A 288,358-nucleotide genomic window follows, 5' to 3' on the forward strand; every position below is an offset into this window, starting at 1 on the left:
GCGAACTAGGTGGTTTGACCAAGTGTAGCAGGACCTAGGAAATAGGGACAATCAAGAAACTAGAGGCAAGCAATCATTGACCGAGTTTGTTGGTGTAAAATTGTAGCGCAGAACATGTCTTAAAGAACGCAGCCTTTAATGTTGCCTGTTTATCAAAGTACAAAGAAACCACGCAGATTGAGTACCCACTTAACACCGGTCATTTCGCATAATTTTATGGATGGACGTTTCGTATAATGGTTTTTTGTCATAAACTAAAAGACATGCCGTCTTCAAAATGTGTCCTCAGAAATTAGTCACCCACTTTAATAACAGTTTTACGATCCGCATGTATTTTGCCCACTTTGATAATCTCCCACTGTCCCCAACCCAAGTTGGCGCGTAAGTTTCAACAGTCCATCGCAATCAAAATCGACACGTTTCTTCGGATTTCTCTCGGCACTCAGTCTCCAACGTGTTTACCAAATATATCTCCCTTAGAAGTTGCTCTGAGTGTACACTTCGCTGAACTCAACAAACCGCAAAAACCAGCTGACTGCTCGGCGAGCGATGATCGCGATGGGAGCATTTTGGGGAGCGAAAGCGCTACCTCACACTCACGGCAACAACCATAGCAGGCGCTATTTTTGAGCCCGAGCTGCTACTCAGCCAAACCAATCTAGGAGGGTTGCTTCGATCGCAAGTTAGAGCTCAGCGAGCGTTCAGTTTCTTTTTCCCATCGTCGCCAGCAACACGAGAATATGTGAGCGTAGTGTTCGTCCGTTCGGCTTCTATCCTCTACCAATAGCTTCCACTTTACTATACTAGTGTCTACGAAACCCTCTGGCAGAAGAGGAGACGACCTCATCGTCATTCTTTTTCGCTATTTTATTTCACCCATTCGAATTTATTCCTCATTTGGTGGTTTGTTCTCTTCTGAAAAATTCTGTTTCGCAAATCGTGACACATTTTTCATCGTGCTTTTCCCCATTTCGTGCGGTTCGCGTTTCCGGACATTCTACCTTGAAACCGGATTTTGCAGTGGACGTGACCGAGAGAACAGAGTGCGGTGTGGATCGACGTTTCGAAAACCGGACGGTAACCTTTGCAAACTGTGCGGAAGAAGGACATCGTTCGAAAAAATCAGCTGAAATCGCAATTTTGGTTGGGAGATTGGTTTTCTAGTGTCTATCCCCTTATTTGGGGGAAATTGAGGCGGTTTGTGTGCAGAGTGGTCCGTTATTGCGTCGTTTTCTGTGCGTATGCGAGGGAAAAAGTGTGTTAGCGCAATTATTCCGTTGCATTTTTGGAAGTGATTTCTAAAATTGTCGGCGCCCGCTGTGCCTTTGGGTCTACATACATGGGGGGTTTCGGTTAATTACCGAACAATCTAGTGAGCGGCGATGACGATTTCCCAAGAGGAAAGATGAAGAATATTATGTGATCCGAGGCCTGCCTGCCTGCTTCGATCCACGGTGGTTCAGCAAAGGTGGACGACGAGGAAAAATTGTGTGTGAAAAGTTAAAAATATGCCTGCTAGGAAAATTTTCAACTACAGTATGAGAGCAGTACCTAGTGTCGTTTCCGTGTGTGTAGCAAGGCAAGAAGACGAAGAACAACGGTGGTGCTGTGGGAAATAATATCAAGAAACCGCTAAGGAAAATTTGAGTGGGAAAGCTTCCGCAAGTGAGAGTGAGAGTCGCATTAAGGGTGGTGTCGTGTCCAAAGGAAAATGAGTACCCTGTGAGGTGGAATTGGTGAATTTGAAAACAGGAAGGATAGTAATATACTTTATTGGTTGTACGATCTGAATACGGTTGGGCAGCAAACAAAGCATTAGTGAACGTTGGATGTTTTACGTGTTCATATCTCAGCCGTGTGGATCAAATATGTTGGCAGAATGCACTCAAAAAAGAAGGGATGTGTAGATTAGGGTAGATGTATCAACAGCCGATCAGCTAAGAACAAATATTTGTATAACATCGAAAAATAAAGCCATTGGTATTATTTTCACGTCATCTGAAAGCTTTTTATCTTGGTTTTGTAGGAAAAATATGAAAACTACGAAAAAACTTTTTTTTGTGTTTAATATCGCTTGTGCCACTATCGGAACACATGTGCACGTAGTAGCACTAGTTCTTATTTCTGTTCCTACAGTCTTCTCAGCGCAGAAATCAGCATCGTAGATTCTGTTTTACTTTGAAGAATAGATTAAAAGCTTTCGATTGATGTAATTCATAATGTTGTTCATAATTTTTTCTAACTTAGTGATTTCTTAGTGAGATTTTTCCAAGATTCCTCAACAAATTTCTTCCTATAAATCTTCAAGGTTTCTATCGTCGATTCATTCTAGGGTTCCTGTAGAAAATTCTGCAACAAAACATGAATAATGACACAGCTTGGAGAATTTCTGGCAGAATCTCTTAAGTATAATACCTTCATGTATTTCTCGTGGAAATTTTAGGATGCCTGTAGGAGCTATACAAGAGAATATCTTTGCATTCTTGTACTGGAGCGATCAGTGCAGTATTTACCCCCAGAATCACTGCAGGGAATCATCCAAGAATTTCTCTTATAATTCCTATGGGAGTTCTCTCAAGAGAAGCAATCTCTATAGTATTTTTGAGCAATTTATGACATATTACCAAGAGAAATTTCTATAAAAATATATGTATGAATTTGTGGAAGTTTCCTGAGTAGTTTCTCATATTACGTTGTCATTATAACTAGAAAAAAATCCTGAAAATAATCCTTCTGACATACAGTGATACCTCCATGAGTCCATGTTCCACGACTCGAAATCGACTCATGGAACCATACTAAAAACAAAATTTCATGGTTACTATGATGGTCCCTTGAACCAGCTTTCCAAAGGATTGCTGTTCCATGACTCGATATTCCCATGAATCGATGGTCCCTTCAATATCGACTCATGGAGGTTTCACTGTATTTTAAAACGTTATTGAATTCAAGGAGTAATTCTTGGAGAAATATCTGATAGGAAATCTGGATAAATATATATACCTAATGGAAGATATTCTACCATAAAAGAAGAATACCTTGATGAAATCATGAAGTTATGTCCAGATAAATCACTGAAGAATCTCAGGAGAAATTTTTCAAAGAATTCCTGATGGATTTCCTAAAGAAATCTCAAGAGGAGGAATTGTATGAACCCCAGGAGGAATTCCTAAAGAAATTTCTTGAAGACTTCCTGGACAAATACAATAACTTGGGGAATTACCGAAGAATTGCCTAGAGGATTTAATGTGGGAATTTTAAAAGGAGTTCTTGAAGGTACTTTTGAAGGAATCTCAGGAACTCAGAAACTTCTGAGAGATCGCAGTAGCCAGCGCGCGCGAATCTGAAAATTTAACTGTCACGTTTTCATCGTCTCCGCAAATTATTAGATTCGGCTGGTGAAATGGCTGCTGCAGTTATTGTAAAATAAGTGTCCATAGCGGAAATAAAAGGGTTTATTTTGCACACGTTCTGCTAGGCAGTGCTTCGTTACAGCCCAAGGAACAGGTGGAGATGCATCGAAGCCAAGCCTTAAATTTTCGGGAGCACAGTTTTGGATACCCGGACAGCGGATCGGGCTGAGGGCTTGGTCGAATGGTCACTCGCTGGTGGTGACCAATCAACCAGGTTTTCAGCTTGAACTGCTGTCTGATTCTCTAGATTTTTGCTCTTGAAGGTTTGATTTTTGGCTTTGTATCCTCTTCACCAGAAAAATCGTTAAAAAAATAAATAGTATTCAAGCATCTTCTCCGTGAATTTGAAAATATTTTAACGAGAGAATCGAAAGTTATCGTAATTTGAAGGTTTTGAGCTATTTTGGAAGGGATTTTTACATTCTTCACAATTTTCCCAACCAGGTCATCATTATTAATTTGTAATCTAGCCAAGTAATCGTCAGCTTTGCATTAAGCATTCAAAAAATATGATATTTGTTGGGATGTGGCCCAAGCCAACTTTAGTGGACTGTATGATATGGGGGGTCTCTCCCAACATCGAGTTCCCTTGTGCTCTATGAGCCCTTCCAGTTCAATTCCTTCCATTGATGGTACCTTTAATACTTCGTTCAGTAGTCAACAATTAACACACTTTATTTAACGTATACTAATATTTAATAACCAGACATATTCACAGGAATTTATTACAACTAACAATTACACGATACAACACTTATGATGGCTCGAGACCTACTGAATACAATATAAAATACCAAATGTGCCTTATAAAACCGAAGTTATCTGAGAATCTTATTATTTCACTGCGCACTCAATGGAGTTTACAGTGCAGACCAAAACAATTCTCCTATCTGATAATGATGAGCTATGCTGCTCTCCAACAATATCTATGCTTCTTCTCTGAAAATTTGAGATAATTTTTCCGAGAAAATCAGAAGTTACCGTGATTTGAATATTTACCATTATTTCTATGAAGTTTAAATAAGAGCTTATTTATATGGCTTTGTTGTATTAATGTACATAATTTACAAATAAAAATGTCTATAGGACTGACACTCGGCATTCAAAAAATATGGTTGACTACATATACTAGTTGACTAGCATTTTCGCAGTTGGTTTGAGAAAACTTTATTATTACTAAATTCAACAACTTCTTGTCAACCTGTATAAATAAAAATGGAATGGTATTTGTATGTCACGAAATGGCTTACGAACGGGTCAATGGATCTGAATGATTATTTCTCCGTTTTGTTCGTCAAGGGTTCCGACGTGTTTGTGTGTATAAAAATCCCAATATATTCACCGGGAAAGTCTGAAAAACGAGAACGGTCATTTTGTATGGGACGATCCATAGCGTTTATCAACAGCCTACTTGATGGCCATTGGCAAGACGAAGTTTGCCGGGACCACTAGTATGTTAATAAATATGATTGAAGAGCATGATTGACCGCGCTGCTGCTTCTTTGTTATTACTAGAGCAACTATACTTGCACAAGGAACCAACGGGTGCCACTTAGGAGTTGTTGCACCATCCTCAGTGTGTGAGTAATGGAATTCTCATTCACTGTTCTGAGCAATATCGGCTCTGGCTGCGTCCGAATACAGGTCAATTTGGGTTATGGAATAAATGTATTACTTGTTGCTATCTCTGAGGAAGCCGCTGGGGTCCTCTGCACTTCCACGAGAAATCATTGGGAGTTTGGAAAATGGTTATATTACACGATTCGTTTTGGTAAACAAAACGCTTAATTACAAAAGTACTAGAGATCATCACATCATATTCGCTGGTTACACCTCCCTCCAAACATAATAAAGTCAGCAAAATAATAAATAAAATAAAATAAGAAGTAATTCTTTCATATATACAAAACTTGACTGATGACTCAATATGACGACACCTTTGATGACGAATGATTTTGCATGATGTGAATTATGCAACATCAACCTAAAACGTAATCTATCAGTAGCTAAAGGAAAGTAGATATTTATAGTATCTAACAATTCAAGGATCTTGTGTTATTAACTAAAACTGAACCAAATATGAGACTTGTTGCATTTAAATACATATTTGAAAAACATGAAACAAGCTATATTTCGACAAAAACCGACTACGTACAATTGTTCAAATAAATATATAAACGTATCTCCTTTGTTGCCCAAATAAATTCTGAGCAATGATATTTAGCCCATTTAGAACAGTAGCATAAAACGATCTCACCACTTTCAAATGTTAGGTTCAGCAATATGCTTATTTGGGCCATAACGAATCACTGCCAAGCAAAACGCCAACAATGAAACAAAATGAAAAAATGAATACATTTGCTTATGCTATAACGAAGAACTACCTTTCCTGAATGAAAGATACAAGTTCAATACAAATTTGTTAAGTTGATTTGTGTTGCAATGATAAAATGCGTGTTGCGAACATTATTTTAGACGATTGAAAACAAATCTTAAAGACAGGTCCAAAACTTCAAAGTACTCCAGTTATGTAGTCTTTCGATAAACTTTTATCAAACTAACTGCTCAGATATCATATGTTTTGAATGCTTAATGCAAAGCTGATGGTTACTTGGCTAGTTTACAAACTAATAATGATGCACTGGTGGGGAAAATTGTGAAGTATGTAAAAATCCCTTCCAAAATAGCTCAAAACCTTCAAATTACGATCACTTTTGATTCCCTCGTTATAATATTTTCAAAATCGCGGAAAAGATGCTTGAATACTATATCTTTCGAGTGGTAGGTGCCAAATTCTTAGACATTTTTTTTACGTTAATTACGGTTTCTGGCACACCGTGTTTAATGTTTGGAGTTCTCGAAAGTGTACATTGAAGATGGAAAGCTACTCCCATGATACATTGGCTCCTTGTGCAACTTCGATTATTCTGGTGGTTTAAGTACCTTTTAAAGAAATCCTGATGGATTGTCTGGAGGAAACTGGACGAGTTTCTGGAAAAATCTCAGGAGAAATATCAAGAGGAATAACTTGACAAGCCTTGGAAGAACACATGGAATATTTGCTGAAGGAATCTATAATTTCTGGAGGAATGCTTAGATATTCTGATAGAATCCATTGATGATTGCCTGGAGAAATCTGTTGAAGAATGAATTGAACGGAATTCAGATAGACGTTCTGAAGGTGTCCTTGGAAGTATTACTGAAGGAATTCGTGGGAAAGTTCCTGTGAAAAATCCTGGAGGATCTAAAGACAAATTTCTGACCAAAAGGGAGCGGTATTTGAGCATGAGCATGAGCATGAGCATGATTGACCGCCCGCAGTTGCTACTCCGTTATTGCCAGAACAGCTGTACTTACACAGGGAACCAACAGACGCTACTCAGGATCAGTAGCATCCTCAATGTGTAAGTACTGGTGCTCTCATTATTATAACAAACAATACCGGCGCCGGCTGCGTCCGAATGCAGGTCAATTTGGGAATGGGAGGGAAATGTTGACGTGTTACTTGCTTTATGGAAGCCGAGGAGTCCTCTGCACTTCCACAAGAAAACACTGGGAGTTTGGATATGGGAAAGGATTCGTTTTGGTAAACGATAAAGATATAATTTTAAATGAATACGTGATCATATACACGGATGATCGATACCGATAGTGCGGTTACTATGCGATCCGGACACGATCTGAATTCCGTCGCTCGCCCACAAAGGAGCATGCAACAGATTCAACGGATCAAACACTTTTGGCGCATCGTTGCTTTTTCACTCGCACACTTTGTTTTCGATTTTCTTCAGCAAAACGCAAACCGGACACAAATGATCCGGATTCAGTCACTCGTCCACAAAGGAGCATGCAACAGATTCAACGGATCAAACACTTCTGACGCTTCGTGGCTTTCTTCACTTGCACACTTTGTTTTCGTTTATTCTTCAGCAAAACGCGAACCGGACAAAATTGATCCGGATTCCGTCGATCGCCCTCAAAGGAGCATGCAACAGATTCAACGGATCAAACACTTCTGACACGTCGTTGCTTTTCTGCACTCGGACACTTTGTTTTCGTTTTTTCTTCAGCAAAATTGATCCGGATTCCGTCGCTCGCCCTCAAAGGAGCATGCAACAGATTCAACGGATCAAACACAACTCCAAAAGGCAGCGGTATTTGGAGGGTGTTAATTACTGGAGAAATCTAAACGGAAAAATGTTTTAGAAACCCTTGGAAACATTTTTGGTGAACATTTTGAAGGAATTACTGGCTGCATTCCTGGAGCAATGCCTGGTGAAATTCTCAAAAGAATCCATGGAAAAATTCCTGTTGGAATCGCTGGTGACCTAGGGAAGAATTTAAAAAAAATCACTGGCGGAACTCTTGGAGCAATCCCAGGTAAAATAACAGGACCAATCTTTGAGCAAATTTTTTTAAAAAATTCTCTGAAAGATTTACTGCAATCTCTGGGCGAGTTTTCGAAAACATCATTGAATCATTTCCTGTTGAAATGGTCCTGAAAAAATATCGTTGAGAACTCACTGAAGGAGCTTCTGGACTAATTTCTGAGAAAATCTTAGGACAAATTCCTGGAGGAATCCTCAGAAAAATTGCAGAAAGAATTCCTGGAAGAATCGCTTGTGGAACTCTGAAGCAACCCCATGGAAAATTCTCGGAGAATTTTTTAGAAATTGAATATCTGAGAAATTTCTAAAAATTGAATACCTGCCCAGGTGAAATCTTCGAAGGAATTACTGAAATGTCTGAAGGAAATCTGTGGAGGAATCACTTCGAGATTCTTTGAAGAAATCTTTGGAAAAATTACCAGAGTTTTCTTCAGAGGGAGAAATCTTTTCAGGAAATCCTTGGAGAAAGTACTGTAATCCCTAGAGAAGTTATTATTAGAAAAAATCGCTTAGAAATCTCTGAAGGAGCTCTTGGAGGAATTTCTGAGGGAATCCTTAAACAAATTCCAGGAGGAATCCTTTTGAGAAATTCTTCAGAGCAATTGCAAAACAGAGAAAATGCAGATGGAATTCTTGGAGGAATTCTTGAAGAAATTTCTGGAAGAATCTCTGGAAGAACCCGTTGAGAAATTTCTGGGGAATATCTGAATTATGTCTTGGTGAAATCTTTGAAAGAATTACACTGCGGAATCCATTTTCTTTTTCAAAAATATCGTAGCACGTCTAGTGTTCGAGGGGCCCAGATAGCCGTAGCGGTAAACGCGCAGCTATTCAGCATGACCATGCTGAGGGTGGTGGGTTCGAATCCCGCTGATCAAGGATCTTTTTGTAAAGGAAATTTTCTCGATTCCCTGGGCATAGAGTATCTTCGTACCTGCCACACGATATACACATGCAAAAATGGTCAATCGGTAAAGAAAGCTCTCAGTTAATAACTGTGGCAGTGCTCATAAGAACACTAATCTGAGAAGCAGGCTCTGTCCCAGTTGGAATGTAACGCCAGAAAGAAGAAGAAGAAGTCTAGTGTTCGAGATATTGGCTGTTGAAAATACAAAATTTGACTGTTTCAGCCAACTTGCATGCAAGTTCGCCAGCTTGTATGACAATTTAATTGCTCAATTTGCTAGAGAATTGAAACTCCATATGTATAACAATATATTTCAACAAAGTTCATCATACTTTCGATGCCCAAAAGTTATTTTTGGATGGTCTAGAAAAGTGTTGTATATTAGCATATAAGAAAAACAAAGAATTTTGTATGGAGCCGGCAAGCAAGTTGAAAAAATCAATTAAATCTAAATTTAATCATGCAATTTCAACCAAACTATATCTGAATTGAAAGCTTAACTCCTATTTTACATGCTTGGTGGAGAGATCACAAAAAGTTTGATAAGTCATAATTTAAATTTCATGTAAATATCAATACAACCAGTGTTTTATACAACTTCGGCGACCTGTAGCTAAAAATTGTGACGTGCTGGAACATATCTGAGAATGGCATTAGATTCAGCAGCCTCAAATCTACTTGAGATACATAATTTGATCCTTGAGGCATGCAAAAATGTCACTTTGGTTATGCTGTTTTACTGAAATCCTCGGAGGAGTATTCGAAACAATCTCTGAGGTATTTCGTTGTGAATCCTTGAGAAATCCCTGATGGATTTTCTTGAGGAATAATGTGGAGGTATCTCTCCAAGAGGAAAGAAATTTGCATGAGGAATTCCTGGAGGATGCCTTGGTGAATCCCTACAGGAATCTCCGTGGGAATTTTTGGAAGAATCTTTGGAAGAATTTCTGAAGTATTCGCTGTAGAAATTTCGGGTGGATTGTGATTAAATTATTTCTTGGTGAATTTTTCGAAAGAGCCTTTATACTGGAATACCCGGAAAAGTTCTAGAAAATATCTCTTATTTCCTGGCAAAATGATCTTTGAAAAATTCTTCGAGGTATCTTTGAAGTGGATTTTGGAGAAATTCCTGAGGGTATCCCTGGAAAAATTCCAGGAGAAATGTCTGGAAGATCCTCTGTAGGAATCCCTGGTCAAATTGAAGGAGTAAATCTGGGAAGAATCCCTGGTGAAATTCTAGAGGAATTCTAGGGGGAATTCTCGAAAGAATCCTTGGAAAAATTTCCGGGAAAATATCTGAATTATGTCGAGCTGAAATCAATGAAGAAATCCCTGATATTCCTGAATTATTAGGCGGTGAAATTTGCTTAGCGCAATTACTGGAAGAATCGCTGATGGAGTTTCTAGGCGAATTCCTGAAGGAATTCTGTGGAGGAATCCCTCGAGAAAGTGCAGGCCTTCCTGATGGAGCCCTTTGAGATTTTTTGGAAGAATTTCTAGAAAAATCTGTTAAAGAATTCGCGAAGGAGTCTCTAGAGGAATCCTTAGAGAAATTTCTGTAAAATATTTGAATTATCCTTAAAATCCTTGGAGGAGTTTTCGAATGAATCTTTGATTATTTGGCGGCGAAATTTCTCTACAGACATTCCTTGGGAAGTCTTTGAAGGATTTTCTAGAGGAATTCCTGAAGAAACTGTAGATGAAACTCCTGGAGGAATCTCTGTGGGAATCATCGGAACAATTCCCGGTTGAATCTGTGGAAAAATTTTTGGAGAAGTCTCTGCATGTACCCTTGGAGTAATTTGTGGCAAATATCTGAATTATTACTTGGTGAAATCACTGAAGCAATCCTTTAAGGAAACACTGGAGTACCTAGAGAAGTTTTCAAAAATATCTCTGAATTATGTCCTTGCAATATATCCCTTCCTTAGCCGAGTGTTTAGAGTCCGCGACTACAAAGCAAAGCCATGCTGAAGGTTTCTGGGTTAGATTTCCGGTCGGTCCGGGATCTTTACGTAATGGAAATTTCCTTGACTTCACTGGGCATAGCGTACCATCGTACCTGTCACACTGTACACGAATACGAAAATGGCTACTTTGGCAAATAAAACTGTCAACAAATAACTGTGGAAGTGCGCATTGAACACTGAGCTGAGAAACAGGCTCTGTCTCAGTGAGGACGTAATGCCAAGAAGAATAAAAAGATGTCTCTAGAGAAAATCCCTGAGAAATACATGAAGAAACTTCTGGAGAAATTCTTGAGGGAATCGATGGACAAATTCCTTAAAAAAAATCTCAGCTGGATTCTCAACGTGCGTTGAGACCACGAATGCACATCAGAATACGAAATATTCTATTTTGGAGGTCTATTTTTATAGAACTGTTATCCAGGTTTTTACGCTAGCCATAAAACAACTATTCGATTTCGACATTTCTTGCCTACAGAATTTATAGTTAAATCTAAGTAGGCAGTAATAAAGTTTGTTGATTGAAATGTCGAAAATTTTCACATTTGGAACGTAGTCAGGAGCCTTTTTTGGAATCTTTCATTTATTTTGTATTAGTTTTAATAACTTATTTCTTTTAATATTTTTAGGCTTTTCAAGATAATTCTATAATTCGATAGTCACCCATATGTGGTCGTAGCAACAAAAGTTCCGTTGCGATTAACCCATATCAAAATTTGTTCCTGGAATCTTGAAAAAAAAAAAACATTTAGGTTCTTATCTTCATAAATCTCAAATAAATGTTCAGAAAGTTTGAATAATTGCTATTGAAAACATTTAGTCAACCTTCGTCACGAATGAGGGCTGTTTGAGTAGAGAACAGTAAGGGTTCTTTACATTATCATGTCATCATGCTGCAATTTATGATATTGTTAAGGATGGTTAATGGAACGAGACCTTCCAAAATCGTACAAATGCAGTTAAAACTTGACGCAACTTATCGTAATAGAACAAATTAATGTAAACAAAAAATATTATTTGCACGTTACACATTGGATGTTGCCAAGTTTCGTGGATGTTGCCAAGTTTCGATGAGCTTCACTCCCAACTACTTTCTAAACCGGATTGATAAAAAGTGACCTAAGATTTGTCTTGCAGTGAAAGCCGGCACGTATTTTAAGATGTTAAATTCTTGTAGAATTCAGTTTGGAGCTTCATCAACACAAACTTGAACCAAAGCTAAAAATTCCTAAAATTCCTGTCGGCATACACGGTTAAAAAAATATATGCTAAGCAGCGTAAAGATCATACTAAAACCATATTTGGTCTATTCACTCCTGGACATGCATATTTCAACATTATGATTTGCTAGTATAAATGACAATTATGTATGAGCATGCTTATTATGTAATTATTAACGTCATGCATAAAACGGTATTATTCATCATTTCCATTTAAAAGTTTTGTGTTTATATTATTTATTTATTTTTATTAATAACTAGTGGTCCCGGCAAACTTCGTCTTGCCATCAAGTAGGCTGTTGAAAAACGCTATGGTTTGTTTCATACAAAATGGCAGTTCCGTTCACTCTCGTTTTTTCGTCTTTCCCGGTGAATATCCTAGGATTTTTATACACACAAACATGTCGGAACCCGTGACAAACAGAATGGAGAAATAATAATTCAGATCCGCTGATCCGTTCGTAAGTCATTTCGTGACATACAAACACCATTCCATTTTTATTTATATAGATAAATGAAACGCAAATATGTGATGAATAACAATTTAATAAAAACAATATACTACATCTGTTACTAAAGTGAAACTTCTATTCTATTTTGGCGATATTCCCGTAGAATCCGTGCAAACTCAATCATGTCCAACAGTTTATCCATGCCGAACCAAGAACAACGTCGCACATCGTACGGATCCGATTCGGAGTAGCGGGACACAACACAATCGTCTGATTCTTTGCGGAACAGTTTCTCACTATTAAATTACCATTGATTCTAGTTGCTTGGTGTTGATAGGGTGCCAGCAAAGATCCTGGAATACCGTTTCCAGATCGAAAAATGGAGGCTTCCGCGATGCGCTCTAAGCCGAGGCCAAACAGAACGAGCTTGTTTTCTGGGGGAAAAGTAATGTCGTAATTTTCGAATACATGGAACGCTTGCTGAAAAACTTACCGTGAATAGTACATGATTATTTGAATGTAATTTATCTTGAAATTGAGCTTATGAAAACACAGGTGAAAATTGGCAATTTTTGCAATGGCTTCCGTTCCGTACTAGGTAGAGAAAATTACTAGCAAATTTTACAAAGTCGCCAGAATAATATCTGCTTTGCTTTATGCACAGCTGATTATAACTCATCAATATGATTGATAAAGTATAAAAATATTAAAGCCAAGCATATTTGTTATCAGTTGCATCGATTAAAGTGGGCTAATGTCTAGAATGTCATAAATAATATGGTATAGTATTTTCCGTTTTCTCCGTGTATGAGAAGTTTATATTTTGCACTGGACGGTAAAATCATCAATTCTAGGATGGCGCAGATGGCAAGGCATACCGCTGACGATTGGAAGGTCTCTAGTTCGAATCCAGTATACAGGCGATTTTTAAATAAGATTGTTATACTATCATAATAATAGTGCACACTACATTTATAAAGTGCCTAGAAAAATATTTTTTTTGTTTTTATTAGTCTTTAATTATTTTTAGACCAGCCCACAGTGCTTCCAAGGGCCTAAATTCGTGATCGAAAATGTTTTGCACCAGAAAAGTTGGTTTTAGAGGTATGGTGTCTTCAGAGAAGTTGTTCGGGATGTTGAAGCCCTTCTTAAGAAAGAATTATTTTTGTGATGAATCCACCTAGCAGTGAGATAGATTTTCACTTTTTTGAAAAAGTGGAGATACAGCAATGGTGTCTTCGGCAAAGTTGTAGATAATTTCACTACATGAAAATTTGCTGAAGACACTTTTGCTCTATCTATTGAATTTTAAGAGATATGGGTCATTTTTTGTGAACGACCCCTTAAAACTAGTTTTTTCGTTATATCTCTTTCTGGGTATTTTTGAGATTTTTCACATGTTCTACAAAGTTGTTTTAATTGATAAAATATGCATTTCTTCAGAAAACACAAAAAATGTATCCCTTATATTTTCGGAGTTATATGATATTTTATGTTGAAAAATTGACTATTTCACCTTCCTCTAACATTTACAGGGGCAAATTGGGGCAACATTTTTAGCTTGCATATAAAAGAGTAACTTAATAGCTATCGAATCCATGGTAACTGACACGTGGCACTGCTTTCCTTGACTACAAAATATGTTCCGTAAAATATTGAAAAATTAAAAGTATGCAGCTTTTAATACCGTGTATTTTTTAAATACGCCATCTTTCATGGGCCTGGGTTGTTTGGTATAAAGTCATTTGGCATAAGTTCATCTGGCATCAAGCCGTTTGTTATAAAAGACATTTGGCATAACGGTCATTTGGCACAATGGTCATTTAACATAATCACATTTATAAAGAACAGGTATATTTTGAAAGAAAGAATTTTATTCTAATTATGCGAAATGATCGTTATGAAAAATGGCCATTATTTCAATTGGGGTTATGCCAAATGACCATATGCTAAATGGTTTTAAGCCAGATGAACCGTTCCCATTTTTCATGGCTGAGTGGAAAATTATCAGGTCTTCTAGGATATGATACATTCGGTTATGACTGTAAAAACGTGATCTCTCAAATACTAAATATTTTTGGATGTTGTTAACGTGAAAAAGTTAGTTATATTAAGTAAATATTGCACTAAAACTTTTAAGACACAAATCTGGCGAAGAAGGCATCGAACAACAATGATTTTTATTTTAGCTTTGTGCATTAGTAGAAAGCATAAGTTAAGAATATAATGCTTGTTAATTCAATATTTGTTCAGTTAAGTGCTTTTAGAATGCGGACAGAGATATTACATAAGTCGGACATTGGGATGACCATCTCTAGATTCCGATATGTTTCACTTTAAGCACAGTGGATAATGTAAATAACACTGCGGAACACGTTTTTGTCTCCAGCACCAAAATACCGCTATTCACTTATTTAAGGGTTGCTGAATCTATTGCCGTTTTCAGAAATATCATATCACGTCTAGTTTTTGAGATATTGGCTGTTTAAAATGTAAAAAATGACTATTTCAGCCAACTTGCATGCAAGTTTGCCAGCTTGTAAGGTAATATATTGGCTTAATTTGCCACAGAATTCAAACTTTATGTGTATAACAATACTTATCATCAAAGTTTGTAATACTTTCGATACGGAAAAGTTATTTTTTGATGGTTTAGAGAATTGTTGTATTTTTCCATATAGAAGAAACGAAGAATTTTGTATGGAGACTGCAAGCATGTTAAAAAAATCGGTTTAATCGAAATTTAGTCACGCAATTTCAATCAAATTATGTCTGAAATGAAAGTTCAAATTCTATTTTGCATGTTTGGTGGATAAGATTACAAAAATGTTTGATAAATTGTATTTTAAATTTCATGTAAACATAAATAAAACCAGTGTTTTATACAACTTTGGCGACCTGTAGCTAAAAATTGTGACGAGCTGGAACATTTCTGAGAATGGCACCAGATTCAGCAGCCCCAAATTTACTAGAGACACATAATTTGATTCTTGAGACACGCAAAAATGTCATTTTTGTTACGCTGTGTAATCAATTCGCCTAAGACTACATATCATCATATGAACACTTTTGTAATAATAATAGTTAAAAGATAGTCTTTTTATGGAGAAAGAAATTGTTGAGAGAGAGGATCAAAGAAATAATCTACATAGGCAAAAATATTGAGATGTGGATAGTCGACTGTATTATCGCACAGAAATATACAAAAAGGGTCTTATTTTAAATTTTCTTCTTCACATGCTCAAAAAGTAGTATCTAAAATCTTAAAAATACACATATCAGCGAAATTATAGCTTGTTTATGGTAACAAATGATAGTCCGTTTGAAAGCCATTCTGTTCGTATGTCACGCCACTTTAGTTTTATTTATATGAAAAGACGGATAGATTTATAAAGATTATGTTCTCTTGTGAATACAAAAGAGCAAAATACCAAAACTAAAGAAAACATTCTTTCCTTAATTATTGTTATTATTATTATTATTACTATTATTATTATTTTAAGCTTAAATAGGATGACTTCCGTTTTAGGCAAATAAATTACTAACATTATTCTATGTGCTTTATACTACGTTCAGTATAGAGCTGATGTTACGTAATAAAGGCTATCTTTAAGAATTCATACATATAGTATTCACAGTAAATGAGAAGTATGACGTTTGATTTCAAGATATCCTATCTTAGGCAATATCACCATTAGCCAAACCGAATATATCATTGCGTAAAAGACCTGAAAATTGTCACTCAGCCCTGAAAAATGGCGTATTTAAAAAATAACCGGTATTAAAGGTTGCATAATTTTAATTTTTCAATATTTTACAGAACATATTTTGTAGGCAAGGAACGCAGTGCCACGTGTCAGTTACCATGGATTTGATAGCTATTAAGTTACTCTTTTATATGCAAGCTAAAAATGTTGCCCCAATTTGCCCCTGTAAATGTTAGAGGAAGGTGAAATAGCCAATTTTTCAACATAAAATATCATATAAATCCGAAAATATAAGAGATACATTTTTTATGTCTTCTGAAGAAATGCATATTTTATCAATTAAAACAACTTTGTAGAACATGTGAAAAATCTCAAAAATACCCAGAAAGAGATATAACGAAAAAACTAGTTTTAAGGGGTCGTTCACAAAAAATGACCCATATCTCTTAAAATTCAATAGATAGAGCAAAAGTGTCTTCAGCAACTTTTCATGTAGTGAAATTATCTACAACTTTACCGAAGACACCATTGTTGTATCTCCACTTTTTCAAAAAAGTGAAAATCTATCTCACTGCTAGGTGGATTCATCACAAAAATAATTCTTTCTTAAGAAGGGCTTCAACATCCCGAACAACTTCTCTGAAGACACTATACCTCTAAAACCAACTTTTCTGGTGCAAAACATTTTCGATCACGAATATAGGCCCTTGGAAGCACTGTGCAGCCGTATAAAAGCTGAACTAAATGCTTGTAAAACGTTTTTAAAGCTGAAAAATAAAGTTGGTATTCAACGACATGCTTTAAAGTTTCTCCAAATTTGTGTGAACAATGCTTTAACAAAGGTTGGCCATGAAAATTAATAAAATGTTATAAAACATGATGCTGGATAAAACTGCCATAATGGTGTTTGTTAAATGAGTGAATGTTAGTTGGGACTCTATCTTTTTTCAAATCTTTTTGCATGTTTTTGAAGAAAGTTTAGTTGTTTCTAAACTGTTCATACAACACATTTTTCTTAAAAAATGGTTTTGAATGTGTTTTGAAACATAAAATGAATATATGTTGTATTTTGAAACATTTTGAAGATAATGGTGCCAAAAGCTTCAAAATTGGTTAGAAATTACCCAAGTTATGGTGACTTCACTGAAGGCCATTTTTTATAACTTGAAAATTTACTTTCAAAACGCGTGGCGCAAGCGTTTTGAAAGTAAATTTTCAAGTTATAAAAAAAATTCTAAATCTTAATATTTTTGGCTCGAGAAACCTTAAAGTTCTCTTCTAATGTGATTTGAATTCATAAGAGCAGACAAATTTTTGGTTTCGAGTGCTTTTGAAAAATAAGCCGCACGCTATTGTACATCGACCTAAAATAGTAAAACGTTTAGAATTATAAAGGCAATTTCAAAAGGATTGATTTCCATTTCCAAAAACATAACATTGCAGGTTTGACTTTTCCATGTCAACATAATATTTTTATTCACTGCTTAGCTTGCTTTGATCAAGCCATAAAAATTATAGTGTATGCGATAAGTGTCAAATAAGGGCGATTCAAACATGTAGGGTAAAAGTACCGGTTTTGGCCAGCCTAAGAGAAAATGTCAATAAAAAATAAATGGGAAGCCGTATTTATACTACAAATATGTCAAATGCAAGCTTTCAATCCATATTATGTGTGTAAAATATCAAAACTGAGCTATACCCATTGTTTCGGTTTGAAAATCCCTTTGGTCAATATAGGCCAACGGAACCAGTTTCGGCCAGAGATTTATCTTCGGTTCCTAAATTGGCCAATCGCATTAATTTCTCATGAGAGTGGCCATATTAGGAGTGCCCTGGCCAAATTAGGTGTATGGGAGTTAAAATTATAAGGAAAATGAATTGTTTTTCTCATGTTTTGAATCAATTTGGACTAGTAAATGAATATAGATTGATCATGTGAATGTGATCTACTGAACATAAAAGGTTTCATGCTGATTGGCTATGTGAAACGGTGTATAATTCCCTATGGCAGCAACTGGCGTATGGCCAAAACCGGTGGTTCTACCCTAGCTGGATACAATTGGACCGAAAAACTGGAGCACCGATGAAAACGACATGTCTAGAGATCTGTTTCATACAAACTGTATATTTCATTTTAGATAATTCTGCATTTATATAAACTGTCGGTAACTAGAAGTGATGCTACTTGTTTCGAAAAATTCTAGTCATTCTAAATTGGTCACGATATTGCAATTATGTATAGCTTTTTAATTATATGAAAATTCTCTCTTAGATAGGTTCCTGAAGTGTTCCTACGTGTTTGTGTGTATAAAAAGCTCAGGAAATTCAGCGGAAGCCGGGACCACTTGTGTCGAATAAAATTATTAATAATTTTAGACAAAAATCGTTGCAATCTATTATTGCCACGTGTGGTAGCTCGACAAATTTCTTGGTAGACCGTGACTTTTTGAAAATTAATTATTATTGTTTAGCTGTCAAGTCTATAAGTACCACATTGCACAATGGTCGGGCTCCATATAAAGAAGCGGCCAAAACTACCAAAACACTTTTTTGAGATTTTTATGGTTTTTATCATTTTAAAATATACCTCATGTATTATATTATTATGATTCCTAATTGAAATTGAACTAAAATTTGAATTTCTTTGACTTTTATGACGTCAAACTGAGTGAAGTCAAAAAATTGAAAAATGTATCAATAAAATAAAGTACAAAATTCATATTTAAGGACTGCAATATTCTCCGAAAGCTACGCACTATCTGAAAGCTTATGGTTCAACACTTTTATCGAGCATAAGGATGGAAAAAAATATTTTGTTGAAGCCTTAATACTGTTCAATATTACACTTTAGTAATTTTGATGATTTTGAACATGAAAAACAACTCTTGTCGCGTCATGTCGCCGCCATTTCCAATATTGCACTTTAAAATGCATCCTTAGATCTTACAAAAAACGTTTAAATTTTTTGCAGAAATTTGCTGATTTGCAAGTTAGAGCTATTTGAATAATTAAATATTTTCATACATTTTGACGATATTTTTTATACAAAGTTGATAAAAAATATATTTAACCACTCTTCATACATATTTTGATAAAACTCGTTAAAATACAAACAAAATTTGTGATTTCAGCCAAATTTGATTGCATTGCTAATAAAAAACTTTTTAAAAATAAGTTACGTAATGTGTGAATAGCCCCTTCTGAAACAATAAAAAAGCCAAATAACATATTCAGATTACATATTTCATCGATTAAGGCGATAAAACCAGTTTTGGCCAAACTTCGTTTTTTTTCGTCCATTGTGCATTGGCGACGAGCAAGAACCTTCTGCAGATATGTTGACTAGTCAGCACAATGGATCATTAAAATAACCAAAACGGCCGTTATGGATGGCATAGATCAACGTATTTTGACAGCTACTAAAGGTACGCTGCATTTTTGTTTATCTTACACGAAAATACTCACACAGATAAAATAGTTATGAAAATTCTTCAGATTTGTACTGAAATCGGAATATAAATTCAATTTATTCAATCGGATTGTTTAGGGGTATCCAGGTTTTCACATATCATGATTCTACGTTAAAAATTGAGCCAGAATCCAAAATTTCATATTCTTCCGTGCCCTGGAACTACTTTTAAAATACATTTGAAGTTAGTATGGAAATCGCTTTTGAATCATTGCTCGGCAAATGTTACTACGGGACGAGCTGACATTATGTAAATTGAAATGCCATTGAGTCTACGGATTTAAATCTTCATTAATAATTTATAACGTCGCTTAAATTTCATCATCAAAATGTCGAATTGTCATGTCCCGACATGCAAAAGCAAATTATATTTGAAGAAACCCTAAAACAGAACGATATAAAACGGTTACGTTCCATAGATTTCCAACGATCAATGTGCAGAGAAACCGATGGCTAACATTTTTGCGATAAAACTTGAAAACAAATACCACGAACCTTTTCGTTTGTTCCAAGCACTTCTGAGAATCAGATAGCAGGACCATAGCGGAAGAAAATAAAGAAAATCCTGATGTAAGATTTGAACAACTATCGAAAGTTAAATTACACTGAACAATAAACAACAAGCAAATGCACCTTGTGTTATTTATTTTATTATACCTATCTTAAATATCGAAAGGGTCGATCGAAAATCTTCCAAAAACAGCTTTAAACTTTTCAGTATACTCAACTCAAAACCGACCTCAATGTCACTCCCACTCCTTTGTATTTGGGCCCCTTATGTGAACTAGACATTCGATCAAATTTCAGAAATTATATCGGATTCAATTCCTGCATTCCGTACAATAAGGCCTTTCTATGTACATTTAGTATATATATTCTTGTATGTAAAATAAAAAAACAAATTGCACGGCTAGTTATTTCTGAGGGAGGTAATGGGTTTGATGAGAAACATGGGAAATACTCATCATAAATAGAACAAATGCATTGAATAACCTTCTAATCGGATACGTTACAAAGTATTCTGGTAAGCCATCGATATTTCGTTATCCTAAATACCTAAATTTACTTAAATTGCATTAAAATATAACAAACGCTATACAAATCCAGAAAAAGTTCATAACTATTTACTAATACTAATGCACAGTCGTGAATAGCATACCTTCTATAGCTTTCAATATACTTAGGGCATAGATAGCGCAACCATAGCCTTGTGTGTTTGACAGAACAGCAATGCTGTCACAATGGTAAATCCCATATACAGTGGCGCCTTTGTTTTGATGCGGTGAGCACTTGCAAAAACTACCTTCAATGATCCATTCTCGCCTTAGATGAGGGAGTTCCTGAAACGGCAGATAGAATTCTGATCGAAGGAGGCAAAAATGTCTCGATTCATCGGAGGGAGACGCCTGCCGGCTGAGGAAAATCCTACAGGATAAGCCGAAAATGTGCGATAGGGTACACGGGTTCTTAAAACGGGAAAAATCAACCGAAAAAAGCAGGTGGAACTGGAAAAGGTTGAAACAGAAGTTGGAAAAAGTGTCAAAAAGCGTCGATGAAAAAGAGATGTGGTAGCTCGACAAATTTCTTAGTAGACCGTGACATTTTGAAAATCAATTATTATTGTATAGCTGTCAAGTCTATAAGTACCACACCACGATTGAAGCGTTATATATTTAGGTTAAGTTAATTGAAAGCGTTTTTGTTTCTCTCATAAGCAGGTGAATTTAACTCAACTGTAAACATTCTGAACTGCTACGGCAAATGAAATGTAATATGTTGTCAATAAAAGATTAATTTATTATTTCAAATTTGATTTTAAATCAAGCTGAAAACGTTATAGGTCACTTACTGATGTGAGTGCATTTCTGGGAGTATACTGTATACTGTATACTGTTTCACAGCTAATCAATCGTCAGCAATGATGATAGTTATAAACAGATTCTTGGGTTGTAACCAAAATTTGGCAATTCAACCAAACCTTTTTTGTGAGAAGTGCTTATAAGCCTATTTCTGCGCTCTGTGAAATATTGCAGAACACTAACTCGATTACAAAACTGTCGTCAACTTATTGTGTAATTAAAAATAAGCCAAAGCCACCAGCTGAGATCTGAACACGTACATACGGTTGTTTTTCAATCATATTTTTGGTTTCGATTCTGTGCAGTACTCGATATTTCATACAACGTGAAGCGAACAAAAAGAAATTCCACCACTCGACAGCACGTGAAAAGCTGATCCCATATGTGAAAACCGAAGCTCACGAAAAACGACTACCGAAAATATCACGATTTTTATTGCACTCATACACATATATCCACTACGGATGCGCTGCTTCACGACGATCGCGACTTCTACTGGCAATAAGACACAAAATCGCAGACACAAGTGGCAAAGAAAACATGAATTTCTCGTCAAAATCGACTAAAAATAAAAATAACTCGCAGCTGAAGTGAACGACAGAAGATGATGTGAAATCGAATTCTTTCGAGCTCAGTGCCTCCCGCAGACAATCAGTGCACCGTAGCGTCGTGTGACGTGATTCAGTTTCCCAGTAAAAAAAATCCTGGATATCAACACGTCCCATACGTATAGGTACTTCAATCGCTTGAACGACGTCTTCGCTTATCGGCAACTCGGGCCGATATAAATCAATCTTCAAGAGCGAGGGTGCCCCTTCATACATTATCAAATCGCGGTTTCCCAATCGAAGCTGCCCAAAAGGTAATTGTTCAGTAAAAAAAGACAGCGCAGTAGGCGCTGAAACCAGGACAACTGCAACGAAATTTCCGGCTTGCTGTGCCGGGTGCCATCCAACAGCAGCAATTCAGCGCGATGAGAAAACGAGGTTGACTAATCAAACTGTGTAAATCGTAGTAGCTAGCCGTTCTGTTTCCCCCCCTTCTCTGATAATGGTTAATCCGAAGTTGCACTTCTACAACGCCGCACCTAGTTGCTAGGTTGATTGCACTTACACGGTGCTTCCTAGATCGTAATTGTCAGAGAAAAAAATCTCCAACAAATCTGTGCTCACCAAACGATTTCTATGGATAAACTGCATGTATTGGCAAAGTTTTTAAAAAATCGTAGGGCCCGTTTCAGTTACAAACACTGTAGTTTTGTTTGATCCGTGCAAAATAAGAATGGTAATGTCCCAAATGATCTTTGGACAGTAGACTGGCCCAGCTCAGTATGGGAGAAAAATAAAGTTGTTTAATTCCACGGGGCACCCCCCAGAATTATTTCTTAGGTTAAAAAGAAGACTTCCTGAAAATTTCAGCTCATTTGGTCGTTCCATTAGCTGGCGCATTTGAATTGAAGTTAATATGGGATTTCCAGCTCAAACATATGGGAAACAGTACATCATCTACTGTTTGGTTCAGGAAAATTGTTGATCGCGTTGAATTAAACCCAGAATGTCAAAAACACTACTTGATACCATAGCGAACAATATTGTAGAAGGTTGTATCATGATTAAAAAAGATAAAATTGGTGTTTCTCTGTATTTCTTCAACACAGCATGATGATTGCCACTAGGTGCATCAAGCCACCTATGACGCTGGGCGAGCTGCTGCGCAAGACGCATGCATACATGTGACTGTCCGGAGTTCTGATCTAAGCCTAACTTTCATCAACTGAAATTTTAATGAAAATGAACTTTAATCAAGATACTACCTTCTGCAATTATGTTCCTTAGGATATCAACTAGTGTATTTGTCATTCTGGAACCAATTGAATACGATCAATTTGTTTACAGAACGAAACAAAGGCAAAGGGTCAATTTCAATATATTTGAAACGAAAATCCCATACAAACTTCGAATTAAATGTGCCAGCTGGTGGCGCAACCAATTGAGTTGAAATTTTAAGTTACTTTTTTTCTTATCCTAAGGCACATATCTAGGGGGTGCTCGTTGAGTTTTACAACTTTTTTGTTTAAGGGCCAGTCTATTGGACAGACTCCACGGGACATCCGTATACATCCGGAACCGACCGTCCGATTTGGATTCATGATGATTGAATAATGTAGTGGAGTTGTGTAATAAATATTGAAATCGGTAGAAAATAGTGGGAATTAGAGCCAAAAGATCACGAAAATTTAGTTGTTAAAAAAGGTCGGGAACGTAAAGGTTAATAATGTTTATGAAAGAAAAAAATCGAAGCTTAGGGCAACTTCACCGGTGGTCCATTTTTTGGTCCAAATTTATTCCAAAAATGGACCTGTCAAAATTAATTGGACCTGTAAAAATATACCAAACCGCACGAGCATGCACCGGTGATGTCGATCCATTTCGAACGTGATCACAAAAAAAAATGCTGGCGGTGCTTGAAAAAAGCGAAATTCCAACTGAATCCCTGGAGGGATTTGTGTAGAAATTCACGTGAAAACCACGTATTTAACATACCGCGAAATTTACAAAGGAGTTCCTGAGAGAGTTCATCCATCCTGGGATTTCTGGTGGACCTAGGAATTATTGGCGTTTTGCGTGTTCATCTCTGCGTAGTGGAACTTATCGAATAATTTCCGGAGGAACTATGACCTCGGACACGGACTTAGGAATTCGTGATGGAACTTCCGATAAGAATTATTGAAGAACTCTTGAGTAGAATTCGGTAGAAAACTGCCAGCGGGATTCTTGGAGCAACTCGCAGGGAAATTCCAGAAGGAAGTACAGTGGAATTCATGGAGGAATTGCGGAAAAATTCCGGGAGAAACTCTGAATGAATTTTGGAAGGAACTTCTGATGAATTTCCGGTGGAGCTTTTATTCCCGATTGGAGAAATTTCGAGGCATTCGCGGTGGAGTTCCGAAGGACTTCCTGGCGGAGTGCTGAACGAAATCCCAGGAGGTATTGCTACTGGAATTCCTGGAGAAAATGTCCGGAGGAGTTTTGAAATTTCTGCATAAAAAAACCCTTGAGAAAATTGTGGTGCAAATCTCCGGAGAAATTCCTGGAGGAAATGCTCGGATAAATGCTCTTAGAAAATCCCCTAAGGAATTCCTGGAGAAAATGCCTGGAAGAATTTCATAATGAAATCTCCAGGGAAGAACTAAAAAGATCCTGGTGGAACTCCGGAGAACTTACACAAGGAGCTCTGGAGGAATTACCGGAGAACGTCTAGAGTAATTTACTTGAGATTTTTGTTGGGAAACTTTGGAGGATTTCCAAAGATCTACTATAGGAACTCTGAAGAATTTCTGTAGAAATTCAAAAAAAAAATTCCATGGGGAAACATAGAGGAAATCCGAAGGAATTCCCGATGGAGCTCCAATAGAATTCCCGGATGAAAGCTGAAGGAACTCTCGGAGGAACTTCAAAGAAAGTTAATGAAGAATTTCGAAGAAAAATTTGGAGGGCCTCCAAAGGGGCTCTGAAGAAATTGCTGGAGGAACTGCGGAATAATTTTTAGAAAAATGTCCGAGGAAATTGCTAAAGGAACTATGGAGGAAATCCCGGAGGAACTCTGGAGAATTTCCTGGGGGATCTACAAAGGAATTCCTGACAGAGCTTCGAGAAATTTATGGAGGAAATCCGATGAGCTTCTCAAGGAACAATGAAATAATTTCTCGGAAAAAATCCGTAGGAGTTCTCTATAGAACTATAGAATTCTCGGACAAACTTGGAAGAAATTTCAGATGGAGCTCCGAAGGAATTCCCGGAAAGAATTCTGAAAAAATTGAATTCTGAATTGATAGGGGATCTCTGAAGGAATTCCTAGACAAACAGCGAAGCTAATCCGTTGTAATTCATGGTGCAAAACCCCAGAGGAATGCCTGGAGGAAATTTCCGGATAAATTCTCTGAAAAAAAAACATCGAGGGAATTTTGGGAGAAAATACCCGAAGGAATTTCTTAATGAAATCCCCAGAGAAATTCCTGAATCACATCCCCAGAGAAAGTCCTGGGCGAAATCCACGGTGAAATTGTTATTGGAAATCCCCTGAGAAATTCCTAACGAAATTCTCTGGATGAATTCTTGGAGATATCCCCGGATGAATCCTTGAAATCTCCAGAGGAACCAGTGGAGATAATTCTCGGAGGGATTCCTAGACGAAATCTCAGCAGGGATATCTGGAGGAAAATTCATGGAGGAAATCCCCGAAAGCATTACTATTGAAAATCCCCAGAGAAATTCATGGACGAAATCCCTGGAAAAAATCTCCGGAGGAATTTCTGGAGAAAGCCCCGGCGGAAGCAGAAAAGCAAATCGCCGGAGGAAAAAATCCTCTAGAGGAGTTACTGGGAGAAATCGCCGGAAGCATTCCTGGAAGAAATGTCCGGATTATTTCTGAAGAAAATTCCCAGGAAATACCTAGACGAAATCCCCGGAAGTTTTGGCTGAAATCCCTGGAAGAATTGCTGTTGGAATTCTCCTGAGGAGTTCCTGGAGAAAATCCACAGAGGAGTTCTTGGGGGTTATCCCCGGAGGAATCTCTGGAGGAAATCTCCGAAGAAATTCCTGGAAGAAATCTTCCGACACATTCTCAAAGAAAAAAAAATCCTCAAAGGAATTTCAGGAGAAACAACCCTCGAGGGGATTTCTTAATTAAATCCCCGGAGGAAAATCTGGAGTAAATCCACGAATTAATTCCTGTAGGAAATTCTCGGAGGAATTCCTGGAGGAAATCCCTGGATTAATTCCTGGAGATCTCCGGAGGAAATCTCTGGAGAAATTTTTGGAGGAAATCTCCGGAGAAACGTTCTGAAAATATCCTTTAAGGAATTTCTGGGTAAATTCCCGGAGGAATTTCTTAATGAAATGCCGGGAGGATTTCCTGGACGAAATCCTCAGAGGAAGTCCTGAACGAAAGCCCAGGAGGTATTGCTATTGGAATTCCTGGAGAAAATGCCTGTAGGAGTTTTTGGGGAGTTCTTATCTTCGGAGGAATTACTGGAAGAACTCAGGAGAAGGAATTTCTGAATGGAATTCTCGGAGGAATTCCTGGACGAAATCCTCGAAAGAATTACTGTTGGAAATCCCCTGAGGAATCCCTGGAGAAAATCCCTGGAGGAATTCCTGGACGAAATCCACTGAGGTATTACTATTAAAATTACCCTGAGGATTTTTTCGCAGATGCGTTGCTGAAAGAATTCCGGAGGCGTTTCTGGTGAAACTCCGGGGTTATTGCTGGAGGAACTCCGGAGAAATTTCTGGAGAAACTAAGGAGGATATTCGTAAGAATTCGTAAGAATGTATCTCCGGAAGAATTTTCCAGGAATTACTGGATGAAGTCCAGAGCAATCGCTTGGAGACTCTAAAGAAATGTATGGAAGAACTCTGTAAGAATTCATGGTAGAAGTTCAGAAGAAGACCCGAGAAATTGCTGGAAGAAATTCAGAGGAATTGCCGGAGGAAATCAGGAAGAATGTCTGGAAGAATTTAAGAAAATTCCTAGAGGAACTCCGGAGGAATTACACGAGGAACACTGGATGAATTCCCGGAGAAATATTTGAGAATTTTTGGAGAAACCCTGGAGGAATTCGCGGAGGAAATGTAGGGATTTTTTTCGAAGAAAGTCGTGAAAAATTCCAAGTGGAAATCCGGAGGATTTCTGAGGCATTACTAGAACTCTGAAGAACTCCTGGAGAAATTCCGGGAAAAATTCAGTAGGCACCCTGGAGGAAATCTTAAGAAATTCACAGTGGAGCTCCCGGAGGAAATCTGAAAGAGTTCCCGGAGGAACTCCGAAGAAATTCTATCAGGAGATCTGAATAAATTATTGTAGGATTTCCAAAGAAATTCCTGTAGCTAGTTCGAAGGAATTTCCGAGGAATAATATTTAGAGAAACTCCGGAGAGAATCCTAATGGAATCATGAAGGAAATTCTCCAAATATATTCCTGATGGAGCGCGGAGAAATTTCTGGAGGAAGTCCGAGGAATTGCTGAAGGAACTCTGAAAGATTTCCTGGAGACAAGAACGAAATCCAAAAGGAATCCCGGTGTAGCTCAGGATGGATTCCCGTAGTAACAACGGTAGAATTCTCAGAGGAACTCTGACGAAATTCCCGGTGGACTCAGAAGGAACTTCCGGCAAAAATTCTAAAAGAACTCGTGAAGGAGCTCCAGAGGAATTTCTAGAGGAACTCCGAAGGAATTCCTGGAGAGAATCTGAAGAAGTTCATTGTGGAGGTTTCGGAGAAACTCTAGTGGAAATCCCTGGAAAAAACTCTGTGTAACTGTGTCACAGAAAGATCACAGTTAATAACTGTGGAAGTGCTCATAAGAACACTGAGTTGAAAAGCTGATTCAACCCTGGGAAGGAGAAACCGATACAAAATTTCTCTACGTCAAAGTGAGCCGAGATTTTGCTGTCACGAACTGTCACTGTGGGCCCTGATATTGAATAATAGACAAACATTATAAAAACGCGTATTTAGTAAACGCATATTGTTGCATTTCATCTAAAGTAACAAAAATGAATTCATGCACATTCAAAAGTAACGTCACGAGAGCACCCTTTGTTCTAATTGAATATAATGTAATTGGAATAAGCATCTTTTTACTGTTTTCACTAAAAATGAAAATTAAACGCATAGAAAACTGTGGCCCTTTTTCAATGTTTGTCCAAAGAAACCAAAGGTACACAACAAATGAAAACTTGCGATTTTCACGCAGCCTTGATTGTCGCTGGCAAACTGTACTATCTGTGCATCCCTCCCAGGCTCAACCCTAGTTGGGACGTACAAGCTAGAAAGAAGTAGAAGATGTGAACATCACTAGTTTCTTTAGAATTGGCTGACAATAGATAAGGCGTAAATTGTGGATTTTTTTTATTTTGCCTTGACATGCAATTTAGTTAGATTTGTTGGACATTTTTTTTTCTGTAAATAACGGTCTGGGGAGCACCGTGACTTAGTTTTGGGTTTGTAGCATCGTCGTCATATAGTTTAGTAATCGAGTTGTTTTGGAAGTTGTTTGGAGAGTGAGTGAGGCACACATCGCACCGCTGTCCGCTGACTGATATAAAGTACCTTTGCACGCGTTTGCTTGTAGTGAGTGAGTGAGAGCCTAATACACACCACAGTGCAACACGATGTTTGTTTATTTGTTGTTGTTGCGGTTTGACCTTAACTTGTGGAATCTACCACGAAAAAAATAAATGGTGAAGAAAGAAAACAACAACAATCGGGCACGTTTCGCATGCTTCTTGTCGATTGTTGAGCCATATAGGTCATACAGCTATATAGCTGAGTGGAGTACCTTATAGTCAATGTAAAATTGTTTGAGACCGAGACCTACCTTCGATGGCCGTCATGCTTGCTTATTTTGGAGAATGGAATGGCGCGGAGCAATTGCGATTGAGATTGAGAGTGAAATTCAATGAGTGGGGTGAGTGTACGGGTCGATTTATTGTTATTACTACTACGAACTGGAGGCCCTATCACTTGGTCGGGCTGCATTCGAATTGGAAAGAGGCCGAATTGTTGGTTTAACACTAACCAGAAATGAGTAATATAAAAAAGAAAATATAGCAGTTTTTTAGCCATAAATAATACTATTATGATAACAAGCCCATGTCTATATGTACTACTCAACAATGACTGTCTTAGTCAAGCTTAATTCTTCATACGTAACGAACAATCTATTAAGGTGAAACAGTTCGGAATCAACTTCTAAAATTGCACTAAAAATTCAAAGGCACAAATCTTTTTGAGCTTTCTTACTCATAATAAAAAATATTTTTGTTTTCCATACAAAAATCTTATCATGGTGAAAGGGGCGGGGGAGGAAATCATACAGTCCGCTAGGAATCCCCAAATTCCACTCGGTATCCTTAAGAATCCACTGAAAAGTTGCAGATGCCCACTTGAAAAACCTGAAATCCGTAATGAATTTTACAGAATGCAGTTAGAAAACTTCTAGCGCCTACTAAAGATTGCCGTAAGAAACATTTTGTTCATTTTGTGTGGCTCGTTTCATTGTTAAAATACTTGACATGGTACGTAGTGCCTGCCAGAGCACCACTAGTATAGAATGTTGGGTAGTCTCTCAAAAAATCGAACGTCATACAGAATCTTTAACAAGAAGAGGACTTTGTTCTAAATAATCAACGCAGATCAGTGAATCAAATTGTCATTCGAACAGACGCAAACCAAACAACAAAACAAGCGCGTCACAATCGTTTGTCCCAACTTTTGCGGATTGGGATACAATGTCTAGAAAAAATGTCATGACAAACACAGGGAGCAACATTGTTGCAACCTTCTCAGCTCGTGATTAATCGGTTATTTCAACACACAAAATCAAATTTGTTTTGTGCTTGTTTTTCGATAATGTGGCAATGTTTACCACCAAGAAGAAAGTTCTCGAAAATTGCAATGCAAAGCCTAGAAAATCACCACGCACTTGGTGAGCGATCATTGTCATATTCTCTTCAAGTTGTGATAACCTGTTTTTGCTGAATAAGATTGTTGCAACATAAATAGAAGAGGATAATGTCTTTGTTGCAGCGTGTGGGTTACCAATTGATTCACTGACGCAGATAAATTAATACACACGCTCAAAACACAGACAAGTAGTAAAACTCAAAAATGTAACAGATACATTTTTTTTTTACTGACACGTAATGCTTCCAGTGGACGATTTGCCCTTTGAAGGAAGCACCACACTAGACAACGGACTAGCATGCAACGCCCAGTTGCACAGTCGAAAAGCCTTCCTGGCGAAAAGTTTTCCGGACTGAAGCGGGAATCGAACCCACACCCCTTGACTCGATGCGGCTAAATGCTTGGTAACACTAACCGCACGGCCACGAAGCCCACAAATTTGATTATGAAACATCTGATTGATAGCTGGAGAACACCTTTCTGGTTCGTTCTACTCTTTGACACCTTCGGGATTATTGCGGATTGAAACAAGTTTGGTCGAAATTGAACTATATTCGCGCTCGGTCTCTATCGAGAAATGAAACGATACTGATGTACAAAGGCAACATGAAGGGAATTAACTGCTTCATCTACATCTTTAAATCAAAACATTTTCTTTAAATCGCTAACAAATTCATTTCTTGGAATAATGTACCGAGTGCAGTGGAAAACTAAATGGCAATATGTTCATAAGTTTCACCACAATCACATAAATTAGTATCACTTATATTAATACTATATAAATGACTATTAAAAATATAATGATTAGAAATTATTCTCGATGATGTACACATAAAACTTCTTCTACCAGATAATTTTTTGAACCATGTAGTTAGATTGACAATAAGAAAAATAGAATGCCACCACCGTCCTTTATCATTAGAATTCCAAGAATACTTTCGCTTTAGCACCGGTCCTCCACCGATGTAAACAAATGCATAGACGGACTGTCACATGAAAAAGCCTATAACTTGGCTAACTGTTTTTGACTGTTATATTTGATTCAATAGATACTACTCATCGTCCATCGTCATGCTGTATCGTAAAATGTAGAGAAAATCGATTGAATTTCGTGTACTAATCCAAAGGGAAAATCTACGAAGAGAAATCTACCACTGCGAATACGCCTGTATGGTACTAAATGCGAAATTTTGGTTTACTGGTTTCTGTTTTGGCCAGGGGTTAAATTCTGAGAAAATTGAGAGTATCTCTCACTTATCGCTCTCTGTACTAATCATGATCCACTACACATCAGGAGAGTCTGTTTATCGTCTACTGCTACAGCTTTGATTATATTGGGGTTTTGGCCCATCGTATTATTTCGAAGCATGTATACTATATTTTTTACAACTAAGAAAGTTAGTGACACCATTTCTATGAAAATGTGGACTACCCTAATTTTCAATAACAGCGAACAAACGGCCCAACTAATACGAACAACTTTATATGACCGTTTTTGTCTTATTTTTCATTCTGAAGCTCAAATCGTGATACGCAACCTAGGACAGGACGTAACAGCTCAACTATGGCTGCCCCGTTGTTTTTCAGTCGGCAACCTTGACGATACTAAAGCCACTGCTACCAGTATCTATTTTAAAGAAATCTTGCGAACAAATTCATATATCAAGGCTCAAATTTTGATTATTTCTTGCACATTTTATTCTTTTACTGCAATAGGAAATGTCAACTATTTTAAAAATCAGGTTTATATTGAAAACTGGTGATTTTTTTTAGAGAAACTTAACACATTTTCGATTATGTTGCTTTCAATCAAGTATTTTTTATTTATTTTAACGCTGAGGTGCACATGCGGTAATTTTAACATCGAATATAAATAGATTTGAAACACAAAAATCACTTGAAAAATTTAGAACTTTTGATAAAAATTCTAGGGGTCTATTTTATAAGTCGAGTCGAACAAAATTATTCGACTGGAGTCACTGTCGACCGAAAAATACGCTCGACACAGCTCTGTCACTCGAGTTTTTCGACAGTTATCACTCTATGTGACTGGATTATTATGGGAGTCGACGGGTGACATCTGAAATATGCATGCTTGCTTTGATCGACAATGAATATAGACGAGTCACATGAATCTGCTCGACTTACAAAATAGGCCCCTAATTTACATAAAAAAATAACTGTCCCATATTGATTTGCCCATAAAAACATAACTGTCCCATATTGATTTGCGAACCAACACCTTTTTTCATCGCAACATGTAAAGTTGAATATATACTTTACTATGCGTATCACAATTTACTTACTTTGCTTGAAAATGTTGCGGAAAAATATGAACTAGGTGAAGTCCCATATTGAAAAATAAAGGCATAATAATCTCTATATAAACTTTCAACCCAAAGAGCAATTGCAAAACGCGAATTGTATTCAAGTTTTTATTTTTTACTCATCAAAAGAACCAAAATGAGTAATCTGTGCGATGGTGCTAAATGAATATGGCGTACAGAAATAATAAAATTATGAAACTTTGTATCAGAGAACAAACTTCAAACTTTGAGCGCTATTTTCTCAATGTCTACTTTTTCAATATGCCTTTATGGGCAAAACACGGCTGGGCTAGCAACAAAGTGCCCTATTGCAATCCAATTCAACGATGTGGAAGTAGGCCTTTGCCAAAACGACCAATGAGAAGTATTCGTTTTTGACAGGCAAATGGTTTCGCTTTTGTACTTTGATCTGACACGTCTTGCGTACTAACAACAAGAAATTGTCCCAACTTGAACAGGGTATGACAATGATCGCACACCGCGTGCTTTGTTATTTTTAAGCTATGATTTCGATAATTTTAAGAATTTTCTTCACGTTTGTAAACATAACAAAGCTATGGAGATCAAAACTATTACAACAAGCGCCGAAAGTGACAGTTATCGGAGTAGATAAAAACTTGCCGTTTGTTCTAAACATTTTTTCAACTAGCACGAAGTTGAACCCTCTGGGTGCATTCAAATATTACGTAACGCAAAATTTGTCAGTTTCAGACCCCCTCCCACCCCCACGTAACAGCTTTTGTATGGAAAATTTATAATTTTTGTATGGGCCGTAACACTATGTAAGACCCCCTCCCTCTCCCTATTGCGTTACGTAATATTTGAACGGTCCCTCTTCGTGCTAGTTGAAAACGGTTGTGCTACTTTTCTCCGAATGTCGGTTCCCCGAATGTTGTTTCCCCGAATGTTGTTTCCCCGAATGCCAGATCCCCGAATATCCCGTTTCCCCGAATAGCCCACTTCCCCGAAAAGTTTTTGGCACTCTCATTTGTCATAACTTTATACATTTCAGGGGAGTGAACGCCCTGGTCATCTGATATGCACCCTTCTTTATTTGATTGGCGGTTTCTACGAGTTTTACCGTCCTCAGCATTTTTGGCAACATGTGTATAGTCGAAAATGACTAAGGGGTCTATTTTGTAAATCGAACAGATTCATGTGACTCGTCCTTAGTCACTGTCGATCAAAGTAAGCATGCATATTTCAGATGTCACCAGTCGACTCCCATGGACCGATGCCCGAGTTCACTAATTTGACGTGTGAGCGGTGCCGAATTCACTGATTTCCATGGTTACATAAATAACACGGCACCGCTAAAACGTCAAATAATGAACCCGTGCATAAGTCCATAGTAATCCAGTCACTTAAGGTGACAGCTGTCGAAAAACTCGAGTGACAGAGCTGTGTCGAGCGAATTTTTTGGTCGACAGTGACTCCAATCGAATCATTTTGATCGACTCGACTTACAAAATAGACCCCTAAACACCTCCTTCTTTTGATTGCTTATCGTTCTTTCTAATTCACCATCCTGCCACTGAAAACTATTATAGCACCTATTTGAAATGCTACACTGGTAAAAATTATGATTTTAACACAAAAATCAAAGAAATATTGAAGCATGTCTTGTCTATAAATCCGGGCACCTTAGGCAAATGATGTCTTTAATTCCGGACACTTTTGAATCGAAATCCGGACAACGGTGAATAGCATTGAATATCCGTTAAACTTTTATCAAAATACTATATATTAAAAATATTAATAAAATCAACACGCTATTGAATAACAATCTTTAATGAACTTGATGTCCAATTTTGTCCTACAATGGTAAAATGAATAACACGTTTGTAATAATAGTGGTTTGATTACCTGAGCTGAAGCAGCTTGTAGCTTGAACTGCATTTGATGTGGCTCGAACATTGATTATTGGATAAATACAATTTATCCAATAATCAATTACAATCTGAATACTCACTACACTTTCCATAGTTGTTTTTCAATTTTTCACTTATTTTTTCTTTCTGTAAATATGATACACTAGTAAAAAGGGAGTCCATTACGCGATGTCCGGATCTGAAAACAATGGCTCATAATCCCGGACCGTCTTTTTACACACCAATAAATGTATATTTCAAGCATATTGAATGATAGTGGAGTCACCGAACTTCCAAAATATCTCTTTTGAAACAGTTTTGGATAAAACATTCTATGAAGATATATTCCACTAACTTTTACTTCAAACAAACGTTGTTCGCGCGTTCATCGATCGTTCAACTCAAGTTGAAGTTAAATCGCGACGAAATGAGGTCCAACATGAGCACATTATTTGTTTTTATTTTTATTAATTATTTATCAGTGGTTACTAGATTAGAAATGAGGTTTATAAAAACCAAACATTTCATCACTTAATTTTAACTATAATTAATTTATATAATTAAAGTGTCCGGATATTGGTACCGTCCGGATTTTGATTCACCACGGTACTAAAATGTAACTTAGACCTGGGGGATGCGAACTGAAAATCGACAAGCAGTCAGGCTGCTGTCAAACTACAATTTTCGTAAAACTTATCCGAGTATGCCTAAAAATGTACGGTCATGATTTCATCACGCTAAAACAATGTCATATAACTTTTATAAAATATGTTTCTAACTTGCATAGGGCCATACACTTTCTGATTAAGTCTATTTATTGGATTCATTGCCTGAATTGAACAAATGAGGCTTTGTGTGTAGTATTTTAAGTGTTCTATTTGAATGCGGTTTCCAGCGAGACAATCAAACAATCAACGGTTAGCACTCGCGGAAAACGACTTAAATGTTCGAGTTCGCACCCCCCAGACTTAGACTATCGATTCAAAAAAAAAAAAAAAAGTTCCCGAGTTCCACTCTGAATCATGCACAGACCTGTTTTTTTGGTGTCCTCTAAGAGGTCTGAATGATTTGAAACTTCCAGCAACTCTTCGACATTTATAACTTTTGTCAGGTACATTATTTAACAAGCGCAAGTATGAAAATGGGTTGTTGGTGATAAACAATCTGAAAATCTTGTAATGCTACGTGGTCTCGGCTAAACCAGACATTACACCCGAGCAGTTTGATGTTCAAAATAATACATTTTAAAGGTAGTGCCCATAATTTTATTAAAATTTTATATTGAAAACTAAGATCTTTTGCAAAAAGGTGTATAAAACACTTTTTCAGCTACGCGTAAAAGAGACATCGGTGCAAACATTTTCTTATGTTATTATGAGCAATATGAGTACAACTTGCAAGTGTTGCATATTTCAAATTGTCAAAATAGAATCTCTCGCTTTGATGTCTACATGTACTGCCCATATTTGAAGTCGACGTAAGCGTTACTGACATTTTCAGCATATTTTTGTCATTTGTACGATAATAAACGACTACGGAAAGGTTTTTTTCACGCATGTATCTAGATGACGGTTAGATCAACCGCCATATAAATAATAAATCTTAGTGTAAATTTCCTTGACTTCCCTGGGCATTGAGTATCGCGAACAATGCGCAAATGGCAACAATAATGGCAAAGAAAGGTCTCAGTTAATAACTGTGGAAGGGCTCATCAAACACTTCTAAAGTTGAGGAGCAAGTTCTGTCCCAATGGGGAAGTAACGTCAATAAGAAGAAAAAGTAGTATTTCTAATGCATCTATTATTATTTTCCAGTTCTTCAGTGCAAGATTAATTGCAAATCACCAAATCAAAAATCCCAGCTCAAATCATTGAACAAAGTTGATTCTAGTTGTATTTAATAGCATTCCGTGAGTGATAATAACCCCTCTACCGGCAGCTTCATTTTTTACCCAACAAACAGCAATAACTTTTTTGTTTTTCAATATTTTTGCACCATTTTTTCACAAGCCTTAAAACACTCTTCTATTTTTAGAGTCTCCGTCAATATTGATCATTGGTCATATGGTTTTGAAGATATTCAGATGTTCCTTGGGGGACTGACATTTCCCATATAAAAAATATTTGGACGACATTTTGTTCATAGTCAATTTATCAAAAAACTAAAATATGGGCTATACAGTGTCAGGTTATAAGGAGCTTCTCTGAAAAAATCATACAAATCGGTAGAGTGGTCTTCAATAAATCTGAATGGACCAATGCACGCGTTCACTCTTTGACGTTTTAGAGGTGCCGTGTTATTTACATGACCATGGAAACAAGTGAACGTCAAATTAGTGAACTCGTGCATTGGTCCATATTACAGAACCATGTTTTTGAAGTTTTAAGGATCTCTATACGGTAAGATTGGTACCAGACACTTAAATGTTCATAACTTGAAAACGATTGCACCGATTTGCTTCATTTTTTTCACAGCAAACTCACATTGAAGTATTGTTTCGAACAGCGAATGACTGAATATGATGAAAAATCTGTAGCCTGAGATATTTACGTAGGTTATAGAAAAAAGTAGGTCCCCCAAGAAATTTCGGAATTTCTCCGGATCTAGATGACTTGTGATCAATATCGACACAGATACTTAAAATAGAAGAAATTTGTGAAGAATGGTGCAAAAACATCGAAAAACAAAAAAGTTATTGATGTTTGAATATTTTTTGAAGTAGAAAATTGAAGCTGCCGGTAGAGGGGATAGTTAAGTTTTAGCGAAACATTGCTAGGGGAAAAGCACTAATTCAGTACCAATTTTTGGATTTACATACAAAGTAGGCCTAAATTGTATGAATGAGACGAAAATTAGTGCTTTCCCCTAGACGAACAATTTTAGAGTTCCACATTTTTTTTTTTCATTCTTTACCTACTAGACTAGATATCGGGAAAGTTTTCAAAAATGGCCACTCTGAGTCCATATATTTTGGTAATATACTTTCCAATCCTATTTTCAATGTAGTAATGTGGACATCCAACCTTGAGAAATGAAGCTTAAGGTGAAGATGCATCAAAGGCAAACCATGAATTTTCACGCTGAAAATTTGAATAATACAAAAAATAACATATTGTCCATGTTGAGATTAGACAATGACCAACTAAATGAACAACAACAGCACACATCATATTAACCGCACGGAATCAACCGCGTTTATAACGCTTTGTGTACATATTCCCCCGTTATAAAAACAATCAACTAATAGCAGTTGTTCATACATGCTATGTTCTTCTACTAGCTTCGCTGTATAGTATAGTCTATGCCAACTCACGGAGCAGTGAATGTGTCATCATCGCGTCCATTGCCGCTCCCTGTTCCCCTCATCCGGTAGATTAAAAACTGCGTCCACTAAATAGAGCACTACAGTAGATTAGAACGCCGAATATTCGAAGCAGAAGCGCAAGCAGCAGCAAAAGCAACTAGCAAGCTCACCATTAACACTCGCCTGCTAAGTGACTGCTGCGGAAGTTAACTGTATTAGTAGTATGGATTGTTTTCGCAGAAGTTACTCACGAGTAAACATTTATGAGTGCCAATAACTCACGAGAAAATTTCTACGAGGGGAAAAAGCTCAGTCACTCAGAGTCGCGGTCGGAAAATCTCAGCCCTCCCATATCTCCCATGGACTCAAAGACGGAGCGGAGAAGCACCAGGCCAACTGCGTTCGGAATACCTACCTATGAAGCGTGCTTGCTGCAACGTTTAGCATTGCTGTCGCAGGTGGCCGTGGTAGCATGCTGAATTGTGATTCGGATTCTGAGCTCTTTTCGTCTTGTCGCACTTGAAATCGGCAACTACGTGTTGATTGTCTTGCCCGCACACCTTCTCTGCGGTAACTTTGATTCACATCTACCATGCGTACGCTGTTGCTCTTGTACATTTGATATAGGTACTTACAATTAACTTTCCCTTACTCGATATTTCGTATCTCGATATCGAGTTAGAGAACCATAGTAAAAGTTGGTTTTCATGGCTAACTTGATGGTCCCTTGGATCGCAGTTGCACTGGTTTTGTGTTCTGTAACTCGATACCTCCCTGACTCGATGGTGCCATCAATATCGAGTTAGAGAGAGTTTACTGTATCATCCTTCTTTGCCGTCTAGCGTGAAAGTTAGAACGCTCCAAAGCAGGAAATGAAGCAGGCAAACAATCGAAATATTATAGCCTAGGCGTGCCCAACCTTTTTGGCTCTTTTTCGACATAAATGGTTGGTGCGATCGCAACAATAGACCAATATGAACAAAATTAGTCTCAAATGAAAGCTTTGTAGTATATCTGTCTAATCCATGCTGCAAATTAAAAATTTGTATCGCGTCTCCAGTTGGAAGCCGGAATCATCGACACGCGACAATCATTTTTTCTCAAAATCTATGCGTTGAACCTAACGTCGGACATAGTGCGCTGGGCAGCGGTTCTGGTGGACTACCCAGCGCACCTTGCCCGACGTTGCTCCGATGCATAGGTTTGAAGAAAATCCGTTCTTCGCATGTCGAAAACTCCGATTTTCAACTGTGCGAATAATATCAAACTCTTCGCTAGCAATGCAAGCAAAGATAAAAATCAGTCCGGCCCGGATCATATTTTGGCCTTAATTGAAAAAAAAAACAAAAAGGTTGGGCAGGCCTGTTCTGGCCAATTTCAGAAATTCGCAAACCAACTATTTACAGTTCTCAAGTTCAAAGATTATATTCAATGAGGCTTGCAGAATATTATTATTTTCAATTGGTATTTGATACCTTCTTCTTCTTCTTGGCATTAACGTCCTCACTGGGACAGAGCCTGCTTCTCAGCTTATTGTTCTTATGAGCACATTCACAGTTATTAACTAAGGGCTGATGCACAAATTTCATAACGGCAAAAATGACCATTTTGGACACCCACCCACCCTCTCGTAACGCTTTTTGTAAAAAAATATTTTTATTTGTCTATGAGCTATAACATCTGGAAGACACCCACCCACCCCTTTTGGCGTTATGAAATTTGTAAATGGGCCCTAAGAGCTTTCATTGTCAATGTTGCCATTTTCGCATTCGTACATCGTGTGGCAGGTACGATGATACTCTATGCCCAGGGAAGTGAAGGAAATTTCCATTACGAAAAGATCCTGAAATGACCGGGAATCGAACCCAGACACCTTCAGCATGACTTAGCTTTGCAGCTGCGGACTCCAATCACTCGGCTAAGGAAGGCCCTTTGATATTTGACATATAAACGGCATTTTAGTGGCAACTGGCATTTTAGGGGAAGCTCCAAGCAGCAGCTTTGATTCAAAAGCTTATGAGAAATGAGGAGATCTGTCAAGCATTCGCATTTGTATCTACTTCTTCTTCTTCTTCTTGGCATTACGTCCTCACTGGGATAAAGTCTGCTTCTCAGCATAGTGTTCAATGAGCACTTCCACAGTTATTAACTTAGAGCTTTCTTTGCCAAAGTAGTTATTTTCGGATTCGTACATCGTGTGGCAAGTACGATGATTATTTATGCCCAGGGTAGTCAAATAAATTTTCATTACGAAAAGGTCCTGGACCAATCGGGAATCGAACCCCCCTTCAGCATGGATTCCCGAGGAGGAACAAATAACTCCCAAATAACTCATGCATACCATTTTTTGGTATCATACCAAAATTAGGTATTGTTCAGTTATCAATACCTCAATTTGGTATTATAATGGTATTGAAAAAAATCTTTAAAACAATTAAAAATACTTCATTGAGGTATTAAACAGCTATTGAGGTCTGCTGGAGGTATTGAACTACAATTGAAAAATTTCATTTTTATATGAAAATCCATCAAGTATTATTGAGGTATTACAATACCTGATCTAGTTATCAGTTTGGTGTTCGTAGAATATGCTTGAGGTATTATTTGAGGTATTTTACCTCTTATGCAGGGCTAATTCATACCTCATTCAGGTATGTAGTATTGGAAATTATCTGGTATGAAATACCTCAATTTGGTATTCAGTAGTTATTTTCTTCTGCTCGGGTTTGCCTTGTAGCGCGGACTCTAACCATTCGGCTAAGGAAGTCCCGCATTTGCATCTACAATTACTTATTTATAGTAAGCCAAGACATTATTAATTATTTCGCATTTACTGTAGATGTGTGAGAGAAGCGGCTGTCAATATTTAGTTTTGTTATAACTTTCAAGCACAAACTTATACGTTTGAGGATCTGGATATGGGGTGAATACCGTCGTTGAGGATGAGATTGGGCCTGAAAGGGGTAATCCCTGATTGATTTTTAAACTACTTTGAAAAGTTTTCCTAAATATAAGAATACGTTTATGACTCGTGCATATGTAATCTTTCTAGAATATAAATAAAAAAAGTCAAGAAATGTATGTCACGAATTGGTTCAAGAACGACCCAGACAACCAAAATGTACGTATAACGAAACCACCTGGAGGCTTTGTATGTGCAAAATTTCATTTATAAGATGTCGCGAAAAGGCCTTCTACATACAAAAGTGGAGGCGATATACGTGCATATATTATGTGATGCATCATAGCATACAATGCGAGTGTATAAATGTTCTACCGAACTAACCTGTGATCCTATGCGACTTAACTTATGATAACAAATGTTGATTTGACAGCTGCTACGGATTGATGCGACTTACTTTGTACGAGTGTACGGGACGAAACAAAATGTATAAACGAACTCAGAAAAAAAGCGTTTTATGCGAGGAAACTCATCAATCTGACGATTTTATCAACCGTGTTTTGCGGGTTTGATGTAATTTGTATGCATTAACGAGTTATTACGTGAACTTTCATGCGACTTCTGGTTGTCTGGGGAACCAACCGATTTTCATGATGGCCTGGACATTAACCCACGGAACGAAATTAAGTAGATGAAAAACCGAATTTAGTACTAAATAAATAATAAATTAATAAAAGGAATTGCCATTGCCCCCGCTGGCTACGCCCATGCATGTATGACATCAAACATCATCATCAATTTTAATGTAAACGTGGTAAAACATGACGATAACAATTTTTTGACAAATTTGAAAAAGGCTGACAAAATCGGGTCATAAAGCTGACAAAATCTGGTCAGTACTGTATACCATTTAATTCCATTAGAGTTTGTATCTTTTGACAGATACTCGTATTTCGATCTCAACTGTAAAGCCGTCTTCAGTGTCGTGTACTCGACTAGCCGTGTACTCGACTAGCCGTGTACTAGTGAGTCTATTACACGATACTGAAGACGGCGTTACAGTTGAGGTCGAAATACGCGTATCTGTCAAAAGATACAAACTCTAGTGGAATTGAATGGTATAGTGCTGAATTTGGATTTTCATCTACTTATAGATATTCCACTCAACAACTCGAAGATTTATAATACAATAAATTAATAACTTGAAAAATATAAGAGAGCGTTTTTGTGTCACCTGAACATTTATTTGTGTTTTCATAATTTTAATAATCTAAAATATTGTAGAACATTCTATTGTGCTATGTTTTGAAATAAAAATGTTTTAGAGTGAATTTAGAAAGCCATAAAATTTGGCGCGTAGGACACTTTTGCATATAACGCGCCTTGGCCAGACAAACAATTTTTCGGAAGACACCAAAACGCTATCTCTTATATGTTTCAAGTTATTAATTTATTCCTCCCAATTCCACCTAATTTATAAGCAAATATGCGATGTGAATATTCAGCTTTGTCCTAATGAATGATAAATGCATTCTTTTTTGCTTTTAATTCTATTAGGACTGTGACGAACTAAAATTGGAAAACTCAAAGCCCTGGATCTTTTTTATTTAATTTATTAACTTTTCAAGTGTTAATGAAGTTTGAGAATATCAGAATTATGGTAGCATGAGTGGAAGTTTATTACACTTACTATTTCATATTTGACTAAAAATTGTACAAACCTCTGCAATGAGATTCGAGACATGATTTTGTGACATCACCTTATTTGGTAAAATTCAATTTGGAACAACCATTAAAAAAAAATCTCCCAAACTTTCACCAGTCCAGCGGTTTTCATATCGTGCTCCGCGGAGTACTTGGTGCTCCACGAAGGCTTGCCAGGTGCTCCGTGACAGTTATGAAAATTTCTAACAATGCCTTGAAATATAGTTTTGCTTTAAAATATGCTTTTAATATAACAAACCAAGCCATGGCTGTAAGAACAAATGTAGAAAACAAAACAACCGATCACGATAAAAATTTCGATCATTGATTGCGGACAATTGGTCGAATTTTTATTTAAGACCCCTGATTTGTTCTCTAGATTTGTGCTCTTGAAAATTGTGAGGTGGTTTTAATTCATCTCCATCTTATGATATGTTCGACGTTGTGGTGGATGACAAAACATAGCGTTTACAAATCTTCTACACATCTCGATCATTATAGAACTTTCATGTTCCTCGTATAATTTTACGAAAACGTTCAACACTTGAGCAAAGATTTTGTAATTGGATAAAAATTATTCTGTCGGGGAAAATTTTCTCATTCATTTTCTATGGCAGAGTTTCAGCTGAGTTTCCTGAAATTAGTACGTAAAACAATTATTTAAGTTGAAGAAATCCAAATTTCCCAGACAGAATATTATGAAACATTCAGGGTGAGAAAGTTTTGTCGGGGTGATATGTCTTCTTCTTCTTTCTGGCGTTACGTCCCCACTGCACTATGGTCCAGGAATCAGTTTTACGCGGAAAGATGCATTTTGAGCTTTAGAATGAAACATTAGACAAAAACGGTCTTCTACAAAGTTGTTTGTATTAGTTAAGCCCTTTGTTTGGTGTTATTGAAAATTAGGGTGGACCACATTTTCATAGAAATTGTGTAACTAACTTTCTTATTTGTAGAAATTATATTATACATGCTTCAGCAAAGTTGTATACCATTCAATTTCAAGCAACTTTGCCAAAAAAAGTTTTTTTGTATCTTTTAAATTGACCGATTTAGAACTTTTTTCCTACGGTGACATAGGGTGGTCCGAACAAAACTGGTTTTCTGGCTCTAGAGTTTTCAATTCAAATTTCTCATCAAAGTAGTCTATGAAACACTTTCAGAGCTTTAAAAAATGCGTAATTTGGTGAGTGAAGAAACTCGCTATCTCATTCCGTTTAGGAGTTATTGTTGTTTTTCTCTCAAAAACATGCCTACTTTGATTGTGAATATCTCTGATTGGGGCAAACATAAAAAATATCTTTTGACGGCATTCAAAAGACAAAATAAAATTGTATATTATATCAAAAAATTACAGATGTGTTATTTTTGTAACTCACGACCCTCAGCTTGGTACCGCTACGGCTATCTGGGCCCCTCGGGGTTATATGTATCATTGTCGAAAAACATTCTAAGGAACATGGCACTTTGACATTCATCAAAATTTTATCAATATTATGAATACATCCGTGAGTTATGGTTGATACATGCAAACACATCAAAAGTAAATACTTCGCTACAGAAACTCGCTCAGTTGTTCGAACTAAACACAAAAGTTCGAAAATTTTGTAACCAAAGAAATGCCGTTTTCAAGCCACGAATTTTGTAATATTTGACGGAAACTAAATATATGTTTTCCATAAAAAAAATGTTCAAGTTTGGAGGTCCGGATCTCGGCTTATGATGCTTTGATTGATTTGAAATTTACACCGCAGCTTAGAAATCACATGAATTTTACAAACATTATAATGATCGAAACACAAACTTAAATGTTTGAACACCTCACATTTTTATAGAGTGCAGAGCTACTTGGGCACTGACACTTTACAATAAGAAGCAAATCAATTCAACTCATATTGTGGCCAAATAATAGATCAGTAGCTTTTGAGAAATTTCACTGCCGAAGGGAATCAAAATTGCCAAAAATAGGTTCGGGCTCCCTAAATTTGGTAATATTTTTAAAATTATCATTCTAAATGAAAAATGTTATTCCACAGACTTGTGTGTCTCATCAAAATACACCATTTCGTCACGTTCAAGTTACGATAGAAATTACAGGTGAATTGGAGCCCTTGAAGCTGAGATCTAAGCCACAAAACTTTAACATTATGTATGGAAACGGCTAATGCGTACTTTTCTCTGTCCAGTACTGTAGCTACCGAATTGTCATAGATCAAACCTAAATTAAAAAAAACTTGCTTAACAAAATAAGACAAATCATGCTAGATTAGTAGCAAAAGTTAAAAAAAATTAACAAAAACTTAAAGTGAAGAAGAATTGAAAACAAATTTTTTTGATCACAAATCTGGAGAACCCAACATCCGTTTGAGTTGAAAAATAACGATTAATCACCAGCATCAAGAACAATCGACCAAATTTTCAGCTTATACAAATGTTTGAGTTTTTGAGAATTTCAAGTTTGGTTTTGAATTATCTTCACCTTAATGAAAGATTGACCAACCTTACTTCACAATTTCAGTTAAATCGGTTAAGGTGAAGATGAAGCAAAACCAAAAATCAAATTTTCAAGAGCATGGATCTGGAGAACCAATCATCCGTTTAAGCTGAAAACTTAATCGATTGGTCACTACCTGGTGGTGACCAAACGATTAGATTTTCAGCTTAAACGGACGTTTGGTTCTCCAGATCCGTGCTCTTGAAAATTTGAACTTTGGCTTCGATTCATCTTCACATTAAAGCGTGTAAAAATGTTCAGAATTCATCCTAACTGGTGATGAAGAACAGATGCTCCGCGCAACATTATTATCTCAAAAAGTGCTCCGCGAGCCAAAAAGGGTGAAAACCCCTGCACCAGTCAATGTGCCAAAGATGTGGAATAATAGGGACATTCGTGTTATGAGCACGAACTGTATTTATCAACTTTTCAGGTAAATCTAAGTTTTTTCAACAAAAAATCAAGTTCCACCATTTATAAAAAAATAACAAACTATGGATATACCTTCGAATAAATGACGTTTTCTGTTACTTTATATCTCTCTTCCCTTTGCATGCTTCGGGTTTTTAAATAATCGTTCTTGTACTTTTGTGGTTGTCACCTGAGACGAGACTCGCGAAGACGGTCTTCTTTTTCTGTGATAGCTGAGTTTTTTTTCTTATTCCACTTTGTGTTTATACCAATTATGCGCATGCTGTTCAAATCCTCACATGAATCTCTCAGCAAAAAATGATTGAGTTTGCATCACATCGAATCATAAATAGCCGTTTGAGTGAAATTTCATGCCAGTAAACGTAGCAGAGATTATAAATAATTAATCTTCTGCTTAGATTTATCTGCAACTTTGGAAAAAACTGCTCCGCCGAATGAGGTTTTTAATAACAGTTTACTTTGAACACAATACTTTTCACTTTTTCAGCCATAAAAACGGTGGGCTGCATTTGACGTTTCGTGAGAGGGGAATCTGGGCTGCATATGACGTTGATATTTTTCCTCTTCGCAAGTCTCTCTCAGGTTGTCACATATTTCATAGAAACCTCTGAATACCTAACGTAACCATTGTCAAAGGAACCTTTTTCTCCACGCTTACTAGGACTTTGAATTGTAAAAATATACAAACTATAACTCCTCATTACAAAACATTCATAGGGTAATTGATCCATTAGTTGTGGGTGTTCCTTTAGTTGCGGTAGTGCCATTTACACTGGTTTTGTTGAGCTTGCTGCAGATCCGACACCGTCAATCGACGTACTGGCTTATTAATACACGAAATAACCAAAAACATCGTTCAAATTGCTTCAAAATTGATAAAATACCACCAAAACTGCATAAACTTTCCTCACTTGTACCAATAGTTGCGATAAAGTGTTCCTATAGTGGAGGATTCCATAAGAAAACAACGGGTACCGCAACTATAGGAACTCAAATTAAAAATTTACCTCAACTAAAGGAACAGTGTATCAATAGTGGAGGTATTATTTTTCACTGACATGCCGATGGTTACTGCGATGAAATCAGTTTGCTCATCAAGTAAATGGTCGTAACTTCCCATTACAACAAAAATATGTATATATATTGCGCTACTCGAATTTTGAGGGGTTGAATAAAGTTGAACCGTGCTTAGTACCTCCAGTATTGGAACATTTACCCTACATTATATTCATTACAAATTATCAGTTTAAATGAAGATTATCAATAATGTTTTACAGTTTTTCTTTTTTTTTCTCTCTAAAACAATGAGGGAGCGTGAAATTTTCGTCAATTTTGCATACAAAATAATGCTCTTTTTGAATTACTGTCACAGATAAACAAAGCTAAGAAAAGCTTTATTTATACGCTTTACCTATTTTTTAGAATATCGCTTATTAAACGGAAAATACCTGAATTATATAGGTGCTTTGGTATTAAAGTTATCATAATTTGAATTTTACAAATTGAGCTCGTCACAGTTCTTGTTTCCTGATTGTAACATTTGAAGTTTAGAAATTTCAACATTGCCGGAAAACCATCAGGCCGATGGTTTCTGAGTAAACCGCATGCGAGTGTTTTGTAGTATTGCTACTATTTTTCAGTGACAATTTTCAATTTATTTTGGTTTCAAACACATCTTATGATATGAATTTTATAAAAAAAAAACTACAAGCTAGTTAACGAAAAAACATAAAATAATGCTTTAGAAATTGTAGGACAAGATGCGCCATAAAATGAATAACTGATATCATTCGTACGGATCCTACCGTTTGAGATTCAATGTAAGGTAATAGCCTACTGTTTACATGAATTAAGAGCCAAGATATCGATAATGGTTGCTGTTCTTATTTTATAAAATGCTCTATTGATATTTACATTGAAAGGGTTAACAAAAATTTGGTCAAAAAATCGATTGAATAATTTCAGAAACTAATACCGCAACAAATGCCCAATAATTCGTATACAAATCATTGGAAAAAATATTGTTTCAACTGATATTGTTTTTCTAAAAATTTTGATCGTATCACTAAGGTCGAACTTTTGCCCCACCTTACTCTATATCTCGCGTTTAGTATCATACAGGCGTATCTGCAGTGATCGATTTCTCTTCGTCGATTTTCTCTTTGGATTAGTACCGTCAAACGGGGTGACTTGCAACGGCGGGGTGACTTGCAACACATTTCAATTTACAACTAAATTTCACTATAAAACACAAATTTCAAAACAAAATTTGTTTTAAATCGGTGCTTCAATACGTGTGACTCACAATTCAAGTAGGGGCCACGAAAAAAGCTGTTATTTTAAATATATTTATACATTAAACATAATTCTTTTGAATGTCTTGAAAACTGATATTTGATGGAGGTTCAAAATCGTGACCTGAAAACATGAAAAAGATTTAATTTACAAAAGTAATACTCTGCATGGTATTTCTATAACTAATAATTGATAATATGACGAATTTTATTTTACGAAATTGTAGCAACAACTTTTTAATAAAAATCATTTTTATTAAAGTGTACCTATGCGGGGTGACTTGCAACACTTTATTTCTAAGCAATTTAGAGTTTTATAAAAATGAAAAACTATTGTGTTAGGTCTACTTTATAATCAAAAGAGTAATAATTCATCAATCAACTAAAAACACTTGTTAAAAATATTGTTCAGTTAAGATATTGGACTTTGATTATTTAACGCCTCTTTTTCCCATACAAAAATAGCTCAATTATTTTCTTACAAAAACGTATTCAAAATGTTCTTGTACTAGTTCGAATGCTTCAAATACATGAATAACAATACTTAACATGCGTGACTAATAAAAAATATCAACATTTTGTTGGCAAAAACAATATTAGAATTGAGTGTTGCAAGTCACCCCGCACAAGGACGATTAAAAAATTTCACCTTTTTGATGACTTTTGAAATGACAAAATAATTCGACTCAAACTTCTGTCATCCCATTCTGTAGGCGGGCCAGCCATTAAAAGTTCTACAGGGAATTTAGATTTTTAAATGACGTTTAGATCATTGTTTTGGTTGATTGAAGTTGAAAAGTGTTGCAAGTCACCCCGTTTGACGGTACACGAAGTTCAATCGAACTTGGCATGATTGTACGATGCAACATGACGAAGGACGATGAGTTCTTTCTACTGAATTGAAAATAACAGTTGAAAATATTCGTTCGGCCAAGTGATAAGCTAAAGAGAAAATCGGTGAAGAGAAATCGATCATTGCAGTTACGCCCTTATGATACTGAACGCGAGAATATGTTCATTAGGTCATTTCTTACATTTAAAGTTCTTTACATTTAAATATTCTTAAAATTATAAGGTATACTAACCATTGAAATGCCACACATTCTCAATTATTTGGCATTTCGATTCTTCGTCTACCGTCAATGTGTGAGAAAAATGATTATTAATATTTCGATTCAATTCAAATCTTATGATTGAGGATCTAGATGTGGGGTGAGTACCTACCTACCTTGAGTATTGTGAAACAGCGTTTAGTCCATCACGGTTTGTTGCTTCTGTTATCGCTCGTTTGGAGCTCAATAAATAAGTTCAAGGGTTATGAGCAATTGGTTTTGTTGATTCTACCTACCACACAGTTGATATTTCTCAAATGTCGTTCAAGTTTATTTAGACTTTAAAATTTAAATGGGCTTTGAAGCTGAAGGTTGCGAAGTGTAATAAAATTATTCGATCCGATAAATTAGAACTTTGCTCTGACAATATTGCTAATACAGTAACTGTTATAACTTATAACAGTTATAACTGTTATTAGGTATCAGAAGACTGGCAAAAAGACACGTTCGCCGCCAATTGGGAGATTCGCGCCATCGCCTTATTTAAAAAGATTTATGAGATGGGGGGATAAGGGATATGAGAAGGGTCTCCGTGAACTATTGGGATTTGAATTCGAAACTTGTAACCTTCTGAGTTATTGTCCCCCCAGGGGGTGCGGTAGCTTAGTTGGTAAAGCACTCTTCAAGCATACAAGATTCATGGGTTCGAATCCCACCACGTGGATCTTTTCATAATTTTAGTCATAATTTATCCATCTTTACCACGCGTAATGAGTTAAATAATTTACTCAAAACGGAATGTATACTAAATAGATTATATTCTAATATAATTAATCTATACAGCCCTGTCGTCGTAAAATGTGAGCTTCTTAGTCATATCCTTTTGAGGAGGACGTTGCTATAGCCCACAGGGCGGTTGTACTCCCAGGCGGTGATAAATGAGTCTCACAAGAAAATTGTATCAAATGAATATATATTCCAAACACATGAGAACTAATATGCATTTGCACATGTTTAGTTTGTGGTCAATGCTCATTCCAATTGAAATGTGAAACGGAGAAAGACATATAAATTAAAAATATATATATATGGCATCATAATAAGAGTGGATATAGCTATTTCTACATTTGATCGGTGATAAGTCAGAGTGGATCAAGTTCAAAACTTGAGAAACCGGATTATTCTGTTATTAGATCAAAATTATGCAAAATCACCATGGCAGCGATAGCTTCTCAGGAATGCGAAAAAATGCAAAACATTCCAAGTAATTTGTCATATTTTTTGGTATTGAATGATTTTTCTTCTCATTCGTTAATAGAACTTGATCCATTTTACATTATTCGATGAATTGGATTTTGATTTCCGTCGATTTATCATGTTTGGGTAGTTACTCAGAAATTACAACGATTTCTGTGCAGACAGAGAGGACCATGTGTCAGAAAGCAACGAACAGATTGATTATTTGTTTTTGTAGTCGATTCCAGAATCCAATGAAAGTTGTTGGTAGTTATATGGTGTCTGTTTGGAATATCCTAGAACCCACTCATTTTACCAGTATATTTTGGCCGGTATTCAAGATTGTTACTCGGTTCTTTCTGACTTAATGCATATTTGGTCTTCAACGTTCTGACCTAACAAAACTTTAGTTTTCAAGTTATCGTAGTGTTTGAATTATTTAAACGATTTGTGAATATTTACAGTTCACTTGAGGAAAAAATCAGCGATTGAATACTTATTACTTTGTTGTACGAAATATGTTGTTTTCATAAATTTAGAAAATCGTTCATTTCAAACGGCTAATACCATTGCTCACCTAGTTTTTACAGCAGTTCTAACTCAGTTTTTTCTTAGAGAAGTTTCAAATATGACGTCCATCAGTTTTCTGGATTTCTAGACCCCCCCACCCCCCTCTGTCATGCTTTTTCCAATACCTAATACATGCACTGTCACATTTTCGTAGACCAACCCCTTCCTCAAATGATGGATGTCGTTTTTGGGTGACCCTTTAGTTAGCTTTTTGAGGGTGACCACAAAATTAAAAACGAATGTTGCACTAATGGTGAAAATTATTTTTTTTTTCTAATAAAATTCAAGATGACCAAATTTAAAATGACCAAAATTATTGCATATGAAACCTACATAGGGCAAGTGTACCAGTTATGGCCATAGTGGTTCCCTATTTGGCCATATGTGAAGCTTCGATAACTTTTACACTTTTAATCTTTTCGAATGTTTTAACATCAAGATATATCCTATATCTTAATGTTAAAACACACAAAACCTTTCAAAATGTGGAAACCAGAGCTGGGAAAAGTTATGAAATTCACACTACAGTAGGCTAGCGCTGCAAGTCACATTCAGCGAAGCCAGTGAAACTCACGCTTATTGCTGCTGTAGGAAAATTGCCTTGAAAATAGCAAAACACCCGTTGCTAAGACAGGATTGAACAGCGCATAAATGTAACAAATATTTAGTTTGTCTGCGTATGTCCGAGAAAATTACAAATAAATCACGGCATCAGCTTAGACTGCTGAAAATACGTAAATTCTCTTGTATTATTTCATATGAAAAATTAGAATCAAAAAATTAAGTTCACGAACAAATGTTCAAGGTTTTTTAAAGCAGAAACTTTGAACCTTATTTTTGGATTAAAAAAGAGGTTCGAACTTCAGCCAAATATATTGCTTAATTTAAAATAAATTGTCACTCTTGAAATGATATCAAAATGCAAAAACTTTGACAATTGCCCTGAATTTCAAAATATTACGCTATTGTTTACTATATTAGTTTGGCGTTGGATCTATTAGTGGATTTTAGAATTACTAATCATTCATTACAGCAGGTTTTCAAACTCATTCCAGCAAATACCGTTTTTGATGCGTACTTGATAATTATTTTTCGTCACTATCACATGAAAATTATTGGCCCAAAATGAACAAGAATACGAACTGATTGTCTTTAGAACATATGAAATGATTTTTTTTTCTTCTTCAAAACTTCAAGAGTTACTTGAGATGATTCGATCGATATTGTTGCATGCTGAAGTTATGTCGAAATTTCAACAAAGTTTTTATTTTCACACGAAAAAGTGATTTATATACCAAAGGAATATCCGATTTTCAGAATTTAGTGGTGGCAAGGAGTCGTACAGCTCGGAAATTCCAATTGTTTTTCTACAGGGCGTTAATTTGCTCTTGATTACTCTAGGGTGTTCATAAAGATGTACCTGATATGTTTGGATCGAGGTCAAATTTTTGCAGAGCGTTGATAAAGCTTTGAATTTTAAATTATTGCTCTAGATACAAATGATCTATATAAGACAATGTCAGAAAACTTTAATGCGTTTTAGAAGCTTGTATTTTACAATTAATATCCTTCAGGGCGTTAAGGTGTACCTAATCTTATTGAAATGAGGTCAAATTACTCCAGGGCGTCGATACTTGGATAGCTTGGAATTTTTAATTGATTTAGGGCTTTAAGACGCACTTCATCTACATAGGATAAGGTCAAATTTGTCGTAGGTACCGCTTAGAATTTGCAATTGATTTTAACCAGGGCGTTTAGATGCAGCTGATCCACATAACACAAGGTCAAACTATTTCGGTATGTTGAAGCAGCATGGAAATTTCAATTGATTTTCCAAAGGGGTTTTAAGATTCTCCAGATCTTCCAAAGATAAAGGTGAAATAAAGTCACCCTGGAGCGTTGAAATAGCTTACCAATTTTAATTGATGTAGGACCAATTTTAATTGGATACAGGACGTTCAAATACACCTGATCTATTTAGAATACTGTCAAATATCTCCTGGGTGTGGATACATCCTGTAATTTACAATTGACGTTCTACAGGGCGTTAAGATGCACATAATCGACAAAGGATAAGGACAAATTACTCCAGGGCGTTGATACAGCAATGAATTTATTAAATGATGTCCTACAGGGCGTTAAGATACAGCTCATTATTATTTGAGGAAAAATCAAATTACTCCAGAGCGTTGATACAGCTTGACAATCTCGATTAATATTATACAGGGCTATGAGGTGCGCATGATCTACTTAGAATAACGTCAAATAAGGCCGGAACAAATTTGAAATTTTACTTTTGTCTCCCCCCCCCCCCCTTCAAAATTTTCAAAAAGTCAGAAGGGGAAAATAAATAAAATATCTTATTTTCAGTGTAGGTTTCCATTATTGTTCGTGTTTTTAGCTAGCTTTGTAATTCGTCTTTACTGTATTATATGAGATAACAGATGCAATTGGATTACAAGTCCTCAATTTGTTTGTTTTACTGTAACAGTGTGGCCTATGAAAATAGATTTTTTTTATTTTCGTGAATTCTTCTTCTTCTTATCATTACGTCCCTACTGGGGCAGAGCCTGCTTCTCAGCTATTAATGATATTAATTATTACCGTAATTCGGGGTGTAGTTGATCAGCGGGGAGAAGTTGATCATTCCTGTACCCACATGTATAGACTGTTATAAGAGCTATGACCCGATTTCAATTATCACAATTTCTGAGTTGTGGCATTACCTGATAGCTACTCTTGATTTTCATAAATTCGGTTTGGCATTCAGGGTAATTGTTTCATGGAAAAACATATTTTTTAAGAAATGTTTGATGAATTGTTGAAGGGTTCTTCTCCAAACAATCGACTATTTCCACGACTATACAAAGCTACAATTTTAATAAACTGTTTCATACATTCCAGATATGTTTTGTGTACCCAGTTTTGAATTTGTATTGAGGATACAAATTCTTTTTTTAGAGAAAAAATGATCTTTTTGCAAGAGGGTTGCTAATTTCAAAGAAAATTGCCTACCTTTAGGCGTTTAATGTGGTGTAATCTGTAATCCACAACTTTCAATTAAAAAATTAACCGATTTATCAATAAGTTGTAAGATTTTTGAGTCTTGATTCAGATTCAGAGACCCCAAATTTAGTGAATAGCATATTTCTTTATTTTAGGAAACCTATCGCAGTAATTGATCAACTTCACCCCGGAATCAAAAACACCACTTTTCGATATCTAAAAAATGTTTTCGTTATTATGATAATAATTCGTCAAAATTTCATTTGAATAATTCGTTAAACATTCAACCAGTACAGGTTTTAAAAATATTTAGATAATAATACATGCATCCCGCTAGGAATTATAGCACAAAATCGCTCAAAAGTGATCAACTTCCCCCCAGTTTACGGTAATCATAACTGTGAACACTTTCACAGTTATCAATTGAGAGCTTTCTTTGCCAAGGTTGCCATTTTCGCATTCGTATATCATGTGGCAGGTACGATAGCACTTAATGCCCTGGGAAGTCAAAATTTAAAAAGTTTGAACATTCAATCTCTCATATCTTTTTTACAATCCTTACCGTAAAAATAGAGTTCGGTGAAATTTTCAGCTTTCTAGGTGGCCCAAAGACGATGTTGGTTTATATAGAAATTACTATGGAGAAATGTCGAAGAGAGCAATTCAATCCGACCGATAGGAGAAAAGATATTCATGAGTTTGTTAGCTATTAGCTTCACAGCCCAGCAAACATCTACAAAAATCCCAAACAAAATTCGCTCAAAACGGATTTGTTTCCTCAGCAACTTCTTCATTAAGACATGAAGAATAAGTTTTCCCTATGGGATGATAAGTTTGTACTTACAGAACTAACGTAATTGGAAAATTTTTCAGAAATTCTGCATATTAATTTTCATATAAACCTACATCGTCTTTGGGCCACCTTCAAATCACATAGAAAGCTGAAAATTTCACAGAAAGCTATTTTTATGGTAAAGATTATAAGGAAGATATGAGAGATTGGATTTTCAAACATTTTTAAAATTGGAATCGCCCTAATGTTACATACATGTTAGACCAAATTGATACAGCCTAAATATGATTTTTAGTTCCATATAAATGCAACATTTTCGCAGTCTTCTTGAAATTGTTAAGGTGAAACAGTTTAGAATCAACTTCTTAGATTGCACTAAAACTTTAAAGGCACAAATCTCGCGAAGAAAGCATCCAACAACAGTGAACTTTTTATTTTGGCTTTGTGCACTAGCAGAAAGCCTAAAATAAGAAGATCAGAAACGTTTGCCAACTATTTCTTCAGTTTAGTGCCTTTTAAAACGTGAGTAGGGGCACAGTCGGCCATTGTGACGGCCATCTTTGCATTCCGAGATGTTTCACCTTAATAGCTAGAGTACAATTTGAAAGCCGTTTTATGAAAAATGTTATACGATCGATGTTACGAACAATAAAAAAATGTCATGTTTATTATTCAAACATTTTGATTTGACGGATATTTGTAGCAAAACATTGTTTTTCACCATATGATAATAAAAAATGATGAATTTCCCTGAATTTCCATTTTATTATTTTTTGTCCCCCCCCCCTCGACACATTTTGATGGATGGTGACAAAAGAAGATTTTAAGATTTGTTCCGGCCTAATCGTAAGGGTTTGTTACAGCAAGAAAACTTCGATTGATTTGCTATAGGGCGTCAAGATGCTTCAGATTTCGCCAAGATCTTTGTGGACTCTTACTTCAGGGCGTTGATACAGCTTGGAATTATCAAATTAAGTCCTAAATGGCGGTCACATGCACTTGATCTACATGGAAAAAAGGCCCAAATTAATGCAGGGCGTTGATCCAGCTTAGAGTTTACAATAAATGTCCTACAGGGCGTTAAGTTGTATCTGATATACATGGAATAAGCTCAAATTACTCCGAGGTGTATCAACGCCATGGAGCACGTAGGTTTCGATTGATTTTCTACAGAGCGTTCAGATGCTATAGATCTCGCAAAGATCTGTGTGGAATAATGCCATTTTTTCCCAGGGCGTTGATAAATCTATGAATTCAATTGATGTCCTACATAGCGTCAAGATAGACCTGATCTACATGGAATATGGTCAAGTTAATCCAGGACGTTACTACATCATAAAAATTTCGATTGATTTCCTACAGGGCGTTGATATGTTCTAGATCTCACAAAGATCTATGTGGAATAATGTCAAGCTACTCCAGGGCGTCGACACAGATGGATCGATTTTGTCATACAGGGAGTTAAGATGCATCTGATCTACGTGAAACAATATCAAATTACTGCACGGCGTTGATAAAGCTTGGAATTTTCAATTGATGTCCTACAGACCGTTGAGATGAACCTGATCTACATAGGGCAAAGTCAAAACACTCCAGGGCGTTTATACAGCTCGGAAATTTTGATAGATTATCTACGAGGCGTAAAGATGTTCCAATGTGTGAAATATAGTCAAATTAGTCTAGGGCGTTGCAACAATTCGAAAATTTCGATTGATGTCCTACAGAGCGTCAAGATGCGCCTGATATACATAGTAAGGTCAAATAACTACAGGGCGTCGATACAGATAAGAAATTTAAATTGATTTTCTACAGGGCATAAAGATGCTCCCGATCTTGCAAAGATCTGTGTGGAATAACGTCACACTATTCCAAGGCGTTGATACAGCTTGATCGATTGATGTCATACAGGACGTTGAGTTGCACCTGATCTAAATAGAGTCACAAATACTCCAGGGCGTTGATACAACTGTCTTCAGACCATTAAGATGCACCTGATCTACATAGAATAAAGTCAAACTACTCCAGGGCGTTAATATAGTTTGTAATTATTAAATGATATCCTTCAGGGCGTTAAATGCAACTGATCTAATTGAGGCAAGGTCAAATTACTCAAGGGCGTTGATACAGCTTGACCATTTTCGATTGTTGATGTAAAAAAGTTAAATTAATTCAGGTCGATGATACAGCTTAAAATTTCAACTGATGTTCTAAAGGGCGTTAAGGAAAATATCTGAGAAAAGCTTCTTAGTCGTCGACTAAGCGTGACTAAGCAGGACGACAGGGCTGAATCTATATTACTGTTAGTTTAATCTGTGTTTATGTTTAGGAAGTATGGAATTATGATTTTTTGCCTCATCTAAATTAAAATGGTAAACTGTACTTTGACGTTTATTTGTATACACAGAACATAAATTATAAGTTTAACTGGCTGTACCTAGTCGCATTAGACTTTTCTGCAGGTGTTCAAACAGCTGCTTATCGCCTTGATTCACGACAATGTGTGTTTCACCCATTTCACCCTAACAGTCCTTCAAGGAGATAAACTCTTGGCCGTTAAAATCAATATCGCCCCGCTCTGCTGGCGATGATTTGTCTGCATCGTCGAGTATATTTATATTTAATATACATGTGTGTAAATCGCGCACTCGGCGTGTTTGACCTTATGACATCAGCATGGTTTCAGCAATTTACTTACGAGAGAGTGAGGAATCGCATCGGGTTCGCGCTCGACGGTGGCGTCGTCAGTTCGCTTGGTAGAATGGATGATGATGTGTTTGGTACAAAAATAGTCTCACTACGTATGCAGAACTGCCATCGCGAAAGCCGGCAGTAACAGAGCAATACACCACAATAACCACCCGGCAGAGGCGACAGAGTCGCCGTGCCGTAATCTATGGAATGGGTTGAACAGGACAAAAATCCTGGATACGCCCAAGGGTGACATAGTGGAATGTGTAATAAACTTACTATAAGCTAATATATTGGGTTGAAAATTGGATTTTTGATGACTCTATAGCCACATGAATACATTAAGTCTTAATCGTGTACAGTCATCAGTCAGTCATGCGATAAATTAGCCAGTCTCGTAGCAAAATTTCGACGCAAATCTCCGGCACACCCAAAGCTACTAATTTTGCGATTGTTTTTTCTCCGGAACGCAACTCTTCGAGCAACCGACAGACGATCAACGTCGATGCATTCAAGATGATCGAATCAACGATGATATCACGCCGCTGACTGATATTGGTTTTCTTCCAGATTTCATGGTCAAACCTATAGCTACCAGTGGCATTTAGCTATACCCAGCCAGATTCGGATGGCGGTTTGCATCGCATGTTCTGCTCGCCGAAGTGTGCGATTGCAAATGAGGCTATTAAACCTGAAAATTTATGGCTGGATGATTGTTTCTGCCAGTTGTTTGCAATTCGGTGAACACGCTGTCGACACGAGACAGTATCTAGGTAGTGATCGCAAACAACATGCCGACCGTTAATCATCGCCAATCGCATCGGGAGATTGAGTAAAAAATGAGTCTTTATTTGGAAGCTAAAAGATGTACCCAATATGGCTATTTTTGGTTCTAAATTGACAAATTGACCTTTGGCGGTTAATATCATTTACTATTTACGTTTATGGTAAATTGTTCATGACACTCCGTTATGGTTGGTTGGAACTTCCTTCCTCCACAAGGCTTCCGGATTAGAAAAAAAACTATGTTTTGTTTTCCACAAAGAACAAACAGTTTAGCGTCTGAGATTACATTAACGACTTGTAATTAAGTTGAGATTCATCAGTTTGATGGAACTAAAATTAAATTCAAAACCAGATCCATAGACGAAGTGTGAACAATACAAATGTCATTGCTGTGCGCTGTGAAACGGACGCTTTATTGGTACTATCAAGTATGTTTTTAAATAAGGCACCAAACTAGAGAAATAGTTGGAAAACGTTTCTGATCTTCTTATTTAAAGCTTTCTGCTAGTACACGAAGCTAAAATAAAAAGTGCACTGTTGTTGGGTGCTTTATTCGCGAGATTTGTGCCTTTAAGGTTTTAGTGCAATCTTAGAAGGTGATTTAAAGCTGTTTCACCTTAAGCGCAGAAATCTTTTTCCATTGATTTAGTAGAATAAAGTAGTGTAAAGATAATTAAATCTAATTAAAAACTCTAATCATCGATAATCGAATATTTTCATTTGATTTGTTAAAAAAACAACTACTCGTATGATTCTGCATTATATCTAGCTTTGTACTTGATTTGTTGAAAACTCGACAACAAGCTATCTTTGTTACAAATAACAGATGAATTAGTTTGACATTAAGGTTTCCCAACAAAGGGAATCGTCCTTTCACACATGTTATTTGTTCGAATTTGATTGTTGATCCATGATTACTCCAATCAGGACTTCTCAATATGTAGGGAGTCGATGCCGGTTATGGACCCTTTGCGTATTATGAACCCCCTACAGAAAAACATAAAATTAATACTCAAAGCAACCTTATTCCTATGAAAATCCACCGGGGGAACTTCGATCGCATTGTTAGCCAGCAGTTTCAGACAAAATATTTGGTTTGAGACGCACAAATACAGATATTTGAACAGTTTTGTAAATGAAACCACACAAGAGGGTCCATAATACGCATTTCCAGGTGGGTCTATAACAGGCACGTCGGCAGCGAGCCAGATTACATGGGAATCAAATGGAGGGTCCATAATAGGAAACGTCAAATTTGCAAACATTCCAATTATGGACCCCGGGAGGGTCCATAATAGGCATTCGGACAACAGTTTTCCAAATGTAAATATCGCTGAAAAATCGAATGATTTTGTGTGTTTCATAGGCGTACTATGAAGTAAAGACATTGAACTTGTTGTTAGACTCCATAAAACGTGTACCCGTCTGAGATATCATTGCGGAAAAGCGTCGAGAGTGAATTTCAGCTACTAAGGGGTCCATTACTAGCATTGAAACCCTATTTTTAGGGTATCGCTTGACTATTTTCCAGTCTGTACTGTTGGTACCTTCAGTCTGTTACCAACGAAACCGGCCTACGTTTAGTTGAACTTTGTTGTCACCTGGGGGATGGCCATCAGAAGCACCTATTTTACACGCAAGGATATCCGTAAGCACCATGGCGCACTTTGCAACCAAATCGACCATGTTCTGATAGGCGGCCGACATTTTTCCGACGTCATTGATGTTAGAACTTTCAGGGGTCCTAATATTGACTCAGATCACTATCTCGTTGTAAGCAAAATCCGAGCGCGTTTATCAACCGATTCGAGCTAGGGACGTTCCGATATATCGAATCGATTCTACCCCATTACCCCGAATACCATTAACCCGAACGCCTTTACCCCGAACGATCCATCTCCCCGAATGATATTACCCCGAATTCCAAAATCATGGGGAAATGTCATCAATATCATCATGTCAAGATAATTGTGTATTCGGGGAAATAGCATTCGGGGTAATGGAATTCGGGGTAATAGTACATTCGGAGTAATGGAATTCGGGGTGATGGGATTCGGGGAAATGGCATTCCGGGTAATGGGGTAGAATCATCGAATCATTTTGACCAACCGATTCCTTTTTGCTTTTCGTGAACGTTCATTTTAATGTTTTTGCGTCATGCAACATTTTCCATCAATAGTTCAATGTATAAGGATTCAGCCTGTCAGCAGATGGTGTAGCAGCGGAATACCGTCAAAAGCTCGACGAGCGGATTTGCGAAATCAACGAGAGCATTAACCTTAGCGACCTGTGGGAGTCAGTCCACGGAGCGGTGAGCATAGTAGCGCAAGAGGTACTGCTCAACGAAGACCAAGGAAAGGTTGGTTCGATGAGGAGTGCCAGAGAATGACGGACGAGAAGAACGTGACTAGAAGCCGGGTGTCGGTGTCTGGTATCCATCAGAGCAGAGAGCGGTGTAAGGAAGCAATGCACATTGGTCCACGGATCGAAATTAAGTGGAATAAATTAATAACTTGAAAAAAAAAAATATAAGAGATAGGGTTTTGGTGTCTTCTGAAAATTTGTTTGTCTGGTCAAGGCGCGTTAAACGCAAAAGTGTCCTAAGCGCCAAATTTCATAGCTTTCGAAATTCACTCTCAAACTTTTTTATTTCAAAGGGTAGCGCAACAAAATGGGGCCTTCCTTAGCCGGTTGGTTACAGTCCGCGGCTACAAAGCAAAGCCATGCTGAAGGTATCTGGGTTCAATTCCCGGTCGGTCCAGGATCTTTTCGTAATGGAAATTTCCTTGACTTCCTTGGGCATAGAGTACTATCATACCTGTCACACGATATACGAATGCGAAAATGGCAATTTTGGCAAAGAAAGCTCTCAGCTAATAACTGTGGAAGTGCTCATAAGAACACTAAGCTAGAAGCAGGCTTTGTCCCAGTGAGGACATAATGCCAAGAAGAAGAAGCGCAACAAAATGTTCTACAATATTGAAGATTATAGAAAATGTGGAAACTTTGTAGAACATCATTTTTTTCTATATCTGATAGTTTTAGAGATATAGGTCACTTTAGAACTTTATGGTGAAAAATCGGTTTTTCCTCAATACTAACGAAAATATCAATTTTTCAGGCCTGCTATGTTCTAAAGAGTTTTAGATATGAGCAAATTACACATTTTCTCTGAAGACGTAATACCTCTAAAATTTTCATATGAAAAGATATAAGCGTTTTTGTAGTTTTTTTCATCCACTTTTTCAAGCCTAACATTTCAAAATTGCGCAAGGAAAATCAAAAACTTTTCCCGCTGCTTGAATAAGCATATATTAAAGTATATTTTAAGAAACTTTGGTGATAGTGATTTTCGATTATCTCAAAAAAAGTGTTTTGAATTATCCCTTTATTTTACTTAGAAAACAGATTTTTTCAACTTCTTGAGATTCTAATTCAAAAACAGTCGAACATTTTGTAATACATTCATAAATAATGAATCATTCTTAGCATGAACAAGAAGTGTTTAGATGTTTAGCTTGCCAAATTTTCACTTATATCGGTATCGGTCCTTGTCATGTTAGGCAAACTAGTTATACTAGTGATTGATATCGAAATTGTAAAACACGTTGAAATTGTATGTAAAAGCCTTTGTTATCGAACCAAAGTCAAACCTTAAACGAATTACAAGTTTTACACGTTATTTCACCTTGCCATTTGACACGACAGATCCACGTTGAAAAGAATATGGATCGAACTTGTGGATTATTTTCAGTGTAGGTGTAGAACTCATGAGTTCAGCGAACTATCATTTTCATAAAAATACGCGTTCCAATTAAACAGGAGACCTGTCAAAACTGGAATATGACGTCATTCTTGTTAATATATAAACAAGAATGACGTCATATTCCAGTTTTGACAGGTCTCCTGTTTAATTGGAACGCGTATTTTTATGAAAATGATAGTTCGCTGTTCAAATTTTGACATTGTCAGCACTTATTTAAATCCACTCTGCTGTTTAGGATCATCGGTATGTTTTGAGAAACTTTGAAAATCTATCTGAAATTCCTGACTGCATTTATTCCTTAAGGTGAAGATGCATCGAAGCCAAAGTTCAAATTTTCAAGAGCACGGATCTGGAGAACCAAACATCCGTTGAAGCTGAAAACTCAATCGATTGGTTACTAGCTGGTGGTGACCAATCGATTATGTTTTCAGCTCAAACGGATGTTTGGTTCTCCACATCCGTGCTCTTGAAAATTTGAACTTTGGCTTCGATGCTTCTTCTTCTTCTTTCTGGCGTTACGTCTCGACTGGGACAGAGCCTGCTTCTCAGCTTAGTGTTCTTATGAGCACTTCCACAATTATTAACTGAGAGCTTACTATGCTAATGACCATTTTTGCATGTGTATATCGTGTGGCAGGTACGAAAATACTCTATGCCCAAGGAAGTCGAGAAAATTTCCAACCCGAAAAGATCCTCGACCGGTGGGATTCGAACCCACGACCCTCAGCTTGGTCATGCTGAATAGCTGCGCGTTTACCGCTACGGCTATCTGGCTTCGATTCATCTTAACCTTAATGAACCTCTCCAAAATCTGCAAACATTATTGGATTCGTGGAAGCTCTGAGATTATAAGAACAGTCAAGCCTCCATGAGTCGATATCCGAAAGGACCATCGTCTCATGGAAATATCGAGTCGTGGAAACAAATGCCTTGGAAAGCTTTTTGAGGGGATTATCATAGTAATCATGAAATTTTGGTTTTAGTATAGTTCCTTGAGTCGATATCATATCATATCATATCATGGAACATCGACTCATGGAGGTTTTACTGTAACATAGTCGATTATGCGTATACGTAATGACAATTTACAAATTAATAAAAAATATCGTTGAACTAAGGGACTTTGGTCAAATTCTTTTTAAGTTTGAAGACAAATTTCGAAAAAAAAAACTTGCCGAGAAGTTAAACTATTTTTGAAACTCTTTCGATTTTCTTAAAATTCTTTGAAATTTTTTTTTACCTTGTGATGCTTCTTCTATGAACTTAGAAAAATCTAGTGGAATCGCTGAGGAGTGTCTGGAGAAATGTGCCACTTAAAAAACTCGTTACAGTAGTTCTTGGAGTAAGTCCTGGGCGAATCCAAAAAGGACTGTCTGGAAAAACTCAATGATGAATCCAAAAAGATTGCCATTTATCTGAGGAATTTTCGCGAACTTCTTAGATGATTACCAGAAAGACATACTCAGAGAAATCTCATTCAGAATACTTAAAATATCTAAAATAGTTCGTTTAAGAAATCCTAAAACTATTAGCAAAGGAACACTTGGGAAATTCTTGAAGACATTTCTCGACGTACCATTCGGGAAACCTGCTTGGAGGTTTCCTCAGTACCATTATTGCAGGTCTCCTTAGAAAAATGCTTGATTGAATCTAAATAATTCCTTTAAGATTTGTTGAAGAATCCTCCTAAAACATCTGGGTGAAGTTTTGACAATATTTCTGAAATCTGCAAATTCTTGAAAAAAAAACCTCAATTTATTGTAGAGACGTTTATATAGGAACGCCGGATAATTACTTACTAACTTTATTAGAGTGGTTTTTAACCAAAAGCATGACTTTCAAGAATAACTAAGAAAAATCTCGATGACTTAGCTCAGAATATTCTGTAGCGTCTCTAATGGAAAACGTTTCCTGGATTAGTTGCTAGTGTAGATTTTAAGAGAAATTAAGCTAAACTGTCTGCAAAAATTCATTAAAGATTTATTTAACAATTCTTGGAAGTGTTTCCGAAACATTTAACAAAGTTTTTTAAGAAAGCTCTGGATATGTTTAACTATAAATTGTTAGTGAAATCCATGACACAACCTCGAATAAATTACCAGGAGATATTTCAAAAGAAATATCTTGATGAGTTACTGGAAGTCACCCGAGGGAAAAATTTTGATTATTTTTCGTGAGAATTTTTGGACCATAAAAAAATCTGAACAAAAGGACTTTCGATTTATAAGAAATTTGAAGGAGAAATCACTAGTTTTTTTTAGTAAAATTTGTCGAAAAATCATCAAAGTATATTTTAGCATAATTTATCAGGACAAGTGCCTGTAGGAATCATTGTTACAATAGCGGAAACGCAGGAGTATTTATGAAGGGTCAATATTGAGATAAATATAACACAAAACAAACAATATCTTTGACATACTCTTTCGTCAAAATTCACGGTTTTGAAAATATCTCAGTTATATTCAGAAATAATTTGTAAAAACCCTTGCCTATGTTTCAACTGCTCGATGGTTACTGTATTAATTTTAACATGACTGAGACCTGCTTGATTTAAAAATGGATCGAAGCCCCCATATCTGTCATTTTTTTATGTCGTAGGTACAAACTTGAGTTGAGAATCATTTATGAGGAAAACATTTATGAATCAAAAGTCGTTATTCTGATTCTGTTTTTTTTTTTTAAATATGAACCTGAACCTAATTAACCCTCTAATACCCATATTTTTATTTTCGTTCTAAATATCATTTTAAGTGATCTGCAATCGTTCTAACTCGGAGATGAACCAGCCAAGGGCTGAAAATCTCCCTAATAAAGATAAATAATAATAATAATAATAATCGTTCTAAACACGTTTTGATCCATGATTTATTTTTATTCGCAAATCCATGAATTTTGGTTTTTGATTTTCATAATTTTTATTTTTGAACGTCCCTATCCTTTTTCATTTTTCTTGAAGCCCTTCTAGTTACTGATTTTTAGCAATAATAACAATTCAAGTTTTAACGGTACTTTAAAAAATAATAAATTAAAAAAAAAATCGATTTTTTTATTTTCCGTGTGAAACCGCAGGTATTTGTAAGTCATAAAAGAATACAATTTTTCAAACAATTTCCAAAAATACAAAAAAAATTTCAAAAGTCATAATAAACTTTTCTTATATGCGTGTTATAAATCAAGGATTAAGCCAAAAATGAAATCATTTTGATTTCCAAGCTACGAAAAAATACACAAAATTCCAAAGTGTACCCCGTTTAAAGGTGGGGTTAGGTATTAGAGGGTTAAGTATGTACCTCAGGGCCGCATTAAGCTATGAGGAGGCTTAGGAATATATCATGCGTATAGATGAATAAACAATACCAGTTAAATGAGAACAACGTACAAAACTATGTTTTGTGAAAGACCAATTTGGGAGCCTTAGCCATGGCCCACTTTAAATTTGATCTTGAATGATGATTAATTCGGGATAATCTAGGGGCCCCTATACATTGCTGATCTACGTCTAATCCAGTAACTTTTTCTTGTCAAGTTCATATTCATTTTGGGGAACCACTACAAATTGTCAGTTTTATGCGAGCTATGTTGAACTTGTAAAGCTATGGAAAATCCTTACCGTGGGCCCCCCAGCCCGGTGCGGACCGCACCCACCGCACTCCCCTAGTTACGCTACTGATCGAGACAAAGAACATTTTTTAATGAATACTAGATTGAAAATCACTCCGTTACCAGAAAAATAATAAACAAACAGACGCCATTTGGTCGGCGTTAAGTCAGAGGGGACCAAGTACAAAAGTTGAGAAAATTGGATTATTCTCCCATTAGATGCGAAATTACCTTACCTTTCATTCACTTTGATCAGATTTCATGAATGCGGTAAACTGCGAGAGATATGCAATAAATTTACTTTGGATGATCAATAAAAACCGATAAAAGTGTGCAGTCAGAGTGGTCCAAGTGCTTATTACCATAACATCGAAAATTATCAACGCGCTGAAGAATGCGAGGAAATGAAAAACATTTCAAGAGATTTGTCAGATTTTTCGACATGGAAAGATTCCTCTACTTATCCATCAATAGAAATTTATAAATATTACTTGATGCAATGCATTCGATTTTGATTTTTGACCATTTACCATATATGGATGGGTGGTCAGAAATTGCAACAATTTCTGTGCAGACAGAGCGGACCAAGTGTTGAAAAGCGATAAACTGATTGATTATTGCTTTTTTTGAGTCAATTTCAGAGTCCGATAGAAGGTTATGGTAGTTCTATGGTATATGTAGCAAATGTCCTAGGACCCGCTTATTGGACCAGTATATTTTGGTTGGTACTCAAGATTTTCACTTGGTCCATTCTGACTGAACGCATGTTTGAATATTTCTGGTCTTCAATGCCCTGACCCTGCAAAATCTTCATTTTCATGCTATCGTAATGCCACTGATCTCGGAATTGTCGATATGGATTATTGAAGAATTTGCGAAACTAATGTCGAAGGCTCTTGATAATCTGTTTATTTAGATATATGCACCCAGTTTGACCATGCAAGCATTAAATGATCGTTATTTTCGTAGAAATTGTTCAGTCAGAGTGGACCAACTCACAGAACGGTGATCTTAAGTTCAATCAGAGTGGACCAAGTACATATAGTCCATCAAAAAATCGTTCTATCAGAGGTTTGGATTATGATTTTTCATGATTTTCACTTCACATTATATTATTTGAAAGTAACACAAAAATGTGTAGAAATATTGAACCCAAAATTCAAACACTTTCGAAAATTACAGAGCGTTGTACTTTAAACCCATTTTTCTCAAAATATGAAAAATGTCACTTGGTCCACTCTGACTTAACGCCGACCATTTCGTGTTCGCAAATGGTTCTGTATCACTAAAATATAGTCTTACCTTTGAAATTAAGCATATCGACATACGGAGAGAAAATTGGGAATGAAAATCACATCGAGATAGGGAGATATCGAGATAAGAAGAATATCGAGAAATGGAGAATGAAGATGTATGCAGAATGAAGGAACCGAAGAAATCATCGACATAGGGAGAGATATCGAGATGTAGAACATCTAGATATGGAGAGTCGACTGTATTTAAAAAAATGTGCTCATTCGATCAAGCTACGAAAACCTGTACTTTTTTTTCCGCTAAACAACCCAATTCTACAAGGAATATTTTCCAGTTAATCCTCCAAGGGTTCCACTTTAAATTTCTGCAGAGATTCGTTCCGGGCCTCCAACAATCACACAGGGTTTGCGCCAAGATTTTGTCTAGAATTTATTGCTTAGATTCCCCCATGAATTACTCCTAGGATCTTATCATAAATTACCGTAAATAACCCTTCAGGGATTCCCCTTGAAATATCTCCAGAAACTTGTTCCGGGCCTCGTAAAATTCCTCCAAGAATTCTTCTCGAAAACGCTCCCGGGGTTTCATCAGAAATTACCCTAAGAATTCCATCAGGATTTCCCCTGAAGAATTTCCTGGAGAAATCTCTAAAAACATTTTTGAGTAATCCCTTGTGGCATCCTTGGTAATCAATGAAGGGCAAATTGCTAATTAAATCTCTGTAGCATTTTATGAAGAAATCCCTTAAATAATCTTTGGATAAATCCATGAGAAATCTCTGGAGTAATTCATGAAGAGATTTTCTAAACGGATTTATGTAGAAATGTTACAGGAAATATTCCATGTAGAGATTGTCCTAATGTTATCCCTAGATAATTTCTAAGGATTATTTATGATGAATTTAGTGGAGAAATTCATGAGAGAATCTCTGGAACAATTTCTAGAGGAACTCTTGAAGGCTCAGTAAGAATCTCTGGAGAAATTTCTGTAAATTCAATCTGGAAAAATCCTTGAAGTAATTCATGTAGCGATTTTCCTGGTGGTGTTTCTGGGAGAATCCCTGGAGGAAATTTATAAGGAATCCTTTGAGGATGTAATTTCTTGTAGAACACCTGGAGGAATTCCAGATGGAGTACCTGGGGGAATTCATGGAGCGATCCCTGAAGAAATTTCTGGTAGAATCTTGGGAGGACTTCTTGGGGATATCTCTGCATGGAATCCACGAAGGAATTTTGGGAAAAATCTCTAGAGAAATATTATGAGTAATCCTTCAAGAGATTGTTCTAGTGTAATCCCTGAAGGAATTCCTGAAGCAACCCCTGACGACATCTTAGCAAGAATCCTTGTAATGCTTTTTTGGAGGAATTCTCGGAGGAATCGGGAAGATTTCCTAGAGGGAGCTCTGAAAGAATACAAGAAGAAATCGCTTGAAAAATCCCTGGAGAAATATGCTGAAAAATGCTAGAGTATTACTGGCAGAATCCCTGGAACAGATTTAAAGTTTTTACTAGAGGAACCTATGAAGGAATCACTGGAGGCATTCCTGCTGGAACTCCTTTTGGAGAAATCCGTAGTAGAATCCAGGAAGGAACTCCTGGAGGGATTTCCGAAGGTATTCCTGAAGCTCTATCGGAACCGGTTTTGAAAATCTGAAAGCGAACAAAAGTACTTCTTGGAGGAATCTCTGGCAAAATCCCTAATGAAATCCCTGGAGAATTACGGCACAGACTATCTCTGAAGGATTTCATCAAAGAACTCCTGGAGGATTTACTGGAGCCCTATTTGAACAGGTCATTTTGGGCCCTAAATGCAAAATGTGTAACTTTTTCTTAATTCATTAGGAAGGTTAAGATGCCTTCAAAGAGATATCACAAATGTGTCTTATATGTTAGAATGAAACATACGCTGTCTGTATGTCTGTGACCTATTCCTGCTGTGAATGAATGAACCACTGGTTGAATGACTGACCATCCATTTCTTCGTGTGAGCCCGATTCTACACCTAGATGTTATACCGCAACACTGTAGCTAGTAGACGAGTGGTACATGCTGCGGCACGCTGCGAGATTAAAGCCGTTCGAATGTCTGGCCCCGTTGTGTTTGTTTAGTTTTCGAAAATAAACAGCAAATCTATTTCTGACCGTTTGGCTAATGAAAATCCCATTCGTGTACGAATGTTTTAGTCCCCCGCCCGCCCGCGCATATGTTAGATCACCACCGTTAAGGCCGCACGGGACGTCATCATAATCACCCTATCCATTTCAAGAAGCAAATCTCAAGAACTACTCCATATATCGATGCGAAAAATGTATCACTATGATTCTATGTATGTAGTGCACAACCCGATACATTTTCAGCTTCATCGGTTCACTAAAACTAGAGATTTGCTTCCACAAAGTTTTGATGATAATTGTTAGAGTGAGACGAAAGATAGGGAAAATAACACGGTCTCCCGTGTCCCCTTAAGGCAAACGTTCATACTCGAGTCGTCACGATCATCAACATGCCGATTCCAGTCGCACTTGAGTTCCGCGTCCAGTGAGAAGGAAGTCCATTTGCGCTTCCTCTAACGCTTCTACGCTAAGTTAGGAAACCCTCCCAAAAACGAAAATAAAACAAATGCATTAAGCGCCATCTAGTTTATATACTAAATTAAAAAGTTCATTCATCACTTACCACCTCAGAAGCGAGAGCGGCGGCAGATGTCGCTTTCATCGTCGTCGTCCTCCTGCTAGTAGTAAACTTTTACCACCAACCACTACCACAAAAAACCTCAACAAAACCACTACCACCACCAAACCAAAATCAACCAACTACATCATCATGGCCGAAGATTTGGCTGACCAAATTGATGATTATATCTGTGTTTTTGAAGGAGCCGGTGATCTAACGATGGACACATTCGTCATGTTACTTTTCGCGTTGATCGTCGTAGTGATAGCGCTAGTTTTCCTCTCGAAACTCCTGTACGATAAGTACGTGAAGAAGGGTTCCGTCTCGGCCGATGGGACCGCAGCAACAGCAGCAGCAGTAACGGGCACAACGACGGCCGCCGGGCTGTCGGCCTCCGTCGTCGGAATCGGAGGAGGTGCCCTCCTGCCAGGTGGAGCCGCCTCCCGGGAAGGTTCCCGCCTGTCCGAACCGAAGGAGGTGCTCGCATCGAAAAAGGTGAGTGACAAATTCGGAAATGCTAAAACTTTAGCTATGTAAGTGACCCTTAACGTAAAGATGAATCGAAGTCAGACTTCAAATTTTCAAGAGCACAAATCTAGTGAACCAGACTGAAAACTTTATCGAATGGTTACTTGTTAATAATAACCTGAGAGAGACTCGCGAAGAGGAAAAATATCAACTTCATATGCAGCCCAGATTCCCCTCTCACGAAACGTCAAATGCAGCCCACCGTTTTTATGGCTGAAAAAGTGAAAAGTATTAGCTGTGTTCAATGACTTTGATCGAACTTGCTCGGGGTTGGTTGTACTAGCTCGTATTTTTTGTCAACAAATAACTGTCAAAGCTACTTCGAGCAACTCCAAGCTGCTTTCTCAATGAACGCTCTTTTTACTCTTTTTACTAATTTACCGGAATTCCACGTGAAAAAAAAAATCGCGCACTTAACAATCCGTATCGCTTCGGAATTTTGCTTTTTTTTCTCAATGTTTACGTTTTTAAACGTCAAAAACACGAGCTACTGCGAGCTGGTTGAACTAGCTCGGACTCTAGCTTCCAACCTGTTTCGAGCGACTCGGAGTTGGTTGGACTCGGCTCAATGAACACAAACCCGAGCGACTCGAAGTAGGTTGGAGTGGCTCAATGAACACCAAAAGCTGACTCGCAAGTGGTTGCAACCAAGTTCGAGCAGCTCGTTGAACACAGCTATTGTGTTCAAAGTAAACTGCTATTAAAAACCTCGGTCGGCGTAGCAGTTTTTTTCCAAAGTTGCTGATAAATCTAAGCAGAAAATTAATTATTTCTAATGTCTGCTACGTTTGCTGGCATGAAATTTCACTCAAATGGCTATTTATGATTCGATGTGATGCAAAATCAATCATTTTTTGCTGAGAAGTTCATGTGAGGATTTGAACGGCTTGCGCATAATTGGTATAAACACAAAGTGGAATAAGAAAAAAAACTCAGCAATCACAGAAGAAGACCATCTTCGCGAGTCTCGTCTCAGATAATAACCAATCGATCAAATTTTTCCTCCCCTATTCGTACTATGAGTACCCATTCTACTTGTTTCAAATCAAATGGAAAAAACCCTACCGCCACAGGTAACATCTACTAGGCCTCTTCGTCAACCGAAAATTCTAATGGAAATCATCAAATGTACCCCAAGGTGCTCCCCTGACCGTTAATAACGGTCCGTTATTATCAGAAAAAAATCTCCATCAAATCTGTGCTCACCAGTCATTTTCTATAGCTAAGCTGCATGTCTGGGCAAAATTTTAAAAAAATCGTAGGGCCCGTTTCAAAGTTACGCCCTTTTGATTGTATAAGTCTACAAATTCAATGGAAATCTGAGATATTTAAACGGATTTTTATTTGTCGTGATTATCATGTAACCGTTCGGCGGAAATGCTCGAGGTGTTAGCTTTAGCGCCACTCTCGAATCCGAGAGACCACCGGCCGATTTTTATTTGCCCGACTACTGATGACCTTTAACCTCAGGGGTCCTCGAACGGTCGCTGGCTCAAACTCAAATTTAAAGCGCAAAACTAAGAAAGACAAGCTTTTCCCCTCCGGACAACAAACCCACTGAAACTCGTTCAACCCTCTGGTCTCAACAGAAAAAAACTAAAAATGAAAATGAAAATCGAAGTATTAACGGAACGTAAACTAAGAGCAATTGGAATGACTTTCTCTATTGCACCTAAACAAAAACGGAATAAATAAAACGTAAACTACTCGATTTCCAAACAAAACATCACAATTAATTAATCAATTTATTGAACTTCGGGTTGGACTTATAGTTTGGGTTTGGACGGGATAGCAATTCAATAGATCATGGCCATGTCTAACTCTATCACATACCTGCGCAGGATTTTTCTTCGTCGACTTGTTGCTCGTTGCCAGGAACTCCGGCGATGGCGGCGGGAGCCTTCGTAACGATGGCGACGAGAACCTCCGTTGAAATGGTGGCGAAGGGGTACAATTCGCCGTCGCTGCCTGATTAGCTTGCAGCGAAATGAGTCCGTGCTGGTATGGCCGAAATTAGAGTTGCGAAGTGGGTGGCGGCTGGACGGATGGCCTCCGATTTCTTCCGGAGAGCGATTCGCTACGACGGATGTCGTGCGGCCCGGGAATTGACCGTCTTCATCCGGACAAGGGCTAACGTACCTTCGTGCGGCCTCGCGTATCGCGCTATGACCGCCCGTGATGAAATGCACCCTTACCGTTGGATCAGGTCCGGAATCGTGGTGCGCAATTGGCGACGCAACGCACGATCCGCACTCTCCAATATTGTGGTCCGTTAGAATTGACGTAAGGGGACCTCCGTCGATTGATTGGCGATCGACGGTCGTTCTTCGCTCCACTTTCTGGCGAAACACCACACTCCGTTTAGCTACCCCTAAGGGCGGGCCTTGACGGTTGCACGGACTCAAGAAAACTCCACAAAATAATCTTCGTCAACTCCGGTCGACACACGAACTCCAGCCCTACCCAAAAAGCGCTAAGCGCTGGAAAGTCCAACACGAAATTGACTTTAGTAAACTAAATTTTTACAAAAATCGAGTATTTTAATAGAAATTACCTTTTTGGGTGTACACTGAAATAAAATTCCACAAGTCGCGAATGTTGGACGCACCGACTACTAACGAATCACTAGAGGACAAACAAAGCACATAAAAAACGTTAAGTACAATTTAAAACATCACTCCACTTACTTGAACTACCGTCAGACGGGGCTACTTTTGATTCCGGGGGCTACTTTGGACACTCACCTTTGGTATTTATTTGCAGCGTAAATATTAATCTGAGCAATTTTGTGTCTTCAGCACTTTTATTAACCAATGTATGCTCTACTACTAGGCATTATTTGTTTTTGGAACAATATCAACAATAACAAGATAAACAAGAAAATATTTCAAGATAGTCAGAATAAATATTCTCAAGGTATAAAACATTGGCTATGCAAACATTGTTGGAATTTTTCCCATGTCGTGGAAAGTTATTGGGAGCATCACAAAACTATCAAATGGCCAAGTTTCATAAAAATTTTGTGGTTTGTTTTGTTTAAAGTTGTTGTTTTATTAAAATAATTGATCAAATGCCTTATTTTTAAGACTTATTTTATTATAATGTTTTGGTTTGTATATTTTAGAACATAAAAAAATTGAAATAAATATTTGGGATAGTGAATAGACATGAAACACACATGTATCAATACGTATCAATGACAAGTTCACAAAATCATCTCTAAAAAATATTGTCCGTCATATTTTACATAAATTTGCAGTACAAAACAATTGCATCCTACAATTCCTAAAATAAACTACTCTTAACCCAGCTCTAAACTACTAAGAAGCTAAAACCATATTACAAAAGCAAACTTTTACTTCTGTACGACCTTGCAAAACTTTACTTCATAGATTGCGTTGTTGATGAAAATTACTTTTTAGTTACAAGTATTAATGTGATCCTTCTATAAATCGGTCATATAACAGTAAGAATAGAAAAGACAGTTTTTGTACAAAGCTCATTTATCATAGCAGTACCTAGTAGTTACATCGTTCGTTTATGTCAACTTGAAAATCAAGCATTCGTAACTGATAGTTCCATTTAAGAGGAGATTGAAAGTTTAAGTTTCATACCACAAACTAAAAATAGTGAATAGCATGTTTCGCAGAAATTTGTTATATATGAGTAATTGCAAGCTTTGAAATTTTTGCGAGCTTTGCAATTTTTTTAATTATGTGTATCAATGAAAAACGTTCAATAACATTACAATGGACCATAATCTACAGAATCAGTTTGAAATTTATAAGAAAAAAAAACATTTCATTATCAAATTGTGAAAATGTCCAAAGTAGCCCCTTTTTTGTCTTGAAGGACACACTTTTTTCGCTATTCAAGCATTTTTGTTATTTCTTGATGGATTTGCCTCATATTTTGCATATTTGTTACGTACATATACAACTTAAATATATGCAAGAATCATCAATATCTATCCAAAATTCTAAGAGATACTAATCCTCAAAGTTGAAGAATGTGGAAATAATGTCAAAAGAAGCCCCGTTTGACGGTACCTTTACTGTAAAACGTTTGTGAAAATGGTCACTAATAGAAATTAAGTATTATCACTTGACCTAAACTCGCGAAACTTCTGGAAACCAGCCGATTTGGAAACGAAATGACCGAGTCTCAGTTTTCTAACAGACAAGAAACCTACTTACATAAAGAGCCTATTCTTTAATCTTTTTGCGCCCAAATTAAATTTGAAATGGCGAGAGTTCGCGCCTTCGGTAAACGAACAAGCTAAACGAATAAAAACATTACAAAGGTTTCCACATCCCTACACGTATCCCATACTGGGTGACGTCAATTTAGTACATTTAGTCAAGACACAAACCTTATCGATACTTTACGTAACACTGAGCTCAATCAAATTCAAATTCAAGTGATTTTGCTTGCGTTCACAAACTTTTCACTATATATTTTCAAGAAAAAACGTAAAACGTTACAATTAGAAAAAATAAACCATCAAAATTTGGTTCAAATTTGGTGTTTTTATTTATTTGTAACTTCTAGGTGGAGTTTTGAATGAGAAGATCAACAAAATATGGAGTTACGCCCTTTTGAAGGTGTTACCACTAAAAACACTAATATTCAATACATCAGTTAGGCATTAGAATAACGTAAGGCACATTCAAATGTTTTTAATGACACATTGCTCTTACATGCCGCAAAAGTCCCTCACAATCAACTGATTTTTCATAGGCTCAAGTGCTATAAGGCATTACGGAGCCAGTTTTATCATGTGACCAAATTAGTATTCATACATCAATATTCTGGATAGTTTGGTGAAGCAATGAACTCGCGATTCAGATTATTAAACATGCAATTCAAGTTGTATATTGAAGCGTAAGTTGACGTCAGAGAATACTTTCGGGCTTCAGTTTTCGATTATGGGTAGCAGGGTACGGAATAAAATGAAATTAACGGAGTAAAAAGCAGCGATACAAAATGGAAAAAAAAATAATGCAAATTATAGAACATCCGTTATCATTTTGTTAAATAGAATTAGAAATCGTAGCACTTACAGAGCCTAATTTTAAATATTTGTTTTTGTCACCTATCATCGTTGGGGGTGAGAATGGGTCAAAAAAGGATATATACGAATTATTTATTGGATAACTATCGCAATTTAACTCCAATTAACTTCAAATTTAGTGTGTATGCACTTTGATTAAAGAAAAGAAAAATATTTATCCACTACAGCATTGCATGTGAATGAAAAATTACCCAATCTCACTCCGCAGACGGAGTGACACTGTAATTGAAATAATTTGTTTTTGAGGATATGATTTCGAAACCATTCAAAACTGAAAAATATTGATGAAATACGATGCAAACAAGACGAAATGACTTCTCAGGTGTATCACAAGCATGACAAACCCTTTTAAAAGTACGATTATACCAAAAAATTGAATAGTTATGTAAATAGTATATAAAACCAGCATTTATCGTCAAGTTTACATAATTTCCCTTGTTGTTTTTTCTTTGATTCGTCTTTGGAGTCTTATCTTCAATAAAATATAGTCTATTAAGTTTCCCCAAAAGTGCACTGAAAACGTGATTATTTTACAGTTTCGGAAATTATTTATTGTCGGTGCGACATTCCGCTATTTATAGATTTCAGGCAGTTTGCCAAGTTGTTGACGTCATAGTCCCGGTAATTTCGAGATCCATCAATTCCCTTGTACTTCCGTTTGATGTTTCTATGAGATGGTATACTAATAATAATTTCAGTTTGAAAAAAAAAACTGTTAGATTGTTGTGCAATATTGCTCCACACGAAAAACTGTTGCTGGTTGTGAAGCTGTCCAAATTCTTTGTATTGTTATTCAATGCACGGAATCCACAAGTAGAATTGTTTGGTGTTTCAGCAGAACGAGTTGATTGATTCATACAATTCTTTCACTATTGCATTTATACAGGAATCTTACGTGTTTTTTGAGATCAAAAAGACCGGCCACAAGTAAAATTGAAGATGCCTAAATGTTGTAATGTATGCCACAAATGATCACAAAAGCACAGACGTAACAGCTAGAATAATTATCAAATTAAAACATAATCACGTGAACTTATACGCGCCCTTGCTAAAAATACTCAATTTGGCCAACTGCGATTCAGGTGGCGGTAGTGAGCAAACGTCATACTCGAACAAAAACGATGTGAGCGCCACGAGTAGCCCGTCGGCCAACTAATAAATATTAGAATTGGGCACAATAGGGTAACGACTGTTTATTTTGATCTTAATCGCTAACAGTTGGCGCCAGTGGCAAAAAGTACAGACAACAACCCTTCAGTTCGCCTAGCGGCGACACTGATGTGTGTATTCCTTTCACTGATCGTGCTACGCTGGATTCTCAAATTTCTCAAATTTCAAACACAAGCGCATGGAAGAATGGTAGTCGGAGAACTGTCAAAATGTATGGAAAATAATGAAAAACGTAAATTACTTGCAATTAGGAAACTGGATCGAAAAAGTAGTGATTAGAAATCAAGCGTAATATGAATATATAACTTTTTGTGTTTAGTTCATCTTCCATTGTGCTTTCATTGCTTCAGGATTTCGTTTTTACTACCACTGAAAAAGAGTCATCTATTGCCTTTTCAGTTTTGAATATCGCCCTATTCGGCTGTGCGATGAAAATGTTAGAAGTGTTACGTCTATTCGCCCACTTCAAGTGATATATCTGCCTCTAATTTTAATTTTCTAACTGAACAATAATTGTTGAATCTAATGATTGATGCAATGTTCAAAGCCACCACTATGACTGAAGCAGTCCAAGTTGGTGTAAAATTTACTAATCAAATTGTTATTGGATTACGTTTTCTAATGGATCCAAATAAGAATTTAAATATTTTAAATTGGAATGCTCGTTCCTTGAATGGTAAAAAGGACGAGCTGTTTAATTTGCTTACAGCTAAGTTTTTGAAACTTTAGGTGTTTCTGTTTAAACACAGTCTGGTAAATATACTTTCATAGCTGCCTATTTGCCTTTTCAATGCTCTGGACAGCAAGTTAATTTGCTCCAAACTGACTTGCGAAAATTGACTCGCAATAAGTCAAAAGTTTTTGTCATTGGTGGCTTTAATGCCAAACATCGGTCATGGAATAATTCTCAAAGTAATTCCAACGGCAGAATTTTTTTTGATGAGTGCTCTTCAGGATATTTCTAAATTCAATACCCTGATAGCCCTACATGTTCTTCCTCTTCTAGAAATCCATCTACGATTGATTTGGTCTTAACCGACTCATGTCATCTTATTAGCCAACTGATTACTCATGCTGATTTTGATTCTGATCATGTCCCTATTGACTCTAATCTTGATGTTAACATTTCTTTACAAACAAAACTTGATATTGACATTGCTCTTGAAACTTTATCAAATTCCATTGTTGAAGCCAGGAGCATTGCTATTCCAAAATGGGAAGTAAAATTTGAATTCGTGATTATAGACGATGATCTTGAACTCTTGATCCGTCTTAAAAACGTGAGGCGAAGACAATTTCAACGCACTCGCGATCCTGCTATGAAAGTTATATGGCAGGATTTGCTGAAAGAAATCAAGAAACGTTTTGCACAATTAAGAAACAAAAATTTTGAAAATAAGATTTTTCAATTGTCCCTAAGCCTTTTTGGAAATTATCTAAAATTTTGAAAAAACCTCAGAAGCCAATACCGGCATTGAAAGAGGAAAACAAATTAATACTAACTAATTGCGAAAAAGCTCAAAACTTGCTATGCAGTTTAAAAGTGCGCACAATTTCAATTTAGGACTTACTAGTTCAATTGAAAATCAAGTTACTCCGGACTTAGAGGAAAATATTCTCAATCAAGCGAACGTTTTAGAAAATTCCTGGGAGACTGATTTGGAAGAAGTTAGAACTATTATTAAAAAATAAAAAATATGAAAGCTCCTGTCGACGATGGAATTTTCTACATCCTCATCAAGAAACTTTCAGAAAGTCTTATCATTTTTAGTTGATATATATATAACAAATGTTTTCAATTAGCATATTTTCCTGAAAAAATGCTAAGGTTGTTCCAATTTTAAAACCACACAAAAATCCTGCAGAAGCTTCTAGCTATCATCCAATCAGTTTGCTTTCCTCCATCAGTAAACTTTTTGAAAAGGTTATTTTGAACAGAATTATGGGCCCACATCAACGAAAATTCAATTTTTGCCAATGAACAGTTCGGATTCCGCCATGGACATTCGACCACTCATCAACTTATACGTGTAACAAATTTGATCCGTTCCAACAAATCTGAAGGCTATTCTACTGGCCTTGCTCTTCTAGACATAGAAGAGTCAGATCAAGTTAAGTTTCTAGGGCTTATGCTAGATAAGAACTTAACTTTCAAAAATCACATTGAGGGCATTCAAGCTAAATGTAATAAATATGTAAAATGTCTCTATCCCCTTATAAATAAAAAAATCAAAACTTTGTCTAAAGAACAAGCTTTTGATATTCAAACAAATTTTCAGGCCATCCATGTTGTATGCTGTACTAATATGGACTAGCTGTTGTAATACCAGGAAGAAAGCTCTGCAGAGAATTCAAAATTAAATTTTGAAAATAATCCTGAAGCTTCCTCCCTGGTATAGTACCAATGAGTTACATAGAATAACCAATGTTGAAACAGTGGAACAATTGTGAAATAAAATAATTAATAATTTCAGGAAAAAATCGTTGCAATCTTCTATTGCCACGATTAATGCGTTATATATTTAGGTTAAGTTAGGTTAAGTATATTCAAAGCGTTTTTTTTCTCTTATAAGCAGGTGAAATCAACTCACCTGTAAAAAATCTGAATTGTTACGGCAAATGAAATGTAATACGTTGTTATATAAATGTTAATAAAATCCTCAATTTATTTTACCAAATTAGGATTATAGTGTTGTCTAGTAACACAGAACACCTAGCTATAAGAAATGAATGCAATGTTTGGAATGATACTAATAAAGAAATAAAAAAAAAATCTATCAAATTTTCAGCGACATTGTCTGTCTGACTCGCCAAATTTGTGCTCTTGATAATTTATTCACCTTAAGGAATGGCTAGAGGTTGTACGTATGTAGTTTCCTTGAACCTGTTATCAATTTAGTGTATTGGCTCATATGTATTGCTAAGAAATATGTATGAAAAAAAAACGGTTAAAAAATAATATAATCTTTATTTTTTTCGTGATACAAGAGGCACATTCATGTTTTTTCCATATGGGTAAGTTGATACACAATGAAAATAACAGATTTACACATCTCGTCAGATGCGTCTCGTCTGGTATTGTATTTTAAAGAACAGCGCTTTTGATGGGTCTCAAAGCTATTATATTTGTTGCTCAAAATACATCTGTATATGTTCGTATTAAGTAATTAGGTTGGCATTAAGTTGAAATACTATACGATATTTTTCTATCTAAAAAAGTGTTCACCAGGTAAAGCCATTTGTAATGTATTATTCAATGATAAATCCTACAAATGCGTACGTAAAAAGTCTTCTCTCAAAGAATGTTGCAAGCAAAATCGCTCGGTTTACATTATTTTGCGCTGAAAAATAAATCCCAAATGATTTACATGAAACGGCCGAACCGTCGATCCGTTCATGTGGCGTCGATCTATTTCTCGATTTGCATTTCTGACAGATTGTTCAACGTATAAGGTAATCTGCGCGGAGCCACAAATCAACCCAACTTTGACTTCTTTTGACGCAATCCGGCTCTTCCTTGGGATAACCCAAATTTGGGTTAACTGACAAATAGCTATCATTAGGTAGTTTTCGTTTGACAACAGCGAAAAAAACAACTCAATGCAAAAACAAAAATACCCAGCGTTTGAATTCAAAGTCTCCGTAGTGGGTTAAAACAACTTAAAGTTGGTTAAAATCGAAAGAACCTAAATTTGGCTTATTCCATTGAACTTTGACGCTGGGTCGGTGCATCTCTCTGTTTTGACAACATTGTGAAAGAGGCAAAACAAACCAACCGTGGGTAAAAACTAAACGCAGTTAACCAAAATTTTAGTTTAAAGAACATATTTTTGGGTAGTCTGATTTCACCGTGAGATGTTTAATCACATTTTTCTTTCCTGTGAACGCACGCATGTGAATCCCATATGATCTTGTTGCAGGAAAGGTGAAGGGTGCGCGAGCCTTATAATCGTGTAAACCGAGCATTCTCGTTTGCAATTTCACATTCAAGATGCAAGAAAGTACACAATATTGGCGAATGTTGAATGTAAGATCATGAAATGTTTTAGTTTTACTCAAAATTGCAAGTATTGCGCATCCGAGTAATCGCTGCAACGTCGCTCAAATGTCGCGTCACTGGACTGTTGAGCGCTTTGCAGTTTAGTGTTCCACCGACACATTGAAATAGCCTTTTACGCTACAGCACTAACATGAAAAGGACGCCAGCGACCAGCGCCGTTTGATACCGAGAAGTAGTTCAGCGAAGTTTGTGTTCGTTCTTGCTTTTGTCTGCTCTGACAATATTGAGCAATTCTCGCTGAAACCAGGCCGCAATCGGCACCCATCGTTAGAATTCCAATTGTATGTCATTGATCGCTAGTTTTCGATAAAACTTTAGGGTGGTTCTTTCAGTTTTCTCAAATTGATGAACGCCAGGACGCGTACGAGCTGAAAAGTTTGCGAAAAAGCCTTTTTTTTTTGATAAATCTTGGGTATTTCTTCACGTGATATGCCTCATATTTGCCTTGGAACACATAGCAAACTTAGTGGCATCGTATAGAGAAAGGATATAGCTTTCATTTGAAGTCAAACAAATTTTGGCGGCCATTTTGAATTTGGCCGCCATCTAGAATTTGATTAGAAAAATCGATTTTTCATCATTAGCGCACCGCTCGTTTTGAATTCTGAGAACACCATGAGAAAGCTGAGGAAAAATTGCGTAAGATAGGCTACAAAAACTAGGTGAGCAATGGTATTTACCCTATGAAATGAACGATTCTAATTCATGTTATACGATTTTGACGTATATGGCGAGTGCAATCAACGCAAACATTATTTTTGTACAACAAAGCAACAAGTTTTCGATCTTGGTGTTTTATCCGAGTCGAGTGAAGAATAAGAGTATTATTTTGAGTGATAAAATCTAGCGGCCATCTTGGATTTTGACGCCATTTTGATTTTAAGTAGTAGAATTATATTTTCACCTTAATAGCACTCAACATGTCGAACTTAGAGGCTACCAACAAAACAAGATTACGTATACTCTTCTTATTATTATTCTCGATTTTCCTAACGTTACGTCCCTACCAGAACCGAGCCAGATACTCAGCGTTTTGAGGGGTAAAAATCCATGTTATTGAATAGGAATTTTCTTTTATAATGCAATTTTTGACAACAGAATAATTCTTCGACATATCTTTGAATTCAGGAATAATGATTAACCAAATTCAATAAATGAAAACCGTTCAAAAACATTGATTGAAATAAACAAACTTTTTTTTTACCATATGCATTGTTGTTCATTGAATTAAGTTAATAGATTGCGCGTTGGGACATTAGTAAGTCTTGTGGTAATATATGTAGTTTTAACGTAAAACATTGCAAAAAGTGCTTTAACTTAGAATGGAAATCTTAAGTTTTTGAGCAAAAAAAAAATCCTTGATATTCTGAGTCATAAAGCATCGTTTTTACTACCGCCCAACATACATGAGAAAAATAGCGAAATTGAAAGATGAGAAGCAGGCTTTGTTCTAATGTGGACGTAATGCCGAAACTCAGGTGTATAATTTTTAGATTGGAAAATCCGGCGGCCATCTTGGATCTCGACGCCATCTTGGTTTTTAGCCGTTGAATGATTTTTACCATCTCAGCGCTCATCATGTTGAATTATGAGGCCTCCTTATCTCAGCTGTTCAACTTATTTTCATTTCTATCAATGGTTCTAGACCAAATAAATGAAATAAATAATGTTATTTTTCAACTCGAAGATTTGCAGAAGAATCAGCCAGGTAGCATATAAGCGTTAATAAATCCTATTTGATAATTTGTTTTTAAAGCTGAGAGGCTGGCTCTGTTCCAGTAGGGACGTAATGTCAGGGAACAGAAGAACAAGAAGAAGAGTGAATGTAACGGTACCATTAATATTCAACATGTCGAGTGCTAATGCGTAGTATGCACCTGAAACGTAAAGCGCTCAAGTAAAATTTCTCCTTTTTACCTAAGTAATTTTGACAGCTGATCCAGTACGAGCGAAATGTCACTTTTACTTGCGGAATAATTGAGTGGCACATTTTTCCGTATGGAAAAGAGACAGCTCCATTTGATTTGCACATCAGGCGTTACCGACGTTATGAAATCAGCTCTACTTCTCAGCAGCGTACAGCTCAAGTAATTTCGATAGCGGAATCATTTCTAGACCGTTTCTTGTCCTATCCTTTTGCACAGTACTTATGATCAGCGTACCGGCCATAGCATTGTGAAAACTCATACTACTACCTAAAATCAAGATGGCGTCAAAATCCAGGATGGCCGCCAGATTTTTTCACTCAAATTAATGCTCTTATTCTTCACTTGACTTGAAGAAATCACCAACGGTTGAAAACTTGTTACTTTGTTGTACAAAAAATGTTTTCATTGATGGAACTCGCCTTATACGTCAAAAGCGTAGAACATGATTTAGAAAATCGTTAATTTCATAGGGTAAATACCATTGTTCACCTAGTTTTTGTAGCCTATCTTACTCAGTTTTTTCTCAGCTTTCTGATGGTGACCTCAGAAATCTGCATGAGCGGTGCGCTAATGGTGGAAAAGCGGTTTTTCTAACAAAATTCAAGATGGCGGAAAAAATCAAAGCCGAAATGTCACTAACATGAAGATGAAAGCTATATCCTTCCTCTGTACGATACGATGCCACTAAGATTGCTATGTGTTCCAAGGGAACTATGAGACATATCACGTGAAAAAAAATACCCAAGATTTATGGGCTTTTTCGCAAACTGTTTAGCAAGCTGGCGTACGAGGGGTCCACCAATTTGATTAAACCGAAAGGACCACCCTTTAGTTTTAGCATATTCTAGCGTTCAATGACATAAAATTCTAACAATGGGTGCCGATGGCGGCCTGGTTTCAGCGAGAATTGCTCAGATGACAGACAAGAGCGTAAAATGGAGCCTTCCGATTTTGAAAAAATCATAGAATGTAATATGGAGTATTTTCTGACAAGTTATCGAAAATACCGCAATAAAAATACCCATAGGCAGCCGGATCCTGTTCTTGGTACTTTTGATTCAGTTCGGCAGTAAGGTTTTTTGAAAGCTACACAGTTAGAAAAAATCACCGACGTCGGTAGTTCGTTTACCGAAATCTCAACAGCTGAACGGTCGGTAATCCGTTCGATAAACGAAAAAAATACCGAAAGGACTGTAATTTGAACCCGACGGATGAGCTGTCAGAATTACCGGTAGATCGGTAGTGGTTACCGAAGTTCCGCTTCTACTCGGTAATGGTATTTACCGCATCATCGGTTATTTTGGATTGAGGCAGCGAAATTGCAGATATTTTTGCAATGTAATAGATCAAAGCATACGCTTTGCATTTTCAACAAAAGTTTATTTACATGGCACACATAATCTCCTTTCAGGCACAACTCTTTTAATTGGTGGGACACGTTCCCTCTCTCGACATGCTCTGTACCATCACGAAATACTGCTGACTTCAGGCGCATCATTGAAGGGTTCATATTCGCCGTGCTCCTTTCATTCCTATAACAACAAGTATATATGTACAGATCCCTTACAGATCATGCTCAGATGTGAGCCAAAAAATAAATAACTAACCTGTAAAGTCGCGTCCCAATCACTTCTTCCAAGCAGATATTAAAGAACATTTTCCAAAAACAAACGGAATGGAACGGGTTTACATATTCGATCGTGGTTTATGTACAAGAGTCGATTGAAAATACCATTATGGCGGATTTGACGTTTCTTGTTCCAAGTTACCGACTACGGTATAGGCCTATTCACATGACGTCTCAAATCAGCTGATCGGGAAGCACTTTGACAGTTCTTCTATGAAAATGACAGGCCCGTGTTAGCACCGGTCCTCCACCGATGTAAACAAATGCATAGACGGATCTGTCACATGAAAAGGCCTATTCATTACCGACAGTTCAGCAGAATATTTCACCGAAGTCCGCACTTTAGCTCGTTTAACGATTTATCGGTAAATATTTTCACCGATATTGTTGATCTTGAATCAATTCACCGAAATTCCGTATTTTTTTCGCAGATTTCAGTAATCAAGCCAGAATATATCGAAACGTCTGTAATTTTTTTTTGATTACCGATCTTTTTCGGTAATTTCATTTACCGAACTCATAGAGTCTGTTTAAGTGTGTACAAAGCATATTTGGCCACAAAATGCGTCGTACTAACGCGCTGCTTATTGCAATGTTTCAGACAATTTTGCCGAGAAAAACCTCCCATGCCAAAGTTAATCATTGAGTATTGTCTAGCATCTATCAAACAATTATGATAAAGTCTAGGTTTGCACAAAATTAAGTCTTAGGTTTGCAAAAAATACTTTTTAAACCGATCTGCTGATCTGCGGATTCATTCTGAGTAACTTTGAGCGAAAGTTATCGTTTTAGCTAATATTCTTTTCAGCAATCGTAAACGTTTTTGATATAAATTTCATCTTTCCTTAATATAAATTTCATCTTTCCTTAAAAACAGGAAGCTCTCCTTGCCCAGGCAAGGAATGGCGCCCTGGGTGGTGGCGCCCGAGTTGGTGGCGGCTTTGGTGGTGCCGGCATTGGCGGCGGCGGCCCAAAAGGCGGAATCGGTGGTGGCGGCGGCGGCACTGCTATTCTCCGGAAGCGTATTTCCCGCAAGAGTCCTGGTCCCGAGCTGACGCAGAAGAAGCGCACCGTATTGCCCCCGTCCAACATCAACGGATCGGATATGGTAGGACCTGGAATTTAATCCGATGTTCACGAAATATGACAATCAATTGTTCTTTTCAGCAATCAGTTCAATGGGCCATTCACTTGTTCCGTTGGCTCTACTCTGACCTGGTCGTTGTGAACAAGCTGCTGCAGGACTGGGTTGGGACCGTCAACACCGCTCTTTTGTCCTATGTTGAACAGGTAAGATCAGATCTTCAATCGTAATGCAGACATAACCTCAATTCATTATAATTTCCTTCATCTGTTACAGCACGAAATGATCGTAGAAGTGGTTCGGGTCCTGCCGGAGAGTCTGCCGCCGAACATGTCCAGCATCCTTTGCGAACCGGCCGAACAGCCGAACGAAGTGGAACTACTATTCGACCTCGAGACCACCCCAGTCCTGCAGATCAAGGCGTTCAGATCGACCAATCAGAAGACGGAAGTGTCGCACTACAAGGCGACCGTGTCCCGATTGAAGACCCGCATGAGTGTCATCGTCAACTACTTTGCGCTCAAGGGTGAAATGAAGGTGGAGGGTTTCCCGGATGTAAGTCGGATCAGCATGGCGTCGTAGTCGCTTGTCGATTAACACGGTTTTAAATTTTACGTTACAGATCAAAATCCACCTGAACAGTATCGGCCCGTTGAAAACGGCCAACGCACAAGACGAAAAGAAGCAGAGCGACCTTATCGTTGACCTGCTGACGTCCTCCATTCGGGACGTTGTCTATCCGATCGATTTCTCCATCTACTCGACCTGTCCGCGACTGATGGGCGAGGAACCGGAGGAGATGGCTCCCCTCGATTACTCAGGTTATGGGGTAGGTTTGCGAGCGGTGTTCAGAAGCAAATGGGTGTAATTCAACTTTTTTTTCTCCACAGCAATACGACGCTTACCGTTCGTATCAAGATGATGCGTTCAGCTCTAGTTTGTCGACTTCACCAAAGAAACTTCTAGTCAAAGTAGTCAAAGCCGAAGGGCTTCTGCAGGTAGGTCATACAATGGTACCAGGAATAAATACAGACAACAAAACAGAAAAGTTTGAAGAAAAGGAAAGACAAGAAGAAAAAGAAAGACATGAACCATAAGAAAGACAAGAAGAAAAAGAAAGACATGAACCATAAGAAAGACAAGGAAGACAGCAAGAAATACAGCAAAATATACGGCAAGAAAGACAACAGGAAAGATAGCAAGAAAGATAGCAAGAAAGACAGCTAGGAAGACAGCATTAAATCAGTAAGATAGACAGCAAGGAAGATAACAATAAGTCAGCAATAGAACCAGCAAGAAAGACGGCAAGAGAGCCAGCAAGAAAGACAGCAAGAAAACCAGTAAAAAATCCAACAAAAAGATAAGAAAGACAAGAAAAATAGCAAGAAAGGAAGCAAGCAAGACAGCGCAAAAGACAGCAAGAAATGCATAAAACAAGAGATAGCGAAAAAGACAGCAAGAAAGCCAGCAAAGAGACAATAAGAAAATCAGCTAGAAAAACAGCAAGAAAAACCTCAAGAAAGAAAGCAAGAAAGACAGCAAGAAAGACAACAAAAAAGGCAGCAAGAAAGACAAGAAATACAAGACAGACAAAAAAAACTACAAGACAAGAAATAAAAGAAAGACAAAAAGACTAGAAAGACAAGGAATACAAGCAAGTCAAGAAAGAAAAGAGAGCCAAGAAAGAATCCTACTCGAATTTTTCGGGCTTCCATTCTAAACACTTCTTGAATTCTGCTCGAATTCTTGGATACGGCTCAATTCAATCTTGGGTTTAGCTTGGATCTTGGAGGATTCTGCTCCAATCCTTGGAGAATTTTGCTCGAATCCTTGAAAAATTCTGCTCGATTCTGGTCAAGTCCCTGGAGAATTCTACTCGAATCCTTGGAGCATTCAGTTCGAATCCTTGGAGGATACGTCTCGAATCCTTAGAGAATTCGGCTCGAATCCTTGGAGGATTCTGCTCGAATCCATGGAGGATTCTGCTCGAATCCTTGAAGGATTCTGTTAAAATCCTTGAAGGATGCTGCTCGAGTTATTGAAGTAGCCTGCTCGAATTCTAGAAGAATCCTGCACGAATCCTTGAAGGATTCTACTCGAATTCTTGAAGGATTCTTCTCGAATCCTTGAAGTATTCTGCTAGAATATTTGAAGGATTATGCACGATTTCGTGAAGGTTTCTGCCCGAATCTTTGGAGGGATTCTGCTCGAATCCTTTGAGGGATTCTGCTCGAATTCTTTGAGAGATTCTGCTCGAATCCTTTGAGGGATTCTGCTCGAATCTTTGGAGGGATTCTGCTCGAATCCTTTGAGGGATTCTGCTCGAATTCTTTGAGGGATTCTGCTCGAATCCTTTGAGGGATTCTGCTCGAATCCTTTGAGGGATTCTGCTCGAATCCTTGGAGAACTTTGCTCGAATCCTCGGGGAATTTAGCTTGATGATTCTCCGAGGATTCGAGTAAAGTTCTCCAAGGATTCGAGGATTCTGCTCGAATCCCTGGAGGATTCTACTCAAATCCCTGGAAAAATCTGCTCGAATCCTTTGAAAAAACTGATCGAATCTTTGGAAAATTCTGCTCGAATTCTTAGAGGATTCTGCTTGATTCCTTGGAGGATTCTGTTCAAATGCTTTGAGGATTCTGCCCGAATCCTAGGAGGATTCGGCTCAAATCTTGGAAGATTCTGGATGATTCTTTGGAGGATTTTGCTCGAATCCTTGGGGGATTCTGCTCGAATCCTTGGGGGATTCTGCTCGAATCCTTGGGGGATTCTGCTCGAATCCTTGGGGGATTCTACTCGAATCCTCGGAGGATTCTACTCGAATCCTTGGAGGATTCTACTCGAATCCTTGGAGGATTCTACTCGAATCCTTGGAAGATTCTGCTCGAATCCTTGGAAGATTCTGCTCGAATCCTTGGAGGATTCCACTCGAATCCTTGGAGGATTCTGCTCGAATCCTTGAAGGATTCTGCTCGAATCCTTGAAGGATTCTGCTCGAATCCTTGAAGGATTCTGCTCGAATCCTTGAAGGATTCTGCTCGAATCCTTGAAGGATTCTGCTCGAATCCTTGGAGGATTCTACTCGAATCCTTGGAGGATTCTGCTCGAATCCTTGAAGGATTCTGCTCGAATCCTTGAAGGATTCTGCTTGAATCCTTGAAGGATTCTGCTCGAATCCTCGAAGGATTCTGCTCGAATCCTTGAAGGATTCTGCTCGAATCCTTGAAGGATTCTGCTTGAATCCTTGGAGGCTTCTGCTCGAATCCTTGAAGGATTCTGCTTGAATCGTTTGGGGATTCTGCTCGAATCCTTGGAAGATTTTGCTCGAATCCTTGGATGATTCTGCTCGAATGCTTGGAGGTATGAATCCTTTAAAAAATTTTGTTTGAACCGTTACAGCGATTCGAATCAAATTCTTACAGAGATTCTGTTTGAATCCCTACAGGGATTCGGATCAAATCTTCAAAGCGTTTCGGTTTGAATCCTCACAGAGAATCGTCTCGAGTGCAGGGATTTGGTTCAAATCCCTCCTGGGATTCGGTTCAAACCTCTACTGGGATTCGGTTCGAATCCTTACAGGGATTTGGTTCTAATCCTTACAGGGAACCCTCTCTGGATTCTGATGTAATCCTCTCAGGAATCTGCTGTAATCCTCAGAGGAATCGGCAGGAATCTTCTCAGGAATCTGCTGGACTATTTTAACGATTCTGCTGGAATTTTCTCAGGATTCTGCTGGAATTCTCTTAAGATTCTGCTAAAATCCAGTCAAGATTCCGAGTGTTTGAATAATTTAGCTCGAAACCTTGTTTGAATTTGTTTGATTCTTATTGAATTCGTACTGGATTATGCTCGAATCCTTCAAGATACTGCTTCAGAGTACTCCTTGCATGGAGTCTGTTTAAGTCTGTTTTGTTTCTGCCCTGTTTGTCCCTGCAAGAGAATTGTAGGGAGTCTGTTCGAATTTGCTTCAATGCTTGCAGTATTCTGCTCGAATCTTTGCATGATTCTGTGTAAATTTTTGTGGGATTCTGCTTGAATCGTTTCATAATTCTGCTCGAATGTGTTAAGGATTCTGCTCGAAACATTGCAAGACTTTGCTAGAATCGTTACAAAATCTAGAAATTGAGTAATTATAATTTTCGTTTCCCTTCATTTCAGTGCACTCAACCATATTGTGTCGTGGAAATGGATGAGCCAGCTCAGAAGCACCAGTCAGCCGGCAAAGCGGGACCAAGTCCACTCTGGGACGAAACCTTCCTTTTGTAAGTATCCCACCCCAATCGGTCGTCCTTTGAACGGCGACGCATGTATTCCTTTCCTAGTTAACTGTGTCCAGTCGTTCATAGCCCTTTCTACTTCTATCTTCGTTTCTCATTTCTCATTCCTGCGATTATATTTTCTTCTGTCTTTCTGATTTTCTTTTGTAGTGATTTGTCGAACCATTCTACTGAACTTCTGTTCGAAGTGTATGACTCTGTAGCAGTAGGTAATGATGACAAAGTTCTTGCAGTCGATGCTAGTGCAAATGCTGTTGATGATGCTAGTGATAAGATAGTTGTTGTTAGTGGAGATGATGAGTGTGCTAGACCTGTAACAGTAGAATTAGTAACGTCAGGCGATGACCCTCCACAACACGTGGAAGCCTCATCGTCCCTTGCCCCCGTAGACGTAGTCGACGATGCGAGTGTCGATGAAATCGCCAAACTGCATGACGTTAACATTACCCCTAATACCGACAGTAATGAGCCCAAGCCTGACCCTAAACCCTCCCCTAACGATACGACGTCGATTACAACCACGATAACGGAACCTGTGACAGCTACGACTCCGACAACGACAATGGCGCCAACAATCGAGAACGAAACCTCCGAGAGCGTCGTCGAAGTCGAAGATCAAGGCAAAAACTTCTCAACCGATGATATTGTTGAAAGCGATACTGTTCCCGCGGTAGTCGATATTGTTACTAACGCTAAAGCTGCTGCCGATGATGATAAAAAGCGTGTCGTTTGTGAGTGAATCGTGACTTTTTATTTCTCTCTCGAAGCACACAGCATGATACGGGGAAATCACTCTTAATAGTCACTATTGGTCGCTTAACTGCACTAATTGCATGCCATTAATGCTATAGGCTTGTGAATCTACTAATCATTCGGTTTGATAGAACAGCAGCTTAGTTTATAATTTAGCTTCTCGATAAGGTGTAATTTGGGGAACGATACTAGTTTTCATCAAATGCTGCTAAATGATTGTGAACGTTAATGATTTATCACAAAATTCACAGCCGCCGGCGGATTCCAGAAATTCTTGGGTTTGGGACTGGTCGGCATCGATGAGCTCGCCAACGGTCCAGCCTCGACGCAAATCCTGGAACTGCAGCCTAGGCCTTACGAGACGGAAACAATTACTGGTACCCTAATGGTTGAGGTGAGTACTATTTTTGAAATTCAAAAAATCAGCTATTGTACACGGTGCCCTGTCAGACCGTTATTACTTTAAAAAAATGGTCCATCAAATTTGAGTTCAAGGCTGGATTCCTGAGGTCATTCTGCACATTTGGAGAGTTTTTAAAAAAAATCCATACGAGGAATCTCTAGAAACCATGATTTGAAGTTTTTAGCAAAAAAGATCCCATTCACCCATATTAGCATTGTTCATTAGCACCGAAAAATCTTCAAAAACGCCTAATAAGTTAGTCATGTTGTTTTCAAATAGTTAATAATTGTTACCGCTGCTGTATTAAAATAAAACATTTACAACTGACTTAACTTACTATACTGGCTAAAGTGTGTTTTGCATGGCTTGAACCAGTAAGCTTTGTTGAATGAAATTAAACATCAAGAATAATTCCAATATTATGTTGATGTTACGTCGGAGAAAAACGAAACATTCTCTGCTGATTATTTTTATTTACAGCTTATTTTTCGACTTTCACAGTAAGTTACCAGCCCACTGAAGTCTGCCGTATTTATTTTGCTTAATACTATTAGCTTCAAGGGCTCCAAGACTAAGTCTAGGTCTTCAACAACTTCAAACACATCCCATTAAGCACTGCCTCTGCATCAACATCACTAGAACTTTCACACTGCAACCATCTAGTTCCTTTTGGTAGAATTCATCATCATCTGTTCATTGATTACTAGGTAGCTTTCTATTCAGTGAGGAAAACCTAGCTGTGGCCTTAATGCCTTAACATGAACTGCGAACAACTACCGTAATACGGGGTTTAGTTGATCAAGTGGGGAGATGTTGATCATTCCTGCACCCACATGTATAAACTGTTCAGAGAGCTATGATACGATTTCAATTATAAAACATTCTATGATGTCGCATTTTCTGATATTGGTTCTGAATGTTTCAGATATGTTTTATGAATCCAGCTCTGAAATTGCATTGAGGATAAAAATTCATTTTCAGAGAAAAAAAAAATGTTCGTTTTGTGAGCGAGTTGCCAATTTAGAAAAAATTGCATACCTTTAGGCGTTTATTGTGGTATATTCTGTAATTTACAACATTCATTTCTATATTGACCGCTTTATCTGTATCGCAGTAATTGATTAACTTCTCCCCGGAACCCAAAACCCCGCTTTTTGATTTCAAACAAATGTTTTTGTTATTATGGCAACATTTCGTTTGAATAATTCGATAAACATCCAACAAGTACAGGTTCTAAAAATCTTTGGATGGTAATACATGCATCCTACTAGTAATTATAGAATAGAAACGCTCAAAAGTGATCGACTTCACCCCATTTTACGGTATGAGTGGATGTTCCATGACTCGATATCGACTCATGGAACCATACCTAAATCGAAATTTCATGGTTACTATGGTAGTTCCCACGAACAGCTTTCCAAGTGATTCCTGTTCCATTACTCGATATTTCCGTGAGTCGATAGTCCAGATCTCGACTCATGGTGATTTGACTGTACTTTGCAATTGGATTAAATGGACAAATCGATGTGAATTTTGCGAAAAAGTTACACGTCTTCTCAGTGAGAATCGAACTCACGACTTCCTGTTCACTAGATAGGGCGCGCGAAAGAGGAAAACAAATTATTACTAACTAATTGCGAAAATGCTCAAAAACTTGCTATGCAGTTTAAAAATGCGCACAATTTTAATTTAGGACTTACTAGTCCAATTGATAATCAAGTTACACAGGACTTCGAAAATATTCTCAATCAAGAGAACATTTTCGAAAATGCCTGTGAAACTGATTTGGAAGAAGTGAGAACTATTCAAATTCAAAAATATGAAAGCTCCTGGCGATGATGGAATTTTCTACATCCTCATCAAGAAACTTCCAGAAAGAAGCTTATCATTTTTAGTTAATATATTCAACAAATGTTTTCAGTTAGCATATTTTCCTGACAAATATTTTTCCAATTTTAAAACCAGACAAAAATCCTGCAGAAGCTTCTAGCTATCGTCCAATCAGTTTGCTTTCCTCCATCAGTAAACTTTTTGAAAAGGTCATTTTGAACAGAATGATGGCCCACATCAACGAAAATTCAATTTTTGCCAATGAACAGTTCGGATTTCGCCATGGTCATTCGACCACTCATCAACTATTACGTGTAACAAATTTGATCTGTTCCAACAAATCTGAAGGCTACTCTACTGGTCTTGCTCTTCTAGACATAGAAAAAGCATTCGACAGTGTTTGGCATGAAGGCTTGATTGTAAAATTAAAAAAAACTTTAATTTTCTAACATACATTGTTAGAATAATTCAAAGTTATCTGTCAAATCGTACACTTCAGGTTAATTATCAGAACTCCAAATCTGAAAGATTTCCTGTAAGAGCTGGTGTTCCTCAAGGCAGCATTTTGGGACCAATATTATACAATATTTTCACATCTGACTTACCTGATTTACCTCAGGGATGTCAAAAATCTTTGTTTGCGGATGACACAGGCCTCTCCGCCAAAGGACGAAGCCTGCGTGTCATCTGTAGTCGATTGCAAAAAAGTTTGGATATTTTTTCTTCTTACTTGCAAAAATGGAAGATTTCTCCTAATGCTTCCAAAACTCAAATAAAAGTATTCCCACATAAAGCTAATGCTTTTTATTTGAAACCTTCAAGTAGACATGTTGTCACGATGAGAGGGGTTCGAATAAATTGGTCAGATGAAGTTAAGTATCTAGGGCTCATGCTAGATAAGAATTTAACTTTCAAAAATCACATTGACGGCATTCAAGCCAAATGTAATAAATATGTAAAATGTCTCTATCCCCTTATTAATAGAAAATCAAAGCTTTGTCTTAAGAACAAGCTTTTGATATTCAAACAAATTTTCAGGCCAGCCATGTTGTATGTTGTACCAATATGGACTAGCTGTTGTAATACCAGGAAGAAAGCTCTGCAGAGAATTCAAAATAAAATTTTGAAAATGATTCTGAATCTTCCTCCCTGGTATAGTACCAATGAGTTACATAGAATATCCAATGTTGAAACATTGGAACAAATGTCAAATAAAATAATTAATAATTTCAGGCAAAAATCGTTACAATCTTCTATTGCCACGATTAATGCGTTATATGTTTAGGTTAGGTTAGGTTAAGTAAATTCAAAGCTTTTTTTCTCTTATAAGCAGATGAAATAAACTCACCTGTAAAAAATCTGAACTGCTACGACAAATGAAATGTAATAAGTTGTTAACAAAATGTTAGTAAAAACTTAAATTTGTTTTACCAAGTTAGGATGATAGTGTTGTCTAATAACACAGAACACGTAAATATAAAAAATGGATGTAATGTTTAGAATGATACTAATAAAGAAATTAAAAAAGTTAGGGCGCGTTACGCCTACACCACGAAAGAACTCATGGACTCAGAAGTTAACCTGAATTCGATTTAGCTCAATAACCACGTGGTCCTCTTTCGCAAAGCGCATCTCTTTCGGAAGAATTAGAAACCCATCCAAATACAACGTTTTCTGTTGTCTAGGCCGAGAGCGCATTATTTATTAGGTATGGAAATACCTAAATGGTTTGTCAATTTACATGGATTAAAAAAGATGATGCGTTTCCGAATTTACTTTTCAGCATTGTAATCTATCGCATATACTTTTAGGCTTTGCAGATGATGATTTTATTGGAATCGATCGTAAAGATACGTTTTTAATGCCATTTACTCTAATTAAACATACACGTGTAGAGACAGAGGCAGGATTAGTGACATTGCTTGATTGGGATGAATGAACTCCGAAAAAATCATGTGATTTTAAGCTTTTGGATGCACATAAAAGAAGCGAACCGAATGACGTAAATTTATGTCACATTTCAAACACCATAGCGTTTGATTCGGGAAATGCTGATCATAGTGACATCGTTTTCGTGTTCATTAACGTGTAGAATTACATTTTTTTTTTCAATACGTCTTCGAGGACACATTTTTATGTCGTTTTATCATTTACATCATGTGTCATTCAGTCATACTATAAATTACAGTGACTCAATCTCATTTTCGTACGGGGCACTGTTTCATATAAAGTTGGTATAAATCTATTAAATGGTGCATGGACTTCGATATACTTTATCAATATTGAAGGCTATAGATGTCATCTATTGTTTGGCAATGACAAACTGTATTCATTTGCTTAAATCTTTGGAATAATGGAAAAGTATTGAGATTGTGTCTATAATTGACCCAATTCCATATTCGTACACCTAACAAAAAGAAATATACAGCATTCAAAACTAATTTTTAATGGACTAGATGATTACTTAAGCTCTTCGTTGTGTTGTTCAGATGCAGTAGAATACATTTGGAAAATTTAAAAGCGGACATATTTGAAACTTAAGTAAATTTAAGAAAATACCAGTTTTCCCATGTTTTTTGCTAAAATATTCGGTAAGTCGAACAATAAATTGCATTTTTTTCAACATCACTTCCTTAAGAATGATAACTGCGAATATTGCACAAGTTTCAAAAAATTATAATCAGTTTTAGAGTAGCTAGGAGTGGATATCGACAACTTATACTTTTGAATCTTAGGTAGTATAACATTTATAACAAATCCAAAACCAAAAATTTTAGTCAATTTCTTTATGTTTGGCTCCTAAATGTATATACATAATCCATAGTTAATGTTCCTATCAAAACATTGCGTAATTATCATTTTTAATTTACATTTTACTACCAAACATGATTATAGAGATTTAAAAAATAAATATTATTGCCATAACCGCAACACAAACGTTTTTGAAAATGATGAAAACAACAGGATATATTCTATTAAATAGTATATCAATGCTCTCTGCTCATTCAAGTTATTTTGTATTTTTCTTATAAAATCAATAAATTGCAAAATAGGGTGCTATTTTGAATATAATTTGAATATTATTTCAAAGATAATTGAATATTATTGACACGAATGCCATATGTTTGGTAAAGTGTCATTAATAAATAATAATAATAATAATAATAATTGAATATTACGATGACATCAATTATGTGGAGGTATGTACAGCGTAGTTTAGGGTACTTTATTGTAAAACGAAGTTCGTAGTTCAAATTATTTTTACAGACAAATTCAAAATTAACATTTACCTGTTGTTGGAATGAAAATTTGGTTTACATTGATTAAAAATATCATTTTAGAAGAGTTTTGAACCTATGGCACAACAATTTTCTGAACTCAAAAGGCATAAAAACTGTTTATGATTTCTGTAAACTATATATATTTCAACTAAATTTCTATCAGAGCTTACGAGTATAATCTATAGATTGGATCCAATGACAAAAATAAACGTTATTGTTCGAATTATAGGATTTAATAGCAAAAATCATTGGAAAACTGGCATTTCTCATAACTTTACCTAAATTTCATATATGTCCACTAATAAATTGCCCAAATGTATTTCACTACATCTGAACATCATAATAAAGCATTTCAGTAATCAAATAGAGCTTCTAAATTTAGTTTTGAACGTTGAGCGTTTTAATTTTGGTAGGTGTACGAATATGGAATTGGGTGAATTTTAGACATCAATTCAATACTTTTCTATTAATCCAAAGATGAATGTAAATGGAAACATTTTATGATTGGCAAACAATAGATAACACCTGTTACCTTCATTGTGGATAAAGTATTTGTAGCTCAATACTTTATTTGAGCAATTCTCGCTGAAACCAGGCCGCCATCGGCACCCATCGTTCGAATTCCAATTTTATGTCACTGATCGCTAGCTTTCGATAAAACTTAAGGGTGGTCCTTTTTGTTTTCTCAAATTGGTGGACCCCTCGTACGCCAGCTAGCTAAACAGTTTGCAAAAAAGCCCATTTTTTGATAAATCTTGGGTATTTCTTCACGTGATATGTCTCATATTTCCCTTGGAACACATACCAAACTTAATGGCATCGTATAGAGAAAGGATATAGCTTTCATTTGAAGTTAAAAAAAATCCGGTGGCCATTTTGAATTTGGCCGCCATCTTGAATTTTGTTAGAAAAATCGTTTTTTCACCATTAGCGCACCGCTCGTTTTGAATTCTGAGATCACCATCAGAAAGCTGAGGAAAAATTGCGTAAGATAGGCTACAGAAACTAGGTGTGCAATGGTATTTACCCTATGAAATGAACGATTTTCTAAAACATGTTCCACGATTTTGACGTATATGGCGAGTGCAATCAATGCAAACATCATTTTTTGTACAACAAAGATACAAGTTTTCAATAGTTGGTGTATTTTTCGAGTCAGATGAAGAATAGGAGTATTATTTAGAGTGATAAAATCTGGCGGCCATCTTGGATTTTGACGCCATCTTGATTTTGACTAGTAGAATGAATTTTTCACCTTGATAGCACTCAGCATGTCGAATTTAGAGGTTACCAATAGAAACGAGGTTACGTATACTCTTCTTCTTATTATTCTTCATTTTCCTGACGTTACGTCCCTAGTGGAACCAAGCCTGATACTCAGCTTTATTAGTTATAAATACAGGTTATTAAATAGGAATTTTCTTTTATAATACGATTTTTAATAACAGAATATTTCTTCGACATATATTTGAATTCAGTTATTATGAATAAATAAATTTAATGAATAAAAACCATCCAAAAACATTGATTGAAATAAATAATTTTTTTTTTACCATATGCTTTTTTTGTCATCGAATGAAGTTTATAAATTGTGCGTTGGGACATTAGTAAGTTTTGTGGTAATATCTGTAGTTTTAACGTAAAACATTTCCAAAAGTGCATTAATTTAGAATGGAAATCTTAAATTTTTAAGCAAAAAAAATCCTTGATTTTCTGAATCATAAAGTATTGTTTTTACTAACACCCAACATGCATGTGAAAAATAGCGAAATTGAAAGGTGAGAAGCAGGCTTTGTTCTAATGTAGACGTAATGCTGAAACTCAGGTGAATCATTTTGAGTTTGGAAAATCTGGTGGCCATCTTGGATTTCGACGCCATCTTAGTTTTTAGCAGTAGAATGATTTTTTACCATCTCAGCGCTCTTCATGTTTAATTAATTAAAGATCTCCGTTAAAAAACAAACAGATGCTTTATTTCTTATCTTATTTTAGCTGTTCAACAGATTGTTCATTTCTATCAATGGCTTTAGACCAAATAAATGAAAGAATTAATGCTATTTTTCAACTCGCAGATATGCAGAACAATCATTCAGGTGGCAAATAAGCGTTAAAAAATTCTACTTGTTAATTTATTTTTGAAGCTTAGTAGCTGGCTCTATTCCAGTAGAGACGACGCGTGAGGAAAAAGAAGAACAAGAAGAATAGTAAGTGTAACAGTGGCATTAAAATTCAACATGTTGAGTGTTATCAAGGTGAAAACTCATTCTACTACTTAAAACCAAGATGGCGTCAAAATCCAAGATGGCCGCCAGATTTTTTCACTCAAAATAATACTCGTATTCTTCATCTGACTCGAAAAATACACCAACTATTGAAAACTTGTATCTTTGTTGTACAAAAAATGATGTTTGCATTGATTGCACTCGCCATATACGTCAAAATAGTGGAACATGTTTTAGAAAATCGTTCATTTCATAGGGTAAATACCATTGCACACCTAGTTTCTGTAGCCTATCTTACGCAATTTTTCCTCAGCTTTCTGATGGTGATCTCAGAATTCAAAACGAGCGGTGCGCTAATGGTGAAAAAACGATTTTTCTAACACAATTCAAGATGGCGGCCAAATTCAAAATGGCCGCCGGATTTTTTTTAACTTCAAATGAAAGCTATATCCTTTCTCTATACGATGCCATTAAGTTTGGTATGTGTTCCAAGGGAAATATGAGACATATCACGTGAAGAAATACCCAAGATTTATCACAAAATGGGCTTTTTTGCCAACTGTTTAGCTAGCTGGCGTACGAGGGGTCCACCAATTTGAGAAAACAAAAAGGACCACCCTTAAGTTTTATCGAAAGCTAGCGATCAGAGACATAAAATTGGAATTCTAACGATGGGTGCCGATGGCGGCCTGGTTTCAGCGAGAATTGCTCATTTAATAGTTTTTTACTAACTTGATGTGGAAACAGTATCCTGTACGAATATGAAATTGGGCCACTGTACGTCCACAGTAATTTCCACTATTTTTAAGAGTGTAGTTAAAACCTAAAACTTTTCTGAAGGCAGCAGGCCGCTAACTTTAAAAACTTGTGAGTTACAGGCGAATTTCGAGATTTATAGTGTATTTTTGGGTTCTATACCATTTCCCGGAAAGACATTTCCCGGAAATCATTTCCCGGACACTTCATTTCCCGGAAAGACATTTTCCGGAATGACCTTTCCCGGAAAGATATCCAATCATAAATAAAATAATCAACGTCCAAATTTATCCAAATTATCTTCCACAACTTTGCCGAAAATACAATCCTTCCAGTTCGTCAATAAAATAAACTGTGCTCATGAAAGCAACTGATCTTGAAACAGATCACTGAGCGGTTCGAGGCTTCTGATAGAGATAGGAAAAAAATCGTAAAATGTTGTCGTTGAAACTGTACTTATTTTAAAGTTTTCTTAAGACTACCCAACATAATAATTTGCTATTTCTCACTCCAATTCCAGTTTGTGTTCATCGACGCTCCTCCAGCACCGGCTCCTCGACGGCAGTACATGCAGCAATCGTTCGCTAGGGGTAAGTGCCATATTCAAATAAAATCAACTTCTCTGCCTTAGAAGACTTTTTCGCTGCTCCATTCTCCTAACAATTGCACCGAATTAAAATCGAAGACACGCGCTTTGAAATAGAGTCCAACGCCATCTTCCGGAAACAATTCACTCCTGTACAGCCGTGATTGTCTAGAAGTTGTAGAATCATTTCAACTATGGTTTCACTTGATGAACACAATGTGTTGATTAACCATAGCATTTTGTTCGGACGATTTGTTTCAGTGCATCGCAACTTCATGTAGTTTTCATGTGTACCTTTGTCAGTTCGTGATCTCACTTGGCTGTTTCTATGTTGATCACCAAACATCTTTCACATCCTTGCAAAATCCAACCCGCCAAACCGCCCGCTAAGAAATTATATTTTCTCACATAATCCTCATATAATTATTCATGTTTTTCTTTATTTCTCTACTATTGTTTCAGACTACTAAACTGATTTGTTAACATTGTTGTAGCTAATGACTAGGGAAAATAATTGGAAAAACTCGACGATTGTTTAGGTCACTCATGCGCATAGATTTTGTATCATTATTTATTTCATACCTTTCTTTCATCAATAAGATTGTAATTAAGTAACAGATAAAAGACACCTATTAGGTTTTGTGGAACGTATCGACACGACCGGGGCAAATTCGGAGGTATTTGTTTGCCACTCATTGAAAAATTTTTACTTACTGGAATGATATTTTTGTACGAAACACGTGGTTGGAACTTTTCAGAAACCTAGCGGCAAAAGGTGGAGCTTCGTGTTGCTTTGCCGCTAGGTTTTTGAAAAGTTCTACAGGTTTTTTTTGAACTTGGTAATTTTGAAGGAAAATACGAAACTTTTTTTTCTAGACACGAGTTGTAAATTTTACAAATTTATAACATAAACGAAAGCTTTGTTCTACTTGTATGTTTAGCTTAATGTATTGTAAACACGAAAACCAAAGAATATAAATACATATCTCAGATTGAAATTTGTTTGGAAGAGAAAAAGAACCATGTCTTCATTTATTTTTTACTGAGTCTTTCAATCGACACTGTACACCTACTATATGTTGCGATATATGTGAGTAAAGATATTTCTTTGAACGCACTGCTTTGGCACTAACCGTACTAACCGGCATATTTGAATGATTTAGGGGTTTCTAGTGATTAACGCTTTTCGTCTAACATCTAGTAGGCTAGTGAATCCTCCATGTATCGATATCGACCCACAGAGGAATTTGAGGCAGAACTGGAAAATTATTTGTGGTTTACTAAGTTTATCATGATTATGTTTTACACACTCCGAAAAAATCATGTGATTCTACGTTTTTTGGATGCACATAAAAGAAGCGAGCCAAATGACGTGAAATTATGTTACATTTTAAATACGATGGTGTCTGATTCGGGAAATGTCAATCATAGTGGCATCGTTTTCATGTCCTTCATCATGTAAAATTACATTTTTCGTTCAATACATCTTTCAGAACACATGTTTACGTCATTTCATAACTTACATCATGTGTCATTCAGTCATAATGCGAATTACGTCCGCAGTTATTTTCATTATTTTTAAGAGTGTAGATTTTTTTATAAAGGGTTCCCAATCTATTATTTGACAATTCATGTGCAATCACATTCAGAATGGAAAAATACATTTGGATGGAGATTACGTTATATTTTATTCGTCAAGGTTTTGATGTTTTGTTCGATTTACCTTTTACTGTTCAGTTATTTAATGTTGACTCATTAAAACTGACCTCATAACTTCTAAATGTACAGTTCAGTGAGAATTAGTCTAAATGCCGTTTTTTTGGCTTTTCACGGCCGTTTTTCAATAAATCGTTGCCAAATATTTTTTGTAATGAAAGTCAGAAGCTATTTATCTAAGTATTATTGACACACAGCCCGATTTTGTTCAAAAAATTATCGAAATAAAAAGTTTTGCTTAAAATTTAAGCTCCATTGCACCTATAGTAAGCCTATTGTTCATATAAGCGAGGAGATTTCGACTGATATGGGAGAATTGAAGCAACTAGTTTCGGCGCTGCAGTCTTGGGTAATCAAAACGACTGTTTTAGATTTTTATCGACGTTTTGACTCTAATACGAGTCTTCTTCAAACAAAACAGAATTGTACCCCTGAAGAAGAGTCAGATTAGAGTCGAAAAGTCGGGAAAAATCTAAAACAGTCGTTTTGATTACCCAAGACTGCAGCGCCGAAACCAGTAGCTTCAATTGTCCCTATAGTAGCACTACTAAGAAGCTCGGAAGCTTTTGATCCAAATTTCTTCAATAATAAATCAATGATCCTACTGAGTGTTGGCGTTGCTGACTGTATATTGAAACATGTAGTCACTGGTTCAAATAGCCCGAAACATGGCAAATTTCGGACCTTATTAATTTGTGCCAACACATGTTTATGCATTTTATTGCTTCCCGATCCAGACATCAAGTAGTTATTTTCAAAGGGGTCGTTTCAGTATTATGGGGCATAAGTGCCAGGTAGGAGCTGAAATCCTACATCAAATTCAGTTATGGAGACAGAACTTGTTCTTCTGTCGCAATAAAAGCAATTTGCTTTAAAAACACAAGTATTTACGGAAATGACTTGGCATGACCAAATATGTAATACGAAACATCATAATTAGGGTGGTTCACAATTTTAAAAGTTTTAAAATCCAATCTCCCATTTATTTTATACTATATAATATCAGGGTGTCCATTAAAAATCAGTTTTCCAATTCCCGGATTTTTACCGGATCCCCAAGAATTAAAAAAAAAACGATCAAAAATTAACCTGCGATTTGATAGTTTTGTTCCTTTTTCATACACTATGGATGAATATGAAGATCTACCTAATACTTGATTAATTTAAATATGAATTATTTGTGGTAATCCATAAATGCATAAATCCATGAATAATGCATAAATCCAAGATTGCATCTTCCAACAAAGATTTTATGAAGAATCCCAACTAAACTAAAATTTGATCAAGTATACTTAACGGATTCTACTGTTTATTTATTATCAAATATCTTGTCATAAAAATTATTGGGGGTGATTGGAAGAATTCACTGTTAATCTGAAGAAATCCATACAAAATCAGGGGCCTAATAAGAACATTGTCATAGATCAAGGGCTAGTCATGCTAGTAATCCAGACAAAGCTTCATCAGGAATCACTATCTCAACAACCCCAGAAATCCGTCAAACGGACCAACCTTTTAGAATCTACTAAAAATGATCTTTTATAAAATCCAATAATCTTTTTAGGAACCCACTAAAGCCATGGTAGCCAAAATTCAGCCCGCGGACCGCACGTGTCGTCTGGATATCCTGATTATGATAAACTTCGTACAAGTTTTCGTCAAGAGGCTGTACCAGTGATGCATTTTGAACCCAACGCAGCACAATGGTCGGAGAAAATGAAGTTTGGCCAAAACTAGTTTTATTGCCTTAATCGATGAAATGTGTAAACCTAATATGTTATTTGGCGTTTTTATTGTTTTAGAAGGGGTTATTCACATATTATGTAACTTATTTGAAAAAAGGTTTTTTCATTGAAAATGTTATCAAACTGGGCTGAAAGCACATTTTTTGTTTGTATTTGAACGAGTTTGATCAAAATGTGTATGAACAGTGGTAAAATATATTTTAAATAAACTTTGTATGAAAAATATCTTCAAAATATATGAAAATATTGAATTATTCAAATAGCTCTAACTTGCAAATCAGCAAATTTCTGCAAAAAATTTAAACGTTTTTTTGTAAGATCTAAGGATGCATTTTGATGTGCAATATTCGAAATGGCGGCGACATGACGCGACAAGAGTTGTTTTTCATGTTAAAAATCATCAAAATTACTAAAGTGCAATATTCAATAGTATTAAAACTTCAACCAAATATTTTTTTTCCATCCTCATGCTCGATTAAAGTGTTGAACCACTAGCTTCAGATAGTGCGTAACTTTGGGGAAATATTGCATTACTAAATTATACATTTTGTACTTTATTTTATTGTAACATTTTTCAATTTTTTGACTTCAGCCAGTTTGCCGTCATAAAAGTCATAAAAATTTAAATTTTAGTTCATTTTCAATTAAGGATCATAATAATATAATACATGAGGTATATTTTAAAATGATAAAAACCATAAAAATCTAAAAAAAAGTTTTTGGTAGTTTTGGCCGCCCCTTTATATGGAGCCCGACCATTGTGCGCAGTAAACATTGCACTGAAAACATTCTACAAGCTCGATCAACGTGTTTCACACGTGAATTTTCACTAATTGTAAAACACATTAATCGATGATGTAAAACCAGTCGCTATGGACAATCGAAATTCAGATGTAAAACACGTTAATTTACAAATAATCGAAATATTTGCTGTAGGATGTATTAGCGATTGTGTGATTTTTCGATTCCAGGCACCTATTATGGGCGCCCGGTTTTCCCAAAAATAACATGTTGCTTAACATGTCACGCGTGAATGGCGAATGTGAGTCCATGTCATCATAGGCAAACTAGGTCTACTAGTGATGGATACCGCCATTGTTAAACACGTTCAAATTATGTGTAAAAGACTTAACAGAACCACAAGTTTTACACGTTATTTCACCTTGCCATTTGACACGACAGATCCACGTTGAAAAGAATTAGGATCGAACGTGTGGATTATTTTCAGTGTGGACTCTCGTGCAAGATTCTGACGCTGCTCACGAGCGGCCCGTTCAATTCAAAATGCACAGTGAAGCCCAAAGCTTTAGAAAACTACTTCAAACTATATTGAATTCATATAATTCACAATGCACAATTGTCAAGAAAAAACAAAGTTTGGCCAAAACTAGTTTTATCGCCTTAATCGATGAAATATTTGGCGTTTTTATTGTTTCAGAAGGGATTATTCACTTATTACGTAACTTTTTTTTAATTGTTGTATTAGAAATGCAATAAAATTTGGCTGAAAGCACAAATTTTGTTTGTATTTTACCGAGTTTGATCAAAATATGTATGAAGAGTGGTTAAATATATTTTATATCGACTTTGTATGCAAAATATCGTCAAACTGTATGAAAATATTGAATTATTCAAATAGCTCTAACTTGCAAATCAGCAAATTTCTGCAAAAAATTTAAACGTTTTTTGTAAGATCTAAGGATGCATTTTAAAGTGCAATATGCGAAATTGCGACGACATGACGCGACAAGAGTTGTTTTTCATGTTCAAAATCATCAAAATGACTAAAGTGTAATATTGAACAGTATTAAAGCTTCAACCAAACATTTTTTTCCATCTTCATGCTCGATAAAAGTGTTGAACCATAAGCTTTCAGATAGTGCGTAACTTTGGGAAAATATTGTATTCCTCAAATATTAATTTTGTACTTTATTTTATTGTTACATTTTTCAATTTTTTGACTTCAGTCAGTTTGATGTCATAAAAGTCAAAAAAATTTAAATTTTAGTTCAATTTCAATTGAAAATCATAATAATATAATACATGAGGTATATTTTAAAATGATAAAAACCATAAAAATCTCAAAAAAGTGTTTTGATAGTTTTGTTCGCCGCTTTATATGGAGCCCGACCATAGTGCAATGTATGGAACCTTAAATACTCCATAACATTTTTTGTTAAGCTTTCTGCATTGAAATTTGTTTTGAATCTAGCATGAAAGCGATTTTCATTTCACATTCATTTTCTGCTCCTTTGCGTTCAAATTTTTGATCTGCTGAATGTTCAAGCCTACTAGATCTCTCGTTCAAAGGTTTGTACTGGAACGCAAACTGGCGCATTATTGATGAAAACATAGAGTGGAATAAGAAAAAAACTCAGCAATTAAAGAAAAAGAAGACCGTCTCCGCGAGTCTCGTCTTAGGGTTGTACTACCCCTAAAGTTATCATGCATAGCACACTGATCATTGCGGATAACTATCTTCGATCTAAAAACAGGCGGTTGAAAATGAGCCTGAGCATCACTGCACTAAAGCCTTATTAGCTAACCACTAATAACCATTTCGGTGATCTCTCAGAAAGACTTCCAAGAAGAAAGAGAAAGAAGAAAGAAGAAAGACAAAAAATTATTTATTTATTTATTTATTCTTCAAAAAAAAAACGTCAATGGATATTGGAGAAGAGGCCCTAATAAGCCGTTCGAAGCAACTTAGACGCGACGCTCTCACAAGAGCGCTGTCCATCTTCCAGATACAATTCTGGATCCTCGTGGTCCACTGCTTCGTATCCTTGGCCCGTCAATTATTTTTGTACACTAGGGCACTGAGACTGAGAGAGTCGAAAAATCCTCAATGCGACGGCACGTACGGTAAAACCGTACAACACGCTCGCAGTGTGCTTGCTGTTTCGACGCCGACTTCGATTGAACTGACAGCACTTTGGGTGTTCTTAAATGCTTCCCAGGGGTTTATATATATAGCAGATACCCTCGACTCCTAGGAACCTCGTTAAACAATTTTGAGATCCCTTGAAAACTCTTTGGAACGTATCTGGAAAACTCTTTGGATCTATGGTGAAATTTACAGTAAATAGACATAAAAAAATTTCCATTCAAAATGGCCACCAAGCTATATCTTCGTCGTTTTCGATCGATAAACAAATATACAGAGATGACTTTTTGGGTTGATACCATCGAAGGGGGTGACAATGGGTCAGAGACGTAAGAATGAGTCAAAACGTTATCTAAACATCTCAGCAAATATTCGAAACATTGAAGTACAATTGTAATGGAGTACTCTTACTCGATGGTAAGATGAATGGCAATTAAATATCTGGGACAAATTGCTAATTTTAAAATAAATCATCGAAAAAAAAAGCTTGAAAGTAACACCTTTTAAATTGCTCTTTTTAGGGAGCCGTTTAAAAAGGTTGCCGTTAATTGAAAGTCAGCCCCATCTGCATTTTGATCAAAAATGAGTTGGTATCAGCACAGATAACAGATGTTTATGCTAGAACAAAAATCTTCTGAAAACTTGTGTAAATCTCCAAACTAAAACACGTTGAAAACACTAGCGCCGCCACACAACGTATTGCGTCAATTAGTGGTGAATATAAGTATTTTGAAATGTTTCATATTCACCACAAACATCGCCATGGGAACTTAGCGATAAAAGCGCCAGCACGATGTTGCTACTTGTATTGCCATTTGAAAAGACCTTACACAGTTTTACAATCGGACATAAACTTCTGTTATCTGTGATATCAGTTTTCAACATATCTTCCAATGATCCTTTAGCTGCTTTAACGAGGTCGGTGAATTTGAGATAAAAAAAACACCAAATCGAATTGTCTCATAATGTAAAGTAATCGCATGTCAGTCCCACTACGAATGTATTGATTTAAGTAAGCAACTTGAATAGAGGACGTTTCTTCAGCTTTGTTCCTTCTTCTTCTTCCTGGCATTACGTCCCTACTGGGACAGAGCCTGCTTCTCAGCTTAGTGTTCTTATGAGCACTTCCACAGTTATTAACTGAGAACTTACTGTGCCAATGACCATTCTTGCATGCGTATATCGTGTGGCAGGTACGAAGATACTCTATGCCCTGGGAAGTCGAGAAAATTTCCAACCCGAAAAGATCCTCGACCGGTGGGATTCGAACCCACGACCCTCAGCTTGGTCTTGCTGAATAGCTGCGCGTTTACCGCTACGGCTATCTGGGCCCCTAATACGGACCAAATACAGCTTCTTTTACTAATGTGACCTACTCGATGGGGTGAGAGTGGGTCAATTTTAATACTTTTATCAAGTTGCAGAATGATCATTTTTACAGCACGAGTTTTGAAATCTCGTAGAAGACCACTTGAGGGTATCAGAATTCATACAAGGATGAATTAACAATTATTTTGCAAATTGTTCTATTGTATACAATTAAAAACGTATTGTGTACAACTCAAAACAGCTGCGTAATGGAGAAGCATTACGTAATAATCAATGCCCAATCGATTTCAGTTGCTTAATGACTATCACGACACTGCATAATTCAGTGCGGGAAAGTAGGCCGTTTCATGCGAGATTGACGTGATGGAAAACAGCCTATTACGATGAGAAATTGCTCACTAGTTATTCAAGCAACAAGTTGCAAAATGATGTTTATTTCAGCACGAGACATACATAATTACGACGAGTGCTGAAAAAATCGAGTTTTGCAACGAGTTGCTTACAACAATTTTTGCAATTACGAAAACTGTCATTCAAGTTGGATTATTTCTAGGAACATAAAAATGTTTCTAGACAATCCACGTGGATGCGTGTAAGAGCCTCATATTTTTCAATCACGTAGGCTCTGATAAAGTTGACTGGCTGTCACGAACCAGATAAGACGCCGCAAACAGTTGTCTACTTTATTGTTCACTTAATTTTTCATTTGCCGAACTTATTTATTTATTTATTTGACGTCAAGCATTTTGTAGACCATTCTAAATTACATTGTGTTCTTAATATCTATGTGTTTATATATTATAAATTTGTTGAGTATACTCGATTCATAATACATTCCTCAGTTACTATTGTTTTGTATTTCAAAAAAGTATTTTTCAGTTTTGTTCGAGACTGCTTACACGTACGACTGCATGAAGATCGTAACTTTTTAGAGAGTAAACTGATTGTCTCCTTTACTTCTGCTAGATGATCCAATTCCAAACCAGAATCCTTTATCTGAATCGGATTTGGATCATCCGACGGATGTAAAACAGAATTACTAGTTGATGAAGCCATTGAGCAAGCCAGAGAAATTTAATGATGGTATATGGACGCACTCAGTTGTTAGTTTGGCTACTTCGAAAACAGAACTGAAAAGTGCTACTTTTCAGCATCGTTTTCAGTGCTGAAAAGTAGAACTTTTCAGCATTGTTTTATTTGGTAGGAAAAGTAAACCGTTATGTGGTCCATTCTGTTAATAAAAAGTAGGCTGATATTCAACGGAATAGCAAAAAGAATATTTCAGGTCACATCATGAGAGTTATTCAACAATCAACATGGACATATGCATTTTTGACCCATTTCTATACCAACAACGGTAGATTTTTTATCAACATTATGCCTAATTTTTGAATATTTGTTTTCCCTTACAACTTGTTCAATAGTTTTCAATAAATGAAGTTCGTTGCAGAAAAATAAAATGATTTTGTTCAGAAACGACGAAGGCATAGCTAATCACCCTTTTGTGAGAGAAAATCGTTTTAACGCCTATTCAAATGATAATGTTTACATTATCCTAAAACTGTACTGACAGAACCATTAAAAAAAATTTAAACGCCTCAAAATTTCAACTGCTTTTTTAACATTAAAGGTCTTCTTCTTTCTGGCATTACGTCCCAACTGGAACAGAGCCTGCTTCTCAGCTTAGTGTTCTCATGAGCACTTCCACAGTTATCAACTGACAGCTTTCTTTGCCAATTGACCATTTTTTCATGTGTATATTTTGTGACAGGTACGAAGATACTCTATGTCCTGGGAAGTCTAGAAAATGGCCAACCCAAAAAGATTCTAGACCGGTGGGATTCGAACCCACGACCCTCAGTTAGGTTTTGCTGAATAGCTGTGCGTTCATCGCTACGGCTATCTGATGATGATGATGATGATATAAGCTATTGCTTTTGCTCTATTGCTGCAAGGTATCCATCGGTAGCAATGATCTGTTCTAACGAAACAATTGGTTCAAGATTGTATGACTAGGGTAGGTGTACCAATTATGGATGCAATATGTCAACAGTATGGATAAAAATCAAATTTTAACCGCGTTTCTAAAACGTAAGCATGACTTGTTGATGTTAATTACTAGTTTGAAGCCTTGCGAAACAGTTGAATTAAACAGTTTTAGTACTAAATTAACTTAAAGCTTTTAAAAATTGGTTTTAAAAAGCGTTGTCTTTGTACCAATTATGGCAATAGCGTTCCTATCATTCGACATAAAAGTGTACCAATTATGGACTATCGAATATTTGCACGAAATGAAGTCAAACATCATCCAGAACGAATGATAATGCAACGCTAATAAGTAATGAAGTGATTACTCATAAATGTTTCCAAAAAAATTGTGTTAAATTGATGTTAAATCTATTTATTGGAGGAAATGAATTTTCGAAAAGGAGTCAAAATGTAGTGAAAATGCAAAATATGATACAAAACAGCATTAATGAACTCACATTACCTTTCCCGCGCCTAATTTTAACGAAAAAAGAGCGAAAATTCAAAAATCGAGTATCGCAGAAAGCTCCTCTCTACCATGAAATTAGCATCTTCCGCTGGTGAACGTTTTCGAACGTGTGATTGAAAAATCTAGGTAATTGAGTACAAATCATGAAGATAATGCCTTAACGAACCGTCCCGTCGTGGAAGTCACCCGTAAAATAGCTTTATTTCTTTTATTTTACTGATCAAAAAATGTAAACAAACCGCCTCCAGAGTATCGCCATAATTGGGCTCTCATACACTCTTTGTACCAGTTATCGACATAGTGGAAATAACACGATTTCCAACTTAAAATAGTAGATTTAGTTGCTCACCAGCTAAATTTCTTCATTTGTTCTCACTAGACAACATACATTTATCGGTTGAAGTAGTTTTACCGGATGAAAACATAAATTTCGTGACGGGTGTTCCTTAGCGAACTGCTAAGAATGTGACATATGTGTGAGGAAAATTTTTCAAATGTTCATTTTTCAAAGCTTATTGCACGAATGTTCTTATCAAGGCTTAGTTATCATCAAAAACAAATAGGTTTATCGTTCCTGTGAATATTAGCCGTTATATTCTATTAAAACAATAAGAAAAATCTCTTTTTGTTCCCACTATTGCCATATTTGGTACTATAGCCATAATTGGCACTTCTACCCTATTTGTATGCAATCATAATCCTGTCTGAAGGGCCAAAAATGAATGATGGACCCGTAAGCAGAGACACGTTTATATAGCAGAGTAAGCAGAGATACGTTTTATAGCATGCATAGGCTCATTCATCCTCTATAGTTTTCTAACTCTATGAACCTATGCATGCTATAAAATGTTTGACATTTACTGTGCGCCCTGTTTCCAAGTTGCCCGTGAGAAAAAGCGAGACAGCACCAACACACGGCGCACAGTAAAAGTCATAAGGACAAACGAATTTATAGCACGTGGAGAGGCTTATTAGCCATTTTACGAGACGTTTCGGAACAGCTGATCGTCGCAACGGCGTCAATTGACAGGAGACCTGGGATTTTGTTCTGATAAAATCCAGCGTGATTTTCAACAACGTCTCGTCATACCAAACGGGGACATGGAGAAAATGGCAAAACAGAGATCTAAAAAATTTCGTTACTGCCAGATTACACCTACACAGTTCGAACGAAACGTGTAAATTTCTGAGACATATAATGCACATAATTGGAGCGTGGAATATCATGGATATTTACATGATATGTCATGTAAACTTCAATTATATGTCATGTAATCCAGCAGGATCCTGTGTGATAACATGACATATACATTTTTACATTATTTCAGACTTAAATTTACATGACGTCATGTTTACATCGCATAAATGTAGTTTACACGACGTGTAATCTTCATTATTTTTAACTGTGTAGTTATTGTATCAGCTACAAATTTGTTACCCATTTATCACTAAAAAAATCACTTTTGTGATCAGAAATATTATAAAAATTATTCATTATTTAAGTTTTCGCCTGTATGAAAAGCTACGTTAGAAAGGCGCACAGTCATCAACCATCATCATCGCGAAAACTGATAACGATGATTGGAAAAGAAAACTTCAATACCAGGTCTCCTAACGTTTGACTAGCTTTGTAAAATGACTTATTATACCAACGCGTTTTTCGAAAGGTATAGTGAAGAATAATGACACAAACATGTTCCACTCGTGTTCCACATGTTGTATTTACTACCAAGAATGTAGTGAACTCAATGTTACTACATTTTATTCATACCGCCCAATATAGCAATGTGAGTGGCATAGGCTGAATAATATGTTTCCTTCGCTAGTACCAACAGAGATCTCAAGGAAAGCACCATTTTGACTCATATTCTGAACACTTAAGGCCAACAGTGACTTCAAATGCATCTGATATACATAAGTTAGCTGATATTTGTGAAAATTGTATTTTTTTCCGCATAGTCCAACTGTTAACTGTTGGATGTTCCGATAAAATTGTTTATTTGAACTTGTTTAGTTAACGTAAAAGTATGGAAACATATTTTGATTCAAATGCCGAACACTGTGTACATTCTGTCTCATATTCCGAACACCTTGATTCAAATTCCGAACAGCACGAATAAACCGTATTCAAATGAATAATTTTGCAAATAAATATATCTGAGCTGGTTTAACTGGTCTCGAACTAGAGAATCATTACTACTCACGAGGTATAAATAGATTGAAGTACGCTAAAATTGAATTGCAATTGAGTGCCATTTCCTTGTAATTTGATGACATATTTCAGCGAAACATTTCAACCAAATCTCCATACAAAAACGGAGAAAAACGGTATCTTGATTTTGACCGAAGGCGAATATGCTTTGCTTCGAAAATAGTGTCCTTTTCTATGGGTTTCTGTGCCATCGGAAGCGAAGTAGCTTCATCAGTAGAAAAATATGAACCTTGTCGGCAAACAATTTTGTTATGATTGCTTTGCAAGATGCATGGAAAAAATCCTTGCAAATTCTAGTTCAAATCACGGACGGATTCCAGGTGAGATTCTTGCCAGATTTCTAGCGAAATCTTGATTCGATTACAGATTGAAAGCCTTCATTAGTAAAGGGATGGAACGTTTGGCATATGAACGTTTGACATATAAATGTTTGGCATGTGGATATTTGGCCAAATAGATGTTTGACCAAATGATTGTATGATCGAATTTGCTATTTTCAAAATAATAAGCTTTCCTGTTGAGTTGTATTGTGTAAAACAACAATTGGCAAACGACCTATGCCAAATGGGGTATCATCAATCCTAAGAACGATTTATAGGGAAATCTGCAAAATTTGGCCTTCGTTGCGAAATATACAAAATCCCACGAAATAACGCGCAATTAGTTAAACTTGGAGAATTAATGTGGGATCGTAGTAAAATTCAAATTGTTGCTCATGATAATGATTTGTTCATTTTGAGTCTAGGTTCCATCAAAAATGTTTTTAATTTCGAGTTGGACCTCTTCCTGGCTTGCCTTTTTTGTTTTAAATTTTGCATTGACAACATGATATTAGTACATATCATTTTAATTTGTGAAATCAAAATAATGTTAATGAAATTCACACAGATAAAGGATATTTTATTATAAACAAATATTTTTGTGTAAAATATGGTTAAAACTATGGGACCGTGACAAAGCCGAAATTAAGATTTTATCACCTTGATCACCCTTGAAATTCCAATAATTTTGTCCATGAATTTCCATTGTCCCTAGTGATTTCTCATGGTGTGTTTCTTTATTTATCAATAAAGTGATAGTAAAACTATTGCGAGTGCTTTTCCTCGGCCGTCACAATGATGTTCATGGCTGATTCGGCAAATATCGGGTAAGAATTTAAAAAAAAAATCTGAAAATTGCACCAGGAGAACGTGACCACTTCAGTTTGTATGTATTTAACCCTACACACTCCGAAAAAATCATGCGATTTTACGTCATTTGAATGCACATAAAAGAAGCGAGCCAAATGACGTGAAATTGTGTCACACTTTAAATACGATGGTGTCTGATTCGGCAAATGACAATCATAGCGGCATCGTTTTCATGTCCTTCATCATGTAAAATTACATTTTTCTTTCAATACATCTTTCAGAATCCATTTATACGTCATTTCATCACTTACATCATGTGTCATTCAGTCGTAATGTGAATTACGTCCGGTTTTATTTTCATTATTTTTAAGAGTGTAGATTTGTTATATTTTTTAAAATTGTTGATCCCTGAGTCGGGACACAGCATGTTAATGCATGTACGGAAATCTTAAGTCCGTTAATTTTCGATAATCTATCTATCTATCTATCTATCTGTCTATCTATTTATCTATCTATATAAATAAAAATGGAGTGGTGTTTGTATGTCACAAAATGGCTTGATAACGGATGACTCGATTGACGTAAGTTTTTCACAGTTGCACTCGACAAGGGATGCGACGTGATCGTGCGAGGAAAAAGTTTGAGGAAGTCGGGAGAAGACAAATGTATCATTTTGTATGGGCGATTACATGACGGTTTACAACAGCCTACTTGATAGCAAGACGAAGTTTGCCGGGACTACTAGTGGTTAATCAATATTGATTAAAGCACAAACAAGATTATTTCACATCAATAAACTTTCCTTTCGTAGACCATCAAATTTATTTGGTAATTCAAACCAATGCATGTTTTCATCAGCACTACGAAGAAATTCTCAATTATTTTTTTTTTAAGTTTTTACAATCTTCGTATAATGTTAGTACTAGCTTTTGACCAAAAAATCTCACCAAACTTTGCCATTTAGGTTTCTCTTACTAACTGAGTGCTCTTGCGTCTTGGCATCCAAAGAACCTCGGAATAACCTGATCTTTCGAAAATTGTCTACTCCACAGATGGAATCGATAGGATGACCACCAGCACCCCCGCCCAAGCGGCTGCCACCCTGCCAGGAGCTGGAGGAAAGCATACCGTCTCTTCGGCGCCCACTTCTCCGGCCAAAGCAGGCACCAACCTTACCACCAGCACCAGTTTCAGCGAACGGAACAAACGTTTCGAAATGGCCAACACCAACCGATTGGTACGTAATCTCTTTCTAGATGTATCCTTCTATAAAACCCTTAATGAACCTTTTGGTGTGCTGAAAGTGCTTACCTTGGCTTTGGTGTTAACACTACAAATTCATGTTCTCACACCACACGCTTCGGATTCCTAAAAAGGGAATCCGCCACACCAGATATTAAACGTCTCGATACAGAACCCAACAACCGCATGACACCCTTCTATCTCTGTTACTAATATCTCGGTATTCCCTTCTCCTGTGTGTCCCGTTCGTGGCAAATCCGTTGTCTCTTTCGTCTCTCATCTTCAGAACAAATCCTTCCTAAAGCCCCCCGCAGCAACCGACTACGGCTTGAATGGCACTAAGCACCACTCCGAATCGACCCCGGTTTCGCCGGCGCTGTCATCCGCTTCGCAATCCCTCAGCGCGGCCACCCTCAGCGGAAGCTCCCCGTACGACGTCAACCGAACCCAGGACAAGAAACCACGGAACATCTTCGGAACCCTGCGCAACAAGCTGTCACTCTCGAAAAAGTCCAAATCCCTGGAGAACTCCCAGTACAGTCCGACGCACGTAGGCCAGATCCATAGCGCCTCGTCGACGCTCAGCCGCGGTTCCTCGATGGATCAGCGTAAGAGTCCTTGTTTTTTTTCTATCATTCCTTCGATGTTAATTCAATCTCTAGATGTGAGAGAAGGCTAACGTATTGAGAGATGATCGGATGGAGTTGCCAAAAGCACAGCATGTCCTCAATACGTAGTCTTCGACAATCAATCTACTTGGAGTTCTCCTTCTGATGTTCCCCGGTTTCAACAGGATCCATCTTCAAGAGCCTCTCGCGGAAGTCTTCCATTTCCGAGTCGTCGGCCGTGTCGGGAATCTCGAATGCCAGTGGGCGGACCTTCGTCCACGAGGAGTCCACGCTGCTGCTAGAAACGTTGGAGAACAACATCCTGCGGCATTACCTGGTGCCAATCGAGGTCGCCCTGCGGCAGAAGGCTTGGAAGCGCAAGGGCGTCAAGCTGCACATCTATAACGATCACACTTTCATCGCTAAGCATATTAAGGGGTGAGTATCATATGAGAAGTTACCTTATACCATTATGGTATAGGCTAACGCGTAGCGTCACATCATTGCCGGTTGTATTATAGTGCTCCAAATTCGTCAGTCTTGGGCGATATTTCTCCAGTTGCCCCGAACGATAGTAATATGGAGAAAAAAAAACAATTGAAATGCAAGTTTGAATGTCTCGATGTAGGAATACATTTTTGTTTTATTTTCCCTCAATTGCAGCGGAGTCCTATGCCACGTGTGTAACCGCAGCATCCTGCGCCGTCCCGGAAAACAGGGCTACGAATGCCGCGACTGTCTCATCCAGTGCCACAAACCATGCCACGTGCGAACCCCTCAGGCCTGCCCGAATCCGAAAATTCTTTCGGTTCAGCTGTAAGTATCTTTCGTTCATCAAAATTGCTTGATTTTTTCTTTCAATATTTCAACCTTAATTCTCTCTTTTGTTCGATTCCTGTTCCGGTTTTGGTTTTTCGGTTTTCCGTATTCCCCAAAGAGCGACATTACCCGTGCTTATCGAGTAGAGATCCCCACTTGTTTTCATTACAAAACCAAAACTTACATTAGCCTTAGTCGAAGAAATTAAAAAACAAAACAAGTCCCCAAGTAAGTTCCCCAAAAGCTTTTGAGAAAACAAACAGAGTTGTGCTTCTGATTTTGCGTTCAATTATTCTTTGTCACAATTATCATGCATGCTCAATCCACAGACAACCAGACGTAACACTCTTATTCACTCTTCATCACCAACTTTTCGATTGATTAAAAAGTATGGCGCAGCGCACACATCGATTTTGTTCACATTACACGTTCAAGCGAAAAAAGATCATAATACAAAACGTTGAAAGGACGACATGTTGGCATTCAAAAGGTCGAAAAGAAAAAAAACATCGAAGACAATTTTTCATCTTTGAAAAAAGATCTCCGACCTTTTGTCCCTTTTTAGTTTTCTCTTTGATCTTTTGTCCCTTCGACCTTTTGCCATTTCGACATTTTAACTTTTGACATTTTGATTTTGAGATTATTATTTCGACCACGAAATGTCTGAAGTGTTACGTCTGTTCGTTTGTGCTAAATCCTTTATCCGATCCTTTCCTGAGTTTGTTATGGACCTAACCTAGAAAAGTGTGCAGTGTATTAACCAAATGTTGGGTGTTTTGACCAGCGCCGCCGCCATCTTTTCGAATCCAACATGTTCTACACTCAGGAAAATGGACTATCGAAAGACATAAGAACCCCTTATGAAAATTCGCCTCAAGGGTTGAAATTCATAAACTTGCCTTATGAAACCAAAATTTTAAAACAAAAAATGTTCTCGCGGCAACCTGGAATCGAACCAAGAGAACCTTGCGATCGATAGGCCCCTGCGTATACCACGCTCCTATCGACGCCTTGATGTGGAGTGATGCTGGAACGGTACATAAAGCGTTCGCATTGCAATAATCGTTCTACAGTGACTCAATCTCATTTTCGTCCGGGGCACTGTTTCATATCAAGTTGGTATAAATCTATTAAATGGTGCATGGACTTCGATATAGTTTATCAATATTGAAGGCTATAGATGTCATCTATTGTTTGGCAATGACAAACTGTATTCATTTGCTTGAATCTTTGGAATAATGTAAAAGTATTGAGAATGTGTGTATAATTGACTCAATTCCATATTCGTACACCTAACAAAAATGAAATATACAGCATTCAAAACTAATGTTTAATGGACTAGATGATTACTCACGCTCTTCGTTGTGTTGTTCAGATGCAGTAGAATACATTTGGAAAATTTAAAAGCGGACATATTTGAAACTTAAGTAAATTTAAGAAAAATATCAGTTTTCCCATGTTTTTTTGCTAAAATATTCGGTAAGTCGAACAATAAATTGCATTTTTTTCAACATCACTTCCTTAAGAATGATAAATGCGAATATTGCACAAGTTTCAAAAAATTATAATCAGTTTGAGAGTAGCTAGGAGTGGATATCGACAACTTATACTTTTGAATCTTAAGTAGTATAACCTTTATAACAAATCCAAAACCAAAAATTTTAGTCAATTTCTTTATGTTTGCCTCCTAAATGTATATACATAATCCATAGTTAATGTTCCTATCAAAACATTGCGTAATTATCATTTTTAATTTACATTTTACTACCAAACGTGATTATAGAGATTTAAAGAACAAATATTATTGCCATAACCGCAACACAAACGTTTTTTAAAATGATGAAAACAACAGGATATATTCTATCAAATAGTATATCAATGCTCTCTGCTCATTCAAGTTATTTTGTATTTTTCTTCTTCTTCTTCTTCTTCTTCTTCTATTTTTTCTTATAAAATCAATAAATTGCAAAATAGGGTGCTATTTTGAATATAATTTGAATATTATTTCAAAGATAATTGAATATTACGATGACATCAATTATGTGGAGGTATGTACAGCGAGGTTTAGGATACTTTATTGTAAAACGAAGTTCGTAGTTCAAATTATTTTTACAGACAAATTCAAAATTAACATTTACCTGTTGTTTAGAATGAAAATTAGGTTTACATTGATTAAAAATATTATTTTAGAAGAGTTTTGAACTTATGGCACAACAATTTTCTGAACTCAAAAGGGTTTTATCCCTTTATGATTTCTGTAAACTATATATATTTCAACTAAATTTCTATCAGAGCTTACGAGTATAATCTATAGATTGGATTCAATGACAAAAATAAACGTTATTGTTCGAATTATAGGATTTAATAGCAAAAATCATTGGAAAACTGGCATTTCTCATAACTTTACCTAAATTTCATATATGTCCAATAATAAATTGTCCACATGTATTTCACTACATCTGAACATCATAATAAAGCATTTCAGCAATCAAATAGAGGTTCTAAATTTAGTTTTGAACGGTGTGCGTATGAATTTTAGTAGGTGTACGAATATGGAATTGGGTGAATTTTAGACATCAATTCAATACTTTTCTATTAATCCAAAGATGAATGTAAATGGAAACATTTTGTTATTTGCAAACAATAGATGACACCTGTTTCCTTCAATGTGGATAAAGTATTTGTAGCTCAATACTTCATTTAATAGTTTTTTACTAACTTGATGTGGAAACAGTATCCTGAGTTCTGTTTGATCTTTCGACCTTGACGCTTGCTTTTGTCGGAGCGAGCGACGAGGGCAGGATCAAACATGTCGCGCGTCGGTCTAGTAAGTGAAAAAGTGGCGTGATCGGGGAGTTCGGTTGGAGTAAGTGAAAAAGTGCTGCGATCGGTTCGTTCTTTTTGATCTTTCGACGACCTTGACGCTTGCTCCTGGGCAGTGCGTCAAGAAAGCCCGAGCTGTCGTCCGTGTTTTTTTTCGGGTCGCGTGCCTATTTTTTTTTTTTTCTGAGTGCTAGCCGAGCAAACGAGTGAAGCTGAAAGTGGATTGTGGCTGCTCAGTCAAGGATAACGGGTGAGCTCGTTTCATGCTACTATTTCTAATCTATAAAATATGTATGACTGCACATTTAATCGTTACAATGGTGGGATGTAAATATGATGTTTCAACAAACTATGGATGGTTCGTCACTGTGAGTGTCGACACAAACTCTGATTCATGATTTATTTATGTTTAACATTTTTTTTTTCAGAACACCCCTTATATACCTTTATTTTTGTAATTAAAAAAACTTTGAATGGTTCGACACTACAAGTGTAGACTTGCGAAAGGTTCACTTTATTCAACAAACTTTGGATGGTTCGCCACTGTAAGTGTCGGCATAAGAATAAGAGTGTTCTATGATGTCCCAACCAATTGAGTCTTTTGTTTCTTTTCAAATAAGTAAAATATAATAACACATGCTTTCGTACTGACAGCTGTAGGAATGTTACATTTAGGTATTTGTTCAACAAACTTTGAATGGTTCGTCACCTCAAGTGTCGGCATAACTTTCCTCTACATAGAAATTATATGAACAATTATATTTACGTATAAGCATGTATATATCTCACAAAATAATTGTTTATCATGGTCTAATCGCTTATCAAAGTGAATCCTTTGACCCAACGATCCTCCCCATTAACAAACATCCCTCCCAGTAACCTTTGTGGAGATGCAGAGGCAAACACGGTCTCCAAATAGCAAAGGTTACACACTAACATTCCTTCCCTCAATCCCACCTGACTGCAAGGACGTGGCCGGCGCCGTTATTGACCTTGTATAAATAGAGGCACTGAATTATGCACACTGAAGAAGATTATGGCCAATCCCAGCTGAACTTCTAGTTGATTCTTTGTGCATTTTCACTGACTTCGGTCAATCACGGAATAGCAACCATTGATATGTGTAGTCAGTCTAAGCTAAGCTAAGCTAAGCTAACTTGATGTGGAAACAGTATCCTGTACGAATATGAAATTGGGCCACTGTACCTTTCATAAGGCAAAATGTATGAATTTCGATAGTTCAGTTCGCTGCGTGAAGCAACCGTTGGATACTCAAATGCTACTGTCAAATCCAATAGGTGGGATAGGGCAGAGGGATGACATCAAAGTTTTTCAATATGGTATTTGACAGGTCTTGTTGTGCCTTCTTATCGGGAGCATAAATTTATACTCCATTTGCAATTCTCACGCACACTCATATATTTGTTGAATGTTTACCTTCCGTATGAGTGAAAATGGGACAAAATGCGCCAACAAGACAAAAACTGCGCAAAGCGTGTATGTGAGAATATGCATTGCAAGTCTTCGGTTTTCTTATAAGTGGTTTTATCCGCGTTTGCAATGGCATTTAGCCATCGATCCCTCGCATCGGTATATGTTGGAAACATATTATGCGAAATGTTATCATCGTGATAATTGTTCTTCTGATTATGAAAATCGACACCGCAAGAAGGAAAACAACACTTCATTGTGCTTTTCACGATAATAGAAATGAAACTTACTTTGGAATGGAAATAATAACGAACAATATACGTAGATTTTGTGTGCCTAGGTTCGTTTTCCCACATTCACACCAGCTGCATTGCTTATAGCGTAATAGTATTGGTGAGCACTGCTTGCGTTCGATAAGAGGCAACAAAATATGGCCATCATGCCGGCCCCCTGGGATAGGGGTTGCCATATACGTGGTTGTGAACACAAATTTAGATAATCGTGCTCCAACACAAAGGGATGATAGTTTCAAATTTAGGTTATGATGAATCTGAGCCACACTTCATATCTTTCAAAGCGCATCGCAGAAGAACTAACAAACTGATTAGGCTAAAAATTAGATTGATTGATAATTATCGGCAATTGATTAAAATAGCAGCCTGAAAAGTTCTTTGATTCTTTAGATTTTTAGGCAGAACCCTTCATTTACGTAATACAGTCAACTCTCCATAACTCGATATATTGAAGGGACCGAGTTAGGAAGGTATCGAGTTATTGAACAAAAAATCAGTGCAACTGCGATCTAAGGGACCATCGATGTAGCCATCAAAAGCAACTTTTAATATGATTCTCTAACTCGATATCGAGATATAAATCATCGTGTTTGGGAGAGTTGACTGTATTACGTTAATGGAATTTTTATAACAGGCTGTGCAGAATTAGTTTACCACAGACTTATGAATATTTTATATGTAAGTTCGGAATGTTGATGCTGGCACATTTTTCACAAAACTTTTTCTAGAAGAGAATTTAATGGGGTATGGATAAGGTTGTTACTTTTCAATGTTTGCAATACTGTTGTGATATCTTTCAAACCATAAAAATCCGTCGGATTGTTAGGCGGAGTTGATTTTCTCATAGGCAGATGCGAAGTCCATTGATTGCCTTCATTTAAAAAACATAATCACTGTATAATTCCGTTGTTTTAACTATTCTTAATAAAAAATACAATCTATCTGATTTGACGGTTTAGAACAAAATCTTTGAAAAAAAAATTCGTTGCTAGAAAAACTTTTTTTAATATGCCCAATTTGCACTGTATGGACGACTTTTAGCAAACTTAATTTTTTTGCCTAAGAATGATCAAAATGCGAAATGGTCGTTATTTTAATCGGTTTTATAATTTTGAATCATTGTTTTTTTTTCAGTATAGAAAATGTTTTTTTTTTATTTTTTCAATATTTTTTTCTAAAACTTCAGGTAATTTCACGACAGTCCCCCACACAACACTTTTTTGTAGGTCTTACCGTTTTCGGGTTATACGGGTTTATAAAAAAAGTAAAAAAAAAAAACTATGATCCTTTCCAAATTTCAGTCTAGATCAATTTTGAAACAACAAAGTATGTAAAGTATCTTAGTTTCACATAGTCTTCACACCCAGAAAGTTACATTGAATTCTGAAGGGGTGCTGCCAATCCCTTTGTCGAGTTGGCGTGAAATCCTTCCTATGCTAAACGAAGGGAATATCTTAAGGGTAACTATGTGTAACCTTCGTGATGATCCAAGATATGCGATCTTGAACTCATGAACTTCTTGAAGTACAGTCATCGAGTCAAGGAACATCGACTCATGGAAATTTCACTATACTATAAGTATTCAGATTTACGAAGGTGACCACTGAGTGATCATCGGGAGCTTTACCATTGACAATTATACTCACGCCGGAGCAGACAACTGTGTTCAATCTCATTTGAATATAAAACATCAGATCTACACGGCCAAATCTAGGAGCCCAAATAGCCTTAGCGATACACGCGCAGCTATTCAGCAAACTTTTCTGCTAGGAAATGTTTCCGAATTCCTAGGACACAGAGTACCTTCCTGAGGCAACGATATACAAATGCAAAAATGGTCATTTGACAAGGAAAACTTTCCATTAATAGTAGTGGAACTGTCCCTAAGCAGGTCCTGCGTAGTTGGGACGTGAAGCCACAAAAAAGAAGAAAGAATATCTACACGCGTAACCAGTGACCTTTCTGATGGTAATGATTAAGTTTACACCCAAACTGAACTAACTGAATGTGTCCTATCATTCGAGTTCTACGTTTTTTCGGGGTTATCCGAAAACTTCTTCAAGTTAAAAAATTCGAATTTTCAGGCGTTGCCAGAGATCTCTCGGAGGTTTGCGAAAAAGTTTTATACTGAAGCAGACTCAAACAGTGTCCCGGCCATTTGGCCGAATGACGTTTGGCCGAAAGCCATTTGGACGAATGGGTAAAAAAACAATCAAATTTTTTCAACGCTGATGTGTAGGATTCATAAGTGTGGTCCAATAACTGATCTGCCGGTTAACTTGTCGATCTTTATGATGTGACAGGACGTCATGTTTGTAGCTATATAAGTGCTGGAACTATCCGTTCATTCAAGATGAAATTGGTCACTCGTGTCAAGACTCTGAGCTCACGGTTGGTTCGTCTCTAGGCTACCAATGGTGTTCAAGAATTTGAAATGTTTTTGATAATTGAGTCCTAAAATTGTGGCAACTACTTTAGCAGTTTTTCCCGCTCAAATAACGGCTACATCATGTTTAACCTTTAATTTAAAAATTGGGTCCATAAATGAACCTTGACACTTGTGATCATGCTTGACGTTCGCTTAGTCGACAAAAACACCACAGGGGTTTTAGTTTTAACACTGGGGTTGTTCCTATATCTGACATTTTGGAAGGGACACGGAAAACAAAATACACTCACAATTTGAGTTTAAGCCAAGGGGTGTGACAAAATCTAGACAACATAAAAAAAAAGTTTTATTTTTGCACTTAAACTAACGGAAAACATTCGAAAATTGAGTAAACATGTGTTCTTGGCCTAAACTTAAGCGTTTGGCACTTAATTTGGGACAGGGCTATAGGACCCTATTTCATAAGAATTTTTTTCTATTTTTAAACATAGGCTATTCTTTCAACTTGTACTGGTTTCGTTACTATTGGCAATAATTTAGCTCATATTTTACTTTAACTTTACCTTCTTTAAATCATCGGAAGAATAAAGAACAGTTATACTCAGTGCCGCGGAAAGTAGGTAGAACAGGTAGGACCTGTACTACGCACAGAAACACCTGGGTAGGATAGTCAAAGGATTGTCCCACCCACGATCCAACAAAAAAAAAACAGTGCAAAGAAAATAAACTACACAAATTCACAGAATGTTTGCTGGTCATTCATTAGTTACCTCAAAATATATGAGGAAATTAGAACAACCTCACTGGTTGTAAAGACAAGCTTTTTGGCCTATTTTGTTTAATAAAATTGTCATAAAAAGAATATAAATATAAAAGATATGCATATTTTACAATAGGAATGATTACAAAACTTGATTCAATGAATGATACAAACGACAGGATTGATAGTAGGTTTATTTACAGAGACTTGGTCTCTATTTCAATGCAAGTTTCTAAAAAGTTTATATTTTTAATTTTGTTAGCCAAAATGGTCTTTAAAATCTTTTTTTTTTTTTCTTATTCTGCTTGCATTGGATCTTGATGCGAAATTGTACAGGCTCCAAATAAACTTCAGAGAATATAATAAGTTCAAGATGCTCTTCAAGTAAGTCGTCTCAAATTCTCGGAGGAAATGCTTCAGGAATTATCATAGTGATCATAGTAGTTTTATTTGAAATACTTTCTCCTACAGGGTTCTCTTCATAAAATCTTTGAAAACTCTAAAGCTACTACTTTCATTTAAAATTTGTTTTCCAAACTATCCTAGAATTTCTTCCAGATATTTTTCACTAATCCTTAAACCAAATTCTCTGGTTGGAGATCTTCAAAAAACTTCTACAAATTTTCTTCCGAGGAAATTCACAAAGGTTTATTCCAGGATTGTTTAGAAAAAAAATAGCTTAAGAGTTTTTTACAAGAAACCCTGCAAGAATTTCTTCAAATGTTCATGTGGGTTCCATGAAGAATCCGTCCACGTTTCCTCTCAGAGATCCAAAATTCCTTGAGGGGTTCTTCGCACAAATCTATTTTTCAAGGGATTTTTCCAGCATTTAATCTCCTGCAGTTTTACCAAACATTTTTAAAAAAGTATCTCAAAATCCCATGTAATCTTTAAAAGTTTATTAAAGGGATTACACCAGTTTATACTACATATTTTTTTACAGTAAATCCTCCGATCATTCCTACACAAATTTCTAAAGAGATTTTTCCAATGTTTTTCGATAAATTTCTTTACAAACTCTGCGGAATACAATCCCGAGATTCGATTGATTTTTTTGGTTATCTATGCAAATTATCTAGGATTTTTTTTTAAACTTCCACAAAAGGGCAACTTTAAAACTTACTCTAGTTTCATCGAAGGGTACTCTAGGATTTTCTTTAAAAATACCTCTTGGATTTATGTTTAAAAAAAGAAATCTTGGCATTTCCCTGGAGACATTCCTGGGAGATTTCGGATTTTCTTTTTACTTAAGACTTATTTGAGAAAATTTCAAAAAACTATCAGAGGAATCTCTGTAGAATTCTAAGAAGGAATCTCTGGATCAATTACTGAAGGTATCTTTAGAGAAATCCCTAGTTGAAATCTCATATAAATCCTAATAGACAATTTAAAAAAAAAATGCCTAGAACTTTCTGGAGAAATTATAGATTCAATTTTAGAGGACGTTTTGGCCGGGAGCCTTGAAGGATGTCCCAGGGAATTCAGATGGTTTCTGGAACAATCTTTGAAGTAATTCCATTTCTGTGACTTTTCTTGGGAAAATTCAGGTTGCAAATAGAAGAAAAAATCCAGGGTTAAAATTGTTCTTTGCTTCACTGTGCACAAAATATTTGGCAACCTTTGTCCTACCCATGGTTTCGAACGTGGCCGCGCCTCTGGTTGTACTGATATAACAATTCCTTGCATTACACTAGCTTAAATTTTTATAAGAGATTTTTCCTTCTTTTGATCGTAGGCTTTAATATTTTGCATAGTGAATGGAAATAAGGCTTATTATACATTCATAGTCTTATTTAAAATTAAACCGGACGAATCGGTGATCACTTACGTTATAGACAGTGACAGAAAGTGATAGAAAATTGATGATTATCAATTTGTTACTAGTGGCTTTTCGTACTCATGTTGCGTTCACTAGAGCAGCGTGCTCGATTTGGCGCAAAGGGTCATCTACACCTAATACCTTCATGGTCGTTGGGGGACCACTTAGCGTCCATGTACGAACTTCAAATTTTTACCTGAGTTTTTTCTTACCAAAACGAGCACTTTATAATGACGAACTCAACATTTCGCATTTTCGAAAAATATGGGACGGCCTAGTGTGTACTTATTCACACCTAGCCTGTTCGCGAATCTGACTTGTTTGATATGCGTTAGTATACATTCGTAAGCTGCTTCGTGATGCGAACTTTTCCACCACTGGTTATATAAGCTAACTGTTTCTCCTTTGTAAAAAAAGAAGTCAAACTTGTGGTTGCTAGAAATAATAAATTTAATTAGTACTATTAGTAGGATTGAAGCAAACGATGCAACAGAAAGACGAATAAGTCGTAAACCGTTTTAGTAACTGCCAAAAGCTGACTACGAACGCAATGCGAAAACCTATGCTGTCAGCTATTAATGCTAGCAGAGAAGTGAATATTTGCTTACATCTATCTATCTATATAAATAAAAATGGAATGGTGTTTGTATGTCACGAAATGACTTACGAACGGGTCAGCGGATCTGAATGATTCTTTCTCCGTTTTGTTTAGCACGGGTTCCGACGTGTTTGTGTGTATAAACATCCTAGGTGATTCACCGGGAAAGTCGAAAAAAACGAGAATGCACGGAACTGTCATTTTGTATGGGACGATTCATAGCGTTTTTCAACAGCCTACTTGATGGCAAGACGAAGTTTGCCGGGACCACTAGTTTAGAACTGAGAGAGACTCGCGAAGAGGAAAAATATCAAAGTCATATGCAGCCCAGATTCCACTGTCACGAAACGTCAAATGCAGCCCAGCGATTTTATGGCTGCAAACGTCAAAAGTATTGTATTCAAAATAAAATGTGAGTGAAAACCTCAGTCAGCAGACCTGTTTTTTTCCAAAGTTGCTGATTATTTTTTGCTGAGAGGCTTGAACGGCTTGCGCATGGTTGGTATAAACACAAAGTGGAATAAGAAAAAACTCAGCAATCACAGAAAAAAAGACCGTCTTCGCGAGTCTCGTCTCAGGTTTAGAATATTCTTCTTTCAGCGTTGAGTTTTACTTGAACGAAAACTAAAGAGCTGTGTATCAATTATGATTTATGCTTCTTTAAAAATTAACCGTTCTTTGAAATTCAGCTTTGAGATTCGTTACAAATGCATGCAAACGGCATTCGGCCAAATGGGTCTTTCGGCCAAATGGCGTTCGGCCAAATGGCAATCAGCCAAATGACCCGGAAGCGATTCAAACAAACATAATTTATCCAGTTTTGAGTAAAACGGTTCGTTGAATACCAGACTCTGGATCAATGAACGGTGGTAGGTCATTTGGCATAAAGCTGTTTTGCATAAAGTCGTTTGGTATAATGTTCGTTTGACATAATGGTCATTTGGCATAATAGTCATTTGGCATAATAAGTCTGAAACCAAGAATTTCTTAAGATTATATTCATGTTTACGTTTCTATTGCATCACTCTGACGACATCAGGCTTGAGTCAATTGATATAAAAATGTCACTTTATTTTACAATCATATGCTTTTGAATAAACTAAAATATACCGGGTACCCCCGTTGGTTTGACCACATTTAATCTGTACATTTTTTAATCTGTACCCCGCTAATTTGCACATCGTTCAGATTAAAAATGGTTCAAACGTCATTTAGCTCATGGAACGGAGTGAAGTGAGATGGAACGCTGTGGAACGGAACGCAGAATCAAAACAAAACAGCAAAAGAGGTAACCAGAAACACGTTTCTAGAGTGACTAGATGTTCAAATTAAAAATGAACCCCGATGGTTTGCATGAGGTACCGTTCAAATTAGCGGGGGTGCACGGTACTAGGAAAGTTATTGCCAATAGTATTTTATTATTCATCCATAAATTACCATTCTTTCAAATTCAAAAGAAGAATTAATCTTTTGAGCAGCGCTATTGGAATAAATTTTTGCACTAAAGATTTTTATATATTTTGCACAAATTTACCCTACTTTTAAACATTGGATGTTCTTTCTAAATATGATAATTATTTATTTATTTTATTTAGTTGGTGTTACATCAATTAATTTGATAAAACCTCGTTAACGATGTTACGCCAATTTACTCGATCCATGGCTGTGTCCCTCCAACTTCGATTTTGGCCCACGCTCTCCAGATCTTGTTGCACCTGTTCAAGCCACCTCGCTCGCTGTGCTCCCCGCCTTCTTGTGTCAACCGGATCCGACGCGAACACCATCTTTGCAGGATTGTTGTCCGGTAGTCTTGCAACATGCCCTGCCCAGCGCACGCTTCCGGTTTTCGCAACCTTCTGGATACTGGGCTCGCCGTAGAGCCTAGCGAGCTCGTGGTTCATTCTCCGCCGCCACACTTCGTTCTCCTGCACACCGCCAAAGATGGTCCTAAGCACCCTTCGTTCGAACACTCCAAGTGCTAGCAGGTCCTTTTCCAGCATGGTCCATGCTTCATGTCCATAGAGGACCACCGGTCTTATTTAGCGTTTTGTACATGGTACATTTGGTGCGGGGGTGAATCTTTCTCGACCGCAGCTTCTTCTGGAGCCCATAGTAGGCGCGACTTGCACTGATGATGCGTCTCTGTACTACACGACTGACGTTGTTATCAGCCGTTAACAAGGATCCGAGGTAGACAAACTCATCAACCATCTTGAAAGTATCCCCATCTATCGTAACACTGCTTCCTAGCCGGGCGCTGTCGCGCTCGGTTCCGCCTATCAGCATGTACTTAGTTTGTAACGCATTCACCACCTGGCCGACTTTTGTCGCTTCACGTTTCAGGCGGGTGTACAGGTCCTCCACCGTTCAAAATGTTTTACCGACAATATCCATATCATCCGCGAAGCAAACAAATTGGCTGGATCTTGTGAAAGTCGTACCTCGGTTATTGAACCGGGCTCTCAGCATGACACTTTGAACAGCAGGCACGAAAATTCATCACCCTGTCAAACTCCCCGGCGAGATTCGAACGAACTGGAATGTTCGCACGAAATCTTCACGCTATTCTGCACACTGTCCATCGTTGCTCTTATTAGTCTTGTAAGCTTCCCGGGAAAGCTGTACACCTCCATAATTTTCCATCACTCTTTGCGGTCTATGCTATCATCAGTCGCTTCAGAATCGATGAATAGGTGATGCGTTGGGACTTGGTATTCACGGCATTTCTGGATGATTTGCCGTTCAGTGAAGATGTGGTGCGTCGTCGGCGGCCGTTGATGAAACCAGCTTGATAACTCCCCTCTAACTACCAACAGCTCCAATACCATCCTTACCAGCTCCATTTTTGTTCTTGACCTGGTTGATGGCATCCTTAACTTCGCTCAAGGTGTGAACAAATTGGTTTCCTTCATCCGCCGTGCTGACGTAGTCACTTCCTCCGCTGTCGTGACCCTCTGCACCTGTGTTCTCCGTGCAATTCAGGTGTTCGTCGTAGTGCTGCTTCCACCTATCAATAACCTCACGCCCATTCGTCAAGATGCTTCCATCCTTTTCCCTACACATTTCGGCTCGCGGCAAGAAGCTCGGCCCGAAGCCTTTTCGGGATGCGTTAAGCTTCTCGTAGAACTTTCGCGTTTCTTGTGAACGATGCAGCTGCTCCATTTCTTCACTTTCCGTGGAGCTTTTGGCGGGTTTGCTGCTTTCGTTTCCTTTTATATCGCTCCACATTTTGTCGCGTTCCTTGGTGCAGCATTGCAGTCGACGCTGCACCCTTCTCCTCCAAAACCTGACTGCTTTATTCGTCGAACCAATCGTTACATGTCCTTCTTTCCATGTACCCGACGATGCTCTCGGCTGCGTTGTTGATGGCTGCTTTTATGGTGCTCCAGCAGTCCTCAAGATGGGCTTCGGCAAGCTCGCCCTCTTCCGGCAACGCTACCTCGAGATGCTGCGCGTATGCGGCGGAGACATTCGGTTGGGCCACACAGTTCGAACGAAACGTGTAAATTTCTGAGACATATGATGCACATAATTGGAGCGTGGAAAATCATGGATATTTACATGATATGTCATGTAAACTTCAATTATATGTCATGTAACCCATCAGGATTCTGTGTGGTTACATGACATATAACACATTTTTACATTATTTCAGACTAAAATTTACATGACGTCATGTTTACATCGCATAAATGAAGTTTACATGACGTGTAATCTTCATTATTTTTAACTGTGCAGTCGCGCTAGGTTATACCGAGGCGGGTTTGTGATTTGGGGTATTGTTTCGTTCTATCTTTGCCTCAAGAATGAAATATTATTAATAATTGAATGCCTGTTACTGGATTATTTCCTCATAAAAAATGAAAACAATGGTGAATTCAACAAAAACTTAGGGTAAAGTGACCAGACGTCCCGCGTTTCGCGGGACAGCGTAAATTTCAATTTAAAATTACAGCGTCAATTCTATTTGTTTGACTGAAAAAAGCATTTAGATCATGTTTTGGGCCTAAAATGATTGTAGAATACGTATCCAATACGGAAAATGTTTGATTGGGAACGAGATCTGACAGGGCGTCCCGCGTTTTGCGGGACATATATGGTCGATTTAACTTAGGGTAAAATGAGTTATTAGTATAATTAGAATCGTCGGTTACTATGGAGACAGTGTCATATTCCTCCTATGGACCAATGCACGAGTTTACTAATTTGGTCACGTAAATAACACGGCACCGCTTAAACGTCAATGAGTGAATGCGTGAATTGGTCCATTCCATATTCGTACTATTTTGAAACAAACGACAAATGCATGGTTTGCTTGAATTTTTTCATGCTTGTTTATGTTTAACAAAAAAAGGGATTGAAGCATGTGCTTCAATTCTTTGTAATGAAAAGGATAAAAATATGCATATGGATAAGCAAAGATATAATTTTCCTTGATTCCGAATTTCAGCTGCAGCATCAGTTTTTCGTTCTAAAAGTGCATTTTCAGTTCCTAATTTGACATGAACCCATATACTAGAACTTTATTTACATATTTTACATTTTCAGGTTAAAATGGCCAGCCCAGGGCGTTTGAAATGGACAGTTTATTCTAAACTCGAGCATTTAAGAGCGGAGCACAAGTCAAACGAATCATCACTAGAGCTTTTGTTAATTTTACTGTCAGACGTTTAGAAAAAAAAACTACTTTCACAAAACTCGCCTAATGTTATACACAAACACACAATCGCAGCCTCGTTTTTATGACGAGGCAAAGCTTTAGCCATTTCTCTAGAAATCTCTTGAAATCGAAAAAAAAATCGAACCAAAACTATCGGAATACCTTCCAGACATGACAATTCAGTGTAAATAGCGTGAATCAAAACTGTTTAACGAGAATAAAAGCCTTAAATCGGTGATAGGACATAAAATCACGGAACACGTTCTATTTATTGTCATCCATTGATGAACTAGGCGGTTCAGATAAGGAACACACTCTAATCATTTAGAAGGTTGTGAGAAACGTTGTCGTAAGGAACCAAATACTTATTTAACAAACAAAATAACGCCAATCAAAGCAAGCCGAGTTGCCGAGGAAACGGTCCTAAGCATTGCTATGGGCGCAACATTGCTAACATTATTCCGGCCGCTGCGTTCACTTACTACTACATATATTTACTAAAAAAAAGTTACCTTTTACACCATAAAACGTTTTTGCCGGAGTTGTTGAGAAAGTCATAATTGTTAAGGTGCAAGCAAATAACGGACCCGTTGTTAAAGATACAAAAAATGTATAAGTTGAAAGGAGACCATACGCATTACGGAGCAGCATAGGGATTATTATTCGTTAAGAAAAATGGTAGCATATAGGTGAAACAAATGATTTCGAGAACGAAGTGCAATTGGTAAAGTGATTTAATTGAAGTGGTATAGTTTTGTTGACTGGAAGTAGATGGAAAGAAATCCTTTGATTGATGTGATTGATAGTACGTTCGTTGACATAACTATGGTGACAAATCAGTGCTGCAAGTTTCGCTGGAAAATTGTAAACTTAAAATAAAAGTAAAAAAAAAAAAAAAATAATTGTTTTTTTTTTTTTTTAATAACAGTAAACCATAAAATATATTAAACTCATTATTCATTATTATTGTTTTTTTTTTTTTTTTAACTTATTGACATTTTTTTTTTTAATTATTTATATTTTTTTGTGTATGATAAACGTCTTGATTAGTTTTAAAAGTTGTGTCACAGGTGACATGGTTGGTCATAATTCTTCAAGAGTATTACGTCATAAAGGTTGCCTAAGACACACAACAATAAAACATTTTCTGTGACATAAATAATCACAAATATGAAGTTCATCAAATTCCTGCAGGTGAACCTCCATCATGCAAAAGGTGCATCTTCTGTTTTGAGTCGGAGGTTCAGAAAGGAGGGATTGGACGTGGCACTAATACAAGAGCCATGGTATAATAAAGGAAAAATACTTGGAATTGAAACCAATAAGTGTAACTTATTTTATGATGGTAATCAGAGTTCACCCAGAACTGCTGTACTCATTAATAACACTTTGAAATGCTACCCTTTAACTGAATTTATACAACGTGACATTGTTGCGGTCATGGTTGAGGTACCGACCACTAGAGGAATTACAGAGGTTGTAATAGCCTCAGCTTATTTCCCTGGTGACGCTTTAGAGGTTCCTCCTCCTGAGATCGTTTCATTCGTCAATCATTGCAGAAAAATCAATAAGTCGTTCATTATTGGCTGTGATGCTAATGCACATCATACCGTATGGGGTAGTACGGATATTAATAGTCGTGGTGAATATCTTCTGGACTACCTGTGTTCTAGTAACATAGATATATGTAATAAGGGTAATGAACCTACCTTTTCAAATGCAATCAGACAGGAGGTTTTGGATTTGACATTGTGTAATGCTGCAATTTATGATAAAATTTCAAACTGGCACGTGTCAGAAGAAACTTCCCTGTCCGATCATAAGCACATTATGTTTGAGTGGAGCGGAGGTGATTATCCGCGTATTGCTTTTCGAAATCCCAGGAAAACCAACTGGGAACAATATGCACAGTGCTTGAATTCCAACTCATTTACAAAGGATGAAAACATTGATTCTATTCAAAAACTAGAGTCGTTTTCTCAAGAAGTAAAGGGGAAAATTATTCATTCGTTCCATACTAATTGTCCTATGAAGCAATCTTCTTCTAGTAGAGACGTGCCTTGGTGGAACACTAAACTTGAAAGGTTACGAAAACTTTCTCGTAAACTTTTTAATAAAGCGAAACAAACTTCAGACTGGGCTCAATACAGGAGAGCTTTGACTGAATACAACAGGGAAATAAGAAAATCTAAGAGAAGATCTTGGATTCAAACATGTGAAAATATAAGTGCTACTCCTGTAGTCGCAAGACTACAGAAAGCGCTGGCCAAAGATCACACGTTCAAGCTAGGGTCGTTGAAACGAGAGGGCGGAGTTTCTACGAAAACTCCGGATGAAACCTTAAATTTGATTATGGAAACTCATTTTCCTGGGTCAATTTCTTGTGTGGATTCAAACAGCTCTGAACCAATCGAGTATGAAAGGTATTCTGTCGAAGCTTTGTCATCTGATAGAACAGTAATCACTGAAGCAGATCTTGCAGACGAAATATTTACAAATGCAAGAGTGAAACACGCTATAAGATCTTTTCAACCTTACAAATCTGCAGGAGTGGACGGAATATTCCCAGCACTGATTCAAAACGGAGAAGCAGTGCTGATTTCGCCTCTAATTGAGATGTTTAAGGCAAGCTTAAGATTAAACTATGTTCCATCTGATTGGAGAGCAGTGAAGGTTATCTTTATTCCTAAAATAGGAAAACGAGATAAAATGCATCCAAAGTCATATAGACCTATTAGTCTCTCATCAATTTTGTTAAAGACTATGGAAAAAGTGTTGTATGATTACATAAATTCAACATACATGCTCAAGTGTCCATTATCTGACTCGCAGTTTGCTTATCAATCTGGTAAGTCAACAATTACGGCACTTCATACATTGGTAACAAAAGTGGAAAAAACTCTTTCAGTGAAAGAAATAGCACTTTGCTCATTCTTGGACATTGAAGGAGCCTTCGACAACGCTTCCTATTCTTCAATGACTCGTGCAATGAAGAAAAGGAATTTCAACAAGAATATCATTAACTGGATCAATAATATGCTTGCAAAAAGAGAAATCACTTCCGAGCTGGGAAGTTCGTCTATAACAGTAAGGGCTACAAAAGGTTGTCCACAAGGAGGAGTCCTCTCGCCTCTATTGTGGTCTTTAGTAGTTGACGATCTTCTTAAAAGCTTGGAAGAAAAAGGTTTCGAAGTTGTAGGATTTGCAGATGATATAGTCATTATTGTGAGAGGAAAGTTTGACAATATCATTTCAGAACGAATGCAACTGGCCCTAAACTTAACCAATTCTTGGTGTATTCAGGAGGGCCTAAACATAAACCCTTCAAAAGTAGTAATTGTCCCTTTTACTAAGAAAAGGAAGTTCATCCTAAAAGCTTTGAAGCTTGGAGGAGTACAAATGCACCTTAGTGAACAAGTCAAATACTTAGGAGTAATTTTGGATTCTAAACTGAATTGGAATGCTCATATTGAATATGTGACTAATAAAGCTACAAGTTCATTTTGGGCATGCTCCAAAATTTTTGGCAGAAGATGAGGCTTGAAACCAAAAATGATAATGTGGATTTATTTGGCCATAATTCGTCCAAAAGTAACATATGCTTCGCTAGTGTGGTGGCCAAAAACAAAAGAGGCCACAACACAAGCAAAACTATCAAAAGTACAACGTCTTGTGTCCATCGCTATAACGGGAGCGATGCAAAGCACTCCGTCAAAAGCATTAGATGCTATTCTTCATCTGCTACCGTTGTACGAATTTGTACAATTAGAAGCGGAGAAGAGTTTTCTAAGGCTTAATAGATTAAATAAGTTCAAATCAGGTGATCTTGTTGGGCACTTGAATATTTCACAACATATCCATTGTGGGCCAGTGATGACTATGCATGAGGACTGGATGAAAACTGTGGACAATTCTGATATCCCTTACAATGTATGCGATACGACGCGTACGGATTGGGATGTTGGAGGTCCCAATGTTCGTCAAGGCTCCATAAAATTCTTCACAGATGGCTCAAAAATTGGGACACAAACTGGAGCAGGAATCTACGGCCCTGGGACAAATGTCTCCGTGGCGATGGGAAGCTATCCAACAGTATTCCAAGCGGAGATTTTTGCCATACTAGAATGCGCTAATATTTGTCTTAAGAGAAAATACAGACATGCAAATATCTGTATTTTTTCTGATAGTCAAGCTGCGTTGAAGGCATTGGGCGCATATAAATGTTCATCAAGACTTGTCTGGGAATGCATTCTCTCATTGCGAAAGGTGTGCAAAGAAAACTCTGTATGTTTGTATTGGGTTCCGGGACACAATGGCATTGTAGGAAATGAAAAGGCAGACGAGCTTGCTAAACAGGGTTCAAATACACAGTTCATTGGACCGGAGCCATTCTGTGGCATATCGTACTGTGCACTAAATATGGAACTAAAAAGCTGGGAACGACAAAGGGTGATGACCAATTGGATGGTCACCACAAGGTGTAATCAATCTAAAAGATTTTTAGTTCCAAATGAAACTATCACGAAAAGACTCTTAGAGCTCAACAAGAGAGTTCTTTGTATATACATTGGCCTATTAACTGGACACTGTCCGAGTAGATATCATTTAAAGAATATTGGTCAGGTTCAGAATGATATCTGTCGTTTCTGTAACATGGAACGCGAAACCTCGGAACACCTGCTCTGCAGTTGTAGTGCATTATACAAGCGCAGATCCAAATTTCTAAACGGGGGTTATTTACCACCAAGTGAAATTTGGACTGGAAATCCCAGTAAGGTTGTGGGTTTTATTAACTCTATTTTGCCTGACTGGGAAAAGACGCGTCAAAGTGCTTAAGCTGTTCACTTGATTCATGGTGGACAGTTTTAGTTCCTTCAATGATGCGAATAGTAAAAAGGGACATGCCACAAAAGTTCAATCCAATGGACGCAGTGGCTTAACCTTCCCAACAAAAAAAAAAAAAAAACTATGGTGATTGAAATGTTCTTTGAGGCTCAATTGTTTTCAACGCTTTACAGAGCCGAATTTCATTTCTTTTTTTGTTTTCTTGTGATTATTGTCCTGAGCTACAGTGAAACCTCCATGAGTCGATATTGAAGAGAACATCGTCTCACAGAAATATCGATTCAAGGAACAGAAATCCTTAGAAAAGCTGTTTCAAGGGACCATCATAGTAACCATGAAATTTTGTTTCTAGTATGGTTCCATGAGTCGATATCGAGTCATGGAACATCGACTCATGGAGGTTTAACTGTATAATTTTATTCCCTGGATTCGAACTGTAGTCAATGCTTGATATATCGATCGATCACTACTCGAATCAATACTACCAGTTTTGCTAAGAATATTAATCGCGTGATTATTTTTTTCAAAAATCAACTTCAGCATCCAAGTTTACAAATGATTTGCATCATGATTAACTTACTGCAGAATTCTTAGAGTCCATCAAACATTCAGGCTTCTTATAGAAACCATTTAAAAATTTCACCAACAGTTGGCAAAGAACATACTGGACATTTTGTTTAGATTTCCCCAATCATTATGGCACCTTTGGGTTGTAAAATGGTGAGTCGACAACCAGGAAGGAGCGTCCAACATAGCTCTGGTCCTCGTAAGTCCCTACCTCACAGCGTCTGTTCTGGTATCCAGCGGCTAAGTATGAAATTTTGTATCACGTCAACTAACCTAAGGTGGCAGCCCCATCAACGTGATGTAGGTAGCGCAACCCCGGTAAGGTATCATACCGAATTTCTCATCTACCACGAAAAATGGAGAAAGAAGAAATAACGAACGATATTTTCGGCAACCGACCTGGCAACGAAATAAGGACTATGAATGGAAACTTGGTACCTGGAATGTCAGGACGTTAAATGAACCCGGACGAGCGAGCCTGTTGGCTCGTGAACTGCAGAAGTTTGGAGTGGGCGTGGCCGCCATTCAAGAAGTGCGGTGGCCTAGATCTAGAGAACGTGAATTCCGGGCGGTTGATCCCATCGCCAACACTACGTTCAAATATAACATCTACCACAGCGGTGGCGATAAGGCAGAACATGGAGTCGGTTTCATAGTGATCGGGAAGCAGATGAAACGTGTTATGAAGTGGAAACCGATTAGCGAACGAATCTGTGTACTGAGGATACGGGGCAAATTCTTCAACTACAGCCTGATCAACATCTATGCACCGACGAACGGCAAACCTGATGACGTGGAGGACGCGTTCTATGAAGGCCTTGATAAGGCCTATGGAGAGTGCCCAAAACACGACGTGACAATCGTTATCGGAGATGCGAACGCGCAGGTCGGAAGAGAGGACTTTTTCCGTCCGATCATCGGTAAGGAGAGTCTTCACTCCGTTACCAATGACAACGGCCTACGACTAGTGACTTTCGCTGCTGCCAGGGGGATGGCCATCTGCAGCACCTACTTTGCACGCAAGGATATTCGGAAGCACACCTGGAGGCACCCAAATGGTGATATTTGCAACCAGATAGACCATATTCTGGTGGATGGCCGACATTTCTCAGATGTCATCGATGTTAGGAGTTTCAGGGGTCCTAACATTGACTCGGATCACTACCTCGTTGTCAGTAAAATTCGAGCGCGGTTACCAACTGTAGCGAATTCAAGACCACAGCGAACAATGCGATTCAATATCCAGCGCTTCTCAGCAGACGGTGTTACAGCTGAATACCACCAAAAGCTGGACGAGCGGATAAGTGAGGTCAATGTGAGCGAAAACCTCAACAATCTATGGGATGCAATCCATGGAGTGGTGAGTGAAACAGCGCGAGAAGTGATAGATACTGCTCGAAGACGCCCCAGAAGCGGATGGTTCAACGAGGAGTGCCAGAGGGTGACGGATGAGAAGAACGTGGCCAGACGTCGGATGTTAGTGTCTGGTACCAGGCTGAACAGAGAGCGGTACAGGGAAGCAAGATCAGCCGAAAAGCGAATCCATCGCAGGAAGAAAAAAGAGTTTGATGAGAACGTGATAGCCGAGGCGCAAAACTGTATGGAACAGAACGATATGCGACGATTCTATGAAACTGTCAATGGCGTGCGGAGAAAGTCAGCACCGTCTCCCGTCATGTGCAACGACCGTGAAGGTAATTTGCTGACAGATAAAACGATTGTGGCTGCCAGGTGGAAAGAGCATTTCGAAACGTTACTGAATGGAGGGAACGATAGAGCATCGGAGAACAGAATGAACATCGACAACGACGGTCAAGCTGTGGAGCCTCCATCTCTAGATGAGGTTAAGAAGGCGATTAAAGAGCTAAAGAACAACAAGGCTGCTGGGAAGGATGAGCTCCCGGCTGAACTTCTCAAGCACGGTAGTGAGCAGCTGCTTAGAATAATTCACCATATACTACTAAGGATATGGGAAGAAGAAGAACTGCCTGCTAGCTGGATGGATGGCCTCATTTGCCCTCTCTTCAAAAAAGGGCATAGATTGGATTGCGCCAATTATCGAGGAATAACACTCCTCAATTCGGCGTACAAAATAATGTCACGTATTCTGTTCAACAGATTGAGACCGCTTGAAGAGTCCTTCGTCGGCGAATACCAAGCTGGTTTTCGTGAGGGCCGATCGACGTCGGATCAAATGTTTACCCTGCGACAGATCCTCGATAAATTCCGGGAGTACAACTTGCAGACTCATCATCTGTTCATTGATTTCAAGGCGGCGTACGATTCAGTTAAAAGAAACGAGTTGTGGGAAATAATGATGGAACATGGCTTTCCGACGAAGCTGATTAGACTGATTCGTGCAACATTGGAAGGATCGAAATCAAGTATACGTGTTGCGGATGAGATTTCCACATCCTTCGTAACCTTAGACGGATTGAAGCAGGGCGATGCACTTTCAAACCTATTGTTCAACATAGCGTTAGAAGGAGCAATAAGGAGAGCTTGCGTGCATAGGAATGGCACTATTATCACACGTTCGTATATTCTCCTTGATTTTGCGGACGATATCGACAAAATCGGGATTGATCGCCGAGCCGTGGAAGAGGCATACGTGCCTTTTAAAAGGGAGACAACTCGAATTGGGCTCATTATCAATACCACGAAGACAAAGTACATGGTCGCTGGTAGACATCGTGGGCCCACAGGTGATGTTGGTAGTGAGGTGGTGATAGGTGGTGATATTTTTGAAGTAGTTGAAGAATTTGTGTACCTTGGAACTCTAGTGACTTGCGATAATGATGTTACCCGCGAGGTTAAAAGGCGTATTGCAGCTGCGAGTCGGGCTTTTTACGGACTTCGTAACCAGCTAAAGTCCCGCAGCTTACAGACGAAGACCAAACTCGCGTTGTACAAGACTCTAATTCTTCCGGTAGCTCTGTACGGCCATGAATCTTGGACGTTGAAAGAGGTCGACCGGAGAGCTTTTGGGGTCTTTGAACGTAAAGTGCTGCGAACAATACTCGGCGGTAAATTGGACAATGGCATCTAGCGGCGTCGCATGAATCACGAGTTATACCTAGTCTACAATGAAATGGATATTGTTAAGCGTATAAAACACGGCAGGCTGCGGTGGACTGGGCATGTAGCTCGCATGTCGGAGGAACGTCAAGCTAAACAAATATTCAGCAGAGAACCAGGGAGAGGCCGTCGCCTCCGTGGAAGGCCGCGCACCAGATGGCTTTTTGCAGTTGAGGAGGATTTAAAATCGCTTAACGTTCAGGGCGACTGGAAGCGATTGGCCCAGGACCGGGTCCAATGGAGAAGGCTTCTTCATTCGGCGTAGATTCAACGCAATAGCAAGGAATTGTTGCCCATCAAGTATCAAGTAAGTAAGTATGGCACCTTCAAGGATAATTGTACGTATTATTCAAGAATTTGCTTCGAGTCTCAAGAATCCATAATTCAATCATTAGCAATCTTGAAAAACAGTTTTTTTTTTCATTCAAATGTACATTCAATCGGAACATTTATTGAGGAATTTTAAGATTACTAGTGCAATTTGGTGGCAGTTTTAGTAATCATGCAATAGAATGTCATCATAGTATCACAATAACGGAAAATAACATTGCCATAAAGTCTATTGTGCTATATTTTGCAACCGAACGTTGTTTTTGCGTACATAAATAAATGCTTCTTAGTATTACTAAGCATATCCTCTAAGCCTACAAGTTAATGATTAATGCAATTAAACATAATTGAAAACTCTCTGAAATACTTCCTTATAAACACATTTTTATAAGATTCGCTTCTCCCGTTCCCATCGCAGCATCACTTATATTGTCCTGCTATTACTATCTCACTTTTCCTTGTCAGCCCTTTTGTGTGCCAAATTTTTTGCCGCGATGAAGGTGTTCTTCATCAGCATGGCAACCGTCATCGGCCCGACACCACCCGGCACTGGCGTAATGTGGCCAGCCACTTTGCGAACCTCTGAAAACGAACACAAAAGAAGGGTCATTGAAGATTTACCTGAATGTTTTGCATATTTTCTCCGTTCTCTACCCACCGTCAAAGTCCACGTCGCCCACCAATTTGTTTTTGCCGGTTTCGGGATCCTTCACCCGGGTAATTCCCACATCAATTATCGCTGCCCCTTCTTTGACCATATCGGCCTTGATGAGGCCAGGTACTCCCGTTGCCGTGACGATGATGTCCGCCGTCCGGCAGAACCGTGCCAGTTCCTCCGGGGGCGTAAACCTGTGGCACATGGTAACGGTGGCATCCATGGCGCAGGTATCGTTCCGACCGTCGGCATGCAACAGCATGGCGATTGGCATACCGACGTTCTTGGAACGTCCGACCACCACCGCGTTTTTTCCGAAAGTTTCAATTTCGGTGCGCTTGATCAGTTCCTGAACGCCCAACGGGGTACACGGAATCAGTGTGTTCATATCCAGGCACAGCCGGCCAATGTTCCGTTCGTTGAAACCGTCCACATCCTTGTCGCAGGACACCGAATTGCACACCTTGCGCTCGTTGATGTGACCCGGCACGGGAAGCTGCACCAGAATTCCGTCCACGGAGTCGTCCTGGTTCAGCTCTTCGATACGCTTCAACAGCTGCTCTTCGGTAATGTCCGCCGAGTAGCGTTCGGTTTTGCTAGTGATGCCGACATCGGCTGCGGCCTAGTAATTTAATAAATATTATAATTAGCATATATACGTCCGGAACAACCAAGTTTTTGGTTCAAACTACAAACCTTCATTTTGTTCGAAACATAAGTGTTACTAGCGGGATCCTCCCCAATCAGAATGGCAGTCAAGTGCGGAGCACGATTACCACCTTGCTTCATCCATTCCTCAATCTGTTCGCGCAGTTCCATGCGGATGTCGGCAGCGATTTGTTTCCCATCGATTAGTTTGGCCATTTCGTTCGAACTGCAAGATAAATGAGAAATTGTTCGATTTCAAACGTTTATCAAAACTACAGATGAGGCTATGCTACACGTGTTGGGTGATAGCAAACTAAACTAAAAGCTCTATCGTTGAGCTCACAAAACACAAATTCAATTTAATCAATTTAATTTGGGTAGACAACAAGGTGGCTTTTACTGGATATAAGACCGCTACATCTACAGATGAAGAAATAGATACATGCGGACTGTTCAATGAGCGGTGATTGCCTTCGTACGAGAAACACTTGTAAGAATTTATAAGCCTTTAAGTCAGTGATTCCCAATTGGTGGTTCACGGACCTCTAGAGAATTGCGAGAACTTCTCAAGGGTTCGTCCATTAATTACGTAAGGATTTATGGAGGAAGGGGTGGACTGAGATTTCTTACGCGTCATATAAATTGTTTGTAATTGTAAAAAAAATCTCACCGTTGGGGAGGGGGCAATCCCAAAGCAGACAAGGAAATGAAGGAATAGAAATGTCATAAGTCAGTGTTCTAAACATAAAGAAAAAGGAATTAATGACGTTGGAAAAAAATTCCCATATTGCCCTGAATGGATCTTTTAAATTTCATTATCATAGAACAATGATGTTTGACTGTTAAAATTTTCTTAGAAATATAATCTTTTTGCACGAAGTTTTTATAAATACTAATAACTTTCAAGTGTAGTGAAAAAAAAAATGTTTTTTAGATTATATGAGACAATTTCACAACCAAAAAAAGGGTGGTCATAACATCCCATCGTTAAAAATCGACTCGAAAAATTAAAAATTTTGAAACATCATTCATTAATTCGTGACTTATGTTTTTTTTTCTATCTCTATTAACGAGATTTTTAGCCCTGGGCTAGTTCATCATCACCAACGGCTTTACTTCCCTTCCGAAGGAAGTCGTCACTGAAATTTTTAGTGACTATCTCGGGGATGGGATTCGATCCCAGGTCCTCGGCTTGAGAGGTCGTGACTTATGTCTTATAACAACGGAAATCATGCGGATCTAGTGTATTGACAGAAATTTGTTGGAAATCATGCAAAAATCCGAAGATCCCATAATATTTTCAGTACTTTTATAGACTTTTTCTTAAGGTGGCCAAACTGCCCAACTTTCTTCTATACTGAAGATATTGCAACCACAAAAATCATTCGAATTCTTTTTCGAAGTATTTCATTAGAACGGTCGTATCAAAATCTCAGACCCTTAGTTGATACATTTACTCGGGATATCTCTGTTCCAAATTTTATCACGTTGTCATCTTGGCGGAATTTATGATCGATTTTTAATCGAGTCCATAGTGATCTCTTGATGAGAAGCTTGACAAGTTTCATGCTAGATCTTTGAAAGTTTGCGGCAAGATTTCTCTCTGGTGAATAACTTTTAATGCTTCTACAGATGCATGCCAATACTCATGTTGTATTGTTAGAGGATTGCTTTTAGGATTCTCGATAGACGCCTGGTCTTATTTTTGCCTAGTTTTTTTTTCGCAAAACTCGTGAGCTATCCTTGACCACACGGTGTGCTGGAACACACATATTTGTATTTTATATAATGGAAATTTCACTTTTCACTTCAGAAAAGCTCATACGAACGCTTTGTATTCTTCTTTCTGAATCAAATCAGTAATATTTTACGTATGTGGTATAGTTTTCTAATCAAAATAGGAATTCCCAGAAATTGATACACATGGCAGTATAAGCTGTATTCATGTGCTTATACGCGCAAACTTCTTGAAAGCGGGTTCACTATAACATGATTAACAGTGAATGGCTTATATAGCCTTAAGGTGGTCTCAAGCTCATCGTGATACAAGTTTTGTGCAGTCACTAATCTACTCATATGCAATGCGCACATTATATTTGGGGTTTGAAGTGCCTGATTTTGAGTAAAAGGGCTGGATTACTTCGGATAAATGTGGCGACGGTAACCAATCGATCCAACGTAATCCAGCCCTTTTATTCACGACTTCGCACTTATGGAGGGCACATTTTGCAAAATAGACAAAACAATTTCAATAACCAACATGGACACATAAATTTTATTATCGTAAAACGAGGTATCTTTGAAAATGCGGGTAACTTTGATAGTGCGGGATCCGCAACGTACACTATACAAAATAATTAAAATTATGTTATTCAGTTAAGCAAAACGAATACGAAACTAAGGAGTATCAGTGTGACACTTCACCTCTGAGCTGTTTTGTGCCAATCAAGAGTATGTGAGGCTTTATATACGAATATTAAAAAATGATGAGATTTTGGTACTTTCAAAACGCTCACAAACAATCTGTTTTACTATCACTATTTCATGAAACTATAATGAATTCGGTACGTATGCTTGATGGCCTAGCTATAGTAGAACAAGAATCCGGTATCAAACCTCATAGCGAAAAACAGTTTTACAATTTGGAATCATTTTTGTAATCATTTTTGTAATCAAAGTCACAAATTCCCATATAACATTAAAAACCTAGAGGTATGCAACGCCTCATATACTTTACGGGATTCAGTCGATTTATACTCATTCATGTTCCAAAAACGATTGATTTATGGTGAATTCAATGTCGAAACATGATTATCGATAGATATCTATTCAGAGATATATGTTTATACCCATTATTATCAACTTATAATGGTGTTTATTATGTTTGTTTTGACTGAAAACCCTTTTAAAGATGTTTTTTGTTCAATAAATTCTGTACTTTAATTGATAAAGTCTAACCCAGTTTCTCTATTAACATTCTCCAATCCAATTCAAACTGTGATGATGTCAAACAATAGTTTGTTTTGGATTTTCATGTGCTTATCTACTCATTATCAATGTTACCCCATTACCAAAAACTGACTTTCGATTATATGAAAAACTATAGATTCATTAAGATCGAACCGTTATGCAATCTTTCATGTACAATCGATAACTAACAAACCAGTGCTTGTTTTACAAATAAAAAAATTTCGATTTTCTCTCAAAAAACTATCAAAGTTACCCCATTTTATGGTATGTATTTACATAGTTTTAAGTATATGAAGGTAACTAAGGATATGTTAATGATGTGAGGTTTTAGCAAACGCACCCAACCAGCGGCTGCAAGATTTCAATATAAATCGGCATGACAACTTTTCAAATATATATTATATAATATTTGAAAAGTTACTCATACAAGGAATATCTTTCAATCAAAACAAATGTGAATAACAAGATCAGCTAGAGTGAACATACCATACCACGGTGTGCCAGAAACCGTTATTAACGCAAAAAAATGTCCAATAATTTGGCACTCACCATTCGAAAGATATAGTATCCAAGCATCTTCGCCGTGAATTTTAAAATATTTAAACAAGGGTTATCGTAATTTGAAGGTTTTGAGCTGTTTCGGAAGGGATTTTTACATACTTCAAAATTTTCCTCACCAGTGCATTATTATTAATTTGTAAACTAGCCAAGTAACCATCAGCTTTGCATTAGGCATTCAAAACATATGATATCTAAGCATCTTCTCTGAAAATTCGAGTTAATTTCTGCGAGAAAAAAAGAAGTTACAGTGATTTGAATATTTACCATTATTTCTATGAAGTTTAAATAAGTGCTTGTGTGTAGGGCTTTGCTATATCAATGCGAATAATTTACAAATAAAAATGTCCGTTGGACTGACACTCGGCATTCAGAGGATATAGTTGACTACGCACTCTAGTTGACTAGCATCTTTGCAGTCGGTTTGAGAAAACTTCATCAAAAGACAACATAACTAGAGTACTTTGAAGTTTTGGAGAAGCAAATTTTGAATATTTTTAATTAGTTCAATGTTTTACTATTACTAAATCCAAAAAATTCTTGTCAATATGTTAATCAATTTGATTAAAGAGCGTGATTGACCGCCCTCTGCTGCTTCTTTGGTATTACAAAAGCAACTATATTTGCACAATGAACCAACGGATGCTACTTAGGATTTGTTGCATCACCCTTAGTGTGTAAGTAATGGAATTCTCATTCCCTGTACTAAGCAATATCAGCGCTGGCTGTGTCCGAATACAGGTCAATTTGGGCTATGGAATAAATTTATTACATGTTGCTATCTCTGAAGTAGCCGTTGGAATCCTCTGCACTTCCACGAGAAATCATTGGGAGTTTGGAAAATGAAAAGGGGCTATATTACCGGAAGCGTCTTGGTAAACAAAACGCTTAACTTCAAGAGTCCTAGAGATCATCGCATCATATTCACTGGTTACACCTCGCTGCAGGTCAAAAAAATAATAAAGATAATAAAATAAAAAGTAATTCTTTCATAAGTACAAAACATGACTGAAGACTCACTATGACGACACCTTTGATGACGAACCATTCAAAGGTATTGCATGATGCGAATCATGCGACATCAATCTAAAACGCAATATATCAGTATCTAAATGAAAAGACGATATTTGTAGAATCAAATTATTAAAGGATCTTGTGTTATTATGTGAAACTAAACCGAATATGAGACATGTTGCATTTGAATATTTGAAGAACATGAAAAAAGGTTTATTTTGACAATAACTGACTACGTACTGTTATTTGAACAAATATGTAAACGTATCCCCTTCGTTGTCCAAATAAATTCTGAACAATCGTATTTAGAACATTTAGAACAGTAGCATAAAACGATCTCACCAGATGATAATCCATCCTCGATTGAGCAACAAGGAATCATTTCCAAATTATTCAGGTTAACCAATACGCGTATTTGGGCCATAACGAATCACTGCCCAGCAAAACACCGAAAACGAACTCCGGTTATGTTGTCTTTGGATAAAGTTTTATCATACTAACTGTGAAGATTCTACTATATCTTCTGAATACCGAGTGTCAGTCATATAAACATTTTTATTTGTAAATTATGTACTCTATTATAGCAAAGCCATATGAACAAGCTCTTATTTAAACTTCATAGAAATAATGGTAAATATACAAATCACTGTAACTTCTGATTTTCTCGAAGAAATTGTCTCAAATTTTCAGAGAAGGTGCTTGGATATCATATGTTTTGAATGCCTAATACAAAGCTGATGGTTACTTGGCTAGTTTACAAATGATAATGATGCACTGGTGACGAAAATGGTGAAGTATGTAAAAATCCTTTCCAAAATAGCTCTAAACCTTCGAATCTCGATAACTTTCGATTCCCTCGTTAAAATATTTTCATATTCACGGAGAATATGCTTGAATACTGTATCTTTCGAAAGGTAGGTGCCAAATTCTTGGACATTTTTTTACGTAAATAACGGTTTCTGGCACACCGTGCATACAAAATTGAAACAGTACATTGCCCTATATAATTGTATGGCGGTTTATTTAATGGTTGCATGTAATTATTCAATTGTCTGTTATCTTAAAAAAGCTTCATGTTTAATAACGAACTCCAATAATTTCAATTATTCAGTAGAATAGGAAACATTGATTGAAACTTGATAAGTTGTAGTATGTTTACCTTAATAAATTTATGTAAAAATGCGATGTCGTTAATAAACGGCATACCACAATGGGCTGGTCACATTGTGTGAATGTAGGTAGAAATTATGCTCAATTTGAAACGTCTTGTAATCGATTCGTGATCTAGGTATATCAAATAAGTCTGCAATGCATCAAAATTAGTATAACTCTAATATTCTCCTATGAACTCATATATGGGAGAAGGGTAAAAATACAAAAATCGACTTTTTTCAATTTTTTGCCGATGAAAGATTTTTTAATATTCCGCAAGCTTTTCTTGACTATCAAGGCTAACTTTTAGTGAAAAAAGATCGGAGGTTCATGCAAGTTCGATAATATGTGTGTTCCAGCACACCGTGGACCACTTACTGAAAAAAATGCGGTAGCATTTCTAGGATGATTTCTAGTGGATACTTTACATGATCTTCGACGAATTGTCAATGATTTTTTAAGCGGATTTCTGACATCTTCTCAGCATGAAACGCGTTACTGATAATATCTTGAAGGATTACTGGCAAAATGATCGACGTGTACCAGAAGAAATTGAACCAGGGGATGTTGAACAAATCCATTCTAACCTGAGGGTTGCGGTCTCGAACATTTTGGTCATTCAATTTGAACACAATTTTTTCTACCAGTACTAACCGTTGTTTATTTGCACTGAGGCAAAAATACTTCGGTTTTCCATAACTCATGACTTATGAACCAGCCAAATTATGGTTTCATTGAACGATTAATTATTTCGAAACTGGGATCATAAGTTTCATAAGTGAGAGCATTGAAATATTTAAGAACCATTACTTGAAATAATTTTCGTAGCAATCGCTACAAGAACTGCACCGCTTTCAATGTTGGGTACAAGTTAATCGATAAACGATCACATGTTTTCAAACATGACAATTTTTGGACACGCCTGAAACAAAAGGCAAACATTTATCAAAAATGATAATTTTAGGTAAGCAAAAATCATTGAGTTTGTTGCTGAATTTCATTGGCCGACTTATGAAATTTAGTAATTGAATTCTTGACCAAAGTCATAAGAAAAACTTAAAAATTTCAACAATAATCGTTGTGGCGCCAAATCATAATTATTCCTTAACTTGGAGCATACTTGGATAATTTTGATGAAAATTTTAGCTTGACAGCAGCCTGGCTGCTTTTTGATATCCAGTTTGCACCCCCTAGATTCTAACAAAGTGTTTTGGTCACTCAAATTGATGGCAAGATTCTTATAGAGCTCTTAGCCAATCCTGTTTGAAAGTTTCGTTGACAGATTCCAGCAAATTTTGGCCCACAATTTCTTTTATGAGCACGATTTTCTTTTTTGCACGAGTCGCAGATACAAGTGTATTGGTATTCACTTATCTTCGTGTTCCTTGCGATTCTCGCTTTTACACAATCGATTTCATGCTATAATCCACCCAGTACGGTTCAGCTATCACTGAATATTTGGTAGCAGCAGATTTTGTGCTATTTTTTATCGTTGGCATTTGGGTGAGTGAGTAAATTCCTGTCTTATAGAAAGAAATTCAGAGTGAGCAGTGAGCAGTCCCCGATCCTAATTTGTCCACTACGTGATAAGAGCTTCTTCGAAGGACCCTGCATAATTCCGTTCGGTTTGAATGGTGATTGGAACAGGGCGTTGTCAAATGGACATCACGGTATAATTTATACAAGGTATTCTTGCAGAATATCTCAAATTTTGAGGCAGTTCTGTCTGGAAAATCTTCCTTGCTTCCGTTCAGAAATTTAGAAACATTTAGTTCTTCCCTGTTTTCGTGTATAAGATCCAATATGGGTTTTTTCCTTTTCAAATTGCTCCAGACATACCTAAGGGGCCGTCCATAAATGACGTAGCATTTTTTCACTGTTTTTTTACACCCCCTCCCCCTCGTAGCATTTAGTCACAAAAGCTGATACCCCCCCCCTTGGAAAATACGTAGTATATCAAGTAAACCCCCCCCCCATCCCCTATCATTTTCTATTTGTTTTTCTTACCAATGGGGTCCGAACAATAAATTAGAATTCAGAAGTTCAATACAAAGTTTGATATTAATTACTGACTGAAACGTAAGGATAATCTAAAGAATAATTGTTTGATATACAGTAGCGCTCAAGAGTAATTTGCAAAATAGTTTTGAATAAACTAAAGATGTTGGCTAAATTATACTACTTTTGCTGTTGCTATCACAAAAAACTAGTTTACAACTGTAAATGTAGAAAAAAAGGAAAAATCTTCAATTGGATTGATGAAGCAATACAATATATTGTTTTTTAAATTATTCGTTGTTAGGAAAAAAAATTGCAATGAAAATGATCAACATTATTGAAACATCTTAATTTGAAATGGATATTCGTCATTACTATCCAAATGCTATTCGATTTGGTAATCTGAATCTTAGCGATTATTATACAAATTATTCATCTTTATTAATATGTCCGCTAAACTTCATTATCGTTCCCCTTACTGAAATGATCTTGCACAACCTATATGAAACAATTATATAATGAAACTAATATTTCTTTAAATTACCGAGTTCTTAAGAAAACTGAATGATAGAACAATTTCGATAACAATCGAATCTGTTGTCCAGGCTATTTCATTAAGTTGTATTCAGGCTATTTCATCAAGATCATTGATATATCAAAACAAATTTATGAGTTGCTAGGGTGAAGATCTCCTGCAACATTTAAATCATAATTCACGGAATAAATATCTTGTTTTAATGTTATATTAGCAAGAACGAACATATGTTTTTTAAAGAAATAAAGCTTTAAAAGAAAATATGACTAAAACTACAACAAAGCTATCCAAGTCGTTAAAGCATTGATTTTTATTTAATTTATTTAACTTTTAATTTGTTTATTTATAAATTAATTGATTAAGGGCCAATTTCTTCACCTTCGCTTAAGCCGTAAACCCCGTTTACCCATACGATTAAACCTGGTTTAAGGCCTAAGCGGTGGTGAAGAAACCGCTTATAAGACATAAATACAATACAATGTTTACATGATTATTTAAAGCTTCAAAGTAATTTGTTTGATCGCATTTATCAAGAAAATATAAAATTTCTTAGATTTTTTCCAATCTTGTTATGAAGCTGAATCAACCCAACTTTATAGGTAAAAAAAACAAGTTTGATAAAAAAAATAGTATGTCATTTTCCAGCGACTCTTATTTTACCCAAGTGATTTAAAATGCTACGTCCACTAGCTAGGACCCCTCCCTCCCCCTCGTCACACATCGTCACAAATTCGTGAAGACCCCCCTCCCCCCTAAAAAGCTACGTCATTTATGGACGACCCCTAAAGAAATTCGTCTAGGATTGAATTCTTTCAGGAAATCCTTTGAAGATTATTTCAGAAATTTCATTACAGATGCTTTAACGTATAACTTTAGAGATTCCTCAAGAAATTCCTGTAGAAAATCTTCTTGGAGGTCTACCACGGATTTCTCCATGTCGAATGCCCATTATGGATTCCTTCATGTTCCTCGAGATTTCTTCGAATATTTGTCTAGGGATTCCTTCAAGAATTCCCCCAGGGATTTCATCAATATTCCAAATAGGTTTATTCATGAATTTTAGTGGTCTATTTTGTAAATCGAGCGAATTCACGTGACTCATCTGAAGTCATTGTCGATCAAAGTAAGCATGCATATTTCAGATGTCATCCGTCGACTCCCATAGTAATCCAGTCACATAGAGTGACAACTGTCGATAAACTCGAGTGAGAGAGCCAAGTCGAGCGAAATTTTTGGTCGACAGTGACTCCAGTCGAGTCGTTTTTGATCGACTCGACTTATAAAATAGGGCCCTTAATCATGAATTATTCAGAAATTCCCCCTTGGGTTACTTTATGAATTCCATATAAGAATCCTTCAAGAATTCCCCCTAGCTACCTTCAATAGTGTGCAGCATGCATTTACATCGATTGTTTGACTGTGTGTAGCCATAGTTAGTCATTGGCCCTAGTTGACCCCTTTTCCTTAAGGTGATTATAAAACAAAGCCAAACTTTGAATTTTCAAGTGCATAAGACTGGAGAATCTGACAACAGTTCGCGTTGAAAAACCAATCAAGTTGCTTGGTTGCCGGTGGTGACCAATGGGATAAATTTTCAACACGGAGAGCTGTTTGATTCTCAAGTCTTGTGCTCTTGAAAATTTGAGGTGTGGTTTCGTTCTATAATCACATTAAGATGCAGAAATGCACAAATAGTTCTCCAAAGTATTCCTACAGAAGTACATAAATAAATTCTGCAAAAATGTTAAGGGTATTCCTTTAGAAATCTCACAATAATTGTTCCAAAATCCAAAATCCCTTCAGGAGTTCTCCTAAGCATTCTTTCCGGAAATTCCTCAAGGATTTCTTCAGCATGTCCACTGGGCTTCCCACAGAAATACGTCCAGAGATACATTCAAAGATTTCTACTGGTATTCAGTCACCTTCAGGAGTTCTTCTAGCAATACATTGGAATACTTCAATGTAATCTCTCAGGAGTACCTGCAGAATTTGTTTCTAGAATAGCTTCGTAATTTGGAAGTCTTTCAGGTATTCAAGAATTCTCTTATGGTTTTCTTGAAAATACTTTCAATATCTTTCAGGACTTCATTCAGGAATAGCTTTAGAACATCCTTCAGAAAAAAACTAAATCCATAAATTTGCAGATTCTACCGGAGAAGCTCTGCTCACTCTGAACCACTTTCTCGAAGACAGAAATTTTCTATTTCATTAAGGTGAAGATGAATCGAAGCCAAACTTCAAATTTTCAAGAGCATGAATCTAGAGAACCAAACTTCCGTTTAAGCTGAAAACGAAATCGATTGGTTACTAGCTGGTGGTGACCAATCGACTAGGTTTTCAGCTCAAACGAATGTTTGGTTCTCCAGATCCGTGCTCTTGAAAATTTGCACTTTGGCTTCGATTCATCTTCACCTTAAGATTCCAGGATATTTTTCAACTGCATCATTTTTTCTTTTTTGGGCATGGCGTCCAGGGTTGGGAAAAATCTTGAAATTCACTCTACAGTAGCCAAGCAAAGCCAATCACAGTCAGCGAAGCCAGTGAAACTCACGCCCATCGCTGCTGTAGGCAAAAAGCCTTGAAAATAGCAAAACACCCGTTGCTAAGGGCAACCCAGAATTACAGTAGAAAAATTTTCTATTTCCCGCTGCATTTCCCGCATTTGGAGCCTTCAATGACACCCATGATTTAGAAAATTCGTGCACCCAACATAGGCTACTTGATGAGATTAACGTTTTTGGAACTACTATACTGGAGAGCCACGTGATTTTCGCAAAAATTCAAGCCTACTGCTATTACCATTCCCAGCACTGATAGCGTCCTCACTGGAACAGAGCCTGCTATATGATGGCATGATTCAAAGATATGACGTCTAAAACATGGGTAACTGTGGTTTTCATAAAGTGCATTCGTATTGGCAATCCTATGAGATTTTAGGGTACTTATGAACGATATGTTCGTAACTTTCAGATATAATAGATAGTTGAAATAGATACAAAACATAAGGTGTGGCCCATATAGAATTGAAACATACACTAATTGGAATTATTTGGATAAAATTCAACAAAAATGAATTCTGCTTTAACCCAATTGTTGCATTTCTTGTAAGCTTCAATGGAAAAATAATAATAAAAAAATGCATCCCCTTTTATAAAAGACAATTTACACCGTCTTCAGCACAGGCTGCACAGACTGAACGATCACTAACATTAGGCAACGGACAACACGAAACACCCAGTAGCCCAGCGATGAATTTTTCGTTTGACGAAAAGTTTTCACCGACTGGAGCGGGAATCGAACCCACACCTCGTGGCACAATACTTCTAGATGACTGACGCCGCTAACCGCAAGGCCACGAAGCCCGTCGAACTTTTCCAGGAATACGGGTAATTAATTTGAGCACACTTTTTTCATCCATATTTTTGACAAGTTCATCCCATTTATTTTACAGTTTGACGATGTTTTGGCGATACTATTACAATCGCTCTGAGCTCTCGCTTCATAATAGCCCAAAATCTCTTAATTGGGCTGAATTGGGGTCAATTTGGTGAGTCAATTTTTTGGGCGCTGCACCAAACTTTTTAAACAAATGTCAAAATAGTTATTCTATACGTACTTAATCAATACTTATATAATTCAATAATTTATTGAAAAACCTAACACTTTTGTAGATTGTACCCCGTTTGGCATAAAGTCGTTTGGCATAAGGTCGTTTGGCATAGAGCCGTTTGGCATAAAGACGTTTGGCATAATGGTCGTTTGGCATAATGGCTGTTTGGCATAATGGTCATTTGGCATAATGGCCGTTTGGCATAATGATTGACTTAAAACAAACATCGGAATTTTTTAAGATTTTACCTAGATCAACACCACCGAGCCCATAGCAAAATTTTTTGGTAGGTTCTAAACAAGCGTGGTGTTCGTTCAGAGATTATCCAAGCTAAGAATTTCAAAAATTGTTGTGACATTATAAAGCATTACTAAATAAAACTCGTGACGGGTCTCTACATATCAGAACATAGAGTATCATTGAGCTAGTTGCGATACACATATTTGAAAACAATAAATTGGCAAGGAAAGTTCGCAGTTATTCATCATGGGAACGCTCATAGAATATTTCGCTGCAGATCAAACTCTGTCCCAGTTTGGACGTAACACTCGATGAAAATTACTTGATAAAAGAATTTTTTTTTTTGCAAAATATCAAAAGCTCTAATCCAAAGATCTATAAATGCGACTTAATGCAAAAATAGCTCTAATACGAGAGCAGATTATTTTTCGTTTAAAATATTTCAGACTCTAACGCAAAAAAAAACTTTTCACAGCATAGCTCAAATGAACAACACATCTTTAAATGAAAATATTTGTGGGAAAACTTTTCAACGGTTCAATATAAATTCTAATTTTGGAAGTGTACATCAAAAACACCGTCTATTATCGAGAGAAGGGAAAATTTGTGAATGAAATAATATTTTTTCCAGCATATCTCGAAAGGAGATCATGCGTTTGCCACAAAAAAGAATATGTTGAATATTGGCAGGTTCTAAAATAATTATCATTGTAACAACACATCTGGCAAGATTTGATAAAACAGCAAAATATAAAAATGGTTAATAATTAGCATTACTAAATAATAAAATTTAAAACAGTATAAATACAAAGAACAGCCTATTTTTAAAAGAAGGCTAAATTTACAATTAAACCAATAGAAGAAAGGACGCCAAAAATTATTGCGGCAATGACTGGTTTCTTCGAAAAGTGGTGACGAGAAAGAACGATAAACAGTTAAAATAAGGAAGTGTTTCGGCCAGGACGTCTTTCCCTACGTTGTGTTTTGATATGGGCGGACGAAGAATCAAACGATCGACTTTCACACGCTACTGATTTATTACCACCGAGAGGCAGCGTGCCTACTCGGTGGGGGAAACGAATACAAACTACAATTCTTACAGGCTAATGGGTGCGCCACGGTGTGCCAGAAACCGTTATTAACAGAAAAAAATGTCCAAGAATTTGGCACCCACCATTCGAAAGATATATCACTCAAGCATCTTCTCTGTGAATTTGAAAATATTTTAACGAGGGAATCGAAAGTTATCGTGATTTGAAAGTTTTGAGCTATTTTGGAAGGGAATTTCACATGCTTATAAACATTCCCCAACGGCGCATCATAATTAACTTGTAAACCAGCCTAGTTATTTCTGTACGTCATAGTGAGCCGAGATTCCGCTGTCACGAACTGTCACTGTGAGCCCAGATCTCAAACATTGGACTAACATGGAAAAAGCGCGTAACTGATTAAAACACATTTTCGCATTTCATCTAAAGTGACAAAAATTGAATGAAAATCAATTCATACACAAAATGTAAGTAATGTCACGTGAGCACCTTCCAACTGATTGAATATAAAGCATTGAAAAACGCATCGTTTTACTTTTTCCAATGAAAATTATTATTTATTGCATAGAAAACTGTGGCCCTTTTTCCATGTTTGTCAGGAAAGATCGAAAGTACACAACAAAATAAAACTAGCGGTTTTCCCTAAGCCTGCCTTGATTGTTGTTGGCAAGCTGGAGTTATCTTGCAGTTCAAACAAACGTTGTTTTATATTTCGTGTGTAGTATCGGTGCCTCCCTCCCAGGTTATCACCAGCTTTGCATTAAGCAATCAAAACATGTGATATTCAAGCACCTTCTCTGCAAATTTGAAATCATTTGGTCTAGAAAATCAGAAGTTACAGTGATTTGTATATTTACCATTATTTCTAATTAGAGCCTTTTATTCTTCTCCTTGGCATTAACGTCCCCACTGGAACAGAGCCGGCTACTCAGCGTAGTGTTCCAAGAGCACTTCTACAGTTATTAGCTGAGAGCTTTCTTTGCCAAAGTTGCCATTTTCGCATTCGTATATCGTGTGGCAGGTACGATGATACTCTATGCCCAGGGAAGTCAAGGAAATTTCCATTACGAAAAGATCCTGGACCGACCGGGAATCGAACCCAGACACCTTCAGCATGGCTTTGCTTTGTAGCCGTGGACTCTAACCATTCGGCTAAGGAAGGCCCCGTAGAGCCTTTTATAGCTTTGTTATATTAATGCACAGATTTTATAAATAAAAATGTCCATACGACTGACACTCGGCATTCAAAAGATGTATTATTCAATCATCTTCGCAGCTAATTCGAGAATACTTTATCTAGAGACAACATAACTAAAGTACTTTGAAGTTTTGGAAGTATATTTTGATTATTAAATTACCATGTTCAATGCTTTTTTTTTGTTGATCAATGTGATTTAATAGCGTGATTGACCACCTACTGTTGCCTCTCCGTTATTACAAAAGCAATACATGCACAAAGAACCAACGGATGCTACTTAGGATTAACCGCAGCACTCTTAGTGTGTAAGTAATGGAGTTCTCATTTCTTGTACTAAGCAATACCGCGTCCTGCTGCGTCCGAATACAGGTCAATTGGGGTTATGGAATAAATATTTACGTGTTACTATCTTTGAGGAAGTCGTTGGATTCCTCTGCACTTCCACGAGAAGTCAATGGGAGTTTGGAAAATTGGAAGGGGTTATATTACAGATTCGTCTTGGTAAACAAAACGCTTAATTACAGTATAGTCCTAGGGATCATCACATCATTTTCACTGGTTATACCTTGTTATACCTCCCTCAAAACAAGATGAAGTCATCAACATAATGAATAAAATAAAATAAAAAGTTGGGAGGCGAATGAATTGTATTTTAAAGCCTCTTCAATATATATTTATATGCAAAAAACATGACTGAAGAACCAATATAACGATACCTTTGATGACGAACCATTCAAAGATTTTGCATGATGCAAATCATGCAGCATCAATCCAAAAAAGTAATCTATCAGTATCTAAAGGGGAAGTCGACACTCATAGTATCGAATAATTCAAGGAACCAAACAAAATATAAGGCTTGTTGCATTCACATATTTTGCAAAACGTGAAACAATGTTAATTTATACAATAAAATCCTACTGACTATTAATTAAACAAACACATATATAAACGTATCCCCTTCGCTGTCATGAATAATATGTGAACCATCATATTTAGCTTATTTAAAATACTAGCCTATAACGATCTCACCAGTTGATAATCCAAACTCGACTGAGCAACAAGGTGCCACTTTCAAATTATTCAGTTTCACCAATATGCTTATTTGGGCCATAACGAAACAATGCCCCGCAAAACGCTGGAAATGAAACAAAATTTACAAAAACGAATCCATTTGCTTGTGATTTAACGAAGCACTGGATTTCTTCAATGAAAGATACAAGTTGAATGCAAATCTGTTAAGTTAATTTGTGTCGCAATTATTAAATGCGTGTTGCAAACACTATTTTAGACGATTGAAAAAAAAATCTTAATGACTCCAAAACTTCAAAGTATTCTAGTTATGTTGTATTTTTATAAAATATTCTCAAACAAACTGCCGAGATAATTGACTATTGTATCTTTTGAATGCTGAGGGTCAGTCGTATAGACATTTTTATTTATAAATTATGTACACTTTCATAACAAAGGCATATAAATAAGCTCTAATTTAAGGTGAAGATGAATCGAAGCCAAACCTCAAAATTTCAAGAGCACAAATCACAAATATCCGTTTAAGCTGAAAACTTAATCGATTGGTCACTAGCTGATAGTGACCAATCGATTAAGTTTTCAGCTCAAACGAGCACGGTTTTCCAGATTTATGGTCTCGAAAATTTTAAGTTTGGCTTCGATTCATATTCACATTAAACTTTATATAAATAACCATAAAAATACAAATCACTGTAACTTCAGATTTTCTCGACCAAATGATTTCAAATTTGCAGAGAAGGTGCTTGGATATCACATGTTTTGATTGCTTAATGCAAAGCTGGTGATAACTTGGCTGGTTTACAAGTTAATTATGATGCACCGTTGGGGAATGTTTATGAGCATGTGAAATTCCCTTCCAAAATAGCTCAAAACTTTCAAATCACGATAACTTTCGATTCCCTCGTTAAAATATTTTCAAATTCACAGAAAAGATGCTTGAATGATATATCTTTCGAATGGTGGGTGCCAAATTCTTGGACATTTTTTTCTGTTAATAACGGTTTCTGGCACACCGTGGCGCCTTATATAGGCACACAGTACGGGCATACAATAATTGATCTATTGAGTCTTTTACGATGCACGCTGCTCTCAATAGTTTGGCGCGCTGCTGAATTGGCGCCAACTAGACAAACGCTGCGCGCTGGATGAGAGTGGAATATTCCACTGCAGCGATGAATGGAACAATAGCAAATTGAGCGGCAACGAGTGATGACGCGTCTGTGATGAGCGCGAACAGGAAGTATTCTGTCATTCTCGGCTAACATGTGTATAAAAACAAAAATGCTGAGGACGGTAAAACTCAAAAGAACCGCCAATTAAATAAAGAAGGGTGCATATTAGATGGTCAGTTCGTTCACCACCCTGAAATGTATAAAGTTACGACAATTATGGGTACTAAAAACTTTTCTGGGGAAGTGGGCTAGTCGGAGAAACGGGATATTCGGGGAACTGGTGTTCGGGGGAACGACATTCGGGGACCGACATTCGGGGACCGACATTCGGGGAAAAGTAGAACAACCCATCAAAGTAACTGCAGTAATCGATTTCTCTTTTCGCTGATAACTTGAGCAGATCAATGTTATCGATTGCCGCCCTTTTGTCAGTTGTAAACAAAACTACTTAAAACTATAGCTCCACTGTTCTTTGGATGCATAAAAGAAGGAGAAATTTATTGAAATTTTAAATCAACAGTTTTCATACCAATAATTATGGTTATATCATATCTAGGAAAAATAAATAGAACAATTAAAAGAAGGGTAAATTTGTACTAAATATATAAAAATCTTCAGTGCAAAAATTCGTTCCAAGAGCGAAACTCAAAAGAAGAATTAATATTCGAAAGAAGGTTAATTTCTGGATAAATAATATAATACTATTGGCAATAACTTTGCTAATATGCTTAAATTTATTCAAGAGCGAATGATTGTTGAATAGAGTGCCATTTTGAATCAATTGACTCCAAAACAAGCCTGGTGTCACCAGAAAGATTCAATAGAAATGTAAAAACGAAAATTGAGAAATTTTTGGTTTCAGACTCATTATGCCAAACGACTATTATGCCAAACGACCATTATGCTAAACGGCTTTATGCCAAATGACCTACCACCCTTTTGTAATTTAGATTCCTAATCAAGGCGGGTTTTTCAATTTTTTGTGCGCAATTATTTCCCTTCTCTCTTCTTCCATGTTGAATTTCTCAGCAGTGCGTTCGAATTAAGCTGCGAAAAAAATTATGTGATGTTATTCTTGTTATAGAGCACACAACCGTGTAGCTTCTAAATTGGACCACTAGAATCGTTGTAAGAACCAAAGATGTTTGTTCCAATTCTAAGTTGGCCACACCTTAATAAAAATTTTATTAGAATTTATATGGCAAACTGCAAAATATATTGCATTTTTTAGAGATTTTTTGACTAATTACGTATAAAGCATAATGAATAAGCGGTCAAAATACCCTAGTGTCTTCGGCAAAGTGATACATTATTTTCTTAGCAAAAGGCCTGTGGTATATTCGAATAATTTTCAGAGATATTTTTGAGTTTCAGGAACACATTTCGATGGAAAGCCAAATTGGCTCATTTTTGGACAGATAACTTGTTTTTGATAAATAAGTTCGGAATTTGATGTGACAAGTGTACCTTAGAAAAAGTGAACAGATCTCATGCTCATAATCATGCCCTGCTGCACTGTTTTTCCTTTTTCTCGATTTTCATCAATCTCTTGTCGAATTCAACAGTGAAAGAATAACGTCAATCCGTTGATCCGGTCACAAGCCATTTCGTGACATTCAAACGTCATTTCATTATTATTAATATAGATAGATAGATAGATATGGTGTAAAATACAATCATACTTTAAAATTATGATTGTATATGATCTTGCTTGCGTGATCCAAATTATTGTTTTAATTCAAAAACATTTTTAACTAGGTTCAAATTTAAGATAGGTTTCATTATCGGTTTCAAAAATCTCCACACAAGGATGTGTTATTCTACGCATGCATTGCTCTCCAGAATATATGTTTTTTCTAATACACTATCTAATACACTACACTATTGGACCACACTACACTTTCCTTTGCAGTAAACTCTACATAACTCGATTTTTTTATATTTAACTGCAATTTGAATTTTATCAGTATACCTCACTGAGCAATGTTACCACGTTTCACGATATTTATTTGTAGACTTTATGAATCATCACGAAAAAAATATTGTATTTCAAAATTCTACAAATCTTTCTAACTTTTCCTTATAAGAGTTAAAATATTTAGAATAAAAGTATGATAAGGTTCACATAACGATGTTAAATTACTATTGAATAACTTAAGTGGAAAAAATCTCTACATATTCAAAATACCATAAAAAAGAAAAAAAATGGTGAACACGCAAATTCCATTTTTATAAAGATAAATAATAAAAAAAAAACTTTATGCAACAAACAACGTTAAAACTGCTCGCATTAGAACACCAATTCACACACATTGCTCACCTGTCCTTAGTGTCACTATGATAGTGTCTGTCAAGAGATAAAATATCTGCTCCATTCTGGCTGATGATCAAACTGCCGTTGGAAGCCTTTTTAGTGTGCACCATATTTCTTCGACTGCTTAGTAGCCCACCGTCTAAACTCACAAACTCGTGATTGTATCTTCTCACACTTCGTCTATCACTCAACAGTCCCTTTCTCCAACCGATATTACAGACTCGTTCAATACTATGCTCTTGAAAAACGTTCTCTTCACTGTAGGCACTTCCGTTCGGTTTCGCTTCTCGCTCACTACTGAATCCTTCGCTGGAAGGATCTTTCAATTTAGCCTCGCACTGCGCCGTCCCTTTGGGCATCCGTTGTTGCCTGTGCTGATGCTGATGGTGCTGCACTCTGACGCTCGTCGTTGTTATTGTTTTCGACACCGCAGCAGCACTGGTAATTGTCGTCATTAGAAGGGCCTTCTCGAGGGTCACACTCGCCGCCATCATCATCTTCCTCCACCTCCGCTCTAATCGGATCGATTAGGCGGGACGCGGACGCGGGCAGGGATTTGTTGTGGTGATTGAGCGCTAGTTTTGTGTCGAGATCAGTTCGGTCTGGTTAGTAATCTATGGAACTTGGAAGCGATTTCAAAATAGGGGTATCACAGGCAAACGGATGTAACGCATGGAATAATATGGTTCTTATCCTGATGTTTTGGGCATGGCACACAAGCGAGTTTTAATTTAAGGCTAAATAAGTTTGGATTTATGAATATGTTGTTATATAACATGAATTATCACCTATTCTGCAGCACACACAGTGTATTCTGCGCTTTTTTGTCTTTGGTGACTGTGAATAGATACCGATGGACCAATATTTGCAAATTCACGCAAATAGTACAGTACTAGTTCAATTTTAATAACATGTTCAAAAAATTAGTGTTGCCAAAATCGAACTTTATTCCATTACGACTTATATTATCGTAACAATGATCATGAAATCAATTAACCTATTATGAACATAATCAGCCAAGAAAGCTCTAAGAAATTGATAAGATTATCATGTGACTGACAAATGATCCATTTTTACCCTTCTTACTGAAGTGAAGTACTAGAAAAAGCATATTCTATTCTACTTTCAAGTGTCTGCATTTTTATCCATTTCTCAGCCATTTTTGAACCGATTCAAGTTCTTTAATGGAAGCTCTGATATTCATTTATAACCCTTCAAATTTTCATTAAAATCGGATTACTAGTTACAGAGAAATCAATGGAAGAATTTTGTAAAGTACTGGAAAAAATAATAAGCTTTTTTTAAATAAATATTCAAGTTTTTACTTTTTGATCAATTTCTCAGCTATTTTTAGCCGATTTAAGCTCTTTTTCCATCGATTGAAAGCTCTGACATCATTCACAAGCATATTGCAATCGAATTATAAGTTACAGAGATAAAAATCGTTTTTTTTTTTATTCAAAAATCTCTAAAATTCTTCTTTTTTTAACTTAATTTAATAAATCTGGAAAAAAATCGCTGGCAAGATCATTTTAAAACATAAGTTAATCATTTTTCGGTATTAGTTTACAGATTACTATATAAAATAGCGTAATAAAGTTTGAGGAGCAGTTTCCAGGACTTTCTCGCAAACCATTAAACTATTAGAAAAGGGCAAATGGAACATAGTCACAATATACTAAAGTTTAGTTATTCTGATACAAGGTTTCAAATGAATGATGAATAATAACTTCGTCAAACCTGCATGGAAATGTAAGAAGGGTTCAGTCTGACCATCGGTGGATTAAGTCAGATTTTTATATATATTCCCATAGTCCCGAAATTTTAATTAGTCATATTGAGCCATAAATATTTGTAGTTTCAAATCAGTTCTTGGACGATACCTCAGCACAAACAATACTGCAATAGTTGGGAGTCATGTCGTCAAAAACATATTGTATTACTAAGTAATTGTTATGTCTACCTATATGAAGCGGAGTCGTCATTTTACCTTTTGATTTTGGTAGGTATATTTGCATATTTGCACCTACAAATTACTCCCTTATCATAATCATAGTAGGCATTGAATTAACAAGTCAAGTTTTTTCAACGTCTAACTTTTTTCTCCCTTTTCAGGAGGAGAAAATTTTCGGAACCATAGAAGCTGTTCGAGGTTTCGGTTTCCGTGTGTGCTGTGGCGTTTCGAATACAAGTTCCAGGAGATTGTGGCGAGCGTTTGGAAGTGATCTGTTTTTCTAGATTTGGAGCTCGTGACGAGCGTTTGGAAGTGATCCGTTTCCAGATTAATCCGTTCTGGAGACGAACTTTTGGATCTGTTGGATGCAAAATATTCAAGAGGTCGTTTTTTGATGTTCATTTCATGTTTCAAACTGGTTGACTTTCAAGCTTGAAATACTTTCCCGGACGTTGTTTTTGAGTTTATTTGGATTAAGCTGAGTATAATTTTTAATTTCTTTATTTCTATAATTTAACGGTAAGATACTTTAATAACACTATGTATGATATATTACTATATATTGGGTATTGGGGAGGGGTAGCCTAAGGGAGTTAATTGAATTGTTGACTGGATGAAAGTGCGTGGGGTCGCCAGCCTTTTGTCATGAGAAAACAGCCTTAGTGTTGTCTTCCAAAGGTCTTCAAAGATATTGACTAGCCCTGCTACAACAAACCATCAGGTAGATCATACCATCCCGGTATGATTCTGCAGCCATAGGTAATCCTTGCGCTGATGGTGGCTAAATAATCATCATCATTTGCACCTACAAATTATGGGGGATCCCTATACAACCAGGTGGTCAAAAATATCTTTTAGATTTTATTGCTTTTTTGCATTTGTTTTTAGCAAGGTATATAATCGAAATTTGTAAAATATCACGGAATAATAAAGTTTAAGTATCACTGGACACCTCCACTACTCCCCCTTGCAAAGTTCCAACGTTTTCTACAAAATGGATGTGTTTCTATTCATTTCATGTAGAGTTTCCGACATGTTTGGTAGAAGGGAGCGTGGAAATTATTTGGGGAGGAGTGGTTACAATAAGCATTTTTTATGAATTTTTGAAAACCTATTATAAAAAAAAGAAAAGAAAGAAACCTTTCCAGGCTGGACATATTAAATGGATTTTATTTCAATTTACATGATAACACCATCGTTTTTTTATTTATTTAACATTATTCTTAAAAAAATAAAGGATTTTACCGGGCGCCTGCGTTTGGATGATGAACATGACGCAACAGTGACTTCGTCCAAATCATTATCACTTTGCAACCAGCTTTGACTTGATTTTTTAAAAGTACTGCTCGTATTGCTGTCATTGGCGTAGGAACAGGGGGGGCCAGGGGGGCCTGGCCCCCTCCAGAATCATCCAGCCCCCCCCCCCCAGAATTTTTCATGATAATAAAAATTTAAAATTAAAAAAAAGCAACTAAACATGAAGTAAAATTTTCCGAATCAATGTACATGACTCTTGTTATTGACAAAAATCTCTTCAGTAGTTTATTCTATTTTGTACAACTATAGTGAGGGAACCTCGCTTGTCTTACATAGCATCAGGGTGGCGGTTCTGACTTCGGTGAACCGCGCGACCACCGAAAGCTTAACCGTCCAGCTGGTGTGAAATAAAGTAACAAAATCGACCATAGCGTTTTATTTCAGCAATCAATTCTCTTCTTGATTTTGATTTATTTTTAAGTATTTTTGTATGAATATATGTATTGCTTAAACTATACTTGTCCAAGAAAACTTATTAAAGTTTTCCAACAGATTTGAAGCAAAAATTTTCCAAAAAACGTTTCGATATTTTTTATAAAATTTAAGCATAATAAAAAGAATATTGAAAGGTGGCGTCAGAACGTTTGCAAATCTCTTGAAAATTTATCAAATAATATTGAAGGACTTGCTTCAAAGCAAAATCCTCCTGGAGGACAAGAATTCCTTCTATGTCTACTTTATTAGTAAATTGATTACGGAGAATGTTCCCGGATTTACCTCAAAAGTGGTAGTTTATTTTGTTATAGTTCAGTTTTTCTCGCAATTCCTACAAAAAAAAACATTGGTTCTGTCAAATCAAATACTGAGATAGTTCAATGAAAGTTCTATTAGAAATTTTCATTAAATTTCTTTAAACAGTTTTCTCGAAAAAAAAATATTTCAATCATGCATATCATGAATTCGAAACAAAATTGTTTTTGAAATGCCTTTTGCCTTCGAATCTTAAGAGGAAATTTATTGAAAACCCTCAGTAAAACTTTTGCATCCAAAATTAGCATAGCGCTCTACAGATTGAGCAGGCCTGCCCGACCTTTTTGACTCTTTTTCGACATAAATTGTTAGTGCGTTCGCAAGAATAGATCGATATGAATAAAATTAGTCTCAAATGAAAGCTAGATAGTAGGTGCAGAACCACTTGGGCACTTCCATGATTCACTTTGGCATGGGGTTTTTTCTCGGCCGAATTGTCTGAAACTTTGTCATAAGGAGCACTTCACTACGACGCATATTGTGGCCAAATATGAGCTTTGTAGCTTTCAAAAAATCCCACTGCCGAAGTGAATCAAAAGTGCCAAGAATTGGGTCCGGCTGCTTGTTCAATCCATGCCGAAAATTTTGAATTTATATCACACTATTCGATAGCTATGCAAGCTAAGGCAAAAATCTGGATCATTTTTTGAACTCAATTGCATCGGTAGCAAAGAGGTTGATATAAATTTAAAATTTGCAGCAAGGATTAGACAAATATACAACCAAGCTTTCATTTGAGACTAATTTTGTTCATATCGTTCTAGTTTTGCGAACGCAAAATTTGTTTCGAGAAGTTTAAGAATAAATTGCAAAATCATGATAGATCTGGTGAAAAAATTCTTCAAAAAATTCCCAAAAGAATCATTAGTGTGGCTTAAAGACAAAATTCTCTGGAAAATACTTAGATGAATCTCTGGTTAATTTTTCAGATGACGCTTAGGGAAACAACAATATAATTCTCTTAGAAATTCCGGACCAAATTCCTCGGGAAAGTATTTTCGCAGAAGAGTTTTTGAAAAAGCAGTTGAATGTATTCCGATAGGAACTTTATAGGAATGTTTGAATTCTTTAAACATTTCTTAGACGGGCATTTAAAAAAAAATAAATATTTTGAGAGAGTTTTGAAGGAATGTGAGATGTTGCTCATTGATTTTAGAGAAATCTAAAAAATAACACTGCGGAACTTGTAAACATCAATCTTGTAAACATAAATTAAACTAATTTTGAGTACAACTTTGGCAACCTGTAGCTGAAAAATGTGACGTGCAGGGACATTTCTGAGAACAACATCAGATTCAGCGATCCCAAATCTACAAGCGACACATAACTCGATCCTTGAGGCACGCAAAAAGGTCATTTTTGTTACGCTGTGTAATTATCTATAAAAAAATACAGTTATAGATATGCAGGAAACTTCACTGAGAAATCATCAATAACATTTTTCCAATTGAAATCTTTTTAATTGCTCATTATTCTTTTTTTATATTAAGAGGAATCCTTACAGTAACATCTGGAAGTCATTTATTTTTTGCAGTGTTGATAATTTTTGCTGCGATTTTTTTCAAATAATCCTGTAGGTAAACTTTAAGAGAGCTTCAAAAGCAAAGTTGGAAATACTGTTGGCAAACTTTCCGTTGAATGAATCCTCACTTGTTGATGTTGAAGACCTGTTTGGTGGGACTCTTAGAATTTTGTGTACTATTTTTTTGGAGCAATCTTCAGTAATTTCTTAGAATCCTAAACAAATTATTAATGAACAACTGTAGGATATTTTGAACTAACAAATAAAATTTATATGTAATAAGTTCGTAGAGGGCCTTCCAGGAGGAATAATTAAAATAGTTTTTAATTCATTCTCTCGTGGAGTTCTTTAAGAGATCTTATAAGGTATTCGATTAAAATTCTTTGAAAAATTTTCTGATGAGATTAAAAGTCTGAGAATAATTTCCCAGGACGAGCTCCGTGAAAAGGAGTTCTTGGAGAAAGCACTCAAAAGTACGGAAATAATTCATAAAGAAATTCCCGTATGAATTCTCAGAGGATTCTCTTCGAAGCACATGGTTTAATACCTGAAAAGTTCTTGGAAGTATCACCAAGGACATTCTTTGTGAGTTTTTTTTTGCTAGAAATCTTGAAGGATTTTTGACTGGAATGACTATTTTTGGTAGCAATAATTGAAATCACTGATGTGCCACAAAATGACACAAAACAACAAACAACAATACAAATCTGTTAAAACTACGAAATTTGTGAAAATCGTGATTATTGCGACCGACATTACCTCTGTAAAACAATTATTTGCTAGCCCCCCCCCCCTAGGCCCCCTCCAGAAAAAAATCCTAGCTACGCCAATGATTGCTGTATGTGATATTTTTTTATTCAGAAATTATTGTAAGTATGGTCAAATATTACTTCGGAATTTTCTAAAGGTGTACATTTAGCTATTAAATCCCAAGGAATTTCTCCAAAAAAATGCTTATAATACCTAAAAAAATCAGCCTTTTTTCCCAAGAAGTACCTACCACAGAAATGTAATTTCTACAAAGATTATTTCGAAAATCATAAAAACTCCTCCAAAAATTCTTGGAGATATTTTTTTAAGAAAGTCATAATTTCTCCAAGATTTTATCCAGCGATTCATCCATAGATTTCTCCGGGACATCCTCCTGGCCAGAACATCTTCTAAAATTCAATTTACAATTTCTCCAGAAATGCCTCCAGGAAGTTCTAGCAAAGATTTCCTATGAAATTGTAAATCAGGATTTATACAAATTTTCAACTAGAATTTTATCTGAAGATACCTTCAGCATTTGCTCCAGAGATTTCTTCTAAGAATCCTACAGAAATTCCTCTAATATGAGATTTTCTAAAGTAAGTCTTGGATGTTTTGTTTTTCAGAATTGCTTCCAGGAATCTCTCCAGGGAAATGGTAAGATTTTTTTCTGAAAAATAAATCCGAAGAAAATCCTAAAGTAACCTTTGATAAAACATGTGTAAGTTTTAAAGTAATTAAGGATGAATTATCAAAGAACTCCTGGACTTTGAAAGAAATTTAAGAAGATTTCATAGATAATTTGCTAGAGTAATCGAAAAAAAAAACAATGAATCGAACCTCAGGATAGTATTTCACAGGGTATTCTAAAGTAACTTCTCGAAAAACATTGGACAGAATCTCGAAAGAAATTGTGCAGTGATGATTGGAGGAATCATTGGGAAAATTGTTGCAGTATTAACTGGTGTGAAAACTAGACTTTTTAAGGTACATATTAAGAAATATTTGGAAAACTGCGAGGTAATATTTGGATCGAATGCTGTAAAATACTTGGATGAAATGCTAGATAAATGCTAGATTTGTTCGAAGAACCCCTCAAGGGATTCCTGGATCCCTGGGAGGAAACGTAGATGAATTCTTGAAAGAATCCACATGAACATGCGGAGGAATACTTGCAGTGTTTCTTGAGAAATCCCTCAAGCTATTTTTTCAAAAATTCTGGAACCTTTGTGTATTTCTTCGGAAGAAATTCTGTGCAAATCTTAAGAAGATCTCCTACAGTAACAAGTGGAGAGTTCGGCAAAGAAATCTCTAGGAGAATTTCAGGAGAAATCCCTCTAGGAGACCCTGAAAGTATTCTAAATAAAATCACTATCGATTTCTGAAGATTTGAGATATAGTCTCTGAAGCTTTCTCTGGAGCCTGTACAATTTTGCATCAGGATTCAATACAAGCAAAATATAAAAATAATCTTTAGAGACCATTAAGGTTAAAACAGAGACTTTAGAAAACTTCCATTTAAGTAGAGAATTTTCATCTTCGGTAAGTAGGCCTTGACCGGGCTACAGGTCATTTTTTCTGCGCTTGTCAATTTTTTTCTACTTTCAGGTAAATTTTTACCCCGGAGTTTTGCAATTTGGATTTCGTGTGTAAAGCATTTGAAGAGAAGGTGTAATTGGCGTGCTGTGCTGTTGGGAAACTTCAGATAGCAAGACTCTTCGTAGGTGTTGGTGTTTCAGCCTTTTTGGACTACTTTTACTGGTGTTGCCGAAGTTAATTGAAGCCTTATCCGAATTTGCCGCTCAAGAGTTGTAAACCAAGGATTTGGATTTCAAGTTTTCGTTACTTTTGCTGTTGGAGTTTCGTTCGCTGCAAAACCTTGAGTATAGTTTTATCTTATTTATTTATTTCTTTTCCTTTTCTTGTATTTCTCGTTAGACATAGTTTTTAATTTCTGCGATCAGTTTTCATTATGGAAACTGACGGGGATGAGGGGGACCCTAAAGAAAATACTGATTGTTCAGAATCCACTTCCTTGACCAAGCCTTTTCGTGTAAAAGTTTATCCCTCTAGTTTTTCTGGGCCTTTTGTCGTATATTTCCGAAAAAAGGAGAAACCCATTAATGTTTTACTGATTTCCTCGGAGATTTATAAAAAATATAAATCTGTGAAGGAAATCAAAAAACTTTCTTTAGATAAATTGAGAATAGTTTTTGGATCACGATATGAAGCTAATGCTCTCTTGGAATCCAAATTGTTTTTTAATTCCTATCGTGTGTATGCGCCTTGCGATTCATGCGAAATAAATGGAATTATATATGACGAATCATTGAATTGTGATGACATTAGGAATCATGGTTCAGGTTTTTTTTTCGGAACAAATCTATTTCTCCTGTCGAGATTTTGGATTGCGTCCGTTTATCGAAATTATTTATTGATGGTAATAATTCCAAATATGTACACTCTAATTGCATAAAGATTACGTTTTCTGGATCTGTACTTCCAGATTACGTAAATGTTGATAATGTAATTTTTCGCGTGAGACTTTATTACCCAAAGCTCCTGCATTGTGACCGATGCCTTCTTTTTGGTCACACTTCAAATTTTTGTTCAAATAAACAAAAATGTTCAAAGTGTGGTGAATTTCATTCTTCATCCACTTGTAAAAACCTATCTAATTTGTGTATTTATTGTAAACAGAAACACAATTCTTTGAAAGAATGTGCTGTTTACATTGAAAATCAATCAAAATTCAATCAAAAAATTAAAAATAAAAATCTTCTATCTTAGGCAGAAGTAATGAAATCGACAGATAACATTACTTCCGCAAATACTTTTGAAATTTTGTCAGATGATGACGGTGTTGCTAACCAAGAAAATTTTGGCAATTATGTTTACAAACCTCCTAGCAAAAGAAAAAGATCGAACAATAAAACTTCTAACAATCATAATCAATTTTTTGAACCTCAACCGTCTACTTCTTTTGATGTTAGTTTTCCTCCTTTAAATGGTACTAATTCTTCTAAAAACATTCCCGGATTTCATAAAATAGAGACAGATCCTACATCTAACAGTAAAAATCAAAATACAAACAATTTATCGGAAGAGAAAGCAAAAGAGGATACTGATAATTCTATTTTGAACATTTTAGAAGAAATAGTAGATTTTTTGGGATTGAACGATTTTTGGAAAAAAATAATTAAATTATTTTTACCTATTTTGGCTACCTTTTTAAATAAATTGAATTCTTTTGGTCCTCTTTTATCTTCATTTTTCTCTCTGTAATGGCTTCAATTAATTTAAATAATATGAACATTTTACAATGGAATTGCCGTAGCATTATTCCAAAATTTGATAGATTAAAAGCTTTGATGTGCAGTTATAATATAGATTTGTTTTGTTTAAATGAAACCTGGTTAGATTCATCCAAATTCTTTCATGTTTCAAAATTTAATATAATTCGAAAAGATAGAGATTCTTCATATGGAGGAGTTCTTATTGGAATTCGTGATGATATAGAATTCAAATATTTAGATTTAACAATGCATTCACAAGTTGAATATGTTGCTATTTCTATTAAAAAAGAAAAGTGTGAATTTTCAATTATTTGCTTTTATATTCCTCCAAATACTACGTTTTCTTTATCGCAAATCAAAAACATATTGAATGAAGTTCCTCCTCCATTTTATATATTAGGCGATTTTAACGCACATAATTTTGCTTGGGGTAGTAACAAGACGGACGGTAGAGGTTCATTGATTATGGATTTAATCGATGATTTAAATTTACATATCCTAAATGATGGATCTTTTACTAGGATTGTTGTACCACCAAATCATCATTCATGCATTGACTTGTCTTTATGCTCTAATAGTTTATCTTTAAAATCTTTTTGGAAAACTATTGACGATCCTAATGGTAGTGATCACTTACCAATTTTAATTGAAATTCAAAATCCTGTTCGTGGTAAATTAGTTAATGACTTTAATCTTCCTGATATATGTAACAATGTCAATTGGACGAAATTTACTGATCTTGTATCCTTTTCATTAATTCATCTTATTGATTCGGTATCCCCAATCGACAATTACAATAATTTTTCAAAATTAATAATTGATTGTTTACTCAAATCACAAAATAAAAAAAATGTTTCGCGATTTATTAAAAAAAATCGCCCTTCTTTCTGGTGGGATAATGAATGTTCCATTGCTTTGAAAACTAAATCTGATGCTTTTAAATTATTTCGTAAATCAGGCTCCAGAAATCATTATTTTGCATATCGTAAAACTGAAGCACAATTCATAAGACTAACTAAATCCAAAAAGAGAAATTATTGGAAAAATTTTGTTCAAAATTTAGATAGAGAAACTTCTTTATCTACCTTATGGACTGTTGCCAGAAATCTAAGAAATTATGATCCCGCCGTTCCTACTGTTTTAGAATATTCAGAAGAATGGATACATGAGTTTGCTTCAAAAATTTGTCCTGATTTTGCCCCACGTTCCATTAAATTTAAAAATAGTTCACTAAATTATTTTTCTGAGCTTTGTTGTCCATTTTCATTACCCGAGTTCAATTTAGCATTATCAATTACTAAAAATACTGCCCCAGGTATTGATAACATTAAATTTATTGTGTTAAAAAAATTACCTGATGATGGAAAAATTCGTTTACTTTCAATATATAATACTTTCCTATCTCAAAATATCATTCCTAATGAATGGCGCTTTATCAAAGTTATCAGTATCCTAAAGCCTGGCAGAGATCCATCTTCAGCTGATAGCAGAAGACCTATTAGTTTATTATCTTGTTTGCGTAAACTTTTGGAAAGAATGATTTTGAATCGTCTTGAATTGTGGGCTGAAAACAATAACATTTTTTCATCATCTCAATTTGGATTTAGGAGAGGTCGTGGTACTCGCGATTGTGTTTCACTTTTAGCTTCACAAATTCAACTTTCATTTAATAAAAACAGGACTTAGTTTCCACTTTTCTTGATGTTTCTGGAGCCTATGATTCTGTTCTAATTGACTTATTGTTTGAAAAGATGAATAATTTCAAAATTCCCAGTATGTTTTCTAATTTCTTATATAATTTATTTTCTTTCAAAATTATGATTTTTTTCCATAATTGAGACTCAAAATTATTAAGATATAGTTATTTTGGACTTCCACAAGGATCATGTTTAAGTCCATTTTTATATAATTTGTTTACCAGCGATATGGCATCAATAATTCCTAATGGCTGTTATTTGCTTCAATTTGCTGATGATAATGTTATTTCTATCAGCGGCAAAAGTAGAGAAGTCATTAGTCATTTTATGCAATGTGCCTTGAATAATATTGATTCATGGGCTCATGAGAACGGATTTTCGTTTTCTGTTCAAAAAACTAAATATATAATCTTTTCGAGAAAACATTCGAACATTTCCATTAATTTATATCTTAATGGAATCGAAATTGAACAAGTTGATGAATTTAAATACCTTGGCATATGGTTTGATTCTAAATTAAATTGGAACTTTCAAATTAAACAAATTCAAAAAACATGTTCGAAACGAATCAATTTTCTCCGTACTATTACAGGTACTTGGTGGGGTGCTAATCCATCTGATTTGATTACACTTTACAAAACTACTATTCGTTCAGTAATGGAATATGGTTGTTTCACTTTTGGAAGTGCTGCACAAACACATTTTATCAAACTTGAAAAAATACAATTTCGTTGTTTGAGAATTTGTTTGAAACTTATGAATTCAACTCATACTCAATCAACAGAAATATTGACTGGTGTTGTACCACTTAAAATTCGATTTCAAGAACTGAATTGTAAATTTTTGATGAATTGTTTATCAAATAATCATCCAATTATCAAAATTTTGAAGTCCTTATTCGAGATTAACCCAACGAGCAAAATATTGGAATCTTACATTCATTGCTCATCTGAAAATATTGTACCAATTTCATATAATAGTTTTTATAATTTTGAAATTAATATTCACACTTTTCAACCTTTGATTGATTTTTCTCTATTCCATGAACTGAAACAAATTCCAAACCATCTTTATTCTTCTTTTGCCAATATTTTATTTATGCGTAAATTTGATGGAATTATTTCTTCACAATTTTATTTCACTGATGGATCTTTAGCTCAAGGTTTCGCGGGTTTTGGAGTATACAATGAATTTTTGGCTCATTTTTTCAAATTAAAATCTCCTTGCTCCATATTCATTGCAGAATTGATTGCATTATACTTTACCTGTAACTTGATAAAGGATTGCCCACCAAATGTTTACATTGTATGTTCTGATAGCTTGAGTTGTCTTCGTGCTTTGAGTTCCATCTCTTTCAATTTCAAAACTCATCATATTTTATTCATGACGAAAAAAATATTATTCAATTTGCATAGTCAAGGATTTATCATTAAATTTGTGTGGATTTCTGCTCATTGTAGAATATACGGTAATGAGCAGGCTGATTCATTGGCTAAACTTGGTGTTGATCGGGGTATAACTTATGATCGTGATATTTTTCCTTCTGAACATTATACTAAATTAAAAATACATTCCCTTGATAATTGGCAAACTTGCTGGAACTCCAGTAATAAAGGAAGATGGTGTCATTCAATTTGTCCAAAAGTCAATCATTTTCCTTGGTTTAGAAATATACCAGAATCCAGAAATTTTATTTGTACATTTTCGCGATTGATTTCAAATCATTATATTTGTAACAATCATTTATATCGTATCAATATTGTAGATTCAAATTTATGTGAATGTGGTGAATCTTATGAAGACATTGATCATATTGTACTTCAATGTTCTAGGTTCATTCTACCGAGAAATAAACTATTTAATAATATAATAAATTATGGTCATCCAATTCCTGTATCTATTCGGGATATACTGGGTACAAGATGTTATCATATACTTAACCCTCTAATACCCAAATTTTTATTTTCGATCTAAATATCATTTTCAGTTATCTAAAATCGTTCTAAACACGTTTTGGGCAATGATTTATTTTTATTCGCAAATCTATGAATTTTGGTTTTTGATTTTTATAATTTTTATTTTTGAACATCTCTATCCTTTTTAATTTTTTCTTGAAGCCTCTTCTAGTTACTGATTTTTGGCAACAATAAAAATTCAAGTTTTTACGGTACTTTTAAAAATAATAAATTTCAAATATTTTTCTGAAAATATTTTTATTTTCCGTGTAATTAACGGAAACACAGGTTTGGAATTATTTTAATACCACCAAGCCCTTCTTCTGTTATAGGTTAATAGTAGAAAAATATAAAAGGTACGATTTTTTATATTACATGGTAAATAAACCCCAGGCATTTGTAGGTTATACAAAAATACAATTTTTCAAACAATTTTCAAAAATACAAAAAAGTTTCAAAAGACATAAAAAACTTTTCTCATATGCGTGTTATGAGTCAAGGTTTAAGCCAAAAATAAAATCATTTTGATTTCCGAGCTACGAAAAAATACACAAAATTCCAAAGTGTACCCCGTCTAAAGGCGGGGTTGGGTATTAGAGGGTTAAACTCTTATTTGGTTTTTTGAATGAAATCTCATATATTGCTTGATACTCGTGCTTTGTGTGTGTTTTTTTATTTTTATTTTCAGATATGAAGATGGATTCTTTTTTGGCAGACCCCCTCCCTCATCCTGTTTTGGAAGTCAACCCATACTTCATTTAACAATGGATTCATGTTGCAGTTTGTGGCTCTGCTATGATCATATTTTTGCCGTATGAGCCTTTAGTTTTAAGTTCATGTTTAACTTGTTTTGTAATGTTGTATGAAAAGATGAAGAGGTTTTGTGCCTCTTTGAGAAAGATTTCGGTACGAAATCACTCAAAGGGGTTTTTCCCTCTTCTAAAATTTTTGTTAAAATAAATAAATAAATAATAAATAAATAAATAAGTAGAGAATTTTAAGATACTTGCATTAAAATAAAGACCCGAAAATATCATTTCTCGAGAACTATCTAACAACGACTTCGAGAAATTTGGGATCAGCCAAGAACATGTTGACTTAAAATCGTAAAGAAGTTGTGTCAATGTTTTGATAGATTATGTCAAGAGTAATCGCACGTTCAGAAATCGCTGGCACAACCACACTCGTGCTTTGTATAACACGATGCGACTGGTCTTAGATTAATCTATAGCAGCTTCCAAAGATTCGTCAAGAATTTTCTGATATTGGAGGCGAACCAGCCTGTGGCTAAAAGCCTCACTAACATAGAAATAAGAAAAAATCTGGTCATTCTCCATGGATATTTTTAAAACTTCTCATGAATTACTTCCAGCAATGCTCACGGAACATTTACAGGGCTGATCGTTAATATTTAAAAAAAAACATTCATTGATACATTCAGAAATACCATAGAAGATTGCTACATTAGTTTTCCTAACGATTAAAGAAGTTTCTTGTAACAATTCTTACAGTTAGTTTCCCAAGCTTTTCACTATAGGTATTCTGAATCGTTCTTCACACGAGCCAGGATTTTTCGGAAGTCATTCACAAACTATGTCACGCTTCACTATGCATGAGAAACCATGAAAACTCGTGTCTTCCATTTTCCATTAGAACAAGTACGTTGATCAATTTTGTATGTATATTGAACAGATGATAAATAGTTTAATTCATTTTTCAACTTTTCTATTGATCTTGTTTTTGTTAAATCGTGGGTAGGACAATCGTTTGATTGTCCTACCCAGGCTTTTTTATGCGTAGGACATGTCCTACCTGTCCTACCCACTTCCCGCGCCACTGAATGAATTTGAAAAAAAACGGTTTTTTCGCCGAAAGGTGTAAATTTTGCATCCATTTCTGATTTTGATACTGTATATCTCAGAAACTAAAGGAAGTAGCATCTTCAAATCTAGGTTTTTTATTAATATTGTTGTAAATAATAACAAGAAGATAACCAAAAATGATTTAGGAGATAAAACTTTTTCGATGTATGACCGCCTGATGCCCCAATAATGAGGCGGTAGGTAGAAAAACACTTGGTACACTCAGTAGCCTCAGTATTGAGAGATGCTTGATGGTTCGAATTAGAACAGGGTCCGGATTGGACTAGGTTCCCCTACCTTTTTCCATCCTTAAGGTCGGTTTGCTACTGACAAGAAAAGGAATCGCCTATCTCGATGCGTGGAAAATTTCTCCCAAGAAATGGTCAAGAAAATCACTTTTTTCTGATCGCAGTACGCAGTTGAGAAGAAATGTCACTTCAAAGGGGGCTCTCAGTAGGAAATTTCTTGACCCTTTCAGTCAAGGAATTTCTTTACTTTTCTTGAGCGAAACAGCATACTTAGCTTTACTAAAAACCAAGGTGCGTTCAATTATCTACAAAGTAAAATGCACACACCTCGCTAAAAACAACCTTTGAAAAGTTGGACATTATGAATATCGACGTACTCTCTTTTAAGCTTCTGCTAATATCTTTTCACGAGATAAAAATGAAAAAATACTTTTAATTACATTTTAACTTTTTAAGGACCATCACGCTGCTTTTGTGATCGAAAAGCAAGGGTTTTTCACCACTGTTGTACAACATACAAAAGCGCGACGACTGAAGTGTTAATATAAATTCGTATTTTCCTCCTTATCCATAGATCGCATCACAAAATAATAATCACAAAATAATAAAAAGAAATACAACTTTATTGCTACGTGGGTGCTGAACATAGTGAAAAAAGACCAATTATGTTGCTAAAGTGTGCCATAAAGCGCCATATATACATTTTATTCAATACAAATCATCGAATCTTAAGACAACTCTTCAAAAATGTAATTTTGTGCAAGATTTTATTTTCTATGCTTTATAAACCTTGTATATTATTCAATGTTCTTTTAGTTCCTTCAATATTTGATGACATAATGAAGATATGCGTGAAAAAAACTTTTAAAAAGATGAACTATGCTCTGAGATATACCGTTCTGAATGTTTGCGACTACTTTTCGATACACTCCTTACAGAATGACAATTCCATGTACTCTGTTTTTCAAACTTTCCCGGCGTATATCCTGGGAATTCCAAAAACACAAACACGCCAGAACCCTTGACGAACAAAACGGAAGAAGAATCATTCAAATCCGTTGACCCGATCGTAAGCCATTTCGTGACATACAAACACCAATCCATTTTTGTTTATATAGATATAATTATTTGTTTTATTAATCGATTTGTCTGTGATAACCTGTTTGTGATTTCGAAATTGAATCGAGCTCACTTGCAAACGGGTTCTTATCAGCACGAGACGGGCCTTTCTTTGCCCTAAACGCTGTGTAACTGATAACTCTTTCAACATTAGTACTCACGTGGTAGTTAAGAAGAGCGCGACAAAGCGGGATAAAGAGTTATTATTATGAAAATTTATTGGCTTTTTTCGGTGAATGCAATACCTATACTCAGAGTGAAAGGGAGTAACGAAAGTAATGAAATGACAAGATGGATACACTGAGGCAAAAATACTTAGGTTTTCCATAAATCAAGACTTATGAACCAGCCAAATTATGGTTTCATTGCACGCTTAAAAATTTCGAAAATGGGATCATAAGTTTCATAAGTGAGAGCTTTGAATTTTTTAATAACAATTACTTGAAATATTTATCATAGCAATCGCTAGAAGAACTACTCCGCTTTCGATCTTGGCTACAAGTTAATCGTAAACAGATCACATGTTACCAAAATATGTCAATTTTTGTGCACGCCTGAAATAAAAGGCGAACAACATTATCGATTGATAGTTCGATTTGAGTTATTATCATTGCGTTTATTACCGAATTTCATTGATTGACTTATGAAATTCATTACTGAAATTCTTCACCAAAATCATAAGTAAAACTTACAAATTTCAACAATAATCGTTTTGGCGCCAAATCATAATTATTCCTTAAGAAACTATTAAGTTTTTTTGCCTCAGTGTAGAATCGCAAGCGAGCGACGAGAGAAATGAATAGAAGTTGAAAATTTGTTTTAACAGAGGGCCATATGTGTGAACAACACAATCGAAACGACAAATCGTTGTCTAACGTCCTGGTCTCGAACGGCTAGATGTTGTAGTGTTGATATTAGACGCGAAAAAATCCAATAAGTAACGTCAATTTCGTATCAATCTCCGAAAATATGCCAACGATCGATAGAACTGTTACATACGCCTAACAATATAGTTAACAGGTCGAGGCGACAAATTTTTGCCTGTCTAGTGTGAGCAGTGACCAACACTACAACATCTAGCCGTTCGAGACCAGGACGTTAGGCAACGATTTGTCGTTTCGATTGTGTTGTTCACACATATGGCCCTCTGTTAAAACAAATTTTCAACTTCTATTCATTTCTCTCGTCGCTCGCTTGCGATTTTATCCATCTTGTCATTTCATTACTTTCGTTACTCCCTTTCACTCTGAGTATAGGTATTGCATTCACCGAAAAAAGCTAATAAATTTTCATAATAATAAAGTCATGCGGTGATTAAACCTTATAAATATGGGCTAAAGAGTTGTTAGGCATTTTAAGAATAAGAATGGTTCAAAAACTCGTTTTTGCTCTTCCAGTCACCCCATTCATTTTTCAAATAAGATTCTGAGTGTCATATAAAAATGTGAGCTCACTGTGAGAACTGTGACTGCACAGGCCATTCAAATTTTGTATGGGAATTACTATGGGAAAAAACAATTCCATTCAAAACTCGGAACGAGAGCCCAACCCCATCCCATTTAAAACTGCTTAAAATTTGCGATAGGCTGGGTGCTTGCGCCTTATAGGAGGCTTGACTTTATTCTCAAGGAATTTCTTTATTTTACGGGTTATTTTTTCAATAGGTACTTGATACAAACTTGAGAATCAATTTGTTTTGATACTTCAAACACGAGTAGAATAATTGGACCCATTGTCTATTTTAATGGCAAACTCTTAAAATAAATGCCAAGGAAGAGTATTTAGTAAAATACTTTTTGAATATGTTTCCAACTATTTTCCGTAGTTTATTTGAGGTGCATCAGAACTTACGCAAATAACTATATAAGTATATGTTTGAAATGTCTCAATAATATAAACATCAAGCAAATAAATGAAACACAACAATATTTTCTTATCAAATATTATCCATAGGTTTTCTCCCTATCAAGTACCAAACCATTAATATCCCTTTCGGGACGAACCAGCACAATTGTGCTGTTCGGCGCCCATGACATTGAATGATTCTTTTTGTCAATAAATCATTGTTTTACTAAACTTTTTTGATTTCGACTATTGAATTATCATTGATACTTGTAATTGAGCACAAAATCTTTTGTTTACATCGTGTTTAGAAAACACCAGTTCGGAGTTAACAAAATGTAAACAAACACCGTAAGAATTGAAAAAGTTTTATCTGTCGCAACTTTTCAACTATTCGTTTTTTCTAGGTATGCACAGGTACGAATCGAGAGTGAAAAAGTCATCCTTTGAAATGGTGAAGACCAAATGAGAATTGATTTACCCAGCAAAGATTTCTGGAGGGACAAAGTGGGACCAGCACAATTGTGCTGGTGCCGGCACTTACCCGGTCGATGTTCGTTGTGGACTACCAATTTTCATTTTCAGTATTTTGATCAAGTTAAATGGCTGAATCTGGTTCTAATGTCCACAATAGTGCATAATATTGCATCAAAACATGAATGTGTGGTTACATACACTGAGGCAAAAATACTTAGATTTTCCATAAATCATGACTTATGAATCAACCAAATTATGGTTTCATTGAACGCTTAACCATTTCTAAAATGGGATCATAAGTTTCATAAGTGAGAGCCTTGAAATATTTAAGAACCAAAACTTGAAATAATTTTCATAGCAATCGCTAGAAAAGCTGCTCCGCTTTCGATGTTGGGTACAAGTTAATCGATAACAAATCACATGTTTTTAACACATGTCAATTTTTGAGCTCGCCTGAGATAAAAGGCAACCGTTATTAGTGATTGCCAATTTTAAGTAACCAAACATCATTGCGCTTCTTACTGTTTTTCATAAATTGACTTATGAAATTTAGTAATGAAAATCTTCACCAAAATCATAAGTAAAACTTAAAAATTTCAACAATAATCGTTGTGGCGCCAAATCATAATTATTCCTTAAGAAATTATTAAGTTTTTTTGCCGCAGTGTACGAATCATAAAAATTATGTACCGTTCAAAAACTATGTCACAGAAACTCATAGATTTGGTTTAAAACTTTTTGTATAAGTCCATATTTGAATTAGATTGGGAATCACATTTATTGTCCTAATACTCCTATAGCGAAGTTTAGGAAACAGTGAAATTTTTGGGGAACGTTCAAAAATTACGTCAATCCAAGTGGGGGTGCACGAAAGTGTGACAGTGCATATACTAGGGGCTTGAGAAAAAGCGTGATAATGAGCATAGAAAGGACTTAGACAGACTTAAAAACAATGGACGTAATATTTGAATGTCCTCTTGCTTTGATAATCTGTCAGTATCATGGTGAAGCGATTATCTATTTTGGTGTTCTACGATGCATGCAGATTCAATATCTGCTATAATATTTTTGAAGTTGGGCAACTGGAACTGAAAACTTTTGCTTATTATTTGCTTCTGAGCTGCAGAGTCTTTTAAATGGCATACTATTGATGTATGCAGTCCATGCTGGTACTACTCACAAAAATGTTGTTTATGATGTTGATGTACAAAATGCGTTTTAAACTGGGAAACTTTTGCAGTACTATGAAAACACAACTAAACTGTTAAGCAATGTATGTAGTTCTGGAGTCTAGATTATCCACTTATATAAAAAAATATCGTTTCGTTTCTTTTACCTTAAAAAATATATTGTCCAAATCTTGAATTTTGAGACTGATATATTAAAAATTAAAATCTGGACTTCATTTCCGTGCGTATAGTATTGCAAAGTAGCTATCTGTATCGATCAAAGAAGTGTAGGTTCAATTCCCGCTCCAGTGTTTTTTTTTCGTCTGAACGTATCACGACTGTGCCATTTGGCGTTGCATGCTAGTCCGTTGATTCGTGTCGATTCAAAGGTCATAATCGTACATAATGCTTTCCAGGACAGCTAAAAGTGCCCATGCAACCGAAACGAAAGGGAAAAAAAACTTACGAGTATGGTCAGAGCTTTACATTTTCCTTTGTAATCTAACGGTCATACCGATTGCGAAACTTTAAAAACTCATGGCAAACTAAAAAGCTTGCTGATCGCAGCTGTCCTATGGATTGTCTTATTAGAAATATTGTCTTTGCCACTTTTTTCAAATCTGATAGTTTTCAAATATTTAAATACATTCTAAGAAAAAATTGGTTGTTTTATGTAATTTTTCAAATAGCTGGAATATATGTAACAATTTCAACGCACATTTTTTAAACTGCAATCTCCTTGTTCTATTTTTGTAGCCGAATTGTGTGCTTTATATTTTACATGCAATTTAATCAAGGAATGCTCTCCAAACATTTATATTATATGTACTGATAGCTTGAGCTGCTTAAATGCTATTAAATCCGTTAGTTTCAATTCTAAATCACATCATTTAATTTTAATGTTGCGCAAGCTTTTATATGATCTGCATTCTCGAGGATTCATCATTAAATTTGTCTGGGTTCCAGCACATTGTTAAATATTAGGTAACGAACAAGCCGATTCCTTAGCTAAGCTAGGTGCTTCTCGTGGCATTATTTTCAACCGTGACATATTTTATTCAGAATATTTTTCTAAATTAAAAAGATATTCTATCAATCTTTGGCAAAATGATTGGAACTCAAGTGATAAAGGTCGTTGGTGTCATTCCATATGTTCAAATGTGGATAAAAAACCCTGGTTTAAAAATTTATCTGTTGGCAGAAATTTTATTTGTCTTATTTCAAGGCTCATGTCCAATCATTATATTTGCAATAGTCATTTATTTCGTATTAATATCGTAGATTATAATCTATGTTAATGTGGTGCATCTTATCAAGACATTGATCACATAGTTTTTCATTGTCAGACGTATGTTATGCCAAGGAGAAAAATCATTGATAGTTTTCAAAAATTATATCATTCTGTACCTACATCGGTTCGAGATATTCTTGGTAGTAAATCTCTTGTTATGATGAAAATTATTTTTGAATTATTTTATGAAATTGGTTATATTGTTTGATATTGCCTTTCAAATTTTCTTTTCAGAGTTCAAGAAACATAGTTGTCCCTCAACTATTGCTGATCGATGTTTTTCCTTCAAGATATTGGCTCGGTTATGGATTGTTTCCGGTTGAGCCTTTAGTATTAGTTTTACTTATTTTCGAAAAGATGAAGAGGTTTTGCGCCCTTTTGAGAAGTATTTTGGAAAAACAAATCACTCAAAAGGGTTTTTCCCTCTTCCAAATTTTTGTTAAAATGAATAAATAAATAAATAAATAAATAAATAAATAATGTAACAATTTCAAAAGGGAAATTCATGCTTTTAATTGGGTAATGACCTGATTTTGGCAAACCGTTTTTAAACGGGTTTTTAAATTTTCTGTTATATGTAAGCTATCTGTCCAAGATCTTTAATTCCTACAAACTAGTAAAAACTAATATTATATTATAATGACATAAATTCAATTTTAAGCAATACTCGAAAATAAAATAAAGTAAATTTGATATTGGGGGCCAGATAGCCATAACGGTAAACGTGCCAATACTCAGCAAGCCCATGCTGAGGGTCGTAGGTTAGAGTCCAGCCGGTCGAGGATCTTTTGCAAAATTGGTCGATTGACAAAGAGAGCTGTCAGTTAATAACTGTGGAAGTGCTCATGAGGAGTTGAGAAGCAGGCTTCTGTAACGTCAGAAAGAAGAAGGAAAAAATTGATGGTAATAATCCATTTAATGAGACGTTTCGAATCATATGTTTTCCGTTTGTCTACAAGCTTTGAAACTTGCTGGCGGGCCCATTTATTTACGTTTCTTCTAGCGTCACATTTGGAAGGAGCTCATTCCAAAATGGCGCTTTAACAAACTTTTCAATCTTCCCATGTTAAATGATATCAGCAGGAAGGGAGCAATTTATTTAATCTTCTGGTAACACGAAACATGAAAACCGGGTAGAATAATGCTTAAAAAGAGACGGGAACGTCATCATCAACAAAAATGTGACCAGCGCCATTCACATGTCATGCTAGTTTTTGTTAACAATAACAATAACGATAACAATTTATAAAAAAATAATCATATAAAATAAAGTATAATATTTTTTTAAATTTTAATGTGTATAAAAAAATTAACAAAATTATTTCTGAATTTTTGGATCACCCTATCCTAAGAAGGAGCACCCTAATAACGAAATAAAAAATATGGGTCCAAAATTTTTTAAAAAGGCATGGCAGGAACAATTTTCTAAAGAAAAAAAAAAGATTTTTTTTTTTCGAACATCGACCGCCTTGGGGACGGACCAGCACAATTGTGTTGGTCTGAATTTGCCCCTAAAAAGTTCATGGATTGATAGAATAGCCAAAATAAAGAAAGTTTTGTTCTACGAGATGATGAGTTTATAAGGTAAACTTTGAAATAATTACTCAAACATGGTCCGTCCCGAAAGGGATATTAGTCCACATCTATTTAATAAATACATTCAAGCCTGTAACCAAAGGCGACTATAACCGTCACTTATTTCGTCACATTAATGTCGAATTCGTTTTTGAACCCAGGTTGGAACTGGCGCAACCCGTTCTGAATCACAGTTTCAACCCCAACCCGATTCAGGTTCGACCGAACTACAATTTGCTTGACGTTTGTTTATTTATGTGTTGATCACCGACCCAGTTCCTAAAAACGAAAACGACATAAGATTGATTGAAAGAATGAAACTAGTTTATGGTTTATTACACGGTAAAGCCAATCTTGACAGCGGATGGACAAACAGTTAAACATTCACAATCGCAACTTTGGCCGTTTACGCTTTCAGGAGTACCGTTAAGTCACCAGTCGCCGTGCGGCCTCCATTCACCGTGCACATATACAAATTCCTACAGAATATTCATACAATTTTCACAAATCATTCTTTGGTCAGCAAAATAAGATAAAACTGATGAAACGAAGTAGTTTTTGTCACAAATCATTTTGAAAAACCTAGTTTATGTAGACAAAATCATGTGAATTCTGTTTGATAACGAGATATTGCAACAAACTTAGTAGAAACGCCAAAAAATTACATTTTTTATTTTAACGATAGAGTATGAAATTTTTCAAAATTTGAACAAGTTTTCACTGTGGATATTATTAGTAAGATGTATTTCATCGTATGAGCAATGAGATTTTATGCAAATTAGAATTTTTATTGTGTTTCAGTCGAAACCTAAATGCACGGTGAATGGATCCTTTTCAATATATATGGTTCCTATTACCGTGCATTAGTGTAAAAGGCATGAAATTGTGCGATAATAATAGATATATTGTTATGTCGTCATTAAACTACTTCATATTCAGAATTTAAGTGAATATGGAATGGTTTGGATAATACAGTCAAACCTCCTATAACGGTTTTAATTAAAAAATAATAATTTAGTCAATTTTTAAACTTTTTATAGTTTTTATTGTAAATGAAGATTTGAATACTCTTAAAAATGAATGCGCACACTACTAGCAACATAGTTGCTCCATCAACAACTTTTCTTCAAGATACAAAATCAAATCATGATGAAAACTATACGCACGGTGAATGGTGCACTAGTGTGCACGGTAAACGGTGACATAGAACGGTACGAGGCGACCTTAACATGACATTTTCAAACCTAATTTTTGAGTAATTTTTTGTTATGCATCACTAGTTTTAGATTTTTCCCTGAATTATTATATAATTGCCCGCTACGTAGTGGTATTTTAGTACGCTTCAAATTATTTGGAAAAGTTATATAATTTTTTGAAGTGCAAATTTTTCTTAAATGCACGGTGAATGGTAGCTTGACGGTATAAAAGATTCCATGTTTCCGCCTGTTCTATTTTTAAAACACTGGTTTAGATTGTCTTTGCACGCCTGATGTGCATGTGTTACGAATTGAAAACACTTGTACCTTCAAAAAACAATGAGTTTTGTTAAGCAAATCATTATTACTCATTTCGAAAATGAAAACTATCGTTATATAAACATGAATTGTTTGAATTATTCATTGCTTCATCATCAACCACTGCAAATTTTCCAACTGAAACGATAAGGGAATGAGCCTGTAACGATTCAAAATCAAACGCACTATTTCATTTTGCAACAAGATGTTTGTGTTTAATTTGCTAAAAATAGAAAAAACCTCGATTGTTGAACACATCATCTGCGTGATGGTTCTGGCGAGGGTAAATCGCGTGATATCCGGAAGGTTAAATTAATGCCAAATATATACATTGTCCGAAAAATGGCATTCAAAGTGTTGAATGATGCATTAAAAATAATTTATTGATTGACCAACACATGCTGAAAACTTTCCGATTTGAATATATTTTTTTTACTTATAAAAAAAGTTAATCATTTTTTATTGTATTTGTGTGTATCATGGTTGCTAATCCTTTAGTTACTCTACCGCATATGAAGCTCAGTTAGGTTGGATTTGCACGTCAAACGCAATCAGCAAATACACTAAAAATCGTGATTAAGTTTATGATAAATCATAACTGCTATGTTTTAATCATTGAGCCACACCATGTGTCACCTTATTTAAGCGTGCATTATTATCAAACAACAACATCCAAGCAAGCGGTGGCGCAAGCACGTGCTTCACGCGGAGATAATTTTTATTCATGTGCTTCAGTTGCCAAGGCGATGAAGGCCGAAGGGTTAGAAACATATTTATGCATTCTAATCAGCACACCCCTTGGGGCTTGTTTTGACTTTCGAGAATAAGAAAAATAACATCGTTCTATCACTGGGAGGTCTTATCAGAATTAAAATCAATCACTACTGATTAGTCACACTGTTTGACATGGGAAACTATCGTCACTACATGTTTTGCTTCTGAAAACTGCCTTCACTGTATGTGGAATTATATACATGGCTATAAACAGTACTTACAGTTTTGGATTCCCCGTCCAGAAAACGAAAATATTGTGCGAATTCGAACGGAACACAATCAGTTTAACTAGAACAAGTGTAAAAATGCCAAATGATGCAATACCCTGGACTACTATTTGGGATCTAATCCCTGTTCGCACTAAAAGCCATCGGATGATTGAGGTATGTGCATCTAATGGTCTATCAAATACCTGTATATCGCAGCCTACTACACCAGAAGAAGCACTTGAATATTTGTAAATATGAGGCATGCTACGATAAAACGTCAAAGCCGGATAATACGCACACATTTACGGCAGTCCAAACGAATGCGCAGGGCCGACCCCTGGCTGTACCGTGAAGTGGATGGTGTTTGAAATGGGGTAGACAAAATGGATAAGATTTCATTTTAACTTCAATCGCCAAAAGCAACGACTGAGGTAAGAGGCCTTTGGGCCATAGCATTGGCTTAATTACTCGATTCTATGATTGATCAAATAATATTTCGTTTATACAGTTAACTCACCCTTACAAAATATTCCGTATCTCGATATCGAGTCAAAAAACCATAGTAAAATTTGTATTTTATGGCTATCTCGATAGTCCTTTAGACTTCATTTGCACTTGGTTTGTGTTCTATAATTCGATAACCCCCAACCCGATGGTCCCTTCAATGTCGAGTCGACTGTATAACTCACACTTCTTATACGTCTGTTAACCGTAATGTTCATATACTCGTAAACCTGCTTTGCAATAAATATACAGTTATTAAAAATTTTATAAGTACCGTAATCCGGGGTATCATTGATCAGCGGGGTAACATTGATCGGAATGACCCATCTCATAAAAAGTTCGCATTATCATTTATTGATGGAACATTTCCAAATCATGAATGGTGCTTCTCTTTCTTATATTTATCAGCTGATAAAAGTGAAGATTTTTGCGAAAATTGCATTTACCTTATGCGTAAATTTGGCAACTTTTCGAAACAATGATTTCAATGACACTACCAAACATTCATGTCTCACATAAGTTCTGTAAATGATATGAGCAAGGAAAATGCGGTTCTTACTTAAAAACGGCATCGCCGAAAACGATTCCGCTGTCAAAACTTTCATAAGTATGTTCAATTAGGCAACATTACCGAATTACTGTTAAGAATGTAACTTTCCCTTAGGAAATTGCCTACCTTTAGGCGTATTCCGTGGTTCGAGATGTTTTTAATTTTAAAATAACTCAAAAAGTAAATGACTTGTAAGCATTTGGCCTTCATATTCGGCTTCAGGGGCCATTATTTTAGTAGGTAACGACATTTTCAATATTACCGAACGTTGTTCACATAGGTGATCAATGTTACCCCATATCAGCTAAATAAAAAAATCACTTAAAACATTTTTTTAACATGCTTAAACCTTTCAAAAAATAAAATTAAGTATGTAGTCACGAGCTATGGGTGGCAGTACTTGTTTTAAAAATATATAATTTGCAACTATTGCATTTTTGAACCAAATATTTAAGAAAAATTCAAAAAAATGATCAATGTTACCCCGGATTACGGTATTTGGTTTTATGTTAACATCATGTAACGTAATTTTGTTCAGTTTTTACTCATCATATCAGATGCCCATGAGCTGATAGTCTGTTTTTTGTCTATATCACTCATTTTTCTTACTTATTTACTTACTTACTCATTTACTTACTTACTTGCCTGCAACGGAGATGAACCAGCCATAGGGCTGAAAATCTCCTTAATAAAGATAATAATAATAATAATACTTACTTACTTACTTACTTACTTACTTATTTACTTACTTACTTACTTACTTACTTACTTACTTACTTACTTACTTACTTACTTACTTACTTACTTACTTACTTACTTACTTACTTACTTACTTACTTACTTACTTACTTACTTACTTACTTACTTACTTACTTACTTACTTACTTACTTACTTACTTACTTACTTACTTACTTACTTACTTACTTACTTACTTACTTACTTACTTACTTACTTACTTACTTACTTACTTACTTACTTACTTACTTACTTACTTACTTACTTACTTACTTACTTACTTACTTACTTACTTACTTACTTACTTACTTACTTACTTACTTACTTACTTACTTACTTACTTACTTACTTACTTACTTACTTACTTACTTACTTACTTACTTACTTACTTACTTACTTACTTACTTACTTACTTACTTACTTACTTACTTACTTACTTACTTACTTACTTACTTACTTACTTACTTACTTACTTACTTACTTACTTACTTACTTACCTGCTTAACGGCGATTATGTCGTTGCTGCTAAGGAGATGGCGTGAAGACCAGAGAGCTCCGGGTCGCGATCGGAGTAGGCTAGATCCTCCGTCGGGGACTAGACCGAGTAGAGCGGGCGTAGCGTAGTATCGATTAATAGTCGTCGGGGCGCCTGAAAACCGGAAGCCATCCTCCAACCGGAATTGCAGAACCGACCCTAGCACTTGGCCGACGAACGTCGAGTCGGAGTAGGCGGAGTCAACCGCCGGGGTCCAACTGAGTAAAGGCTGGTCCACAATGGTGTGAGCGGCAACGCGGCGCGGCAGGTTTTGACAGAAAATGTATGGGTTAACTGTCAAATCTTGCCGCGCCGCGTTGCCGCTCACATCATTGTAGCTCAGCCTTAATTCGCGAAATAGCACCGGCAAATGGTCGTCGGGGCGCCTGTGAACCGGAAGTTTCCCTCCACCGGAATCGCAGGACCGACCTCGGCATCTGCCCGGCCAGCTACGGAGTAGGCTAAGTCCACCGCCGGGGACTAGTTGAGTAGATCACGTTGTTGCACCAGCAAATGATCGTCGGGGCGCCTGTGACCCGGAAGCTTTCCACCACCGGCATCTGCCCGGATAGCATCGGTTCGGAAGATCTTCCGCCGCCTGGGAAATCTTCGTCGGAGTAGGATAGCTCCACCGCCGGGGACTACTCTGAGTAGTACGTAGCGTCTCACCGGCTTGAGTCGTCGGAGTGCCAGTGAACCGGAAGCAATCCTCCAACCGGAACCGCTGGCCGACTTCGGCACTCCACCGGCCAGTATCGAAGCATGAAGAAGCGCGTAGCCAGAATAGGCTAGCTCCACCGTCGGGGACTAGGCCGAGTAGCATCGATCGTCACAAACCAGTTTTGGGTCGTCGGGGCGCCAGTGAACCGGAAGTCATCCTCCAACCGAAATCGCTGGACCGACCTCGGCCATCCAATTGAACAACCAGGAGAGCTCGAACAGCAGCAGCGGAGAACGAGTCATCGTAGAGCAACGAAGTGCACATGAGCGTCCAGAAGAAGTTCAACAGGGTTGTGAAGCAAAGCCAGCCCAATTCATTAATAATAAGTGGCAAAGTGGAGGGTTGCAATGGGCAGGACATGGATTCCACACCAATTCAGGTGCTCAGACAAATATACACACTACTTGAAACTATAATAAACTTGCACATTTATATTTGATCATTGCCATATTTAGAACACTTGTTTCTTGACCTGTGATATTTGCTTGAGTGTCTTATTTGCTGCGCAATCCCTAATAAGTAAAAATAAGACTAATTCGCACATTTTCTTACAAATTTATTTGTCTTGCAATTACTGAACTAGCTAATGCTACGTAACTTACCTAAGAAGGGGACCAATTAAAGCTAAAATAGCACAATATCGTGTGTAAATCGCGCATATCGGAGTATGCTCCCTATCACTAGACGAGGTATCATTTGCCACAGCCGAAGCATTAAACGCCTCGTGATTTTTTTCTTTTCTCGTACTCAACCAAACGAGCTAGTTTCAAGCAATATGACTTCACTTTGGTTGATGCAATTGCCTTCGCTTAATTCCATACGCAAACACAAAAGAAGATCCATTTACACGGCAGCGCAGGGTGGGGTTCCGGTTCGGCAGGTTTGCCTCCGTTGAAGAGCATGGGGTTTTCTACACTTTTGGAGCCGACAATGGGCGGGCTTCTCGCAGATGTCCCCGGTAGGCCAGATTGTGAGCACTGTTGCCACTGACGTCGCGACGCTTTCGTTTTCCGGCAGCGAAGGCACCCAGATGCAGCAGAACCGGGTTGGCCACCAGAGCGGCAGCGATTCCGAGCAGGGCGGCACCAGCCAACGGAAGCAGGACCGATTTGAAATCCTGGAAATGTGACTATAAGTTAGAAATCGATTGTCCTGAAAAAAAAATAGATGTACACAACCTTTCCAGCGAAGTGCTGACCGAGGTTGAAACCATGTCCTTGTCCTTGGTGTTGGTTGTAGTCGTAGTGGGCATCATATTCGTGCCCGTAAACAGGGTAGTCTACTGGTTGGGATTGACCGTAAGGCTTCCTATCGAATACTCCACCAGAGGTATAATACGATCCACCTGTACCGGTGCTGAAGGGACCTGAAAGTGAATTAAAACATATTTTCCATTCGAAAAAGATCTTCTGTACATGCAAGGGGAAAAGATGGGTTTGTCTGAACGAACGTGAGGGGATTGAAAGACGGAATCAGCACTTCCACGCACATCTGAATGGTTCTAATAGCGCAAGCAATTATGTTCAAAACCTGTAGGGGTGCAAAGCCATTGGTCCCGAAATTATGTAGCCCAGGGCTAATGATCTCGTTTATAAAGATAAAAATCTCCCCATAATTTGAAATGATTTGGAAGAAATTTGACTAGGCACATCATTTTTGAGATTCATATGAAAATTGCAACTCTTCATCATAATGTTCTACGGAAATATTAACAATCCATATCAAAATGATTTTTTACAGATTCAACTTTTCTGAAAATCACATTTTGGTTGGTCGTCTGGCCAATTAGTTATTACACAACGGAGCAAAAATGACATTTTTACGTGTCTCACATTATGTTTCTCTAGTTAATTTGGGGTTGCTGAATTTGATGCTGGTCTCGGAAATATTCAAGAACATCTCGATTTTGAGCTACTTGTCGCCAAAGCTGTTTAAAACATTGGTTTTATTGAAGTCAACAGGAAATTTAAACTATGATTTATCAAACTTATTTGTGATCTAATCCATCATGCAGAAGAGGACTTAATCTTTCATGTAGTATAGTTTAGTTTATATTGCACAATTCAATTTCTATTAAAATTATTTTTTCAGTCTCTTTATTTAATAAGGTCACTAAAGTCACTTTTTAGGAGATGTGAATTCTTGAGGCTGGTCCATATATAGCTTCATCTGGACTTCCTTCACAGATTCCATGAGAAAAAGCTTCAGGGGTCCTCCAGAAATTAGTTCAGAGACTTCCCAAAGGATCGCTCTCAATATTCACCAGCAATTATCCTAGGAAATCGTCCTGAAATTCTTGCGGTCTTTACCAAAAAGATATTTAGGTGAATTTCTTCCAGAAATCCTACAACAGTCAAACGCTGATACTTTTTGTAATTTTCACAGGGAGCACTCCAAAATTTTCCCAAGCATTTCCTTCACAGATTTTTCCCATAATTCCTCCACCAATTACTTCAGTTGTTACACTGAATATCTTCCAAGTATACCTACAGGTTTTTTTCATGAAAAATCCACAATAGTTTATTTTACGGTTGAATAAATTGGTTTACGAATAGTTCCAGGAAATCGTACAAGGATTCGTAAAAAAATTAACTACAGCGATTTCATTCAGTATTGCTTCTTTAGGAATCATTTCTTCCAGGTATTATTCTACGAAATCTATAAATAAACCTTTCCACCAATTTACTTATAAATTCACCAGGGATTCCTGATGAAGTTACTCCAGCAATAATTCATGCAGTCTCTTTTAGAGTTTCGAGTAGTTTCCATGGGTATTTTGAAAGTTGTTTTGATGTTTCATCTCAGAATATGGTACAACAATATTCATGTGATTACTGCACAAAAGTGCCATAAAACACGATCTTTTTGAGTGTTGTTAGTATCGTAAAACGGGGTATCTTTAGTAATGCGGGTATGCGAGACCCACAACAATCTAAACGAAATAACATAACTTCAGTTGATCTGTTAAGCAAATCGAATGCAAAAGTAAAGAGTATTGACATTAAACTTCATGTCATAGCTATTTTTGTTGGAATCAAGAGCGTTCAAATATTCGAAAAGTAAAAAATTATGAGATTTTCACAGTTTTAAAATGCTTACAAACCATCTGTTCTACTATCACTATTTGATGAAGTTAAAATAACTTCGTCACCTTTCCTTGACAGCCTTGTTATAGAAGAACATGAATTTCATTCTCAAAACATTTAACGGAAAGTATTTTCACAAATTACGACTGTTTTTGAAATTGAATTCATAAATTGCCATACAACGTTAAACGCCTACAGGTGTGCAACACCCCATATACTTCACGTAAGTCTTTCGATTCTGTTCGAAATATAGTTATTTGTATTCCAAAAATGATTGAATTTTGTTTTTGAAATTTTCCGAAACATGAGTATGAATCGATATATATTCAAAAATAATATTTTATTCAAATGTTTATAAACTTGTAATTTCGTGTTTGTTTCCACTGTAAACACTTCTGTAGGTGATTTTTTCTACAAACTAATAGAATAATAGAATCTTATCCATGTTCTCAATTAACATTTTCCAGTCAAGTACAAGCTGCAATGAAGTATGGATTTCCATGTGTTTACATACCCATTATCGAAGTACCCTAAAACTGATAATCGACTTTCGATTATATGAAAAATTATAGGTGCATTCACAATGAATCGTTATGCAATCTTTCAACCGCAATTGGCAACCAAAAGTAGAGATACCAGTACTTTTTTTTTTAAATAGACAAATAAAAATCGTCCATATAGAATGTATACATATTCAGTGTTCTTCTTAAAAAAAAGTTCAAAGTTACCCTGTTTTACGGTATTTTATTAATAATACACACTAGTGGCACTCAGCTAGCAGTAATCGCGCAGATATTATGTATCCGGTAGAAATCAAGACCAACATTTATTTATAATTATTGTTTTCTCGGGCCCCGTGCGTCGCAGCTAATATGTGAATAGTGCGCTGTGTTCATAAAAATCGTAAGAATGCAGCGCCACACTAAAAAACTGATTTCAAAATCGCGCGAGTTGATGCGCGTCGCGAGTCTCACTGGCGCGATCCGGTTTGGTGGCGGTGCGACAATATTCATCACGATCATCATTCAGAGGGTTGTAGATTTGAGTTTATGTATTTCTTACAGGGGTTCTTATACATAATATAGGTACATTTTTCAATATAATGCTCCAAGAATTCCACCAATAAGGCGGCATCCACAAATTACGTAACGCTCTAGGGGGAGGGGGGGAGTAGGCTCATGCGTTACGGCTCATACAAAAATTTGAAATTTTTCATACAAAAAGCGTTACGGAGGGGGGGGGGGAGGTGGTCCAAAATTTCCAATTTTAGCGTTACGTAATAAATGGACGCTGCCTAATGCATCCAGAAATCCTTTTGATTATTTCTTCTGGATTTTTTGCAGTTACTTCTCCTAACTCAACGCTCTGGAGTCATTTGGACTTTTTCATGTAAATCAGTGTCATCTTGACACCCTGTAGGACATCAATGGAAATTGTCAAGATGTATCAACGCCCTGGAGTAATTTTACCTTGTCACACGTAGATCCGGTCATCTTCACGCCATTTAGGACATCAACTGGAAATTCCAAGCTGTATCAACGTCTGGAAGAAAAATTAACCCGACCTCATTAAGATTAGGTGCATTTGGATGCCATCTAGGCCATCAATTGAAAATTATAAGCTATATCAACGCTCTGGAGTAATATGATTTGATCCTACTAAGATCAATAGAATTTTCATTTTCTATCAACGGCCCGGAGGAATTTGACTATGTTTCACGTTTGAAATTTCAAATTCTATCAACGTCCTGAATTTTACCATATCCCATTTGGATCAGGTGCACTTATCGCCCCATAGGACATCATTAGAATATTCCTAGTGGTACACTGAAAACATTCTACAAGCTGGATCAATGTGTTTCACACGTGAATTTTCACTAATTGTAAAACACATCGATCGATGGTGTAAAACCAGTCGCTATCGGCAATAGAAATTAAAGTGTAAAACACGTGAATTTACAAATTATCAAAAACTTTTCAGTAGGATTTATTCGTGATCAAACGTCAACATCTCACCGCAAAATCGCTAGTGTTTGGAGGTGATGTTAACCTCCAAAATGCGAAAACATCACCTCCAACTTAGTTCTAATTCCCACCGTTATATGAATTATGGTGGCGCGTCGATCGTCGCAAGTTTCTCGTTTAACAGTCAATTAGCGATTGCTTGATTTTCTGATACCAGGTACCCATTACGGGCACCCGGTTTCTCCAAAAATAACATGTCATTTAACATGTTACACGTGAATGGCAAATGTCAGTCCTTGTCATGATAGGCAAACTAGTTCTACTAGTGATGGATATCGCCATTGTAAAACACGTTCAAATCATGTGTAAAGGACTTTGCTATCGAACCAAAGTCAATCCTTCACAGAATCACAAGTTTTACACGTCATTTCACCTTGCAATTCGACACGACAGATCCACGTTGAAAAGAATTAGGATCGAACGTGTAGATTATTTTCAGTGTATCAACGCCCTGGAGCAGGGATTGAATTCTCATGAGAAAATTGAGAGAATCTCTCACACTGAAAATAATCCACACGTTCGATCCTAATTCTTTTCAACGTAGATCTGTCGTGTCGAATTGCAAGGTAAAATGACGTGTAAAACTTGTGATTCTGTGAAGGATTGACTTTGGTTCGATAGCAAAGTCTTTTACACATGATTTGAACGTGTTTGACAATGGCGATATCCATCACTAGTAGAACTAGTTTGCCTATCATGACAAGGACTCACATTTGTCATCCAAGCGTGACATGTTTAATGACATGTTATTTTTGGAGAAACCGCACTGAAAACATTCTACAAGCTGGATCAATGTGTTTCACACGTGAATTTTCACTAATTGTAAAACACATCGATCGATGGTGTAAAACCAGTCGCTATCGGCAATCGAAATTAAAATGAAAAACACGTTAATTTACAAATTATCGAAAACTTTGCAGTAGGATTTATTAGCGATTGCTTGATTTTCTGATTCCTGGCACCCTTTACGTGCACCCGGTTTCTCCAAAAATAACACGTCAATTAACATGTTACGCGTGGACGGCAAATGTGAGTCCTTGTCATGATAGGCAAACTAGTTCTACTAGTGATGGATATCGCCATTGTAAAACACGTTCAAATCATGTGTAAAAAACTTTGCTATCGAACCAAAGTCAATCCTTCACAGAATCACAAGTTTTAAACGTCATTTCACCTTGCAATTCGACACGACAGATCCACGTTGAAAAGAATTACACTGAGGCAAAAAAACTTAACAATTTCTTAAGGAATAATTATGATTTGGCGCCACAACGATTATTGTTGAAATTTGTAAGTTTTACTTATGATTTTGGTGAAGAATTTTAGTAATGAATTTCATAAGTCAATCTATGAAATTCGGTAATTACCGCAATGGTATTAACTCAAAACGTATTATCAATCGATAATGTTGTTAGCCTTTTATTTCAGGCGTGCTCAAAAATTGACATGTGTTGATAACATGTGATCTACTTTCGATCAACTTGTAGCTAACATCGAAAGCGGAGTAGTTCTTCTAGCGATTGCTATGATAGATATTTCAAGTAATTGTTGTTAAATTATTCAAAGCTCTCACTTATGAAACTTATGATCCCATTTTCGAAATGTTTAAGCGTGCAATGAAACCACCATTTGGCTGGTTCATAAGTCTTGATTAATGGAAAACCTAAGTATTTTTGCCTCAGTGTAGGATCGAACGTGTAGATTATTTTCAGTGCGGGTGCCCGTAATGGGTGCCTGGAATCAGAAAATCAAGCAATCGCTAATAAATCCTACTGCAAAGTTTTCGATAATTTGTAAATTAACGTGTTTTACATTTGAATTTGGATTGCCGATAGCGACTGGTTTTACACCATCGTTTGATGTGTTTTACAATTAGTGAAAATTCACGTGTGAAACACATTGATCCAGCTTGTAGAATGTTTTCAGTGCAGGTAGTTCCAACAATAACCTAAAACTTTGTATACGGAAGACACCAAACCGATCAGACAAATAGTTTCTGAGTTTTACTTTTTTGAAAATTGTTAAGGCTTTTTTCTTATGCCCTTCTCAAAAGTAACGCTAGAGTAAAAATGGCGAACCGATTATGCGAATAGGCATTTTTGGGTATAAAGAAAGTGTTGGCGGGGAACTCTTGGTTTACGACTAGACACCGGGTCGTCAGCAGCATGTAAACGCACGGTGAAATTTGTGGTTTAGCGCAGCTTTAAACTGCAAATAGATTTATTATTGATAAGTTACAATTCCGTTATAATTATAGTATTTAATTCATACACTTTCGGTGCTTTTACGCAATTACAATCAACATTGTTCTCCCCGACGCAACAGTTATATCACTTTAACCTCACAATTGGACTTTGCATGTTATTGACTGTAAATATTAAAGTTTCAATTAGGTTTCAATTCACAGCTCATTATTAATTATTTTAGTTTAAATATAATTCGTTTTAAGTAGATATAGTAACAATACCTAGAATAGTGATAACATTTAGGATTAGCTAATTCAATTCACTCTAGTTGTAAGTTTTCTGAATTTCTTTTTCTTTACATCTAAGATCTGCTTTATTCTTTTACTGTCATTTTTACCGCTGTCAAGAGTTGACAGTCGTTGTCAAACAGTAGCGATTACAGTACGAAGCTTTGGCAGTGCCCCCAGCGGCAACAGAAAGCATATGCCAAATTTCAGCCAAATCAAAAAATACAAAAGTAAACCAACATTCGAATTCAAATGGAACCGCTCTGCAATAAAATGATCAAATACTCGAGTTGTAAGAATTTTGACATCATATTCAGAATTTAGTAGATAGTGATTTTTCCTATTCTTAAAACTGCTTTGTTATATTGTGATCAATTTCGCCGCAATGTGTCATTTTATTTTTTTAATATTAAAACTATTTTTATGGTATTTTAAATATTATTTCATGAAAAGTCAATTACATAAACTGATAAAGATCAATGGAGTACTGGTTTTGTCGAAATTTATTTGACAATATTTGAATTAAGACGGACAACACAGCAAAAAGTTGATCAATTTGCCTCCGGATTACGGTACATTTCTCATTTTGAGCTATGTATTTTGATATTTGTATGAAAAAGTGACTATTTTTTTATCAGCTTTGTATTAAAAGCAGCATTTGCGTTATTTCTGAATTGAATGAAATTAGATTAAAAACTACACTGAAAACATTCTACAAGCTGGATCAATGTGTTTCACACGTGAATTTTCACTAATTGTAAAACACATCAAACGATGGTGTAAAACCAGTCGCTATCGGCAATCCAAATTCAAATGTAAAACACGTTAATTTACAAATTATCGAAAACTTTGCAGTAGGATTTATTAGCGATTGCTTGATTTTCTGATTCCAGGCACCCATTACGGGCACCCGGTTTCTCCAAAAATAACATGTCATTAAACATGTCACGCTTGGATGACAAATGTGAGTCCTTGTCATGATAGGCAAACTAGCTCTACTAGTGATGGATATCGCCATTGTCAAACACGTTCAAATCATGTGTAAAAGACTTTGCTATCGAACCAAAGTCAATCCTTCACAGAATCACAAGTTTTACACGTCATTTTACCTTGCAATTCGACACGACAGATCTACGTTGAAAAGAATTAGGATCGAACGTGTGGATTATTTTCAGTGTAGAAGAATGTCAATACATTACAATGTTTTTTTTCCGTGGTTTATTTATGAGCAGTTGTTTTACGCGATACCATCTGTTAATATAAGTTGTGGTATATTCTCAGACCAATTTTTTGAACTAAACAATGTTGAAGCTCAGGTGATCTCTTCGTTTTAATTACAATTGAAACACAATCGTGCAAATGCATATTGGTTCTCGTGTATATGTTCCAAATATTGAAGTATATGTGAAAATTTTCTTACGAGATGCCCCATTAACGTTTGGGAGTAGAAGCACCCTCTGGGTTATAGTAACGCCCGCAAAAAAAGGGACGACTAAGAAGCTCAAATTTTACGACGACAGGACTTTCCTTGAAAAAATTTCTTATCGCTTACTATATTTTTATGAATCTCTCTCAAAGGATTTTAAGTTTGTAACTTAAATATCTTTCGAGATTGTTGAAAATCTAGATAAATTCTTCCAGAAATCACAGAAAAAAAAATGTGGAGTATATGCTTTGTAGTTAGTGTATGTGCTATATAAAATGTTTATAAAATTTCAAGCAAAATTCCAGGAAGCCTGGATGCCTGGAGAAACTTTTATGAGAATTCATGGATATATTTCCAGTGATATCTTGGGATGAATGTAAGAAAATTGTTATTATTTATTCATTAAATAATTAACTGAAAATAGGAATAATTCAATAAAAAATACCTCGAAAAATAACTGAAGAACATCTAAGAGAAAAATATGAAAATTGTAATAGGTCCTTAAGGTGAAGATGAATCGAAGCCAAATCTCAAATTTTCAAGAGCACGGATCTGGAGAACCAAATATCCTTTTAAGCTGAAAACTTAATCGATTGGTCACTCGCTGGTGGTGACCAATCGATTAAGTTTTCAGCTCAAACGGGTGTTCGGTTCTCCAGATTTGTGCTCTTGAAAATTTGAGGTTTGGCTTCGATTAATCTTCACCTTAAATGATTTATTGGAATAGTGCATGATAAATCTTTGGTAGTATTCCTGCAACATTCTCTCTTAGCGAAAACCTTAGGAAAGTTCGAAATGATTTTTGGAAGTGATTGTAGAGTAATATATTCATGAACTTTTTTAAATGAACCGTTGTTATTCTTTAGAGAATTTTTGAAATTATTCCAAAAAGCATATTTTTAAGAGTTCAAACATTTTCTGAGTTGTTTTGCTAGTCAGATACTCAAATATTGATGATGCATTTTTCGATGATTCTCAACAAGATCAGAGACACATTCTCGACTAAACTAGTGGATTATCAATATTTACTCTAGGGCTTTGCCCAAGAAGTTCTCAAAAGATTATCTTTGGAGTCCTTTGGACATTCGAAAATTCTGGTAAGCATTTCTTCAAGAATACTTCAATGTTTTTTTCAAAGAAATTCTTCTATGAATTCTTATAGGGATTAATTTACAATTTCTAGATCAAACTTCTCTGAAATTTTCTCCAGTGCTACCTTCAAGAGTTAATAGAAGAATCTCTTCGATATTTGCACAAGGATTACTTCAATAAGATTCCTCCTAAAATATCTAAAATATTCCATGGATTCTTCAAAGAGTCCATTCAAATTAATCTGAAAGATTTCCATAGAAATCTATTAAGTTCACTCATGAAAACAATCTTTGGACAATAGATTTTTGAATGAATAGGATAAATCCTTGAAAAAAATCTAAAGAGATCTCCTTGGATTCATGAAATTCGATATGTCGTAAACCAACAACCAGACCAGACAACCAAAATGTGTATGTGTTGTATGTGCAAAATTTCACTTATAAGATGTCGCAAAAAGGCCTTCTACGTATAAAAGTGGAGGCGATGTACGTGCATATACTATGTGATGAACAATAGCATACAATGCGAGTGTATAAATTTTCTACCGAACTAACCTGTGATCTTTTGCGATTTAACTTATGATAACAAATGTTGATTTGACAGCTGCTACGAATTGATTCGACTTACTTTGTACAAGTGTACGGGTCGAAACAAAATGCACAAATGAACTCAGAAAAAAAAGTCTACCATAATTTCCAAATCGATAATCGCCTTTAAAAAAAAACAGGAAAATATTGTGACCGACCCTGTAAATTTGACAGAATTGTGTTAACTGACGGCTGAAAAAAAAAGTTTTATCTTGAAAATTTTGATCTAATTAGAGGCCATGCACGTCTTAGTATATCCTTTTCAACAAAATTAGGCCTATCCGCCGAATTCCAGTAATTTTTCTTTTTTAAATTGGAATAGTTTTTGAACAGAAATGTAATTATTAGCTCGTTACAAAACAAAAATGAATCGTTTGATAAAAGATGAAAATAGGATTAACCATTTTGTGTGAGCTTTTTTTTCTGTCCGATACTGTAAATCAGGGTGACCTACAATCATACAATTTTGCTACTATTACATTTTCGACCCTTCTCGACTTTTGTACTCGATGGTTTTTTTTTTTCGTTACTTAAAAATTCTCCAATCAATACAGAATAGTTTGCAATACACAGAAAGTTTTAAAATAACTTTTTTTGCAATTCCGTTGTATATCAGCCTACTTTAATCAAGAGAATGATCAACTTAAGGGCCTAATTTTCCCACCAACAAAAAAGACACTATTTCTTAACGGCATACTGAATGCCTTAGTCAATAAGTTTCCGATTTTGCATTTGGCATTGTTCACTTTGTTCACTTGGATTATGTTCAAGTATGTTTATGAAATTATTCAAATATAATGGCAGCCGTAGCGGTAAACGCGCAGCTATTCAGCAAGACCAAGCTGAGGGTCGTGGGTTCGAATCCCACCGGTCGAGGATCTTTTCGGGTTGGAAATTTTCTCGACTTCCCAGTGCATAGAGTATCTTCGTACCTGCCACACGATATACGCATGCAAAAATGGTCATTGGCATAGTAAGCTCTCAGTTAATAACTGTGGAAGTGCTCATAAAGAACACTAAGCTGAGAAGCAGGCTCTGTCCCAGTGGGGACGTAACGCCAGATAGAAGAAGAAGAACTTGTTGCAAACCTCTTTGGATTAAGGTACGACTCTTACTGAAAAAAAACATCGTTTTGCAACTTGTTGCATAAATAACTATTTTCGAAGATGTTGCTCGTATCCATCAAGTAAATGGTTAAAATTTTATTTCTGCAATATATCGTTTGAATATTTTTCGTTTAAGCTGTAAGTGGTATCGTATGGATAGCTATTTTTTTAATAAATAGAATTGCTGTAAATGCCGGACTTTTTTTAGAACCAATAGGCCAGATCAGATAAGAGTTATTCAAACTTCTTTTATTGTCAACAGTTACCCAACTAATTAGTATAAATCTATCCCCAATTCAACTTTTTTTTTAAGTTTCGACTGTGGATGCCATGTGAGAACTAAATTTAATGAATCCATTGTTAAAGGTGATCCCATTGTCTACCATAGTTCTGACATAACACCCATAGTCGAAAATAAAAACAAGTTGAAATTGAGTCAGATGATCCAATAAGTTGGATTAATATTGACGAAAAAAGATATTGGAGTCATTTTTACCAGATCTGACCCAAGGATCCACCGAATTAACTCTGGAATGGCGGACAATTCTATAGAAATCTATGGTCTTTGAAAAACTAAATAGACATCCATACGATTCCATTGAAGCTGAAACGAAAGAAATTCGTCAGAAATTGCCAAAATTGTAGTAATTTGAAGTTTTATCCATTTTCTAAGCGAATATGGGATAACAAATATCGGTCCTCTGCGAAAAAGGGTTGAAATGATTTTCTGTAGAGTTGACGCTTTAGTATAAACTATGCATGCTTCTCAGTACAAAACTGACGTCTACTCAACATGCCTTCGAATCGGGTCACCAATTATCACAGTCCCACTAATCACAAAGCTCATAAATCAACATTCACTAAAAAGGTAAAAATCCCTCACTGTATCGATCCTTGCTGCCGAAAAACGACGACGATGACGACAGGGATGAACCTCCGCCATATTTGTTCTCGTAACTGCCACCGCTACCGTACGAGGTCACAAAATCGGAGGACCCCGGCCGGCTGCTTCCGTAACGATCACGCTCATGGTAATACTCCGGCTGCGGACTCCAGAAGCTGCTTCCATCGGTTTTCAAATCCTTCGAACCGTCCACCGATGACCCGCTGGACGATGACGATCCCGGTGAGGAACCCAGCTTCGAACTGGGAAGGCCGACTACCAAACGATCGCGGTTCAGAACACTAATCAGAACAATTGCCACCGTCGCGAAAGGGTTGTTAAAAGGCTTCATTTTAAAACAGAACACTGAGATTTCCACACCACACTATTGCTTTTTCAGCTCTTGAATGTTCGTAGATGTTCACGGGAAAAGACGCGATCGCACACTGACGACATTTTCCCCGGCGAGTCACGTTTTTATACCGACATTAAGAAAATCAACGATCCTGCAGTAATTTCCACGCCCGCAAGAAGCGACGAACTTCTTCTAAGGGCGCGGAGCGTACGATCGTCTCATCATCGCAACCTCCATTACCCTGCCAAGAACGCCTCCGTCGCGTTTGGGAGTGCAAAGTGGAAAATTGGACTAGGAAGTGATTAGCGGAGAGACGATTTTCAGAGGGATCTTCGGGTAAGTTGGCGCGCGCGCGAATGCGCTCCGTACTGGTACTACAGCTAGAATCGTCACGCCGGAGAGAGTTTGGCTTGAGCCAACGACTACAGGGTTGGTAACGCAAATACTAACTTTTGATACCTCATGTCTGAAAATGGGGCCCAGTTAGCCGTAGCGGTAAATGTATAGCAATGCCATGATGAGGGTTATGAATTCGAAATCCAAACGGTCGAGGATCTTTTTGTAAAGGAAATGGTTACAACTTTCTAGGGCATACATTACACAGCGTAACAAAAATGACACTTTTACTTGTCTCAAGGATCAAATTATGCGTCTATAGTAGATTTAGGGTTGCTGTTTTCGATGCCGTTTTAAGAAATGTTCGAACACGTCTCAATTTTTAGTCACTGTTCACCAAAGTTGTACAAAACACTGTTTTCTGTGATGTTTACATGAAATTTAAAAGAGATTTTCCACCAGCCCTGCAACTAAGGTCTTCTAACTGAGCATGATTGGCAAGGCGAAGAGTTAAACCATCGAGAGGTACCACGCTAGGTCGAGCACGTTTGGTGACATTATTCTTGTTCAACAATGTGTGAAATGTTTTTGCCAACGGTTGTCACCTGGTGTGTGCTTGCTTGGAAGCGCCAAGTGTCGCCGAAGGAATTTGGAAGACGTCTATTCAAGGCGTTGGAAGGATGAGTTCGGGTTTTTCTAATTCCAAGGTCTTGGAAGGTTTTTGCCTTTTGGGAGAAAATAGTGTTTTTCGGTGTGTAAATGTATCGCAATGTGCAACGAGGAATGGGGTTGCACTTTTTCTGCCAAACAAGGTACATGATGTCATAAGTGAAGATTATGACATGGATGGTGCACGCTATGTCTGAATCAGGAGATTATAAAAATCGAATATTGGCATCCTTACTATCGATTGCAGTTGATAGATTGCCAAAAGATTTATTCTAGATGAATGTATAATTTTTCATATAATCGGTTCGAAAGTCGGTTTCCGTTTTGGGGTAACTTTGATAGTGGAGTACACATCGAACAAAATTGAATCAATTACGGAACATTTATAGGGCATTGCATACATCTAGGCGTTAAACGCTATATGACACATTCCAGCCTATATGACACACAACAGCCTTTATATTTTGCATATTAAATGTACTTGATGTTGTGACATTCATTTTGAAACATAACACTGTATATATGGTAACTAAAAGCAGTTGCATTTCGTAATGCGACACCAGGTCCGTCCCACTCGGGCTCAGATTGGGTACCACTTCTAGTACTGCATTTGGTCCCTCGGTAGTGCAAAAGGTACCCAAGTTTGACAGATCGCAGTACACTTTGAACGGCATTCTAGATTACCTTATGAGCCATAAAATTTTGGGCAACTGCAAGGGACTTGGGGTCTTTAATTTGTCTTTGGCGACACCATCGCTGAAATGCACTTTTTTAAACATCACTCTATAATCGCCTAGCGCGGTAAAAGGCTGGGCATGGCATACCATTGGTACCTCGCGTACCTGCAGGAATAAAATAGACCCCTTTGTGCGGTCCTTAGCCTCTTGCCCAGCAACTCCTATCCCTGCCTCCTCGTGGTACTGGCCGGGGTACGAGTAACCTAGGGGAAGATCGGGTAACCAACTCCCGGTGGGAACTTTGGTCGTATGCTGACAGGGAAGGGGGTTTGCTTTTGCATTTGCCTTTGCCAGAGAATTTGTTTATGTATAGAGAAGCGCGGAATCTGAAACCAAAGGTTCCAATTGAATCGTCAAACGTGGTTCCAATCGAGCAAATTCAATGAGACTCAAAGAGATGTATCGCAAAAAAGACGATGGATGTGTGTTAGTGAAAAGCGATACGAAAGTGACGTCATTGATAAGCTTGGTTTTTCATGGCGACTGATAGGATGATACGCACACTAAGATATTGTTTGAATGACCTCAATTATTGATAGTCATTGCAAATATTGTTTATAAACAAAGTCAAAATCCTCTCCGCGTTTCTCTAGTATAATCATATTCTCTGGCCTTTGCAAACCTGGAGCGTCTGTACTCCATGTTAGGAGCGGCTCACAACAGCGTCTGTTCCCCATGTCAGAGGCGGCTGATCATCGTCCGACTCTAAGCTAAACTGCGCACTATGGCCCTCCGAACATTTAGGGGGAATAGTCCTCCGGAAATCTAGGGGGTTGGTGTCAGGCCCTGCAAGCCAATCTTAAAAACACATCAGAACAGGAATGTCAACGAGAGAATACAGACCGGAACAATCGGCAAAGACCACAGCGACGATAAAGGACTAACGATTGGAAACTCGGTACGTGGAACTGCAAATCTCTCAACTTCATTGGAAGTACTCGCATACTCTCCGATGTACTGAAGACCCGCGGTTTCGACATCGTAGCGCTGCAGGAGGTGTGCTGGACAGGAGCATTGGTGCGAACGTTTAGAGGTAATCATACCAGAGCTGCGGCAACACACGCGAGCTGGGAACAACTTTCATAGTGATGGGTGATATGCAAAGGCGCGTGATCGGGTGGTGGCCGATCAATGAACGAATGTGCAAGTTAAGAATCAAAGGCCGATTCTTTAACTTCAGCATAATCAACGTGCATAGCACACACTCCGGAAGCACTGATGATGGCAAGGACGCATTTTATGCGCAGCTCGAACGCGAGTACGACCACTGCCCAAGCCACGACGTCAAGATCATCATAGGAGATTTGAACGCTCAGGTTGGCCAGGAGGAGGAGATCAGGCCGACGATTGGATAGTTCAGCGCCCACCGGCTGACGAACGAGAACGGCCTACGACTGATAGATTTTGCCGCCTCCAAGAATATGGCCATTCGAGGCACCTATTTCCAGCACAGCCTCCCGTATCGGTACACCTGGAGATCACCTCAGCAGACAGAATCGCAAATCGACCACGTTTTGATCGATGGACGGCACTTCTCCGAAATAACCGACGTCAGAACCTATCGTGGCGCTAACATTGACTCCGACCACTACCTGGTGATGGTGAAACTGCGCCCAAAACTATCAGTCATCAATGATGTACGGTACTGACGCCCGCCCCGGTACAATCTCGAGCGGCTGAAACAACCGGATGTCGCCAATGCGTACGCGCAGCATCTTGAGGCAACGTTGATGGATGAGGGCAAGCTCGATAGGGCCCCTCTTGAGGACTGCTGGAGGACCGTTAAAGCAGCCATTAACGACGCTGCCGAAAGCATTGTCGGATATGTGGAACGAAGCTCAAGAAACGATTGGTTCGACGAGGAGTGCCCGGAGATTTTAGAGGAGAAGAATGCAGCGCGGGCTGCAATGCTGCAGCATGGTACGCGGCAAAACGTGGAACAATACAGACTGAAGCGGAAACAGCAAACCCGCCTATTCCGGGACAAAAAGCGCCGCCTGGAAGAGGTGGAATGCCAAGAGATGGAGTTGCTGTACCGTTCTCGAAAAACGCGGAAGTTCTATCAGAAGCTCAACACATCCCACAAAGGCTTCGTGCCACGAGCTGAGATGTGCCGGGATAAGGATGTGAGCATCTTGACGGAAGGACGCGAAGTGATAGAAAGGTGGAAGCAGCACTACGATGAACACCTGAATGGCGCAGAGAACACAGGCACAGAAGGTCAGGACAACGAAGGCGATAGCTACGTCAGCACAGCGGACAGCGGAAACCAACCAGCTCCCACGATGGGGGAAGTTAAGGATGCCATTCAACAGCTCAAGAACAACGAGGCCGCTGGCAAGGATGGTATCGGAGCCGAACTCATCAAGATGGGCCCGGACAGGTTGGCCGCTTGTCTGCATCGGCTGATAGTCAGAATCTGGGAAACGGAACAACTACCGGAGGAGTGGAAGCAAGGCGTTATATGCACTATCTACATAAAGGGCGACAAACTGGAGTGTGAAAATTATCGTGCAATCACCATCCTAAACGCCACCTACAAAGTGCTATCCCAGATTCTCTTCCATCGTCTATCACCTATAGCAAACGAGTTTGTGGGAAGTTATCAAGCATGTTTCCCGGGAAGCTCACAAGATTGATCAGAGCAACGATGGACGGTGTGCAAAACTGCGTGAAGATCGCGGGCGAACACTCCAGTTCGTTCGAGTCTCAGCGGGGACTACGACAGGGCGATGGACTTTCGTGCCTGTTGTTCAATATTGCGCTTGAAGGTGTTATGCGGAGAGCCGGACTTAACAGCCGAGGCACGATTTTCACGAGATCCGGACAATTTGTTTGCTTCGCGGACGACATGGATATTATTGGGAGAAAATTTGAAACGGTGGCAGATTTGTTGACCCGCCTAAAACGCGAAGCAACAAGAGTCGGGCTAATGGTGAATGCGTCGAAAACAAAGTGCATGCTGGTTGGCGGAACTGAGCGCGACAGGACCCGCCTAGGAAGCAGTGTTACGATAGACGGAGATACCTTCGAGGTGGTGGACGAGTTCGTCTACCTCGGATCCTTGTTGACGGCTGACAACAATGTTAGTCGGGAAATACGAAGGCGCATCATCAGCGGAAGTCGTGCCTACTATGGGCTCCAGAAGAAACTGCGATCAAGAAAGATTCACCCCCGCACCAAATGTATGATGTACAAAACGCTCATAAGACCGGTAGTCCTCTATGGGCATGAGGCGTGGACTATGCTCGAGGAGGACTTACAAGCTCTTGGGGTTTTCGAACGCCGAGTGCTAAGGACGATCTTCGGCGGCGTACAGGAGAACGGCGTGTGTCGGCGAAGGATGAACCACGAGCTCGCTCAACTCTACGGCGAACCCAGTATCGTGAAGGTAGCTAAAGCTGGAAGGATACGCTGGGCAGGGCATGATGCAAGAATGCCGGACAACAACCCTGTAAAGATGGTGTTCACTACGAATTCGGTCGGAACAAGAAGGCGTGGGGCGCAGCGAGCTAGGTGGATTGACCAGGTGCTCCAGGATCTGGAGAGCGTGGGTCACAGTCGAGGATGGAGAGAAGCGGCCATGAACCGAGTGAATTGGCGAATTATTGTTGGCGAGGCTTTATCAAGGTAATTGGTGTAAAGCCAAATAAGTAAGTAAGTCTATAATCGCCTATATCTGCTCTGCTATGATTTTTACAATCCGGGTTTGTTCTAGCAGATCCTTCTATGTATTGATAAGAATCAGAGTGTGACTTCAAACTGGAAGTAAATATTGAATAATTGCAGAAATCATTGATTTCGTTTTATGGACGCTGCGTTACTTTTATCTTCCAACAGGGTTCTGCAAATGGTGTCGCGTTACGCAAAAAGCATTTTTTATTTTTATTGATAAAATCGGTAATGTTGCTTTCAGGTTTCAGAAAAAATGTATATCTAGTATTGTTATTTGTTTAATACATTCGACATTCTGCCTCACAGTGGGGTAATTTGATCCGACACTGGTTAAAATTAATTTAATGTTTCTGTGAAACCCTTTGAGAATGTCGTGCTTTGTAAAAGCGTAGATGTGGTCACTATATAAATTTGACAAAATTCTTTGCAGTAATATTTAGATATTTCTGTGATTTTTTAAGAATGTTTCCGGTACAGTGCTTTTCGATGGCGGCGCGAATAATCTTGAGCTTTGATACATGTTAGAATGATTGAATTTGATTGTAAAAAAAAATATGTAAACCTTTCAACGATGTACTTTTAAAAGTATGCTTTCGGCAAAGTCGACAAGCAGACGTTTATGGTTGTCGTAGCCTGAGACGAGACTCGCGGAGACGGTCTTCTTTTTCTGCGATTGCTGAGTTTTTTTTATTCCATTCAGTATTTACATTAATCTTGCGCAAGCCGTTCAAGCTCTCACATGATCATCTCAGCAAAACGCTTTTGCGTTTGCATCACACCGAAGCATAAACGGCATTTTAAGTGAAATTCTATGCCAGCAAACGTTGCAGACATTACAAATAACTAGTCTTGTGTTTAGATTTATCAGCATCTGTGGAAAAACCGTTCCGCTGACTGAGATTTTTTTATAATAGTTTATTTTGAATGCAATACTTTTCACTTTTTCAACCATAAAAACGACGGGCTGCATTTGACGTTTTGTGACAGCGAAATCTGGACTGCATATGACGTTGATATTTTTCCTCTTCGCGAGTCTCTCTCAGGTCGTAACTACCCGAAATTCAATAACACAGTGGAGTTAATGGATCTTATAAATGGGTAAAATTATGAAAAAGATTCAATAAATTATTTTAAGACTATTGTTTCAGAAATTAAGACTATTGTTTCAGAAAAGCTTCCTAATGATCGGACGAAAAATATGTAGAGCTGCTGTACAGTGGGGTTAATTGCACTTTTTTTGGGTTAAATTTTTTAACCGTTCCTTTGATAGATGATGAAAATATCCGATGTACATTCGATTTTTATAATCTGCTGGTTCAGACATAGCGTGTGCAGGTGTTTATGATTTACTAATGGTGGTCTGAAAGATACAGAATTTTGTGGCACAGGGGTGTAATTGAACCAGATATTGGGCCAATAAAATTTCAACGTAGCCATGTAGTATTTTAAGGATCATCTTTTAGCAAAATTGTTAAGGTCGTTTATGGTCTCAAAATAGTGATCTAAATATCATGGAATTCTGCCGCACAGAAGAGTTATTAAATCAGATTATTAGGTGGAATTGTGAATACATTTTAACTCATAAAATTCAGTTCCTCAATTATTCAACCGATTGTTTGAGCTTTCATTGAAAGGAAATAGTTGTACCGTAATCAGGGGTAACATTGATCATTTTTTTTAGTTTTTCTTAAATTTTTCATTTCACAATACAAATGTTACAAGTTTCATATTTTTAAAACAAGTACTGGCACCCACCGCTCCTAGCTATGTACTTTATTTTGTTTTTCGAAAGATTTAAACATGTTTAAATAAATGTTTTAAGTGATTTTTTGATTCAGCTGATATGGGGTAACATTGATCACCCAAGTAAACAACGTTCGCTAATATTGGAAATGTCGTTACTTACTAAAATCAGGGCCCCTGAAGCCGAATATGAAGACCAAACTCTTACAAGTCATTTACTTTTTGAGCTATTTCAATATTAAAAACACCTTGAACTGCGTAATACGCCTAAAAGTAGACAACTTCCTCAGGAAATTCTACATTCGTAGTAGTAATTAGTTTATGTTGCCTAATTGAATAAACTTATGAAAGATTTGACAACGGAATCGTTTTCGGCGATGCCATTTTTAGTAAGAACCGCATTTTCCTTGATCACATCGTCTGCAGAACTCATGTGAGACATGAATTTTCGGTAGTGTCAGTGAAAATGATAGAAATCATTGTTTCAAAAAGTTGACAAATTTGCGCATGAACTAAACGCAATTTTGGCAAAAACCTTAATCATCATTAGCCTATGAATATACGAAAGAGAGGCACCATTCATGGTTCGAAAATGTTTCATCAATAAATCTTTATTTGAACGTTTAACAAGATGAGTCATCCCGATCAATGTTACCCCGCTGATCAATGTTACCCCGGATTACGGTACCAGATTTAAGCGTTGGCGCAATTCTTCTGAAACCTTTCACGTTTTTGTGAGAGGTAAATACCTATGTCTCTTTTTTTTTGCACAAAGCTAATCAAATAGCTTTGCTTTTAGGTCTGGTTTTAAGAAGCGACCCAAATCTTATCAGAAAGGTGCCGGTCAGTGAAAAGATAGCCTCACACATCTTGGGGACTGCTAGGCTTCAATGGTTAACAACATGAATCACTGGAAAATCCGCAATATTTATAAAAATTATCAATTTATAAAATCATCCAATCATGACTGCCCATGGACAACTACAACTCCCTTGGAAAGATCCGCAAAACTGGGCGTAAAAAATAATCCTAGACCACTGTGCGTTTTTTATTTAACACGTAAAAAAATCATAATTATAGAACTTATAAAATTTGTAAAGCACGTATAATTGGAGGCCTTTCTTAGCCGAGTGGTTAGAGGTCGCGGCTACAAAGCAAAGCCATGCTGAAGGTGTCTGGGTTCAATTCCCGGTCGGTCCACGATCTTTTCGTAAAGGAAATTTCCTTGACCTCCCTGGGCATAGAGTATAATCGTACCTGACACACGATATGGACCGATGCGCGCGTTCATTCTTTGACGTTTCAGCAGTGCCGTGTTATTTATGTTACCAAGGAAATAAGTGAATTCGGCACCGCTCAAACGTCAAAATAGTGAACTCGTGCATCGGTCCATACGAATGTGAAAATGGCAACTTTAGCAAAGAAAGCTCTCAGTTAATAACTGTGGAAGTACTCATAAGAACACTTAACTGAGAAGCAGGCTCTGTCCAAGTGAGGACGTAACGCCAGGAAGAAGAAGAAGAAGTATAATTTGTATTGAAATTAAAACCTTGATCACCGAAGTTTATTGCAAAATTAATCAAATTCATTATTATACAACGTAAAGGATGAATGTCAACATAGATAAATGTCATGACAAGACATCCAGAAGATTTGAAAAAAAAAACTACGTTTCTAAGTTGATTTTTACGAGATGATCATTATTTACGGTTGCTCCAGATCCTCCTAAGAGCTTTATAGTGGCCACCTATATCCAAGAACAATCCCAATCATCCGTTATGTTTAGTAATTGATTTCTGATATGTTTTAAAAAAAGCGCAGTGATCTAGGATGATTTTCACGAAATGACCATTTTTACGGATGTTCCGGATATTCCTGAGGCCATTATTGTGACCATCTAGGTACATGAACAATTCAAATAACCAATTGCGTTTTATAATAAGGAGTTCTAATGAGTTTGCAAAAAAAACTGAGAACGAGCATTTTGAAATATGTAGTTTCATCCTCTAAATTTACGGTTAAAATTAACGTAACGCGACACCAAAACTTTGCACCTAGTGTAACTTTTCGAAGAATGGTCCGATTTTAAATCTTTTTTTTATGTAAACACGTATCTTGACGAGTAGGAAGAGAGTCCAAAATATAAGAGTTCTATAAGAAGTATTTATTTTACAATATCAAAAATAAGGAATTTTCGTAACGCGACACCATAATAATGTGACTATTTGAAAAAAATACGTTTTCAAAGAACCAATAATTCGTTTGAAAATGTCATCTAATACCCTTCTAGTTAACGGATAAGACAATCATATTACACTTGATAAACTATGATACAGGGCTTTTAAAAAAAAAATGTTTAATGTCTTGATTTCTCATCAATAAATTATATAAACTTTATATAACTTTTCAGGTATGTTTTTCACTGTATTTTCAATCAAATTTATGTTTTTTATACAATTCAACATGTTGTCTTTCATGTTCTGCATAGCTTTGGAAATATTTCAGAGTTTGAATTTTTGATATCTTGGCGTAGATGTGCGTGGAATGTGTCATATGCAAATTTCTTACTTAGATTACAAAAATGGCCCCAGTAAGTTATACAAAACAAAATGTAGGACCTGTAATGGCCAGATAAGAATTGATTTTCTAAAAATAAAACTGTCGATATAAAAGGTTATTTGATAGAACAAAATTATCGCAGGTAACACTTAAAACACCCTAAAAATTAATACAAAACTATGAACATATTTGTTTGTTCAAAAAAATACTATGACTTCCGTTATCAAAGTCGTGTCCATACTTTCTAGGATACCCTATAACTATAACACAGCGTAACAAAAGTGACATTTTTTCGTGTCTCAAAGATCAAATTATGTGTCTCTAGTAGATTTAGGCCAGGTTTGTTAAGGAAATTTCATTACAAAAAGATCCTGGACCTACCGGACACCTTCACCATGATTGTACCTCAAAAAATGGAAAAATAAAATCTTGCAAAAAACATGGCCATGGCCAAAAACATTGGGCATTTCCAAAAATTCCAATGACTTTCGGAATACATACAAAAACATGTTTCACCTTAAGGTGAAACAGTTTTGAATCAAACTTCCATGATTGCACTAAAACTTCACGAGATGTTTCACCTTAAATAAAAGGTATTTTAGTTATCCTTAGGGTGCGGCCAGGGTAGACGCGAATTGCGAAGCGAAGCGAAAATTGCACGGGAAGGAATAACAATTATTAATAATGAAATGTCAAACTCCAAAGGATTTTCGCGTGACGCGTCTACCCTGACCGACACCTTCGTCAATAAATTTCAACTTGAGTAAAAATCTTTCATAGTGTTAGTTGTGAAAACTGTATAAGCTGATGTTCCAGTATAGTCTACTTATAGGCTCAATTCACGAAAGAAAGAGCTCAGTCATAACGCAGTCATAACTGACAGTAACTGCAAAATAATTCTACTCATCCTGAGTTGCATTTTCACAGGAACCGATATCTCGCAGCAGGACGTGAAAGAGATTAGAGTCGCAGCCTGGCCCTAGGCCCTGGTACGAAACGAACTTAATGTACAGACACATTCCGAAAATCAATCAAATTAAATTGTAATTCTTCTCTGGGTAGAATTCTGCTACCATGCTTCCTGTGAAAGTCGCAAAAGCTTATGACATAAGCATTGTTTGGGCTAAAGTATAACAGTTATAAGCTACTTTTGGGCACACTACGAAATATTTCAACTTAGAGCCTGAAGTACATTCACTCCAAAATTACTTTAGTTTTGTTGTATTGCTGTTTGCATTTGACGTGCAAATCCAGCCTTACTGCGCTTCAAACGCGGTAACATAAAGTAACCAAAGGATACTAAGCAACCATGATCCATATCACCGCCAACCTAGCAAAGAAAACCAATCTTTGACATCGCCTTCCTTGTTAAAAATCTTACCGCATTTGGTGTTCCCGCATTTGATATTTGCATTTCAAATGCACACAGCAGTACTAATTTTCCATTGAAAATAGAGCGACGATTTTAAACTGCTCTTTCTGAAACAAATCGATACAGCAATGGTTTAATTTAGTAGTTTTACGAAAGTGGTATGCATGAACGAGTAGCAGTTTATTACCGTGTCTAATGTTGAGTACGTAACAGAGTAGCTTCTATAGTATATCTGTAAGGCGCGACTGCGTGACTCAAATAACCCAAACAAATTGAAATAAATTCTAAAGGGTGATTTACGGATTTGGCACCATTCCACAATGGGTGGTTTCCATACAGACTGACGGCCAAAAATATTTTTTTCATCTCATGTCGTATATATGATTTCTGTGATACAAATTTGATGTTTTATTTTCAAAAACTAGTTTTCGAGACTAGCTTTTGAACAGGGCCTATAGCGAAATAATATGTTTTGTAACTAATGATGCATATAAGCCATTTAGGCGATTAACGTTGTGCAAACCATTATAAATATTGGAACTTACATAGAAATGATGATTTGAATGATTTTGAGACATTCAGTTATTCTCTGAGTTAGTTTTTAGCAGGTTTTAATAGAAAATGGTTAAAAATATTGGAAAAATTCAAAAAGCCCCTAATTAAAAAGAGTGCAATTTTGTGCAGCTAAACTCTTCACGATCCATTAGTTTACATCTCAAAGTACTCTTGGGATTAAATTTTAGCCTGGGAAAACTTGGGACGAAAAAGTATGGGATGTGTAAAGTTTCGATATAAAATAAAATATATATTTTTCAGTTCACTCTCCACATTTTTCCGATTTGAAGTACGAATTTTTATTTCATTTTTCTAAGATATCTTTTTCAATAAGCTTTTGGACAATGTATAAAGATCTGTATAAAATATTATGATTATGCAGTATATTGTCGTAGACTAGTCGAGTCGAGTCGAGTGCCAAATTGTAACCATTTCCGATATAACCCACGTAAGTTTACAAATATCGGGTACCCCCGTTGGTTTGACCACATTTAATCTGAACACTTTTTAATCTGTACCCCACTAATTTGCACATCGTTCAGATTAAAAATGGTTCAAACGTCATTTAGCTCATGGAACGAAGTGAAGTGAGATGGAACGCTGTGGAACGGAACGCAGAATCAAAACAAAACAGTAAAAGAGGTAACCAGAAACACGTTTCTAGGGTGACTAGATGTTCAAATTAAAAATGAACCCCGATGGTTTGCATGAGGTACCGTTTAAATTAGCGGGGGTGCACGGTAGTTGATTAATTAATAGTTTTCAAATACGGATTATATGGAACTGATTGATAGCAATTAGCCATACGGTAACCACTTGTGATGTAGTAGATGTAGTGTGAGATACACTACGAAACCGAAAAATATTCATAGTAACACAAGTTAGCTACAATATCGGTAGCAGTTAACGTATGATTTATTATTTAATTGTTGTTTGGGAAATTTGTCAAAGCGTTTTTAGCTTTGCGGGGATGTACAAGAAAAACCTATCAGAACAAGTCATTTTTTCAATTATTGGCCACCTGATCGCCCATAGTGCATTCGACTATATCGGCAACTAAGTTTAAACTTTAAATTCATAGTCAACAGATTATCCAGCAGTTCTTATGGGAAGGGGTACGGAATGCTGTCACAATGTTAAATCCCATATACAGTGGCGCCTTTGTTTTGATGCAGTGAGCACTTGCAAAAACTACATTCAATGATCCATTCTCACGGGGTGGACATGCGATAGGATCATTGGCGGAAGATCCATCCGGGATTATACTGATATTTGGATTCGAGGACTTTTATGGACAGAATGGACAAATCGATGGAGTTTCAGGAGCCACCAACAGTTCTGACTAGAATTTTGAACATGTAGGGGAAAGTGGGGCAGTTTGGCCACCTTAAGGAAAAGACGATAAAAGTGCTGAAAATTTTATGAATTTTTCGAATAATTGCATGATTTCCAACAATTTTCAGATGAATACATTAGATCCGCATGATTTCCCTTGTCTTATAAAGTTCACGGATGAATGATTGAATTTTCAAAATTTGTCATTTTTCGGATCGATTTTTTACTGATGGGGTGATATGAGCACCCCATTTTTGATTGCAAAATAATCTCATATAATCTAAAACTTCAAATATGTTGTTACTACACTACAAAGTTATAACTATTTATAAACACTCCGTGCAAGAAGATATATTTTTTTAAGAACATTCTAACAGTCAAACATCATCATTCTGAAATGATGAATTTTAAAAGAGCCATTCGGGGCAATATGGGCAGTTTTTTCGAACATCATTTATTTATTTTTCTTTGAGTTTTGAACACTGACTTATTACATGCCTATTGCTTCATTCCCTCATCAGCTTTTGGGTTGCATGTTATTTCAGATGAAATTTCAAGAATTTATGTAGTTTTCAAGGTGTGCTCATTCCACCCCATTGGCCAAACCGCCCCGACTACCCCTAATTATTGATGAAAATAAATTTTATTAGGAGGACCAAACATATGGTCCATTTTTATGTATCTGTTTGCTCATTAGCGTCACTTAAACTCAAACCTAGAGGGGGCTTGACCATTCGATAAAATAAAATCCCTAAGTAAGATGCGACCTTAGCATAAGAGATATATTTTTCTAGGGGGGGCTTGAACTTTTCTAGGGGGGGCTTAGACCCCCCTAGCCCCCCCCCGCATAGTAAAATACAATTTGTTACTCTTTCCAAACAACATGTTTCTCATATCTGGTAGGGTTAATGTTCCACAAACAGTTGCTATTTTATTGAACAATATGAAACGCAAAAATAATGACTATAAAAAGCGGTTTGAATAATGTATCCCAAAATGTGATAATATAAGTTAGTGGGCGAATATAGTTGGACAATATAAACATAAAAACTCGTCAGATATAAATTTGCACAACACACTTACACATGCAAATTTTACAATATGAAACTTAATTTTAACAGTTTGGGAAACTGTTGCACGCTTTGGTATTTGAAAGTGTTGTTTTATGCACGTTTGAAAAGTACATCAGTATCAAGAAGTGAAATAATTTAAAATCTATCTTTTTTATTGAAACGATGCACATAACATCTGTAGTTACATTTTAAAACTTCTTTATTTATGTCCTTTTAGTCTAAAAGTGCAAAATAGAACACAAAAAAAATATATTTTTATTATTTTGCTAAAAATATTCAGCTACTGAGTAGATGATTTTTAAGCGTGTATTTTTCGCGAATCGGGAAAATAAAAAAAAAATAAAATGTTGACATTGCAAATTCACTCCGTTTTCTTGTCCCAGAAAGATTGCGAAAGCTGCCGTCTATTCTAGTGCCACATTATTGGAATAAATACAAAACGTAGGTATTTCAACGTGTCCTTAAGTTTCAACGGTATTTACGGAATTTGTTATTGCAGCTTTAAGAACCGGATCAACACTTATAGGCAACATCGAAAATAATCCAGCTACCTGGTAAGTCGGTGGCCGTAAGAAGAACAGGCGTCGGAAGCCTAAATTGCTGAGACTACTTCCAACAACTAAATAGCAGTCTTTACCAGAAAGCGGTCCCAGAAAAGATGCCGACTCTTGCTAAAACTGTCCTGTGCGAGCAGAAGCGACCAGCGCTTTTCCGAAGCCTGATACGCACAACAGGCAACTTACGGCAGTGCAATCCGCATGGAGTCAGTCCGGAAAATGATGCGCAACAAAACGATGTTGGTGAAACGCGAAGCTATAATCAACTCGGGACTGCAATCATCTATTATTTTTATTAATGGAAAAGAACATTTGTGAGATAGCTTAAGGTTTGATTATAAAAATTAATAAATAAATAAATTTGGTATAAACGTTCAATTTTATTGTTTCTTATTCAATGTATTCGAAAATAATTAAAATTATTCTTATAATATGAACATATCAGTACAGTAAGCCATACGGTAGAACAATCATAACCAACCACAAACCGCTTATTACACATACGTTACTTTTCTTATTTCTATTTTATAGTTCAACAATTTTCTAACTATTTGCGTTAACGTGAATTTCATGAAAAAAGAACAATATACCCATCATTTGGCAAACTGTAAACGAAAAATTTTGTTCGAGAAAATAGGCGTTTTCAAATGGTTACATAACTTAACCGCCTATTTCCCACATTGTGATTTTCCCGATTACCATTCACCAATCTGTGAAACCAGTTTGTGATAGGGTTGGTTTATTGTTATTTTGGATGTCATTTGAAACTATTCTGATATTGTCGTGAATGGTTATGAACAGTTTGTGGAACAGTAGAAATACGGTTCATGATTATGCGGGCCGTATTAACGCCAATGTGTTTGCTTTTATTAATTTAGAGGTTATAAACAATCTGGAAGCACACAAATTAGTAATCTCAATATAAATACATCTAAGTTACACAATGCTCCCTATATTTCTAAGTTATACTAGCCTTGACTAGACGACACTTAAACGAAACTTAGAGCCAACCAGGCGAAACGTGATTTAGTGTGACTTCTAAACTACTTAGTTTAGATTTTTCTCAGAGTGTAGATATGTTACGCCGCGTTGCTGTTGTAAAGTTTCCACAAACGCGCATTTGCCTTAAATTCCACTCAGCGAATCGTTCAGGAAAGGAACAACCGCGTTTGACGAAACACGGCAATGTTATCTCCCTTAAGAATGAGGTAAAAGGGAGAAAATCGGCAGTTTTTACTTTCCTGCTGGGAACGCCGCGTGTCCTTTTGAGCAAATTTGCTAATCCAGCTTTTTACGCTTGGTTGCTATAAACTTTGATTCACCCCCTTCCGACATTTCTTGTCTACTCCATAATTTTTATGGCTGGATCGTAGTAAGCTTTGCGAGTAATCAATAATTTTATGTTGACTAGGTAACAAAACATATTTTCATGTTGTTGTTAGTTTGCCAGAAAATCGAAAATTATTTGTTTTCTTATTATATACTAATGGTTCTTATATTTCAGGTTTTCTGGAAGCAGGTGAGAGGAATAAGCTTGATTTGTGTCTGTACAATGAATGATTGCTGTTGATATGAATGTAGCGAATAAGTTACCGGCGGAACTAAGAAAATGGTACCGGAATGGTTTTGTATCTTAACGTTTAGCTATTTCACACTATTTAGTGCCTGTGTAGTGTACAACAGAGAATGTGAAATATTTTTACTAAATTATACAGCCTTTGGTGCATCCGAGACTATTCCTGACTGTCTTTTTTTCCGAACTCTTGTGCTTCAAATTTTACGTTGATGCGTTCATTGAGAAGTACCATGAGCTAATTAAAGACCTCTCTATCCCTTCATGCATCCTGCCATGGGCAGTTCTTCGGTATGTCCCAAACCATACAATGTTGGTTATACATTGCGTAGTACATTGAACATCAAAGATCCTTTTTTCTTGCATACTTTGGACACAGACAAACAGACGTAACACTTAGAACAAATCCCGATCAAAATCATAGTCACGATGACATGTACGCCCAATGCTAAAATCGGTGTGTTTGGCCGATGGACCAACAGATGGCGGTAGTGTGTAAACGTCAAACGCGAACAAAAACGATGCGAGCGCTGTGGGTGGTGGATTGGCCACCTACCATATATTTGAATCGGCCGTTAAAAAGGTGGTCGATGGACATCGGTGAGAGTGTGACGTCTGTTTGTCTGTGCTTTAGACATCTCATTCTGACGATCTTTGACTAAAAGGCTCCATGTTTTCTGAGACTCAAACGTATTATAATTCTCACTACTGCGCATTGTGCGATTATTTATCGCGACGGCGATCTTGAAAACTTCTCAAATGCATGTAGATCGCCGCAGGTACTTCAAATCGTTTTGGTGTCTTCTGTGCGATTATTCCTGATTGTCCAAGGCATGATCTCGCAGAAAACTCCAAAATGATTTGAAGTTCCTGCGGCAATCTACAAGCGTTTTTTTTAAGATAGTCGGCGTGTGCGCCACGCATAATACCTATATAGAGAAAATCAGCGCGAATCTAAGGGCCATTTTTTTAGAATTACAAATACATTAAAGTAAACTGTTCATTGGATCATTGGCTAGATACCCTTTTTGCTGGATTTATGTACAGTTTTAAAAGAAACATAACTCGACCGGAACTCTGAATCTGAACTTTGTTCTGAATAGTTGGGCCAAAATGGAGTGCATATATGCCGTAATTGAAGCTTCTATTCATTTTAATTAGCAGAAGTATTGTTTTCCTATTGTGAAGTGGAAGTTTCCTTCGTGCCGGGTACCTAAAATGGTATGAAAAGATTAGTTACTTCAAATCATTGATTAATTTTAGATTTAGTTGATTCGAAATAAAAAAAAGTTGAACTCCAAAACAAATGCAGTGAAAATTATTGACATCTCGATACGCTTCCAATCGCAAAACGCAACATACTGTTAGCCATCTATACTTTGGTAGCGCAACTAGTCAGATGATGAGAGATTTAATTTTTCACGCATCCATCACATGCCGCTGTGGGGAAAAATGTTTTATTTTCCTGATATAAGACGGTTCACAGTGAAACAGTAAGGCGGAAAAGGTAGGAATATCCATTCTCTATGTTCTACATACGTTTGATTTTTGTATTATTGCACAACTTTCATAAAAATTGAGATCCGGCTGGTAGGAGCACTAGTTTGAGGTTGGAAAACCAGGATATGTGAGGTTAGTTTCATTGGAACTTTCGCCTGAGCGATCTTTGCGCTTGAATAAAAAACGCTTCGGGACATTCTCCGCTGCCCCTAAAACTACCATTGGGTGGATAAATGAATTCTCTACCATTGGATCTCATTCAATTTCATACATAAATGAAGTAAGCGATGAAAATAAATATTTTGATCCGAATGTTTGAAACCATGAATGAGTTTGACATTGCTCTCGTCAACCATCATCATGACGACAGCAGCACACCCCACCGGACGAATTGTCGTATTGGGAGCGAATCAACAATTGCCTACTAAGATCAGGCTATAAAATGTGTTGACAATAAATGTCAAAATCGAATTACCCCTCGCAGTTTTATAGCGAGCGTAAAAAGCTGGATAAATACGACTTATTCACAAATTTCATTACGCTGAAGGGGGTGGGTGGTTATCCAAAATTTGAAAAACATGCAATACAAGATGTGCCGAAAATGGCCATTTTTAGTAAATTTATAGTTTTCTTGAAAACGTCTTTGCGAGCCAAGATTAGACCAATAACTGACATCAGTTTGTTTCTTGGTTTTCATTCTCATATTTTTCTAACCCTGCTTATCAATGGATCATTGAATGTAGTTTTTGTCAGTGCTCACCGCATCAAAACAAAGGCGCCACTGTATATGGGATTTAACATTGTGACAGCATTGCTGTTCTGTCAAACACACAAGGCTACGGTGGCACTATCTATGCTTTCCATAGCGGCCGTTTTGGTTATTTTAATGATCCATTCAATTACACTTATTTTTCCCCACACCCATAACGCTATTTGAAGAAGTTTCATTGCATGATTGATCGAGGAAAGAACCGTACAAACATTTTTCGAATGTTGCTCGAGAAATCATTCGTCTGATTCCGAGGGACACGCACCGCAGTCGTCTGATTCTGACGTCATACTGTCACATTTGACAGCTCTGTCAACGAGAGAGAGCGAGCATGCAATTTTCGCCCTGCCGTAGAGAGCCAAATCCCAGCCAGTAGAACCCGTCTCGTTCCTTCTCGTGCTCTAAATAGCAAGCGAGGAGAGCAACCAAACCGAGCGAACTGCCGGGCGAAGTTTTACACTCATTCATTCGCGTATTTCGTTCGCAGTGATGGCGGCGTAGCAATCGCAAGAATCGGAGAGTGTGTGTTGAAAAGTATTAGGGAGATTCCGAGGCTTGAGACACTGTGCGCGAAGAAAAGTGAACCCGAAAGAACGAAGCGGCCAGCGGAAGTGTTAGCGTTCTAGAAGGGGATCGTTCCGGGGGTTATTTTCGGCTTCCACCGGAAGCATTTTGTGTGGACTCCTCCGAGGTGGAGAAAAGCTAGAAAGAAAATTTTTCTCTGGGCAGACTTGTCTAGTTTTTAGGGGACTACGCACACACATTTACAAGTGCGGGCAGCAGGAGGAAGAGGAGGAGAGAAAAGAAGACTACGAAGAAAAGCGGGGCTGCTGCAATTTTTGTTGTACCCCCCCATTTTTTGCGTTTTTCACTTTGATTTCTACGCTCGGCTCGGTTTCTTTTTCTGATAAGGACTAGTGGACCCAGAAGTTGGTCTGCTAGTGGCTTCGATCGTGGTATCAGGGAAAGGTGTCCTCTTCCCAAGGGGCCCTCTCCTGTGCCGTAAGGAGAAAAGAGAACCGAAGCAGCAGCAGGAAAAGAAACGGGAACCTTTCAGTGTGTGTGCATTAAATGGTAATGCATGCCAGGAAACCGCAGCGTTTACTAAATGATGGGTAAAATCTTGATTTTTTCTTTTCGATAATTTGCTCAGCGGACGAGGAAACCGTTCCGGAGGCAAATGGGAATTCCGGAACTATTCCTCCGACGTAAAAGTCGAAAAACTGGGAAAGGCAAATTTGACACTCGACAGAAGCAAAGAAAAAAAATCGGGGCGAAAGCAGTTTTGCCTTCATTTTTCTCTTTCTCTACTCTCTGTCATGGATGGTGGTGAAATTTGCCTTCGCCGTTTTTCGATTCCACTTAATTTCCCATCACAGCACCGACTGGCGACTAATTTTTGTTTTTATTCGTTTGTTTCGCCCTCGCAGGTACCACCAATCCCATCAATATCAGGTAATTATCGAACTTTGCACAATTATAAACACAGTCCCCTTTTCGTCCCGTCCCCAAAGACCCGGGGTCAAATCAATCGATTTTTTCTGCTGCGGCCCCTTCTTGCCCTAGCTTCTCGTCGGTCGCAGCAGAAATTGCACAAAAATCGCTATATTTCTGCTGTCCCGGAATAGAAATTCCTCCGGAAAATCTTCTTGTTTCCATTTTTGGCCCCTCTCCCTCCGGAAGGGGGAAATCCATCAACTTGGAAAACTTTCTAAACATTCTCGCCCCCCTTTCAGAAGTGGCGGAGTCCAAAGAAATGTAATGTCTTGTTTTATTATTTCCCTTTTCCATCATCATCATCACATCACGATCATGTTTTCTTGCTTTTCGGATCGGTGAGCTTTTGTTCTGGAGGTGCCTTTTGCCTAGAGTATAGAGTGTAAATAATGTGTACAGAAGGAAATTACAGTTAGCAGCATCACTACAAGTGCATTTTGATGCAGAATAATTTAAGGGAAAATTTGTTATCAAATCAGTGGAAAGGGTGTGAGCAAACGTTCGCTGCCTTCCGCAGTTAATATCGATTTAGGGAGATTTGTCTCTTGTCGTATGATTAAATATTTCACTAAGATTGGAAAAGATTTCGATTACAATAATTATTACAACTTTAAGAAAAATCAATATAATAAATCAGTTTTTTAGTCAAGTGCATGAGTAAATAGAACTGAGACTGTAGGACTGCTAGCAAGTCTCTTTCTAAAAACTTTGTCTCATTTTTAATGCGAGGCTATTTTGAACGGAACGGTTTGAAGGATATTTTAACGAAAACGATCTCTAAAATCTCTTTTTTCTACTTGCTATTAATTATGTTAATATTTGTTCCAGAGGAACCTTCTGTGACTATGACGCTACTACTTTACATGTTCTCCAGGAATTTCCTCTCAGATTTCTGAAGAAAAAGCTTCTGGAATTAATCTAGTCATTTCTACCGAGATATGTTCTGGAATACTTTCAGAGAATCCTCAAGAGATCCGTGCAGAAATTCTTCTAAATGTAATATCTGTACGTTTCCTTGACCCGATGTAAAGTTCAACTAACAGGTTATCGTTTATAATAAAGTTCAAATTACAAATTACAAAAATTTTAGTGATTCCACCACCAAGTCTCCCAATTTGTCCAGTGGTGTTCCAAAGGATGCTCAGAGTAATTCAGATTTTGCTCCAGGAAATTCTTGAGCACTTCAACGCTTTAATCCATGTTATTTAAACAAATAAAGTTGTACAAGAGACTTTCTCAGGGTTTTCTCCAGATATTTGTGACCAGAAACACGTTTTTTCGTTGTGCGTAGGGTAAAATTAAAAATGCATCCCGATGGTTTGCATGAAATACCTTTGAATTTAGCGGGATTGCATGGCATTGGAAATTTACCAAAGACTCCTATAGGAGTTCTTCCAAGGAAATCCACAAAACATCATTCCATAGTTATTTAAGAATTGGTTTAGGGAGTTTTCCTGAAAAATCTACAAGAATTTCTACGTTAATTCCTGCAGTTATGCTTCCAGGCATTTTCATGTAGATTCTTTTAAGAAACATCGATATTTATACATGAAAATTGCTTGAAAAATTCCTTTAAGGGTTATTCATGTTTAGTCTTCCTGGAATTCCTCAATAAATTCGACTCGTTAGATTATTCGTGAAGTTCCTCCACACATTTCTCAAGGAATTAAGCAATTCTCCAAGTAAAATTTCTATGGCTTCCTCTTTTAAGGTTTCATACCAGCTAATGCTACAGTAACTATTTCACTGAAACATTAGAGAGAGATCTAATTTAGTCGGGCGTTCTAAATTTTAATGGATATCTATATAAATTGTTGATAAAACGCGCCTTCAAAGTGACTTATTAGTGTTCGGAATTTGAATCAGAAAGATATCTCCTGAAGGTAAACAACAAATCCAAGAAAATACTGGTTTATTTATTGAAGATATTCTAAACGGGAATCTTGGCGGAGGTCTAGAAATATCTATGGTGCAATCATTGGACAAATTGCTGAAGATCTTGGGATTTTTTCAAAAAAATTCTCAAAGAATTTGTGGAGAATTCCTGATGGAATCTATGAGGTAACTTCTGTGTTTATCGAACTTTAAAAAAAAAGGGATCTAGGAAACCGTATCCTATTCTTTGCACTTTTGATTCATTTCGGCAACAGGTTTTTTCAAAAACTTCTGCGTCATGCGTCGTATTGAAATGCTTCTTATTGTAATGTTTCAAAAAATACGACTGAGAAGTTGTTTGCCCTATGGTATTGCATTTCTGTAAACAAGCTCCACAACTTTCAGTTCACAAAAACGGAACCGAGACAAAAATCGGAATAATTTTCTATATATGATGAATGGTAAGATTATTGGAGCCCGATTTAGGCAGTTCAATTCAAAATAGAAACTAGTTTGTCGCTTCAATAAACTTTAAAAATTGTTAAGTTGGACTAAAATGTATTTGCCTTAACACTGTATTTCTCTGCGTGCTGTCCTATCGAGTTCTTCTAGTATTTTTCGTCCACTAATAGACCTGTTATGGAGACACAACACAGTTTGACAGGTTACAAAAACTCTTTGATACACGGGAAAAAATCCTGTGGTAAAAATTACTATTTGAGCTGACTACGCCCATTCTTAAAACTACCATGAAATTTCAGAGAATGTTACTATGTTTGTAGTACATCCTATTCACTTTTCTGGTAAATTTGACAGAAATCTTTTTCGTCAATCTGCCTTCGACTGCAGACATGGTAAAATCATGCGCATTTGTAGTCTGCTGAAAATTGTCGATGAGAGCGCTTAAGTTCACCCCTTAAAATAGTAGTTTTTACCGCACTTTTTTTTGCGTGTACGCATTGCAATAAAACGAAACAATCTTCATTGAGCTAAATTCAATTGATAGATTTTGCTGAATATACTAGAAAAATAAGAAAATGGGATTCGTTTTTCGTGTCACCAGAATGAAATGTTTTTATTGATTCTACATTTTGCTGGACAGTGCGGGTAATGCTTTGCCAAGGCCCAAGCCTACACTGAAATCAATTTTATTGTAGAAACTACTGAATCCATGGTAAAATTAAGAACTGCACCAACGATGTTCAACCGACTACATTAATCTGTTAACTCTACCAAAACATAGTCAACATCACTACACAAGAAAATTTCTTCTGTTGATTTAACCAGAGTTGTAGTATTTTTGACTAGAAACATTCTTGATTTGAGAAGTTTAGCATCATACTTTTGACCACACTGTGTTGTACGGTGGGTGTCACGGATTGAAATACAATGCTTTGTAGTGGATGCTACTATGGACATAGTCAAATTTACTGCACTACTCAGTGATTTTCACCAGATTATAGTAAACTTAACAGATTTTTGTAGTCGGTTGAAAATCGTTGGTGCAGTTCTTAATTCTATCATGGATTCGGTAGATTATACAACAAAATTTGTTTGCGTGTAATAGTTTGCTTTCGCGTGTCATCGGAGTGATTTTCGTTATCAGCTTTTGGGTGCTGATGTCGAGATGGTGACTTCGGTCGAGGATTATTATCATTGGTGAGCTCGTTTCATGCTTGTAATAACACAAATGTGTATCGTGGAAATGTATCAGGTATCGAAAGGCCGGCTCCAAAGGCACGTTTCCAGCCAATTGAGAGATTTGTGCCATCGCCATATTTAAGCCTAAGGGAAAATGGGAAGAATTAGGAGTGGGATCCCTTGAAGAGGAAAAATCACATAAGCGAAATGAGAGCATGTAGCTCCATTCGACAATGGGTTCAAACAGCACACTAAAAAGGGCACTGTAAAACGCATGAGCGTAAAAAGATCCTACAGCTCATTATCACAGCGGGTTAAGAATAACAGAATGTCCTGAAGATTCAGGCTTCTTAAGGCGAAGTAAGCCGTCAGTGAAATTTGTACGCGTCGTTGATGATTGTTGCTAATTCAACTCACGATTTTGAATCAAAGAAAATCAGTTGGTTTTGCACTGACACAGCTGAAAAAGTATCAGCATACTTCATGCACGTCATTGCGTAAAGTGATACTTTTTCAAGTCAATACAAACTTTCAAGACTGAGTTTTATCACTTTGAAATTGCAAGCTCAAAGTCATCATTGCTGCCAAAATGAATGACGGGCTACTTAGCCTTAATAAGTGTTTACCAAGTATTCGAAATCGCAATTGTGCGAAAACTGGGCAGTTACTTCTCAGATGATACGAAGTTCCATGATAGAAATCACAACTATCACACAAAAATGAGTCAGCACGCTGAATATTTGCCATGTGATAGTTGAGTCGGCAGTGGCCTGTCAACACTCTGAACAAGAGACTGCAATTCTGCTTTAACAGATTTGTTGAACACTTCGAAACCCTTGGAGATGGCTCAGTAATATACAATTTTGTTTGACGACACGACTCCACACTATTCTAATATTGCTTGTGCTGAGTTGCCGCCCAAGAATTTATCTAAAGCTTCACCCAGCACTTCGAAATCGAAATAGCTGGCTCAGGGCCAATAAAGTCATGCGATGCTCCATTACGAGCTAGCTCATCAGCCAATTCATTTCCAGAGATGGAAAAAGACCGGGTATCCATACAAGTTTACAAAGTTGACTGAATTTAGTTCCACAATTTGAGTTCAGCAAAACATAACAAGCATCGATCTTGAGTTGGCCGAAGCAGGAGGTTTAATAGCAGTCTGACTATCTGACATACTTCCTTACAAACTGCCAGACATCCACTCTTTCTATGAAGAGAGTTGTGGGAAAAAATGTATAAGGAAAGTGACAAGCAATAGAGATTTCACTCGGACCAATGACAATTGTGTCCCAATTCACCAGCAGTGGAAACATCCAAATCACTAAGATTTCCATTGGACGGTGAGAATCCATGAAATTGTTCACAATCAATTCCCAGTTTGTAGAGTATAAAAAGGCAAAGTCTGCGAATTTACATTCAAATGCTCAAAGAAGATGTAGCGATGTTCAGACAATGATTCATCATCTGATTCATGCCAATTCGTCAACTCGTGACTGATTCTGTTCGAGCAGAGCGTTATGTCTGACACTTCTGCTCAAGCAGATACCATGAAGGTGCGGTTGCCTATAATAAGTAATCCAAGATCTGTACTACTTAAGTATTCGATCAGACTGGAGAATCTCAAACTGATATCTGAGCTGCCCCAGATGATGTGATGAGCATTAGCATCACTGCCCACAATCAGCGGTAGGCCTTTTGCTACGCAGTGTGCGACATCCGTAGGGGATGGTTCATCATGTAGTAAATACACCGACTTATGTTCTATTGAGGTCACCATCAGAAACATCAATTAAGACAGCACATCCATCTCTGGTTTTAGCTCAGAAATGAGTGTAGCAACGATTGCTTTATTAACGAGCACGCATGCACGAGGCATGACACGCTAGTTCGCCATTTCATGTTTACTAGAAGTAGGGAAAACTGAGTCCTTGTATCAAGATAGAAGTTCTCCCTACGAAAGTAAGGTTCTTGAATAAACGCCACTTGGGCTGTAATATTTTGCATGGGTCTGCAAAAAATGGTTGATGCTGTTCTTTTATGCTAAAGATCGATCCGAGCTATCCTACCCAAACTAGGCAGAATTAAGCTTTTTACAATCTCAGCACGAAACAGACCAGCAGCGAATATAACAGATCCATATCTCTTAAAAGTCGCCAAAAACTAAAAGCACGGAATACACTGTGTAAACCATAAAGGTGAAAATTCAAACGAAATAACATAGAGACTGAAGAAGGGCAGCCGATTATCTCGGAGAAATACAAGGTCATCTGCACCATTGCTCCGGGTAGCACAGGAAGGACTTAATACTGTGGAGGGCGCCCTGGTACCCCACAGGCTCCGTTAGCGGTTAGGTTTTATTTAGACCCCCCTAACCATTCTTTCCTAGGCACGATGCGCATCACACCATAAATTAGGGGTCATCTGTGAGGTGGACTTCTACCAACGGAATAGGCAGTCCGTAATTCTTAGCCAGTTAAAACAATCGCTACAGAAACTACGCGACTATCTAGGCTGCTCAGGAATAGGAGGTTAAATTTGATGATTAACACCTGACGTGGCCAAGCAGCCGAATTTTTAAGGAATTCCTTCAATAACTCTCCCACAGTTTCTCCGATGAATTGCTCCAATAATTTATCTAGCAAATTTATCAGGAAATCTATTACAAACTCTTCCAAGAAATCCTCAATAGATTTTACTAAGCATTGCTCATGAAATTCCTTCGGAAATTTCTCTATGATTTTCTCCAATGTTTCATTTAAGGACTATTCCCGCAATTTTCCAAATATTTCTCGAATAAAGTGCATTTAAGGTTTCACACCAGCAAACACTAAAGAAATTATTCCAGTAACTCCTCCGATCATTGTCACAGAAAAAGATTGATTACGGAATGGCATGTACGAATTATATGCTCCATCAGTTGATCGATCGATCGATTGCTACAGAAATTTGTTCAGAGTTTCCGTCCTATGTTTTTCTAAAAAATTCTTTCAAAAAATCTTGCAGCCTTCTATCCAGAGATTTGATTGATTATTTTTTCAACAATCATCTTGGCTTGTTTTCTAGAAAGTACTCCAAGAAAGCCCAGATTTTATTCCATGTGTTCCTTACATAATTCTAGGATTTCATTTAGATATACCACCTGTGTTTTAAGGAATTTCTCTAAAAAAACCTACTTTTTTTAACAACAACTGTTTATTTTTTTAGAAATTAGTACAAAAACATTCATACAGTAATATGTGCAATACTGTAAATTTGGGTGAAATTGATCACCGTGTTACACAATTTAATATCTTACTAATTAGCATAGCATAGCATAGACTGACTGTACATGTCAATGGTTGCTACTTCGTGATTGATCCGAACCGGTAAGAATTGCACTTCGATCCAAATGAATAAGATTCATTATGTGCAATTTTAGCAGGCCAAGTCCTTACAGTCAGTTGGAAAGGGTAAGGAACGTTATTGTGTAATGATCGTTGCTTCTATAGACCGAGAATACCTCTGCATCTCCACAATCATCACGGGACAGGTGTGGTTAGTGAGGGAGGAAAAAGATCTGGGAGTCACCTTTGGTCGGTGATGCGATCCATGGATTAGGAAGGAAAATATGAAACTTAAAACTGGTGTTGCATTTTTGTATCGCAGTAAAAATATATTGAAAGAAATTATACACTGAAACATTCTACAAGCTTGATCAATGTGTTTCACACGTGAATTTTCACTAATTGTAGAACACATCAATCGATGGTGTAAAACCACTCCCTATCGGCAATCCGAATTCAAATGTAAAACACGTTAATTTACAAATTTTCGAAACGTTTGCTGTAGATTTTATTAGCGATTTCTTGATTTTCTGATACCAGGCACCCATTATGGGCGCACGGTTTTTCAAAAATAACCATGTTAATTAACATGTCACGCGTGAATGGCAAATGTAAGTCCTAGTCATGTTAGGCAAACTAGTTCTACTAGTGATTGATATCGTCATTGTGAAACACGTTGAAATTGTATGTAAAAGCCTTTGCTAGCGAACCAAAGTCAAACTTTAACATAATTACAAGTTTTACACGTTAATTCACCTTGCTATTTGACACGACAGATCCACGTTGAAAAGAATTTGGATCGAACGTGTGGATTATTTTCAGTGTAAAAAAGTCGACATTCATAATATCGAACTATTCAAAGGTTATTTTTAGTAATGACGAAGACAGAAAGGATTGTGTATTTTAAAAGTGTATGTAACAGAAATAAGGGTATTGTCGACACATGTAATGACGAACCACTCAAAGTATGTTTGAAAAATAAAATAAAATAAAAAAAAGTTACGTTGCAACAAAAAATGTCTAATGTCGAACTATTCAAAGGTTATTTTGACCAATGACATGATGGTATATTAAGTTTAAATGAAACGCGAAAAAGTCGACACTTGTAGTGACGAACCATTCAAAGCTTGTTTGAAAATAAAATAAAAGCTACTTATAGCAACGATAAAAATGAATTATCATAAGCATGAAGCGATCTCACCAGTACTTCATCCTCGGCTGAACACGAAGCTTTTCGCACTTGATCAACACGAACCGAACACGATTGGTCTTGACTCCGTTGCGCGTCCCACCGGAACATGCAACCGAATCAAAACACCGCGCACTATTGTCGTTTTTTTTTTTCTTTTTCCGTACTTGAATGACGCGAACCGAACACGATTTGTTTTGATTCCGTCGCGCGTCCCACCGGAACACGCAACCAAATCAAAAGACCACGCACTCTGCTCTGGCCTTTGCAAAGCACTAGGCAAACGAACGAAGCCAGCGAAAATACACTCCGAGCGCGCGAAAATGAATCGGACTGCTTGAGCCTTCGCAAAGCACTCTACACAATTTAATATCTTACTAATTGAGCACAAACAGCAATGTAACCTGTAGTAAATGAACGTTGTTTCTCTTAACTATTGTAGAACAGTATTGTTTCCGCTCGGGGCGCTGCCAAAGCTTCGTACTGTAATCGCTATTGTTTGACGAAGACTGTAGACTCTTGACAGCGGGAAAAATGACAGTAGAAGAATAAAACAGGTCTTTAATGTCAAGAAAAAGGTATTCAGAGAACTTACAATAAAAGTGAATTGAATTAGCTTATCCTAAACGTTACCACTAGTGAATAACATGCAAAGTCCAATTGTGAGGTTAAATTGATATAACTGTTGCGTCGGGAAACAATTTGGATTGTAATTGTGTAGAAGCAGTGTATGAATTGAGTACTATAATTGTAACGGAATTGTAACTTATCAATAATAAATCTATTTACAGTACACTTGCTAGTTTTGAGAAATTGAACAGACAAGGAAAGTCACTGTTTTCTTTAAGGATATATGAACGTAATGAGCAATAAACACTTTTAACAACAAAAATGAAATCAACTTGAACTACTACTAAATAGCCTAATTTTGTTAAGACCAGTGTTGATAGACTCAAACTCAAATCTCAATCAATACGCTCTCCCGTGAGAACAAACTCATTAGACTCTGATTAGAGATCTGCTTCGCAAATCTCACGCATGAGATTTTGATGCAAAATCAACTCAATCAACTCAAACCGTGAAAAATGATTCAGTCGCATGAGAAATCTCAAGCGTGAGTTATGAGAAATTGAGTTTTCCACAACACTGGTTAAGACTTGACGACAATTGACATTCAATGCCCTAATCTTACGTAAAAGACAGGAATAATCAAAATAGCACTTAAATGACAAATTATTCAAAACCATTTCGACTTGACAGTATAAGTAATGACACTACTACACTACTATTTCAAACAAATTCTGATGGAGCTGCTGATTTTCACAATGCTTCCTTTTCTCAAAAGCAAGGGAATATGGGTGTTTTTCAAAAACTACCACGTCACAATACGAATAAAAAACAGTGTTCATGTGAGCACCATAGCCTAGTCCGTCTGAGTATTGGTCCTGGTAGAGAGAAAACTTGGCAAAAGCCAGACCGAGGGTTCAGCCTTGACAAGAGCTGTCAGGCAGCTCTAACTGAATACCATACAAAAAAAAATCTAAGGAAATGGCCACCATTTTGTTCTATTACTGCATGAATTTAAACCAAAATGTTGTAGCAAGCGTGTGCTAGAATAAGGGCATAAGTCGCATGATCGATTTCTCTTCATCGATCCTCTCTTCTGTGAATAAAGCGATTGTTAGGAAATTTTCTGCAACGCAAAAACTAGTTTAAGAAAAGAGATACCGAGTTCCTTTACTCACTAAACTTTGATGATATATTAGAATTGAAAACACTGAAGCCAGAGAACCTGTTATCTATGGACCACCCTATGTGAACATAGGAAAAGCTATAAATTGGTTAATTTAAGTGCTGCAAAATATTTGTTTTTGGTTAATTACAAATAAAAAAGTTGTCTATTTCAATTCTATGATAAGGTGGACCACCCTGTTATAAGTTACATCAAACAAAGTGCTTAACAAATACAAATAACTTTGTAAAAATATGTTTGCATTCCAAAGCTTTAAATGCATCTCTCCGCGTAAATCTGTTTTCTGAACCACTCTACAATGTAAGATTGACTCAAGTATTTTTTTTGGTTATGTAATCAAGTTGGTTCAGAGTGAAATTTAAATTCGATTACCCATTCGACTTACGGCTGTTTGAATATGTATTTGAGAACTTTCATCCAGTGCGAGAAGCGTAAATGAGAAACAAAAGCAAAAATATCGAAAACGCACATCTACGAATTGAGATTCGTGCATCTTACGAATATTTCATAAACCATACTAATCGCGAAATTCTGTCAAGTACAAATAATTCGTACGGTGAATGAAAATAGCGTAAAATGTACGAAATGTTGTTTTACGAAATAGATTTTGGGTAAAATACGAAGAGATAGTTTCAGTGTATATGCTGTACACAACAGCTTAAATGACAAATTATTCATTTTTTCAGGCACTTATCACTTACCGTTTTCTGCATCAGTACAACCGATCAACCACGGGCTTTATAATAGCAATTCATTTCAATAAAAACATAATTAGATACATAACAGTATGATTTTAGTAAATTGAATAGCATCACAAAATCGATTCTTCCGATTTGTTTACCTTTTCGACAACACTAGCTTTCCTGAGTGCATTAAGTTTAAACACCTAAAAAACCTAGGGTAACCAATATATTTTGGACCCCCTGGCCTATTTTCCTGCAAATTTACCAGTTTAAATCGAAAGACCAACTAACTCGCATGCCATTTGAAAAGATAGGACTATTCCGCACTTGCAACAACCGTTTGTACATAGAAATTGTGTTTATTTTATCTGAAATTATTTTAATTTATTCGGTTCATCCATGCAACCGTTACAACACGTTACACACATACATTAAAGCCGTCAGAAATTTTTCAAATGCAAACAAAAACTTTTTTCAAATTTCTGAACTAAAGGCGTAGAATTTCTTCGGTTTTCCATTGTCAATCGATTGATTAGACTATACTATACATATTAGTAGATTAGACATATTATACAACCAGTGTCATGAACTTTGTCGCCAAACGATAAAAAATGCCGGGGGTCCAAAATATATATTTTGAGGGTCCAAAATGTATTGGTTTGTCCAAAATAATGAAAAACAGTGCTTCACCATTCATTTATTTTCGATGTTTTTTGGACCCTTCATGACCGTTTGGGCATTTTTATCTCGTAGAGGAAGTTTTTCTCTTCATGTTGGCATGTTCTTTGACTTGGTAACGCTGTGCAATTAATTAATTGGGACAAAAAACTAAGATCACTTCCTTAGGGGGTCCAAAATACGACCGTTACCCTATTTGCCTTAGTGCAAAACAAATAAGATGATAATAAAAAAATAATGAAGGATTTCGTGCAAGGATTCTTAAGATCAAAAGCGCTTGTGAATGATTATATTGTTCGGAATAATCACCAATTATTGATCTTAAACTATCCCAGACAAGACCAGCAAGATTTAACTGGATGGAATGCATTTTTATTGTCGCCGTTTCGGGTTGATAATTACAATATGCGTGGGAAAATTTTATGATTGAGATGAGCATGAAATCATTCTGAAAATGGAATGGACTAAAATATTAGATTATGATGTCGTATGGCGCGTTATTGTAAATCGAAATGTTGTATGCCATTCCACCAGGAAATTTTCATTGGCAGGAATTTCACGCGATTGTTAGGAAATTTTCTGCAACGCAAAAAATAATATTTTATTTGTTTTGGTTTGTAAACAACTTGTTGGCTGATGTCCCTCCCCTTGGTTATGCGACCTTGCCGCGATGGGAGGGCATAATCCATTAGCCCATATGATGGAAACCAAAGGCGTAACCTGTAGTGGTGGTATCACATTTTGGCATTTTTTGCTTATAGCCGCGTCATAATTCATATGGCATAGACGCAATAATATCTCGGATGTGATCCAACGGACATTCTGCGTCATTGTTAGAATTGATGCCCATTTCAAATAATTAATCTATTCGAAGTGGACATTAATACTATTGGTAACGTTCAGTTTGCTTTTTGCTAACCAGAATGATCCGTAGCCACTCTTACTATTAGCTAGCTAGATACATCGTTATCATATACGACGTAGGGAATACTTAGAAACCTATTAGGAAAATGTCTAGTAGATTCACTGAGTAGAAATAAGTGGCGACAGTCTTATTTTAATATGGTCTTTACATTGCCATAATAAGAAATACCTCTTTTGTAACAGCGGTATAAATAATCTAATTCCAGCTTCATTTTCGCAAAATTTACAAGTAGAAAGTAGGCGTTGTGAAGCATTGCATTTGCCACCGAAAAGTGAATCTTGTAGGAGACTGTAATATAAGCCTAAGGTAACTTTACTCTTCAATATTCACTATAAAAATGACTATGGAAAGTAAGACGCTGAGATCGATCATTAGGGTACACTTGCTAGTTTCGAAAATTTTTTGAACAGACAAGGAAAGCGACTTTTTTTCTTTAAGGATATATGAATGTAATGACCAATAAATACTTTTGACAACAACAAATGAAATTAACTAGAACTACTACTAAACAGCCTAATTTTGTTAAGACTTGACGACAATTGACATTTAAGACTCTAATCTTACGTAAAAGACAGGAGTAATCAGAATAGCACTTGAATGACAAATTATTCAAAACCATTTCGACTAGACAGTATTAGTAATGACACTACTACACTACTATTTCAAACAAATTCTGATGGAGCTGCTGATTTTCACAATGCTTCCTTTTCTCAGAAGCAAGGGAATATGGGTACTTTTTAAAAACTACCACGTCACAATACTAATAAAAAAACAGTGTTCATGTGGGCGCCATTGCCTAGTCCGTCTGAGTATTGGTCCTGGTAGAGGGGAAACTTGGCAAAAGTCAGACCGAGGGTTCAGCCTTGACAAGTTAAGCTGTCAGGCAGCTCCAACTGAATACCATACAAAAAAAAAGTAAACAACTTGTTGGCTGATGTTTTTTAATCATAAGCTCTTAACATTGGTTTTATTCCGTGTTTTAGGATATCGCAAAAGATTTAATACCGCTAGTTGAGCTCAATAAAACTAATCAAAAGCTCTTATGCATGTTTTATAGTATACTACAAGGGTAGATGTATTCATACGATGCATAACTAAGAAGTTTACAGGGTGTCCATCCATCCAGGAAATCCGGGAAACACGGGAATTTCATTTGGCCGAGAAAAATACGGGAAATACCCGGGAAATTGTAGAACCGTCGGACGGGGCTACTTTTGATTTCGGGGGCTACTTTGGACACTCACCTTTGGTATTTATTTGCAGCGTAAATAATAATCTGAGCAATTTTGTGTCTTCAGCACTTTTATTAATCAATGCTCTCCACTAGGCTTTATTTGTTTTTGGAACAATATCAACAATAACAAGATAAACAAAAAAATATTTCAAGAAAGTCAGAATAAATATTCTCAAGGTATAAAACATTGGCTATGCAAACATTGTTGGAATTTTTCCCATGTCGTGGAAAGTTATTATGAGCATCACAAAACTATCAAATGACCAAGTTTCATAAAAAAATTGTGGTTTGTTTTGCTTAAAATTGTTGTTTTATTAAAATAATTGACAAGTGTCTTAATTTTAAGACTTTTATTTTATTATAATGTTTTGGTTTGTATATTTTACAACATAAAAAAATTGAAATAAATATTTGGGATAGTGAATAGACATGAAACACACATGTATCAATACATATCAAAGACAAGTTCACAAAATCATCTCTAAAAAATATTGTCCGTCATATTTTACATGAATTTGCAGTACAGAACAATTCAAGACCAACAATTGAAAAGGCCTCAAGTCCAAAATGTAAACAAATCGGGTTTCTGCTGATTTAAGTGTATAAGGCCCCATCTCATTTCCCGATTATTAGGATATTAATCGCAAATGTGGCCTTTTCTCAAAAAGGCCCCATTTCTATATTTACTTGAAACCGAGTTGAGGCCTATTAAACAAACATCAAAATTGCAACTAAAATTACGAAAAAATGTTTCAAATTTACTAAGCAGATACAAGTTATACTTCAGCCGCTCCGCTCCATGTATTATTTTACACAGCGATAGTCTCAACAGCGAACATAATCAAATGTTTCGTCGGGTTCCTGTGGAGTGATGTATTTTCTATCATACTACCTAATAATACCTGTGTCAGCATGTCTGTACTTCACGACTTATTGATAACAACACGATTTCGTTACAATTACATGAAACATAACGTTCAATTGAAATATTACTTCAATTGAACAAATATTTCCATATAATTGCTCGACGACACTCTCGCTTAGCACATCCATTATGTTTATCGATGACGATGATTAAATAAATCACATACTTAATCGACCGCACGAATCTCCTCTTGCTGCAGAGATCCCATGTACCTTGCTTTACCACGTAACACTCTTCTACACTTCAATTATCGTATTTTTTCATGAATATTGAAAGATTTTCAAAAGGCCACATCTGAAGATGATGAAAAAACAAGCCACAACTAGAAGGCCTCAACACATTTTAGAGTAAACAAAGGCGTCAACTCACAGGCCTCATCAGCGTCGGCCGGCGTCTATGGGCACAAATGAAAAGGGCTTCATAGCTTTTGGTGAAATAAAAGCCTCATTTCCTTTTACTCGTTTTTTTAGCAGGATTTTTTGCTAAAATGATAGTAATGAATGTTCATAGCTATAAATCAGTTTATCCATCGATTTTCTGGACGATAAAATAACATAAAATGCTTAAATTCATAATTTAAATTTGATTTATTGTTTGACAAAACAAGTTTGCATTTTTCTCATTGTTTTCTTTTTGGAGATGAGGCCTTTTGTATTGTTAGTCTTGAATTGCATCCTTCAATTCCTAAAATAAACTACTCTTAAGCCAGCTCTAAACTGCTAAGAAGCTAAAACCATATTACAAAAGCAAACTTTAACTTCTTTACGACCTTGCAAAACTTTACTTCATAGATTGCGTTGTTGAAATGAAAATTACTTTTTAGTTACAAGTATTAATGTGATCCTTCTATACATCGGTCATATAACAGTAAGAATAGAAAAGAAGTTTTTGTACATAACTCATTTATCATAGCAGTACCTAGTAGTTACATCGTTCGTTTATGTCAACTTAAAAATCAAGCATTCGTTACTGATAGTTCCATTTAAGAGGAGATTTAAAGTTTAAGTTTCATACCACAAACTAAAAATAGTGAATAGCATGTTTCGCAGAAATTTGTTATATATGAGTAATTGTTTCGAGCTTTGCAATTTTTTAAATGATGTGTATCAATGAAAAACGTTCAATAACATCACAATGGACCATAATCTACAGAATCAGTTTGGAATTTATAAGAAAAAAACATTTCATTATCAAATTGTGAAAATGTCCAAAGTAGCCCCTTTTTTGTCTTGAAGGACACACTTTTTTCGCTATTCAAGCATTTTTGTTATTTCTAGATGGATTTGCCTTATATTTTGCATATTTGTTACGTATATATACAACTTAAATATATGCAAGAATTATCAATATCTATCAAAAATTCTAAGAGTTACAAATCCTCAAAGTTGAAGAATGTGGAAATAATGTCAAAAGAAGCCCCGTTTGACGGTACTCACCGGGACAAGTACGTATTCCGAATAAAAGTGAACCAATTTGTTTCAATTTTTTGTAGGTACTGTAGACAAAACTGAAAAAAATTTGACACAAGATACAGGACTGTTTGACAATCCAAAGTCCACACATCGCATTATGATTAACTTTTGTGCAATGCTAGCGGGATAGTAGAAGGTTTCTAGTATTCATAATAAACTAAAATCGCTGGAGAGATTTTAGGTTTTTTTAGCTATTTATACCGTTTTTTTGTGAATGATTCAATTATATCTGGCGGCAAGATATAAAGCTGACTAAAAGGAGATCTTATGAAACATCATTATAATCCTTGAAAAATTTCTAGAAGGGCACTTAGTGATTTCCGACAAGGCTCTAAGTGAAATGCTTGATAGATTTCTATTAAGATTCATGGCATATTTTTGATGTGATTATTACAGTAATCGTAACGGTCGATAATTGACTAGGTAATTGAAGGTGCTTTGGAAAATAACTTGATAGTTAGGTACTGGATAGCTAATAAAACTACAAGCAGGATTTATAAGATTTTTTATTCTTACTAGAATCCAAACGATTAATAGAAAGCTGATCTAAAAAGATTTTCGATGGATTTTTTATGGAGATCCAGGTGGTTTAACTTCTGAAAGCCTGGGCTGATTTATTGAGCGTTTCTATTTGGCGGATTCTTGGACATGCTTATTCTTGGTTAATGCTTGTTTAGGTATTCTTGGCCAGATAAATTGCTAGAAAGATGCTGTTATGGATTTATGTGATTTTTTTTTATTGAGCTTCATAGAGAAACAATCATATTGACACTGTTTCGTCATAAGGCCTTAACTGACATGAGCGGTTTCTTTTCTTCGATCCTCTATTTATAGATGTCAAATATTTATACTTCGCCAAATTAAATAAATCTGTAATATCTCAAGAGCAAGAATATGAAGCTAGAATAAGTGATTCTTTTTCCTTCAGCACGAAAACAGCCGGGAATTTTAAAACTGATTTTGAATGGTCACCCTGCAGTAAGTTCTAAAATAAGTTTTAACGGTATGGTGGTAACAACAGTTTGTAGTAAATTAAAAAAAAAATAAAAATGTTACTTGGGTAAGCACCTTGTTCAACCTGGTGCAAAGTGATTTTCAGGTAGTTGAGTGTTGATGTCATAAGATGGAATAAGACCTTTACGTTTTCCTGGCTCTGATTAGTCTCAGCGATTGATTGGGTAAAGCATGTCGAAGTCGTCCTAGATTCCAAACATATCTTGATATCCACATTAGATTCAGAGTCAGGAAAGCTTGCATGGGCTTCTGTCAATGCCGGCGAACTTTTGGAAAAAACATCAACAGGACATCAAATGGAGTTACGCGACTGTAGTTTGACAACAGGATGGCGATGTCTGAAGCGCCCTCTGTGACTCCCACGGTAGAGCTCGAAGCTCTTTTCGACGAAGCATCAGTACATCCTAAATAGGTAATATATTTACTGGAGAAAAATCCTGTCAATCATAGATCACTTTTGGTGCACTGGGTCAAAATTCCCCTTGCTCCAAGTTATCTCACAACTGCTTGTAACTTTCCTTACAGGAAATGTACTGTACACTTCCCTTCACGAGGGGAGTGGACGTCTGGGTGTTCAAAGAGAAGTAGATCAAACCATATTGTATGTTATTGTTACAATAATGATTCCCTTCTTGAAGGTAGAGCTGATAGAAGTGCAGTCGGCACGTAATGTGTAAAGTATGCTTTTGTTAAGATAGCCTGGCTGTTATAAAAAACCTTGTTCAGTCAACTCAAGGCAAGTTATCGCATGCCGAACTCAGTTTGAGGAACTGAAATCTGTCATCCTGGCATGGGTACCTTGTCATTCTCCTATTGCTGGGAATACATTGGTTGATAAGTGAGCTCGCAAATGGAGTATCGCATAACCTATTTAGATATGAAACACATGTTATCATTTCGCTTAGGTACACAAATTATGCACACTAAATTTGGACATTTTTGACACCCTTCCCCTACTCGTGCCACACTTTTTGTATGGGTACTCTGGGATATTTGTCACATTTTCCAAGACCTCCTCTCCCCCTCTCATGAATCATGCATGACGCCGTTATGCGGTTTTCCCACTTCAAGGGACATCTCTCCTTTTTCCTCCCATCTTTCCCCTTCCCTTTCTTTCCCATCGAGCAGATTATGCAATAGGAACAAATATGATGATGGCACGAATCTCCCATTTGACGGGGAACGACTTCTGGTACCTGATATCCCATTTCGTCGAAAGGGGAAAATCCATGACTTTCTAAACATTCTCGCCTCACACCCTTTGAAGTGTTGCTGTGCAAAGTGTAATGTAATGTCTTCTTACCATCAACTGCACATCATGATCATGTTTTCTAGCTTTCAGGATCGGTGACCTTGTGTTCTGGAAGTGTGCCATTTCCCACAGTCTACACATAAAATGTAGAGAAGAAAATTACTGCTAGCAGCATCACTACAAATGCATTTTGATGCAGAACAGCTTATGGAAAGTTTGTTAACAAAGGGGAAGGGGTGAGCAAGGGGTAAGGATGTGAGCACAAATTTGCTGCCTTCACAGTTGATATCTATTTAGGAAGATTTGTCTTATTTTGAAAGATCTCATTTTCCTCTAACGTTTCAAAATTATGTTGATTGATTTTCATTGAAACTAATCAAATATATCTAGTTTGCTTAATAGTTTAAGGTTAAGTGGAACTGCAAATATATTGTTAAATGTAACTTCATTAGTCTTGATACCCTGTTGAACCAATGTTTGAATAGTTATGAAGAAATGCTATAGAAATCACAACTAAGGGTAAAATTCAGCCATCGACATGGAAGGAGACAACATCTTCTATGGTAACAGATAGTTCGATTGGCTTGTCAGATGAATCGGACCCGGGACATCCAGTATACTGTCAATCGCTGCAGTTGATATAGGGCATGTCCAAGGTGTGGTAAAATTTAAACTTAATAATGTACACCCTCATTGGTCGGGCAACATTGCACATTTCTTTCATTAAACATAAAATCAGAACCTGGCAACTCTGGCAAGAAAAAGAAAACAACCCAAATTTTGTAACAACAAAGTTCGTACCTAGATCATTTCCATTAAGGTGATTATAAAACGAAGCCAAACTCAGAATTTTCAAGTGCACAAGACTGGAGAAGCTGACAACAGTTCGCGTTGAAAATCAATCAAATTGCTTGCTTGCTGGTGGTGATCAGTGGGATAAATTTTCAACGCGGAGCGCTGTTTGGTTTTCAAGTCTTGCGCTTTTAAAAATTTGAAGTGTGGCTTCGTTCTATAATCACCTTAAAATCTCCATGTTTAAATTTGATATGCATTTAACGTTGATACTAATTATAATCCCTTATTTCTATTTCAGAACTCTAAGTACGCCTCCAAAAGGGACTACGAACGAGAGGCTAGCCGATCAGGTGGCTATGGACGCGATCGGGATAATTCTCCGGCTGGAAGTTCGCTAAACAATGGTAAGTCTTCAATACTGAGATATTAAAAACATCTCTAATCCCATTCCTGTATTCTCGCTTCAGGCAACTACAAGTCAATCTCACCAGACATGGACTCACCGCGGGATCGTGATCGCGACAGGAACCGCGATCACGATCGGGACAGAGACCGTGATCGGGGCGGTGATCGGTATCTGTACGGAATGAGCAAACTGCGAGACAAGGACCGAGATCGAGATTATAAAAAGGACAAATATTCCGGTACGTACTCTTATTCTGGCAAGGCACGCCTTGCCCCTAAATCCAAGAAGTAAGCATTTTCCTCCAATTGCAGATTCTCTACGATCACCTAAAGAAAAACGAAGTCGCAGCGATCGGGACACGGACCATCGGTCGAATCACGACCGGCGGTTAAAGCTTTCCGTGTCGGAGAAACGCGGTGGATCAAGTTCAAATTCTGACGATCGCGAGCGTGATCGGGAACGGGAACGTAGTGAGCGCGAGCGAGAGCGGGAACGTGATCGCGACCGGTTACGAGACCGCGATCGGGATCGTGGCGGAGGTGGAGGCGGCGGCGGAGGAGGTGGTGGTGGAGGTAGCGGAAGTGGCGGGAGTGGCGGAGGTGGAAGCGGTGGAGGTGTAGGTGGCGATCGGGTAAACCGCGTTGGTGACTGGAGTGAACATGTCAGTTCATCTGGCAAAAAGTATTACTACAATTGTAAAACGGAGGTGTCACAGTGGGAGAAACCACGAGAATGGATGGACAAGGAAAGGTAAGGACAATGATATAATGTTGAAGCGGGATGTGTAACACTAATTGGCAATGAATAGTTACGGTTTCGACAGGATCATGCCCAAGGACCAGCACCGAGAGTATCGAGACAAAGAACGCGATCGCGAGCGGGATCGAAATGATCGGGATCGTGAGGATCGGTATTCGTCCTCTGCCGGCAGCCGGTCCACATCGTATGGCAAGCATTCCAGCAGTAAAAGCAGTAATTCGAGGATACGGTGGCCGCAACATGAGTCGCACAGGAGGAGGCATGATGGTAAGAGACAGTGTCCAAATATGGATAAATATTAGAAAACGGGCTGAAGAGGTCTTGAGTCTTTTCTCGGAAACGTAGCTGTTGTGACCATTTTCACGGCTGGTAACAAGACTCTTTTCAGATACTTGGTCTTTATTTAAATGCAAGCCTCTAAAAAGTTTCTTCTTTCATGGAAGGTCTCTAAAGTCTCTTTTTTCTTGAAAATGGTCACTTCAGTGAGTTCTGATTCGAAATATCTATTTAGGAATTTCCACAGAGATTACACTGGCTATGTGTGTGTGTGTGATCCATCTAACCCCCACTGTCCGGCAGTGGTATTATGAAAAAAAGTTTTCAGCAAAACTGCTTTGGTACTGCATTTTTGCAAAAAGCTTCAGTCCGGGAGTTAGAAGGTGATAGCTCTATTGCAGATCCGGGGACCCATTTCAGAATGGCTGGAGAGACACGTCCATTCAGAAGTCACTTTCACTAACAACAAGCCCCGCATGTATACATTACCGTTATCAAATGGATAATGATAATGCATACACACTTCCTGTTTCAAAGATGGTTACTTTGGAACTGGCGCGTATTTACTGTTCAAGTACAGATAATTATATAATCAGAACAATCTCACCAAAATTCATCCAAGGCGGCGTTGTCATCAAATCAAATCAGCAACTAATTTGGTATGCATTTTCTTCTCCTTGTGACGCATATACCACTTGTCATTTCTAGACCACATTTTTTACTTCTTCTTTTGCGTATTTTTCACAATTATTACAATAATGTTTTTTTTTTTCATTGTCGAAACCATCCGGTGGCTTGTCAGTCAAAATACAAACACAGCAACAACAACAAAATCGCGTGGAAATTCATTAGCAAAGCCAATTAGAACAGGTCATAAAACATCACATTAAAGAAGTCTTTGGTCGTACGAAACGCGCTGGATTTTTTTTTTCACTATAAGATATCGATATTTTTTCAATATTAACATCCGAACTACAATCCGGATGGTGTAGCACCAGCCAAATCATCGGCAAAATCGCGAAAAACTAGAGCACGAAAAAAGTGTGGCAAGCAAAACAAAACACGACCGTTCGCGGCAACGCCTACTGCGATTCCTTCCACAGAGATTACACTGGCTATTTTCCAAAATTCGATTCCTCCATATATTTGTTTGACCTATTTTTCCAATAGTTACCTTAGCAAATCTTCGAAAGATTCCTACTAGAGTTCTTTCAAGAAAATCTCCAATGGTTTATTCCAGATTTTTTGTAGATTTTCGTTAAGGGTATTGCCAGGAACCTCTACTAGATTTCCTCAAGGAATTCCTACGTCGATTTGTTTTCGGTTATTTCTCCAGCCATTATCATATTAATTCCTTCTTAAATTCATCTACGGTTTATCTCAAAAATTGCTCCAAAATTATTTTAGGAATTATTCCAGGAAATCTATTAAGAACTCTTTCAGGAATTCCTCAATAAATTTGCCCAAGAATCATCATTGACAATTCCCAGGAGACATCCCTAGAAAAATTCTTTGAGAACTTACGAAAATTCTGAAAGAATTTCTGCTGCATTCTGAAAAATAGGCATATGTGGAATCTCTGGAGTACTGTTCTGATTTATACTCTGGACACTCTACTTTGTATAGGAAACATTTCACACGAGATGTTTCAATATTTGCTGGTCAAAAGCTGCCGCTTCGATTGCTCATTTGAAGAAGCATGTTACATAGATATTTAAAAAAAAATAGAATGTCCAACAGCCTCAGACGTCTCTTTAATGACTTGAAGAGTTAAATTCGTCCCCTTAATGCTACAACTAGATAACTCGAAATGTCGATTTTCAGAGCTCAACTTGTCGAAACATAAATCTTAATTAAATCTGTCAGATATTTACAGATCATATGGGTGTTATTCAAAGTAAACAAGTCAAAGATTACTTTTCCTCTATATTCTCTTAGATTAACCATCAGCTTGTAAAACGCTCAAACTTTCGATGTTGAATAGTTCGAAATTTGTATTTTCGAGTTATCTAGTTGTAGCATATTTTTGAGTTATCTAGTTGTAACATCTAGTTGTAGTTGTAGCATCAAGGGTGCGAATTGATGATTTGACTTTTTTAGTTATGGTTTTCATGAGCAGTCCGAAATTTGAATCAGTGTTCGGCAAAAGCCAAAAATCGATACACTAGAAAAAATACCCATATCGTTGGTATTTGTTCCACACATAGTATTATGCAATTTGTGTCGACACATGTTGACTGTGTGAGACAAATAACTGGAGTTCATTCAAAGTTGGAAGTTATGTGTGAGTCCACATGGTAATTGAGAGTTTCATGAAGATAATTTACGAATAGTATAATTGATTTTAGCTCGGATTTTAGTTCAGGATTTAGTTGGAAATTGCCAATCAGATATAACAATTAAAATATGATGATTGTTTATTCATATTTCAATCAGAATAATTATTATAATTTCTTCCTAAGAATTACATTTGTCACTATGATCCACCAATAAATAAACTGGGAGAATCACGTTTAAATAAGCGAGGGAACAATGGCAATTGTAATGCTTAGGGGTGGTTTAGCTGGCTGCCTTCCTTGAAGTTTCATAGCGGGAAAAACTTCAATCGCGATGCGCTCCAAATGTATCATATTTTGGAATAGAGCAGCTTCCTTTGGTTCCGTCTTCCAACGATCAAACTGCAAAAATGCATAATTCAATTAGTGAGGTGTTCAAACTCACCAAATTACTTGTTTAATGAAATTGGTTTTCGTTTTACCAAATGGTTGATCTGCACTCGATATGTTTTAGTCGTTTTTGTTGTTGATAATCACGGGGTCATTTTCCATATACGCGTTATGTGTAAAACTATATAGTTTTTTTGCTATGTGGATTCACACATATTTTTGATTCACTATAGCAATTTATTCAATCTCATTTAAATGAATTCAATTTGTGAAATAGGTTCTAATATTGAGGTTTCGATACACATGTAGAAAATTATTACAATTTTCGCAATATAAGTGTTTAATGCAGAGTAATCATTGAAAATGATATATTGTATATGCTTTTTGATGTATACGTCATTAAAGCCTTGGTTGAAATAAGGTACCGTTGGGCAAGTGGGTAATGGATTTCGCATAGTTGGGATTCTTCAAACTCTAGAGACCTTAAATTTAAACAAATGAGGTCGTGTATATTTTTTAGCTTGACTCCCACCAAATATAAGCAGTATACTGAAATTGATTTTTATGCAAAATTAAAGAGAAAAGTACAGAAAAAGTTTTTACAAAAAGTCTTCTTACTTTTCACTTGCCCCACAGGTGGGGCAAGTGAAAAGTTTATCGTTTTGAACAATAAAACCAAAAACTAACAGTTACATTCACGATTTCTATTACCTTTAACATTTGTTAAGGCGTCCCAATGAACAACAACATAAGTAACATGTAAACAAATAAAACTTTTTTCTTGTTACTTGAATTTTCTTCTGCTCAGTTATATTAGTTGAAATGATTCGACAACATTATAACTGTCAACATTTCCAATGTTAGTTCTTACACCATGGAACAGCAATTGCATTTCTGCTCTGTAGAATTTCCACCGTCCGTTATTTGTTTTTAAGAAAATCGGATATGACGTCGGAAAACTCTTCAAGAGAAATCAAACGGAACCAGTATAGTATTTAGAAATTTTTATGTGGATACACCTATACCCCATTCTTTATGTTTTGAACTAGCTTTACATAGACATTCTACGAGATTTCCGTGCGTTCTCTTATATTGGAACTTTTCAATCAACGTCTTCCTTTTAATCGGCTGCCCGAAGTAAACATATTAGTATCGTAATATTCGGCAACCTTATTTTTAGAGAAGTTCCATGATTTGGCCATGATAATAGCAATTAACGCTTTGAGTATAGTATTTCTTGAATTATTAGCACGTTCTGTTGTTCTATGATAATTGCGACCATTGTATACTTATATCTACCTAAAGAGAAAACACTAATTCACACTCTAATGAGAAACTTTTCACTTGCCCCACGTGGTTGGAAAATTGACGGTTTTTCAATTTAGTTATTTTTAGTTTTATGTCGAATTAATTCTAAAACTTTTTTTATTGCAGTTTAAAACTGTCAGAGGGAACAACTTAGAAGTGGTACAGAAAATTATTTTCCGCAACTTTTTTCCGCTGAAAATATTAAAATAAGATTGCTCGCCGGCAACTTGTTACGGAGTGCTTATTGACAGATTAACAATCATTCGCTCTATTATGCAATAATGGCTTAAAAATCTCAGAAATCTCTTATCTATCGGAATGTTCTCAATGGCCTCAAAGGTTTACGCATGAGTTTAAAACGTTAATTCACATATTCAGTAAAATATATTAATTATTTTCACTTACCCCATTTACCCACTTACCCCGCGGTACCTTATTGAAAAAAAAACGACATCTGAAGAAAACCCTAGCAACTCACTGGATCACATAGATAATCACTAGAATCCCATGATTTTTTTTTTCGAGAAATTTATGTAAAAATATTTGAAGGAATTCCTGGAGAAATTTATGGTGATGTCTGGAGTGATTTCCTGGGTTATCTTTAAAAATAATCCTGGTTGCTGTTATCTACCGCACCACGCGGTTATCAAATCGGATAGTTTGACTACAAAACTACGTGTCGTATTTGACGCGTCCTGTGCGCTATCCTCAGGAGTCTCGTTGAACGATAAACTGCTAGCTGGACCTAACAATAACGTTGACCTGGTATTGCGGTTCCGTACCCATCGAGTAGCCTTATGCGCGGATGAAGCCAAAATGTACCGCCAGATATTAGTGCATCCGGCGGACCGTTTTCCTAGATGAACCAGATCAGCCTCTAAAACATTATCGCCTTTGTACCGTAACACACGGTACCAAAACTGCCCTGGTCTTGGCAATCGAGTCCATGAGAGAAGCAGCCAAACCCTACGAAGCGGTGTATCCCAAGGTGGTGGAAGCAACCAAGTTCGATTTTTACGTCCATGATTTTCTGTCGGGTGCCGACGACGAGAAGGAAGCAAGCCAGCTAATCGAAATCCTTTTGTCTTTTGGTTTCGAATTACGCAAGTAGTCATCAACAACAAGAAGCTTCTACCGACTAACGACTAGGACGAAGCTGCATCTGTGCCAATTAAAATGTTGAATGACAGCGAAACAGTGAAGGCTCTCGGAATTAATTGGCACCGAAGATGTATATGGATTCAAGGTAATCTTTTCTCCGCTCAGCATCAACACAAAGCGCCAGATGATTTCGGACTCAGCAAGGTTGTTTGACCCTTTCGGTTGGTTGGCTGCAGTAACGGTTAAGATTAAGATTCTCTATCACTACCTTTGGCTATTAGACGTCTCTTGGGATGATCCTTTGCCAGCAGCCGTCGAAGTTGAATGTCAAGCAGTGAAGGAGATTTTGTTTCAACTCCTAGCCATCAGATTTTCACGCTGCATTTTCCCTAGTCGTGATCGCGTTCAACTTCACGGATTTTCCGATGCCTCCGAACAGACATACACAGCAGTTGTATATGCGAGGACAACGGATGAGCAAGGAAATGTGTCGGTAGTTCTAGTCTTCGCCAAATCACGGGTTGCACCAATCAAGCAAATTTCGCTGCCCGCCTGGATCAACTAGCGAATCTGGCGTGGACTTATTCTAGTATTATTGTTCTCCAGTGGTGTTGACGTCCCATCCCCGAAAATGGAAAACCTTCGTGGCCAATCGCATTGTTTGCTGTACTAGAATACCTGCCAAGAAGCTGCTGTCGCCACGTGTCTAGCAAGGACAACCCTGCAGATTTGGCATCGCGAGGTTTATCACCGGCCGTATTAATTCAAAACCAGTTATGCTTCCAAGGCGCACCGTGGATGAAGGAAGACGAGTCCGAATGGCATCACCCCTGGAAGAGATCGATGAGGATGTAATGGAAGTCAAGCATATTAGTTACTGCACATCTCAACGATGAAGGTTTCTACAAGTTTCGAAATCGAGAAGCAACTTTTCGTCAAATTCTCCAGTATTGCATTTATGGTTTGCTTGTTGTGTACATCGTGCCATCCACAACTTCAAAGCCATTGTACGCAATTATGACATCGACGGCGAGCGAACTGTAGATAAACTAAATCGAACAAAGAATCAATTACTAAAAGCCACGCAACACGATGAGTATGGCCAAGAATTAGAGCTTGTGCGAAAGGGTAAGTCTATGCAATTCAAACATATTCTTTCTGCTTTGCATTCCTTTCTGGACGCCGAAGGAGCTATGCGTGTGGGGGGCGTCTCCAACACTCGGCCCAGCCATACGATAAGAAGCAGCCCATCATTCTACCTCCAAGACATCGAGCAACAGAGCTTTTAGTGCGTTAGCTACACCTACGCGATCTCCATGCTACATTGGCTCTTCTGGCAGCAACTCTTCGTCAGGAGTATTAGATAGTCGGTTGACAGACGGTCGTTCGTAAGGTGGTTAAAAGGGGAAAACGGCTGGTCAGCTGATGGGAAACCAACCACATGGGCGTTCTTCCATGTTGTGAACTATGCGTAAGGCTTGAAGCAACATGCGTCCGAGGAGTAAAAATCATCAAGGGGTATCTCGTAGTGTTCGTGTGCCAATCGTTCCGTGCGGTGCACTTAGAAGTGGCAAGCGATCTTTCATTCGATACGTTTGTTGGCGCTCTCGTGCGATTCATATAACGCCGTGGTTACCCAGTTGAGATTCGGTCAGACAACGTGACCAACTTTGCTTACGGTCCAGCTACGAGAAGTCACGGAGAAGATGCTGGCTCACAGCAAGGATGCTAGTCGGTACCTTTCAAATGTGGGAATCAATTGGGTCTTTAACTCCCCATCGGCGCCGCATATGGGCGGCATTTGGGAAGCCGCCGTACGAAGTGTTAAAAGGCATCTGGTAGCAGAACTTGGAGAATCAGTCATTTGTCAACTCTGCTATGCCAGATTGAGTCAGGCCTCAATTCACGGCCGTTGTGTCAATTTTTTATTATGTTGGAAAACCGCAAATATTGCGAATGTTCAAGCTATTAAAAATGGTTGAGATTTCAATATTTTCTTCTTATTTTTTTTTTATGTAAAATGTAGCAAAATTTGTAAATAGTCTGTCGATACTCTGTTGCTATTGAACTAATGGAAAAATATATATTTTTGTAGGTTTTTAAAATGTATCTTTACAGAATTATCTCGTTTATAACGGTACTGCCCTTCTACACCTACTTTTCCCATGTAAACCTCATGAACCGCGGGACAAATATGCGTAGAACGGCAGTGTAGGTCGCTTTGTTTATATTCATTCCGTTTTACGGTAAATAAAAAGTGACAACAATAGGATCTGTCTCCCGTGGATATTTTGGTAACTTAACCGGGAAAACCGGGAATTTTAAAATGGAAATTTGGTGGCCACCCTGTATGGGCAGTTACTCGTAATTCAAAACAAAAATCATATAAATATGTTTGACCGAATTTTTAAAAACAACTTTTTATAACTTCAAGTTTTTATAACTTCAATCTCCTGATTCCTGTTTGGATTGCTTTTGTTTTCCTCGTGGTATCTTTTTGGCCCTGTTTGAGAACCTTTTATTTCCTGTTCGGTCTTTTTCAAGCATACAGTCTCTGCATTCCCTATCATAAAGACACTTGTCACATCTTCGAGGTGAAATGGACTCAACAACAACTTGCAAAGTCATTGTACGCCAATGTCGATGTGCCCTTTCCTTATATTTATCCAAAGAACCTTATGAGCATAAACTTACATCTCCTATTTCTTTCAGAAAACCAAGACATGGACATAAGCCCCGGCGATTCAACGCCAACCTCGGAGGCCAATTATTCTCACTCTAGCACTCCGACCAATCAGCAGGGGCACAGTAATAACGCGGCCAACAACGAGGGTAGCACAGCCGGGACGGGACTGATGGCAAATCAGTTGCCTCGATTACTGTCGAACCCGATGGCGACACAGAGTGGCATTGCGATGCCACCCCATTCGCAATCACAATCCTCATCGAGCTACCCGGCATCGGTGTCCACGTCGTCTCCTTCCGTACTGCAACAACAGCAACAGCAACCTCACATGGTTGTCGGGTCCAGTGGCGACCTGATGCTAAGCTCGAATACTCCCGGTCCACCAGGTTCGCAACAGCACCACCACCATCTACAACAGCAACAGCAACAGTGTCAACAGCAGCAGCAATCGCAGCAGCAACAACAGCAGCAGCAGTTAGGCCAGTCACCACATTCGTCCGCGAATGCAACCGCTGCCAGCACGAATGTGTCCTCTTCGTCGTCGTTAGCCGGTTTGCCGAAAATACTTTCACAAATCACCGGCAACAAGACGATAGAACACAACGAACTAAACCCCCAGAAGGCGCTGCAAACCATCAACAATGCACTGATGATGCAATCGAGGCAACAGCAGAACCCGAACGGTTCCGTGTCCGGAGCTACGCTGGTGGACGGCAACGCCGCGGCGAACAGTTTAAGGTAGGTGGATTTTAAATTGCTAAAATAATCTTCGAACCAGTCGTAGCTTGCTGGATACATTGATTCGAAGATCCAGCTTGTATCGAATCATTTTTGTAATGTCTGTTCTTAATAATTTCTCATACATATTCGTCTATGACAGTTTTATAGTTAACTAAGAGACGTAACGGTAAAGTTACGTTCTGAATAGTATTTATCACCTTTCTTGTAGATCCGTCGCGCAATAATCATGGTTTTCACGAATCTCGTATTTTCAATGGATTTTTAGACATTGTGTTTTTTCATGATTCGCACATTTCGCGATATTGGGTGGGGATTGCTTATCAAACCTTCCGGTCCGCCTCATAGTTACGTACTATTTGGTGCTGGGTGTAGTTCTTGTTTTTCCAGCTGTATTGAAAAGCATGAGCCATAGTCTTTGGCATACAATCGGGTCTTTCTTTAGCAGAAAAGAACCGAAATGTCTATCGACGACCGGTGATTGCTAGCAGATATAGTGGAGAGCTTGTCTTGATACGTTCATCGCTTCAAGCTAGTTGAAAAACTGAATACACTGATTGCCTGTCGATCAGAGCCGAACTAGGCATAGATCGTCTACATACATCTGAATCTACATGTCTCCGATGTATTACATCGTTCCAGGTGGGAGTTATCTGATATGTGAATATGGTACCATAACAGAATTTTCCATCTGAACGAAGTGATAAATCATAATATTCCGCAAACTGTATCACACATCTACAGAATGTATTGCGTGAAGTTAAGACACAGCAGAGTATTGGGTACATAGGACCAAGTCCCTGCCGGGTGGCGCGAAACTGATGAGCGATAGACAATAGAATCAACAACACTGCCATAAGGGATAGTAAGCATGTGACTATTGTCGAAACTATGATTAGGAGGCAAATCAACATCCCAAGATCAAATTTTTGTTACAACCCAATGTAGGTATTATTAAATTAGGCTGTAGAAAATGATAAATATCTGATCACTTAGGAACCTTGCAACAGGTAATAAATGCCCGTAGTCTGTTTTATTCGAATACACATGTATAAATTGTTAAAATTGCCGAATCATACGCGGAATTTATTAAACGGATCATGAAATTAGGACTGAAATCATAATGATGATAGATTATCAACTTTCCTTTCGTCTTGCTATTTGTTACCGTTAGAATCACCAAACTGATTGGTTTCCCACTACTTACACCAATACAACAGCACGAAAACTGAAGTATTATAATCGCGCGTTGGAACTTTCAATATCCATATATTACATCAATAGTGAATTCTTGTATGTAGCCAGTATAAATAACAGAATCATCAACTTCTTGAACATTCTTCAACTGAAAACAGGATGCTTGTTTTATCAAACATGCTCAATCTGCACCTAAAATCTCGGATCCAAATAGTTTTCTAAATAAAAATTGTATCTAAATAAAACGTGTAGGCCAACAAAACATAATTGAGTAGGAGTTTACAAGTTACTTAGCACATGAAAAGCAGTTTAAATTAATCTATTACTAGATCAACACTAATGCTCACATTTTTATATTCTCATTTCATCATGGTCCTCATTGCTCGAGCGGAGACGAACACCCTGGAGATGGAAAAATCGACAGCGCTACGATAAGGAAACGTAACAGATGAGAAACTATCGATACATTTATCAATTATAAAACCCCGTTTTAATGTTAACACTTTGTTTCTGTTTTTTCTGTTTTTTTTCGTTTCAGCAATCAAATAACCGAACCAACTCTACTATCTTTTCGTTTCTTCTTCGTTATACTTATAGTCCTTCTGGCACTGAACCGAGTGGTGCGCCTTCCGCTTTCTTACTGGTGCTGTTTTTCCTGTACATTTGGCATAGTGTCGGAGGTGGTGTACTGTATTTGCTATACAACGCACTACTTTCGATATTGTGCTTGGCGTGTGGGGAAGCAGTACTAGTGGTGAAGCGGAGGGCGCCATTCGGTTTAGTGCCAGAGGGACTAAATCTATTTAATGTATCTGAAGCTTGTGGGACCGCTTTAATTCCGGCGCCTGCTTGTGGAAGATCCCGGTGTGCTAAACGGTATAGGACATGTTAACGGGGGAGGCTTGGTAGGTCCTCACCCAGCCCGTGTCTAGATGGGCGGATAATTGTCTGCCAGGGTGTGGATTGAGCAATTACAATTACAATTACAATTGTGTTTTTTCATGATTCGCACATTTCGCGATATTGATAGATGTCAATTTTAAATATGGATAACGTTACTTTTTAAAGTGAAGATGAATTGAAGCCAAACTTCAAATTTTCAAGAGCACGGATCTGGAGAACCAAACATCTGTTTGAGCTGAAAACCTAATCGATTGGTCAGTCGCTGGTGGTGACCAATCGATTAAGTTTCCAGCTTAAACGGATGTTTGGTTCTCCAGATCCGTGCTCATGAAATTTGATGTTTGGCTTCGATTCATCTTCACCTTAATGAGTTTAATATTCTCGGTTTCTTCAAAGCACTTCCTTCGGGGAATTCCTTTGAAAATTCCTCTAAGAACTTCTTCATCTTTCAAAATTTATTTTATTTGACTCATAACGTCATACATGATATTCCTTAGGAATTCTTTAAAATATTTATCTAAGCATTCAGCATATAAGAAATTTTCAGAAATTCAATCATCTGGAAAACCTCTATTATTTTTTTAGTGGAGTCTCAGTTAGAGTTTTCCAAAAGTTCACGAGCTTTTCCAAACCAGTTTCTAGAAATTATCCAGGAATTACTCTATTTCTGAGTTTTCTATAGGAAATCTTACAGGATTTTATTCTTCTTTTTCAACAAATTTTGTCATACATTACTCTATAATGTTCCTCCAGAATTAACTGCAGCAAATTGTCTATTAATTCGTTAATACATTCCTGGATTGCTTCTACCGAGAACCTTTGATAAAAAAATGTCTTTTTCAAGCTAAATTTCACTCTTTTGCCTAGAATTTCGTTCTGAGATTCTTCTATAATCATGGGATTCCAAGAAAGTGACAACTCATTGATGAGATCCTCCACAATGTCTTCTGGGAATTCATCAGGAATATTACCTTTTTTTCAAACTTATAAATTAATAATGTGTTTTTTTTTTCAAGAATTAGGTACTTGAGGACTTTTTTCTTCTGGGATTCCATAAATATATCCCGGTATCTCTATAGAGCTTTATCTGGATATGTTTATCAGTGCTGAGAATGGTAATGTAGTAGGCAGTGTCTGCATATTTCAATATACAGTCAACAACGCCGATCCTCAGTAGGCTCCGTCATCGTTGAATTCTTCTTTGTGTGAATGTTTGTTTGACAATACATGCACAAACCTGGTAGAACGTGCATTCAGTTTTTCAATTACTTTTGCTACACTAATTCTCATCCACTACTGACATTCAAATTCAATTTCACTAGTGAAAAAAATCATTTCCGTCAGAATACCCCACAAAACATCCGCAAATTGCAAAAGTTGTATTTTTTTATTAAAAGACAATCATGATTCATCAACTGGAGGCATCACATTGTCGTTTTCTTACACCAGTAATATAAAATTCATTTGTAATTTTTTATATTCAATTTTCAATTTCAGTGCCTCTAGGTGAAACTGAATTTTGAAATGACACCAACAGTGGGTGAAACTGAATGTGTGCGTGTGTTGCACCCACTCTCTTTCTCGTCGCATTCGCACTCGAAGTCAGATTGGCTTCTTGCTAGCGGAGTTTGTTTTTGTTCGTTTTCGCACTGATCGGGTATCATTCGGCTGAATTTTTACGACACTGGTAGTAGGCTTGAGTTTTTGCGAAAATCACGTGGCTCTCCTAATACAGTAGTTCAAAATTGTGAATCTCATCAAGTAGCCTATGTTGGGTACATGAATTTTCTAAATCAGGAGTGTCATTGAAGGCTGCAAATGCGGGAAATAGAACATTTTTCTACAGTAGTTTTGGATTGCCCTTAGCAATGAGTGTTTTGCTATTTTCAAGGCATTTTGCCTACAGCAGCGATACGCGTGAGTTTCACTGGCTCCGGTGGCTGTGATTCGCTACGCATGCTTACTGTAGTGTGAATATCAGAACTTTTTCCAACTCTGCGTTTTATGAATCAATCTGAGGTCGGAGTTTGCCTTTAGGAAAATTTAAAAATAATACTATATTTTTGTTGATTCCACAGGAATTATGATCAAAAGGGAATCGTCATGATCGTAGCCTCAGATGTGCAAACATATTATGAGGAGATCAGCAATTTGCAGAATAATTGTTGAATATTTTTTCTTTTATTAGAGGACTTACAGGGGCCTACCTTAGCCCAGCGATTAGAGTCCGAGGCTACAAAGCAAAGCCATGCTGAAGGTGTCTGGATTCGATTCCCGGTCATTCCAAATCTTTTCGTAATGGAAATTTCTTTGACATCCCTGGGCATAGAGTATCATCGTACCTGCCTCACGATATACGAGTGCAGAAAATGGTAACGTTGACAAAGAAAGCTCCTCAGTTAATAACTGTGGAAGTGCTCATTGAACACTAAGCTGTGAAACACTCTGTCGCAGTGGGAACGTAATGTCAAAAAGAAAAAGGAGAAGAATGGAAGACTCACCTATTAAAAATGTCCTACAAATTCTATGACAAATCTGATTTTATTTTCTTGTTTAAGCTTGGAATATTTTATTATGGACTATGATATAGTCTTCAAAGGGGGTGTGTCCGTCAGAAGCTATACCAAACATTTCTTCCTTAATAACATCTTATATTATTATTAGAATACGTTTGTTATTAATTCTTTTAACATATCTGCTAGTGTTTCTTCATATAATTTCTGGATTCTCCAGCAATTTATGTAAAAATTCCGCCGATGAGTTTTATCACAATCTTATCCAAAATCATAATGAGCTTTTATTGGCTTTTATCGGTGAAAGCGAGTAGAAGGGAGCAAGGAAAGTAATGAAAGAATATGATGGATAGAATCGCAAGCGAGTTAGATAGAACTGAAACATCCGCCGAACAATATGGTTAACAGGTGGACAAATTTTTGCTTGTCTGTAGTGACCAACGCTACAAGCCGTTCAACACCAGGACGTTAGGCAACGATTTGTCGCTTCGATTCTGTTGTTCATATATGGCCCTCTGTTAGTTTTCAACTTCTATTCATTTCTTTCGTCGGTAATTAAACTTAAAAAAAACATAAAATAAAAAAAAAAACTTATCCAAAAGAGTTGTTCTAAAAAGTATTTTCATGAAAATTTTATGTGATATGACTCTGCTAAGAAATGTTGAGAAAATTTTCTTTAACTTCTCAAAGAATATGTTGGCGTATTTCTATTTGAATTCCTTATTAATTAAAGTTGTGGATACTAGTAACAATTCCGCCTTTTTAATTATTTTGCTAAACATTTCTATAAGTAGATTGCATTACATTTTTTGTAATTTTGTATGAATAAAAATAACAAGGATTTTGAAGTAATTTCAAACAAATTTGCAATAAGATTTCCTATATACATTTTTATTTTAATGTTACTTATAGATAAATCCTGCAGATTTAGAAGAAAATATCGGCTTTGAGCATTTTCCATTTATGTGATAAATGCTGTTTTCGATGAACAAATTATGAACTATTTTCCTTGATTTTTGCTATGATTCAATTAAAAACTTTTAACAGAATACCGCGAAAAAAAAACTTAGAACAATCATGTTGGAATTTAAATTTTGAACTTCCAGCATGTATCATTCTTACAAACATTTTCAGTAGAATTGTTATCATATTACCCTGAAAAAAATCCTGAAGTTGTAATTCTTTCAGATTTCCAAGGGGATTATTTGAACGTACATGGCTTCTAAAGAAATTCATTCAAATTACAGTCATATCTCTATATAACGTAACCTCGATATAACGTAACTCGATATAACGTAATTTTTACCTCGATATAACGTAACTTTTTTTGGCTCCCATTTATTTTTAAAAATTTTAATAAAAACATGGTTTATGAACGGCAATAAACATTTTTCAAGATTCAAATACCAACCAATACTAATTCAGAACGATGCAAGCGTTTACTATCACTGAATACAGTCATAAATCGGTATCAAGTGAGCTTTACAAATGTGAAGCAATGACAAAATGTAAGTTTTAAAATTGAGCTTATAATTTTAAAACTTACATTTTGTCATTGCTTTACATTTGTATACATCATTCTTCTTTTATTTTTGCTGCATTTACGCTCCCACTGGAACCAAGCCTGCTACTCACTTCAATTTTCTATGAAAAATTTAATAGCTATTGATTTAGACTTTGCATTCAAAAAGACTATACACCCGATTCTGTTTTTCACGGATTTTTTTTTCCGATATAGGGTGCTGATTATGAATAAGACCCGTGCGATCCCAAATCTATGCAATCACCGTGTACGCTACAAAATTAAACGACAAGTTGATTCCTATCGAGCCCTGAAGAAGATCCCAACAAGTGGATCAAAACGTTGGCAATGATTTAAAATAATCAATGTTTAATAATATTTAGCTATTGCTTTAGGAATTCTCACAGATATTCTTTAAACTATTTCTCCAAGAATTTGATGTTTCATCATGGATTTTAACAAGAATCATTCCGAGGATGCTTCCAGAGATTCCTCCAGTAATTTCTCCACTCATCTTATTTCAAACCCTCCTGATATTCATGTATAACACTTTAAACATATTTTTAACCCTTCAGTCGTCGCGTGGTTTGCCACCGTGAGAACCACCACGCTGATGCTGTGTACGATAAGCGAAGCTTTTTCTCCACTGTTGTACAAAATACAACAGCGCGACAACTGAAGTGTTAAAATAATTCCGACAGCAATCTCCCAGGAATTTTACTAGTTAACCCTCCTGATATTCGTGAATAAAAACTTCTGAGATTTTCTTCAGAAATGATTAATGATAATCCCACTACTTATTCTGTTTTTTATGGAAAATCCCTCTTGTTTTAAGGCCGCACGGGACGTCATCATAATCACCCTATCCATCTCAAGAAGCAAATCCCAAGAACCACTCCATATATCGATGCAAAAATGTATCACTATGATTCTATATATGTAGTGCACAACCCGATAAATTTTCAGCTTCATCGGTTCACTAAAACTCGAGATTTGCTTTCACAAAGTTTTGATGATTATTGTTAGAGTGAGACGAAAGATAGGGAAAATAACACGGTCTCCCGTGTCCCCTTAATGATGTTTTTTAGTGATTACTTCGTAAATTCTCTTATACATTTTCAAAAGAATTCTTGGTAAATTTATTCTAAAATTCTGTCAAGAAACTACAAAAAAAAATTGTTTGAAGAGTTCCTCATGAAAACAAATTCTTCAAATTCCATAATTGCCTGCTAGAAATGGTAATGGACGACTCAACATTAACTTTATTTTTTAAAGATTTCTGAAAGACCGCATTTATAAATTTCTCTTAGAGTTTCTCAAAGTGTTCAAGGATTTCTCTAAAGATATTTTCGTAATACATTTCTTTGATGATTACTACAATAGATTACAAAAAAATAAAAATGAAAAGAAAAATAAGAAAAAAATAACTCGGGAAAACATTAAAAAAAAATGTAAGAAAGACTGAAAATGCCTGCTAGGTCAAAAACATCAATTTTAGAATTATTTTCTCATAAAAAAATCGAGGTATTACTGTATTGCGATAAAAATTGGATTTAATGTAAACATAGAAGTCGATATTTGTAGTGAAGTTTCTGGAACAATCTCGATCCAGGATCTTTTCGTAATGGAAATTTCCTGGGAATAGAGTATTATCGTACCTGCCACACGATATACGAATGAGAAAATGGCAAACTTTGGCAAAGAAAGCTCTCAGTTAATAACTGTGGAAGTGGCCATTAAACACTAAGCTGAGTAGCAGGCTCTATCCAAGTGAGGACGTAATGTCAAGAAGAAGAATAAGAAGCAGATGCATTCTGAAAATTGTTTGTAGGAATTCCAGAAGGTATTGTTAAAGTTATCCATAGAGAAGAAATTTCCAACAAAAGTCTTTGGAAGAATCATTGCATAAACGCGGATTAGATATTCTGCACGGTGAGTGAGGTGGGACGAGTTGAATGGGTCGAGTTGGCATGTTTTCTGGCCTTCTTTGACTTTTTACTTTTATTCTTAGGTTGTACATAACGGCTAAATAAACTTATTTTGGGTCAAAATCATATTCACTTCTCGTTGCATACTATGAATAAATTTGCCAACACACAACTGTATTTTGGTATGCAACTTTTTAAAATGTGCAATCATCTAAAAACACCCAGAAATTTCAATTAGGTTTACTTGAATTTTGGCGGTTTTTCACGCTCTGCCCTTCGAATGTGCGGTTTCCCATTGACAGTTGGCAACAGGTTCCCTTGACTTTTACGAGCTCGCAATCTAAGCCAGCTGTCTTCTCTCTCTCTCAGGTCGTCTCACGTTATTCGACTCCTAAAAGAATGAGGACTTGTTAAAAATATCTTCAAGAATTTTTGGAGTAATTTCTGGTAATACCTCCGTAACATTTCTGATTGAATGGTATGCCTCACAAAAACTTGTCGGTATTCCTGTGACGTGAATACCTGATGAAATATTCTGATCATTCATTGTGGGTTACTTTGGGTAAAAATGCCTAGATTATTTCTTTATGAAGAGGAGAAACATGCTAGGAATAATCGTAGGTTCTATTTTTTATATGCTTTGGAACGTTCTTTGGAAAGAAAACTATGTGTACCGGTTTATATTTCTAAGCAAAACCAATGTACGATTTATTCCTAATCACCTAAGAAATTCAGTTACAGCTATCTTCATAGACTATTCAGCATCCGCAACTGAGCGAACCCATCAGTTATCCTCCGGGTCGGAGTTTTCGGCGAACACGGCCGCACTGGTGCTGACCTTGCGCGGATCGAACGTATCCTCGAAGCACTTGCGGAACACATGTCGCATCCGCTCTTCTTTCCGCTTGCGTTCGGCAATCGCATCCGGTGACTCGGGAACACTTTCCGGAATATTCACCGCCAGTCGGGATGACTGAACCGCTCCCGCACCGGTGAACAGTGCCTCCGAGCGAAGCTGCGTTAGGTGCGGTCTCTTGGAGTTGTGCTGCTCGCTCTGGGAATGGGGTTTCCGTTTACTGGAGGCTGGAGTTATTGGTTGACGTTGGCTCTCGGAATTCGGGTCATTCGAATTGCCGGCGAAGACAATGTCGTACGATTCCGGATCGTCTTCCGTACGAAGGGGTGGATTGTTCGGTAATGGGACAGCCGGAGGGAAATTGAGTTTATCAGCTGGAGGAGACGTCGATAGAGACTGCAAACCGTCCAGAAACGTTTCTCGATTGGTTTTGTTAGAAGGCATCTTGGATGGTAGTTCGCTTCGTCTTGGCTGTGGAGTTTGCTGATGTTGAACAAGTGCTAGTTCTGTGCCCTGGCGAGTGTCGTCCCCTCGTAGACAACTGTTTCGCGATTCGGATCCGGACATTTCCGTTCGATCACTGGCCTGTTTTGGGAAAGATAGAAGATGATTCAACGAATCTCTGATCAAATAAGCTACTTACCTGACTGATGGACGTTCGACAGGTATCGATACGTTCGCTATCGGCGGCCCTTGCGGGAGTGGTTTTGTTCTGTCCGAGCTGATCCGTCAACTTCCGGTTTGCTCGTTGGACGCTTCGGTTTTGCTTCTCCAGCCGTGGTCTCATTGTACCCATTATGAAACGAATCTGCAAGACGTCGTCCTTCTTCATTCGAATCATCAGAGGTCCCCCCGCCTGGTCAAAGTTCATTTCCACCGTCATGTGATTCTGTTCCGCGTAATGGGCCATGGCTTTGAACTCCTTGTAGCAGAACGTTATATTGGAAGGTGATTCTAAATCGTACAATTTGAAGGCCGTACATCCAATCGAGAGCGAAGATCTCATCGTTGTTCGATCCCTACTGGTGTTCTCGATATAATTGGACACTATCGTTTCGTCACCTTTCACATCGAAGGTAACTTCCTTAACGCTCCTATGGAAATGCATCAATATTTTATTAAACACTTTATGATCGCCCACCACTTTATTGGCGAAGCTTTCCGGCAGTCGTAATGAGTTTATATGTTCGTGTTCCAACAACGGAATAATGTGCGTTTTCAGAATGTCCGATTTGCACTGGAACTGGAAAATGATCTTCTTCCGGTCGACCTGCAGCCAAATCTTGCAGATCTGAATCGTTGCCAGCCGTTTGAATATCTTCAGCATTGGTTTGATTGAGATCTTGCAGTTATTTTCCTCGAAGCGATCATTCGCTCCCTGCCGGAAGCTGATGAAATATTTCAGACTAAAATTGGACATCACATAGGCCGTATTGATGGAATTGATCGCCTTGAGGGACAATCCCGTTGGAAGTGCTTCCAGATACAGTTCGGTGCCGATTTTGGAAAAGAAATTCACCGTTCGGGCGAGAACTGGAAGCAAGCGCAAAAATCATCCAATTTAGGTTAGAATCGGCGGCATCATTCAATGGCAAACATCGGTACTCACTTTTCATGTTCCTCCCGGTGATAATGCAATTCATTTTGATGCACTAAAGTGTGAATTTTCCGGGAAAATTCTGTACAAAAATTGGAAATCGTCAACAAGCGGTGTGAATAAACAAACATTTTTCGTGTTGTCACTTGTGCATTTGACAAGTTGGGTGGCGGGCGAAAACCATAGTTGATTTTCGCTCGGTTTGGTTGTCTTGTTTGATGGTTCATGTGGATCATGTGCGGTTGATTGATTGTGGTTTTGTTCTGACTTCTAAACGATTATCATGTTCACTGAGCTAAGAGCCCATTCATAAATTTCATAACGCTGAAATGGGGTGGGTGGGTGTCCCCATGATGTTACAGCTCATACAAAATTATTAAATATTCTTACAAAAAGCTCCCTCGTAGGGAGGGTGTCCAAAATTACCATTTTTGCACGCAGAGAAAACTATTTTAATTATTTTTAATATACTCAGAATCATTTCCACAATATTTTTGCATTATTTGCCTGCCTATAAGGCTGATACAAATATTAATTTTCTTTTATGTCACCTCCCCCCTTCAAAAATCCGAAAATTTTGAGGGGGGAGAAAAAAAAAGATTCATCATTTTTAAGACATCAGTTAGGTTTTTTTTAATTTTTAAAACGAAAAACAGGTAAAATAATGATGCAGATGACAATTGAAAAAAGTTTAACAACTATCGTTAAAAAAAAAAATTGAAAAAATTACTTTTTTTTCCATTTTTATTTTTTTGTTCCTTATTTATTTTTATCCCCCCCCCCCCCCTCCTACCTTCCAAGTGATCTCGGACATAAAAGAAAATTAATATTTGTATCAGCCTAATTTGATTTCATTGTTTTAATAATTTCCAAATATCAACCTTGACACTTGTGATCTTGTTTGACATTCACTTTTTCGACAAAAATGCCACAGGGCATATAGTTTTAACGTTGGGGTTGTTCCTATCTGACATTTCGGAAGGGACACGGAAAACAAAATATACCCAAAATTCGAGTTTAAACCAAGGGGTGTGACAAAATCTCAAAAATCATAAAAAAAATGTTTTTTGTACTTAAACCAATGAAAATCATTTAAAAATTGAGTAAACATGTGTTTCTGCCCTAAACTTAAGCGTTTGATAATAAAATTGAGACAGGGCTTTAGGACCCTATTGACAAATATCATAAAAACTATCAGCACAACGAAAGAGAGCCAGATAGAAAATAGCCATAAATTACTAAAAGTTAGTCATTTTGTGACTACCCGTTTTGAGTCTAGCTCATTGCCCCCTTTCCCACAAATAATGAACGTCATTTTTGGATGACCTCGCGGTAATGTTCAATGTGGGAGCTTTTTATTAAATTCAAAGTTAAAATTTCAGTTTTTTTTTTAATCTTAAAAAAGCAATAACGATTTGGCTAAAGTTGATTTATTGGCTAATTTTGATAATTCTCGCGTAACTTTTCGAAAGGACTTATCTAACATTGAGAGGCTCTTTTTGTTTACCTTCAATCAATAACTGAGCCACATTAAGGGGGCAAGATCCGTCATTAATTTCGACATTTTCAAAAGCAGTTTTTTTGTTCAAAATCAAGAAAATTTACAGGAAAATGTGTTCACTATATTCTATTCTCAAATCGAAACACAGTGAACACATTTTCATCGAATAATTTTTAGATTCGAACAAAAAAACTGCTTTTGAAGTTTCGATGATGACGATGATTACGATGACGGAGCGTTGAACGTTAACATCTTCAGTTGCGTTTTTTGTTGTATCAAAAGATTGCCAAGGACATTGTCTTTCAAGCTATGGTGAAAAATTTCCCAAAATCTGTTGCATTGCTCTGTTATACACGTATGTTCGTATGTTGAATTTGAACAACTTTAAATTCAAAACTTCGTAACAATCATGATTAATTTAGAACTTTTTCGAAGAAAATGCAAACAAAAATCATCATTTATTTAAATTACCACAGTTCAATGTTGTACAGTCGAACGCGATTACCCAGGGACTTGATAATCCGTGTTTCTATTATCCGAAAAAAAATGGATCGGGATCCAAAAGTTTTACGGATGATTTGTATTATTTTACATTGGTACATACCTACTTAAATATGTAGCAGATGACCATTAACACGATTGATTCAATTTGAGATATTTTAAAGAATTTGGCTTTTATGCAGATCAGAACTGTATCTATTACTTGCTTACTTGCTTACATCGATTCACTTAGTATTTATTGTAAAATATTGCCACAAATCCAAAAAAGTTTTACTTTTGCGCCCATGAAGCTGTCTTAGTTATCCAAACAACCGATGCAAATTAATGGTACAACATCTGTACTAATAATACTTTTAAGAAGAAGCATACTGATGTACTTGAGAGTTCCGTTCAGTTCACAGAGCTCTTACAAACGAAATAAAAGACATCATCATTGCCAAATACAATTCATTTGAATAAAACTTAAGCTTTGGTATTGTTAGCATCTTCATAGTGTAATATTGGATATTGGAATAGCTTCAGCATGCTTTAAATAATTATTAGAAGTGTATAAATAGCTATTAAATTGAAAACATTTTAAAATTTGTCATTAGTTTGTTTTAGGGGCGATTCTTCACCTTCGCTTAAGCCGTAAACCACATTTACCCATATGACCATACTATATTTTATTATATATTTAGATATATAAACTTAGAGTATTTCTTGAACCTGTTTTTTTTTTTTTTTGTAAAACCTGGAAATATCAGGGAATTTAATTGCGGTAAACGAGTAGACACCCTGATTTTACAACCCATTGTTATTTTGCTGCGATATGAAATGGAATAATCGAAGCTAGAACAACCACGCTTATGATGTCTATGACAAGCGAGGTTTAGCACTCAGTATTGTACCAAATAGATGCCAAATGATATGAGGTGCTTTAGCAATCTATAAATAATAATCAGATAACTAGAGAACGACATTATTGGTACAATTAAAAACCGGATTTGTTTTTTTGCAAAAAAAAACACCGGGAAAAAGACGGGAATTATAAAACGGAAATTTGGTGGCAACCCTGCATTCAATTTGTATCATAAGAAATCCGAAGTCGAATTTGTTATGAATAATAGAACAAGCACAACACATATAATTAAATCCTGGCAGGGTTTTATACATAATCCTGATCATGATTCGCACAGCAAAATGCTGAAGAGTTGTGAGAGAATTCTCGATCGAAATTGTATTGATTTTTTGCAAGATTCTCACAACTGGTTTTCTTAGGAAAATTCGGGATAATTTTCATATAAATCGTGGATTGCATTCTCGGAGTTCTGGGTAGGATTTTCAAAGAACTATTGGTGCGATTCAGTAGGAATTCTAGGCGCAATTCTCACAGAATACTGGACCAGATTTCCATGAAATTCTAGGAGGGATCCTTACAGAATTTTGAGTGCGGAACAGGATTTTCAGAGAATAAATAATGAATGTTTTTTATGTTATTGTTGAATTCAATAGGTGTCTCGTATCTGGCAGACTAAAACTGACTATAAATTTCCGATTTGCTCATTTATAGACATACTTGAGTTTTTGCAATAAGAATTTAATATTCTCTACTGAAGAGTGTGTTTCGAGTGCTTTCGGTAGGTACCGTTTTCAGGAGTTTCGCGCGTTTTCCTAGGCAGTGATGCCCAAGCTGATGGTGGTTTGTGGCTGCTCAGCTATGGATGAACGATCAATTGGTGAGCTCGTTCTATGCTTTTATTTCAAATGTTTTAAATATGTATGATTAGTCATCTTCATCGTTACAACGGTGGAAATGTTACGGAAGTATGATTATTCAACAAACTATAAATGGTTCGTCACAGTGAGAGAAGGCATAAGAGTGTCTTGCGATGGTCCAATTAATGGAGTACATTTTTTTCTTTTCAAATAAGTAAAATATGATAACATACGCTTTCGTTCGGAAGTGTTAAAAATGTTGAATTTATGTATTCTTCATAGCAACTTTAAATGGCTTGTATCGGTACTAATTTTCTTCCACTTGGAAATTTATATTTATAAGCATGTTTTTATCTCATAAATAATCGTTTATTTTGGTCTTATCGCTTATCAAAGTGAATCATGTGACCTAACGATCTTGCATTATTGACTCTGTATAAATAGAGGCACTGAATCATGCATATTAAAGCAGATTATGGTCAATGCCAGTCGAAATTATAGTGCATCTTCACTGACTTCGGTCAATCACGGAATACCAGCCGTAGATATGTGTAGTCAGTCTAAATAAAGCTATGAATTCGATATTATCCCAGGTAACCAATAAGCATTAAAATAAGCCGCGCAGTAGACTCCTAACAGCATTTGCTTTGCTTACTGCCCTATGGAAGCAAGTTCATTGCTTAGCAGCAATGCTCCAGCACAAGCACTGCTATTTAACATCTATGGGTTCTTAATAAGCAATTGAACTGCACAGGCTATTTTCGAGTAATAGCAAACAAAATGCTTTCCCATAGCCGCACGAATGCAATGAAAGAGAAGTATGGGTTGTGTGTTACATGTTTCACAACACTTTTCATCTCTTTCTCACCCACGAGTGGCATCTAATGGAGACGATTCAGTGTACGAGAAGTATAGTTAAAAACAAACTGATTTCCACGGTAGCTGCCATTTTTTTTATCGGAGCGGTAGTTTCACAGATCCTTCTGACATGTGGGATAAAACCAATGTACAACCTATCTTGATCTGCTTCATAAATTTTAATTATCTTAGCGCGTTCCTACATTAGGTAACCATTCACGGAGCCATTCATGATGAGTTGATTCGCAATTGAATGTTTCTACTGACAAAACGTACCTTGTGTAGGGCATAAATCAATGCTCGATAATACATCAACTGCAGCATATCCTGCAACGTCGTCGATATCGTCACTAATAATCACCAGGTTATCAGTTCGGGCCGCAAAATGTAGAAAACGAACGAAAAATCAACAGCAACGAGAAAAGTATCCATCATATTAAGACAAACCCGGGGGCAGTGAGCGAGGGTGAGAAATATTTTTGTTTTGTTTTTTTTTTCTACAAGCAAGCGTTACAGTTTTTGACAGTAAAATACAACGTTTCTGAAGGTGCAGCATTGGAGCAGCCCGATATTTCGTCAAAACCTGCTATGAGGTAGCACTACTAGCAGCTATATGTTCAATCAGCATTAAATGCTCTGCCGTGCTGGCGCATATAATGCTGATTAAATGCCTTTTTAAATGCTTCTTGGTTACTTGGGTATCTACTAAATATCCTAATATAGTTGCAATCCAACCAAAGAATCAAATAAAATTAAAAATACGGCAAACAAAATTGCTCAAATTGATATTCTACAATTCTTTCTCTTCTACCCTCAGGGAACACGCGTTGAACTCGCCGCTGTACAATGTTTCCAACTTGTCGCACCCCTCGACGCCGATGTCGTCCGGTGGCTGTGGCCTCCTGAACCACAGCAATCACCAATCCAACAATCTGAACTCGTCCACTTCGGGGGCAAACCTGAGCGGTGGCAGCAATAGCAGCCAACTGCTCAGTGGGGATGGTCCGCCCACGCCCACCCAAGAAATGGACCTGGTGTTACCGGACCATCGGAAGAGTAAGAGTAAGTGCTGCTCCGAATGGGATAGGGAACTAATCCTATCCGTTTTTTTTTCTAGTGGAAGGTACGAGCACGACCACGACAAGTGCCGTGAGCAGTCTGCAGGGAGTGATGACCTCGTCCCAAAGTGGCCGATCTCAAGGACCGAATCTGACGCCCAGTTTAGCGAAGTACTTCCGTGCCGATTTGATATCCCATGTGACGGGATGGCCGTCGGAAATACTGGAAAAGACGGTAAGTAGCCAATCAAACTACAGAAGCGCGCTAGATAGTAAGACACTAATGCGAGCTAGCTGGCTTGTGCCGTACTGTTCGTTCCGTTTCAGGTTCAGAAAATGTCGGAGGAGGCCCACATTCTCGGTGATCTACAGTGCAGCAAAGTATCGGCAGATTTAAAATGTGCTAGGAGTGTAGTTAGAATAACGGAAATCACGGCGACCCTGCAAGAACAGAAGTGAGTACTTAACATGTTAATCTTTATTTCCTCATTTCAAAATTGTTTAGAGCTCAAATCTATGGCATTCAGTGAATTCTTTGCTTCGAAAATTGCATTTAGTGCAAATTCTTGTGACTACAAAGATTTCATAGTGACTATTCCATAAGTTCTTCAGGAATTTCTTCACAGACTCACCGTAGAACATGTATTAGGAATTCTGATAGTGATCAAATTGCTATTGAATTCTAGAGGTTCATCAGAATATCTTGCAAGATATTGCTGTGTTTCATTTGGTGTTTTTTGCAATAATTTCTTCGTTGTTTTTTTTGAGACTTCTTCAAATTCTCTAGAGTATACCCGGATCTCTGGAGACTGCGGGAATTATTCCTTGTAAAAGCTAAACATGTACTCTTAGAGATATCTTGATGCAATGTTTTGAAGACATTTTTGGAAAAGGGTTTTTGAAGGTTTTGAAGATCTCTTAATTCTGGTGTAATTTTTGGAGTTTTCTTATACAAATAACGGTTCAATTCTTGAATAAATAAAGAAAGATAATCTTGGAGAATATTCTTCGGACTGGCTACTGACTGAGTTCCGAAAGAAAAAACCTAAATATCTTTCTGATGAAAACTGTTGAACATATATAATGTTAATGTAATATTCGTTTTGTCACAAGGAATCCCCTAAGAAATTATCAGAAATGTCCTCTCAGGGCTGATTTCTTCACTTTCGCTTAAGCCGTAAACCACGGTTATGCATATGATTAAACTAGGTTTAAGGTTTAAGAGGGGGTGAAGAAATCGGCCCTTGAAGATATCTGGTTGGATTCTCTGGAGAAGTCTTTTATCTCTGGCATGAGGTCTCTAATATTTAGTTGCTACCAATCCTGAAATTAAATGTTATGTATGAAAGGGAATTCCAAACTCTAATTATGACAAGCGCCTTAAAATTACAGCATTAATTTCTCTAAACTTAACCATCTCTTTTGTTCTTTTCCTATTTCAGAATTATGTATCTACGACAACAAATTCGTAGACTAGAAGAGCTAAAATCGGAAAACTCTTTTATGTCTGATGATCTATAGCGCTATTAAATACAAAGTTAAATTTATATAAAAAATACAGAAAGCCCTACAAAAAAAATGACTAAAACTAGAAATCATCCTTTCTTTTTAAAGGAGGAAAATTACACTAGCTAACTGGGATGCATGTTATACACTGCAATATAAAACCGATCGATACAAAGTTTAAAACATCAACAAATACAGAAACAAATTTAAACACAAAACAAAAGAAAAGTCAAAGTCAAGCTAAACCACACATCAATGTATAAAGCTAGAGGAAAATTTTTAGAAACAATCCTGCTCTGAAATCCACGGAGTCGACAGAATGCGAGGAGACGTTGAAAGCTGAATCATGGAAACACACAAACACTAACGCAAAACACACATACACACCTACATCATAGCCCCTTCCGCATACTCTCAGACACACTCTCATTGATAATTGCGCAGAGATTCACTCGAACACTTACAACATAGCCGTTGGTAATTTCTAGGATGACTGAACATAGGAAGCAAATCGTACGAATCATCAAAGGATATGATTTTAAACTGTTATTATTATTATATTTATATGAAAGATAATGAAGAATAAAGTTTTTGTTCTTTATCCGTTTCAAAAATGCAACTAATCAGATAAAAATGCATCAGAACTTGTTTAATGTTTTCTAAAAATGTTGTAATGGAAAAATATTGTGCATCCGAGTAAACAAAAAAATACAAATCATTCATTCAGTAGCGTAGAGTGATTGAAAGGCAAAAATCATAATAATAATCAGCCCCGCATCTCCCTGTCTTTACAACATAAAACAAAACAAAAGAACTGCATTCATGCCGGGAAGAGGACGTCGGCAATATCTCTACTACACTCTACTAGGGCCTCACGGATGACGATGATGAATGTTGGAAAGTCGCCCTTCCGCGAACTGTTTAGGTAAAAAAAGGAGAAATAAAAAATACGATGAAGAATACATACAACAAACTGAAGGAAACTGATTCACATTAGAAGCACTTTCTAGAGAAAACAAGTAAAAATACAAAAAATGCTAAAAAGTAGTCTAAATATTCATGTATATTTCATTAAACTATAAGTTATGATAAGAACAAAAAAGTAAAAGCGTAAAATCAATTAAATAAAAAACGTTGACAAATGAAACAAGAGAAAAAAAAGAACATCAGAACAAAACGTGTATGAAGGCAGATGAACACATCCGTTTTTAAGCAGCGCTTGACGTGCGTTCAATCCGTCGTCGTTGGAGCAGATGCAATTTTTTTCTTTCTACGAATAAACTTATTGAGGAAGCTCTTGCATGCAGAATAATTCAAACAAACACACAAAACAGAACTAAACCAACCAACCTATCGGGAATTCAAAGTACATACAAAGTAATCTAACTTAACGGAATGTACTAAAAACCATAAAATAAAAGAAATTTACAACTCGAAACGGAAAGTGGACTGATGAGATACCGACTGACGGACCGGACATACACCAGACGAACGGACAGGAAGCAGCAAAATTTTACATCTGGATCCATCTCTTTGATATAACCACAAGAAAACATGGAAACATAAGTCATAGGGAAAAAATAGTAAAGTTTAGTAATATGAAATAATACAACAAAGTATATTTAAATCAAAGTGGAACAGGTGACAGGTGGCTTCTGTTTGGAAGTGTATAGAGAAAACGTCCATAGTCCATAGGCAGTATATCCCTTGTATACGGCCAGGCATTGCAGAATTCGCTCTCATTTGAGTATGAAGCACGATCAAAGCAAGCAAAGAAAAACATCTCATCTGTTGCGGTCCACAGTCTTCAAGGTATCGCAAGTTGTAACAATTCTGATAAATGGAAGCAGCGAACAAGAGCCTCAAAGAGAGAGCGATGATACTGGCACGATAAACAATCCACGAACTTCCAATAGCAATACATAGTGTCCCCCAGGTTTGGAGCATGTTTAGAGGGGTTTTAGCGGAATTTGGGGCAAGTGTGCCACCTTAAGCAAATTGTTCTGTAACATTGCCTAAAGCTTATAAAATCCACCAATTTAGCCTCATGATGTTAGTTTCACATATTTTCATAACCACTGTGCCATTTAAAAAGAAAATAATTTAAAAAAGTATTAGTTTTGGAGCTTCTCAAATATCATCCAAAATAACCTATTTTTCGACACTATGGGGCAAGTGTGCCACCCATATGGGGCAAGACGGCCATCGAATAAACATCGCATGTAATTCTAGTTGTAATGAAATTTTATTTATTTCCTATTAATATTACTTGCAAAGCAGACGCTAATCGATAATTTAAAAAAATAATTTTAAGTTTACCGTGATAAGGGGATGCTTTATAACAAGTTTCAAAACATGCGTAACTCCCTATTACTCAATTCGAATAATTAAAATGGTTATTTTTGACTCCATTCAATACAATATATGTATTACCCTCATATTACGGCAAATATGTATAATATTAAACTAGATCAGCACTAAATAACGGTAAAATATTGATGTAGATATGTAAAACGGTACTTAATAAGCCAAAAACATGTTATCATTGAATATTTTGAGGAAAAATTACTTTGGGGGGCAAAAATGTTAGTTATTCCCCTACTATACTTCAGAAACTACTACCTGTGTCTTATTTTTGGTTTATTATTATGATTTTGTTGATGATGTTTACATTTTTATAAATTTCACTCAAACATTTTTTGTTTATTAAATAGGTGGCACACTTGCCCCAATAAGTATACCTTTCAACAAAACTGGATTTCATATGTAAAACTAAATGTTTGTTTCGTTCAAATGCCACAATAACTTACGCATTTGAATAGCTTCACGATGTACAGTACGTTAGAAAAATCTGTTAATAATTTACCTTTCACCATGCTATTTAGAAACAACGAAATCTTATAAAAATCCACTCAAATTTGATTGTCTTTGCACAAATCGATGTAAATACGTGAAAAACAGAGCAATTTTCATCATATTTTGATCATTGAACTGTGAACTATAAGGGAACCCATTGTTAAGCTTAAAGAGAAAATATATTTTGTAGTTTTTATAAAAAGCAGGGGTGGCACACTTGCCCCTATGGCACACTTGCCCCAAAGTCCGCTATCATGCACTTTTATCCCCCCAATATGATTGAAGTTGTAGCCAGTGTCTGCATATTTCAATATACAGTCAACAACGCCGATCCTCAGTAGGCTCCGTCATCGTTGAATTCTTCTTTGTGTGAATGTTTGTTTGACAATACATGCACGAATCTGGTAGAACGTGCATTCAGTTTTTCAATTACTTTTGCTACACTAATTCTCATCCACTACTGACATTCAAATTCAATTTCACTAGTGAAAAAAATCATTTCCGTCAGAATACCCCACGAAACATCCGCAAATTGCAAAAGTTGTATTTTTTATTAAAAGACAATCATGATTCATCAACTGGAGGTATCACATTGCCGTTTTCTTACACCAGTAATATAAAATTCATTTGTAATTTTTTATATTCAATTTTCAATTTCAGTGCCTCTAGGTGAAACTGAATTTTGAAATGACACCAACAGTGGGTGAAACTGAATGTGTGCGTGTGTTGCACCCACTCTCTTTCTCGTCGCATTCGCACTCGAAGTCAGATTGGCTTCTTGCTAGCGGAGTTTGTTTTTGTTCGTTTTCGCACTGATCGGGTATCATTCGGCTGAATTTTTACGACACTGGTTGTAGCAGTTAGAGATGGTCGGGTTTCACATTTTTCAAACACGAACCCGACCCGTACCCGACTTATTTTATTTCTTCAAACCCAGACCCGAACCCAAAAATTTTCGCTGTGCAAACCCGAACCCGCCCCGAAACCCGAAAAATCTGTAGGAAAAACCCGAATTGTAAAGATGGTAAATTCATCGTTTCTGATGCATAGGGAAGTTTGAGGATGTTGGTCTGTTCAAAATTTTCACCAAACCCGACCTAAACCCGAGTCAAACGCGACTTGTTGTAAGCCCGAACCCGACCCGTACCCGATAATTTCATAGTCTTCAAACCCGAGACCTGACCATCTCTAGTAGCAGTACACGGTAAAAAATAAGCACCATACTATCAATAGTTCTGCACTTGGTTTCGCACTACTGTTAAATCTTGACAAAATCAAGGTAACAGCACTTGAATTAAACGTTGCATGTTTTGATTTGAAATAAAAAAAAAGTTAAAATAAACATTTCCGCCTGACCGAGATTTGAACCACTAATCTTCGGAGTGCAAGTCTAGTGTCTTACCTCGACACCAACTCGCATCTGTTGAAAGGGGTTGAGTTGATCTCAATCAGTTTCTACAACGAGCTGTCAATGATTGCTTTCATACAAAAGACATGATGTTCAAAATCAACGACTTTTCACTTCAGAGTCTAGTTCTAGAGACAGTAGAGCAAATCCAAAGTTGAAACCCTTCAAATCATGGTGATTGTTGTTTTGAATTGAGTCAAGTGATCAATCTATTCAATCGAACGTGCTGATTTTTTATTGTGTATACGATAAACAGTCTCTCATAATTGGGTTAATTCTACGAGTGGCGTGAGGTGACAATTGTCGGTGTCGTATAACGAGGTGACAATTCTCGACTCGAGTGAAGTGACTCGCCGTGCAAACAGTGTTGCCACATTTTTTCCGAATCTCATCTGTGATTTCGGCCAAAAAAATCTTTTTTATCTTAGGTCAACCTCCAAAAATCTTGGTGAAAATCTGTGTCGTGCAAAAATACAAAATTTATGTTTTTAGATCGAGAAGAACCTTTGCAAACGTATTATTACACGCTGTAAACTAGACTATCGAAATGCATACATTTTTGTGCTTATTCTGCACGGCGTGTGAGGTGAGACGGCTCGAATGAGGTGACAATTGTCGACTCGCTCCCATTTGATTAGCATTCGTCGTCTCACGTCACTCGCGGTGAGAGCGACTCGTCTCGACTCATACGCCGCGCAGAATAAGCACATTTGCCTTATGCAAGGTGGAACGGTTATTGCAATACGAACGCTTTATGTATTGTTTTAGCATCAACTCACATCAAGGCGTCGTTAGGCGCGTGGTATACGCACGGGCATAACGATCGCAAAGTCCTTGGTTCGATTCTAGGTTGCCGCGAGGACATTTTATTGTTTCCAAAGTTTGGTTTCATAAGGCAAAGCTATAAACTTCAACCCGTTTATTGTGACGAATTTTCATGAGTGATTCCTATGTATTTCGATAGCCCATTTGCCTGAGTGTAGTAATTTAAAGATGCATAATTACTTCTAAAAGTTCAAATAGTTAAATTTTTGAGAAAAAATGAACAGAGTAATGGCATTTCTGCTTTATATATTCCAAAACTGGGTGCTTAACTCGTGAAATATCCTAAAATCTTAAAAATCTGTTTTATCCCAAAAATCTTTGATCTGTGATAACAGATATCTGTAGGCAAAAACAGAAAAAAATCTGTGTAATTACAGATAAATCTGTGTATGTGACATCACTGCGTGCAAATCAAATGGAGAATCACTTCACTCGAGTCGAGAATTGTCACCTCGTTATACGATACCGACAATTGTCACCTCACGTCAGTCGTAGAATAAACCCAAATGTGCAGCATATTATGATAGTTACAGAGAGCGATACGTGAGAGGTTTTCTCAATTTTCTCAGGATTCAATCCCTGTATAGGGTTTATATAATTAAACGGCTTGTCAGCATTATATCTGCCACAAATCAACATTTTGGCAAAATACTCGGCTTATTGGTTACCTGGGTTGGGTTATTATTGCAGTAAAAGTTGCCTAATGTTCAAATGCCGCAAAAAGAAAAATAATATCGAACCCACCATGAGTTATGAGCATTGAAAGATTTTACAGTATTTCACTTAACACTTCAGTCGTCGTGTAGTTGTATTTTGTACAACACTGGCGAAAAAACCTCGCTTTTCATTCACAACAGCAGCGTGGTGGTTCTAAAGGTAGCAAACCACGCGACGACTGGAAGCTTAAATTTGGTTATAACTTCAGAATCACAAGAGTTACAAACTTTCAATGTTCAGCAAAAAAAAAACGTGTATCATTACTTCCTCTACAACTCTTCTTAAGATCACATTCACGTAAAACTGTAAACTAAAAAAAACCGTTTGCGTTAAAATTGAAACTTGAATAATGGTCACCCTAATTAGCTTTTTTCTTAGAAGATGCAAAACTCAATCACGCATAACTTCTCTGAAGACATCATACGTCTAAAATCGACGAGAACGGAGAGAACACTTTTTCCCTCAAATTGTCGATTAGGACCATTGAGCAGTGGGATTTGAACTAGCGATCGTCGTTGGTCTTTTTAAATAGCTGTGCGTTTACCACTACGGTTATTTACATCCTCTACACTGAGCCAACTCCCTCGTTCAATGCTATATGGTAGTCATATAAATCTGCACTATTAGATTTTCCTATGAAAGTAACCGAAGAACGAAAATGTATATTTGAAGTTATATGCGTAACATATGAGATGGCTCTTCTGTATCCATGTCAGTGTTATATGCAAATATATTACGATCTACGAACCGCGCGAGCAGGTGAATATCATTTGCATATTTAGTAAATGCTATCGTAATCAAACTGAATATTTATATGTAAAAGCAATATCTTCTGAGTGCATCCAATGTACTTTTTATTGATACTTCGAGTAGTTGAAACAAAATATCAACAAATAACAAAAGTTGTTTTTTTTTTTTGTAAATAATTTTGTTTCCAATTCATTATTTACGTGTTATTATTAATAACTTCTAATGTTTAATTCCTTTTGTTTGTCCACCTATGAAAAAGCTCAGCATCTTGTCTAATGCATTGCCGTTCACGGAGTCGGGTGTCCTTGAATGTTCACTATTTTCCTTCAAAATAAACAAATTCAAATTCGGCGTCAACATTTTCTGTTCAGTAATATTTTGTTAAAAACATATAAAGCTTGAACTTACTTTCCATCGCCAATAAGACCTTAATCTCAAATGTTTGATCCTAACAATTTCCAATGCGCCGCTTCCATTTTTTAAATGAAACCTTGAGTAGAACATTCTGCAAACTTAAAAAAGAACAATTCAAACCAAACTTCATAATCAAACCAATGATACTAAACTTACCATTCTAAATTAAAAGATAATAAACAAACTATTCTTATTTTGCTAATTTTTCAGTAAATTTTCTGGTTTGCATCTGTTGCACTCACTGGGTAAAATCATAGTGATAATATGAAGAATACGCATATAACAAACGCGATGTCATTGTAGTCGTCGAAACTATGTACGAAACATGTACCGGTTATATGTCTGATGCATATAGCTTCACTGAAAGCCAATGACTATAATGTTCATTAGGACTCCATTGAATCAAAAGAACTTTGCAGATGATACGCATAGGAATCCATATAATTTTTAAGCAACAAGGATGCAGTTGAATTATATGAAGTTTCTAATAAATTTGCCTGTTCGTTTTATTTCAGTGTAACCTAAGCAATAGACTGATCCAAATTTTGAAATGTTTGCTCCCCTACACTGAAATGATTCTATAAGTTATTTTTATCAGGATTTCCCAGTAGATTTCACTGCCTGCTCGACTTTTGAGTTTCAATTGCAACCATATAATCAACATAGATAAAGCAGGTCGAATGTAACATAAGTCAAATAAGTAGTAAGTGCATTGATTGATGGTAATATTATAAAATTCAATAATATACTTGGTACATGCAGTGCATATAACTTTATCAAGCTTGGAGTCATCGTGGCTTCTATATGCGCGTAGTGCATATTGAATGAATCATTTGCGCAAGGACAGGAAGATGTTATTGTGGTCTGCTCGTACCGTGATATGTTTACCTCACGTTTTTTTCCAATCCTCTAAGTGGTAAGTTCATTATTTACTGCAAATGCATAATGCTAAAACAAAACTTTTTATTTTTACAGAATTGCGAGGCACTAATTTAGACCTATCCCGTTCCATGGATCTGGTACTGGATGTTTGTTTCATGCTGTTACAAATTGGTAATTACATTTAACAATCTCTATACAGAAAATAATTTGTGCTCATATATCCACAGAAAAAAACATCTGGGGCCCTATTCCGGATTTCACTCACGGTGACAAATAGGTTAAGTGATCACTTTCCTATTACGGATATCACCTAAGTGAAAAAATGTGGAGAAGTTCATCGCAAGTGATCGCGCGCATGAACACGAGCTATTACGAATGGCACGCTACCCGGCGAAGATCGACAAAAGCAATCACTTGAAGTGGAAACTTTTCACCGCCGTTCGGGTAGGTGAAGAGTTGTCACGTAAAAAAAAAACAAGTTTAAAACAGCATTTTTTATGCTTTTTGTTTAACAAAAATTATGTTTTTGTTATTCGTGGAAGCAGAACACTATATTTAGTCCCGATTTGCTGTTAAAAAGTAATGTATTGGCCTTTATTTTTTGTGGGAAAGTGAGGCAAGAATCGAACAAAACATTTTTTTTCCGCTCGTTATACGCAAAGGAAAGAAAGGTCAACTCAAACGGGAGTCGCTGTAGAAAATTTCTGCTTATTGACAGAAATCTCATGAACATTTTTGTAATTGCAAATTAGACAATAGATGTGGGCCTACACATGTAAAAAAAATGTAGCGGAATAATAACTACGTAGTTGGAGCTACTGGAGGAGGCTCAAAAACATAAATTGTTTCATTGTTAACTTCAAATTTCTTGACCGAAAGGATCATGATATTTTCAACAAAGAGCTATATTTCAATTTACATTTCTTCTCAACTGGGTACTGCCATTAAAGAAAACTTAAATCATTGAACAGTTCTGAATAGATTTGAATTTCACCCGCATCGAGATAAGCGATTACTTTTCTGTTCAGCAGTAAACCAGCCTTTTTTCAATAAACTCCCAGATAAAAAGTTTATTGAAAAAAAGGACTACAACGAATCATTGTACATGAAAATCGAAAGATGTGGATTTTATCTCTTCTATCCAACTCTAAAAAAGTTTCTGATTCAAAATAATAAAATTAGCATAGTTTTAGTTGTTGTTTACAAAGTATTGAGCTAGATCTTCTGCCGATAAGCGCTCCGTACTTTAAAAAAAACATTTAATATTTTAAGCGTTATAGACAATTAAAAGCTGATAAATTGATCTATCTCGAAATGTATTCAAGATTCACTATAATTGAAGTCCTGTTTGCGTTCACCACTATTTAAAATAGATTAAAGTATTTAGTAGTCGACAAAACCCTTTTTCTAATTCTCTACCAAACCAGTAAATCCTTGCCTATGAAATTCAAAAGACATCCCACGCTTGTTGGAACACAAATGCAATTCTTGTTAGACTTATCTCATGTTCTACATAATCAATTAAAACTGTTAAGTCATTCGAATTATTGATTATAATTTGGATAATCTGATTGAAATTTAATAGTTCATATCCGCGCGAAAGTTTCAAATCTACTTTCAAAATCGCACCAAACAAACCTGTATTTTAATCTTTATGTAATTATCGATACATTGATTCAAAATTGAACAATTCTTATCAGACAAATAATAAATGAAGACATTTCATGTTCAAAAACCATTCAACGCAACTAGTGACTATTCGTGGCATCTCACTATAAATAAAAAGCTATTATGAATACCACTTCACTGCAGTTGTCACTCCACTGAGTTCATTTTCAATCACTTCACCGTCCGTGACAACGGGAATAGAGCAAAACAAGTGAAGTGACTGGAAGGTGAAGTGTAAGTGAGCGTGAAAGTGATATTCAGAATAGGGCCCCTTGATCACATTCATACGATTGATGTGCTCAACCCCAATCTTGGACAAAACCCCGTGATCAAATGTGAGAGTTAAGATGCCAAAACCTCTGTTGTTGAAGTTAAAGTGCCCATGTTCGACCAGTAAAATTTTGAAAATGTTTTTAAACTGCGTTTTATTTTATCGCTAAAAAGAGTATATATTATTGATAAATATTATAGTTACAAATAAAATTGAAATAATTTGTATATGTAATTAATTGAATTTGCAAATCTAGATCTATCAGTTTAGCAAATAATTCGCACAGGGCACGGCCAATATAAATGTACCACACTTGCTTTTTGCTCATATCATGTGGTTTCCATATAACTCTGAACGATGGTTTTTACTCTTAGGTTTGTACTATTAGATTTTCCAATAGTGCAAAATTATATGCGTTGCATATAACAATAATCAAGAATATTAGCTCTGTGCTTAAACGGTGTCAATTATGATAAAAATCATTTTCCCAAAATTTGAAGTGAATTGGAAGAAATTTGGTTGTGCACACGCCATTTGAAGTTTATATGGAAATTACTATGAAAAAGACAAAGCTTTTGTGTTCAGTCCTCTGACTGCTCGAAATAATAATCTATGGAAAAGTGAACATACTCTTCTCAAGTGAAATCTTTCCAGCTACAACTTTGCCGAAGACCACACTTTGATGGGACGTAAGGATAATTTGTTATTATTGAGCTTGAGCTTGATTGGCCGCCCGTGGTTGCTACTCCAGTATCACCAGATCAGCTGCACTTACACAAGGAACCAACCAGATGACTGCTTGGGATTAACAGGCACCCTCAGTGTATAATTGCTGGTGATCTTCTATTTTTAGGCAACAATGGTGCCTGCCACGTCAGAATGCAGACCAATGAGGGGAAGGGGAAGGAATTGATGATGCATTCAACTGGCTCCCACGGTTGACACTAGGCACTATTTTTTTTATTACACGACGTTGATCAACTATTTCTATACAAAAATCACGTTTATAAAATGAATGCTCGAACATTGTTTGACGATAATAATTTATCATCAGGGGCTATCCCTTGACGTTACTAGCTCCACTATTGGAACATTAACCCTAATACTCGACAATATTAATTAAAATATTAGACAATATTTCAAGGCCGGTAGCGAGTCACTTTTTAGTGACTTGGTCACTTTTTTTAGGGGCCTATTTTGTAAATCGAGCAGATTCATGTGACTCGTCTGTATTCATTGTCGATCAAAGCAAGCATGCATATTTCAGATGTCACCCGTCGACTCCCATAGTAATCCAGTCACATAGAGTGACAACTGTCGAAAATCTCGAGTGACAGAGCTGAGTCGAGTGTTTTTTTCGGTCGACAGTGACTCTAGTCGAGTCATTTTGATCGATTCGACTTTTAAAATAGACCCCTTAAGCCAGTCACTTCAAAGTCTCTTTTTTGAAACACTTTCAACTAAAGTCACTTTTTTCGTCAAAAAGTCACTTTTTTCAACTATTTTGAGCAAAACTTTCTGGAGAAATTATAAATCGGCTTATTACAATTTTGGCTACATGTCAAGTTAGATCATCACCAGAACAAATTCATGTCAGTATCAAAATATTGGCTCATGGTTTGCTTGTAAAAAAAAAGCTTGGACAAAATGTTATCTTTCATAGAGTGTAAGTTCATTTTTATAAAACTGAAGGTTTAAATATTTAGTATTATTTTTAAAAAATCTTTTATTAATTTTTTTATATCTTGTGGTGGATAATTAGATGTTTATCTTCTATTGCCGAACACTACATTTTAAAATATATATCCTCATTATTCTCTTTGTCTTCGAAATTCGTTTTATTAACCAAACCATCCTGATACAACGCACATTAGCTTTTTAAGATTTTACAAAATCTATAATATAGGTTTTTAACACTGAAACGCAAAACAAAGAATAATTATTTATTGTTCTTTTTGACAGCAAAAACTTATCATACTTCTTAGGACAGACTTTATTTGCAATCCAAATCTTTAAATATGACCAGATAGATCTTAGCTAAAGTTTACACTAAGGGTTTTTCTGTCGACGTATCGCGTTATTTAAAAAACGACAATCATAACAAAACATTGTTTTTCACGGAAATAAAAAAAAAAATGGCTTAGGTTTTTTTGTCGTCGTTTTTTTTTAATAAAGCAAGTTTTTATGCGTTACTGCGTAAAAAATCCAGTGTACTTCCTTTTTTATTATGCATATATTATTTATTAATAGATGCTTAATTTAGGAATGTACTTTATCAATTGTTTCTAAACTTTAATTTTTAAAGAACCTTCTTCGAAGTTTTTTGCGAATGATACCAAAACATATTTTTATGGGTTAACAAATAAGAATGTTAATACAGAAATGCTTCAAAGAGTTGATCGTCTTCATTGAATCGTTTACGAAATTATGCACGCTTTCTTCACAGAAATGTTTGGTGTCGGATCCTCTTCTTGGCTGTTTGATTCATTTTTGCAGGATGTTTTTTTTTTGAAAGCCACAGAGTATATATTTGACAATAATATGCGCGCGATTTAAGTATTTTTATTGCATAGTTAATTACAATTCGACCGACTATAAACCCCAATGTCAAGTGAATCATAAAAGTGTCCAATTAATTTTGATTGAAATATAAAAAGCTTAGTGCTAATAATTACTTTAAGAGAAAACTCAGAAGAACAGCCTATTAAGCCTATCGTCTCTATGCTAAATGTCCATTCGGCCAAACGTACCTCCCATTCAACATACTGATGGAACATTTCAATGAAACTCAGGCTTATGTCATTCATTTGTTCTCTCTTATTCGGCGTTCGAAGCAAAGTGAATCATGAAAGTGCCCAAGTAGCTCTGCACCCCATTACATTTTCCGTAATCTTGATCTAGTTACACACAACTTTGACCTTAGTTGGTAGAAGCGTTAAAGTAGAATCTAATAAAGCTAAATAGAAAGTACTCTTCTGTGAATATTACATTTGACGGAACTTCATCTATACACTTATAATTTTTATAGGCTGTATCTTGAATTCTTATCGACTTGAAGTAATTGAAAAGTTTTGGGATCTACACAGTTTATAATGGATTCCATTTTTAGCGGCCTTTAAGGTGTCATTTTTTAGGAGTTTGGATGGAAATGTGAAATGGCAAATATTTTGATTTCACAAATGTTACAAATTCTTACATACATTTACAACATAAAATACTTGGGTGATCTTTTGAAAATCTTCTAAATAAAGGATTAATAATGTAAAGGTTAATTTATCTGTTTGAAAAAAATTTAGGCAATAACTTGAAATATTGGGAGTACAATAAAATATTCCAAATATGGTACTCAACTAGACCTGCTACCTGGACTAGATCATATAGAATATTCACTATCATATTGGATATTGATCGTAAAACAGTATAATATAAGTAATTGAAATAAAACCGATTACGGTCTCATTTTCAAGTCACTTTTAGTCACTTTTCCGAGGATCAAAAGTCACTTTTTAGTCACTTATTTCTCAAATCTGGTCACTAAGGGGCCTATTTTGTAAATCGAACAGATTCATGTGACTCATCTGTATTCATTGTCGATCAAAGCATGCATGCATTTCAGATGTCACCCGTCGACTCTCATAGTAATCCAGTCACATAGAGTGACAACTGTCGAAAAACTCGAGTGACAGAGCTGAGTCGAGCGAATTTTTCGGTCGACAGTGACTCCTGTCGAGTCATTTTGATCGACTCGACTTTTAAAATAGACCCCTAAAATAACTTTTTTCGGTATCACTTTTTGTTACCAGCCCTGATATTTTGATAACAACTGCAAGCACCACTTATTGGACATTCAATCAATCATTTTTTTTCTGGAAATCAATGTTGAAGTATGAAGATTTATTTTTGTCACTATGACCTAATAATTCAGATATTTTTTTTTATTTTGATAGATTCCCCATTTGATTTTGAACACTCTTCAATACTAATTATCTAGGTGCCGCTGATTGTGTGTAAAACGTGAAAGGGGACCGCAGATCTAAACACGTTGGGAACCATTGCAGTGCAATGAACATTCTCGAAAACTTATTCATATAGACTCAAGTCAAAAAAGTATACAAACTTACTTTATCGATCCTACGTGTTTCGCAGACGAAATCCTACACGTTTTGCTCTGAATCAACACGTTTTTTTTTTTCACTTTTAGAACGTTTAATTTTTGGATTTGCAAAAAGACGAAAGTAAGATTTTCAATTTTCGCAATCTAACCACTACTTTCGACGCCTCGCTGTATGGAGAGACGACTTAACCACGAATCAAAAGAAAACACTACTTGAGTCGATTTTACACTGGTAGAAAAACGTCGCAAGTAACTGAATAAAACGGGTTATCATTTTGTCATAAAATTCTTGTGTGAAATAATAGGAACTCTATAGTTTTTGAAAGCGAGCTTGCAAAATTTAAGCTATGTACCTACACGTCGAAAAAATGTTAAAAAGGTGATTCATTTTAAAACAGTTTTAGAAGACAGGTTGTGATTCTTCTGAATTAATTTTCTCAAAATCGTATGGAAATTACTTACGTCGATTTGAAAAAGTAATCCAACATTGCTTTGGTGTTGAGTGAAAACAAGGGTTTTAGAAACAATGTAAAACAATAATGTTAGTTGATCTTTTGAAACAGTTATTTACTGACTTCTGGTAATTACAGTCAACTCTCCATAACTCGATATAGGAGAGACCATTGAGTTATAGAACACAAAACCAAATCCAAGCGCCCATCGTGGTAGCCATGAAAACCACCTTTTTACTATGGATACCAAGATATAGAATATCGAGTAAGAGAGAATTGGCTGTATAATCTTACCCAGACCATTCACAGCAGTAAGTGTAAATGTTTAAGGAAATAGTGTCTTATTCCATTCAACACCTAGAATAAAAAAAAACTTGGGAAAGATTCGAAAGATTTCGAGCTATGACCCGGTTGCCCTCATATTTGTAAATCCAGTAGAAGATTTTGAAAAATTTTCATTTTCATAATATCGAGATAATCTCAGTCATATTAGAAATAAAATTATAAAGCTACTACAATTAACTATTGCAATTTTATTAAAAATATAAATAAGAGAAAACATTTTTACACTTAATTTTCGAAGGATCAATTCAGGAGCAGTGACCACCATTTGACAGAAAAACGAAATTTCCGCTACATTTTCACATCTTTATTTTTCGCGAATTATGTAATTTATTTTACTCTCCGAACCAAATTGGCAGATTTTCAGCATCCGCCTGCCAATCTACGCCTAATTTCTATCTCCCACAAGCCGGAACCACCCACCGGATCCTGCCAAAATTGTTCTCCGCGGATCGCGCTTATGTAATGAACTGATGGATGGGGTTCCGCTTACTGCCCTGCTACCAGGGGCCGGGTGCCTTCGTTTAGTGGTACTTGTAGTTCCTGTGGTGCTTCAGCTTGCCATAGTTGATGGCGTAGAAGAACACCATTCCTCCGACGATGACCTGGAAGAACGGGGCAATTCCCATCCGCTTCGGCTGCCAGTACTTGTGTTGCCATCTCCAGAAGGCACGGCTCACGGCACCAGCGGCAGCCTTCGGGTTCTTGTCACGGCGGCCAAACCAAGCACCCAACTCGTTCAACTTCACCTGGCCCAACGGGGTATCCGGCTTGCCGTAGTAGCGGGCAGGATCGTAAGGTCCATGGACCTTCGGGTTGTACTCCGCCGGATAATCACCGAAAGCCATCGCGCACTCTTTTCAGCAGCAGTTCACTTGATCGACGAAGATTCCGCAAATGGAGGGTGCGTGTTGTCTCTGGCACTTTTCGTGGTTAGACTGCAAAGTGACAGCGCTTTGGATGGGCGAGCTGCCGATGATGAGTGATGTTCGAAATTTCGATGATGACAGATTAGCGTGAGAAAAACGAACAGAATGGTCATGCGTGAGAATCGTTGCGAGTGAGAGATTTTGTGGAGTAAATAGGGTCCTAAAGCCCTGTCTCAATTTTAGTACCAAACGCGTAAGTTTAGGGCAGAAACACATGTTTACTCAATTTTTAGTTGATTTTCATTGGTTTAAGTACAAAAAACATTTTTTTATGATTTTGTCACACCTTTTGGTTTAAACTCAAATGTTGGGTATATTTTGTTTTCCGTGTCCCTTCCGAAATGTCAGATAGGAACAACCCCAGTGTTCAAACTATATGCCCTGTGGCATTTTTGTCGAAAAAGTGAATGTCAAACAAGATCACAAGTGTCAAGGTTCATATTCGAAACCATTTTTAAAATTGAAGTTTAAAAATGTTATAGCCGTTATTTGAGCTGGAAAACTTGCTAAAGTAGTTGCAATAACATGCTCTTTCGTATTATTACATAAAAACAAGAATTCATTAAACATTTTAGGACCCAATTGAGGGGCCCATAAATTAATATTAATGGCCGGTACGCTGATCATAAGTATACTGTGCAAAAGGATAGGACAAGAAACGGTCAAGGAATGATTCCGCTACCGAAATTACTTTAGCTGTATGCAGCTGAGAAGTAGAGCTGGTTTCATAACGTCGGTAACGCCTGCCGTACAAATCAAAGGGAGCTGTCACTTTTCCGAACGGAAAAATGTGCCGCTCAATGGACCGATGCACGAGTTTGTTGAAGAGCTAGTCCGCTAAGACCACGCAGATCCCGTCCACATCCGATTGCAAATCATAAAGAAATACAATACAGTAGATGTTTCCTTCAACTGGGCAGCTAACTGACTGATACCTCAATCAGCAGCTGCAACTCTCTTTATTCATTCCAGGTATATATTTACAATTCAATCGCACTTATCCAAATATCATACCTCTCGATAAATCTTCCACACTTTTACCTACGACGACGCATGCTTCTCAACCGACGATTCTTCTACCTGAGGTGCGACACTATCTCCACAGACAAACAGACGTCACACTCTCATCATTTTGCATCGACCACCTTTTTAACGGTCGCTTCAAAAATATGGTAGGTGGCCAATCCGCCACCTGCAGCGCTCGCATCGTTTTTGTTCGCGTTTGACGTTTATACACTACCGCCATCTGTTGGCCTGTCGGCCAAACACACTAATTTTAGCATTGGGCGTACATGTCCTCGTGACTATGATTTTAACCGAGATTTGTTCTAAGTGTTACGTCTGTTTGTCTGTGCTATCTCTATTCCAACAGAGTTCTCTATTTTGACGTTTGAGCGGTGCCGAATTCACTTGTTTCCATGGTAACATAAATAACACGGCACCGCTAAAACGTCAAAGAATGAACGCGTGCATTGATCCATTATTCCGCAAGTAAAAGTGACATTTCGCTCATACTGAATCAGCTGTCAAAATTACTTGCACAGGAAAAAATGCTGTGGTAAAAATAACTATTTTAGCTGACTACGCCCGTTCTTGAAACTACCATGCAATTTCAGACCAATTTACTATGTTTACGGTATATCCCACCACGTTACTGGTACATTTGACAGAAATAATTTACAACAATCTGATTTCGACTACAGACATGGTAAAATCAAGCGCATTTCTGGTCTGCTGAAAATTGCCGGTGCGAGCGCTTAAGTTAACCCCCTAAAATGGTAGTTGTTACTGCACAATTTTTTTGCGTGTGGGTAAAAAGGAGAAATTTTACTTGAGTGATTTACGTTTCAGGTCCGTACTTGGCTTAAAAATGTTTAAAAAACCGATTGAAGGAAATCGCACATGTTACGGCCTATTCACAAATTTCATAAGGGTTCATTCAAATATTACATAACGCAAAATTTGCCAATTTTGGACCCCCTCCCTCCCCCACGTAACAGCTTTTGTGTGGAAAATTTTAAATTTTTGTATGGACCGTAACACTAGTTAGGACCCCCTCATACACAATGGGTCGTATGAATAAAAATCGTTGAACTTTACTACATGTAGCATCTACTCAAAAACAAAATCCACAAAGTTTACTACACTTTTGATATGAATAAAAAACTTTTCGAACATGTAGTACTTTTACTTTCGAACATGAGCGTGACTGAAGCTGCACGTTAAGAAATTTCCATTCAGAGTGCAGAGTGATTCTGCACGTAAAGAACAATCTATTCAGAGTGACGCTTAAAATTAATACAATCATGTATATGAAGAAAATGCATGGAATCTAATCGATTACGCGACAATTGGGTCCTAAAATGTTTAATGAATTCTTGTTTTTATTTAATAATACGAAAGAGCATGTTATTGCAACTACTTTAGCAAGTTTTCCAGCTCAAATAACGGCTATAACATTTTTAAACTTCAATTTTAAAAATGGTTTCGAATATGAACCTTGACACTTGTGATCTTGTTTGACATTCACTTTTTCGACAAAAATGCCACAGGGCATATAGTTTGAACACTGGGGTTGTTCCTATCTGACATTTCGGAAGGGACACGGAAAACAAAATATACCCAACATTTGAGTTTAAACCAAAAGGTGTTACAAAATCATAAAAAAATATTTTTTGTACTTAAACCAATGAAAATCAATTGAAAATTGAGTAAACATGTGTTTCTGCCCTAAACTTAAGCGTTTGGTACTAAAATTGAGACAGGGTTTTAGGACCCTATTTGCACAAATCATGAAGGTGCTGTTATTTGACAAGATTTGTAATGTAATTTTGCGATTAGTCTGGTATTCTCTTGATGTCTATGATTTTATGATGATGGCACATCAAAGAATTTTCTGGGTGGTTTTCGGTCTTCGCCAACGCCAATTTTTATGTTTATTTTTTTTTTTTTTTTTGATATTAGCTTAACATCTATGAGGAGATCTTGAGATTACAGCTATCAAATTAGGAACCACATATTTTCTAGCAACAGTACTGAGATTCTGGTGAGATTGCGGTAGAATTTTGATGCTCCCCGTTTGTGTTCTTAACAGCATGTTGAATTTCGGAAGTTCTAAGTGTTTCTGTGATATTCTCGTTATTTTGGTGGGGTTTCTGATAGTATCCTTGGAATTTCTAGAACTTAGAATGTAGAGATTTTTATGGCAATTGTAGTGATTCCATTGGTAGTCGTTAGAATTCAATGAGGATCTCCCCTAAAACACCTGGGTTACCTTTGAAATAATTAAAATTCTTATCGATTTCACAAAAAATCCCATTGAAATCTTTAAAATATTTACCGACATTCAAAAGGTTTATATAAAAGCTTTGCTTTAAAATTCCAACGGAACTGGAAATCCGACATCCCTATCGGAATCCCAAAGTTCCTACAGGAATTCCGGAATTCCAAAGGAAATCTGAGAATCTGAGATGTCAGTATTTACACGTAAAATTCAGAATTACATTATAAATATATGAATTCCTACCAACATCCTAAAATTCCTAGAAAATAACATAATTATCGTAATGCCAGAATTCACACGGATATTACAAATTGCTACTGCCGGTAATCATACCGGAATCTCAGCATTGGCGGGGCGAATGTTTTCGTAACCTCAAAACTCCTAAGCAAAACTCAAAATACCTTCCGAAATATCAAAACTCATATCGTTTTCCCATGATTTTTACTCAAAAGTAAATTATTCCATTCAATTCCGCAATCTCAAAGCATGTGTAGCAACCTCTGAAGCTAACCCCGCATAGAAAATTACAATTCGTCTTACTCTTCAAACTGTAAATTTCTTGTTTCCATTAAGGTTAACGTATCACAAACAGTTGCTTTCATGTTGAACAATAAGTAATCTCAAGTTTTAAACTATAAAGAACGGTTTTTGGGTTGTCTGCCAAGTAGTGACTATTTATAAAATTATCCAGATATTCTAAAACATTTTGGATGTTGAGATTTTTGAGATATGGTGAAACTATGACGCTACATTTCGTCAAACAGTTTGTAATTTTATTTGCGTAACACACTTATATATATGCATTTCACCATATACTACTTCAATTCAACATTTTGGCAAACTGTTGACGTGTGTGTGTATTTGTAAGCGATCAGAGCTCATGAATGCTCACCGTTTTGCGGCACACGCTTGAAAAAAATAACAGAGCAGCTGAGTACAATTCCCACATAGGTCAAAGCGAGTCTTGTATTTTCAACCGTTTTGGTTGAAAAACGATAAAACAATACAATAAAACAATTTTTGTATTATTTTTAAAGTTATTCTAATTTTTCAATCGAGATGATTGAAAGAAAATGTATTATATTTTTGAAAGTTTGAAACGCACTCAGCCGTTGTGTTATTTCTTTCAAGCGTGTTTGTTTATCAAGTGAAAAAGTGAAAAAAAAAGTTCTGCATGTTCTGTTCCGATGAAGGTTTTGGGTCCTACTGCTGTTTCTCCGTGAATCTTCATAACTTTTCCCATCTGGGAGTACGTACTACCCCACTGGACCGGCGTTGGGGCGCTATTCCATCGGCGACTTCAAAATCTCGTCCAAGGCTGCAGTGGCTCATTCGACACCGGAAGAGTTTACCTCCAGACGAATGGTGGTCGAACGAATGGATATTTTCGATCTTCTGGAAGTTAGCGAGATATTTGCCAGCTTAATAGAAACTATTCCTAATGAAGAATGCTTCGCTTTTGGAGCCGCACGGATTCAACATCAACTAATAATGGAAAATGTATTACCTAGGCAGGTAAGTTATTGTAACGTAGGGTATAACCTAATTCTTAATTACGTTACTCTTTTCAATAGGATCTGTTACACTCCACAAAAGGCGGTATGGAGGGCATATACAATCAGCCGCACCCGTCACTCCATAGCAATTCGGAAATTGAGAATGCATGAAACAACTCTCTCAACTATGGTGGAATCTCATTGATTACCCGATAAGTTATAGTAAAACTTCGACCAACTAGTTCATTGTATACTCCTAGGGGTCATGCACAAATTACGTCACGCTCCAAGGGGGGGGTCAATCCAAGCGTGACAAGCCTTACAAAAAATTTGGAGGACTCATACAAGAAAAGAGACAAAGGGGGGGGGGATCGGTAAAAAAGTTGAAATTTAGCGTGACATAATTTGTGTACCATCCCAGTGCAACTTTTGTGCAAATAATGATTTATCCAAGAGCTTAAAATATATATTTTTTTATATTTAGAAATACAACTTTCAATGAGATTTTTTTATTTAAAGCACTTTGTTATTTATATGATACTAAATTAATACTAATTAGGAATCAATGAAGCAATAAGTATGTGAACTTTAAACAGAGACAATTACAACTGAAGTAATTTATTTCTATATAAATTAATGAGTAAGTTATATATGTTTTTATAGAAGTAAGATTTTCTTGCACGTACTTATTTGTTTCATTGGTCTCTATGAATAGTATTTCTAAATTCTTTTATGGTATTAACATAACAGCATAGCATACCATATGGTTAAAATACCATAACAAACCGTATATCAACAATTACACTTACGTTATTTGTTTTATTTTGATTTTATTGTTTGACCATTCCAAACCCGTTCGGCTTATAGTGGATTGGTCGAAAAATGGATGGTATGCTTACCATTCGGCAGATTGTCAACGAAAAATTTTGTTCGGAAAAATCGGCCATTTTTTATGGTTACATAACTTAACCGCCTATTCCCCACATTGTGATTTGCACAATAACAATTCACCAAACTGTTAAAACAATCTCTGGTACAGTGGCTTTATTGTTGGTTTGTACATTATACGAAATTATTCAGGTATTGTTACATGTTGTTATGGATAATAACGGAAACAGTCGAAATACGGTTCATAATTATGCGGGACTACCAGTAGCTTTGTAGTGAATGCTACCTTTATTCATAGCAATGTGTTGTTTGTAGTATGTTCGAAAGGTGTAGAAAGGAAAATGACACAAACATGTTCCACTCGTGTTCCACATATAGCGTTTACTACCGAGAATGTAGTAAACTCAACTTTACTACATTTTATTCATACGGCCCATTAGTTTTGCTTAGGAGTTCTGAGGTGACGAAAACATTCGCCCCGCCAATTCTGAGATTCCGGTAAGATTACTGGCAGTAGCAATTTGTAATATCCGTGTGAACTCTGGCATTACGATAATCATGTTATTTTCTAGGAATTTTAGGATGTCGGTAGGAATTCAGATATTTATAATGTAATAGACCATTTCCGTCAGACCTTACCCCCTATTTTTATATTTTTCTTCGAAAGACGATTATTTTTAATGATTATTGACGCTTTCAGATCTAATTTATATGCACTCCTGATTTTATTGTAAATTTTTGAAAATTCGAGAATTCACCACATTTTGAGTAGTGCGGCACAGTTGTTTCAACCCTGTGGGTGAACAAAGTGGAGATTTTCCCACAACTTTCAATCTCACCCCTGCGCTGAGTGTTTGTAGATATGACGAAATGTCAATGTCAAATCAAGCACACGAAACGACACGACGGACACGACAAAATGGAGAAATCTGAGGTCCGATGGGCAAGCCTCGTTGTAAATGAAGCCCATCCTTTACTATTGTACTTATAACAAAAACTTTTACCGGAAGACGACTGCTAATAGACCGTTTTAATCTTAGCAAGTGATGGAATTCTCCTTGGAAGCATTTCTCCAACGCTGCGGAACGTTTTCTACAAGAGGGGCATATTGGCCGGTTTGTTTTGAAACGTCAAGAATTGGACCGTTTGCAGATAACGTCTTGTACTCGCTTTAGAAGCTACCTGGCAAGAGAAAGTTGCATGCAAAGCATGATTAACTAAGTAAATAACACTTTGACACCAAAAACTGTATAAGTAATGGATTTGCCACTGCG

At 36.8% G+C, this 288,358-nt stretch overlaps 6 protein-coding genes and 1 long non-coding RNA gene across 19 annotated transcripts; 3 read left to right on the forward strand and 4 right to left on the reverse strand.

Moving 5' to 3' along the window:
* The first annotated feature begins 647 nt into the window (after positions 1–647).
* LOC5565521 lies at positions 648–129,881 on the forward strand. Of its 11 annotated transcripts, XR_002501856.1 has the most exons (18): positions 916–1,077; positions 21,688–22,244; positions 68,804–69,096; positions 83,866–84,096; positions 84,156–84,278; positions 84,349–84,627; positions 84,695–84,901; positions 84,963–85,070; positions 88,231–88,334; positions 88,500–88,558; positions 89,354–89,496; positions 98,115–98,184; positions 112,749–112,933; positions 113,225–113,546; positions 113,732–113,984; positions 114,210–114,362; positions 114,484–114,593; positions 129,027–129,881. XR_002501856.1 is itself a non-coding variant. In XM_021851911.1 (16 exons), the coding sequence occupies exons 2-16, from the start codon at positions 68,821–68,823 to the stop codon at positions 129,052–129,054; spliced, it is 2,523 nt and encodes an 840-aa protein (XP_021707603.1). In that variant the 5' UTR covers positions 648–742; positions 68,804–68,820; the 3' UTR covers positions 129,055–129,881. The 11 variants fall into 11 exon arrangements, 2 of the variants coding, with proteins under 2 accessions (XP_021707603.1, XP_021707602.1); XR_002501857.1 differs by lacking the exons at positions 916–1,077; positions 21,688–22,244 and adding an exon at positions 648–742; XR_002501860.1 differs by lacking the exons at positions 916–1,077; positions 21,688–22,244 and adding an exon at positions 648–742 and having other exon boundaries at positions 113,243–113,546.
* An 8,300-nt stretch (positions 129,882–138,181) lies between these two features.
* Positions 138,182–183,644, reverse strand: LOC5565520 (bifunctional methylenetetrahydrofolate dehydrogenase/cyclohydrolase, mitochondrial). Of its 2 annotated transcripts, XM_021850458.1 has the most exons (5): positions 183,434–183,558; positions 158,107–158,675; positions 139,310–139,487; positions 138,617–139,235; positions 138,182–138,540 (listed from the first exon to the last, which is right to left on the reverse strand). In XM_021850458.1, the coding sequence occupies exons 2-5, from the start codon at positions 158,595–158,597 to the stop codon at positions 138,407–138,409; spliced, it is 1,422 nt and encodes a 473-aa protein (XP_021706150.1). In that variant the 5' UTR covers positions 158,598–158,675; positions 183,434–183,558; the 3' UTR covers positions 138,182–138,406. The 2 variants fall into 2 exon arrangements, with proteins under 2 accessions (XP_021706150.1, XP_021706151.1); XM_021850459.1 differs by lacking the exon at positions 158,107–158,675 and having other exon boundaries at positions 183,434–183,644.
* A 3,362-nt stretch (positions 183,645–187,006) lies between these two features.
* Positions 187,007–199,583, reverse strand: LOC5573841. Its single transcript, XM_001654816.2, has 3 exons — positions 199,145–199,583; positions 187,646–187,833; positions 187,007–187,584 (listed from the first exon to the last, which is right to left on the reverse strand). The coding sequence occupies exons 1-3, from the start codon at positions 199,494–199,496 to the stop codon at positions 187,378–187,380; spliced, it is 747 nt and encodes a 248-aa protein (XP_001654866.1). The 5' UTR covers positions 199,497–199,583; the 3' UTR covers positions 187,007–187,377.
* An 18,821-nt stretch (positions 199,584–218,404) lies between these two features.
* LOC5573835 (WW domain-containing adapter protein with coiled-coil homolog) lies at positions 218,405–267,421 on the forward strand. Of its 2 annotated transcripts, none has more exons than XM_021851557.1 (11): positions 218,405–219,067; positions 219,383–219,407; positions 238,510–238,615; positions 238,679–238,855; positions 238,929–239,367; positions 239,426–239,643; positions 247,440–248,151; positions 264,043–264,281; positions 264,343–264,518; positions 264,611–264,738; positions 265,726–267,421. In XM_021851557.1, exons 1-11 carry the CDS (start codon positions 219,024–219,026, stop codon positions 265,802–265,804), a joined length of 2,343 nt encoding a protein of 780 aa, XP_021707249.1. In that variant the 5' UTR covers positions 218,405–219,023; the 3' UTR covers positions 265,805–267,421. The 2 variants fall into 2 exon arrangements, with proteins under 2 accessions (XP_021707249.1, XP_021707250.1); XM_021851558.1 differs by having other exon boundaries at positions 238,950–239,367.
* LOC5573833 (cell cycle checkpoint control protein RAD9A) lies at positions 256,892–258,949 on the reverse strand. The gene is made up of 3 exons (XM_001654813.2): positions 258,680–258,949; positions 257,714–258,603; positions 256,892–257,655 (listed from the first exon to the last, which is right to left on the reverse strand). The coding sequence occupies exons 1-3, from the start codon at positions 258,711–258,713 to the stop codon at positions 256,999–257,001; spliced, it is 1,581 nt and encodes a 526-aa protein (XP_001654863.1). The 5' UTR covers positions 258,714–258,949; the 3' UTR covers positions 256,892–256,998.
* A 13,334-nt stretch (positions 267,422–280,755) lies between the features above and the next one.
* LOC5573830 (putative ATP synthase subunit f, mitochondrial) lies at positions 280,756–281,467 on the reverse strand. The gene has a single exon (XM_021851559.1). It carries the CDS (start codon positions 281,334–281,336, stop codon positions 281,013–281,015), a length of 324 nt encoding a protein of 107 aa, XP_021707251.1. The 5' UTR covers positions 281,337–281,467; the 3' UTR covers positions 280,756–281,012.
* Positions 281,468–285,328: 3,861 nt separating this feature from the next.
* Positions 285,329–286,449, forward strand: LOC110679275. The gene is made up of 2 exons (XR_002502351.1): positions 285,329–286,215; positions 286,275–286,449. It is a non-coding gene; the product is annotated as an uncharacterized LOC110679275 (long non-coding RNA).
* The last annotated feature ends 1,909 nt before the right edge of the window (positions 286,450–288,358 follow it).

This window comes from Aedes aegypti, chromosome 3 (genome assembly GCF_002204515.2).
Source record: "Aedes aegypti strain LVP_AGWG chromosome 3, AaegL5.0 Primary Assembly, whole genome shotgun sequence".
Classification (NCBI taxonomy): Eukaryota; Metazoa; Arthropoda; class Insecta; order Diptera; family Culicidae; genus Aedes; species Aedes aegypti.

Excerpts from the sequence above, each read along its gene's own strand:
- LOC5573833 (XM_001654813.2), bottom strand. The coding sequence starts at position 258,713 with ATGAATTGCATTATCACCGGGAGGAACATGAAAA. Across the intron at positions 258,604-258,679 it reads CACCGGGAGGAACATGAAAA|TTCTCGCCCGAACGGTGAAT; the intron begins GTGAGTACCGAT and ends GCTTGCTTCCAG. Across the intron at positions 257,656-257,713 it reads GTCGAACGTCCATCAGTCAG|GCCAGTGATCGAACGGAAAT; the intron begins GTAAGTAGCTTA and ends TTCCCAAAACAG.
- LOC5573830 (XM_021851559.1), bottom strand. The coding sequence starts at position 281,336 with ATGGCTTTCGGTGATTATCCGGCGGAGTACAACCCGAAGGTCCATGGA.
- LOC5573835 (XM_021851557.1), top strand. The coding sequence starts at position 219,024 with ATGGTAATGCATGCCAGGAAACCGCAGCGTTTACTAAATGATGG. Across the intron at positions 239,368-239,425 it reads GAATGGATGGACAAGGAAAG|TTACGGTTTCGACAGGATCA; the intron begins GTAAGGACAATG and ends GGCAATGAATAG. Across the intron at positions 248,152-264,042 it reads GCCGCGGCGAACAGTTTAAG|GGAACACGCGTTGAACTCGC; the intron begins GTAGGTGGATTT and ends TTCTACCCTCAG.
- LOC5573841 (XM_001654816.2), bottom strand. The coding sequence starts at position 199,496 with ATGAAGCCTTTTAACAACCCTTTCGCGACGGTGGCAATTGTTCTGATT. Across the intron at positions 187,834-199,144 it reads CGGCAGCAAGGATCGATACA|GTCCCTTCAGCACCGGTACA; the intron begins GTGAGGGATTTT and ends ATTCACTTTCAG. Across the intron at positions 187,585-187,645 it reads GTCAGCACTTCGCTGGAAAG|GATTTCAAATCGGTCCTGCT; the intron begins GTTGTGTACATC and ends TCACATTTCCAG.
- LOC5565520 (XM_021850458.1), bottom strand. The coding sequence starts at position 158,597 with ATGATGATGGCGGCGAGTGTGACCCTCGAGAAGGCCCTTCTAATGACG. Across the intron at positions 139,488-158,106 it reads CATAGTGACACTAAGGACAG|TTCGAACGAAATGGCCAAAC; the intron begins GTGAGCAATGTG and ends TTTATCTTGCAG. Across the intron at positions 138,541-138,616 it reads GGGCGACGTGGACTTTGACG|AGGTTCGCAAAGTGGCTGGC; the intron begins GTGGGTAGAGAA and ends GTTCGTTTTCAG.
- LOC5565521 (XM_021851910.1), top strand. The coding sequence starts at position 28,768 with ATGGCCGTCATGCTTGCTTATTTTGGAGAATGGAATGGCGCGGAGCAA. Across the intron at positions 84,279-84,348 it reads TTTTGTCCTATGTTGAACAG|CACGAAATGATCGTAGAAGT; the intron begins GTAAGATCAGAT and ends CATCTGTTACAG. Across the intron at positions 84,628-84,694 it reads AGGTGGAGGGTTTCCCGGAT|ATCAAAATCCACCTGAACAG; the intron begins GTAAGTCGGATC and ends TTTACGTTACAG.